Source organism: Tamandua tetradactyla, chromosome 11 (genome assembly GCF_023851605.1).
Source record: "Tamandua tetradactyla isolate mTamTet1 chromosome 11, mTamTet1.pri, whole genome shotgun sequence".
Lineage (NCBI taxonomy): Eukaryota > Metazoa > Chordata > Mammalia > Pilosa > Myrmecophagidae > Tamandua > Tamandua tetradactyla.
The window spans coordinates 10,977,047-11,265,404 of record NC_135337.1 but is presented as its reverse complement, the minus strand read 5'-3'; the positions used below and the strand labels follow the sequence as shown (position 1 = coordinate 11,265,404).

Genomic DNA, 288,358 nt, shown 5'->3' with positions numbered 1-288,358 from the left:
TGACATTTGACAATCTGATTTGCAAGCATCTTGGACTAGGTCTATAAGGATCTGTTCTGTTAAGGGTGTGTTGCACTTCTTGATTCTGTAATTTGATGTCTTTCATGAGAGTTGGAAATTTTTCAGTGATTATTTCCACAATTATTCTTTCTGCCCTTTGTCCACACTCTTTTCCTTCTGGGACATCCATGACATGTATATTCATGCACTTCGTGCATTCAATTCCCTAAGACCTAGCTGAAATTTTCCATTTTCCCCCCCTATCTGTTCTTTTGTGTGTAGAACTTCAGAAGTCTCTTCATCTAGTTTGCTGATTCTTTATTCTGCTTCTTCAATTATGCTCTTAAATGTATCCATTGTATTTTTATCTCTTCTATTGTGCCTTTCATTCCCATAAGTTGTGTTATTATTTTTGCATGCTTCCAAGTTCTTCTTTATGCTCATCCAGTGTCTTCTTTTTATCTTTCATCTCTTTTGCCACATTTTCCTGCATCTTGTAGAACTGGATTTAAAAGATTTGTTTGAACATCCTTAATTAATTGTTTCAACTCCTGTATCTCCTCTGAAGTTTTAGTATTTTTCTTCGACTGAACAATATCTTTGTGTTTCTTAGTGTGACTCATGATTCTTTTTTTGGTGTCTAGGCAACTGATTTTCTGATTAGTTTATTCTGAAGGTCATTTTCTCTCTCTTACCTAGGTTTTCTTGTTGATTGACTTTGTACTTTAACTTTTCCTTGATACTTTGTTCAACTTAATCTAGACCTCTAGCATAGCTTGTTTTAATTATCAGATTTTTTTCAACTCATTTATATGATTATTTTCCTGCCTCTATGGAATGATTTTGAGATTCCCCTATTTGTACAGTTTTTTCACCCCCAGGTAAAAGCTTTCTCTTTCCTCTTCCTCCTTAGGGATATTGGTCTGTTTGTTAGTTTTTTATTTGCCTCTTGTTCTAGTTTGCTAGCTGCCAGAATGCAGTATACCAGAAATGTAATGGCTTTTAAAAAGGGGGATTTAATGAGCTCTTAGTTTATAGTTCTAAGGCCAAGAAAATGTCCCAATTAAAGCAAGTCTATAGAAATGTCCAATCTAAGGCACCCAGGGAAAGATACCTTGGTTCAAGAAGGCCGATGAAGTTCAGGGTTTCTTTCTCAAGTGAGAAGGCACATGGTGAACCCAGTCAGAGATTTTCTCTCATCTGGAAAGACAAATGGTGAACATGGACAGGGTTCCTCTCTCATCTGGAAGGGCACATGGTGAGCACAACATCATCTGCTAGCTTCTTCTGGCTTCCTGTTTCATGAAGCTCCCCGGGCACTGGCCTCCATAGCATGGAAATATTTGCTCACATTCCTGACTTTTTACTAGCTTTCCTGGGGGAGGGTGCATTAAATCCTTTGATTATGAAAGGGCATTGGATATTATCAAATACTTTTTCTAAATCAATTGACATGACCACCTTTTTAAAATTTTTCCTTCATTTTATTATTGGTGTAGTACATGTATTGATTTTTATATGTTGAACAACCCTTGCATTCCTGGGGTAACCTCCAGTTGTTCATGGTGTATGATCCTTTTAATATGCTGCTAGGTTCTGTTTGTTAGTTTTATGTTCAGAATTTTTATGTGAATATTCATAAGGGATATTTGTCCGTAGTTTTCCTTTCTTTAATATCTTTTTCTGGCTTTGGCATCATTGAATGATTTAAGAAGTGTTCCTCTTCGAATTTTTGGAAGACTTTCAGAAGGATTGATTTTAATTCACCTTTAAATATTTGGTGTAAGTAACCACGGAAGCCACAAGTCTTGAGCTGTTCTCTATCGGGAGTTTCTTATTACGGGTTCAATCTCTTTCCTTGTTATCAGTGTGGTCAGATTTTCTATTTCTTCTTGAGTCAGTCTTGGTAGCTTATGTATTTTTAGGAATCTGTCCATTTCAAGCAGGTTATCTACTTTGTTGGTATACATTTGTTTGTAGTATTCTCTTATATTCCTTTTTACTTCTGCAAGGTCAGAATTAATTTCATTTCTGATTTTAGTGATTTGAGTCTTCCCTCTTTTGTTCTTAGTCAGTCTAACTAAAAGTTTATCAATTTTATTCATCTTTACAAATAACCAAATTTTGGTTAATTGATTTTTTCTATTTTCTTCCTATACTCTATTTTGCTTATCTTCAAGCTAATCTTTATTATTTCCTTCCTTCTGATAGTGTTTTGTGCATAGCTCCCCTTTCCTTTTGTAGTTCTACCAGGGGTAAAGTCAAGGGTGTGAGATCATTCCTCTTCTTTTAATCTAGGCATTTACAGCTATAAATTTTCCTCAGAATAATGCTTTTGAGGCATCCTATAGTTTTGTTAATGATGTGTTTTTGTTTGCATTTATTTCAATGTATTTTCTAATCTCACTTCTGATTTTTTTCTTTAACACATTGCTTATATTGTTTAATTTACACTCATTTGTAAATTTTCTAGTTATCCTTCTGTTATTGATTTCTAGTTTCAATCCATTGTAGTTGGACAAAATAATTCTTATATTTCAAGCATTTAAACTTTATCAAAACTTGTTTTGTGGCTTAAAACATGGTCTATCCTAGAAAATATTCCATGTGTACCTGAGAACAATGTATATTTTACTGTTTTTGGGTGGAGATTTCAGTACATGTCTGTTAGGTCTAACTGGTGAAGTCCTCTATTTCCTTATTGAGTTTTTGTCTGGTTATTTTATTTATCCATATTCTTGTGTCTGCTAATCATAGTTTAAAATACCTGTTTGTTAACTCCAATATCTGAATAATTTCTGGCTCTTTTTTATCATCTAATTTTACTCTTTGTCTTTCTCATTTGCTTCTTCTTCTAGTTTGTTAGCTGCTGGAATGCAATATACCAGGAACAGAATGGCTTTTTAAAAGGGAAATTTAATAAGCTGCTAGTTTACAGTTCTAAGGCCAAGAAAATGTCCCAATTAAAACAAGTCTATAGTAACGTCCAATCAAAAGTATCCAGGGAAAGATACCTTGGTTCAAGAAGGCCAATGAAGTTCAGGGTTTCTCTCTCAAGTGAGAAGGCACATGGTGAACAAAGTCCTGGTTTCTCTCTGCTAGAAAGGCACATGGTGAACATGCCATCATCCGCTAGCTTCTTCTCTTGGCTTCCTGTTTCATGAAACTTCCCAGAAGGCATTTTCCTTCTTCATCTCCAAAGGTCACTGGCTGGTAGGCTCTCTGTTTCCCATGGCTATGTCATTCTTCTCTGCTCTCTCTGAATCTCCTGCATCATCCAAAATGTTTCCTCTTTTATAGGACTCCAGTAAACTAATTATGACCCACCTAGAATGGGTGGAGACACATCTCCACCTGATCCAGCTTAACAACCACTCTTGATTGAGTCACATCTCCAGGGAGATGATTTACAGTACTGAATAAGGATTAGAAGAAACAGCTACCTTTGCAAATTGGGATTAGGGTTAAAACATGGCTTTTCTAGGGTACATCCATCCTTTCAAACTGACCCACTTCTGTTTTATAGAAGATCTCATAAACTTTTTATTAAGAGCTGGATACTGTAGGTGAAAAAATTTAAGAAAGTATCTTCCAGTGAGCACGTAGAGTACCAAGTCTTCCTCCATCCTGTAGAGGGTTGGTTTGAGACTTTGTTAGGACTAGTTATTTCAGTTTTATTATTACTTCTAAGGCATAATCTATATTTCTAGGCTATGGCCATTCTTGAAGCTAGAAGCCCAGATGGTTACCAAAGCCCTTTCACTTTGTTTTTCTTTGAACTCCAATCTCTGCCTTACTATACAGCATGACTGCTGAAACTTATACTTAGATTTTAGTCTCCCAACTGCTTTTTTCTGCTGGATTTATTAGACTCTTTTCCTGAACATGTGAAGTTAAGGATTTGGCTAACAATTTGAGGTAAATTTGTATTTGGAATCATTTGTTTATTATTTCCTCCTCTCTGACAGTTTGCTTAAGTACCAGACATGTTTGAACTTGGAATTCTTATCTTTGGCTCTTCACACCAGTATGATTGTACTTTATATTTTGTCCATATTTCCTCATGTTGAAAAAAATTTCTCTGGAAATTGGTCAGGATGAGTATTAATTTCTTCTTATATGCGTTCCTTCTCTTATGGAATATAGTCCCTCAAATCCTAACTTCATTGGTGTTGTACAATACCTTCAAACCATTGCTTTATATAGGTATACGTATATGTCTATATGTATATCAAATCAATATGTATTTTATAGATATATATGGAGAGAGAGAGAGAGAGATAGAGAGAGAGAGAGAATGGTTAGTACAATATAAGCTACTCCATCCTGGTCAGAAAGGAAAACTTTCCCAAAAGAGCCCATTGATTCTTTAATTAAATTTTGATATTTCTAATTTTCTTTTCTAGGATATCTGTTTCCTTTTCAATTCTGCTAAAGTGTATTTGTTTTTCTTTTTTTGATATATGTTATGTTTAAAAGTTTCATTTTATTTCTATAAACATAAAATATATTTCTTTTATAGTTTGATAATTTCAGTGAGGATGGTATTCTGCTATCCATTGTTTTGTTTATTTATTTTTTTATAATTTTTTATTAATTAAAAAGAAATTACAAGAAACCAACTCCAACATCCATAATATATGCTCATTCTGTTCTACATGTATAATCAGTAATTCACAATATCATCACATAATTGCATATTCATCATCATGATCATTTCTTAGAACATTTGCATCAATTCAGAAAAAGAAATAAAAAGACAACAGAAAAATAAAACAAAAACAGAAAAAGAAAAAAAATTTTTACATACCATACCCCTTACCCCTCCCTTTCATTGATCACTAGCATTTCAAACTGAATTTATTTTAACATTTTTTCCCCTTATTATTTATTTTTATTCCATATGTTCTACTCGTCTGTTGACAAGGTAGATAAAAGGAGCATCAGACACAAGGTTTTCACAATCACAGAGTCACATTGTGAAAGCTATATCATTATACAATCATCATCAAGAAACATGGCTACCGGAACACAGCTCTACATTTTCAGGCAGTTCCCTCCAGCCTCTCCATTACATCTTGGATAACAAGGTGATATCTATTTAATGCATAAGAATAACCTCCAGGATAACCTGTCGACTCTGTTTGGAATCTCTCAGCCATTGACACTTTATTTTGTCTCATTTCACTCTTCCCCCTTTTGGTTGAGAAGGTTTTCTCAATTCCTTGATGCTGAGTCTCAGCTCATTCTAGGATTTCTGTCCCACTTTGCCAGGAAGGTCCACACCCCTGGGAGTCATGTCCCACATAGACGGGGGAGAGTGGTGAGTTTGCTTGTTGTATTGACTGGAGACAGAGGCCACATCTGAGCAACAAAAGAGGTTCTCTTGGGGGGTGACTGTTAGGCCTAATTTTAAGTAGGCTTGACCTATCCTTTGTGGGGTTAAGCTTCATGTGAACAAACCCCAAGACTGGGGGCTCAGCCTATAGCTTGGTTGTCTGCACTACTTGTGAGAATATCAATAATTCAACTTGGGGAGGTTGAATTTTCCCCCATTCTCACCATCCCCCAAAGGGGACTTTGCAAATACTTCTCCACTCACTGATAAATCACTCTGGGATTCATTGGGGCATCACTCTGGACAAACCAATAAAATCTAATGCCCTACCCAAGGTTCCATGTACTTATGTTATTCAACCAACTGTCTACATAAGTTAAATTAGGAGATGCAGTATTCAAAATATAAATTTTGTACCAAATAAGCATTTTTTGATTTAGTCTCACACATAAGTTGAAATTTTAAAATATTAATTACCATCTATTTTCAGCACCCTGCAGTAATGACATTCCATTGTTCTTCCTCATTCAAAAACATTTTTAGATTTGTACATTTAGTCATTATCATTATACACTCTTGGTATTCCTAGATTATACCATCTCAGTCTTTATTATCTATCTTTCTTTGTGATTTCATTTATGCCCCCAGCCTCCTCCCTCTATCATTCTCACATTCATCTTCATTTAGTGTTTTAACATAATTGTATTACAGTTAGGTAGTGTTGTGCTGTCCATTTCTGAGCTTTTATATTTAGTCCTGTTGCACAATCTGTATCCCTTCAGCTCCAGTTATCCAATATCTTACCCTACTTCTATGTCCTGATGGTCTCTGTTACCAATGAAATATTCCAAGTTTATTCACTAATGTCAGTTCATATCAGTGAGGCCATACGGTATTTGTCCTTTTGTTATTGGCTAATCACACTCAGCATAATGTCCTTAAGGTCCATCCATATTGTTACATACTTCATAACTTTATTCTGTCTTACAACTGCATAATATTCCATCATATGTATATGCCACAGTTTGTTTAGCCACCCATCCATTGATGGACATTTTGGTTGTTTCCATCTCTTGGTAATTGTAGATAATGCTGCTATAAACATTGGTGTGCAAATGTCCATTTGTGTCCTTGCTCTCATGTCCTGTGAGTAGAGACAGCATATAGATGGGTCTTGTTTTTTAATCCATTCTGCCAGTCTATGTCTTCTGATTGGGGAGTTTAATCCATTAACAATTAGTGTTATTACTGCATGGGTAGTACTTTCTTCTACTATTTTACCTTCTGGATTGTATACGTCATATCTAATTTTCCTTCTTTTTACCTTTACTCATAGTCTTCATTTCTACCCTCTTCTCCACTCCTCTCTCTTCAGTCTTTTTGTATCTGTCTCTAGTGCTCCCTTTAGTAATTCTTGCAGAGTTGGTCTCTTTGTCACAAATTCTGTCAGTGATTTTTTTGTCTGAAAATATTTTAATTTCTCCCTCATTTTTGAAGGACAATTTTGCTGGATATAGAATTTTGGTTGGCAGTTTTTCCCTTTTAATAATTTAAATATATCACCCCACTGTCTTCTTGCCTCCATTGTTTCTGCTGAGAGATCTATGCATAGTCTTATTGGGCTTCCCTTGTACATGATGGTTTGTTTTTCTCTTGCTGCTTTCAAGAGTCTCTCTTTCTCTTTGACCTCTGACATTCGGATTAGTAAATGTCTTGGAGTACATCTATTTGGATCTATTCTCTTTGGGGTATGCTGCACTTCTTGGATCTGTAATTTTAAGTCTTTCATAAGAGTTGGGAAATTTTCAGTGATAATTTCCTCCATTAGTTTTTCTCCTCCTTTTCCCTTCTCTTCTCCTTCTGGGACACCCACAACACGTATATTTGTGTGCTTCATTACTGTCTTTCAGTTCCTTGAGTCCCTGCTCATATTTTTCCATTTTTTCCCCTATATTTTCTTTTTCTTGCCAGATTTCAGATGCTCCATCCTCCAGTTCAGAAATCCTATGTTCTGTCTCTTGAAATCTACCATTGTAGGTTTCCACTGTTTTTTTTTTTTTTTTGTTATCTCTTCTATCGTGCCTTTCATTCTTATAAGTTCTGTGATTTGTTTTTTCAGACTTTCGATTTCTTCTTTTTGTTCATTCCTTGCCTTCTTTATATCCTCCCTCAATTCATTGATTTGGTTTTTGATGAGGTTTCCATGTCTGTTTGTATATTCTGAATTAAATGTTTCAGCTCCTGTACCTCATTTGAATTGTTGATTTGTTCCTTTGACTGGGCCATATCTTCAATTTTCCTAGTGTGATTTGTTATTTTTTGCTGACATCTAGGCATTTAATTGCCTTAATTAGTTTATTCTGGAGATTGCTTGCACTTCTTTTACCTAGGGATTTCTTGCTGGATGAATTTTTTGTCTCTCTGTTCTTTGGCATTCAGTTCAGGTTTATCTGGACCACTAGCTTATGTTTTGTTTAACAGAGGAGAATTTTTCAGTTCTTGTTTTCTTGTTTCTTGCCCTGCTTGTATGGTGCCTTTCCCCACACACACACACTTAGGAGGGTCTACTTAGGTATTATAGACTGCTGCCGGATTTTCCCAAACCAAACTGGCCTCCTATCAGAGGAAAGAGTCACCTGCATCGGTTTTCCCTGAGGGTGAGACCCAGCAGGTTGAAAGACTTTCCTGTGAAGTCTCTGGACTCTGTTTTGCTTATCCTGCCCAGTATGTGGTGCTTGTCTACCTGAAGGTCCCACCAGCATAAGATGATGTGGTAGCTTTACCCTTGGTTGGGGTCCTGGTGGAGACAGAGGAGAGGTTGTAGGCTGGTTTTAATGGCTTCAAATTACCAAGCCCTGGTATCTGAATTCCTTGAGAGAGGGATTCCACCTGAGTTGGGCTTCACCCCTCCCCTGGGGAAGGCACAGGTTCCAGACAAGCCCTCAAATGAGTTTGTTTTTGCCTATGCCAAGGGAAGTTGCAGCCTGAGGAGCCCTGCCACTGTATCCAAAGACAGTCAAGCCTTTGTAGAAACACAGCCACAAAAACCTCTGTTTCCTTCTTTTCTTTTTCCTTTTTTCCACCAGCCCTGTCCCCTTAGCAATGGGGCAAAAATGAGCAACCTCCACTTTGACAAGTTTCACCTGAGCTGGGGGCCTATTTTTAGCTGTCAGAATTTGTTAATTAATTCTACAACTAGCATTTGGTTGGGCTCAGCCCCTGCTGCTGGTAAAGTCTCTTTCCTTTCCCCTCTGGGAAGCAGGCTATGGGGGAGGGGCACCGGCTGTCGTGGCTTGGAGAACTCACGGTTCTGGGGGGGGGGCTCGCAGTCAGTCCAGCTGGTCCAGATTGGGGTACGCTGTGTGTCCAGTCACTGACATGGCCCCAGGAGCTGTTCTGCACTGTGTCTGGTTATTTAGTAGTTGTTCTGGAGGATGAACTAAAATGCTCACATTGTTAAGGCGCAATCTTGGCCCAGAAGTCTCACCTCTTTTGTTTATTTTTTGTTGATTCACTAGGTTTTTTTTAAAAAGATATTCACACATCATACTATCAATCCAACATGTAAAATCAATGGCTCTTGGAATAATCAAAGAATTGTGCATTGATCACCACAATAAATTTGAGAAAATTTCCATCACTCCAAAATGAAAAATCCCACACCCCTTAAACACTCCTACTATTGACATAACAATGCTATGGTAACTTCGTTACAATTTATGAAATAATATTACAATATTACTATTAACTAGTCCATACTTTGCAGTTGTGTTATTCCCATATATCACTTCTATTATTAACATCTTATAATAGTGATGCAAATTTTCTCTAGTTCATGAAGGAACATGTACTATTATGTACTATTAGCCACAGTCAACATCCACAACAGATTCACTATGTCATACAGTCCCATGATTGGGACTCTATAACTCTAGTTTTCCTTCTAGTGACAGTACCTAAATTTCCCTTTCAGCCACAATTCAATACTGTTGAATTGTGCACCCATAATATGCACCCATAATTCAACACTGTTAATTACACTCACAAAATGTGTTACTATCACCTCCATCCATTTCCAAGCATTTACATTCAAGCTTATTAAAAATTCTGCACAAATTAAGCATCAGCTCCCTATTCTCTACTCTCATTCTATCTCCTGGTCACCTATACACTAGAATTTAACTCTGTGAATTTGCTCATTATAATTAGTTCATGTTATTGAGTGTTCTAGTTTGCTAGCTGCTGGAATGTAACACACCAGAGACAGATTGGCTTTCAATAAAAGGGGATTTATTTAGTTAATGTATAGTTCTTCAGAGGAAAGGCAGCTAACTTTCAACTAAGGTTCTTTCTTACTTGGGAAGGCATAGAGTGATCTCTACTGGCCTTCTCTCCAGGCCTCTGGGTTCCTACAACTTTCCCCAGGGTGATTCCTTTCTGCATCTCCAAAGGCCTGGGCTGAGCTGCGAGTGCTGAAATGAGGTATGCTGAGCTGCTTGGGCTGTGCTGTTTGAGCTCTCATTTAAGCACCAGCCAATTAAATCAAACATCATTCATTGCAGCAGGCATGCCTCCTAGCTGACTACAGATGTAATCAGCAACAGATGAGGTTCTCATGCCATTGGCTCATGTCCACAGCAATAGAACTAGGCACCTTCACCTGGCCAAGTTGACACCTGAATCTAACTACCACATTGAGATCATGCAATATTTGTCCTTCTGTGCCTGGTTTATTTCACTCAACTTTATGTCCTCAAGTTTCATCTATGTTATTGCATGCATCAGAACTTCATTTCTTCAAACATCTGAATAATATTCCATCATATGTATATAGCACATTTTGTTTATCCATTCTTTAGCTAATGTACACTTTGGTTGCCTCCATCTTTGGGCAATTGGAAATAATTCCACTTGAATCATCAATGTGTAAATATCTGTTCATGTCCCTGTTTTTAGTTCTTCTGGGTATATACCTAAAAGTTGGATTGCTGGATCATGTGACAATTGGATATTTATCTTCCTGAGGAACAGCCCAGCTGTCTTCCACAGTGGCTGCACCATCCTACATTCCCACCAGCAGTAACTGTTCCTATTACTTCACATCCTCTCCAAAACTTGTAGTTTTATGGGGTTTTTTTATAATGACCATTCTAGTAGGTATGAAATGATATCTCATTCTGGTTTGGATTTGCATTTCCCTAATAACTAGTGATGTTGAGTATCTTATCATGTGCTTTTTAGATATTTGTACTTCCTCTTCAGAAAAATGTCTTTTCAATTCTTTTGCCCATTTTTGTTTGTCTTTTTTTTTTTAACATGGGCAGACTCCAGGAAATGAACCCAGGTTTCCAGCATTGCAGGTGAGAATTCTGCCACTGGGCCACCATCACACTGCCCCCTTGTGCCCATTTTTAATTAGGCTGTTTGTCTCTTTATTCATAAGTTGTAAGATATCTTTGCATATTCTGGATATTGAGCTCTTATCAGACATAGGGTGTTCAAATATTTTCTCTCCTTAAGTAAGTTGCCTTTTCCCTTTCTAGACAATGTCCTTCCAAGCAAAAAAAGTATTTAATTTTGAAGTGATCCCATTTATCTATTTTTTTTTCTTTCATTGCTTGTACTTTGGAAGAAATCTATGAAATGCTGCCTATCACAAGAACTTGAAAATGATGGTCCTTGCTTTTATATTTAGGTCTTTGACGCATGTTCAGTAAATTTTTGTATAAAGTATGAGATATGGGTCCTATTTCATTTTTTTGCATATGGATTTTTAGTTCTCCTAGCTCCACTTGCTGAAGAAACTGTTCTGTACCATTGGAGAGGACACGGCAGCCTTGTCAAAAAACCAACCGACCATAGATATGAGGGTCTATTTCTGAACTCTCAATTCAATTCCATTAATAAATGTATCTGTCTTTAGCCAGGACCATGCTATTTTGATCACTGTAGCTTTGTAATATGCTTTGAAGTCAGCACTGTGACTCCCCCAATTTCATTCTTCTTTCTCAAAATGTTTTTGGCTGTTGACAGCCCTCTACCCTTCGAAATAAATGTTTTTTCTAATTCTGCAAAGTAAGCTGTTGGAATATGATTGGGATTGCATTGAATTTGTAAATCAATTTGGGTAGAATTGGCATGTTAATGATACTTAGTCTTCCAACCCATGAACTCAAAATGTCCTTCCATTTATCAGGTCTTCTGATTGCTTTTAGCAATATTTTGTAGTTTTCTGTGTACAAGTCCTTTACATCCTTGATTAAATTTATTTCTAGATGTTTTATTCTTTCAGCTGCTATTGTAAATAAATTTTTTCCTTGATTTCCTCCTCAGGTTGCTCATTACTAGTGTACAGAAACAATACTGAGTTTTTGCATGTCAATCCTGTATCCCGCTGCTTTGCTGAATACATTTCTTGCTTCTAGTAGCTTTGTTGCAGATATTTCAGAACTTTCTACATAGGATCGTGTCAACTGTTAATAGTGAAAGTTTTACTTCTTCCTTTCTGATTTATGTACCATTTGTTTCTTGTTCTCACCTAATTGCTCTAGCCAAAATTTGTAGCACAATGTTGAATAACAATGGTGATGTGGGCATCCTTGTCTTGTTCTAGGTCTTAGACGGAAAGATTTCTGTCTTTCACCATTGAGTACGATGCTAGCTGTGGGTTTCTATTGTTGTTGTTTTTTTTTTATTTTTTATATATGGGCAGGCACCGGGAATCAAACCCAGGTCCTCTGGCATGGCAGGCAAGCGTTCTTGCCTGCTGAGCCACCGTGGCCCTAGCTGTGGGTTTTTGATATATGCCCTTTATCATGTTGAGAAAGTTTCCTTCTCTTCCTATCCTTTGAAGTATTTTTATCACAAAAAGATGCTGTGTTTTGTTAAATGCCTTTTCTCCATAAATGGAGATGATCTTGTGGTTTTTTCCCCTTTGATTTGTTAATGTGTTGTATTACAATAATTGATTTCCTTGTGTTGACACTCCCCTGCATACTTGGGATAAGATTCACTTGATCATGATGTTTAATTCTTTGAATGTGCTGCTGGATTCAGTTTGCTAAAATTTTGATGGGGTGTTTTACATCTGTATTTGAGAGATTGGTTGGTAATTTTCTTTTCTTATAGTATCTTCATTTGTCTTTGGTAGTAGGGTGTTGTTGACTTCATAAAATGAATTAGTGTTTTTTTTCAATTTTCAATTTTTTTCCTCATTTTCAATTCTTTGGAAGAGTTTGAGCAGGATTGGAATTCATTTTCATAATGATTCGTAAAATTCACCTGTGAAGCCAGTCTTGTCTGGGGCTTTTCTTTGTTTGGATGTATTTTATGATGGTTTAAGCCTCTTAGTTAATTAAGGCCTTCTATTTTTTCTAGAGTCAGTGTAGGTTTGTTAGTGTGTTTGTTAGTGTGTTAGTGTGAAATAGAACAACCTGTCTATTTCATCTAAGTTGTTTAATTTGGGAGCATACAGTTTTTAATAGTACCCTCTTATAGTCTTGTCTTTTTTCCTGTAAGGTGAAAATAATTTCTACCCTCTCATTTCTGATTTTAATCTCTTTTTTTTTGCATCTTTTTTCTTTTTATTTGTCTGTCTAGCTAAAGGACTATCAATTTTGTTGATTTTCTCAAAGAACCAAATTTTGGTTTTGTTGATTCTATTTTTTTAATTCATGATTTCATTCATTTCTGCTCTAATCTTATTTTTTTTCTTTTGCCTGCTTTGGGACTCATTTGCTGTTTTGTCTTTGTTTTGTTGTGTTTTTTTATTTCTTTCAGGTGTACATTTAGGTTTTTTTTATTTTAGCTCTTCCTTATTTTTTTAATGTAGGCATTTAAGGAAATATAAATTTCCCTCTCAGCACTGCTGTCATTGTGTCACAGTTTTCATATGTTTTTTTTCTTGTGTTCATTCATCTCAAGATATTTACTAATTTCTCTTGCAATTTCTCCTTTGACACACTGATTGTTTAAAAATATCTTATTTAATCCCCATATCTTTGGAATTTTCCGGTAGTCTGACTGTTATTGATTTCCAGCTTCATTTCATTATGATCAGAGAAAGCGCTTTGTATCATTTTAATCTTTTTTAATTTGTTTGAGACCTGTTTGTGATCCGACATGTGGTCTAGCCTAGAGAATGACCCATAAGCACCTGAGACCATTGTTTTTAGTATGACTTCTGAATGCTCACATTCTTGTTTTTTAGAAATTTATCTGTGTTAATTTTGGATTCTTTTTATAAGTTGCATTCCTCCAGAGAGAATTTGAATATACTTCTAATATGTAACATAATTTTTTATCAAAGTATAACTTATAGGCAATAAAACATAGAAACCTTTAGTATCCAGATCAGCAAAATTTTATTATTCCTATTTCCATGTAGAACATTTCCAGTACCACAGAAGGCCCCATCTTTTCTCTAACAGTTAGTACCCCACTCTTAAAGATACATACTATTTGACTTTTATAACCATGGATTAGTTTTGTCTGTTCTTTACTTTTATATTAATAAAATTATGCAGAATACATAATGGCATCTCTTGTTTAACATAATGCCTCTGAAATTTATTCATATTTTTGCATGTAGCAGCAATTTAGTTAATTTCTTTGCTCTGTAATATACCATTATTTGATACCACATTTTATTTATTCCTTCTAATAATAATGAATATTTGCATTATATCTAGCTTTTGGGTATTTGCATTTTCTTTTGCCAGTCCTTTACGGATGCTGTTCATCTCAGAATACTTTAAATTTTTTGCTTAAAGTTTTTAAGATCAAATAGGTAATGTAAGTTTCCCTCCACCAAATGACAAGGTTGAGTCAGATAACATTTCTTGTTAAGTCCTTCACAGAATGTCTCTGTGTTGCTTGCGCTTACACTCAGTGTGTAGTCTTTTGAAATCCTTGCTTTATAGGGAATCTCCTTTTAAATTCCCAATTTGGGGAAGTCCTAGATTTTATCTACTATTCCCTACTCTCTGCATGGCCAACCAAATGAAAGTTCAAGATCTCAAGTTCTGCAGATATTCTCAGGAGGACACTGACTTCAGTGTTGTTTACCCCCCAGAATTTCTACCTTCACTTTTTTTAACTTCTGGGGATTGACTTTTTCATACCCGATCAAGTCTATTTCAAAATATAATTCAAAATATTTCATTAAGCATCTTTTCTTGTTTTGTAGAAGGGTCATTTCCTGGGTGGCTCATACTTATTAATTCTAAAATTAAAACTTTATTAGTATATTTAATTATCTTATTTATATTAGTTTTGTTAATTCACTACCATTTTATGTTAAAAAAAATCATATCATCTGTGAATAATGAAAATTTTCTCTCCTTCCTTCCAAAATTTCACTCTAATTTCCTTTTATTGTCTTATTGTATTATTCAAGGATTCTAGGGCTATGTTGAATAGTTGCAATAAGAGCAATTACATTCTTCCCAACCTTAAGGAGACTCATTTAAAAATAAATAATTTTATTAAGTTTAAAAATTACCTCTACTAATTTTAATGGCATCTCTTCATACATATGTAACTTTATTAAATCCTTTCCTGCATCAATTGAGAGAATTATGTAATTTTTTTCTTTCAGTCAATTAACGTAGTGAGAATTTCATTAATGTATTTATAGCAGTCAATTATCCTTGCATTCCTGAACTAAACAATTCTTGATCATAATGCATCTTTAAAATACACTCCTGCATGTGATAAAATGGCACAGAACTATACAGATGCATTGTACCAATGTCTTATTATAGTTTTTATCTCGCACTATAATTATGTAATATGTAACCATCGCGGGAAACTGAATAAAAGTACACAAGACCACTCTGTACTCTCTTTGCAACTTTTTGTGATTTTATAATTATTGCAAAATAAAAAGTTAAAAACATCCAAGCTTAAATTTAATTCTTTACTTCTCAAGAGTGTTATACCTAGTATCCAGAACTGTGAAGAGTTAGCCTGCCAAAGAGATTCCCGGGTCAGAGAATTTACTCACAGCACAACCTCATGTTCAGGTTGATTCTCCTTCCATCCCCCAAGTCCTGCACACCAATTGTGGAATGTTCCAGATGAATGCCACACACGTAGAACATTTGCATTATTTAAGCCTAGGAAATCCCAACTTTTCCTCAAGGAAAACATTATTTTTATTATACTGACAAAAAGACACCTCCTCTCTGCTCAAGAAGGAGGCACTATCTCTATCTTTCAAGGTTGTTGAATAATCAGACATCCTTGAAAAGATACTCCTCTTAAGATTGTTAGTGCCTCTGCAAGAATTTTCATTATTCACAGATGATATGATTCTTTGCATAAAATGATAGTGAATTAACAAAAGATGTACAGAAATCTCAGATGCACATGGAGAATTTTCTCCCGAATGCCTAGCAGCCTGATAAGGAATACCAATTACAACATCACTTACTTTGCTCAATGTGGGATGAATGAATTAATGCTTCTCATCAGAGATAAATGCATAGTAAATGAGGGCAATGTTCTACACAATGCAATTAATAACCCCCCTCCCAAATACTGTTAAATTAACTTATTTTTTTTATTACATGAGAGTTTTGTATCTATGCCCATAAATGAAATTATATTGTCCAGTCAAGTGTCAAGATCACATGGCTTTATTAAATTAATTGGTTATTTTTCTTTTTTTCTAAAAATTTGAGAGATAGGGTTTTTTAGTTCTTGATTATTTTAAAAAATTCTTCTGTAAAACTGTCCTTGGTATTTGGTGGTGAGGTAGGGATTGAAGCACCTAATTGCTATCTCTCACTTTTCTTTTGTTCCTTACGACCTTCCCTCTCTCTTTTTCCCCTTTATCCTCATTTTACAGTCCCGTTTCTCTTTCCCTTTTTAGGAAACCATCTTATCAGGCTTAATGCCTATCTTTCTTAACATATCCTTATAAAATAAGTATTGTTGTTTTATGAGCATGTATTTTTTATTTTAAAAAGTAATATTTTGCCCTGGATTTCATTCTTTCTTAACTTCTTTACACTAAATGCTATGTTTTTATATCTGTCCATAATGACACACACAATCGAGGCCATTACTTCTAAATGTTGCACAGTACAACATCGTTTGTATCCAGAATAGTTTACTTAGCTACCCCCCAGAGATGAATTCCCAAGAAAATTTCATTCCATGCCACTAAAAACAATATTGCAGTTAACATCTATCTTTGGAATATACACTCAGAAGTGGAATGCTGAGTCATAAGGTGTACTTACAACTAGCTGCTTCCCAGAATGACTGCCCCAACCTATTTTCTAAAGAGTAATGTGCAAGTGTCCATTTGTCCCCACATCCCTTACAACACTTAGCTTACTCAAATTCATCATTTTTTCCAGTCTAATGGATATATTGTGGCATTTTAATTTTTTTCACACTCAAATACCCTTTATTGGTTGCAACAGGAAATGCAAGACAGGAGGGTCAACGACAAGTGCCCCTCCCGCGTTGCAGTCGCGAGACCTGAAATCAAAAAAGAAGCCATCAGCACAGTGAGAAGGAGCCCACTGGACCCTCGTGTCCGCCCTGCTCTCTGCTATTTGGAGCCGCGTCCCAGCTGTGGAGGATAGAACCCAACCGGAAGCCGCCGGCACCGAAGACATGACGCCAAGGAGGCAGGAGCCCTTTCCCTTTGCCTCGGTACATAAAGGGGAACGGGACTGCACGCCCGATCCCTGCCAAGAAAAGGAAGGTGGTGTTTTAATCTTTAGTTCTCTGAGTTAATTCCCTGATTATATAGAGTTTGCGCATTTCCTTATATACATGTTAGTATTTTTGTTTTAGTCTTCTGTATTTTATCCGTTTAAAGCTATTTTTAACTTTTCTACTGAGATTCCAGCATTTTCATGGCAATTTATGGGTACATGAGTGTGGTGGGTAGAAGCTATTATATATCCCAGAAAAGGCCATCCTTTTTTAATCCATTCCTGTGGGTGTAAACTTTTTGTTATATTATTTCGATTGAGATGTGGCCCACCCCATTTATTAGGTGGGTCTTAATCCCTTTACTGGAATTCTTTTTGAGTGGGTAAAAGACAGAGAAAAGCCCAGACAGCTTAGAAGAAAACCCCTGAGAAGCTAAGAGAGGACCCACAGAAGCTCAGAGGAAGCTACTAGAACCAGAAGCTGAAAGCAACAACACCTGGGAGAGAAGGACCAACAGGCACTGGCCATGAGTTCCATGTGACAGAGAAGCAGGTAAAGGGACTGCAGAGAAGGTACTGTTGATGCTTTAATTTTGACATTTTCATAGCTTTAGAACTGTAAATTTGTAAGCTAATAAGTCCACATCGTAAAAGCCCAACCCATTTCTAGTATATTGCATTATGGCAGCTTTAATAAACTGAAACAATGAGAATTCTGTATTTCTTTTGCATTCTACTCACCATTTTTAGAAATTGAAAATGTCTTCTCCCATTTTTCAACCATGTACAAACTTTCATCCATATTTTTCTCTGTTAGTATGAAATCTTACTTTTGATCAATCACATTCATCTTTGCATTGTGCTTTGTTTATTTTGATGTTTGTTTAAGGAGTTCCATACTCCTATGTGTAAAAAATATTCTCTTGCATTTATTTACTATCAACTTTGAAGACTCTTTGCATATGGTATTGGAAGAGCTATCATATTGCGTATCTCCAGAGTTCATCACAGAAGCTACTGTGCTCTAAAGAGTGTCATTTAGATAGAATGCAGTGTGAACAGTGCCACTTAGAGTTGTTCATTGCCAATTCTTGGTGTCAAGTAGGGGTCCATTTTAACTTTCCCCTATGTAATGAGCTAGTTTTCCCAATGCCATCTACTAAACAATCCAACCTTTCTCTATTGAGTTGTGAGGCCAACTTGACAAAGTTCTCGTATATAAATTCCATATCTAAAGATGTTTATCCTAAGCTCTCTATTTTCTTCTGTTGCTCATTTATATGTTCTTGAACCAATATCATTCTATTTTATTATGGAGTGGTAGTAAGGGAAATTCCCCCTCATGCTCTCCTTCATCAAAGTTGACTTTACTTGTACATTCTTAGTCTCAATGTAAATTTGGATAAGTAATGGCTTACTAAAAAATCCTGCTGACAACTTTATTGGAATTGCTGTAAATTTTTAAATTGGTTGGGGCTAGTTGGCCTCCCTATAATATTAATTTCCTCCAACCAAGAGACTGGAATGTCAATTCAAATAAACTAATATGAACTTTATTAGAGTTTAAAATTTCACCATAAAGTTCCTATATCATCTTTTTTATGTTGATTCTTGGATACTTACTATTAATATTTTTGTTGTTATTATAAATTAAAACTTTTTAAAAATATATTTATAGTTGGTTATTTCTAGTGTAGAGAAATACTATGCATAAATTAATCTTGAAAAGCTGCTAATATCTCTTGTTCATTTAAATTGTTTGTTGATTCTGTCATTTGTAAATGATCATTGCAAGTAATGATAGTTTTATCTCTTCATTTTGAGCCTTTTTCATTCCTCATGGCAATAGCCAAAACTTGCAACTCTCTATCAAATTTTGATGAAAACCAATTTATCAATTTGTTCTTTTGTGAGTCATGCTTTTGCTCTAAATTTTAAAAATATTGGCCTAAGCCAAGGTCACAAAGTGTGACCTTTAAAATCTTTAGGTCTACAAGTCATTCTTAGTTAATAGTTATATGATGTGAGGTATGATTTGAGGTTGTTTTAGAAACATTTAAAAATATTTCTTACAGAGATTATAGGTTTACAGGTCAATTGTATTAGTCAGGGTTCTCTAGAGAAACAGAACCAACAGGAGAGATCTGTAAATATCAGAAGTATAAGAAGTGTCTCATACAACCATGGAAATGGAAGAGTTACAAATCTATAGGACAAGCAGTGAGGCTCTCAACTCTGATGAAGTGTCTCGGCAAACTCCCCAGGACAGGCTCACTGGCTAAAGAAGCAGTGAAAATTCTCTCACTCCCTTGAAAGTCTTCAACTGACTGGATCAAATCCAACTGATTGGATTATCACATTTGCCATAGATGGGCCTTTAGTTGATCATAGATGTAATCAGCCACAGTTGCAATCATCTGATGGATGATATAATAAACCAACCTTCTGGTCTATCAAACAGCCATGAAATATCTGTTCTGTAATGGTTAGGCTGGTGCTTTTTTGGTCAGACACCTGGATACCATCACTTGGCCAACTTGACAGAAGAACCTAACCATCACAGCCCAACCATTGTCAACTGTCAGCTAAATACACATCATCTTGAAACATGCTTGCTTTCTAGACAGAACACGATAGCAGACATATGTTTTATCTAGCAGTACTCAACTGTCCTGTGTACAACTCGAAATGCACTAAAAATCTCCAGAATATGGTATAAGCCCTTAGATAATATCCATTCTTAAGGTTGACATCCTATAATTTAAATGCTATAACAGAAACAATAAATCTTATGTCATATGATAAGGAGAAAAGATATTTTCTTTATATACAAATACAAACATAGCAAAACAAGGAGGAAAATTCATACCATCCCAGTCCTTATTCCTGTCACTGTTCACATGTCCATAGATCATATTTATCACTACCTGCTTCCAATACCAATTCCATGTTCCCTTTACCCTTAGCAAGCACTTCAGCTCGCTGTGGTTCTTGCCTGGTGCTGTGAACCAAAACTTCATTCCTGAAGCTTTGGGACCATTGGGAGTCCTGCCTGGACTGGTTTTGTTGCAGTTTTCCTTTGCACTTAATCACAGGGCATGGTAGTACTAAAAGACACCCTCAAGGATCTTCTGTATTCCAGGAAAATGCTTCTTTACCTCCATTATGTAGTTGCAGTCCTATTTCCCCTTGATGGTCAGGATCAAACACCCAGCAATACAAGGATCCCCTTCCTTGCCTGTTGATTCAGAGGCATGGTAAGTACAAAGTGCCAGATGGCTGTCTTAACTTCCAGTTCAATGGAATCATCATTGTGTCTCCTGGTAAGGGTAGTCCTCCTTTTGGAGTAAGACCCATAGACCAGCAGAGCTTAAGGTTTCAGGGACAGGAGGCAAAACTTTTCCTGATGGATCACTAGGAGTAATACTGAATGGTGCCATTCCCATTTTCACCCATTGACTCCAGGACCTGTGAGTACTGGCTATGGGAGAAACAACAACATAGACTGGACACTGATTCAGAGCATACACAGCCACCTAGAGAAATTGCTTGCCCTTCAAGATATTGCCACCTAGTTGGCACCATAATTGGCTCTTCGAAATGTCATTCCACCATCCTATAAACCCAGCTGCCTCTGGACAATGGGGAACATGGCAAGACCAGAGAATTCCTTGAACATGTGCTCATTCCCACACTTCATTTCCTGTGAAATGGGCTCCTTGATCAGATGCAATTCTGCATGGAATATCATGGTGAATAAGGCAGAGCTTCAAGTAGTGCACCTGGTTATTCATTTTGCTTGGTAAGAGAAGGAGCCAGAGGTGCGTAAATTCATGTATGATAGTTTTCACAGAAGCATTCCATACGGGGAATGCAAACCCTTATCCAGAGTATGTGTCTATTCCACTTAGAACAAATTGTTGCCTTTTCCATGATAGAAATGGTCCAATGTAATCAACCTACCACCGGGTAGCAGACTGATCACCTTGGGGAATGGTGCCATATCAGGGACTGAGTGTGGGTCTCTGCTGGTGGCAGATTGGGCACTCAGCAGTGACCATAGTCAGGTTGGCCTTGGTGAGTTGAAGTCCATGTTCCTGAGCCAATACATAACCTCCATCCCTACCACCATGCCCACTTTGTTCATGAGCCCATTGGGCAAAGGCAGGAGTGGTTGGGGAAAGAGAATGGCTTGTATCCACAACATGAGACATCTTATCTGTGTGATTATTAAAACCTTCTCTGCTGAAGTCACCTTCTGATGAGCATTCAATTGGATACAAATATCTTCATGTTCTTTGCCACTGAAGAAGGCCTATCCACATACCTCTTCCCCAGACCTCTTCATCAATAATATTTCAATCATGCCCCTTTCAAGTTCCTGCCCATCCAGCCAAACCAATAGCTACAGCACATGAGTCAGTATACAAATGCACCTCTGGCTACTTCTCCTACCAAGCAAAATGAATAACCAGGTGCACTACTTGAAGCTCTGCCCACTCGGAAGATTTCATCTCACCACTGTCCTTCAAGGACATTGCAGAGGGAGGCTGTGATACTGCAGCTATTCCTTTCCAGGTGATACCTGCATATCATGCAGAACTATCTGTAAACCAGGCCTGAGTTTTCTCTTCTTCAGTTAACTGACTGTAAAGAACTCCCCAAGAGGCCATAGATCTGGTCTGGGAAAGAGAAGATAATGTGGCAGGAGTGGAGGCCATGGGTATTTGGGCCACTGTAATATAGTAATATAACTTGTTTGTGCCTTCAGAACTTTCTAAAGTTCTATCTCTTATATTCCATTTCCATTTTATGAGTGCTGCTGTGCACTCCCAACTTTATAGCTTCATCAGTCAGACAACACCCAGCTCATGATAGGCAACTTGGGTCTCATGGTAAATTGGTAGCCCATAGTTAAACATCCAGTTTCTACTATTGTCCCAGTAGTAGACCAAAAGTTGTTTCTCAGAAGGAGAGTAGTTATCTGCAGTGGATGGTAAGGCTTTATCCCAAAATGCTAAGGGTCTGCAAAGTTATTCTCCTGTAGGGACCTGACAAGGTCATCCTTATTTGCCACTGATACTTCCAGCACCATTGGTTCAGCTGGATCATATATGGCCCAAGTGGCAGAGCAGCTTGCACAGCAGCCTGCACTTGTTATGAAACCTCCTATTTAATCTGGTCTACACATAAAGCTAGCAGCCTTTCTGGCCACTCAGTAAGTGGGCCAGAGTAGCACACCCAAAAGAGAAATATGTTGTCTCCAAAATCCAAACAGGCCAACTAGGTGTTTTGTCTCTTTTTTGGTGTTAGGAGAGGTGAGATGTAACAGCTTATCCTTCACCTTAGAGGGGATATCTCAACATGGCCCCATACCACTGGACACCTAGAAATTTCACTGAGGTGAAGGGACTCTGTATTTTTGTTGAATTTATCTCCCATCCCCTAATACACAAATGCCTTACCAAAAAGTCTAGAGTATTTGCTACTTCTTGCTCACTGGGTCCATCAACATGATATCATCAATATAATGAATAAGTGTCATGTTTTGTGGGAGGGAAAACTCTCAAGATTATGTTGCCAGTTTGAAAGTGTTGTGTACCCCAGAAAAGGCATGTCCTTTAAAACTCATCCAATATTGTAGAGTACAAACCCTTCTGATTAAATTATCTCCATTAAGATGTGGTGCACCCAATTGTGACCTTTAGTTAGATTGAGATGAGATGCCATCATTCATGGTGGGTCTTCATTAGATTACTGGAGTCCTAGTTTACTGGAGGAAATATTTTGGAGAAAGCTCAGAGCCAATGCAGATGCCTCTGTCAGAGCTGACAGAGACACGGATGTTTGGAGATGCTTTGGGTGCTGCCTAGACACAGGTGCAGCCCAGCAGAAATCACCATGAGCCTTCCCATGAGATACTAAGCAAGTCAGAACCCAAAGTTGTGTCCTGGAGGGATTAAGCGAAGGCCCACAGAAGCCAAGTGAGGAACTCCCACAGGAAACATAGGCTGAAAGCAACAAATCTCAGGAGCAAGGGACTAGCAGATACCAGTCACCTGCCTTCCCAGCTGACAGAGGTGCTCCATATGGCATCAGCCTTTCTTGAAAGAAGGTAAACTCTTGTTGGTGCCATAATTTAGATATTTTCATGGTCTTAGAACTATAAACTTGTAACCTAATAAATTTCCTTTATAAAAGCCATTCCATTTATGGATATTTCATCCCAGCAGCTTTAGCAAATGAATACATTATGACATAGGGCTGGACAGTTGATGTACCCCTCAGCTAGGACAATGAAAGTATAATGCTGGCCTTGCCAGCTGAGTGCAAACTGTTGCTGGTGGTTGTTAGTGCAGATATTGTGAAAAAAAGTATTTGCTAGATCAGTAGCTGCATACCAGGTACCAGGGGATGTGTTAATTTCTCAAGCAATGATACTACATCTGGAATAGCAGCTTCAATTAGAGTCAACACCTGGCTAAGTTTATGATAATCCAATGTTATCCTCCAAGCCCTGTCTGTTTTCTGCACAGGCCAAATAGGAGAGTGGAATGAGGCTGTGGAGGGAATCACCCTTACATCCTTCAAGTCCTTAAGAGTGGCACTAATCTCCAAAATTTCTCCAGGAGTCTAGTATTGCTTCTGATCTACTATTTTCCTAGGTAGGGGCTATTCTAGTGGCTTCCAATTGGCCTTTCCTACCATAATAGCCCTCATCCCATGAGCCAGGGAACCAATGTGGGGATTCTGCCAGTTGCAGAGTATGTGAATTCCAATTACGCAGTACAGTACTGAGGGTCTGTAATGGGTCCAGAATGGGTCCAGGGACTCACTAGACCCACTGTGACTCAAACTTTTTTAATTTTTGAGCTAAAGCTCCATCAAACACCTGAACAACATAAGCCACCACTCTGACTGCAGGACCAGAGTGGAATTGTGGGCTTTCCAGAATTAGTGTCACTTCTGAGTCAGTATCTAATAATCCCCCAAATTCTGATCATTTCCTTTTCCCCAGTATACAGTCAATCTGGTAAAAGGCTGTAGGTCTTCTTGGGGAAGGCTAACAATATAAATTGTGGGCAGTGTAAAAAGGTCCTTTCACAAGGGTACCCAGTCTCCCCTTCATTCAAAGGGCTCTGTGTTTATCTCTGGTGATTGATTAAGAGGTCGTGACTCTGTTTTTATAATTCAGGTTGAACTTCTGTTCACTTGACCTATAACTCCTCTGCTTATGCAGCTTAAACAAAAATTTAGTAGACTGCCCATTTATTTTACTTATAGGTACTCCATGATCTACTAGCCAAGGCTGTAATTCTCTGCAAGTCAGAGTATTTTGACTGCTGCTTTGAGTCTGCTGGTTATTAAAGTGGCCACCTTGTCTATGGTACTTAAATGTTGCCATGTGGCTTCTACCAACTTGGAATCTGATCATCCCCATTATGTATTAGGATTCCAGCCCAGTAACAACAGTTCCCACAGTAATATCTGACCTACAGAGAAGTGTGACTACAGAGCTCTTCAGAGATGATTGATCTAGTCTCACAAATTTATTCCTCAAATTCTGGTAAAGGGTATATCTTATGGACATTCCTGGAGTGTGTGAACAGGTCTTTAATGATAAATCCACTCTAACATTCCAATATCTCTAAGTTTTTGGATTTGCTCATCTACATTATACCGGGGCAGATTTGGCATTTCAACCTCAGATAATGTTGGCTGCCTTTTGATCCATGTTTCAGCCATCCACCCAAACAAGCTGTTAATGCCCTTTCTAATCCATCAACCTACCGCATTGAATGCAGATTCTTGCTTACTGGGCCTTTATCAATAAATTTAGCTTGATGCAACTTTATATTCCTTCCACCATTATTCCGCACTCTTAACATCTAGTCCCACACATATTCCCCTGATTTCTGTCTATATAAATTGGAAAACTCATGCAGTTCTTTTGGAGTTTAGCATACCTCCTCATGGTCATACTTTATATCTCACCTTTAGGAACCTGTTCGGACTTTAGTCTAGTTATATGCCAATGCCTTAAGGTAATTTTTAAAAAAATTTTTAAAGGGAGTTGTTGTGGTAGGTCTTGAAAAAATTAGAAGTATCTTTCAAGCCAATTACCTTAGGGCATTCCATTTCATCTGGTAAAATAGAATTAATCACTCCGGACAAAGAAGTGCAGACTGTTTCCCTAGGGGAATTGGTTACAGGGTTAGCAGGCACTGAAGTGTTAATCTCTTTAGGTGAAGGTTGGATGGCTGACTCCTCAGGGAGGACTGGAGACTCAGAACTTCTTTCCTCAGGGCAGGCTAGAGGTAGGGTAGCTGTTTTCTCATGACAAACCATTACAAGTCTATCTAGCAATGACACACAGAATCCACAGTGTCCATGTCCCCACCACCATTATTATCAACCCAAGTGTGCCCATCCCAAGTTTCAGGATCCCATTCTTTTCCAATCAAAGCCCTTACTTTAAAATCAGACCCTCTGCAAGGTTGAGAATTTAGTTTATGATGTAAATCTGTTACTTGCACAATAAGTGAGGTTTTCAGAGATCTCAGGTCTGTGACCACAGGAAGTAAAATTTTCTTTCAGGACACACATAGAAACTTTTACATCTTTCATATAGTGTTTAAGTTGCAAATTTGAGGCCTTCAGCTTATCTCTTTCTCTTGTCACTATCCAGCATACCTGAGAACAACCAACCAATATCATTATACCTCTTAACTCCACATACTCTGTTAAAGGATCAAAAACACCCTCGCCAGATACTTATCTCATTTATGTGTACAATTAGTAGAACCAAATGGTGATTATTTTACATGCCTCTATTGCCAACTCATGCCGTGGACTGTCAGCGTCATCTTGTTATTGAAAATAGAGTCATTAGTGCTTTTGAGTCTAGTCAAGAGTAGAAAACCAATTGTAAGAGCCCATTTTTAAGATTCTCTTTCTCAAGAACCACTCCCAGTACCAAGCTATATTAGTGTTCTCTAGAGAAACAACCAATAGGAGATATCTGTAAATATAAGATTTATAAAAGTGTCTCACCCAAACATGGAAATGGCCAAATCTGTAGGGCAGGCCACAAGGCTGGGAACTCTGATGAAGGGTCTAGATGAACTCCACAGAACAGGCTTATAGGCTGAAGAAGCAGTGAAGATTCTTTCTTCTCCCTTAAAAGTATTCAGCTAATCTTGTTTGTGGGAGATTTGGCATTAGTTGATCATGGATGTGATCATTCACGGTTTCAATCAATTGATTGCTGATTTAGTAAAACAGCTTTCCAGTTTATCAATCAGCAATGAAATATCTTTGCAGTAATGGTTAGGCCAGTGCTTGCCTGACCAGACAACTGGGCACCATCACCTGGCCAAGTTGACACCAGAAGCTAACCATCACAACAATCACGAAGAAAATACAGAATTCCCATATACCCCTCCCACACATACACATACACAGTTTTCCCATATTAACAGTTTGCATTATGTGAAACTTTTGTAACAATTGATGAAGCAATATAATTGTTATTGTACTATTAATTATAGGCCATAGATTATGTTAGGATTCACTATTTTTGTTGAACAGTCCTATGTACAGTCATATGTATTTTTTACATTTTTATTCTAGTAACATATATATAAAACCTAAAATTCCTCTTTTTAACCACATTCAAATATAAAATTCAGCACTGTTAATGACATTCACAATGCTGTGCTAACATGACCACTATCCATCACCCAAGTTTTCCATCACCCCATGAAAAATTCTGCACCAATTAAGCATTAAGTACCAATCCCCTACCTCCACCCTACATTTTGGCCTCTGTCCCCATGAATTGGCTCATTCTAACTCTTTCATATCAGTGAGATCATGCAATGTTCATCCTTTTTATTATACAATATTTGACTGATTTCATGCCCATGATGTTTTCAGGGTTCATCTGTGTTGTCACATGTATCAGAACCGCATTCCTTTTTATGGCCTAATATCATTCAATTGTATGTGTATATCACATTTTGTTTATCCACTCATCTGGTGGAGGATACTTGGGTTGCTTCCATCTTTCAGCAATTGTGAATAATACCACTATGAACATCAGTGTGAAAATATCTGAGTCTGTGCATTCAAATCTTTTGGTTACCTATCTAGAAGTTAGATTCCCAGGACGTCTAAAAATTCTACACTTAACTTTCTGAGAGATCACCAACTATTTTCTGCAATGTCTGTACCATTTTACATTCCCACCAACAATTAATGAGTGCTCTTATTTCTCCACATCCTCTCCAACACTTGTAATTTTCCATTTTTTAATAGGACCCATTCTAGTGGGTGTGAAATGGTATCTCATTATGGTTTTGATTTGCTTTTCCCTAATGCCTAATAATATTGAGCATCTTTTCCCGTGCTTTCTCACCATTTGCCTATCTTCTGTGGAGAAATATCTATTTGAGTTTTTGCCCGTTTTTTACTTAGGTTATTTATCTTTTTTGTTGTTGAATTGCAGGATTTCTTAATATATTTTGGATATTAATCTATTATCAGATATGTGGTTTACAAATATTTTCTCTCCTTCTGAAGGAGTAATTTTACTTTCATTATAAAGTCCTTTTGACACACTACTTTTTAAATTTGGTAAAGTCCTATTTATCTATTATTTTTTATTGCTTGTGCTCTGGGTATAAAGTATAAGAAACTATTGCCTAATACTAAGTCCCAAAAATGCTTCCCTATGTTTCCTCCTAGGAAATAATAGTTTCAGTTTGAACACTTATGTCTTTGATCCATTTTGAATTAAGTTTTGCAAACAGTGTGAGATAGGGGTATACTTTCATTTAATGCACAAGGGTATCCAATTTTCTCAGCATCATTTGTTGGAGAGACTATTCTTTCCCAATTGTGTGAACTTGGCACCCTAGTCTAAAATCAATTGGCCATACATGTGAAGGTTTATTTCTAAACTCTTAATTTGATTCAATTGTTCTACATGCCCATCATTGTGCCAGAATCTTGCTGTTTTTATTATTGTGGCTTTGTAATAAGTATTAAGATAGGAGTTGAGAGTCCTCCAAATTTGCTCTTTTTCAATATGATGTTGATTATTTGGGGCCCTAGCCCTTCCAAATAAATGTGGTGATTGACTTTAATACGTCTACAAAGAAGCGTGCTAGAATTTTCGTTGTGAAACAATGAATCTGTAAAATATTTGCAATAGAATTGAATATTTAGTCTTCCAATCCATGGACACGGATGGTCCTTACATTTATTTAAGTCTCCTATGATTTCTTTTCACAATATTTTATAGCTTATGGTATATAAGCCCTTTATGTCTATGCATAAATTTGCTCATAGATATTCAGTTCTTAATACACTTCCATAGACATAGCTTACAACATTCCCACAAGGAACTTGTCCAGTTACAAGAGTCCCACACTAAGGAAATCCCAAAGTTATGGCTTCTTTTGAGGTATTTAAAGCTCTCGAAGTCCAGTTGCAACTTGCCAAGGTTTGTTTTAACCATAGCAATGTTGCTTGCTAATATAGTTGACACATATCTTCATTTCCAGAGGTGTGAAGTTAACTGAAGTAAATTCTCATGCAGAAAGAGAAAGAGTTTTTTAACCCTTTAATCCACAATTCATATACCATGACCTTTGATTAACACCTTTAATATAGCAAAAGACAAATTAATACATTTGATAATAAATTGCCAGGGATTTTATTATTCAATGGAATTTCTTATTCAATATTTCTCCTATTCCTTAACAAATTGGACTTCTCTGTAGCCAATTTAGCGTGCCTACAGATTTTTTTTTAATCTCAGAGATCCAACATATGTTTTACAGTACATCAGAACATTTAATAAATCAAACATAGTAACTCCTTTAGCAAAGCTACTTTTTTTTCATATATCACTAGTAAATTAGGGGTTTTATCCCTGTTAAAATCATGGTCTTATCAGAGTCACACATAAACAAGGCTTTGCCCATAACTCTTGGCTTAAGTGTTTTAAAAACTCAGCCACTTTAAGAAATTTTTGTATTCCTGTCACTTGTCACTAGATGACAGTAGAGGACTTTTGTAAAGTATCATTCTATACAAACATGAATAGGCTGATGTTGTTGGAATGTTGTTTCACCTTGGCTGTGGTTATCCACTTCCACACATCTTGAATATTTTTGCAAAACTTTTTTCCTGTGATTTTTGGTCTTAGTAAGTTGTTATCATGCCTCTGCCAGGTGCATAATACCCATGCCAGGGTTCTATTCAGAAGTATATAACAGGAACCATAGCTGCCAGCAGAACAGTTGCCAGGCATACCTGTTCTGCTGGAGTAGTTCATGCAGTCATCCACACAGCCAGTTAGGAGCTATCTTCTCTGGTTCCTCTGCTAACAGCTCAGGTGTAAGGAAACAAGTCTCACATTAGGCAGGTCTGGGAACCATCCTGGCTTAAAAAGCGCACATTCCTTGTCTTGGTTTGCTAAAGCTGCTGGAATACAATATACAAGAAATGGGTTGGCTTTTTCAATGGGGTTTTATTAGGTTACAAATTCAGTTCTAAGGCCATGAAAATGTCTAAATTAAAGCATCAAGAGGAAGGTACTTTCTCTGAGGGAAGGCTGCTGCTGGCATCTAAGGTTTCTCTTTTATGGGAAGGCACATGGCAATACTTGCTGGTCTTTCTCTCCTGGTTCTGGTTTCAATGGCTGTCTCCAAATATCTCTGGGCATTTCTCTTAGCCTCTCTGAGTTCTCTTAGTTTCATCTGTCTTTTATCCTCTCATAGAGGACTCCATCAAGGGGATTAAGACCCACTTTGAATGCACTAGGCCACATCTCCATGGAAACATCCCAATCAAAAGATCCCCCCACAGTAGGTCTACACCCACAAGAACAGATTGAAAGAACATGGCTTTTCTAGGGTATATACAGCTCCAAACCAAAACAATCCACTTTTTGGACCCCAAAAAAGATATTCTTTCCATATGCAAGATGCATTCATTCATCACTGTTTTAGTTTGCTAGCTGCCAGAATGCAATATACAAGAAATGGAATGGCTTTTAAAGAGGGAAATTTAATAAATTACTAGTTTACAGTACTACGGCCAAGAAAATGTCCCAATTAGAACAAGTCAATAGAAATGTCCAATCAAAAGGATCCAGGGAAAGATACCTTGGTTCAAAAAGGCTGTTGAAGTTCAGGGTTTCTCTCTCAATGAGAAGGCACATAGTGAACACAGTCACAGTTTCTCTCTCGGCTGGAAGGACACATGGCAAGCATGGCATCATCTGCTAGCTTCTTCTCCTGGCTTCCTGTTTCATGAAGCTCCCCGGGAGGCATTTTCTTTCTTCATCTCCAAAAGTCACTGGCTGTGGACTCTCTGCTTCATGGTACTGCAGCATTCTCTGCTCTCTCTGAATCTCCATTCTCCAAAATGTTTCCTCTTTTATAGGACTCCAGAAACTTATCAAGACCCACCCAAATGGGTGGAGACATGTCATCACCTAATCCAGCTTAACAACCACTCGATTAAATCACATCTCCAGGGAGATGATTTGATTACAGTTTCAAACATACAATATTGAATAGGGATTATTGTACCTTTATAAAATGGGATTTTGATTAAAGCATGGCTTTTCTAGGGGACATACATCCTTTCAATACAGCACAATTACAATATCACAAAAGCCTTATATCATTTTAGTAACAATATTAAGTACAAACTCTTATCAAAATCAGTTACAGGTATGGTTTTTCCTCAGGCAAAATTCTCCTCTTGCTGTGAACCTGTAAAACCTAGAACAGCTTATTTGCTTCCAGTATACAAGGGAAGGATAGTCATAGTATAAGCATTCCAATTTTCATAGGGAGAAATTATAAGGAAACAGGAGTCAAGTGTCCCAAACAGTTCCAAAAACCTTCAGGGCAAACTCCATTAGATTTCAAAGTCTGAGTGTCATCTATAGAGTGATGTTTTAACCTCAGGGATTGAGAGAGCTGCAGTATCCCCCTCTACAAGGGCTTCTGCAGGGATACTGCTCTCTCCAAACACTGGGTGAGTGTTCCAACATCTCCAAACATTGGGAAGGCCACCTTTCTGTGGGCCCACCTTCCTCAAGCTGGACTCCCTGCCATCTTCAGGGCACACTACAACCCCCTTAGAACAGTGAAGTGGTGATCAGGCTCTCTTCAATCCCCAGGGAATTTGCTCTACCCTCTTTGAAGCCTGGGGCAGTAACATTTTTCCCAAACAAGTGAGCAGCCAAACTCCCCCTCAATTCCCAGGCATCTGAGAGCCCTGAGGCAGAACTCTTCCTGAGCAATAGGGAGGAAGGGCCACCCTCTGCAAACTCCAGGGAAAATTCACCATTTCCATTTGGATGGGTGGGTCTTCTCTTCTGGCCTGAGGTTTTTTGCTCCAGACCTCAGTTCCATGCTTCTGCTTGGAAGTAAATTTTCCTTCAATCTGTCCCTTTTAGTCCAGACCGGCAGTGATTGCATATAGATCAGTCTAACAAAGTGCAGCTTACAGAGGTCCTAATTGTTAAAAAATAGGACTTAATGCAAATTCTTTCTGGATAACTGCATCATTAAGCCTGACTCATCCTGATATGGCTGACTGGTTCCAGGTTTGGTTAAATTCTCACATGGGGCACTATTCTTTGGCGACTTATTTCCAAAAACAAAAGAATTGTCCAACCACTAATTTCTAATTCCTTTGTACCCAAGAGTTCGGTTCTCAGCTTATTGCTTTCCTCTCACATTTTACTGTAAGCTGCAAAAAGAAACCAGGCTGCATTTTCAACATTTAGCTTGGAAATTTCTCAGCTAGATATCCCAGCTTATTGATTTCAAATTCTCCTATCCAACACTAGTACTCAATTTTACCAAATTCTCTGCCACTTTAAAACAAAGATCACCTCCCTTCCAGTTTGCAATAACACTTTCATTATTTCTGTCTAAGACCTCACAGGAAATATCTCTAGAGTCCATATTTCTATGAACAATCTATTCAAGGTAATCTAGACCTTTCCTAACAAGCATCCCACAATTATTCCAGAATCTTCCCCTTACCCATTTATAAAACAGTTTCAACATTTTTGGTATTTGCAAATTGCAACACCCCCTTACTGGTACCAAAATCTGTTTTGGTTTGCTAAAGCTGCTGGAATGCAATATACCAGAAATGGATTGGCTTTTTCAGTGGGCTCTATTAAGCTACAAATTTTGTTCTCAAGCCATGAAAATATCCAAACTTAGGCATCAAGAGGAAGATACTGTATTGGTTAGGTTCTGGTGTCAACTTGTCTGAGTGATGATGCCCAGTTACACAATTAGGCAATCACTGGCCTGATTATTGCTGCAAGGATATTTTGTTGTTGGTTGATAAACCAGAAGGCTGGTGAATTAAATCATCAGCCAGTTGACTGCATCTGTGGCTGATTACATCTGTGAGCAACTGTACTGGTTTGAAAAGATTATGTTCTTAGAAAAGCCGTGTTTTAATCCTGATTCATCTTGTGGAAGCAGCCTTTTCTTTTAATCACTATTCAGCACTGTAGGTTGGATACCTGATTATATTTTCTTCATGGAAATGTAACTCACCCAATTGTGGGTATTAACCTTTGATTAGAGGGAGATAATCTAGACCCTAGGTGGGTCTTGATTACTTTACTTAGTTTGCAGAAATTTTAATTTTTAATCTTACTTCCAATTTTAATTTTACTTCCATGAACATGATGTATTCTACCATGAACATGATGTATTCTACTATTTATTTACGTCTTCTTTAATTTCTCTCAATGGTGCTTCCTAGCTGTATTTTAGAGTCTTACAGATTTTTCATTACATTTGTTCCTTTGAACATGGTATCATTTGATGCTTCTGTTTTGAATTTGTAATTTTATCTCATTTTCTATTTGTTTTTGTTAGTAAAAAGAACAGTTGATTTTTTTATGGTAACCTTATATCCAACAGTCCTGCTAAACTCACTTATTTATTCTACCATATACATAAGTCTTTTAACCCAAGGTGAATACCTTATCTCTTCCTTTCCAAACCTTACACTTTGTATTTATCTTTCTTTGTCTTTTTGCATTTGCTAGGAAGTTGCATGACAATGCTGACAATAAATAGTTTTAATAGGAATAATTACTTTCTTACGGCTCTTGGGGTGAAAGTGGAATTTCAATATTTTAACACTAAGTATGATGCTTTCCTTCCAATTGAAGAGGTTATGTACACATGGTGTTACTCCTTACTTGTTTGAAAGAAGGCATAGGTAAAGTCATATAAGCTTGAATATTTCTTTGAGAATGGTTTTTAATAAAGGACATAGCACTATCAGATTTCATATTTTTCTTTTAATATTAGAAACTCATGACTTCCTAGAAATTTGTCCTTTACATCCATTTTAAAATTTAGTGGCATAAAGATGTTAATTTTTAAACAAATACAAATATGCATTTTGTATGCATGCAAATATGCACAAATCATGAGTATTCACATCAGTGAAGTTTAACAAAATGCACTCACGTATACAACCCCTTATTTAAAACAGGATATTAGAAGCATCCCAGAAACACATCTCCCACTTTCTTTTAATCACTAAACTCCCCAAAATGTAACCACAATTGCTTTGTGTAAGATTGACATTTTAATGATATTTAGTTTTCAAATCCATGAATATGGACTGTCCTTCCATTTATTTAGGCCTTCCCTGATTTCTTTTAGCAATGTTTTGTAGTATTCTGTGTGCAAGTCCTTTACATCCTTGGTTAAACTTACTCTTAGATATTTGATTCATTTAGTAGCTATTGTGAATGGAATTTTTTCTTGATTTCTTCTTCCAATTGTTCATTGCTTGTTTATATAAACCCTACTGATTTTTTGGTGTTGTTCTTGAACCTAAATGCTTTGCCAAATTCAGATTTAGCACTAGGGGCTTTGTTTTGGATTTTTCAGGATTTTCTGTATACAGGATCATATCAATCATAAGTAGGGAAAATTTTACTTCTTCCTTTCCAACGTGGATGTCTTTTATTTCTTTTTCTTGCCCAATTCCTCTGGAAATAACATCCAGTGTAATGTTGAATAACAGTGGTGACAGTAGTCATCCTTGTCTTGTTCTTGATCTTACAGGGTAAGATTTCAGTCTTCTGCCATTACGTAGGATGTTATTTGGGCTTTTCATATATGCCCTTTGTATGATTGAGGCAGTTTCCTTCTATTGCTAATATTCTCAGTGTTTTTATCAAAAGCTATATTTTGTCAAATGCCTTTACTGCAACAATTAAGATGATTATGTGCTATCTAACTCAAACTACCTGTATGGCTCATTTGAGCAATTGAAACACAGGAAGTTCAGAATAAGAAAAAAAGTCCTTTGATCCTGTATAGCTTAATGTAATGCCTGGATATATCCTAGAGTATATTAAGCAGATAATCAAAAAGTATTGGCAATGTCTCTTGAAGGATGGGAGAAAAAATATGGAACTATTAAACTTTACCATCAGGAGATCCCCTGATACTGTGTCAAATGATAGGGACACCCAAATCAGTAGGTCATGCCCTCGATCTTGAGGCTTACTCTTGTGAAGCTTATGTAGGTAGGGAAGAAGTTTAGCCTACCTATAGTTACGTCTGAGAGTTTCTTCTGGAGGACCTCTTTTGTTGCTCAGATATGGCCTCAGTCTCTCTAAGCCCAAGTCTGCAAGTGAAATATTTGCCCTCCCCCCTTCATGGGACATGACATCCAGGGGTGAAAATCTCTCTGGCAATGTGGGAGATGACTCCCAGGGATGAGTCTGGCCCTGGCACCATGGGATCAATTCCATCCTGACCAAAAGGGGAAAAGGAAGTGTAACTAATAAAGTATCAGTGGCAGAGAGAATACAAATAAGGTCGAGAGGTTACTCTGGAGGATGCCCTTATGCAGGCTTCAGTTAGACATTGCTACCTATCATAACCTCCACTATCAGGACCATTCTGCACAATCCTAAAGAACACCTAGGCCAATATATAAGATTCCACAAGGGTTCCATGCACTAGAGCAACTTCTCAGAAACCTATAACCTCCACTGGGTCCCTGGACCAGATAGGTCCTGAAACTTAGAGGGCCCAGCCTCTCTGAACATCAGATAGTTCCATCTTCCTACCCCATATTAGCGACAGACTCTTCCAACATGAAGATGTTAGAATGGCCATAGTACAAACACCCTTAAAGAGAGGGATAGAAAGATCAAAGGTTATGGTGGAGTTATACTGGAAAGATAGGATTTAATAAATGAATATGATTGCTGAATCATTAAATTGATAACTCTTTTAGTCTCCAGTATCTTAAAGTAGCTAGAAGTAAAAACCTAAAATTGTGGAATCATAACTTTTGTCAATCTCTGAAGTATGTTCTATGACTAATTATGGTGCTGTGCTTTGAAATTTATTACTTTTTTGTATATGTGTTATTTTTCACAAAAAGAAAGAAAAAAGTCGATTGTGGTGATAAAAAAAAATGTTTAAGCCTTCTATCCACCTAAATTCTGGAACAGCTAGAAGAAAAAATCTTAGAGGATCTTATGGTAGCCCATGACAAACTCTGGGATCTGTCCTGTAACTTATTGTTGAAGAGTGCTTTGAAAACTATTGCTTTTTTATTTCTTTGCTGTGTTTATATGTTCTACTATACAATTAAAAAGGTTTTTTTATAGATGATTTTGTGTTTTATTCCCTTCATTCTGTTAATATAGTATGCTGGTTTGAAAGTATTATGTACCCCAGAGAAGCCATATTTTAATTCTGATTCAATCCTGTGGGGGTGTGGGGGGCAGCCTTTTCTTTTAATCCTTATTCAATATTGTAGGTGGAAACTTTTGATTAGATTATCTCAATGGAGATGTGGCATGCCTAATTGAAGGTGTGACCTTTTTATAACTTTGTGTGTGTGTGTGAAATACAGCATCTACACAAAAAAGTAGTAAATTTCCAGGTGTAATCAACAAGTAGCCATAGAACAGATCTCAAAGACTGGCATGGGTTACAGCACTGCAATTCCTGTCCTCTCCTCCAGCTGCTCCAAGACACCAGAGATCAAAGGAAACATCAATACAATGACTCAGCATTGATTAGATGAAGATGTGACTCCACCCATTCCAAGTGGGTCTTGATTCATTTACTGGAGTCCTTTAAAAGAGGAAACATTCTAGAGAGAGCTCAGGGCTGACAGAGAGAACAGAGACATGGAGATTTGGAGATGCTTGGAGCCCGGCAGATATCACCATGAGATGTTAAGCAAGCCAGAACGTGGAAAGAGTTAAGGGAAGCCAAAAGATGAAAGGCAGCCCCAGAGAAGCAAAGTGGGGAACCATCACAGGAACAGAAGCTGAAAACAATGAAGCCCAGGAGCAAGGAACCAGCAGATGCCAGCCATCTGACTTCCCAGCTGACAGAAGTGTTCCAGGCCCATCAGCCTTTCTTGAGTGAAGGTAACCTTTTCTTGGTGCCTTAATTTGGACACTTTCACTTCCTTAGATCTATAAACTTGCAGCTTATTAAATTCTTTTTCTGGTATATTGCATTCTGGCAGCCTACAAACTAACACATGTGGTGTATTACATTAATTGGTTTTCTTGTATTGAACCAACCTTATTTATGAGGGATACATCCCACTTGGTTGTGGTGTATAATTCTTTTAACATGCTGTTGGATTCAGTTTGCTAATATTTTGTTGAGGATTTTTGCATCTATTTTCATTAGAGGGATTGATCTGAAGTTTTATTTTCTTATGGTATCTTTGTCTCGCTTTAGTATGAGGGTGATGTTGGCCTTTAGAATGAGTTAGGTAATGTTCCCTGCTCTACAATTTTTGAAGGAGTTTGGGCAGAATGGCAATTGTCTTCTTGGAATGCTTGATAGAATTTCCCTGTGAAGCCATCTGGTCCCAGGCTTCTCTCTGTTGGGAAGTTTTCGATTACTGACTCAGTCTCTTTACTAGTGATTGGTTTGTTGAAAGCTTTTATTTCTCCTTTAGTCAATGTAGGTAGTTTGTGTGTTTGAATGAATTTTTCCATTTCATCTAGATGATCTAATTTATTGGCATAGTGTTGTTCATAGTATCTTATACTCCTTTTTATTTCACTGAAGTCAGTAAGAATGTCCCCCTTTTCAATTATGATTTTCATTATTTGTGCCATCTCTCTTTTTTTTATTTGTCAATCTAGTTAAAGATTTGTTGATTTAGTGGGTATTAGTGGTATCGCATTTTAATTTCTATTCAATGATAACTAATGGTATTGAACATTTTTTCTTATGTCTTCAGGGTATACCATATGTTCCTTTGTGAAATAACTAATCAAGTTTTGCTAAAATTTGAGTTTCAGCCTTTGTATTTTTTTTTTTTAGCTCAGATGCAGCTTCATTCAGTGTTTTAACATGATTACTTTACAATTAGGTATTATTGTACTGTCCATTTTTGAGTTTTTGTATCTAGTCCTGTTGCACAGTCTGTATCCCTTCCGCTCCAATTACCAATTATCTTACCCTGTTTCTAACTCCTGCTGGACTCTGTTACCAATGACATATTTCAAGTTTATTCTCAAATGTCCGCTCACATCAGTGGGACCATACAGTATTTGTCCTTTAGTTTTTGGCTGGACTCACTCAGCATAATATTCTCTAGGTCCATCCATGTTATTACATGCTTCATAAGTTTATCTTGTCTTAAAGCTGCATAATATTCCATCGTACGTATATACCACAGTTCATTTAGCCATTCTTCTGTTGATGGACATTTTGGCTGTTTCCATCTCTTTGCAATTGTAAATAACACTGCTATAAACATTGGTGTGCAAATGTCCGTTTGTGTCTTTGCCCTTAAGTCCTTTGAGTAGATACCCAGCAATGGTATTGCTGGGTCGTATGGCAATTCTATATTCAGCTTTTTGAGGAACCGCCAAACTGCCTTCCACAGTGGTTGCACCATTTGACATTCCCACCAACAGTGGATAAGTGTGCCTCTTTCACTGCATCCTCTCCAGCACTTGTCATTTTCTGTTTTGTTGATAATGGCCATTCTGGTGGGTGTGAGATGATATCTCATTGTGGTTTTGATTTGCATTTCTCTAATGGCCAGGGACATTGAGCATCTCTTCATGTGCCTCTTGGCTATCCGTATTTCCTCTTCTGGTAGGTGTCTGTTCAAGTCTTTTTCCCATTTTGTAATTGGGTTGGCTGTCTTTTCATTGTTGAGTTGAACAATCTCTTTATATATTCGGGATACTAGACCTTTATCTGATATGTCATTTCCAAATATTATCTCCCATTGTGTAGGCTGTCTTTCTACTTTCTTGATGAAGTTCTTTGATGCACAAAAGTGTTTAATTTTGAGGAGCTCCCATTTATTTATTTCTTTCTTCAGTGCTCTTGCTTTAAGTTTAAGGTCCATAAAACCACCTCCAGTTGTAAGATTCATAAGATATCTCCCTACATTTTCCTCCAACTGTTTTATGGTCTTAGACCTAATGTTTAGATATTTGATCCATTTTGAGTTAACTTTTGTATAAGGTGTGAGATGTGGGTATTCTTTCATTCTTTTACATATGGATATCCAGTTCTCTAGGCACCATTTATTGAAGAGACTGTTCTGTCTCAGGTGAGTTGGCTTGACTGCCTTATCAAAGATCAAATGTCCATAGATGAGAGGGTCTATATCTGAGCACTCTATTAGATTCCATTGGTCAATATATCTATCTTTATGCCAATACCATGCTGTTTTGACCACTGTGGCTTCATAATATGCCTTAAAGTCCGGCATCGCGAGACCTCCAGCTTCGTTTTTTTTCCTCAAGATGTTTTTAGCAATTCGGGGCACCCTGCCCTTCCAGATAAATTTGCTTATTGGTTTTTCTAATTCTGAAAAATAAGCTGTTGGGATTTTGATTGGTATTGCATTGAATCTGTAGATCAGTTTAGGTAGGATTGACATCTTAATTATATTTAGTCTTCCAATCCATGAACACAGTATGCCCTTCCATCTATTTAGGTCTTCTGTGATTTCTTTTAGCAGTTTTTTGTAGTTTTCTTTATATAGGTTTTTTGTCTCTTTGGTTAAATTTATTCCTAGGTATTTTATTCTTTTAGTTGCGATTGTAAATGGGATTTGTTTCTTGATTTCCCCCTTAGCTTGTTCATTACTACTGTATAGAAAAGCTACAGATTTTTGAATGTTGATCTTGTAGCCTGCTACTTTGCTGTACTCATTTATTAGCTCTATAGTTTTGTTGTGGATTTTTCCGGGTTTTCAACGTATAGTATCATATCATCTGCAAACAGTGATAGTTTTACTTCTTCCTTTCCAATTTTGATGCCTTGTATTTCTTTTTCTTGTCTAATTGCTTTGGCTAGAACTTCCAACACAATGTTGAATAATAGTGGTGATAGTGGACATCCTTGTCTTGTTCCTGATCTTAGGGGGAAAGTTTTCAATTTTTCCCCATTGAGAATGATATTAGCTGTGGGTTTTCATATATTCCCTCTATCATTTTAAGGAAGTTCCCTTGTATTCCTATCTTTTGAAGTGTTTTCAACAGGAAAGGATGTTGAATCTTGTCAAATGCCTTCTCTGCATCAATTGAGATGATCATGTGATTTTTCTGCTTTGATTTGTTGATGTGGTGTATTACATTAATTGATTTTCTTATGTTGAACCATCCTTGCATACCTGGGATGAATCCTACTTGGTCATGATGTATAATTCTTTTAATGTGTTGTTGGATACGATTTGCTAGAATTTTATTGAGGATTTTTGCATCTATATTCATTAGAGAGATTGGTCTGTAGTTTTCTTTTTTTGTAATATCTTTGCCTGGTTTTGGTATGAGGGTGATGTTGGCTTCATAGAATGAATTAGGTAGTTTTCTCTCCACTTCGATTATTTTGAAGAGTTTGAGGAGAGTTGGTACTAATTCTTTCTGGAATGTTTGATAGAATTCAGATGTGAAGCCATCTGATCCTGGACTTTTCTTTTTAGGGAGCTTTTGAATGACTGATTCAATCTCTTTACTTGTGATTGGTTTGTTGAGGTCATCTATTTCTTCATGAGTCAAAGTTGGTTGTTCATGTCTTTCCAGGAACCCGTCCATTTCATCTAAATTGTTGTATTTATTAGCGTAAAGTTGTTCATAGTATCCTGTTATTACCTCCTTTATTTCTGTGAGGTCAGTAGTTATGTCTCCTCTTCCATTTCTGATCTTATTTATTTGCATCCTCTCTCTTCTTCTTTTTGTCAATCTTGCTAAGGGCCCATCAATCTTATTGATTTTCTCAATAAGATTGAGAAAATCAATAACCAACTTCTGGTCTTATTGATTTTCTCTATTGTTTTCATGTTTTCAATTTCATTTATTTCTGCTCTAATCTTTGTTATTTCTTTCCTTTTGCTTGCTTTTGGATTAGTTTGCTGTTCTTTCTCCAGTTCTTCCAAGTGGACAGTTAATTCCTGCATTTTTGCCTTTTCTTCTTTTCTGATAAAGGCATTTAGGGCAATAAATTTCCCTCTTACCACTGCCTTTGCTGCATCCCATAAGTTTTGATATGTTATGTTTTCATTTTCAGTCGCCTCTAGGTATTTACTAATTTCTCTTGCAATTTCTTCTTTGACCCACTTGTTGTTTAAGAGTGTGTTGTTGAGCCTCCATGTATTTGTGAATTTTTTGGCACTCCGCCTATTATTGATTTCCAACGTCATTCCTTTATGATCCGAGAAAGTGTTGTGTATGATTTCAATCTTTTTAAATTTGTTAAGACTTGCTTTGTGACCCAGCATATGGTCTATCTTTGAGAATGATCCATGAGCACTTGAAAAAAAGGTGTATCCTGCTATTGTGGGATGTAATGTCCTATAAATGTCTGTTAAGTCTAGCTCATTTATAGTAATATTCAGATTCTCTATTTCTTTATTGATCCTCTGTCTAGATGTTCTGTCCATTGATGAGAGTGGTGAATTGAAGTCTCCAACTGTTATGTTATATGTGTCTATTTCCCTCTTCAGTGTTTGCAGTGTATTCCTCACGTATTTTGGGGCATTCTGGTTCGGTGCATAAATATTTATGATTGTTATGTCTTCTTGTTTAATTGTTCCTTTTATTAGTATATAGTGTCCTTCTTTGTCTCTTTTAACTGTTTTACATTTAAAGTCTAATTTCTTGGATATTAGTATAGCCACTCCTGCTCTTTTCTGGTTGTTATTTGCATGAAATATCTTTTCCCAACCTCTCACTTTCAACCTATATTTATCTTTGGGTCTAAGATGTGTTTCCTGTAGACAGCATATAGAAGGATCCTGTTTTTTAATCCATTCTGCCAGTCTATGTCTTTTGATTGGGGAATTCAGTCCATTAACATTTAGAGTTACTACTGTTTGGATAATATTTTCCTCTACCATTTTTCCTTTTGTATTATATATATCATATCTGACTTTCCTTCTTTCTACACTGTTCTCCATATCTCTCTCTTCTGTCTTTTTGTATCTGACTCTAGTGCTCCCTTTAGCATTTCTTGCAGAGCTGGTCTCTTGGTCACAAATTCTCTCAGTGACTTTTTGTCTGAGAATGTTTTAATTTCTCCCTCATTTTTGAAGGACAATTTTGCTGGATATAGGAGTCTTGGTTGGCAGTTTTTCTCTTTTAGTAATTTAAATATATCATCCCACTGTCTTCTAGCTTCCATGGTTTCTGCTGAGAAATCTACACATAGTCTTATTGGGTTTCCCTTGTATGTGATGGATTGCTTCTCTCTCGCTGCTTTCAAGATCCTCTCTTTCTCTTTGACCTCTGACATTCTAACTAATAAGTGTCAAAATAGGGGAACGCCTATTTCGGTCTAATCTCTTTGGGGTGTGCTGCACTTCTTGGATCTGTAATTTTAGGTCTTTCATAAGAGTTGAGAAATTTTCAGTGATAATTTCTTCCATTAGTTTTTCTCCTCCTTTTCCCTTCTCTTCTCCTTCTGGGACACCCACAACATGTATATTTCTGCGGTTCATATTGTCCTTGAGTTCTCTGATACCCTGTTCGAATTTTTCCATTCTTTTCCAGATAGTTTCTGTTTCTTTTTGGAATTCAGATGTTCCATCCTCCAAATCACTAATTCTATCTTCTGTCTCTTTGAATCTATCATTGTAGGTATCCATTGTTTTTTCCATCTTTTCTACTTTATCCTTCACTTCCATAAGCTCTGTGATTTGTTTTTTCAGTTTTTCTATTTCTTCTTTTTGATCAGCCCATGTCTTCTTCATGTCCTCCCTCAATTTATCAATTTCGTTTTTGAAGAGGTTTTCCATTTCTGTTCATATATTCAGCATTAGTTGTTTCAGCTCCTGTATCTCATTTGAACTATTGGTTTGTTCCTTTGACTGGGCCATATTTTCAATTTTCTGAGCGTGATCCGTTATCTTCTGCTGGCGTCTGGGCATTTAGTCAGATTTCCCTGAGTGTTGGACCCCACAGGTTAAAAGATTTTTCTGTGAAATCTCTGGGTTCTGTTTTTCTTATCCTGCCCAGTAGGTGGCACTCATGGCACACGTTGGTCTACGGGATCCACCAGTAAAAGTTGCTGTGGGTCCTTTAACTCTGGAAAACTCTCGCCATAGGGGAGGTTCGGCAGCCGAAGCATCTTGGAAGAGTGCCAGCCAGCCAGGGGGTCCGAACGCGGGGAGGGTCGCTGGCCACCGCAGCACGTGAGAGTGCCCTACTGAATTTCCTAGTTGGCCTGGGGCGCCAAGCATGGCGGAAGGGTGCCAGCTGTCGCAGCCCGGGAGAGTGCACTGTTCCCAGCCAGACCAGGGAGTCACGTGTTTGGAAGGGACCCCCTGGTCACCGTTCTCCGCAGTCTGGGGATTTCCGACCCAACTCTCTCAGTTGGTCTGGGGGGCCTCGTATGGTGGGGAAGCCAGCCGCCGTGGCCCAAGGGGACCGCCTGCCCAATTCTGCCAGCTGGCCTGGGAAGGAGGAAGGGAGGGACTCCGGCCACTTGCCGTCCCGCCCAGGAAAGCTTGCGTCCCTTGGTGATCTCACCGAAGCTGGTTCTCCCAGACAGTCAGCCATTCCAGGATGGGGTACGCTGTCCCTTTGATCTCTGTCATGGCTCCGGGAGCTGCTCTGTATTGTCTCCATTCCCCCAGTAGCTGTTCTGGAGGAGGAAAGGTGAGGGTGGCAAGGCTGTCGAGGCTGGTGGCGGAGGAGCCAGTGAAGGCGGAAGAGGGCACCGTGGTGGTTGGAGAGCCGCCGGAGCAGGAGGGGGAAGAGGGGAGAGGAGGGCGCGCGGTCGGCTGCTGTGGGGCGTGGGCGCCGCGCGGCAGGCCGGTGGACAAAGAGGGGAGAGGAGGGCGGGTGGGTCGGCTGCTGTGGGGCGTGGGCGGACAAAGAGGGGAGAGGAGGGCCTCAGCCTTTGTATTTTAACTAAAGAATTTATTGTTCCATTTTTCTATTTATTAGATTTTATTTATACACTTTTACTAACATATAATATCCATCTTTTTGTCTCTCTGTGACTTCTCCTGAATATTTTCTTTTGACCAATTCTTCCCATTTACTCTTTTCCTCTATGTCATGTTTTGTTAAATAGATACAGTCATTTTAATTTCTTTTTCATTTTTCAGTTATAGAATTTCCATTTTATTCTTTTGTATGTATGCTGGTTTGAAAGGATTGTATGTCCCCTAGAAAAGTTATGTTTTAATCAAAATCCCATTTTGTAATGGCAGAATTATCCCTATTCAATACTGTATGTTTGAATCTATAATTGGATCATCTCCCTGGAGATGGGATTTTATCAAGAGTGATTGTTAAGCTGGATTAGGTGATGACATGTCTCCACCCATTTGAGTGGGTCTCAATAAGTTTCTGGAGTCCTATAAAAGAGGAAACATTTTGGAGAATGAAGGAGATTCAGAGAGAGCAGAGGAGAACGACATAGCCATGAGAAGCAGAGTCCACCAGCCAGTGACCTTTGGAGATGAAGAAGGAACATGCCTCCCTGGGAGCTTCATGAAACAGGAAGCCAGGAGAAGAAGCTAGCAGATGATGCTGTGTTTGCCATGTGCCCTTCCAGCCGGGAGAGAAACTGTGACTGTGTTCACCATGTGCTTTCTCACTAGAGAGAAACCCTGAACTTCATCGAGCCCAAAGACACCTTCTTGAACCAAGGTATATTTTCCTGGATGCCTTTGATTGGACATTTCTATAGACTTGTTGTAATTGGGACATTTTCTTGGCCTTAGAACTGTAAACTAGCAACTTATTAAATTCCCTTTTTTAAAAGTCATTCCGTTTCTGGTATATTGCATTCCAGCAGCTAGCAAACTAGAACAGTACAGTTTCCATTTCTCTGAAAAATGCCTCCATTTGCATTTAATGTTACTCAAAGTCTATGTCTATTAATTCCATTTGGCTTTCCTGTTGGTCTGGTATGTTTTCTTTGTTTCTAGTCATTTTTTGGGTTCCTGTATACACATCTGATTGATTGTCAGATATTTTTATGTAAGATTTAACATGAAAAAGAGTAAATACATTTGATACTTTACATCTTCTTACTCTACAGAGGATTTTCTTTGCTTCTGTTAGGCATAAAGGCTAGGGGAGGAGAAGCAACAACTTACATTGAACCACTCAGTGATTAAAATAATTTGATGCTGGGCTTCAGACTTTATGAGGGAAAGTCTATATTCACTTCTGTCTTAATCCTTTCATAGTCCACAGTGAATGTTGGGCTTGTTTGCTAGGATTTCCCCCTATTATTAGACCCAGTTACTCCAATATTTGTCATTGTAACACCATGAGTCTATTGAACATGATCTTTGGTTCATGGCTGAATGGCTTCTAGCAGATCTTTCCTCCTTAAACCTATATATATATTCATATATAACAAATGCATCCATCATAAGCATGGAGTTTTATGACTTTTTGACAAAGATATGGAGTAATGTAAGCACCATTAGAATCAAGAAGTAAAAATATTCCATTTCCCTCTAAAATTCCCTTGTGTTTTTGCAGTCAATCCTTCCATTCCAAGACCCCAGATAAAAGCACTGAGTTGCTTTCTATCATTATAGACTTTTGCCTGTTCTAAAATTTAATGTAAGTGGAATCATATTACATATATTCTTTTGTGTCCAATCCATTCATTAAGTGGGTGTTCTGGGTTGCAAAGCTGCCAGAATGAAATGTACCAGAAATGGGTTGGCTTTTAACAATGGGGATATATTAACTTATAATTTACAGTTCTTAGGCCATGAAAAGGTTCAACTGAAGACATCAACCGGATGATACCTTGACTCTGAAAACAAGCTTTTGGCATCTGGAACATGGAAGGCACATGGCCAGCCTCTGCTGGTCCTTTACTCCTGGGTTTCATTGCTTTTAGCTTCTGGCTTTAAGTGGCTTCCTCTCTGAGCTTCTGTGGGTGTCTTTGTGTTTCAGATTCTCAGAGGCTTTTTCCATGAGATTCTTTGGGTTTTCTGTGTCCTTTGTCCTCTTATAAAAGACTCCAGTAAAAGAATTAAGATATAGCTAGAATGATCAAATCTCATTTGAAATAACCTAATCAAAAGGTCACACCTGCAATAAGTTTGCACCCACAGGAATGGATTAAAAGAAGAACATTACTTTTTCTGGGGTGCATACAACTTCCAAACTACCATAGCAGGGTTTCAAGTTTCATCCATGTTTTTGCATAGAGCATAATTTATTCTCTTTTATTGATTAACATTCTATTCATATAGCATAATGTGTTTACTGATTCACTGCTTGATGAATATTTGAATTATTTTCAGTTTTGAGTTATTGTGAGTAAAGCTGCTGTGATACTTCAAGTACAAGTCTTTGTGGGAGCATGTGTTTTCATATGCCAGTTCTTGTGGTACTTGTAAGTGTATGCAAAACAATGACCCAAAATAGTTGTGTCATTTTACAGTAGCCAGAAATGTGTGACAATTTCTATTTTTCTACATGATGCCTACATTTAGGACGTCAGCTTTATTAATTTTAGCAATTCTATCAGTGGGTGAGTAGTGTAATCATATTGTCATTTTAATTTGCATTTTCCTAAAAACAAATAATGTTGAGATTTATTTGATGTGGTCATTATCAATTTGTTTGCCATATTTTGTGAAATTAAAAAAAGTTTCACCCTTCTTTAAAGATCATTTTACTGTTGGATTGTAAGGGTTCATTATATATTTTGGAACAAAATCTTTTCCAAATATATTCTTTTAAAATGTTTGTCCCAGTCCATAGTTTTCCTTCTCCTTTTCTCAAGGGTGTCTTTCAAAATTCAGGAAGTTTTCACTTTGATAAACCCAATTCATAATTTTTAATGGCTCATACCTTTTATGTTCTTTTAAAAGTTTTTGCCTATCCCAAGGCTCCTAAGGTTATGTATCTATATCTTTTTAGAAATTTCATAGTTTTAACTTTCATGTATTGGTATACAATCCATTTTAAATGAATTCTGTGCATAGTGTTAGGTAAGGGTTAAAGTTAGTTTTGGTTTTCCTATTTAGGTATTCAATTAACTTTTTGAAAGGACTGTGATTTTCCTGTTTTATTACCTTGGTAGCTTTGTTGAAAATAAATTGACCAGATTTATATGATGTGTATTATTTGTATAAATATTTGTAAAGGAAGACTTATTTCCCCATCTCCTACCCCCCAAAGTGAGTTTATCTTGATACAGTGTTTTCTCCCCAGTTTTTCCAACTCTAAACATGATGTACTTAAGAAATGCCTTGGAAAACACTCCCGCAATGTTAGAGTTAGGAATCCTGACACTCCACTCTTTCATAAAAGGAAAGAAAATGCTGGAAAAAATAATTAAAATCATTATTGTCAGAGCTCTGAAAATTATCCAAAGGCTTGCAACATATGAGAAGCATTTATTCAAGTAAACCAGCAGGATCTCAGTAAGAACAGTGAGGTTTTTTTGTATTTTAACTTCTCTTAGTCTCATCACTCTCTGCAGATCTATGCTAATTTTGAAGACCAATGGCCTCAAACCATAATAGTTATGAAAAACAGTAGCCCAGCTGCCACTGGAGGGGGAAGAATGGATTTAGAAGTCACAAAAAATCCCCAATCACATGCTGGCATAAAGATAGATATACTGACCAATGAAATAAAATACAGTGTTCAGAAATAGACTCTCTCATCTATGGACAAGCGATCTTTGATAAGATGGTCAAACCTACCTACCTAGCACAGAGAAGCCTCTTCAATAAATAATGCTTGAAGAACTGGATATCCATATGCCAAAGAATGAAAGAGGATCCATATCTCACACCCCATCCAAAAATTAACCCAAAATGGATCAAAGACCTAAACATTAGAGCTAAGGCACTAAAACTTTTTGAAGAAAGTTAGGTAAATATCTTATAAATCTTGTAATAGGAGATGGTTTTCTAAACCTTACACACAAAGCACAAGCACTGAAAAAGAAATAGATAAATGGGAACTCCTCAAAATTAAACACTTTTGGGGATCAAATAACTTTGTCAAGAAATTAAAAAGGCAACCTATGCAATAAGAGACAATATTTGGAAACTCCATATCAGATAAGGTTTTAGTATCCAGAATGCATAGAGATTTTTCAACTCAATAACAAAAAGACAAACAACTCAATTAAAAATGGGCAGAAAACATGAACAGACACTTCTCAGAAGAGGAAATACAAATGGCTAAAAGGTACATGAAAAAATCCTCAATTTCACTGTCTATTAGGGAAATGCAAATCAAAACCACAGTGATGTATCATGTGACACCCACTAGAATGGCCATTATAAAAAAACGAAAAATGACAAATGCTTGAGAGGATGTGGAGAAAAAGGTGCACTTACTGCCTGTTGATGAAAATGTAAAATGGTACAGATACTCTGGAAGGCAGTTTGCCATTTCCTCAGAAAGCTAGTATAGAATTGCCATATGATTCAGCACTCCCATTACTAGGTATGTATTCACAGGACATGAGGGCAAGGACACAAGTGGACATTTACACCCCAATGTTTATAGCAGCATTATTTACGATTGCCAAGAGATGGAAACAGCTCAAATGTCCATCAACAGACAAGTAGCCAAACAAGCTGTGGTCTACACATACGATGGAATAGTATGCAGTTGTAAGACAGAATAAAGTCATGAAGCATGTAACAACATGGACGAACCTTGTGGACATTGTGCTGAATGAAATTAGCCAGTAACTAAAGGGCAAATACTGCATGGTCTCACTAATATGAGCTAACATTAATGCGTGAACTTTGATAATTGAAGTTAAGAACACATGTTATAAGGATAGGTCAAACCTACTTAAAATTAGGGCTAAGAGTCACCTCCAAGAGAACCTCTTTTGTTGATCAGATGTGGCCTCTCTCTCCAGCCAACACAAGAAGCAAACTCACCACCCTCCCCCTGTCTACGTGGGACATAACTCCCAGGGGTGTGGACCTTCCTGGCAACATGGGACAGAAATCCTGGAATGAGCTGAGACTCAGCATCAAGGGATTGAGAAAAATTCTAGAATGAGCTGAGACCCAGCATCAAGGGATTGAGAAAGCATTCTTGACCAAAAGGGGAAAGAGTGAAATGAGACAAAGTGTCAATGGCTGAGAGATTCCAAACAGAGTCAAGAGGTTATCCTCAGGTTATTCTTACACATTAAATAGATATCACCTTGTTATCCAAGATGTGATGGATAGGCTGGAGGGAACTGCCTGAAAATGTAGAGCTGTGTTCCAGTAGCCATGTTTCTTGATGGTGATTGTAAAATCACATAGCTTTCACAATGTGATTGTGTGATTGTGAAAACCTTGTGTCTGATACTCCTTTTGTCTACCTTGTCAACAGACAAGTAGAACGTATGGAATAAAAATAAATAATAAGGGGAACAAATGTTAAAATAAATTTAGTTTGAAATGCTAGTGATCAATGAAAGGGAGGGGTAAGGGGTATGGTATGTATAATTTTTTTTCTGTTTTTGTTTTATTTTTCTGTTGTCTTTTTATTTCTTTTTCTGAATTGATGCAAATGTTCTAAGAAATGATCATGATGATGAATATGCAACTATGTGATGATATTGTGAATTACTGATTATATATGTAGAATGGAATAAGCATATGTTAAGAATGTTTGTGTTTCTTTCTTGTAATTTTTTTAATTTAAAAATTAATAAAAAAAGAATTTAATAAAAAAAGTAAAAAAAAAAAAAGAACACATGTTATCAGGAGATAGAAACAAGGTAGAAATTGGGCAATTGGTACTGAAGGAATACAGATTGTGCAACAGGACTGATAGTAAAAATTTAGAAATGGCTACAATACTACCTGATTGTAACACAGTAAGGTGTGCTTCCTTATTTACTGAATGAAGCTGAATGTGAGTATGATTGAGGGATAAGGTCTGGGGGCACATATGAAACCAAAAGAAAATATAGAGGATAAAGACTGAGATGGTATAATTTGGGAAAGCTCAGAGTGAACAATAATGGTGATTAAATGTACTAATTTTTTTAAAAGTCCCAATCATAAAGAATTGTCACCATATTACCCCATGGCAACCCCTTAGAAAAACCCCATTCACAAGGCTTGTCTTTATTTGAATGACTCAGAACTCACTCAATAAGGAAATCCCTATCCCCAGGGTATTAATAAAAAATAATCACAATTGTTTAACATCAACTGCCTATAGCAGAGTAACCAGTAGGGGATAAAAAAGCTGGTCAAAAAAAAAAAGACATAAAAGGCATCTCTGAAGAATTAAATATGTATATGGGGCTTTGAAATACTTTAATACTAGAAAGTGGTGTTCATGATCAGACCCATTTCCATGTCTGGGAAGGTCTTTCACCTCAAGACGATTCTAAGGTTTTGTCTCAGCAGGAAGTGAAAGCTAAGGCAGAGTTGTAAAAAAACAGAGCATTGAAGGCATGTCTCAACACATACACAGATCCTCTCAACACACACTCAACCCCTTCAGAAAAATGGGGTGGCAGCAAGGCCTGGGTTTATGTGTTCCACCTTCTCCAAGGCCTAAGGTGGCACATCTCTTCCTAAGCAATGAAGTGAAAGGCCTGCCCTCTGCTTCCAGGGCAAACTCACCCTCTCCACATATATGGTTGAGTCCACTCTCCTGGCCAGAGATTTCCTGGCTCCAGATCTTAGCATCCATGGTTCTGCTTCTGAAACTATTTTTCCTACAATTCATTCCTTTTCTGTCCTTTTTAGTCCAGAATTGCAGCAGGTCCATTTATATAGATTTTGAAAATAAAAATTTGTTGATTTTCCATGTAGTACACATGGATCAAAGCTATCAGACTATCAAAGCTATCAAATCCTTTCTGGATAACTCGATTTCCAATCCTAGCTTGTCTTGTAATGGCTGACTGATTCCATGTTTGGATAAATCCACATATGGGGCCTTATTCACTGGGGTCTCACTTTCTGGAAGCCCAGAATTTTTCAGACCATCAATTTCTGTTTTCTTTGTACCCAAGAGTTCAGTTTTCAACTTATCTTGTTCTTCTCACATTTTACTATAAGCTTCAAGGAGCAGCCAGATTGCATTTTCCACATTTAGTTTGGAAATTTCTTCCTCTAAATATCCAAGTTCATCACTCTCAAATTTTGCCTTCGATACACAAAGAATGCCTTCCGTGTTAGTTTGAAATCTGCCAGAATGTGATATATCAGGAGTGGAATGGCTTATTCACTCAAGAAAGGCCGATTGGTCTGGAACACCTCTGTCAACTGGAAAGTCATGTGGCTGGCATTTACTGGTGGCTTGCTCCTGGGTTCCATTGCTTTCAGTCTCTGCCAATGTGGAGATTCCTCACTTTGCTTCTCTGGGGCTGGATTTCATCTCTTGGCTTCCCTTGGCTCTCTCCAGGTTCTGGCTTGCTTAACATCTCATGGCAATATCTGCTGGGCTCCAAGCATCCCCAAACATCCATATCTCTGTTCTCCATATGTCTACATCTGGGCTAGCTCTGCTGTGAAGATTCTGTCACCTCTGAGGCTTCTCTCATTTCTCTAGGCTCTGTAGTTTTTTAGGCTCTGTCATTTCTCTCATTTATGACTCTTTCTAAAATGTTTCCAATTTTAAAGGATTCCAGTAATCAAGACCCACCCGGAAATGGTGGAGTCACTTCTCCATGGAGATCATCTAATCAAGGTTGCATTTGTTCCAGGCATTACAATATACGCTCTTACATTTCCATAGTGAATTTCTACTTAATATATTCCTACTTCATATAAAAGTATAAAAGGGTGGTGCTACGGTGGCTCAGCAAGAAGAATTCTCACCTGCTATGCCAGAGACCCAGGTTCAATTCCTGATGCCTGCCCATGCCAAAAAAAATGTATGTATATATGTTTTTATTTATATATATATATAAATCTTACAAGTGTAGGACCTTCCCTTTTCCCTCACATGGCCCATCTATTTCCCCTACATCATTATAAGACCACAACATTTTTAATCCATACTTTAAACATTCATTTATATATTTTAAAGAAATTGAGATTAAATTAGTATTTTATATTTGCCCAGATATTTAGCATTTAAAATTTTATTCATTCATTTCTGAAGATTCCAGTATCTTTTCTTTTGGGCTGAATAGCTTTGTTTAATATTACTTACAGTGAAGGCCTGGCAGTGATGAATTCTGGGTTGACAATTTTTTTTTAATAATTTGAAGATGTTGTAGCACTATCTTCTGGCCTCTATAATTTCTGATCAGAAGTCCACAGTCATTCGAAGTGTTATTCTCATGATGTAATGTATCATTTTCTAATGGTTGCTCTCAAGATTATTATCTTTACTCTGCAGAAGGTTTGCTGAAATATGCCTAGCAAGGTTTTCCTCTCATTTAACATTTGATATTCAAAGAGCTCCTTGAACTCTTAAATTTATGGTTTTCACAAAATTTGTATTATTTCTTCAATTTCTTTTCTACTCCTTTGACCTCTTTTCTTTCTGGGACTTCAATTTCCCTCATATTAGACCTCTTGAAATTGCCTCACAGTTTCCCAAGACTGCCCTACTTCCCATGCCAATTTTTTTCTCTTTTTCAAACTGAATGATTGCTACTGTTTTATCTTCAAATATACTGACATTTTTAGAATTTTTAATTGATATATATTATATATTTGCATACCATGTAATAACCCAAATATAATCAATGGTTCACAATATGATCTTATACCTGTGCATTTATTATCTCTGTCAACTTTGTGTGTGTGTGTGTGTGTGAAAAATAACATTGTCATGGTCAGGTTCATGTGTCAACTTGGCCAGGTATTGGTGCCCATTTATCTGGTTGGGCAAGTACTGGTCTGTCTGTTGCTATGAGGACATTTCATAGAATTAAATCACGATCACCTCAGCTGCACCCACAGCTGACTGCACTTGCAATCAGCCAAGGGGAGTGTCTTCTGCAATGAGTGATGCTTAATCTAATCATTGGAAGGCTTTTAAGGAGTATTCAGAAGAGACAGTCTCTCTTCCTGCTTTGGCCAGCAAGTTTGTCCTATGGAGTTTGCCCAGACCCTTTGTCAGCTTCACAGCTGGCCCTATGAATTTTGGACCCTATGTTCCCACAGTTATGTGAGATGCTTTTATTAAATTCATATCCACAGATATTTCCTGCTTATTCTGTTTCTCTAGAGAACCCTAGCTAATACACCTTAGTACTGAGAGTGGGTTGGTTCTTAAGAAACAGAATCTTGAAAATGCATTTTTATGATTAGTTTTCTTCTCTAACTGGACTCAAAGGCACTAAAGACTCCGATTCCCACATTCAGAATGATACCGCCAATCCATGGGGTGAGTCGACAAAAGAGATAGTCAAAAAATCACCATTGGATTCTTCTAGGGCTTCACTTGTCTGAAACCAAGCTCTGGGGGATGATGTTTTTGACAACTTTATGGAGTTTTGTGGAAGTAGGAGGTATGGAGATTTTGGCTGGTTGTTGTTAGATAAATTGTATGCATTAATGAGTGAAAGGAATGGGCTTAAATTCAAATGAGAAGCTTACGCACCATCTGAAAGATGTAAACATTTCTTTGAATGTCCTAAAATAAAATCTTATTTCCTGTAGTTGTAGACTTGATAACTCTAAAAATCAGATTCAGGATCTTATTATTAACGTAGCAACTTTACAACATAAACAAATCTCAATCTTGCATGGTGTCTGCCATTAAAGTAAAGGCATTGATTGTAAAGGAGTGGGATCCTGAAAAATGGGATGGGGACATATGGATCAATAATGATGTTGGTGGAGATGTTGAAACCCTAGGTCGTGCTGAGTCTTCTCTAGATAAACCTGTAATAGTCTGCCCTGAGGACATAGCTGCCCCACCTCCAGTCTGCCCTGAGGAGTTGGCCACCCAACCTCCACCTGAAGGGATTAGCCCTAGAGTGATTAATCATGTTTCACCAGAAGAAACTTCAAATGAATGCCCTGAAGCAAATGGCTTGGAAGATACTTCTAATTCTTTTCATGACCCACTCCCACCACCCCTCACTTCTCCCAGACCTATAACTAGACTAAATTCCCAACAGGCCCCAAAAGGTAAAGTACAAAGTATCACCCATGATACATGTTGTATAACATACCATGAGGAGACACGTTATACTCCAAAAGAACTGTGTGAGTTTTCCAATTTATATAGACAGAAGTCAGAGGAATGTGTGTGGCAATGGATTTTAAGGATGTGGGATAATGGTGGGAGGAATATAAAGCTGGATATAGCTGAATATATTGATATGGGCCCATTAAACTGAGATTCTGCATTCAATTCAACGTAGCTCAAGGGTTCAGAAAAGGCACTAACTCCTGTATGGTTGATTGAAACATGGATCAAAAGGTGACTGACATTACCTGAGGCTGAAATACCAGAATTGCCATGGTATAATGTAAATGAGTGGATCCAGAGGCTTAGAGAGATTGGAATGTTAGATTGGATTTATCATGGAAAGTCTGCTCTTACACCCCAGGAATGTCCGGAAGTTGCATCTTTTACCAGAACTGGGAGAAATAAATTTATGAGACTAGTGCCATCATACCTGGAGAGCTCTGTAATTGCACTTCTTCGTAGGTCAGATATTACTGTGGGAACTGCTGTCACTGAGCTGGAATCTTTAAACACAGTGGGCATGACTAGATCCCAAGTTGGCAGAATCCAGGTGGTATCATTTAATTGCCAAGCACAAGGTGGACGTGGCTATCATAATAGACAGCAGAAGCAAAGCAGGAGCAAAAATAATCTGACTCACAGACACTTGTGGTGTTGGCTAGTAGATCATGGGGTACCTAGAAGTACAATTGATGGGCAGTCTACTAAATTCTTTTTTTGAGCTGTATAAGCAAAAGTGTTCTAGGTCAAGTGAACAGAAGTCTAACTTGAATTACGAAAACACAGAGTCATGGCCCCTTAATCAATTTCCAGACTTCAGTTTACAGACCCAGAGCTCCTTGAATGAGGGGGAGGCCAAGTCCTTTTGAGGGAAGACCCTGTTACACTGCCACAAATTTATACTTTAATCTTTTTCCAAGCATTTTCCAAGAAACTGATGGCCTTTTACCAGGGTAACTATGCATTGGGGAAAAGGAAATAATCAGATATTTCAGGGATTATTAGACACTGGTTAAGAAGTAACATTAATTCCAGGAGGCCAAAAATGTCACTCTTGTCCACCAGTCAAAGTGGGGACTTATGGAGGTAAGGTGATTGATGGAGTTTTAGCTCAGGCCCATCTCACAGTGGGTCCAGTGGGCCCCCGGACCCATCCTTTAGTTATTCTCCAGTTCCAGAATGCATAATTGGAACAAACATACCCAGCATTTGGCAGAATCCCCACATTGGTGCTCCAAATTATGGAGTGAAGGCTATTATGGTGGGAAATGGCAAGTGGAAGCCATTAGAACTGCCCTTAACTAGCAAAATGGTAAATCAGAAGCAATACCGGATTCCTAGAGGGATTGCAGAGATTATGGCCACTCTTAAGGACTTGAAGGATGCAATAGTGGTGATTCCCACCACATCCATATACAACCCTACTGCTTGGCCTATGCAGAAAACAGATGGGTTTTGGAGGGTAAGAGTGGATTATTGTAAGCTCAACTAGGTGGTAACTCTAATTGCAACTGCTGTTCAGGATGTGGTATGATTTCTTGAGCAAATCAATGCATCCCCTGGTACCTGGTATACAGCTATTGATCTGGCAAGCGTTTTTTCCTCCATAGCTGTTAGTAAGGACCACCAGAAACGGTTTTCTTTCAGCTGGCAAGGTCAGCAATATATTTTCACTGTCCTACCTCAGGGGTATATCAACTCTCCAGTCCTATGTCATTTTCTTGTCCACAAGGAAGTTGATTGTTTCTCCTTCCTACAAGACATCACACTGGTCCATTATATTGATGATGTCATATATCACAAAATGGAAATGGCATATTTGAGATAGGGTCAGAGCAGGTTCTGAAGGCACAAGTAAGTTACATGAGGAAGTGGCCCAAATATCCATGGTCTGCATGCCTGCCACTTTACCTTCTCTTTCCCAGACCAGGGCTATGGCTTCTTGGGGAGTTCCTTACAGTGAATTGACTGAGGAAGAGACAACTCAGTCCTGGTTTACAGATGGTTTTGCATTATTTGCAGGTACCACCCAAAAGTGGACAGCTGTAGGACTACAACCCCTTTCTGGGATGTCCCTGAAGGACAGTGTAAGGGGAAATCCACTTTGAGCAGTGGACTTAGTTGCTAATTTTGCTTGTAAGGAAAACTATCCAGAGGTGCATTTGTATATTTACCCATGGGCTGTTACTAATGGTTCGATTGGATGGTCAGGGACTTGGAAAGAGAATGATCAGAAGATTGGTGACAAAGAGGTCTGGGGAAGAGGTATATGGATAGACATTTTTGAGTGGGCTAAATACATAAAGATATTTGCCTCCCATGTGAATTCACATCAGAGGGTGAGTTCAACAGGGGAAGGTTTTAATAATCAAGTGGATAAGATGACCTGTTCTGTGGATACCAGTCAGCCTCTTTCCCCAGCAACTCCTGTCATTACCCAATAGACTCATGAGCAAAGTGGTCATGGTGGTAGAGATAGAGGTTATGCATGAGACCAGCAACATGGAGTTCCACTCATCAAGGTTGATCTGGCTACAGCCATTACTGAGTGCCAAATCTGCCAGTAGCAGAGACTCACACTCAGCTGCCAAAAAGGCACCATTGCCTGAGGTGACGAGCCAGCTACATGGTGGCAGGTTGATTACATTGGACCATTCCTTTCATGGAAGGGGCAGTGAGTTGTTCAAACTGGAATAAGCACATACTCTAGATATGGGTTTGCTTTCCCTGCACACAATGCTTCTGCCAAAACTACCATCCATGGGCTTACAGAATGCCTTATCCATAATCATGGTATTCCACACAGCATTGCTTCTGATCAAAGAACACACTTCACAGCAAATGAAGTGTGGGTATGGGCACACACTCATGGAATTCTCTGTCTTACCATGTTCCCCATCATCCAGAAGCAGTCAGGCTGATATAACTTTGAAATGGCCTTTTGAAAACTCAATTATAGTGCCAACTAGGTGGCAATACTTTGCAGGGATGGGGTAATGTTCTCCAAGAATCTGTGTATGCTCTGAATCAGTGTCCACTGTATGGTGTTGTTTCTACCATAGCCAGGATCCATGGTACAGTAACCAAGGGGTAGAAATGGGAGTGGCACCACTCACTATTACACCTAACAATCCACTAGGAAAAGTTTTTCTTCCTGTCCCTATGACCTTGAACTCTTTTGGTCTACAGGTTTTAGTTCCAGAAGGGGGAATGCTTCCACCAGGAGAAACAACAATAATTCCATTGAACTGGAATCTAAGACTGCTGCTTGATCACTTTGGACTACTCATGCCCCTGGATCAACAAGCTGAGAAGGGGATTCCTTCACAGGCTGGAATGATTGACCCTGACTATCAGGGGGAACTAGGACTGCAACTACACAATGGAGGTAAATAAGAGTTTTCTTGGAATATAGGCGATCCCCTAGGAAGTCTTTTAGTATCACCATACCCTGTGATTAAAATCAATGGAAAACTGCAATGATTCAATCCAGGAAGGACAATCAATGGCTCTGAAACTTCAGGAAAGGTTTGGGTCACCCCACCAGGCAAAGAATCATGGCCAACTGATGCTTGCTGAAGGTAAAAAGACATGGAATGGGTAGTAGAACAAGACAATGATAAATATGAACTACAACCACGTGATCAGTTACAGAAACGAGGAATGTAATGCTCTTTGTTCATGTTGTAGTTTTTAAGTTGTAAGATATCAAATTTAAGAATGAATACTACCCAAGGACTTGCACCCTATTCTGGGGAGATTTAATGCATTTCTGGTTGTACATGGGAGAGTTGAGTATTTTTAGGTGAAGAAACAATGTGTCTTTTACTGTTTTCTATTTAGAGATTAAGTATGGTTAAAGTGATGCATATAGCTGCCAAGTTGACAAGGTCATGGTCATGTTCATTTATCAACTTGGCCAGGTGGTGATGCCCATTTGTCTGGTTGGGCAATGCTGGCCTGTCTATTGCTTTGAGTACATTTCACAGTATTAAATCATGATCACATCAACTGCATCCACAGCTGATTCCATTTGTAATCAGCCAAGAGGAGTGTCTTCTGTGAATAGATGCTTAATCTAATCACTGGGAGGCTTTTAAGTAGGATTCAGAAGAGATAGTCTCATCTTATTGCTTCAGCCAGTGAGCCCCACCTGTAGAGTTCACCCAAACCCATTGTCATGGTCAGGTTCATTTGCCAACTTGGCCAAGTGGTGGTACCTGTTTGTCTGGTTAGGCAAGTGCTGACCTGTCTGTTGGGATGAGGACATTTCATAGAATTAAATCATGATCACGTCACCTGCATCCACAGCTGATTCCATTTGTAATCAGCCAAGGGGAGTGTCTTCTGCAATGAGTGATGCTTAATCCAATCACTGGAAGCTTTTTAAGGAGGATTCAGAAGAGACAGGCTCTCTTCCTGCTTCAGCTGACAAGCCTCTCCTGTGGAGTTCATCCAGACCCTCCATCAGAATCATTGGCTTCACAGCCTGCCCTGTGGATTTTGGACTCTGCAGTCCCACAGTTACATGAGACACTTTTATAAATTTTATATTTGCTAGTGTTTCCTGTAAATTCTGTTTCTCTAGAGAACCCTAATACAACTTGGTACCAGGAGTGGGGATCTTAAAAAACAGAATCTTAAAAATGGGTCTTTATGAATGGTTTTCTACTCTGACTGGACTCCAAGACACTAAGGACTCTGACTCCCATAATCAAGATGACATTCCCAATCCGTGGAGTGAGTTGGCAAGAGATAGTCAAGATATCACCATTCGATTCTCCCAATGCTTTGTTTGTATGAAGCCAGGCTCTGGGGGATAATGTTTTTGACACATTTATGGGGTTTTGTGGAAATAAGAGGTACAGAGATGTTGGGTGGTTGTTGTTAGATACACTGGATACATTAAGGAGCGAAAGGGATGAGGTTAAGGCTTCAAACAAGAAACTTAAGTGCCATCTGACAGATGTAGAAGTTTCTATGAGTATCCTGAAGGAAAATCTTATTTCCTGTAACTATAGACTTCAGATCTCTGAAAATCAGACTCAGAATCTTATTGTTAGTGTAGCAACTTTACAACATAAACTGAAATCTCAGTCTTGCATGGTGTCTGCCATTAAAGTAAGGGCATTGATTGGAAAGGAGAGGGACCCTGAAAAATGGGATGGTGACATGGATTGATAATGATGTCGGGGGTGAGGTTGAAATCCTAGGTCATGCTGAGTCTTCTCTAGATAACCCTGTAATAGTCTGTCCTGAGGACATAACCACCCCACCTCCAGTCTGCCCTGAGGAGTTGGCCAGCCAACCTCCACCTGAAGGGATAGCCCTAGAGTGACTAATCCTGTTTCAGCAGATGAAACTGCAAATGAATGCCCTGAAGCAAATGGCTTGGAAGATATTTCTAATTCTTTTCTTGATCCACCCCCACCATCACTCATTTCTTCCAGACCTAAAACTAGACTAAATTCCCAACAGGCCCCTAAAGATGAGATACAAAGTATCACACATGAGGAGGTACATTATACTCCAAAAAAACTGAGTGAGTTTTCCAATTTATATGGACAGAAATCAGGAGAATATGTGTGGCAATACTTTGAAGGGTTGGGATAATGTTCTCCAGGAAGCTGTGTATGCTCTGAATCAGCATCCACTGTATGGTGCTGTTTCTCCCATAGCCAGGATTCATGGATCCAGGAACCAAGGGGTGGAAATGAGAGTGGCACCACTCACTATTACCCCTAGTGATCCACTAGGAAAATTTTTCCTTCCTGTACCTGTGACCCTGAGCTCTGCTGGTCTACAGGTTTTAGTTCCAAAAGGGGGACTGCTTCCACCAGAAGAAACAACAATGATTCCATTGAACTGGAATCTAAGACTGCCACCTGGTCACTTTGGGCTACTCATGCCCCTGGATCAAAAGTCAACAAGGGGATTACATTATTGGCTTGGGTGATTGACCCCAACTATCAGGGGGAAATAGGAGGTAAAGAAGAGTTTTCTTGGACTATAGCAGATCCCCTAGGGCATCTTTTAGTACTACCATGACCTGTGATTAAAATCAATGGAAAACTGCAATAATCCAATCCAGGCAGGACTACCGATGGCTCTCTGAAACTTCAGGAATTAAGTTTTGGTTCACCCCACGAGGCAAAGAACCATGGCCATCTGATGCTTCCTGAGAGTAAAGGGAACATGGAATGGGTAGTGGGAAAATGTAGTGATAAATATGAACTACGACCACATGATCAGTTACAGAAACGAGGACTGTAATGCTGTTTTGTTCATGTTATACTATTTAAGTTGTAAGATATCAAGTTTAAGAATGAATACTACCCAAGGACTTGCACCCTATTCTGGACAGATTTAATGTGTTTCCAGTTATATGCAGGACAGTTGAATATTGTTAGGTGAAAGAAAAAATGTGTGTTTTATTGTTTTTTATTTAGAAATTAGGTGTGGTTTAAGGTGATATGTATAGCTGCCTAGTTGACAAGGGGTGGACTGTCATGGTCAGGTTCATGTGTCAACTTGGCTAAGTGGTGGTATCTGTTTGTCTGGTTGGGCAAGTGCTGGCCTGTCTGTTGCAATGAGGACATTTCATAGAATTAAATCATTCTCACGTCAGCTGCATCCACAGCTGATTACATTTGTGATCAGCTAAGGGAGTGTCTTCTGCAATGGGTGGTGCTTAATCTAATCACTGGAAACCTTTTAAGGAGGATTCAGAAGAGACAAGCTCTTTTCCTACTTCAGCCGGTGAACCTCTCTTGTGGAGTTCACCCTGACCCCCTATCAGAATCGTCAGCTTCACAGCCTGCCCTGTGGATTTTGGACTCTGTGTTCCCACGGTTACCTGAGACACTTTTATAAAATTTATATTTGAAAGTGTTTCCTGTATATTCTGTTTCTCTAGAGAACCCTAACAAATACACCCTTCATTGGAGTCGTCAGCTTCACAGCCTGTCCTATGGCTTTTATACTCTATATTCCCATGGTTATGTGAGGCACTTTTATTAATTTCATATTTACAGATATTTCCTGCTGATTCTGTTTCTATAGAGAGCCCTAGCTAATACAAACATATATACAAAAAAAAGCTTAAATTTCAAAGCACACTGCAACAATTAGCTGTAGAACAGATTTCAGAGTTTGATATGGATTACAATTTCACAATTTTTAGTTTTTACTACTAGCTGCTCCAAGAAACTGGGGACTAAAAGAAACATAAATGTAATAATTCAGCAGTCACACTCATTTGTTAAACCTTACCTTCTCTGTGTAATTTCACCATAATTTTTTAAATCTTTCTTGGCCTTTTTAGGCATATTTGGGCTATGCCCTTTCCAACGTTTTCATTTTGGAAGGGGTTATCAATAATATGGCATTGAACTAGTTGATGCTCTGGAGATGCTATCCCCTTTGCATTTCAGAATTTTTCTGGTCAGGGACCCATCTGGAGGTTGTAGGTTTCTGGAAAGTAACCCTAGTGCATGGAACTTTGTAAAATCTCATATACCATTCTAGGTATTCTTTAGGATGGTAAGGTTGTTTTTGGTTGGTGTTTGGCAAACTATGATAGGTAGCAATGTCTAACTGAAGGTTGTGTAAGAGTGACCTACAGAGTAGCCTTTCTACTCTATTTGAACTCTCTCAGCCACTGCTAACTTATTTGTTTTTTTTAAAATATTTTTATTGTAAAGACTTAACATTCAAATATGTTCTTGACATAAAAACATTCCATACATGGTATACAATTAGTGACTCACAATACCATCACATAGCTGTATATTCATCACCATAATCATTTTTTGAACATTTGGCATCACTCCAGCAAAAGGAATAAAAAGAAAAAGAAAAAACTCATACATACCATACACCCCACCCCCCCATTGACCATTAGTGTTTCATCCTACCCAATTTATTTTACCCCTTGTCCCCCCATTACTTATTTATTTCTTTGTTTTTATCCATGTTTTTTACTCATATGTCCACACCCTGGATATGAGGAGCATCAGACACAAGGTTTTCACCATCTCACAGTCATATTGTAAATGTTATATGTTTATACAATTGTCTTCAAGAATCTAGGCTAGTGGAACACAACTCAATAATTTCAGGTACTCCCCTCTAGTCACTCCAAATACACCATAAACTAAAAAGGAATATCTATATAGTGCATAAGAATAACCTCCAGAATAACCTCTTGACTGAAATCTCTCAGCCACTGAAATTTTATTTTGTCTCATTTCTCTCTTCCCCCTTTTGTTCAAGAAGGCTTTCTTAATCTCTTGATGCCAGGTCCTGGCTTATCCCAGGTTTTCTGTCTCATAATGCCAGGGAGATTTACACCCCTGAGAGTCATGTCCCACATAGGGGGGAAGGCAGTGAGTTCACATGCTGAGTTGGCTTAGAGAGAGAAGCCACATCTGGGCAATGAAAGAGGTTATCTGGGGGTGACTCTTAGGCCTATGTTTTAGTAGGCTTATCATGTTCTTTGTAGGAATAAGTTCCATAGGGGCAAACCTCAAGATTGGGGACTTGGCCTATGATTTGGTTGTCCCCACTGCTTACAAGAATATCAGGAATTCTCCAAGTGGGGAAGTTGAATTTTACCCCTTTCTCCCCATTCCCACAAGGGGACTTTGCAGGAACTTCTTTATTCACTGTTCAGATCACTTTGGAATTTATCAGGGCATCACACTAACCTGAGTAAACTGACAAAATCTCATGCCCTATTGAAAGTTCCATGTACATATGTACATAATGTATATGGATTGTTCAAATAAACAATCCATATACATTAAATTAGGAAATGCACTAGTCAAAATATAAATTTTGTGCCAAATAAAATTTTCTTGCTTTGTCTCAAATAGAAGTTGAAGCTTTAAAATATAAATGACCATCTATTTTCAGCACCTTGCAATATTGACATTCCTTTGTTCTTCCTCAAGCAAAAACATTTTTTAATTTATACATTTAGTCACTATCATTTTACACTCTAGGCATTCCTAGATCATACTATCTCAGTATTTATCATCTACCTTTCCTTCTGGTTTCATATGTGCCCCCAACTCCCCTCCCTCTATCATTCTCACATTCAGCTTCATTCAGTATACTTACATTATTATGCTACAATCAGGTAGCATTGTGGTATCCATTTCTGAATTTTTACAATCAGTTCTGAATCACAATCTGTAAGGCCTTATTTGTTACACTTCTTTTCCCCCTTTTGGTCATGATGGCATTGTTGATCCCACAATGCCAGGACCAGTCTCATCTCTGGGAGTCATCTCCCACACCATCAGGAAGACTTTCACCCTTGGATGTCATGTCCTTCATAGTGGGGAGGGCAATGATTTCATTACAGAGTAGGGCTTGGAGAGGGGCTACATCTGAACAACAAAAGAGGTGTTCCAGAAGTAACTCTTAAACATACCTATAGGTAGGCTAAGCTTCTCTGCTACGTAAATAACCTGCACATGAGTACACCTCAAGATCAGGGGTTTGGCATTTTGCTTGGGACTCTCTAATTTTTGACAAAGTGTAAGGGGTTTCCCCAATTGTAGAGTTTAATAGTTCCATATTTTTTCTCCCATCCCTCAAGGGACTTTGCCAATACTGTTTCATTATCTGCTTAATATACTCTGGGGTGTATCCAGACATTACATTAAGCTATACAGGATTGAAGGTTCTCATTATTCTGGGCTCTCTGTGTTTGGATTGTTTAAATGATCTACCCAGACAGGTTGAATTAGATTATGGGCTACAGAAAATTTAGTTTGTGGGCAAAATAAACCTTTCCTCCTTTGGTCTCATACAATAGGTAAAGTTCTAAAATAAAAACAATGTCTTCTTTAACCCTCTATCCTGAATTACCTTTATCCTGACCCAATCGGCTTCATACCTATCTCTAAATACCAGGTATGCCTATATAAAACAACCTCTCAAAGTCCAGAAACAGTATTTACCACTCCAGACTAAATATGACTGCTATAAAAGCTTACAGTCTAGGCCCAAATTTTCTTATAAGTGTTTTCTAAATGAGATCATACAATATTTTCTCCTTTCTTTCTGGCTTATTTTGCCTCACCAAATGTCCCACAGCTCATTAATAATGTTGCAGACCTCACAACTTCGTTCTTTTTTTTTAGCAATACAATATTCAATCATATGTATATGCCACCATTCACTGACCTACTTCTCAGTCAATGCATCCTTCAGCCACCTCCATCCATTGGTCATCATGTATAATGTGCAAAGTCAACAGTCCATCAACACTCCCAATTTTAAATAATTTCATTGTTCTCAAGATAAAAATAACCAATAAACGCACTTTCACCAAATAGACAATCCAAACCTCCCCTTAAATCTTGTCCCACCCCCCTTATTTACTGCTGGTATTACTGTGGTACTGTTAATGGTTTCCTGTCAAACATAGCCTATAGCATGCAATATCAGTTTTATCCCTATGCCCCAAAGTGATACACTCTTTGTACATGATTCATAGCTTTGAAGTAGTTCGTGCAAAAGCTTATGTATATTTGTAGTGTTAGTCAGTTGGACACATGGGTTTATACAACCCTATTCATTCATGTTCACCTTCAGTATAGTAATATTACTTATAGACCCACTAGTGAACTGCCTTCACTTCTGTCTATTCCTTTACATTTAAGTTCAATCACATTAGCTAACTGTTCACCTATCTCTGGCTTCCATACATCTGTAGGTTCCCTGTACTCTGTATTATAATCTTCTGGCTGTATCTTTACCATAGTCACAAAAGTGGAATCATATAGCATCTATCATTTTGTGTCTGGCTTATTTCACTCAGCATTATGTCCTCAAGGCTCATCCATCTTGCCATGTGCTTCAGGAGGTCATTTCATCTTACTGCTGCATAATATTCCATTTATGTATATTCCACATTTTGTTAATCCATTCATCTGTTGATGCACACTTGGATTGTTTCTATCTTTTGGTGATTGTGAATAATGACATTATGAATATTGGTATGCAAATGTCTGTTTGTGTCACTGCTTTCAGCTTGTCTGGTCATATACCACGTAGTCGTATTGGCAGGCCTTAGGGTAACTCAATATTTAGTTTTCTGAGGAACCACCAGAATATCTTCCATAGTGGTTGTACTGTTATACACTCTCACCAACAATGCATAAATGTCACAATTTTTCCACATCCTCTCCAACACTCGTAGGTTCTTGCTTGTTTAATAGCAACCATTCTTATAGGTATGAGGTGGTATCTCATTGTAGTCTTGATCTGTATTTCCCTTCTAGCCAATGAGAATGAGTATCTCTCCATGTACTTTTTAGCCATCTATATTTGTTCTTCAAAAAATGTCTATTCATACCTTTCATGCATTTTATAATTGGGTTATTTGTTCTTTTGTTGCTAAGTTGTATGATTTCTTTATTGTACACAGAATATAAAACCTTTATCTGATGAGAGATTTCCAAATATTTTCTCCCATTGAGTTGGCTGCCTCTTTACCTTTTTGACAGAGTCTTTGGGGACATAAAAGCATTTGATTTTGAGGAGTTCCCATTTATCTATTTTTTCTTTTGTTGTTTATGCTTTGAGTGTAAAGTTTAGGAAGCTAACTCTTATTTCTAGGTCTTGAAGATGTTTCCCTACATTTTCTTCTAGGAGCTTTATGGTGCTTGTATTTAAGTGTCTGATCCAATTTGAGTTAATTTTTGTATAGGGTGTAAGGTAAGGGTCCTCTTTTATTCTTTTGGCCATTGATACCTAGTTCTCTCATGCCCATTTATTGAAAATGCTATTTTGTCCCAGTTCAGTGGATTTGGGGACTTTGTCAAAGATCAGTTGACCATAGATTTGGTGATCTATTTCTGTGCTTTCAATTTTATTCCATTGGTCAATACTTTAATTTTTGTGCCAGTACCATGCAGTTTTGAGCACTGTGGCTTTATAATTAGTTTTAAAATCAGAAGGTGTTAATTCTCCCTTCATTCTTCTTTATTAGGATGCTTTCAGCTACTTAGGGTCTCTTTCACTTCCGGATGAATGTGGTAACTGGCTTTTCCTAATCTTCAAGATAGGTTGTGGGAATTTTGATTGGTATCCTGTTAAATCTGTAGACCAGTTTGGGTAGAGTTGACATCTTAACTACAGTTAACCTTCCTATCCATGAGCAGGAAATGTCTTTCCACCTATTTAGATCTTTGATTTCTTTTAGCAATGTTATGTAGTTTTCTGTGTACAGGTCCTTTACATCCCTAGTTAAGTTCATTCCTAGATACTTGATTCTTTTACTTGTGATTTTGAAAGGATTTTTTTTCTTAATTGACTCCTCAGTTAGACCATTTCTTGCATATAGAAATATTACTGATTTTTGCACATTAATTTCATATCATGCCACTTTTCTGAAATTGTTTCTTAGATCAAATAACTTTGTTGTAGATTGCTTAGGATTTTCCAAGTATGGTATTGTTTTAGTTTGCTAGTTGCCAGAATGCAATATACCAGAAATAGAATGGTTTTAAAAAGGGGAATTTAATAAGTTACTTGTTTACAGTTACAGTACAAGGCCAAGAAAATGTCCCAATTACAACAAGTCTATAGAAATGTCCAATCAAAGGCATCCAGAGAAAGATACCTTGGTTCAAGAAGGCCAGTGAAGTTCAGGGTTTCTCTCTCAAGTAAGAAGGCACATGGTGAACACAGTTACAGTTTCTCTCTCAGCTGAAAAGGCACATGGTGAGCAATGGTGAGCACATCTGCCAGCTTTCCCTCCTGGCTTCCTGTTTCATGAAGCTCCCCAGGAGGTATTTTCTTTCTTCATCTCCAAAATCACTGGCTGGTGGACTCTGTTTCATGGTGCTACAGTATTCTCTGCTCTCTTCGAATATCTTTTTCTCCAAAATGTTTCCTCTTTTATAGGACTGCAGAAACTAATCAAGACCCACCCAAATGGGTGGAAACACAGCCTCCAGCTAATACAGTTTAACATCCACTCTTGATTAAATCACATCTCTTGTAATAATCTAATTACAGTTTCAAACATACAATACTGAAAATGGATTAGAAGAAACACTGCCTTTACAAAATGGGGTCAGGATTAAAACATGGCTTTTTTAGGGTACATACATCATTTCAAACCAGCACAGTTATCATGTCATCTGCAAATAATGAAAGTATTACTTCTTCCTTTCCAATTTGGATGCCTTTTATTTATTTTTCCTGCCTGCTTGCTCTAGCTAGAACTTCTAGTACAATGTTGAATAATAGTGGTGAATAACAGAGGGCATACTTGTCTCATTCCCAATCTGAGGGGAAGAGCTTTCAGTCACCTACCATTATACAATGCTGGCTATGAGTTTTTCTTATATACCCATTATCATATTGAGGAAGTTACCTTTGATTCCTACCTTTTGATGTGTTTTTATCAAAAAAAGGATGTTGAATTTTTGTTAAGTACTTTGTCAGCATCAATCAAGATGATTATGTGATTTTTCCCTTTCCATATGTTGATGTTCTGTATTAAAATAATTGATTTTCTTATGTTGAAGCTGAAGAAGCTTGGAAAGAAAGGCACACCACTATGTGCTTTTCCAGCTGAGAAAGAAACCCCAAACATCACTGACCTTCTTGAACCAAGATATCTGTCTCTGGATGCCTTAATTTGGACATTTTTATAGGCTTGCCTTAATTTGGACTTATTTATGGCCTTATAACTGTAAACTTGCAATTTAATAAATTCCCCTTCTGTAAAAGGTGTTTCAGTTCTGGCATATCACATTCTGGCAGTTTACAAACTAGAATACATTTTGATACCAGAAAAGTGGGGTGCTGTGGTTTGCAAATACCAAACATGTTGGAATTGCTTTTTAAATGGACAAGGGAAGATTCTGGAAGAATTGTGAGGAGCTTAATAGAGAAGGCCTAGAGGACTTTGAAGAGATTGTTGGTGGAACTGAGGACTCTAAAGATACCTCTAAGGCCTTAGGCAGAAATTATGCATGTTTATTGCAAACTGGAAGGAAGGTAAATTTTGTTTTGAAGTGACAAAGAATCAGGCAAAATTGACTGACTTTGGATTAAAAGCAGATTTTAAAAGCCATGAACTTTGATATTTAGCAGAAGAGATTTCCAAATTAAATGTGGAAAGTGCAGCCTGGCTTTTCCTTGCAGCTTAAAGCAAAATGCGGCAGGAAAGAGATAAGCTGAGAACTAAACTCCTGGGTATAAAGAAACCAGAAATGGATAGCCTGAAAAAGTCTAGGCTTCCAGAAAGGGAGATCCAAGAGAATGGTGTCCCATGTGAGGATTTAACCAAACATGGAAGCAGTCAGCCATTACAGAAAAAGCCAAAATTGGAGACGAAGTTATCCAAGAAGGATAGGTATAAAGTCTTATTATCTGATAGTTATGATCCCAGCCTATTTCATAGGATACTAACAGGAGTGTTGTGGGATCTGTATAAATGGATTGACTGCCAGTCTGGACAGAAAGGGGCAGTGTGTTAGCTTGTTAGCTGCCAGAATACAATATACAAGAACTGGAATGGCCTTTAAAAAGGGGAATTTAAGAAGTTACAAGTTTACGGTTCTAAGGAAGTGAAAGTGTTCAAATCAAGGCCCCAAGAAGAGGTTGCCTTCACTTAAGAAAGGCCAATGGGTCTGAAACACCTCTATTAGCTGGAAAGTCACATGGCTGGCATTTGTTGGTCCCTAGTTACTGGGCTCAGTACTTTCAGCCTCTGTCCACATGGGATTCCTCACTTTGTTTCTCTGGGACTGGCTTTTATATCTTGGCTTTCCTTGACTCTCCTCAGGTTTTAGCTTGCTTAACATCTCATGGTAACATCTGCTGGGTTTTAAGCATCTCCAAACATCTGTGTCTCTGTTGTCCATAGATGCCAAGTCAACTCTACTTTGAAGTTTCTATCAGCTCTTTCTTTCTGAAGGCTCTGAGGCTTTGTCATTTCTGGCATTTCTGCCTGCTCTGCTCTGAAGTTTCTGCTGGCTTTGTTGTTTCTGCTACTTCTGACTCTCTCCAAAATCTTTCCTCTTATAAAGAATTCTCATAAACTAATCAAGACCTGCTTGGACTGGGTGGAGTAAAACCTCCATGTAATAAAAAGTTCACACCCACAACTGGGCATATCTGTGATATAACTAATTAGAAGTTTCTACATAGAATATTAATCAGGATTAAAAGAAGTGACTGCTCCCATAGATAGGATCAAAATTAAAACATAGCTTTTCTATGGTACATAATATTTTCAAATAGGCACATTCCACACTCTGGACCCCCAAAAGACATGTTTTTTTCCATATAAAAACACATTCACTCCATTGCAATATCACAAAAGCCTCAAACTATTTCAGTAACAATGCAACTACAATACCAAGTTAAGCCCAATACAAAATCTTATCAAAGTCTGTTACAGGCATGGTCTTTTCTGAGACAGAAAAGTTTCTTCTTGCTCATGGACCTGTAAAATTCAGAAAAAGTTATTGGCTGCCAATATACAAAGGAGGGATATTCATAAGATATATATTCCCTTTGCCATAGGGAGAAATTAAAGGGAACACAGGGGCCACTGGACCCAAGCAGTTTTGGAAACCTAAAGGGCAAATGCCATTAGATTTCAAAGTCTTGGAGTCATTTATCCTTGGGGCTTTAGAAGGCAGCAGTCCTACCTTTTCCAAGGACCTATGCAGCAGCCTTTTTCACTCCAAACATTGGCATGGAGTTGCAACCTTGTGCTAGATTGAGGGATCATTTTTTTCTCAGCTCCACTCTCTGCAAGCATTAAGGCTATGCATGGGCTCTCTGCCAACTCCAAGGCACACTCTCAACCCCTCCAGAACAATGGAGTGGCCACCAGACTCCCCCATTCCCTGGTCTATATGACCATCCTCTCTGAGGCCTGAGGTGGCACAAGTCTCCCTGAACAACAAAGCAGAAGGCCCACCCTCCGCTTCTGGGTCAAATTCACTCTCTCTTAGCCTAAGTTTTCCTGGCTCCAGACATTAAATCCTTACTATGTAACTCAACCTCCAATCTGGCTTTTTATGAGATGACTGGTTTGCTTATACCCTCAGGTGGGGGCCTATTCATTGGGGTCTCACTTTCTGGAAGCCCAGAATTTTCCTGACCATCAGTTTCTGTTGTCTTTGCACCCAAGAGTTCAAACTTTCCTCTCTCATTTCACTATATGCTTCATGGAGCAGTCAGATTGCATTTTCCACATTTAGTGTGGAAATTTCCTCTGTAAAATATCCAAGTTCATCACTCCAAATTCTACCTCCCATCTAAAAGGAATGCTTTCCCTCCAGTTCTCAATGATGTGTTCATCATTTCTTTCCAAAGTCTCATCAGAAGCATGCTTAGAGTCCACATTTCTACCAACCATTTCTTTAAAGTATTCTAGGCCTTCTCTATCAAGCTTCTCACAATGCCACCAGGATCTTCCCCTCAGAAATGAGGAATGTCTCAATGAAGGCTGGAATGAAGGTGAACCTTGTTTTGAAATGGCAGATAATTTGATCAAATTGAGTAATGCTGTTGGAAGGAAGTTAGAATTTAAAGGCAATGACCCAGGGTTCTTAGCTGAGGAAATTTCCAAACCAGGTGTGGAAAAGGCAGCCTGGCTTCTTCTTGCAGCTTATGGTAAAATGCAACAGGAAAGAGATAAGCTGAGGACTAAACTTGTTTACAAAGAAAACATAAATTGATGGTCAGGAAAATTCTGGGCTTCCAGAAAGTGAGACCCCAGATTATAGTGCCTCATATGAGGATTTAGTATAATGTGGAACCAGTCAGCCATTTTAGAAAAAGCCAGGATTGCTGATGGAGTTATTCAGGAAATATTTGTGGAAAGTTCTATTATCTGATGGTTATGATCCCTGCCTATTACATAAAAAACCAACAAGAGTGTTGTGGGATCTATATAAATGGAATCACTGCCAGTCTGATCTAAAGAGGCAGAAAAGGGACACATTAGAGGAAAAATAACTTCAAAGGCAGAACCTTGGAATCTAAGGACTGAAGTCAAGGAACCTCAGGCCAGGAGAGAAGACCCACCCAAGTAGTTGGAAGGGGCAAGTTTGCCCCAAAGGCAAAGGGTGGGCCTTCCACCCCACTGTTTGGGAAGAGTTGTGCACCAGGCCTTGGAGAGGGTGTGGAGCACGTTCATTTGGGGTTGGGGAGAGTCTGGCAGCCACCCCATTGTTCTGGCATGGTTTAGAGAGTACCCTGGAGTTGATAGAGAGCCCGGGTGCAGCCTCAATTCTTGAGAGAGTGGAGTCGAGAAAAAGTTGGTCTCCTCAATGTCTCCCAAAGTTGCAAACGCCATGCCAACATTTGTAGACAGCATGGCCACCGCAGAGAGCCAAGGGAGGCCAAGAGCTGAAAGCCAGCCCTGGAGAAGCAAATTGAGGCATTCCCATAGGAACAGAGCCTGAAAACATGGAATCCAGGAGCAAGGGACCTGTGTGCCTTCCAGCTGACAGAGGTGTTCCAGATGCATCAGACTTTCTTGAATTAAGGTATCTTTCCCTGAATGGCTTAGTTTGGGCATTTTGTAGTGTTAAAACTGTAAATGTTTTTTAACATTAAATTCTCCATTTTAAAAGCCACTCCACTTCTGGTATATCACATTCCAACAGCTTGCAAACTAACACATTATCTTTCCCTGGAAGCCTCAATTTGGACATTTTTATAATCTTGCCTTAATTTGGACATTTTCATAGACTTAGAAATGTAAACTGGCAACTTAGTAAATTATCCTTTTGTAAAAAGCCATTGCAGTTCTTGTATATCACATTCTGGCAGCTTACAAACTAGAACAATATTCATTAGACAGATTGGTCTGTGGTCCTCCTTTCCTACAGCATCTTTACCCAGTTTTGGTATTAAATTGGTGTAAGCCTCATAAAATGAGTTAGGTAATGTTCCCTTTTTCCTTAAATTTTTGGAAAAGTTTGAGCAAGGTTGGTGTTATTCTTTTTGGAATGTTTGATAAAATTCCCTATGAAGCCTTCTGGTCCTGGGCTTTTCTTTGTAGGAAGATTTTTGATGATGGATTAAATCTCTTTATTTGTGATTGGTTTATTGAAAACTTCTATTTCTTCTTAAATCAGTGTAACTTGTTCATGCGTTTCTAGGAAATTCTTCATTTCATCTAAGTTGTCTAGATTGTTGGAGTATAGTTGTTCGTAGAATCCTCTTTTGATTTATTTTATTTCTTCAAGGTCTGTGGTAATGACCCCGCTCTAATTTCTGATTTTGTTTATTTGCATCCTCTCTCTCTCCCTCTCTCTCTCTCTCTTTTTTTTTTGTTAGCCTTGCAAGTGGTCCATTGATTTTATTGATTTTCTCAAAGAACCAACTTTTGGTTTTATTTATTCTTTCTATTGTTCTTTTTTCAATTCATTTTATTTGCTTTAATCTTTATTATTTCTCTTCTTCTATTTGTTTTGGGGTTAGTTTGCTGTTCTTTCTCTAGTTCCTCCAGGTGAGCAGTTAAGTCCTTGATTTTTGCTCTTTCTTGTTTTTCAATATAGGCATTTAAGGCACTAAATTTCCCTTCAGCACTGCCTTTGCCACTACTGTAAGTTCTGATATGTTGTATACTCATTTTTGCTCATCTCCAGATAGCTGCCAATTTCTCTAGCAATTTCTTCTTTGACTCACTGGTTGTTTAAGAGTGTGTTATTTAATCTCCAAATGTTTGTTTAAGTTCTCATTCTTTGGGTGGTTATTGATTTCCAGCATCATTCCATTATGATCAGAGAAAGTGCTTTTTATAATTTCCATGTTTTTAATTTACAAAGAGCTATTTTGTGCCCCAGCATATGATCTATCCTGGAGAATGTTCCATGAGCACTAGAGAAGAATGTATATCCTGGTGTTTTGGGGTGTAATGACCTATATAGTCTGGTCATTACACCCCAAATGTAATGGGTTAGGTGTTGGGGCAGGGGTGTTTGGAGCCTGGTGGGGGGTTGGGAGGGTCAGGTGCATGGGGTGGGGTGGTTCATGGGACAGGGGTGGCACATGTGGGTGTAGCACATTCAGGGAACATAGCTTGGCTTAATTCTGAGTCCTGGTCTCTCTGTCTGTGCACTCCTGAGGACTTTGAGCCTCCATTTGTACTGGGGGTGCATTAGGCTGTTTGCACCAGCAGGATGGTCTCCAGTTCTCTGTGTCTTGATTCTTCAGCTTTTGCAAGCAGGACCTCCCTATGTGGTGTAGAAGACCTTCTCAGGTCACTTACACCCTGGAATTGCTGTTTGTATCATTTTCCTGTCACTTCTCCAGCTGTTCCTTGGAGCAGGGGTGAACTTGACCTATCTTATTCTGTCACCTTTCCCAAACTCAAGTATACAGCGTTTTGTTTTGTTTTGTTTTTTTGTCAGTGCAGCATTCAACATACCACTTTTAATTATATTAACTTCTGTATCTAGACAATAATAACATGATGTTTCTATTCCAGATAAAATGCATCTGTCCAGATAAAATCAAAGATATAGTAACCCTCTCCCCAAGAGAGAATGGGCTATAATCCCACAGATATTTCTGAGCTGAAGGTAGGTAGGAGTTCAAGCAGGACAAGTAAAAGCAACATGCAACTTTCCAACCATTTTTAAGTGGCCAATTTTTTGATTCAGGATTTCACTAGTTGCTGTTTACCTTGACTATTTTCCAAAGTTCTGAGAAAGAGCATTTTGGCTGTTTCTGCTTGCTTCCCATTGTTTCTGTCTCCATGCATTTGGAGATTCTTACTCTGCCAGCTTTGGCAGTTTTCTATAATGAGACTACCCAAGGTATTTACAGTAGAAATAAAAAAACACGCACAAAAATTCTCATACTTTATGTAATTCAGAGAAATGCATCCAACATACCCTATCCCCACAGTTCCTTGATACTTTCAAGTTTGTATTTTTCAAGCCTTTGACTTCCAGCCAAACCATTGTGAGTCAATAATAAAACTGTGAGTCAATTTGGATTGGTATCGCTGGCCATCTCCTTTTCCAGGAAAACTTTTATCTGTGTGGTTCAAGTTTTGCCCACCTGGAGGTGTTGCCTTCACTATAGTATTTTAGAACTACCCCCTACTGGGACTCTGGTGCTGCAACCATCTACTTTTTTTTTAAATATTGTAATTTTATTAGGATTACTGACAAAGTTTTTTCACATGGTAAATGTTTTATCTTTATATGATCCTCTTCAATAATCAATAGACCATAATCTAAAAAGGGATATCTATATAATGCATCAGAATAACGTCTAGGATAACCTCTCAACTCTATTGAAATCTCTCAATCACTGAAACTTTATTTTGTCTCATTTCTGTCTTCCTCCTTTTGGTCAAGAAAGATTTCTCAATCCCTTTATGCTGGATGCCAGCTCATCCCTGGTTGCCAGGGAAATATACACCCCTGGGAGTCATGTCCCACATAAGAGGGAGGGCAATGATTTCATCTGCTGAGCTGGCTTAAAGAGGGGCCACATCTGAGCAACAAAAGTGATTCTCTGGAGGTGAATTTTAGGCCTAATTATAAGTAGGCTTAGCCTATTCTTTGTAGGAATAAGTTTCATAGGGGCAAATCCCAACATCGGGGGCTTGGCTTATTGATTTGGTTGTCCCCACTGCTTGCGAGACTATCAGAACTTCTCCAAATGGGAAGATGAATATTTCCTCCTTTCTCTTCATTCCCCCAAAAGGGCTTTGCAAATACTTTATTCACTGCCCAAATTACTCTGGGATTTATTGGATCATCACACTAACCTAGAAAAACCAACAAAATCTCACCCCCACTCAAGATTCCATGTACTTACAATGTTCCAGCTAAACTGACCATACAAATTAAATTGGGAAATGCACTAACTTAAATATAAATTTTGCACCCAAGAAACATCTCTACCTTAGTATGCTGATATTTTAATATTTCATTTCCTCTTTGCTCTATTTTTTAAATTTCCATTTGGTTCTCCTGATATGCTTCTTATTTCTGTTATCTTTAAATTTATAATACTATTTTTTCTTTATGAAATTAAGTATAATTGTAATAGTAAATTTAAAGTTGTTGTCTGATAATTTCATCATCTGAATCATCTCAGGGTTGATATTTGTGGATTATTTTTTACCTTAAAAATGAATCAGAGACTCTGAATTCTATTTTATTCTTCTAAAGATGGTCGATGTTTTTGCTTATCAGCTAACATAGGCTCAAATCGTGGACTTTTTCATAGCTGAGAATGGTGGTATTTCAGCTCTCAGCTCAGGCTGCTTTTGGTCTGCCAAACATTTGTGATTAAGGAGTTTACCATTGTGATTAAGGACTTGGGCTGGATTTGTTTACAAAATTTGGAGTTCCCATTTTGTTTCTTTTTCTTTCTAGGTTTCTCCCATTACTATTTCACAACCACAGTTGCTCCAGATCCTTTCCCTGTTTCTTAAAATCAGAATAACATCAGGTTTTCTATCAGTTTTCACCATCCCATGAGGCTGCCATGTCTATAGCTTCCCTCATGGTAAAGTTGAAAGCATGAAATTCACCTTATCTCCATCATATCTTCCAAATTTCTATTCCTCTACAAAATTTGCCTCTTTTTTTTCAATCTCTAATGACCTGAGGTAATTTTTTATTTTGTTCCAGACATTCTAGTGTTAATAAATTTTTATAATTCAGTGACTGTGTTGAAAGAGATTCCAAATTGCATCTATTCATCCATTTTCTCTTGGTTTTCTGCATTGTTTTGGATTAATTTTTAACATTCCACTTTATCTCTTTGTTAGCAGGTTAACTTTACCACTTTTTTAAAAGGATTTGTTTAGGATTTAAAATGTATATCCTGAACTTAGCAGTCTACCTTCAAATAATATTAGAATACTTGACAAAATTTGTAAGAAATTTAAAACATTAGATTCCTGTTTACCCCATCCTTTGTTCTATTATTATCACACATTGCTTCTACATGTTTAAACTTCACAAAACATCAGAAAAGAGATAAAAATTAAAAAGAAAACCCTAATCTTCCCTTATTACTGACCCATAGTGTTGGTGTGGCACATTTATTACTGTTGATGAAAGAATATTAAAATATTACTTTTAACTATAGTCCATAGTCTACAATAGGTACATTTTTCCCATCTACCCATTGTTAACTCCTTAGAATAGTGTCATACATCAGCTCTAGTTCATGAAATAACTTTATTATTTATGCAATTAATCACAGACATTATCCACTGCAAGAGTCACTGTGTTATAAATTCCCATGTTTTAACCTCCAACTTTCCTTCTGGTGACATACGTGACTCTAAACTTTCCCTTTCTACCACACTCACACACCATTCAGTGCTGTTAATTATTCCCATAATAATGTGCTGCAATCACTTCTGTCCATTTCCAGACATTTAAGTTCACCCTAGTTAAACATTTTGCACGTATTAAGAAACAATTCCCCATTCTTCAGTCTCACCCTATATCCTAGTAACCTATATTCTATATATTTTATTTCTATGAGTTTGCATATTACGATTATATCATGTCAGTGAGATAAAAAAAAATTGTCCTTTTGGTGTCTGACTTATTTCACTTAACATAAAATCCTCTAGCTTCATCCATGTTGTTGCATGGTTCAAGACTTCATTCCTTCTTACTGTTGTACAACAGTCCATCATATGTATAAACAGTATTTTGTTTATACATTCATCTGTTGATGGGCACTTGGATTGTTTCCATCTTTTGGCAAATGTGAATTTGCCACTATTGGTAGCTGTGAATATCAGTGTGCAAATGTCTTGTTGATGTCCCTGCTTTCAGATCTTCTGGGCATATCTTGAGTAGTAAGACTGCTTGTTTGTAAGACAATCCCATATTAGCTTCCTGATGAACCATCAAACCATCCTCCACAGTAGTTGCACCATTTTCATTCCCACCAGCAGTGAAAAAGTGTTCCAATTTTTCCATATAAACTCAAAATTCATAGTTGCCTGTTTATTTAATAGCATCCATTTTAGTAGGTGTGAAATGATATCCCACTGAAGTTTTATTTACATTTCCCTAATAGCTAGTGAAGTTGAGTGTTCTAGTTTGCTAGCTGCTGGAATGCAATATACCAGAAATAGAATGGCTTTTAACAAGGGGATTTAATAAGTTGCTAGTTTACAGTTCTAAGGCCAAGAAAATGTCCCAATTAAAACAAATCTATAGAAATGTCCAATTTAAGGCTTCCAGGGAAAGATACCTTGGTTCAAGAAGGCCAATGATGTTCAACATTTCTCTAGCTGCCCTAGAAGCCTAACTGTGTGTGGAAGGGCACATGGTGAACATGGCAGCATCTGCTGGCTTTCACGTAGCTCTTCCAAAAAAGGACTCTCTCCCAAATGTTTCCTCTTTTAAAGGATTCCAGTAAGCAATTCCACCTTCAGTGGGTGAAGACGGAATTTCATGGAAATCACCTAATCAAAAGTTACCACCCACAATTGGGTGGGTCACATCTTCATGGAAACAATCAAAATACTCCCACCCAGCAATATTGAATGAGGATCAAAGGGCATGGCTTTTCTGGGCCCCACCACAGATTCAGACAGGCACACTGAGCATCTTTTCTTGTGCCTCTTAGTCATCTATATTTCCTCTTTGGAGAAATGTCTATTGATATCTTTTGCTCATTTTTCAGTTGGGCTGTTTGTCTTTTTATTTGAGTTGTAGGATTTCCTTGTATGTACTGGATATCAAACCCTTATTTGATACGTGGTTTCCAAATATTTGCTCCAATTGACTTGGTTGCTTTTTCACTCTTTAGAGAAAGTCCTTTGCAGTACTGAAGTATTTGATTTTGAGGATTTCCAATTTATCTATTTTTTCTTTTGTTGCTTTTGCTTTGAGTGTAAAGTTTGAGAAAGTGCTGCCTATAATAGACATTGAAGATATTTCCTTACATTTTCTTCTAGGAGTTTTATAATACTGGTTCTTATATTTATGTCTGTGATCTATTTTGATTTAATTTTTTAATAGAATAAGAGATAAGGGTCCTCTTTCATTCTTTTGGTTATGGATATTCATTCTCCCAACACCATTTATTGAAAAGACTATTCTGTCCCACTTGAGTGGGCTTGGGAGCCTTATCAAAAATCAATTGACATCCCAGAAAGGTGGTACCATAAGGAAGTGTGGATTCTAGTTGGGCCTCTAGGGCAGCTAGTAAAGAACCAGGAACTATCTGGACCAATTATTTGGGAGACATCCGTGACTGGGCATGTCTCATTGTAAACCAATCTGGAATGATTGTAAGGGCTGAGATTACAGCATAGAACTGTAAGTATGTCTTCTAAACTGTGGAGGCTTGTACCACTTCCCCACTGGCCCAGAAAGTTGTTTTGGAGACACTTCCTCATGGAAAAAAGAAACTGTCTCTACTATAAGTAAAAGAAGGTAGCTCAACCAAGCTCCAATTGCAGATTTAATTAAATTCAGGCTGCTGAATACAAAGCTGTGGCCACAGATAAACCAAGAGAAAACATGAAAGGAATCCTGAGGTGTCTCCCAGTAGAGAGAAGGTGGGGCTGGAAGGATTACACAAAAACAGTAAATCAGAAGATTTTGGAGTCACCTGAACTCAGAATACTGGAAAGGGGATGGGCACAAGAAAAGGGGTACATAGAGCCAGATACCAACTCCAGCTCTTGCTAGGCAAGGCTGGAGGAATGATGACAGACTCTGCAAATGAATTTTTTAAAGTATTTTTAGTAGCCCACTAAAAAAAGCCTCAGACATTTTAATTGTCAGCACTGGCCCAGACAAGGGAATTAATGTATGTCTGAGAGACAAAGTAACTAGTCATGTAAAAGAGATAATTCCTTAAAGTGTCCACCTTTCCAGAGAAAAGGGGGTGGGTGCAGGCAGGGCTCAAAACAAGCGGTGGCTTTCATTCAGAGAATGCATACCCCAGGGGATGGAGAATAGAAAACAGCTTAAGCCCCCACCTCCCCGTTTACTGCAGCCTGTTTCAACCACACACCAGGCAGGGACAGGGTCTGCTGAGAATTAAAGGCATCACACCACTTTACACTAGAGGGAAGCTGCAGGCTGATGAGCACCACATGCTGGGCAGGCTAGGGAAAAGTACAGAGTCAAGAACCTTCACAGGAAAGACTGGCAACCTACTGGGTCTCATTCTTAGGTAAACAATACAGAGTACACCCTCCTCCTGAAGAACTGAGTCCCTCTTGTCTGGGAAAATATGATTGGGGTCAATCATATCTGGGAGACCCTCCTCAATAAAAGGTTCCATGTACATAGGACAAGAACCAGAACAACAAGAGCTGAAAAATTCTTATCAGTTAAACAGAAGCTATAGCAAAGGTGTAGAATAAGTTGACTGAATGTCAAAGAACAGATAGAAAACAAAGCCAACCAACAAGAAAACAATAGGTAAAAGAGTAAACGACCTCCAGGATAAACTAGTCAGGGAAATCAGATGCCTAGACACCAACAAAAAAATCATGAGTCATACCCAGAAGCACAAATATATGGCCCAGTTGAAGGAACGAACACTTCAAATGAGATACAGGACTTGAAACAACTAACGAAAGGTGTTCAAACGAACTTTCTAAATCATATCAGTGAGTTAAGGGAAGGTATACAAACACAATTAAGGATATAAAGAGACATTGGGTGACCATAAAGAAGAACTTGAAAGCTTGAGAACAAAATGACAGAACTTGTGGGGATGAAAGACACAATAGAAGAAATGAAAAACACAATGAGACATACAATAGCAGATTTGAAGAAGCAGAAGAAAGGATTAGTAAACTAGAGGACAAGGCATCTGAAATCCTATATGCATAAAGAACAGATATGGAAAAGAATGGAAAAATATGAGCAGTGTCTTGAGGAATTTAGTGACAACATGAAATGCATGAGTCTTCATGTTATGTATGTCCTAGAAGAAGAAGAGAAGGGAAAATGGGAAGAAAGCGAAATGGAGGAAATAATCACTGAAAATTTCCCAAATTTTATGAAAGACATAACATTACAGATCCAAGAAATGCAGTGCATCTCAAAGAGAATATGTCTGAATAGACCTACTCCAAGACATTTACCAATCTGATTGACAAATGTCAAAAACAAAAAGAGAACTATGAGAGCAGCAAGAGAAAGTGATCCATCACATACAAGGGAAGTTCAATACGACTATGTGTGGATTTCTCAAAAGAAACCATGGGTGTGAGAAGACAGTTGTATGATATATTTAAGATACCGAAAGAGAAAAACTGCCAACCAAGAATTCTATGTCCAGCAAAGCTGTCTGTATTAGTTGGGGTTCTCTAGAGAAACAGAATCAACAGGAAATATCTATGAATACAAAATTTATAAAAGTGTCTCATGTAACCATGGGAACATAGAGTCCAAAATCCATAGGGCAGGCTGTGAAGCTGTTGACTCCAAAGGAGTCAGGATGAACTGCACAGGAGAGGCTCATCAGCCAAAGCAGGAAGGGAAGAGAGCCTGTCTCTTCTGAATACTCCTTAAAAGATTTCCAGTGATTAGATTAAGCATCATTCATTGCAGAAAACACTCCCCTTGGCTGATTACAAATGGAATCAGCTGCAGATGCAGCCAACGAGATCCATGATTTAATTCTATGAAATGTCCTCATAGCAACAGACAGGCCAGTACTTGCTCAACCAGACAAACAAGTACTACAACTTGGCCAAGTTGACACATGAACATGACCATGATACCATCCTTCAAAAAGGAGGGAGATAGGCAAATGGAGAGGTGCAGTCCCTTGGAGGGCAGTGTGGTGGTTCTACAGGAGGCAAGGGATGGGTTTACCATATGTGCTGATTTGAATTTGTGGACCCTAGAAAAGCCATGTTATTTAATCTACATTCAGTATTGCTGGGTGGGAGATTTTTAATTATCCATGGAGATGTGACCCATCCAATTGTGGGTGGTAACTTCTTCTTAGATGATTTCCATGGAAGTGTGTCTCCACCCATTCAAGGTGGGGTTGCTTACTGGAACCCTTTAATAGGAAATCATTTTGAAAAAAGCTACAAGCTCACACAGCCAGAGATCTTTGGATATGAAGGAGGAAATGCCCCCAGGGGAGCTTTATGAAATAAGAAACCTGGAGAGAAAGCTAGCAGATGCCAACATGTTCACCATGTGCCTTTCCAGTTGAAAGAGAAACTCTGAACTTCATTGGCCTCCCTGAACCAGGTATTTTTCCCTGAATGCTTTAGATTAGACATTTCTATAGCTTTGCATTAGTGGGTACACTTTCATGGCCTTAAGAACTGTGGACTTGCAACTTAATAAATTCCCTCTTTAAAAAGCTGTTCTGTTTCTGGTATAATGCATTCCAGCAGCTAGCAAACTAGAACAGATTTTTGTACTGGAGAAGTAGATGATGCTGCAGTTTGTAAATGCCAAACAAAACACCAAAAGTTGGTATGCTTTTTAAATGGATAAGGGGAAGATTCTGGAGGAGTTGTGAGAAGCTTGATATAGAAGGCCTAGAGTGTTTTGAAGAGACTTTTGGAAGAAATGTGGACTCTAAAGATACCTCTGATGAGGCTCCAGACAGAAATGAGAATGTGTTACTGAAAACTGGAAGGAAGGTGCTTCGTGTTTTAAAATGGCAGACAATCTGGCAAAATTGACTAGTGGCTTTGGCTGGAAGGCAGATTTTAAAAGCCATGAACTTGGATATTTAGCACAAGAGATTTCCAAGTTAAATGTGGAAAGTACAACCTATTTACTCCTTGCAGCTTATAGTGAAATGTGACAGGGAAGAGATAAGCTGAGAACTGAACTTTTGGGAACAAAGAAACCAGAAATTGATGTTCTGGGAAATTCTGGGCTTCCAGGAAGGGGGACCCCGGAGAATAGTGCCCTATATGAGTATTTAATCAAATATGGAAACAGTCAGTCATTTCATAGAAAGCCAGGATTGGTGATGTAGTTATCCAGGAAGGATTTGTGCAAACTCCTTCTGTCTGAGGATTATGATCCTTGCTTACTATAGAGGAAGCCAACAAGAGTGCTGTGGGACCTGTACAAATGGAACCACAGCCAATCAGGACTGAGAAGGACAGAGAAGGGACACATTGGAGGAAAAATAATTTATATTTTTGGTAGTGCATTTCCTAATTTAAATAGTATGGCCAGTTTAGTTGAACACCGTAAGTACATGAAATCTTGAATCGGGCATGAGATTTTGTTGCTTTACCCAGGTTAGTGTGATGATCCGATATATCCCAGAGTAATTTGGGCAATGAATAAAGAAGTACTTGCAAAGTCCCCTTGGGGCACTGGTGAGGATGGAGGAAATATTCAACTTACCCATTTGGAGAATTTCTGGGAGTCTCACAAGCAGTAGGAACAACAAATCAATAAGCCAAGCCCTCGATCTTTGTGTTTGCCCCTATGAAACTTATTCCTACAAAGGATGGGCTAAGCCTACTTATAATTATGCCTGAGAGTCACCCCTAAACAACTTTTTTTGTTGCCCAGATGTGGCCCCTCTCTTTTTAAGCCAACTTGGCAAATGAACTCATTGCCTTTCCCCCTAGGTGGAATATAACTCCCAGGGGTGTAAATCTTCCTGGAAATGTGGGACAGAAATTCCAGGATGAGCTGGGACTCAGCATCTTGGCCAAAAGGGGGAAGAGAGAAATGAGACAAAATAAAGTTTCAGTGACTGAGAGATTTCAAACAGTCAAAAGATTATCCTGGAGGTTATTCTTATGATGTATATATATATATATATATTATAAGATATATACATATATCCCTTGTTAGTTTATGGTGTATTGGAGTAGCTAAAGGGAAGTACCTGAAACTGTTGTGCCGTATTCCAGTAGCCCTGATTCTTGAAGACAATTGTATAAAGATATAATTTTTACAATGTGATGTGTGATTGTGAAAACCTTGTGACTTACACTCCTTTTATCCAGGGTATGGACAGATGAGTTAAAAAAATGGATATAAATAAACAAATAATAAGGGAACAAAGGTAGATGGAGAGACTAGTGGTCAATGAGAGGGAGAGGCAAGGTGTATGGTATGGATAAGTTTTTTCTTTTTAGTTCTTTTTCTAGAGTGATCCAAATGTTCAAGAACTGATCATGGTGATGAGTGCACAAGTATGTGGCAATACTGTGAGCCATTGATTGTACACTATGTATGTAATGTATGTGTGTGAAGATTTCTCAATAAAAATATTTTTTTAAAAAATGGGGAAGAGTTTCAAATATTTTCAGACAAACAGACACTGAACAGTTTTTGAACAAGAGACCTGCACTGCAAGAAATACTAAAGGGAGCATGATAGGCAGATAGAAAGTGAAATGATGGCAATTAAATGTACAAATATAAGAAAGCTTTTACATGAGAAAGAACAAATGAATGTCAACATTTCAAGGTGTTGAAAATGGGATGGTATATGGAAAAAATGCAATCAATGCAAACTAGGTCTATAGTTAATAGTAACATTGTAATATGCTTCCATCAATTGTAACAAAGTCAACATACCAAAGCTAAAATGTCAATAACAGGTGGATATAAAGGAGAAGTATGGGATTCTTGGTGTTGTTTTTGCTGTTTCCCTTTTTATTTTTTATTCTCAATTTTTCCCCTCTTCTTTTATTGTAGAAAAATGGAAATATACTTTTGTGGTACTGATCTAGTTTTCTAGCTTCAGGATGCAATATACCAGAATCAGAATGGCTTTTAAATTTAATAAGTTGCAAGTTAACAGCTTATAGGCTGTGGAAATGTCCCAATTAAAGCAAGTCTATAGAAATGTCCAATCTAAGGCATATGGGGAAAGACACTTTGGTTCAAGAAGGCTGATGAAGTCCAGAGTTTCTCTCTCAGGTGGAAAGGCATGATGTCATCTGCTAGCTTTCTCTCCTGGCTTCCTGTTTCATGAAGCTCCCTAGGAGGCATTTTCCCTCTTCATCTCCAAAGGTTGCTGGCTGGTGGACTCTCTGCTTCTCGTATCTATGCCATTCTCTGCTCTCTCAGAATCTCTTATTTTCTCCAAAATTTCCTCTTTTATAGGATTCCAGTAAAATTATCATGACCCACCTAGAATGGGTGGAAACATATCTCCCCCTAATTCTGCTTACCAACCACTCTTGAATGAGTCACATCTCCAGGGAGATAATCTAATTAAAGTTTCAAACAAAAAATGCTGAATAGGGATTAGAAGAAATAGCTGCCTTTACAAAATGGGATCAGGATTAAAACATGGCTTTTCTAGGGTACGTACATCCTTTTAAATTGGCACAGGTAGTGAATGCATAACTCTGTGATTACACCAAGAACCACTGATTGTTTACCGAGGATGGATGGGTATGGTTTGTAAATAACATTGTTTAAAAAATAAACCAAAAATACAATTGCTGAAGAAAATGTGGAAAGAAAGATGTACCTATTCACTGTTGATAAGGAAGTAGAATTGTGCAGCCACTCTGGAGGGCAGTGTAATGGTTCCACAGGAGGCTAAGTGTAGGATTGCCATATGATCCTGCAACCCCATTATCAGGTATGTAATTTCAGTTCTTTTGGAAGAACTGAAAGCAAGGACATAAGAGAACATTTGCACAGTCTTGCTTATGGCGGTAGTATTCATGGCTTGAAATGGATGGAGGTGGCCTAAGGGTACATTAACTGATGGGTGGAATGTTGAACTGTGGTGTATACATACAATGGAATATTGAGCAGTGCAAGAAGGAATGAAGCTATGAGGCATACAACTAGGTGAATGAACATTCGGGACATTACGTTGAGTGAAATAAGGCAAAAACAAAAAGAAAAATCTTGTAAGGTCTCAATAATATGGACTAACTATAGTATGCAAATCTGAAAATTGAATTTGAGAGAATAAGTTATCACAGTATATAACTTGGGCAGAGATTGGGCATTCTATGATTAAGGAGTACAGAATGTTCAACAAGTCTTATTGTAAAGATTCCTAGATTGTAAGCTTATACAGCAGTCACATATATTCCTGAGTTTTTACTGTTATTTCTAAATTCTGAGATGTAGAGTTCTTTGCATATGACCTGGTCATTCCCTGGAACTTTGGGTATCTTTGTGACACACCTGACACTCAGAGTTAGATTTATGCAGCTCTGAAACTCAGTATTACATCATACAGCAACTGTTAAGGAAGCTGAAAAGGAGATAAGACTTCAATTAGAGATATGGATGAAGCTTATCTGGTTAGGACTAAAGTAAAGCAGAATACAGGGTAAACTGTGATATTGACTGTGTTTTGACACTTCAACTTCTTTGTGAGACCAAAGGAGAAGATTTTTTTTTTGGTACAAAATTTGTATTTTCTGAGGCACACTATCTAATTTAACTTGTATATCATTTATTCAAACAAATAATTATATGGAATCTTGACTAGGAAATGAGATCTTGTTATTTTGTACAGATTAATGTAATACCCCAACACATCCAAGAGTAATTTGGGCAGAAAATAAAAAAGCACTTCCAAGGTACCATTGAGGGACTGGGGGGAAATGTGGAAATATTAAACTTCCCCACCTGAAATTCTTACAAGCATTAGAGACTACCAATTTAATAAGACATGCCCTCAATCTTAGGGCTTGCCATAATGAAACTTATTCCTGAAAAGGAAAGACTAAGCCCACTTATAATTATGCCCAAGATTAATCCCCAGTGTTCTAGTTTGTTAGCTGCTGGAATGTGATATACCAGATATTGAATGGCTATTAAAAGGGGGAATTTTAATAAATTGCAAGTTTACAGCTCTGAGGTCATGAAATTGTCCAAAGTAAAGCAAGTATATAGAAATGTCCAAATTAAGGGCAACAACAAGAGATTACCTTCACTCAAGAAAGGCCCATGAAGTTTGGGGTTTCTTACTCAACTGGAAATGCACATGGCAAACACAGCAATGTCTGAGAGCTGTGTCTCCAGACTTCTTGTTTCATGAAGCTCTCCCAGGGATGCTTTCCTTCTTCATTACCAAAGGTCTCTGGCTGCATGGACTCTGTCATGGCTCTAAAAGGGGACTCATTCCAAAATGTTTTCTCTTTTAAAGGATTCCAGTAAACTAATCAAGACCCACCTGGAATGGGTGGAGTCACAACTCCATGGAAGCTGTCTAACCAAAAGTTATCACTCATGATTGAGTGGGTCACATCTCCATGGGAACAATCAAAAATGCTCCCAGCCAGCAATATTGAATGAGGAGTAAAGGACATGGATTTCCTGGGGTCCATCCCAGATTCAAACTTCACACCCAGTGAAGTTTTCTTGCTTAGATGTTGCCTCTTTCTCTTTCTCTCTCTCGCTAAGCCTACTCTGCAAACAAACTCACTACCCTTCCCCCTGAATGGGACATGACACTCAGGATGTAATTAATGTAGAACATGACTCCCAGGAATGAGCCTGGCCCTGGCATCATAGGATTGTGAAAGCATTCTTGACCAAAAGGAGGGCAAGTAATGAAACAAAATAGAGTTTCAGTGGCTAAGAGATTTCAAATGGAGTTGAGAAGTCATTCCAGAGGTTATTTTTATGCTTTCTATAGCTATTCCTTTTATATTTTCTCATATATGAGAATAGCTAGAAGGAAATCCCTGAAATTATTTAGCTATTATCAAGTATCTAGGCTACTTGAAGTTATAGCTATATAACTTTTACAGTGTGACTGTGTGATTGTGAAAGTCTTGTGACTGACACTTCCTTTATGCAGGGTAAGGGCAGATGAGTAAAAAAAATTTTAAATAAAAGAACTAATAGAGGGGATAAGAGGAGTGAGGTGTTTGGGGTGTTTATTTCTATTTATTTATTTTTGTAATAATGAAAACATTCTAAAATTGATTGTGGTGATGAATGCACAACTATATGGTGATACTGTGAACCATTGATTGTATCCTTTGGATGATTATTTGGTATGTGACTATATCTCAATAAAATTGCATTAATAGAAAAAGAGTCATCCAAAAACATGTTACAAAATCAATTGCATGCCAGACACCCAGTCCCTACCTGTTTTAGTTTGCTAGCTGCCAGAATGCAATATACCAGAAACGGAGTGACTTTCAAAAAGGGGAATTTAATAAGTTGGTAGTTTACAGTTCTAAGGCTGAGAAAATGTCACAATTAAAACAAGTCTGTAGAAATGTCCAATCTAAGGCATCCAGGGAAAGATACCTTGGTTCAGGAAGGGTTTCTCTCTCAAGTGAGAAGGTACATGGCAAACACAGTCAGTTTCTCTCTCATCTGGAAAGGCTCATGTCAAGCATAGCATCATCTGCTCTTTCTCTCCTGGCTTCCTGTTTCATGAAGCTCCCCAGGAGGCATTTTCCTTCTTCATCTCCAAAACACTGGCTGATGGACTCTCTGCTTCATGGTGCTGCAGGATTCTCTCTGAATTTTTCTCCAAAATGTTTCCTCTTTTATAGGACTTCAGAAACTAATCAAAATCCACCTGAATGGGTGGAGACATGTCGTCACCTAATCCAGTTTAACAACCACTCTTGATTAAATCACATCTCCAGGGAGATTATCTAATTACAGACTCAAACATACAGAATTAAATAGGGATTTTTTCTGCCATTATGAAATGGGATTATGATTACAACATGGCTTTTCTAAGAGACATACATCCTTTCAAACCAGCACATTCCACCCTCTGGACCCTAAAAAAGATATGTTTTCCCCATATGCAAAATACATTCCTTTCATAACAATATCACAAATCCTTAAACCATTTCAGTAGCAATATACATGAAACACAAAGTTAGAAACGTACAAACTCCTATCAAAGTTAGTTACAGGCATGGTCTGTTCTATGGCAAAATTATCCTCTGGCTTTGGACCTTTGAAAACTCATAACAAGTTATTTGCTGCCAACATACAAAGGAGAAACAGTCATAGGATACATATACACATTTCCATAGGGAGAAAAGAACACAGGGGTCACAGGACATAAGCAATTTAAAAAACATGCAGGGCAAAGTCCATTAGATTTCAAAGTCTGAGAGGCATTCACCTTCAGGGCTTCTGAAAGCAGCAGCCCCACCCTTTCCAAGGGCCTATGCAGAGGCCTGCCTCTCTCCAAATGCAACCTTGGGGGACATTGGGGAGACCACCTTCTTCTCAGCTCCACCCTCTCCAAGTATCGGGGCTGCACCCAGGCTCTCTTCCATCTCCGGGGCACATGCTCAACTCCACCATGTGGTGGCAGCCAGGCTCTCCCCAAACCCCAAGGAATGTGCTTCGCCCTTTCCAAGGCCTGAAGTGGCATGACTCTTTCACTGCAATGAGATGGAAGGCCCATCCTGTGCCTTTGGGGCAAACTCACCCTCTCCATGGGATTGGATGGGTCCGCTCTCCTGGCCCGAGGCTTCCTGATGTCAGACCTCAGCCTCCATGGTTTTTGTCTCTGAAGTTATTTTTCCTCCAATGTGTCCCTTCTCTGTCCCTCTCAGTCTCGACTGACAGTGGTTCTCTTTATACAGGTCCCACAACACTCTCATTGGCTTTCTATGCAGTAGCCCTGGATCATGCCCATCAGACATAAGGAGTTTCCACAAATCCTTCCTGGGTAACTCCATGTCCAATGCTGGTTTTCTCTGAAATGGCTGACTGGTTCCACATTTGGTCAAGTCCTCACGTGGAACACAATTCTCTGGGGTCTCCCTTCCTGGAAGCCCAGAATTTTCCAGAACATAAACTTCTGGTTTCTTTGTACCCAAGAGTTCAGTTCTCAGTTTATCTCTCTCCTGTCACATTTCACTATAAGGTGTGAGGAGAAACCAGGCTGCACTTTCGACATTTAATTTGGCGATCTCTTCTGCTAAATATCCAAGTTCATGGCTTTTAAAATCTGCCTTCCAGCCAAAGCCACTAGCCAATTTTGCCAGATTATCTGCCATTTTAAAACCAGGCACATCTTCCTTCCAGTCTATAATAACACACTCCTCATTTCTGTCTAACGCTTTATCAGAAGTGTCTTTAGAGTCCACATTTCTACCAACAGTCTCTTCAAAGCATTCTAGGCTTTCTCTATCAAGTTTCTCACAACTGATCCAGAATTTTCCCCTTATCCATTAAAAAACCCGTTCCAACATGTTTGGTATTTGCAAACTGCAGCAGCAGCACCCCACTGTTGAGTACCAAAATCTGTTCTAGTTTGCTAGCTGCTGGAATGCAATATACCAGAAATGGAGTGGCTTTCAAAAAGGGGAATTTAATAAGTTGGTAGTTTACAGTTCTAAGGTTGAGAAAATGTCACAATTAAAACAAGTCTATAGAAACTGTCCAATCTAAGGCATCCAGGGAAAGATACCTTGGTTCAAGAAGGGTTTCTCTCTCAAGTGAGAAGGCACATGACAAACACAGTCACAGTGTCTCTCTCATTTGGAAAGGCTCATGATGAGCACAGCATCATCTGCTCTTTCTCTCCTGGCTTCCTGTTTCATGAAGCTCCCCAGGAGGCATTTACCTTCTTCATCTCCAAAGCGCTGGCTGATGGACTCTTTGCTTCATGGTGCTGCAGCATTCTCTGCTGTCTCTGAATCTCCTTTCTCCAAAATGTTTCCTCTTTTATAGGACTTCAGTACATCAGTTTAGGTATAACTGACATCCTTATGACATATACCCTTCCAATCCATGGACATGGAATGCTTTTCCATTTATTCAGGTCTTCTCAAAGAAGAATTCAAAATTCTTTTAGCATTTTTTTTGTAGTTTTCTGTATACAAGTCCTTTGCAAACTTGGGTGGATTTATTCCTAGATATTTTATTCATTTAGTTGTTATTGTAAATGGAAGTTTTTGTTTATTACCTCCTTGGATAGCTCATACTAGTGTATAGAAACACAATCAATTTGGGGGCATTGATCTTGTATCCCATCACTTTGCTGAATTCATTTATTAACTCAAGTAGCTTTGCTGTCATTTTTTCTGGATTCTCTAAATATAGGATCATGTCATCTGCAAATAATGCCAGTTTTACTTCTTTATTTCCAACTGTAATACATTTTATGTCTTCTTCTTACCTAACTGCTCTAGCTGAATAGCAGTGGTGACAGTGAGCATTTTTGTCTTGTTTCCAATATTAGAGCAAAAGCTTTCAGTATCTGGCCACTGAGTATGATGTTAGCTGTGGGTTTTTCTCATTTGCTCTTTATCACATTGAGGAAGTGTTCTTCAATTCCTACCTTTTGAAGTATTTTTATCATGGAAGGATGATGAATTTTGACAAATGCCTTTTCTGAATCAATTCATATGATCATGTGATTTTTCCCTTTAATTTGTCATTGTGGCATCTTACATAAATTGATTTTCTTTCTTTTTTTTTTTTTTTTACTTGGGCAGGCACTGGGAATTGAACCCGGGTCCTTGGGCATGGCAGGCAAGCACTCTTACCTGCTGAGCCACCGTGGCCTACCCAAATTGATTTTCTTTTAACCACTCTCACATAACTGGAATAAAACTCAAATTGGTGTATAATTCTTTTAATGTACTGTTGGACTCAGTGTGCAAATTGTGTTAGTCATGGTTCTCTAGAGAAACCGAATAAACAGGAGATGTGCAAATATGAGATTTGTAAATTTGTCTCATGCAACCACAGGAGAGAGGGAGTCCAAAATCCATAGGATAGGCTGTGGATCTGATGGCTCTGATGAAGGGTCTGGACAAACTTCACAGGAGAGGCTTATTTGCTGAAGAAGCAGTGAAAGAGTCTCTCTTCTTCCTTAAAAGACTTCAACCAATTGGATTATGTCCTTGTGGGAGACATGCCTACTTGATCACAGATGTAATCAGCCACAGATGCAATCAACTGACTGATGATTTACTCAACCAGCCCAAAATATCCTTGCAACAATAGTCAGACCAGTGCTTGCCTGACCAGACAACTGGTCATAATAATTTCCCCAAGCTGACACCATAATCTAACCATCACAGTCCACCCTTTGTCGACTTGTAAACTATACACAGCACCTTGAAACATGCTTACTTTCCAAATGAAACACAATAACAGACATGTTTTGCCTAACAATACTCAACTGTCCTGCATACAACTGGAAATGCACTGTATCTCTCCATATTAGAGTACAAATCCTTAGGGAACATTCACTCTTCAGCTTCATATCCTATTGAATTAAATACTATAGCATGAACAATACAACTTCCATCATATGATGAGAGCAAAACAAGATATTTATTTTTGTACAAATGCAAAAAACTCAAAACAGAGAGGAAATATTCATAAAATCACAGCCTTCATTTCTGTAACTGGTCATGTGGTCATAGTTCATATTTATCACTACCTTCTTCTACTACCCATTCCATGTTCCCTTTACCCTCAGCAAGCACTTCAACTGTTCATGATTCTTTGTCAGGTGGGAAGACCCAGACCTTCTTTCCTGAAGTTTCTGAGGCATTTGGTAGTCCTACATGGATTGGGTTATTGCAGTTTTCTGCCTACTTTAATCATGGGGCATAGTAGTACTAATAGACGCCCTAGGGGACCTTGTGTATTTCAGGAAAATACTTTTTTTTTTTTTTTTTTTACCTCCATTGTGTTATTGTAGTCCTATTTCCCTTGATAGTCAAAGTCAATCACCCCAGACAGGATAGTAATAACCTTCCTTGCCTGTTGATTTGGTGGCATGACAAGCCCAAAGTGGCCAGATGGCAATCTTAATTTCCAGTTCAATGGAATCATTGTTGTGTCTCCTGGTAGGAGTACTCCTCCTTTTGGAACTAAGACCTATAGATCAGAAGAGTTTAAGATTTCAGGGATAGGAAACAAAAGTTTTCCTAGTGGATCACTAGGGTTGATGGTGAGTGGTGCCACTCCCATTTCCTCACCTTGATCCTTGGACCCATGAATACTGGCTATGGGACAAACAGCACCATAGAGTGGATGCTGATTCAGAGCATACTCAGTTTCCTGGAGAACACTGCCCCAGCCCTCCAAGGTATTGTCACCTAGTTGGCACCATAATTGGATCATCAAAAGGCCATTCCACCATTTGATTACTTGATTACCATTTCCACCACTTGATTACTGAATCCATGACTCCTGGCTATGGCAGAAACAACACCATACAGTGGACTATGATTCAGAACATACACAGCCTCCTGGAGAACATTGCCTCGGCCTTGTAAGGTATTGACTCCTAGTTGGCAGCATAATTGAGTCTTCAAAAGCCATTCCACCATTCTACCAACCCAGCTGCCTCTGGATGATACGGAACATGATAAGACCAGAGAATTCCATGAGTATGTGCCCATTCCCACACTTCATTTGTTGTGAAGTGGGTTCCTTGATCAGAAGCAATGTTGTGTGAAATACCATGACAATGCAGGTAAGGCATTCTGTCAGTCCACATATGAGAGTTTTTGTGGAAGCAGTGCATGCAGGAAATGCAAAACCCAAATCTGGAGTATGTGTATATCCAATTAGAACAAATTGCTGCCCTTTCCATGATGGAAATGGTCCACTATAATCAACCTGCCACCAGTTAGCAGGATGATCACAGTGGGGAATTGTGCCATATCAGGGATTAAGTGTGGGTCTTTGCTGCTAGCAGATTAAGCACTCAGCAGTGGCTGTACCCAGGTCGACATTGGTGAGTGGAAGTTCATGTTGCTGAGCCCATGCATAACCTCCATCCCTAACACCATGCCCACTTTGTTCATGAGCCCATTGGCCAATGGCAGGAGTGGCTATGGAACAAACTTCCTCCAGCTTGCCATGAGGAAAAAGCTTCCAGGCCTCCAATCTCCTCAGAGGCCTCTGCCATCCAAACTTCACCTGACAATATTAACCCTTCACTGCCTGCTAACTTGTAACCACCTCCCCTGGGGAAACAGCCCTCACCCCTCTGTCTGGAGTGACTAACTGTTTCACCAAATAAACTGCAATGGAATGCCCTGAGTTAATTGACTTGAAAGACATTTCTATTTCTTTTCACCCCCCACCCCTCTTTTCTTCAAGACCTATAACTAAAGTTACTACAGGTTCTGAAAGGTGAGGTACTAAGTGTGACCCATGAGTGGGTATGCTATACTCCAAAAGAAATGCATGATTTTTCTAATTGATATAGACAGAAATCAGGGGCATATGTATGAAAATGAATATTAATGGTGTGGGATAATGGTGGAAGGAATATAAAATTGGATCAAGCTTTAGTTATTCATGTGGGCTGTTCTAGTCTACCAAAGCTGCCAAAATGCAACACATCAGAGATGGATTGGCTTTCAATAAAAGAGGTTTTATTTAGTTAATGTATAGTTCTTCAGAGGAAAGGCAGCTAACTTTCCACTGAGGTTTTTTCTTTCATGGGAAGGCACAGAGTGATCTCTGCTGGCCTTCTCTCCAGGCCTCTGGGTTCCAACCACTTTCCCTGGGGTGATTTCTTTCTGCATCTCCAGAGGCCTGGGCTGAGCTTTGAGTGCTGAGATGAGGTATGCTGAGCTGCTTGGACTGTACTACATTGAACTCTTTCATTTAAGCATCCAGCCAATTAAATGAAACATCATTCATTGCAGCAGGCATGCCTCCTAGCCAACTGCAGATGTAATCAGTGACAGATGAGCTTCCCATGCCATTGGCTCATGTCCACAGCAGAAGAACTAGGCATCTTCACCTGGCCAAGTTGACACATGAACCTAAATACCACATGGTCCCACTAAGCAGACATTCTGTATTCAGTGTTGTAGGCCAAGGGGTTAGAAAGGGCACTAACAATGTTGTTTGGATGGTTGGCTGAAATATGGACCCAAAAAGTGGCTGACATTACCTGAAGTCAAAATGATAGAACTGCCCTAGTATAATGTAGTTGAGGGGACCCAGAGGCTTAGAGACATGGAATGTTAGAGCAGATTTATCATGAAAGACCTGCTTACACATCCCATGAATGTCTAGAGTACACATCTTTCACCAGAACCTTGAGAAACAAATTCATGAGACTAGTTCTCTCATCCCTGAGGAGCTCTATAGTCACCCTTCTTTGTAGGTCAGATATTAAGGTAGGAAGTGCTGTCACTGAGCTGGAATCCTTAAACACAATGGAGATGATTGGATCCTGAGTTGGCAAAAGCCATGTAGTGACAGGAATCACCATAGACAAAGTGGATATGGCCACCATAATGAACAGCAGACTCAAAGCAGCAGTCAAAATAATCTGACTTGCAGAGATTTGTGGCATTGGCTAATAGATCATGGAATACCTAGAAGCAAAATAGATGGGCAGTTTACTAAATTCTTATTTGAGCTGTATAAGCAGAATTGTAGGTCAAGTGAATGGAAGTCTAACTTGAATTACAAAAACAGAGTCATGGCCCCTTAATCAATTCCCAGACTTGAGACAGTTTACAGAGCCAGTGCCCCTTGAATGAGGGGGCCATGGGGAATTACCCTTTTACACTGTCCACAATTTACGGTTAGTCTTCCTCCCAGCCTTCCCCAAGGAGACATTCAGCCTTTCATCAGGGTGACTGTGCATTGGGGAAAAGGAAATAATCAGATATTTCGATGATTATTAGATACTGGCTCAGAAGTGATACTAATTCCAGGAGACCCAAAACTTCATTCTGGCCTGCCAGTCAGAGTAGGGGCTTATGGAGGTCAGATGATTGACAGAGATTTAGGTCTGGGCCATCTCAAAGTGAGCCCAGTGCATCCCCAAGACCCACTGTGTGGTCATTACCCCAGTTCCACAATGCATAATTGGAATCAACATACTCAGCAACTGGCAGAATCCCCACACTGGTTCTCTGACTCATGGAGTGAGGGTTATTATGGTAGGAAAGGCCAAGCGTAAGCCATTAGAACTGACCCTACCTACCAAAATAGTGAATCAGAAGCAATACTGTATTCCTGGAGGGATTGCAGAGATTAGTGCCACACTTAAGGACTTGAAGGATGCAGGGGTGGTGATTCCCACCACATCCACATTCAACTCTCCTATTTGGCCTGTGCAAAAACAGATGGAATATGGAAAATGAAAGCGGATTATCCTAAACTTGACCAGGAGGTGACTACAATTGCTGCTGCTATTCCAGATGTGGTATTATTGCTTGCAGCTATTAATCTGGCAAATGCTTTTTTCTCAATAGCTGTCAGTAAGGACCACCAGAAGCATTTTGTATTCAGCTGGCAAGTCCAGCAGTATACCTTCACTATCTTGCCTCAGGGGAATATCAACTCTCAAGCTTTCTGTCTTTATCTTGTCCATGAGAAAATAAATTGATCATTTCTCCCTCCCACATGGCATAACACTGATCCATTATATTGATGATGTCATGCTGATTGCACCTAGTAAGCAAAAAGGAGCAACTACTCTAGACTTAACTGGTAAGGCATTTGCATGTCAGGGGGATGGGAGATAAATCCAACAAGAATACAGGGGCCTTCCACCTCAGTAAAATTTCTAGGTATCCAGTGTTGTGGGGCATATCAAGATATCACTTCTAAGGTGAAGGAAAAGCTGTTGCATCTGGCCCCTCCTACAACCAAAAAAAGAGGCATTATGCCTAGTTGGCCTCTTTGGATTTTGGAGACAACACAGTCCTCATTTGAGTGTGCTACTCCAATCCATTTACCGAGTGACCAGAAAAGTTGCTTGTTTTGAGTGTGGACCAAGATAAGAGGAGGCTTTGCAATGGGTCCAGGCTGCTGTACAAAATGCTCTGCCACTTGGGCAGAGCATATGATCCAGCAGATCTAATGGTGCTGGAAATGTCAGTGGCAATTAGGGATGCTGTATGGAGTCTTTGGCAGGCCCCTCTAGAAAAATCACAAGACATTCCCTTAGGATTTGGGAGCAAAGCCTTACATCTGCTGCAGATAACTACTCTCCTTTTTAGAAACAGCTTTTAACCTACTACTGGGCCTTAGTAGAGACTGAATGCATAACTGTGTTAGTTAGATTCTGCTGTCAACTTGGCCAGGTGAGCATACCTAGTTCTGTTGCTGCGGACACAAGCCAATGGTACGTGAACCTCATCTGTTGCTAATTACATCTGCAGTCGGCTAGAAGGCGTGTCTGCTGCAATGAGTGACATTTGACTTAATTGGCTGGTGCTTAAATGAGAGAACACAACGTAGCACAGCCTAGCAGCTTGGCATTCCTCATCTCAGCACTTGCTGCTCAGCCCAGGCCTTTGGAGATGGAGAAAAAAATCACCCCGGGGAAAGTTGTTGGAACCCAAGGGCCTGGAGAGAAGACCAGCAGAGACCATCTTGTGCCTTCCACGTAAGAAAGAACCTCAGTGGAAAGTTAGCTGCCTTTCCTCTGAAGAACCAACAAAATAAATCCCCTTTTATTAAAAGTCAATCTGTCTCTGGTGTGTTGCATTCCGGCAGCTAGCAAACTAGAACAATAACCATGGGTGAGCAAGTTATCACAAGATCTGAGTTACCTATCATGAGCTGGGAATTATCTGACTGATGAAGCATAAAGTTGGGCATGCACAACAGCACTCAATCATAAAATGGAAATGGTATGTTAGAGATAGGGCTCAAGCAAGTCCTGAAGGCACAAGTAAGTTACATGAGAAAGTGGCCCAAATGCCCATGGACCCAATTCCTGCTACATTACCTTTTCTTTCTCAGACCAGAGCAATGGCCTCTTGAGGAGTTCTTTCCAGTCATTTTACTGAGGAAGATAACACTCAGGCCTGGCTTACAAATGGTTCTGCACTATATGCAGGGACAACTGCAAAGTGGACAGCTGCAGCACTACAACTTCATTCTGGGATGTCATTAAAGCACAGTGTTGTGGGTAAATCCTCCCAGTTGACAGAACTTCAAGCAGTGTACCTGGTTGCTCATTTTGCTTGGAAGGAGACTGGTCAGAACGCATTTATATACTGACAAATGGGCTGTTGCTAATGGTTTGGCTGGATGGTCAGGGACCTGGAAGGAGCATGATTGGAAAATTGGTGAGAAAGAGGCCTGGGGAAGAGGAATGGGGATAGACCTTTCTGAGCGGGAAAGAACTTGAAGATATTTGTGTCCCATGTGAATGTTCATTAGAGGATGACTTCAGCAGAGGAAGGTTTTAATAATCAAGTGGATAAGATGACCCATTCTGTGGATACAAGTTATCCACTTTCCTCAGCCACTCCTGCCATTGGCCAATGGGCTCATGAACAAAGTGGGCATGGTGTTAGGGATGGAGGTTATGCGTGGGCTCAGCAACATGGACTTCCACTCACCAAGGTCATCCTGGGTATGGCCACCACAAAGTGCCCAATCTGCTAGCAGCAGAGACCCACACTTAATCCCTGATATGGCACCATTCCCCAATTTAATCAGCCTGCTAACTGGTGGCAGGTTGATTATAGTGGACCACTTCCATCATGGAAAGGGTAGGAATTTGTTCTAACTGGAATAGACACATACTCCAGATATGGGTTTATAGTCCCTGCATGCAATGTTGTCACAAAAACTACCATATGTGGACTTACAGAATGCTTTATCCACATTGTCATGGTATTCCACACAGCATTGCTTCTGATCAAGGAACCCACTTCACAACAAATGAAATGTGGGAATAGGCACACATTCCTGGAATTCTCTGGTCTAAAGTTTAAGAGTGAAGTTTAAGGATTTGTACCTTAATCTGGAGAGATATAGTGCATTTCCAGTTATACACAGGACAGTTGAGTATTGTTAGGCAAAACATGACTGTTACTGTGTTTTACTTAGAAAGTAAGCATGTTTCAAGGTGATGTGTATAGCTTCTAAGTTGACAAGGGGTGGACTGTGATTGTTAGGTTCTAGTGTCTACGTGGCAAAATGATTATACCCAGTTGTCTGGTCAGGCAAGCACTGGCCTGACTGTTGCTGCAAGGATATTTTGTGGTTGGTTGATTAAATCATCAGTCAATTGATTGCATCTGTGGCCGATTACATCTGTGAACATATAAGGGGAAGATAAATTTGTAGAGTCTGTTCTGTTCAACTGATGTTGCCATTACGTGACCTTGGTAAGAAAGAGTTGAAATGTGTACTCTAGCTGGGAAGCTTGGCTATGCTCCTGGAAGGAGGTGTACTTTGATAAAGAGATCTGAGTCCCAGGAAGCTCCTGTCACTCCCCAGCCAGTTCCCAGGGGACCATACCAGGCCCAATCACGAAAGCTAATTGGAACTTGGTCACTATTGTGTAAAAATATCATAAAAACTACATGCAACCAGTTAGAAGGAAAGAAGAGAAACATGAGAAAGAAGAAAGGGCAAGGAGAATCTTATGAAAAAGAGAGAGCATCTCATCAGAATCTTATTGCGGAAGACTATGCCCCGTTGCAGATTTGTACTAAGGAGACTCTGAATGCTGTCTCGAAGATTGCTTCATATTTTTATCTATGAGACTTGGAATGCTGTTTCTGAGACTTCCCAGCACTTCTCTTCAGTGTTGGTGCCATCTTATCTGGTGATATAACTATGCCTTATTTTTAAAAACTCTTTTAATTACTTTTTAAATTACTTTCTTAATAAAATCTGTTTTTATATCATTGAAGTCTGTGTTGTCTGCAAATCCAAACCTATAAATTAAGTGGCCACAAATATGTTGCATTTCGTGTGACAGATCAACTAGGCACATCTCCCACAAGGATGTAATCCAATCAGTTGAAATCTTTTAAAGGAGTAGAGAGACACTTCCACTGTTTTTTAGCCAGCAAGGCTCTCCTGTGAAGTTTGTCCAGACAGACCCTTCATTGCAGCCACCAGCTTCACAGCTGCCCACAGATTTTGGACTCTTCTATTCCAACAGTTGCTTGAGACACCTTTATAAATCTCATATTTAGAGATCTCTATTGTTTGTTCTGTTTCTCTAGCAAACTCTGACACAGTAATGCGTATATCAGAATGATGCCTAATTTTTTTTCTATTGCTGAATTTGTTATTTAGAATTTAGTTTTACAAAGTTCACATCTCCTTAACATTTGCCTGATTAAGTCTAATTTTCCAAAGTAACTGTAATCTGCAGTAAATGAAAGTCTAAGACGCTCTCAACTGTGATTTGGAATGACTTGATTTCAATCATATCTGCTGTTTTTCACAAACTTATCAGCCTTCTAAATGAACACTAACCCTTGTTTTTTTTTTTTTTTTTTTTAAAGGAAAGACAGAGAGAAGGAAGGAAGGATAGAAGGAAGGAAGGAAGGAAGAAAGGGAAACATCTTTAAACATTTTCTTGTTTTATTGTATTTTGTTTTTCCGTTTTTTGTTACATGGGCTGGGGCCGGGAATCGAACCGAGGTCCTCCGGCATAGCAGGCAAGCACTTTGCCCGCTGAGCCACCGCGGCCCGCCCTAACCCTTGTTTTATATAAAGCATGATTGCAGTAAATTTCTTACCTATAGCTACCTCTCTTCTCCATTTGATTAAAATCTCATACCATACATTAAACTTCATGAAACTATTCCAAGCATTTAGCTTAGTATCTGACCTTGCTGCAGAAATTAAATTAGTACTCACAGTATCTCTTCTGCAAAGCTTAAGTAAAACATAGAGCTCTCAAGAATTCAAGTCTGCTTATCTTTGTAGGTGGCTTCTAGAACAAAAATTAAAGACTATAAAACATATCGCTTTTACTTTTAAGGGAATAAAGAACCTGAAAGAATCTTTTTCATTATTTTTATAACTAAAGAAGTTCCTAAATCCAGAGTTTCCAACTTTGCTAATGAAGAGACGTAATTAATAACTATTGCTTCTAAATCCAATTCTAAAGGAATTACCAATACTGATTATTTGGGGTCCTGAAAAATGTCTCTCATTAAAAATGCTCCAAACAAAACATGGGTTTGCAGTGATTTGCAAAAGGTGAAATGCTGGGCCATAGAGACTGTTTTCTCTGCATGTTTCTCTTAAATAAAGGAGAAAAACTACAATGTTGCAGTCCTTTGGTTTTATTTTGTGTGATTAAAAAAGTATAGGTATGTTTACATGGTCCTCTTGATGACATTTTTTAAAATAACTTATCAAATGGTTTATTTCATGTCTCTTGATTATCAGTATTCATCAATGTCATTCTCAGCCTTGATTAATTCATTAAAAATTTCTGATTAGAATAAGTAGATTTGTGAATGTTTCCTCAATCCCTGAGAATCATAATCATCACAGAAATATTTGATCCCTTTATCATAAATCTCTGGAAAGTAGTCGTGTTCGTTCATTGTTAATAGGGCAAGGAGCAGTGTCATAGAGGGTTAATCCTTGTAAATTGGCTTCCACCCGTAAAGATATTTTCTGGAACAGAAAAGAAAATTATTTACATTCTGTAGATTATTATTTGCAACTAGGAATGTAAATCAATTCTAATAGATCACATGAATGACACAGCTGTCATACTAACAAAGGTATCATCTCTACTATCAATTGATCTTGGAACACCATGCTTCTCTGACTCAGAAAGTTCACTTGTTTCTATTAAGATTCAATTTATAAAAAAAAAAGGCTAAAAAGCAAAGAAAAAGAAGTTCAACTTCACTAGGTATTAGGGAAATGAAAATGAAAATCATAATGTGATACCATTTTACCTACTAGAATGGCCATTATCAAAACAAAACAAACCCCCACCCCCACCCAGCAAACAAGAAGTGTTAAGAGTACGTGGAAAAGGGCGAGCCATGGTGGCTCAGCAGGCAAGAATGCTTGCCTGCCATGCCAGAGGACCCGGCTTTGATTCCTGGTGCCTGCCCATGTAAAAAATTAAAAAATAAATTTAAAAAAATTAAAAAAAAAGAGTATGTGGAAAAACTGGTACACTTATTCATTGTTGGTGGGAATGTAGAATGGTACATCCACTCTGGAAGGCAGTTTGTTGGTGGTTCCTCAGGAAGCTAAGTATAGAATTGTCACACAATCTTGCAATCTTGTTACTAGGTATACACTCGGAAGAAGTAAAAGCAGGAATAGGAATAGACATCTGTACACCAATGTCTATAGCAGCATTATTCACAATTTCCAATAAATGGAAGCAGCCCAAATGTCCATCAACTGATGAGTGGATAAATAAAGTGTGGTATATACATATGATGGAATATTATGCAGCTGTAAGAAGGAATGAAGTCATGATGCATACAACCACATAGATGAAACTTGAGGACATTACGTTGACAGAAATAAACCAGCAATAGCGTTATGTTCCCACGACTATGAACTAATCAGAATGAGCAAACCCTGAGAGTTAAATACAGGAGCATAGGTTATCAGGAGATAGAGAGTAAAGATTGGGCAACTGATGCTTAAGGAGCACAGAATGTTTTATAAGGATAATTGTAAGTGTTTGGGAATGGATAGCACAATACTGTGTGATGGCAGCATAATACTGTAAGTATAATTAACAAAGCTGAGTGAGTATGGTCGATAGGGGAAGGCTAGGGTCCTGTATATCACCAGAAAGAAAGCTAGGGGATAAAAACTGGCACTACATAACTTAGTGAAACCTTGAATGGATGATGATGGTGATTAATTGTACAAATATAAGTTCTTACATGAACTAGAACAAACATATGTCACTATTACAAGATATTAATAATAGCGTGGTATATGCAGAAAAATACAATTAATGCATACCAAGTTAATAGTTACTTATAATATTCTTTCAGTAATTGTAACAAAGGCACTATACCAAAGCTAAATGTCAACAATAGGGGAACATAAGCAGTATGGATTTTTTCCTAGAAGAAATGGCTATGTTCCCATATTGATTGTGGTGGTGAATGTATTACTATATATGTAAAAGTCATTGATTCTACATTTAAGGATGAATTGTATGGTGTAAGAAAAAACTATTTAAAAAGAAGAATCAGTAAAAATAATTGTAAAGGATGGCCTGCATAAATGTAAACAGAGTTTATAAAAATTCTGTGAAGGAATTTCTATGAATTTAATTGTTTTAGAACCCGATTTTTAAGGCTGAACCTTGCTAGCAATATACTACTTCTCCAAATGTAGAGATTCACCTGAGAAATTACTCATCTGGCATCACTGCTCAGAGTGCCAAATTTTAAACAAAATTAATTTACAAAGCAGCTGGAAATGTGCTTATGGAAAGTCATTCCACATCAAGGAGGTTTCCCTCTGCATGAATCGAATTCTGTGTTTTCTTACCTGAAAATCACGGATATAAGTTAGGAAAAAACCAAAGAAGGAAAATGACATGGACCATTCAGCTGCAGTAGTGATCATGTGAAGCACATAACCCTTGAGTGAAGTGGAAAAAACAGCTTGGTGAAATTTCATTCAAGTGATCTCTAACTTTTCTCAAATAAAATTTCCAATTGAATAATTGGATAAAATTCCAATTGGATAAAATTTCCAATTGAATAACAAAATTTCTACTCTACACTGAAGGATTTTATTGCCTTTCCCAAAACCATAACATTCATAAAATGCCATTAAAAATAGTTTAAACAATGCTCAAAATAAACTTTACTAAACACTATTTTTAGAATATTAAATAATATATTTATTTATATTTAGAAGAATCTAATATTTATTTTTCATTCACTCATTCTCACAAACATCTCATGAGCTGACTCTTAAAAGATGGTTTAGAATAGGATGGTGCGATGGTGGCTCAGCAGGCAGAATTCTCGCCTGCCATACCGGAGACCGAGGTTCAATTCCTGGTGCCTGCCCATGCATGCATGCATGCATAAATATATATATAAATAAAAAGAGTTTAAACTATAATGCCACTCAAAAGACACGAACAGACACTTCTCAGAAGAGGAAATAAAAATGGCTAAAAGGCACATGAAAAGATGTTCAACTTCCCTGGCTGTTAGGGAAATGCAAATCAAAACCACAACACCCACCAGAATGACCATTATCAATAAAACAGAAGATGACAAGTGCTGGAGAGGATGTGGAGAAAAAGGCACATTTATCCACTGTTGGTGGGAATGTAAAATGGTACAATGACTATGGAAGGAAGTTTGGCTGTTCCTCAGGAAGCTAAGTATAGAATTGCCATATCATCCAGCAATACCATTGCTAGGTATCTATTCAGAGGACATAAGGGCAAGGACACAAATGGACATTGGCACACCAATGTTTATAGCAGCATTATTTACAATTGCCAAGAGATGGAAACAGTCCAAATGTCCATCAACAGATGAGTGGCTAAACAAGTTGTGGTATATACATATGATGAAATAGTATGAGCTATAACACAGAATAAAGTTATGAAACGTAACAATGTGGATAGACCTTGAGGACATTATGCTGAGTGAGATTAGCCAGAAACAAAAGGACAAATACTGTATGGTCTCACTGATATGAACTAACATTAATGAATGAACTTGGAGAATTTCAGTTAAGAACAGAGGTCATCAGGAGATAGAAATAGGGTAGAGACTGAATAATTGGAGCTGAAGGGATATAGATTGTGCAACAGGACTGATCGTAAAAATTCAGAAATAGATAGCACAATACTGCCTGATTGTAGCACAATAATGTAAGTATACTGAATGAAGCTGAATGTGAGAATGATAGAGGGAGGAGGGCTGGGGGCAAATAAGGAAAGATAGACGATAAAGACTGAGATGGTATAATCTAGGAATACCTAGAGTGTACAATGATAGTGACTAAATGTACAAATTAAAAAATGTTTCTGGATGAGGAATAACAAACGAATGTCAATATTGCAGGGTGTTGAAAATAGATGGTCATTCATATTTTAAAACTTCAACTTCTGTGTGAGACTAAAGCAAGAAATGTTTATTTGGTACAAAATTAATATTTTGACTAATGCATTTCCTAATTTAACTTATATGGACAGTTTAATTGAACACCATAAGTACATGGAACCTTGAATAGGGCATGAGATTTTGTAGGTTTGTCCAGGTTAGCATGATACTCTGATAAACTCCAGAACAGTGAATAAAGAAGTATTTGCAAAGTCCCCTTGAGGAAATGGGGAGAAAGGGGGAAAATTCAACTTCCCCATCTGGAGAATTCCTGACATTCTCACAAGCAGGGAGAACAACCAAGTCAATATGCTGAGCCCTCAATCTTGGGGTTTGTTCATATGAAACTTAACCTTGCAAACGATAGGCTATGCCTACTTAAAATTAGGCCTAAGAGTCACCCCCAGAGAACCTCTTTTGCTCAGATGTGGCCTCTCTCTCTCTTTCTCAGCCAACATGGCAAACAAACTCACTGCCCTCCCCCTCTCTACGTGGGACATGACTCCCAGGGGTGTGGACCTTCCTGGCAACGTGGGACAGAAATCCTAGAATGAGCTGGGATTCTGCATCAAGGGATTGAGAAAAACTTCTCAAATGAATGGAGGAAGAGAGAAATGAGACAAATTAAAGTTTCAGTGGCTGAGAGATTTCAGAATCAAGACGTTATCCTGAGGTTATTCCTACACTTTATATAGATATCCCCTTTTTAGTTTACAGTGTATTAGAGTGGCTAGAGGGAAGTGACTGAAACTGTAGAGCTGTGTCCAGCAGCCATGCTTCTTGAAGATGACTGTATAATGATATAGCTTCTGTGATGTGACTACGTGATTGTAAAAACCTGTGTCTCATGCTCCTTTTATCCTTTTAGTATGGACAGATGAGTAAAAAATATGGGTAGAAAAATAAACAAATACTAGGGAGAACAAATGTTAAGATAAATTGAGTAGATTGAAATACTAGTGATCAATGAACAGGAGTGGTTAAGGAGTATAGGAAAAAAATAGGGGGGACAAAAGTTAAAAATATATTGGGTAGATGGAAATACTAGTGGCCAATGAGAGGGAGGGGTAAGGAGTATGGTATGTATAAGTTTTTCTTTTTCCTTTTTTAATTTCTTTTTCTGGGGTGATTCAAATGTTCTAAGAAATGATCATGGTGATGAATATACAATTGTGTGATGATACTGTGAGCCACTGATAGTACCTCAAGTATGGAATGTCCATATGTTAAGAATGTTTGTATGTTGTTTTGTCAATAAAATATTAAATGCCGCTGAGTTGTTTGTGAAAACAAGTGAATTCATTTTATTATCTATTTAGTATATGTCCCTCCTCTTTTATTCTTAGGATCAAAGATGCTGTCTCCATTCATCAACTAAACTGGGATCCAGAGAGTCTTTAGTAATGCATTTCCAGATAACAAAAGGTATAAAAATACATCTTTTCAATGCAGAAAACCAGTATTGTCTTAAAAATGTCCACCAATCACAGGTGACAGAATATGGGTGGTTCTATAAAAACTTTATCATATCCAGAAAATAATCCAAATATATAACTGGTAATCTATTAAAACAAGTTTCAATGTTAAAATTAATGCTTCAAAATTAAAATTAAAGAGAAAAATCAGCCCAAATAGGTATTTTTAATATAAAACCAAGTCTTATAGACTTTTAAGTTCTTACTTTGTCCTCAGGCTTCCAGTGAAGTTTCTGCACTATATCAGTGCCAAAACTGCCATTGTACAAAAGTGATGAGCAAATCAGCACTATAAAGAAATAAGTCAAGGCAGAATCTCAGAGAATATATTCACATTTAAATTATATTCAATCACTTGAAAGAGCAAAAAAGATTACTCAAACATTTGTTGCCAAGGTCCAAACCAATTTTCTTAAAGACTTAATGTTATATGGCAATAGTAAAATTCAAAATGTGTCCATAGGATTATTATAAAATGGTTCTCAGAATCAACCTTTCTTTGCTCAGTAAATCAGAAGCTCTATCATAAGCTTCCGCTGGATAATTGTTCTCAAGTAGGACATTAACTCAACCTTTATTTTTTGAAATGAGTACGATTAGCCTCAATGTTACCTTTGTCCCTGGATCAGTTACTAAGATCCTATGTACAATTTGAATTTCATGTTTCAAATCCCTTAATTTAAGGTTACTAACCCAAGAATCTCTCTGACAAAAAGGCTACTTGCCACGTACCAAGACTATTTCACTTTAATCTTGTCATTCAATTCCGTTCTAAATATAGCCACATTTTACAGTGAAGGATACTGCTAAGTGCACTGACTCCACACCAGATAACCACCAGTAATCTAATCCAGAAGACTTGTTTGCCGTGTATTTTGGGCTGCATTTGGTAGGAAAGGATGGTCTGAACAAACATGTATAATGAGCCCAGCCCAAAGGTGAGTATAGCTCCACTTACATGTGCAGCAAAAAGGGTCGTCTTCTGAGAGGTAGAAAGAAGAAATAAATTAATAAAGGAAACTCAGAACATAGTGGCAAGACAACATTTAAAAGCACAAGCCAGAGATTTCAATAGGGCATTCATTGAACGGGAAAGCTCTGTAGAGTCGACAAACAAATTGATCACTTCCTGAAGTGATTTTCGCTCACGACAGTCAGCATAAACCTAAGGATTATAGAAAAACCAGAGTATTTGATATGCTCTCACTGAAAATATGACAGTACTCATTTGTTTAATAATATATTTATTGACTAGCTATTGTGTGCCAGGCACTGTTCTGAGTCATCAGATATACACAAAACAGAAATACCATTTACATTCTGGCAAAGGAACACAAACAATAAATAATAAACTTTAAAAATAAGTCAATTACATAGTATGTTACAGGGTGATGATACCTTCTTAGATAGAAAAACATTAGCATAATTTATATTTGTTCAGGAGATTAAGATTAGTATTGAAAACATAATTTTCTAATAATGAATGCAATTGTTTTTGAAAAGGCTCAAATAATTTAAAAGCAATGGATTTTATTTGTTAAGGAAAGGAAAAATTAACAGCATGGAACTGAATGTTTCAGATTTCCTTTTTTTAACATGTGCATTTATGTACTTTAGGAAAATACATATGCTAGGCTAAAACACAAACCTGGAAGTTGGCCACAATGGAAAGTCCCAAGCAACTCAGCAATCCAAGCACAAGGCCAGCTTTGTTTAATTTGACGATACGATTTTCTTCAGGATTCAGAGCATGAACTTGCTTATAACGAACATAAATGGTAGCAACGCCTGGGAAGAGATAATCCAAAAAACAACAAAGCAATAAACAACTAAGGAATAAATTTGCCAAGAAAGAGTTCACAAAGGTCACAGCTACCCAGAAACACATATTTTCCTTTTGAAGTTAGTCTCAGAGAAGAAGAAAAATAGTTGTAGATTTTAAAGAACTTTTAAGGTTGCATAATAGACCTACTGATACAACTGTGTGACTGAGCAAGTCATTTGCCTCATTTTTACAAATGTTTAGGACAAAATTTAAGAGATAAGTCTTACATTTTCTAAAAATCTCTAAGGATATGTATTATATATTACACAAAATATTTTATATGATTAGCACTAAAGTAAAAAGTAACTTGTTCTAGAATAAGGATAAAATGGTCATAGGCAAAACAAAACAAAGCAAAACAAACCCGAAGAGTATTTACCGCATTCCCATATCATTCTATTTCAAATTTACTACAACTTGACTCAATCAGATATAATGCTTAATTATACAGGGAAAAAAAAAAACACTTTGCCATTTTTATTAGACAAAAAAGGGCCAAACTGAATCCTTCAATGCAAAAATATTGCCAAAGAACTTAGCAGTATAAGAAAAGCAATCAAGATATGCTTTACCTTAAGTAGAAGACATGCTCATGAAACATTGATACACAAGACAAATTTCTATAAATAGAATCCTTTTCCTGACTTCTACTTTTGACCCAAGCAAGTAATAAACTAATATGGAAGAATGCAAATATTTAGAACAATCACATTTGTTGGAAAAACATTTTAATAAACCATTAATAAAAACTTAGTTCAAAAAACAAATACTAACCAGAAATGGATAATACTAAAGTAAGAATCCCATTCCTTTGAAGCTAGCATCTCACTTCAAAAATCAGAACATGGCTCCATCTCTATTCCCAAACTTCTAAATTGTTTATCAAAAGGAATTTAGTTGGGGTTAGCTGTGGTCAGTTGTTTTTACAGCTATTTGTCACTTAAGGCCTCAAGGAATATTTGGTTATGCTTTACAACTTCTATTTGGATAAGCAGTTGAATAGCCCTACAGATATTTTTTAATGGTTTATGTCCATGATTTTTCATCTCTAGAAATCAGTTTTCATTCAAAAGAACTCATCTGTGATCAATAATTTCATGATAACATTTCCTCAGGCATAACCAGAGAGTAATACAAGTAACCAGTAGTCTTTAAAGAAGACAGCAATTAAGCTACTATTTTTTTATTGTTAAGACCATTCTCAGTACTTACATAAAACTGCGGCGACATTTAACATTGCCCCAAACAAGCATTTTTCTGGAGCTACTGTACCAGTGTCACTGAAAGTAAAAAAGAAAATATGTGGATTTCTCACATGAGATACACATGCACATTTTTTTGAAGGGGTAAGACATAAATGGACTTACTTCAAATCCTTGATTTTTTTATAAGTCCATGAGTTCAACTCTGTTATCATTTTATACAGAGAACATGACAATCTGAACTCACAAATATTTGCCTACTTCACCTTTTCCCCTCAAATCAGTTACAACTATTTCTTTTCTATGTAAGACAAATCAATATAAATTGATAAAACAAAAATGCTATTCTTGGTATATTAAGACAATAGTTATTATCTCACCAGGCAGATGTTTTTACCTGTCTCACCAGAATATTCCCTAAACACTTCAGGTCTTTTCACAATTTAGCCTTTTTGTACATGTAGTTGACTCTGCCTGGAATTCAATGAATGCCCATTCATTTTCTCAACTTAAAAAAAAATCATCTAGCACTTACTACGTGCCAGGCACCATTTTAGGGATAGAAATGTAGTAGTGAGTAAAACAAAGCCCCTGCTTCTCATAGAGCTTACATTCAAGTTTTGAGTGCCCTCCTCTCTACAGCTTCTAGTAACTCCTCTAGCAGATAATTAGTGATCCCCACAGCATTAGACCCATGCTTCTATTAAAACCACTCACCACACTGTACTGCAATGTATCTGTTTACATGCCATCTTTCAGAATAGTGAGTAGTACACAGACCCAGATTAAAAGGGCACCATTTAACTGTGGGACCTTGAGTGCATTCTCTTTTCTCCCTAAGACTGTCCCATCTACTGCTAAATGGAACTCTCCCAGTCTCATGGATCAACATGAGGGTGAAATGAAACCTATAATGTAAGATATCCAGCAGAGCAGCACACACAAGGGAGATACCTTAAATTTTAGTTCCTTTACCTTTTCTCAGATTAAATCTACTAAAAAGATTAAAAAGATAAAGTTTTTAGCCTTGAATTCAAGTAATATAGGAAAGAGACCATATGGATCTCAACTAAGGCAATGAAATGAGAATAAGAATGAAATAAAGAGTCATGTCTGCAAAGAAATCAAAAGAAAAGGAAAGTATCAAAAATGAATTCTAAGGATTACTTCTTCCAGCTCTAAAGTTCCAAGAGTCTTTCTCTTAATAAATACAAATATGCAGTGAAAATGGAAACACAAAAAAATAATTTGTGAATGAATACCAATAAAAGAATAATAAAATGTATCTTCCAGATACAAAAGATTTTGTTACTCTTTATTTTCAGGGAAGGGGGGTTATATTCTTTTCTTTCTGCCTTTCAGACTGTCAACACTGTATTAAAAATCTTATTATTCTTAAAATCAGAAAAATATCCATAATTTTAATAGTTATATTTCAAATGATACTCCTCTTTTGGGTTAAGTAAGCAGAAGCCTGCATTTCAACGATTGCTGGCTACAGGACTCCTTAGCCATGAAACAGAATGACAACCACTGGTTGACAAATGAATACGGCCATGTCCATGACCTCACCAGCACGGTCCTTCAATGCAATGGTCACCAAACTATTTTGATCATAAACCATCAGAAAATAGGTCTGATCATGCACTCTCAAAATACATGTATTGTTAATACTGTTATTCCATGTATATTCAATATTACTAAAGCTTAAGTATTTTTAGATTAAAAATATACATAAAGATTTCAACATTTCTACTCATACCCCACTGGAGTTTCACGCATCCCACTTAGGTATCCATTACATAACCCAACTAAGAGAACATCTGAAGGGCTCTTGCAGTGGAACTGCTTTTGAAGTGAAATCTACCTTTGGTGATATCCTTTGGGGCTGTAACAACTAAACCCTTAGGAAAGGGTCTATGAAGTGAAAAGAGCCTTGGAGATTATTTAGTTACATCATCATTTTGCATTTGAAGGAAATAAGCCTAAGAAAAGTAAAAATAACTGCTATTGGATTTGAACATATTAGAATGTGGGGGAAAGATTCCGGGTAAAACTAAGTTCGTTAACAGAAATATCAAAGGCAGAAGGACACGGCAAAAAAGGAAGTGTGCAGTATGTTCTCTATAAGAAAATCATATGCAGTACCATTGGAGAACTGAAAACTCTTAAAAAGAACTCAATGGCTTCTTAAACAAATTATTAAAAGCTCTTTAAAATGAAAGCAGGTAAGTTCTCAGAAGGAGAAATAACAATACTGAAGGTTTTTCATGAATCCTAAATATGCTATCTCCTTTTGGAATTATTAAAGACTGGACTGGCTTCTTAAATTAAATGTTTCTATAACAGAGTAGTACCCAGTAGTGATTATTTACCAAATTATTCCTGGAATTAGAACATTAAATTCTAAAACATTCTGGGGTTTTGTAAGTCTACTGAAAGTGTACCTAATTTGTTTACATCCTTTGTGCCATACCATACCATTATGGAAACAACAAATGGAAATGGTAATGCCCAGATCTTTTTTCTTTTTTTTTCATAATTTAAGAAGATAAATTTAACCTCTGATTATCATTCTTAAAAGTTTATTATTTTTTGTGTTGTAAAGGTTATTTTTTCAGAAGGTAAATAAATGAATAAATGAAACTATAACAACAACAAATCAAAAAATGTTATTTTAAAATATAGTAATTCATTGTATCGTCCCCATGGAGAAAGGTTGTTTCAAAGACATCATGTAGAAGCTGAACCTTTAAAAAATTTTTTAGACCTACCTATATCCCAAAAGACTAAAACACTGGGATTTGTTTAATCATATTTAACAATGGTATTTTAATACGTACTTTTCTCACCTGCCCTAAGTAATTATTTTAACTTTTATGGAAAAGCTTAAACTTTAGTAACCATAATCATAATTCTCCTGATTTTTTTCACATTCTCTCTGTGAGAGCATAACTGTTACAACATTTAGAAAAATATCTGACAATGTTAAACTAAAAATGCTGATAGCCATTGCCAACAAAGCAATTCCACTTACGGGAATACTAGCCCAAGTGTGTAAATTTATATTTAGTGGGATCTTCATTACAGCACTGTTTTTAACAGAAATAAACAGGAATTTGTATTATCAACATGATATCATTTTTTATAAATGTAACAAAACAAAACCAAAAACTACTGAAGGAGAGAGGGATGGAAGAAGGAACGGGACAGAGAGAAAGTGAAAGAGTTTTGTATAAACACAGATAACAAACTAAACTGAACTCTGGAAGGACTTCTACCAAACCATGAATCACATCAGGGAGGCAAGAAGTGGAGGGAAATGAGAAGGGACTTTCACTTTTTAATTTTATAATAACTCTGGTACCATTTAAAATTTGTTATAATAAGACATATTGTTTCTGTCATTGAAAAAAAAAGGACATAGTATATGCAACTTAATGGCCATACTTAAATCACTAGTTGTTTTGAAATTTCAAAAATATTACTGATAAATTTTGAATACTTGGGTCAGAAAAATCTAGGCAACATATCATAAAGAATAAGAGCACAGTCTCTAGAGTCAAATTCCCCAGATTTGAATCTTGGCCCAAACATTTGGGAGTTGCCACCCTTGAGCAAATAACTTAACCTTCCTAGTCCATATTTTCTTCTCTCTGAAATAAGGGTAACGATTCCTATCTCAAAGAGTTGTTGCAAGGATTCAATTATTTAAGACATGAAAAATGCTTAGAACATTACCTGGCACACAGTAAATAGATCAACAAATGTTAACATTCTCATTACCTTTTAAGATTACTGTTGTTCGCAGTACTTTTTTATTTTAAAGGGAGAATAATTCCAATTCTATTTTTTGGGACAATCTCAAATTGGCACTAGGGTGTCACAATTCACTAACTGAATCTTATTCCTCCGTTTCCACATTTCTCTGTCACACACAGAAAGAGACAAAAGTTCCTTTTTAGATTCCCTTTGTTTTTGTTTTTTTTTTTTTACATGGGCAGGCACCGGGAATCGAACCCGGGTCCTCGGGCATGGCAGGCAAGCACTCTTACCTGCTGAGCCACCATGGCCTGCCCTCCCTTTGTTTTTGTTACACCAATGTAAAATTTGAATTTTAAAATGTTGACATTAAATGTGGACTTCAATGTTAAAATATGAATGAGACATAAATAACAATTCTACCATGAAAATAATAATTTCACTGACCTGATATAAGGCAAAGCTGGGTCAACATGGTGGAGCGATATTGCAGTAATGTATGAAAAGATAAAAGCAGCAGCTGTCCAAATTACAAGGGCTGAAGGGAGGAAACTGAGGCCTTGCTGAAACCACCACATTTCAAATAGATCTTCGAACTAGAAAAATGAATTTGGAAATGATAATTCACAAGGGTTTCCTCTATTCCATGTTAGCCATCCAGCCCTACAATATTGGTACTTAACACCTTCAACTATTTCACTTCTGCATTCAGCCCCCCAACACCTGCTCTCCTGCATTCTCTCAGTAAATGGAACCAGGATTCACCCACTTGCTACAGTCAGAACCTTTCTTAACCTCCCTCATCTTCCCACACATTATCAAGCACCAAAGACTGTTTATTCTACCTCCTAATTCTACCCCATCTCTCCTTCTTCAATGCCACTACCCACATCATCATCTCTTTACTAGATCAGCATAACTTCCAAAATGGCCCTCCTCAAGGCCTGACTACAGCCAATCTACAGTCCAACTCAAAGCCAGAGTGATCCTTCTATAACACCAATTTGAACAACTCACTCTCCTGTGAAAAACCCTTCAGTGGCTCCCCTGTGCCACTGTAGTCCTTTAATATGGTCTGTGAGGCCTGTGAACCATCTGGTTCCTACTGACCTTTCGCTATTCATCTCCAGCCACTCCTTGTCTGCTTCCAGTTTCTTGTTCTGGCTACCCTGACGTTCACCAACATTATAGGGGCAAAGTGTTTCTATGTGTCAGCAATGTTACTAAGAACCTTTTGATCTCATTTACTCCTCTCAATAGAAATACAAAGAGGCTAAAAGAAGTGCCCAAGGTGCCAGGGCCGGAAAGTGGTAGAGACAGGATTCAAACCCAGGTAGTCTGATTCTAATACCAAACCACTACTTAATAGTGCCATACCAAACATATTCTAGGTTTTCAAAGGTGTTCTGCTCTCTGGCACATCTTTAGACCTTCATACACATTGTCTGTCTGAATGACTAGAATGCAATGTTATCACTCTGCCTCCCCAACTAACACCAGTTAACTCACATAGATTTTTCAAGTACCATCCCATAAGGTTCAGCTGAGTGTCCCCAATAGGTTTCCAATAGCTCCCTTTACTTCCCCAACCAGGACACTCATCACACATCACACTTAACCCTTACCTGCTTGTTTGGTTTTATCTTCCTCCCTAAACTTTAAGTTCTGGGAGAGCAGGAACCAACTGCTTTGTTCACCATTACATTTCCAGCTTCCACATAAGGAGAAAAAAAAAAAAAGAGAGAGAGCATAAATATACATATACATAAATATACATATACCATACATCACTTTTTTTTACAGACAGAGGATACTGTTAAATAATGTCAACACTGTGAATTGGAAAACATGGCTCTATCTTTATGCACTTAAGTATTAAAATTTAATTAAAAAATAAATATAGAATATTCACTTTCAAATTATAATTATCCCTTTGTCAGAGATAAAAACTTTCATGGTTGGAGGAGCACCTTCCTCTTCAACCTAAAATTATTTCCAATGAACTTTGTAAAAATACATAGCTCTTATCTCCAAAGTATATTTTTACACTATGCTCACTTCCTCATCACAGAATGACTTTTCAAATAATGAAATCTCAGCCATTTTTGACTCGTACTTGTCATTTACTCTGATCATCTGACTTGTTACGACATACATATGTTTGCATTTTGCTAAGGAAGTTCCATTTCCTTTATCCCTAAAGTCACCAATTTAGACTTAATTTGAGTAATTTTCTGCCTGATGTGGTAATTTCTTCTTTTCTATCTTTTTTTTTCCTTGTCAGTCCTTAACAACCCATAAATTTTTTTTTCTCTTTCAGCTATTTAGTTGATTAAGGAACTGTCATTTCTTGCCAAGATCTTACAGCTTTCCCCAGCATAGTTGTCTGGGACAATAATTCTCAGGTTCGATAACTTTTTACATCACTTCTGAGATCTTTATTTTAATTGTTCACCTTTTATCTTTTTAAACTTTATTTTCATTTCTGTTTCTTTTAATTCCAATCCAAATTTTTTAGAAGTCTAGTTTCACTACTTATCAGTTCTGCTGACCCTTTCAGTTGTGTCTTATGGTTTTTAACTGCAAGCTCACATTTGAATGGTCTTAATCTGGAGGTATTAGAGGCTTATATTAAGATGAGTCGTTCCAGAGAGGGTTTATGTCATTTTTGTCAGGCATCCTGGCACATTATCAACATGAACCAACTTCAAATTAATTTCTTGGTTTCTATTATTTTAGAACATGAAGGTACGTAAATTTGAACCCTGAATCTGAGTGATAGTGACCTTACAGTTTCAAGTTCTCAGGTGGTTTTATTCCCCCACCTAGAGCTGATATAAAAATGAACAAATTTATTTACCATCTCCCAATGCCAGGAGGGACTTATTTTTCTAGCCCACATTTCACTGAGTTTGTAGACTTTTGAAGGCTCTGGCTGAATTTGAGGGTGATGGTTCTCCAAGGCCATGAGTAGTTCAGTTTCAAGTGGAAATATTTACATTTTATGAAAATGTGAGTCCCTCAAACATTGGCACCATTTACACAGACCACCATTGCCTCCTGGAGTTGAGTACCAGGTCTTAGGGGGTCTAAATTCTGCCTGGAGATCTCTCTTTGACTTTTTAGTCCAGGGGATTTCCCTTTTTTCCTACAAGATTGACTATGCATTCAAAAGGCTATTATAATTTACTCAGCATTAAAATGTTCCTACCACATCAACAGAAATACAATCTCTTTCCCTTTTTATTGCTTTTCATGTCCAAATTCTTCTTACTCTTCAAAAACTCAAATGCCACCTTCTGCACACAACTTTCTCTAATAACTTAGCATCTGAAATAATCACCCCTTCCTCTGAGGACACTTGATTTGTACATCTCTTATAGCTCATTTTCTACTGTATAAAAATTTAGAAGGGTGTCTCAAGTGGATAAAATCCATGATAAAGGACTCCATTTTTCCATGTAAGTATTTCAGAGATTTTGCCTACAGTAATGGCTCAATAAATATTTGTGGAATGAAGAGTAAAAACCAAATCCTCTTGATTCCCAAAATAGTTCATTATTTTTCTACTTTAGTAAACAGTATGGCCATTTTTCCCTGGGTTATCCAGATTAAAAAACCTCAGAGTAACCTTATATTCCCTTTTCCAATGCCCTCAGACTGTCACTAAAGCATGGCAATTCTACCTCTGTACGTCATTTGTGACCAGAAACCTTACCTTCCAGGTCTCTAACCATTCAGTGCTCTTGGCCTAACTGCTTTTTACAGTTTCCCAACATCCATTCTACGGAAGGCAATGACAAAATAACATTCCTAAAGCATTCCTTTGCTCAAAAACTGTTTTCATATAGTTAATCTTGAACAAGTTTCATTCTCAAATGAAGGAGTACAATAGAGTAAGCATAAAATAAATGATAGAAGATTTATTGATTTTGTACTACCATAACTAGCCACTGTTATGGGGGTTGACAACATAATTTTTCTATGTATGAATCATCTTGGACTCATATCTCAAAAGGCTTTGAAGGTTCCAGTTGTTTAAACCGACAATTTGGAGGACAAGCAAGGCTTGAAATGGTTTACCAGTTTGCTAATAATAATTGAGAAATTTAAGTTCATGTATTAGGTGAGGAAGACCATTAACTGTCACCTGGGAAAGCTTGGAAGTATGACTGGGTAATTGCTAACTAAACAAGATTAAAATTTTGATGGTTAAAAACTCAAGAAACCTTTCCAAATGCTTGAAAATATGCAGGAATAAGTTTCACATAGCAGCAAGACTGTTAACCCAAACTGTTTCTGTACCTGTCACCTATCTTCTATGTTTTTGAAGTTCCATGAATCAGAACTCCAGTTATAATTTTTAAGTTTCACAAATGTTTAAATGTCACTGATAAAGATGAATTACTTTATGCTGTCTCCTCTTAGTGGTCACTGCTGAGAAATAATAAGAAAGTAGATTCTGGATATTCAAAGCAAACAGAGTTGGAAAACTCTGAGCTTCTTTTAGAGGGGGTTCAGAGAACCCGCAGGCCCAAAGCAATAGTGTAAGAGAAAATGGTGATTTTTCCAAACTCTAATTCGAGCTCTAGACAAATGTGTGGTGTGCTTCCTGCGTTTTTCAAATGTATCCTAGTGTAAAGCACTGTCATGTGGATTAACAGGACTAAGAGACTCACCTTCCCGTACTGGGACCACCCACAGGGACAGAACGGCCCGCAGTAGACAGAGCTGCGTGTAAACACATTGTTACCACACATCTCAATTTCAAAACCCACCCCAGTAAGGAATTGAGTCCAGAGTGACAATAGGAAAGCGCGAATTCAAGAGCAGTTTTTGGGAGACTGGACCGAGGGTTCTCGATCACAGGAAAAAGGGTGGTTGCCACTTAAACAAAAGCAAAGGAGTTATTGAGACCCGTGTCTTTTCCGGAGGCGCAGAGCCGTTGGGCCAAGATCGCGGCTCCGCCTGGGGCTGGGGAAAGAAGCAGGAGGAGCAGCTCCGCCCGACTTGGGATAAGCAGGACGTAGGGGAGCTTGGAGACTTAAGATCAGCCTGCACCTGACCCCTTCCCACGAGCCCCCCGGAGTCCGATCGCGGCTCCGGCCACCTCTCCGGTGCTTGCACAGTGTAGCCCCAGGAGGCAGAGAGACCCAGACAGGGATGGGAAGCGCTGTGTGGCGCGCGCTTTCCTGATACCCCTGCTCCCACCCTCTGACTCACCCCCTGTAAAGCGAGGAGACTCCGGCTCCGGCCGGAGTCGGATCCACAACTCAACGCCCTTTCGACCTACCTTGCCTGGGTGACCCGGCCAGTGGGTGTTGCGGGCTCCGGAGCCTGCCCCGCAGGCTGGAGACGGGGCGGGGACCTGAGGCGCGCTACCGAGCAGTCCGGCCAGCCCCGCGACGCGCGCGCTCACGTCCTGACGAGTGCGCCCGCGCCGCCGCTCCTTCCGACCCAATCTCCCTTTACGGCAACTGCGAAAGTGTCGTGAAAGTGCTGCCGCTGATAGGAGTCACCCAGTCGCTGGAGGCGGAGGTTCTTCCATCTAGGAGTGTGCTTTTGGGCGTCGGGGTAAGGTTGCGGGGTTTGGTCTTCGGGAAAACGGCAAGAATGGGAAAGAGGTGGGGGGGAGCACGAAGAAAGGAGTGGAGAGAGGACTGGGGTGGGCACTGAGATATAGATGTGTTTGTGTTCGCGCGAAGCGAACGCCGTCCTTCTTACTCGCGCGGGGTGGCCTCGCGGCGGGGCTGCGAGCAGGGCGAGGGGCGACTGCCACTCTGGCCCTCTGTGGAGAGATCGAGGTGGCGAACGGCGAGCGCGGGAGCCGGTGGGCTGTTGTGTGGGAACCGGAGGGCGGGGGTGGGGCGAGCCGAGGCGGCCAGAGCCGAGAGGTTCGAGGGCTGGGGGCGCTGCCGCGCGGAACCGACCTTGTCTGTCAGGTACATTCCGGCTGCCAAGTCCACGAACTGCCTGCCGTGCTCTGGTCGCTTTCCCTTCCCAGTACGGTGCTGGTGTTTTGTGGATGGTCCACGCTTCGTGGTCAGCAACTTTTCTAGAAATTTCAGCCTATTTGACAACCCTGCCAGCCAGGGCTTCTTTCCGCAGAATTCTTGGAAGGAGAAAGGACCGGAAACTTGCTCGTGTTTGCCGGTGTTCCCAGGAACACGGGATGAATGGAGTTTTTACATGTAGCCGTGTTGAACTTGTTTTCTACAATTCGATGCTTGGCTTTTTGTGTGATATTTTACCATTTTGCATCATTGGTATCGAATCTGTAACTCGGCTTGATGTCTCTTAGTTCATCAGTGAATCCAGATGATAGGCAAATTCATAGTTGATTTTCAACAAACTCTTAGTGTCTTATCTCGTATGTGTGCAAAGAGTAAACACCAAGTTCCTACTCTCGAGCTAATAGGAATATAATTAGTTAATATATAGTGAATTAAGTAATTTAAATCCAAGTTAGACTATGTAAGGACACAGAGCATTACTAATTTAGAATCATTGTTCTCATAAAATTGCAGAGATTGAAGTTCTAAAATTATTTTGCTGCATATTCGTCTGCATATGAGTTTGTCGAGAAAAGCTTAAAGCCCTTTGGCTTTAAATGTAACCCTTCTATTTAAGAAATAAACTAGATAAATCTGCTTCTAGTAGTAACTTATCCAGTCTTCTGGCAAAGGCTTCTTTATTTTAGTTAATAGATTATTATTGAGTAATTACATCTACTGTTTAATAAACTCATTCTCCTTCCTGTCACATCCAATGTCTTTAAAAGTGTACATGATAAACTTTATAAAATGTTTGCAATATAGCCTCAAACTTTTTTACAGCCCCAGTTACTATTTATTCCATAGTAGTTTCGTTTTCTTCACAGCAGTAGATTTGTTCTTTAAGCTGACTAAAGGTTCTGGTGATGTTCTTTTTGAGGGTCTCTTTTAAAAATGTAGGAAAACAGTCTGTCAAGTGCCAGGTTTTGCTTTTTTTTCTGGAGGTTGTTCTTTTTTCCCCCCTTTTTAAAGGAATGAAAGTTTTCACTTCAGCAAAGCACTAAATCTGAGTTGTGTTGAACAGTGCTGCTTTTGCTTCCAGGCCTGCTGAAAAGGCTTTTGTTTTGTTTCACTTGTTAAGTAATGCATAACTTAACTCTTTGATCCTATTAGTTTTCCTTTGTTTTTTCCTTGCTCTGTATAATTTTCCTTGTCTCCCTAATGGTGTCAGCCACTAGTATATTCCTTTAGTGATGTAAAGGTTGGGAAGTTTTATGTGATAAGCAGTTGGCCCTGTAGAAGAAGTATAAACATACTGCGAGAATCGATGCTGCGCAAAACGTGTCATCCTCAGACATGGGGGAATGGGAATCCCCCAAATTTCACATTACAGAGTAAATGCAGTGTATGCTTACCTTATGCCCTGTTCAGCAACAATAGTTTTTTGTTTGTTTTGTTTTAGTGTTATACTTGTCAGATGTTTCCTAATCCTGAAGTCCACACTGGAGCAGTTTAGCCAGTATGCCATTATCCCCTGCTCCTTTAAGCACAGATGTTCTACATCATAGATTTTTTTTTAAGGTCTACGAATTGTATGTAATTTTAGTAAAGGTATTAAGTATTTCTCATTTTATTTTTTGTACCTTGGATGGTCTTTTCAATAAATATTCGTGCCTGCACGAAGAAAGTTCTCTGTCAGGCCATATGTGTTCCCCTCCTGTAGACTCCCACACAGTTTGTTCACAGCCTAATTTGGCAGCTTACAAGACTGTCCTCCCCCTGCCTCCCCACTTCCGAGCTTCTTGAGGGCATGGATGGTATATTTCAGTTTTTCTATTTCTTCTGGATTTTAAACGACTATCTGCTCATTTAGTACTATATAAATCATATTCATTCATTGTTCAGCAAATAAGCATTGATTAACTACTAAGTTCTAATTACAGTGTGAGAATCTGGGGAAAGAATGTCACAGTCTAGTGGGGGAAAAGACCAAAAATTTAAAAAACAAAAAAAAGTTCAAATTGTGCTAAGTGCTATGCAAGGAGCAGAGCACTAGTCAGGTTATGATGGCGAAAGGGAATTTACTGATTAAAAGTGGAAATGTTACAATAGCATTAGGACTGTGATCAAAACTCTTGTAAACTGAGTTATAAGTGACGGGATTTTATACAGTTTAAAATTTGTAATTCATGAAAACATGTCCCCAGTTGACAAATGGCTTCTGCTATGAAAGTTTGTTGGTGGCTTCCTTTTACATGAGAATAAAATCTTAACTCCTTGCCATGGTTCATAATCCCTCAGCATTGTCTATCTCTTAAAACCTCATTATATCCGGCTCTTCGGTATGATTTACTGACCAGTGATCTATCAGGTACCTGAGCAGGACAAGCTCTATTTTGCCTCAGGGCCTGCTCTCCCCTCCCCTCCCCCATTTATTTATTTATTTATTTATTTTGGATTGTTCTTTCTAGCCTGCTCTTGGATCAGCTGACTCCTTCTCTTCCTCTGGTTTAATATAAATGCTACCTCTTTGGAGATTTCATGCACCGTATCTAAAACATGAACCCCCAAGTATTTTCAGGCTCAGCACTTTGTTTTCTTTAGAGCCCCCATCACGGTGTGTAATGTTATTTGCTTATTTGCCTTCTTTTAGCTATTTCCCACTGGATATGAAAGTTGGAATGAGGCCTGTCTTGTACTCTGCGCTCAGATATTGGTTGAATGTATTTGGAACTTGGACTCCTTTTTCCCATCAGATCTTATCACTGGTGACTAAATTTGTAGGCTAGCCAGCAATAACTTCAAAATCTTAAGTGATTTTCATTTATTTCCTTGTAGTGTAGTAAGAAAAGGATGTTTCTCCATACTCTTTTGGGCATAGTCCTGACTCCAGATAAAAATCTCAGGTAGCTGAAATCATTTTTGTAAAATATTCATGCCTCCTTTCCATATTTTTTGCATCCCTCATCCTTATTCTCCTTCTCTCCATATTGCCCTACTCTTCTTATTGAAGCTGCCTGCCCTGTTGTAGTGCTGCTCCCTTGAGATAAACTTGCTTTTTTGCTGAAATTCACAAGCTCCTCTTTTGTTTTGTTTTTCTTTTTTTTTTCCTAAAGTAGTTTTCATAGCAATCACCTCTGGGTTTTAGGTGTGATGGGCATAAGAAAGAGTGGCTGTATTTCTATGGGAGTGACAACAACCTCTCAGGCTGCCTACATTTGTTGAAAGCGAAGTAAACCATCTATATGTCAAAGGCTACATGGATCTGAATTTATATTTACAGTGTTGTTGCTAATAGTTTGAGAGACAGTGTTGCCAGATTGAACTGTTGGTAAGAAAAACCTTCAAAAAGCTCATTGGTTCTTTTCATGTGTGAATTTTATAGTGGCTAGATCTAGAAAAATTTGTCAAAATGTACATTTTTTTTCTAAAAGAGAAATAGAAAGTAATCTAGGTCAGAGTGGGAAAAAACTCAGAAGGAAAGTATCAGTTTATCAAATAATCCTGCCAAATGCTCAAACTTAAAACCATTAGGATCAGTTACTTGTAGCTGTTTACTGCCAAAAGCAGCCCAAAACCCTCAATATATCACTTTTTATAGTAGGAAAATGCCACACTGCAATAATGAAGTATAAATTGAGTTGACTAAACTTTTTGTTCTGACTTTTTAGAACTGATTATAACTTCACCAAATATACGAATACATAATCTAATTTAACTTATAGAAGATTTGACTACTATGAAACTGTTTTGATGGTTATTGGTCTGGCATTTGGCCTCAAGTGATCACGTCACCAGTTTGACTTTATGTGAACATTGCTTAAAAACAGATTTTAATCAGTAATTCTGCATCAGGCATGAAGGAAATTCTTTGAAATAGTAAGAAACTAACTTTGACTTACCTTGTTTTGAAAATTATTTTAATATTATTTCAGAATACTTTATTTGGTTTTAAAGTGTGGTACTGATGTTTCTTTTGAAGATTTTTGAAAATTTATGTAAGGGCATTAACTTGGTATACAGTATTGTATTTTCTGAACCTAATATTGAAATACTTGATCTACAGAGTATGTGGATGCTATTTTAGACCATTAATGACAGTGAAATTTATAATTTGATATTTATAGGACCGAGGGAAGAAATTTGAATTCCTGAGCTAGTTTTGATACTAGGTCCTAGACCCTGTATCACATTCTGTATTCCCGTAGCACAGCATTTCTGAGAATTTTGTATTGCTTTCTGGATACTTTATGACCAAAGTATCAAAGTACGCCTCTCTTCGTTCAGTGTACTACCTCTTTAGTTCTATCAGGATTATTTCCACCCCTCCTACATTTTTAATTCTCTTGTGGCTTCTCTTCCTCCTCCTGCCCCCTATCCATGGGTTCCTCACAAGGTTATTTTTTTCCTTTTCTCTCCATACTTAATCCTCTCAAGAGCTTTTCTACTTTCTAATCATTAATTTAGGTTCTAAGATAATGGCTTGAAATGTTCATCTCTTATGCAAACTCCTGTTTTTGTTTTTGTTTTTGTCTAAAACATCGCTATTTAAAAATTCCAACCATGTCTTTCCTTCCTACCCTAACCCCCAGATCATCTCTCACAGTCCCCCTCCAAAACCAAATTAACAGACTGATTTTCTTTAGCAGTAGTACCGCTTGGTCTTTGGTTATTCACTCCTTTTTTCTCCCTCTCTTCACCCTTCATATCTTTTCTAAGCATTTCCTGTTGATTCTTCCTTCTAAATAGACATGACTAATAAATTTGATTCTTTCCAATTTCCAGGCTTACCACCCTAATCTAGTCCCTCACCACTTCAAACCATTGAGATCACCATACTAATTTTTAAATGTTCTCACTACTTTCTCCATTCCAATGGATATATAACTATTTTATTAATCTGAAAATACTCATCATTATTTTCTTATGCTGCTTAATAACCCGTAAAATTTATGTTATCTCTAATCTTTTCTAAATCAAGCGTACATACTCCTGGTCTTTTATCAGTAGTCATCACTCAACATATACTTTTTTCTTACTACTTCCTCAGTTCATCAGGCCACTCTGCTAATCTATATATACCCCTTTTAAAGTTAACTTTTTTCATTGCTCCGTGCTCCCACCTATACCATACCATCCCTTTGCCACAATAAGAAGTTTTATCTTTCAGTTTAGCTTAAGTAGAAACTTTGAGTTTGTTTTCATGCTACCTACCAGCTTTGTGATCTTGGGCTAGTTAATTAACCTTTCTGTGTTGTAATGTCTTTTTCCGTAAAAATAAGGATAATTAACAGTCTCTACCTTCAAAAGTTATTGTGAAGATTAAATGAGTTAATATATGAAAAGTGCTTGATATTTTAGGTATGTAATAAAGTGCCCAATAAATGTTAGCTATTATTAATAAAAATCAAATCTCATACCTATGTTTATCCAAGTCATTCTTCTGATGGTAATATTAGTTTGCTAGATATCTTTGGATAAGCCTTTGGGCTTCAGTTTCCTTATTTGTGAAAGGATTAGATCGTTTCTAAGATCTGTTCGATTATGCTACTGAAAGTGGTGTGAAATTGAAGAAAAAGTAAGAGTTTTGAAGTCACACAAACCATAAGGTAACAGGAAGCATATTACTATTAAAGTCCTTTAATATTTTTTACTTAAAAGTGAGGTTATATGACTTCTTTGACTCATACCATCAATAAGAACTAGAACCAAAACTCATTTCTTGTTTTCTGATCCTTGTTTGATATTAACTACTCTATTAGCACTTTATTTATATATTGATAAAAGATATTAATAGGGGCTGACTGATATATTTATTTTGTTTGTTTTCAGGCAAACAGCCAAATAAAACTATAAAACTTAAGATAAATTTCTGTCTCCAAATAAAAAAAGATCCATGAGTGGGCATCGATCAGCAAGGAAACGATGCGGAGATTCTCACCTGGAGTCCCCTGTGGGCTTTGGGCATATGAGTACTACAGGGTGTGTATTAAATAAATTGTTTCAGTTACCTACACCTCCATTGTCTAGACACCAACTAAAGCGGCTAGAAGAACACAAATATCAGAGTGCTGGAAGGTCCCTACTTGAACCTTTAATGCAAGGGTATTGGGAATGGCTAGTTGGAAGAGTTCCCTCCTGGATTGCCCCAAATCTCATCACCATCATTGGACTGTCAATAAACATCTGTACAACTGTTTTATTAGTATACTACTGCCCTACAGCTACCGAACAGGTAAGAGGAGTTTCTTGACAATAATACTTGGTTTTTGTATTTCTTATGTACCAAAAACACTATTTGGGATTCTGGGTTATTTTAGCTAAAGATAAGATTATCTGACAGCTATTTGTCAACTATTTTTAAATATCCTGTCATGCATCCTCTTGATAAAGCATATATTACTGCTCATAACTATAATCAATTTTCTCCACTACTGCTTATTAGAAACCAAATGCAAGAGGTGGATCCTGATCCTAGTGGGTAAATTGATGATAGTAGGGATTAGCCTGTAAAATACTCCCTTTAAAATCAGAATGTTTCAATTATTTACAGAGGTATTTTATCCCATTTTTTAAAATGCTAAATAAAGTCTTAACGAAGTTTAAAATGATTAGAGAGAGCAGTCTTCTATTTGAGGTGACAGGGCTGGAAACCAGTCTTATCAGAAGGATTTTCTTATCCATTCCGGTGAGAATTGTTGAATATCCCTTTTCTCTTGCTGCAAACCTGTGTAACTGATAGTCTTCAGGTGTATCTCTGTTACTCTAACAAAGCAAAGAAAGTGTAAGAAGTGAATATATTGTATTTCTTATTCTGTGTTCTGCTCTGTCTGCCATTAAGAAAAGAAGCAATAATATTGCTTATGAAGACTCTCCCTAACTCTTCTCAGTCCAAGCCCCTCTACTGCTGTTACTTTCTATATTTCTCTGATTTTAAAATTTCCATGTTAGAAGTGAACAAAGGTAGGTAGATGAAAGAAAATTGAAAGCATTGGCTGTGCCTGTGTGAATCAGAATGCTCAGGTATCCCAAGAAGATAGAAAGTGACCCTCAACTAAAGGTGTCAGAAGTGACTCTGAGGTGCTGTGGTGGCTCAGTGGCAGAATTCTTGCCTGCCATGCCGGAGACTCAGGTTTGATTCCCATTGCCTGCCCATGTTAAAAATTAAATAAAGAAAGAAAGAAAGAAAGAAACAAATAGACAGACTCTTTGAACCATAAGGAATCATACTGGCTACAAGATTCCTCCTTTTGTATTTAGTTTGAAGTAGTGAAAACAAAGCTTGTGTTTCTTAGATAATTTGTCCTTTCAGTTAAAATTATCACCATCCAACCCCCTGTTCCTTTCTGTGCTCATCATTTGTTTTCACATATATCTTTTGAAGTGAATGGCTAGAAAATGTTATTTTTGTCTTCTGAATTAATATTTTTATATTTGTTCCTTTTTTTACTATACAGATGTAGTCCATACAGATCGTATATGTAGTTTTCTGGTTTTTCCTCATTTTCTCAGCTATCTTGCTTTACATCAATCAGGAAACGTGAAAAACAAAGGGCAGTGTAGTTGTTTAAGTATGTCCTGGAATCTTTTGTCACATATTCTCTGAGCTGTTTCACCTGGGGCCTACCTGAGGCCCTGATAGCTACTTCCAGAGGAATTTGGTGCAGATTTTACATGTCCATAGAGATATAGAAGAATAATAAGAATGTAGATTGATTCTACTGGAAGCCCTCGGGAGATCAGTTCCAGGATGGGGATCAGGAAGTAAGAGCAGATTCAAAGGTAGCTCAGCCATTAATTGTCATCTATTGAGTACCCAGACTGTACCAGGCACCAAGTTCCCTATACCATTTGTAGCCTCTGTCCTTAAATGTTTTCAAATTATTGGAATAACCTTAGAATTAATTAAACCTTTGGGGGCTATTCCACAATGGGAACTACCTTGATCAAAGAGTGCTTTTCAAAATTGCTCCTGGAAAGAATCAAGATAGAATATGATTGAGGTGACATTTGGTGCTCTAAAAGGGCAGGTAATGTCCAGAAAAGAATAAACCTGGATTTATTGATAGCTGCATGGTTAGAAATCCTTGTTAGGCTCAGATCAGAATGCCATGCCTATCTCCCTACTTTTGTTATCTCTATGATCAGTAAGTTTTGTAAGTTTTCTAAGTCACAGTTTATTTATCTTTTTAAATCTTATTTTGTAATATTATGAGAATTAAGAAAGATCATGTGTATAATATGCTAAGCAAAGTGCCTGGCATGTAACGCTCAATAAATAGTACATGATTATTATTACCTATTCTTCTCCACAATCCTCTTCCCATTCCTGGTTTCTTTTAATAATACATGATAGATGGACTTACGAATTCATCTAATACCTTTTGAATTTCTTGTATTTTTTCTTTATCAGTTTTTTAGAATTAAGTGGTTCCACAAATTTATTACTTAGGAAAATTTTCATTTGTCATAGCCATAATTCTTTTGGGCTTAGGCCACTGGTTCATCATTAAGCATTATGTCTACATGTATTACAGATTTTGCATATGTGTGTTACTGATTTTTTTTTTACTGCATTAGAGTGTCAGATCCCAATCTTTCTGACAGAAAAGAATGGCATATTAGAGGGTAATGGTTTTGGCCAGGTTTGCCTTTTTTGTTGGAAAAAAGCAAATTTCCTAGTAGATGAGAAAGGAAGATCAGTTCCTCATTTTTCAAATTCCTAAGGTACAAATGTAGACTTCTCTTTTTTTTTTGTGGGATACGAAATACCCTCATGATCTGTGTCTGTTACTAAATATTTAAACCCCATTAGTGAGTTGCTCTAGGTTTGGTATCATAGGTTAATTTGGAATTTATCTTGCAGCTTGATATATATTTTATATGCTTGTTACCCTTGCCACATCAGACAAATAAAGGAAGTTGTTTTTTATTTTTACATGTGCATAAACCAGAACTGAGCTATGCTATTACCAATAAATATTCTATCAAATTCAAACATAACTTTGTGGAATATGATCTTAAGAGTTTTCCTTAAATGCTAATTTGTTTTTATATTTCTGCAGCTTGATATATGTTGTATATGCTTGTTACCCTTGCCACATCAGACAGATAAAGGAAGTTGTTTTTTATTTTTACATGTGCATAAACCAGAACAGAGCTATGCTGTTACCAATAAAGATTCTATCAAATTCAAACATAACTTTGTGGAATATGATCTTAAGAGTTTTTCCTTAAATGCTAATTTGTTTTTATATTTCTGAGTTTAATGCTTTGATTTAACTCACTAATTTTAAAACTTGTTAGATTTTTTTTTAAATATAGGAAAATGGAAAAGAAATTAAATGGCACATTAGCCCGTAATCTCATAGCCCAGTTAACTCCTATTGACTTGAGCTAGGAAAGGGGGAAAAAAAACAGAAAAATTCAGACAGAGGGAGGTATAAAACAAAAAGTAAAATCTTCCATTTTTTACCTGCCTTTCCTTCCTACCACTGTCTCCAGTCCCTTTACTTAGAATTATCAATATTTAACAATTTTTTTTGATGTGTGTGTTCTCCCATAGAAAAAAATCACTCCTGCACCAGTGTATGTATATATTTATATGTATGTAAACCTCTCAATTCTGTTTCAAAAGCTCAGCAAAATCATATTTCCTAGAATTTTTACCTGAGTTGACTTATTTAAGAACATTTCTGCAAAATTTTACAAGTTAGTTAACTGCCAGATTGTGATAAGATATTTGCTTACCCTAATTCTTCCCCACCCTATAATGCCCATCAGGGTGTAATGATTTCCTAAGTGATATATGAGTTCATTCATTAATTCAATGTCCCTGCCAGGTTCTTAACTCAGATAAGATGATACTTATTCCTGAATTAGAAGACTTTCTCCTTGAAACACCTCTGAGGGTTGTGTAATAATGGAATGAGGAAAAAGTATATAAATATTAGTGTGGTGGTCTACAGGTTCACAGGAAGAAAGGACAATCCAAAGAAGACAAGAAAGCTTTCCTCTCTTTTATATATATATATATAATTAACTTTTTGCTGTCTAGGATTGTGTCTGTACTAATAAATGAAGTTGTCTCTATTCCAGAGTTACACTTTGCCCATTAAAATCCTAAATTCAGACTCCAAGAAGTCCTTTTCTTCCCTAGTCCTCTAGAGCAGTACTGTCCAATAGAACTTTTTGTGTTGACAGGAATATTCAAACAGAAGTGCTCCTTTTTTTATCATACAGTATTTAAAATCAATCCCAGCGATTCAGTTTCTGCCTGGGTAAAGAAAAATATTCCTTGAAAAGGTTTGAAAAATTGTTTTTCTAAGCACTTCCTATATACTAAATCATCATTTCCCAAAATGTTGTTCCAGGTACTATTGAAGAGGTGTGTTGACAGTAAATTCCATGCTCAAGAAATTTGGGAAGTAGTAGCATATTGTGTCCGCCTTCTTAGATATCTACCTTATGTTGGAAGATGTCCTACATTAGAGAAATTTCTTTACCATTATTTAACCCAGTGGTTCCCACATGACTTAAGCATGGAAAATGTTTTTCACATAATACTTGTAAACATCTTGAAAGGCACCGTTTGGGAAATACTGTACCAGCTTAATCATTAATTGACAGAATCTAAATGTTGGAAGGAATCTTAGAGAAGTTACCTAGTCTAATTTCCCATAGGATTTCTCCAATATCCCTATGAAATACTTATCCAGCATCTGCTTGAATAACCCTTAGTAGGCAGGGAATTAAATTCTTCACATTTCAAAAAGTTCTTTATCATGTAGTACTCAAATCTTCTCGTACATAGCTTCCAACCAGTAGTGCTTCTCTAGAGAATGAAGATACACTATCTACATGTAAAAAAATGTTAACCAAACATAATAGCTAATGTATCTTAATATTCTTACCTTATTTTATTTCACAGGCACCTCTGTGGGCATATATTGCTTGTGCATGTGGCCTTTTTATATACCAGTCTTTGGATGCTATAGATGGGAAACAAGCAAGAAGAACCAATAGTAGTTCTCCTTTAGGTGAACTTTTTGATCATGGTTGTGATTCACTATCAACAGGTATTGTTGATTTTTAATGTTAACAATTATTAACAGTGATAAAAAGCAACATAATAAACAATGTTAGAATAAATAAGAGATTTATGGTGTTGCATTGGTTTTCAGAGTAAGTGGTTTTCTGTTAAATTTTAGTATTTTCAAAAGACTGAATCTGATTAATATTTGTTCATTATTGGAAAATTTAGAAATAAAGTTAATTTCTATTAACTTTTTAAGCCTAAATATTATTTTGGCATCTACTTGTTTTTAAAGTCTTGGGGGATAATTGTCATCATAAAATACATGGCAGTACAAAAGTGGGAGACTAGTGTGGTAAGTAGTGATCTTTACATTAACTTAAGATTCTGTAGCCATCTAAAATTAGATTATAAAGACTTTGTAACTGTGTGGTCATGGGATTGGATAAAATGATTAAGACTAAAGGGGTAGCAATAGATATCTTTATTTGTACTATTTTGCAAGTTTTTGAAGTAATATTTGGTACATTTTTAGAGGTATAAAAGAGATTTAGAAACTAAATAACAGCTTCTACCTAGTCTTACTAACAGAAGCTTTACCCTCCCCCGTTATTTTTACTTACTTATCATTTAGCATACCATTTAAAATATTTAGGAAGAAACAAACAAAAACCCTTGATTATTTTACCTCCTGAACCCAGATTTCGTAGCTGTAGGTGCATGTTAAACTCATTATCTCAGTGTCCTCACAGTAGGTTGCTTAATAGAGAAGGAGGAGCAACAATATGTTATAACCTTTAAGACCTCAAGTCAGGAAAAAATTTCGGCTGAGTAAAGGCTAGTTTGAAAAGCTGTTGTAATTTAGCCAGGTAACTGCAGAATGACAGGGACCCTATTTTTTATTTTAAATGACAGTCTTATTTGTACTAGTATGTCATTCATAATGGTAATCTACTAAATAGGAATAGACAGCTGTCAATCTGAAACAAGTAGATCACTTTTTGGATTACCTAGGCCATTTCGGTTTTCTTTCTTTTTTGGCTCTGCCTTTTAACTTTTTTACTGCTCATTAGTACCACTATCATTAAAGTGGAAAAATATTTTTAAAATGCTAAAATATTTTAGTTGCTTTCAAGAGCTTTAGTTCCACTGTGTGGTTTAGTGAAAAAAAGAGATTAAAGTTATGGGGTAAAAGATAATATAGATTATATTATACTTTGCTTTTACCATAGAAAATTGAGAGCAGGTTGTACATTCACAGTATATGTTCTCTTTTCCATTATCTAAAATCATTTCCAGCTCATTTAATGTTTATTATTCAAATTGTTCAGTTTTCATTGTGCTCTTTTTTCTGCAGTTTTCGTGGTTCTTGGAACTTGTATTGCAGTGCAACTGGGGACAAACCCTGATTGGATGTTTTTTTGTTGTTTTGCTGGAACATTCATGTTTTATTGTGCACACTGGCAAACATATGTTTCCGGAACATTGCGATTTGGAATGTAAGTAATACTTAGTGTTGTTTTACTTTTCTTTCTCAAATATGGAGAATGTTACTTATAGGTATTGGAGTATTAGGCAGTAGTTAAATTAGTTGAATAAATAAAGGATGTTTAAACCTTCATTATTATTAATAACTTTCCTAAAAATCTCTGTTGTATGTCCCTATGTCACACTTTTTGAAAGGAAATATCAGAACCTCTTAACCAATATTTTTAAAGCAATATGAAAAGCAGTAGGCCCTCTTCACTCATCTCCAGTTTTGTCGCCTACAGATAAATTCATCCTTTTTTTCCTGTCATTCACCTTACCTCTGTGTTTTATTTTAACATATGAATTGCATTTTCAGGGCAAAGAAGATAGTTCCTGAGAGCAAAGAACAACTCTTACCTCTAAAACATCATGGCTTATGTTAGGTTTTATTTTCACTGGTTTGTTTTTATTTTGCAATTTTTAAAAACTTTTTATTTTGAAATGATTTCAAACTTACAAAGAAGTTGCAAAAATAATACAAAAGCAGTATAGAGAATTCCAATTTATCTCCTACCCAGAAAGCCAGATTTAGCAACTTTTAGTATCATGCCACATTTGTTACATCATTCTCTGTTTATCTTTTAAATATTTGAGAGTAAATTGCATACATCACGTTCTTTTACCACTTCATACTTCCACATATATTTCCCAAGAACAAGATATTCACATATGTAATCCAGTAAGTAATTGAGTTTAAGAAATTCAACATTGGCATAAAGCATATAGTCTGTATTCCAATTTTTTCCCAATAATGTCCTTTTGGGCATTTCCTCCTCCTTTATTACATCCAAGGATGTAATACAAGAATGTAACACAAGGATCATGTGTTGCAATTAATTGTCATTGACTCTTTAGTCTCTCTCCCCCTCTCTTTTTTGTCCCACTGTGATGACATGTATGTAACATAAAGTTTCCCATTTTAACCACTTTCAGGCATATACTTCAGTGGCATTAATTACATTCACAATATTGTGCTACCATTAGCACCCTCCATTACCAAAACCTTTTCTGTCACCCCAGACAGAAACCCTATACTCATTAAGCATTAACTCCCTGTTTTGGTTTGTTAAAACTGTTGGAATGCAGTAAACCAGAAATGGGTTGGCTTTTTCAATGAGAATTTGGTAGGTTACAAATTTATAGTTCTAAGGCCATGAAAATGTTCAAATTAGGGCATCAGGAATATAATACCTTCTCTGAAGAAGGGCCACTGACATCTGGGGTTCCTTTGTTTCATGGAAGGTACATGGTGATGTCTCCTGGCCCTTCCTGGTTCCAGTTAGAGAACTGTTTCAAATGTCTCTGGGCGTTTCTGTCTCTCCTAACTTCTCCCAGGACATTTTCTTTCTCTCTGAGCTTCTCTCTCCTTGAGCTCTCTTAAAGGATTCCAGTAAATGGTTAAGACCCACCTTGAATGGGCTGGCTCACATCTCCATGGAAATAACCTAAGCAAAAGGTGCCACCAACAATAGGTCTGAACCTACAGGGATGGATTAAAAAAACAGGCTCTTATAGGGTACAAGATTCACACTGGCATACTCCCCATACCCCCTCCCTCACACCCCTGTAATTTATAATCTACTTTCTGTCTCTGAATTTGTATATTCTAGTTATTTCATATAATTGAAATCATAAAATAACTCCTTTTGTGTCAGACTTAAAATATCAGAACTTTATTCCTTTTTACAAATGAATAATTCTCCATTGTATGTGTATGTTTTATTTATTAATCTACAAAAATATAAGCCCTTGATAATTCAGTTGAACACATTGTATGGATTATTACTGCTAATGAAATGCCTGAGAATTTGAAAAATGAAATATAAATGCCTTTCTTTGAAAGTTTTCTACCTGGTGATCAAATATGAATGACTAAACCAGTCTTGGAATGAGGTTAAATGATGGCATTCATCAACTGATGTTAAATTCAGTACCACAGATCCTATTTACACTACTCAAGTTATTCTTTTTTCATGGTAGGATTTAAAGAGAAGAACTTGAGAAAGACTATAGATGCTATGAAATAACAACATAAAAGTCTGATTATAAATGACAGAAGAGCCTAGTCTCTGATTAAGATGAGTCATTAATGGATTTTTTTAGTTCAGATCCCTAGCACATTTAATTTTCTAAATTTTAAAAAAGCAGGATGCATAGAATTCAGCTGTTCCTCTCAAATTCAATTCAGATGATTTTTTGCCAAACTTATTTAAATAGAGTTTAAGATGTTCTTATGGCAGTACTGAATAATTATTAATACTTTGGATGTTAACTATTTATAAGATTGGAATATATTGGGATAATTTCATAATACAGGGGTTTAGAGAACATATTTAAGGCACAGTTCAAAGTGGTATTCATATTATTAGAGCCAGTACTAGACATGGGTGTCTGTCTGAAAACTATGCCTGTATATTCATCAGCAGTTGATAAAATGATCATTGCTCAGAAAATATCAAAGATTTCTGATACCAAAAAAAGCAGTAATTGAAAATATTAAGTTCTGATATTTTTTCTCAATATGTCTTGTTTTTGTAGTCTTTCCATCAGATAGAACCTCAGAATGTAATCAGCATGTAAAGATAGACTACTAAGATCACTTCATTTCCCCTAAATCAGTTTTAATTTTTAGTGATGTTACTGTTTTCAAAAATAGCATAATCTGTAGTTACTGGATTTCATGTAGTTTATGTTTCATTGGTTATCTCAATTAGTTTTCCAGCCCTTATTTTGAAAAGCTTATTCCTAATCCAGCCTTAATTCATTATTTTGCTCTTTCAAGTAAGGCAACACCAACCATTTGGGGTGGGGACTAAAGGAAGAAGAGAGAGATTTAAACCATGGAAATAGAGGAAGAATAAATAGTGTTTTAGAAATAATTTGGTATCATAGCTTCCTTTCATCAGTCTTAGAGTTTACTTCATATTGTATTTTTTTTATGTATTTGGAGAAGTACAAATAATTCCATATGATTGAATCCTAATATGCCTATATGGAAGTGGCAGGAGATGAGGCTGAAGGAGATCCAGAAAACAAAGGGCCTTCTATCGTCTGCCAAGAAATTTTGGGCCCTAATCCTGAATCTGTGGTGATCATTTGTACATTCTAAAGCAGGAAATGACAAAATTACCTTTTAGAAAGATCAATCTGGCAACATTGTGGAGGGTGAATTGGAATGATCTGAGACAGAAGCAGGGAGAGCCTTTAGGAAGCATTACTATAATTACGTGAGGAATGCTGAATCCTGAACTAATAGTGCTGTTGGAGAGAAAGGAATAGGTTGGAGAGAGAGATAGGACATAGTCTCTGGACATGGAGAATACCTGACAGGGAAGAAAGTGGAATAACTCCCAGTTTTCTGGCTTGGGTATTTGAATGGAAGGGAAAAAAGGTACTAAGGAAAGAGGAATCTATTTGATAGGAGAGTTCTATTTATATGTTAGGATTTTTAGGCATTCAGATGAGTGAGAATAGCAGAAAACTTAACAAATCTAGATGAAGCCCATGAAATGATTGAAATGAAAAGCAAGGATAGGAGGAGTTATACGAAAGTGAAAAGCTAGAAGGAATGAATTTCTAAAAAGAAGAATTAAATGCTGCCAAGACTCAAAATAAGCAGAAAAGTATTCAGAGTAGTTTGTTTGTAGTGGTGGGAAGAAGCCAAATTGTAGGGGATGAAAAGTGAATGGAAGCTATGTAAGTAAAGATAGTTAGTTCCAGGTTACTTATAAAATGTGTAGCTCTGATAAGGAGAGAGGTTTTGGTTAGAGGAGAACATGGATTCAAAGAAAGGTGGGTTTTTGTATTTTAAATGGAAAATATTTGAGCATATAGAAAATACAGTAGAGAAGAAATTGAAAATGCCAGAAAAAGATAGGATGATTTACGGAATAAGGCTGCTGAATATGTAGAATCAGAGGAGTTCTAGGGTAACAGGTAGAGGGATTAGATGGGAGGAGAACGTTCTTTACTGAGACTGGAGTGCTTCCAGTCCTTTTTTTTTGCATGGCCAGGCACTGGAAATCGAACCTGGGTCTCCCGCATGGCAGGCAAGAACTCTGCCACTGAGCCACCGTGGCCTGCCCTTTCCAGTCTTTTTTGCACTTCCACTGGCATGTAAAAAATATCTAGGAATATTGAGGTCAGTTTGAATTTGACATTGAAATTTAAAGTAAATATTAATATTATAAGGGGTTGCTTTTGATTTGAGAAAATTGTATAAGATCTGAAATCTTACACTCAAAGCAACATTGAATTTCTTTTTTTTAAATTAAAAGCAGGCTGTACTATTCATGGAAATATGAATGCTGCTAGTGCTTTACATTTAAGGAGATACTTAACAAAATAATAATGCAATGGGGAGGCATATAGAATACATTATGCAAACACCCCTAAAGAAGTCTTAAAAATGCCCCTTCAGATTTCACACATTTTTTCAAGAACAGATAGAATTGGCAAAAGTATAGTAGGTTAAATATTGAAGTAAAGTTTGTATGTGTGGAAGAGAAAGTCAAAATTTTATTTTGCTTTATTTAGGCAGGACAAGGTCAATTTAAAGAAACTTTTAAAAGTCATTTGCTTTTCCTTCAATTTTTCTGGAAGAAAGTGAAAGTATTAGGTACATTAGGAATCTTAATTTAAAATATTTGTATTGCATTTACTTTATTTTGATATGTTTACACACGAATGAAAAAATCACGATTTCTCTTATGTCTAACAGATTGAAGTTGATATACCTGTAATAACCATAATAGAATTTTTGTTGAATAAGAAATCTTTGTTCACATTAGTCTTTTTAATGTTACTGTTTTTAGTTTTAATTAAGTTTGATCATGGTATCTCAAATAAAAATAGGCACAGTAACTTAATTCATCAGTAAGTAGAATTTTAGCTTGTGAGAAAGCAAATATGCTTTAGATACATTTTTCCTAAAATTATGAGCTGTAGTTTTCAGTACATTGTTCTGAGCACAGCTACGACTGCTTTGCACAGAGAATATTAGTACCTTGCACCTCCAGACAGACTTGTGTCCTGACTTTGCTGGATTGAGCAAGTAGAAATCTGATGGTGAGCACTGCTCAGTAGGATCCCTCCAGACATAGCTTAGCCCTTTAGGGTTTTTATTAGCCTGGATATGAAAGATTGGAGAGGGAAACAGGGTTAGAACCGAGGACTTCATAAAAGAATTGGATTAATAGAAGATAGTAAGAATCATGTATAAGCTGAAGCTCATTTTGAAACATTGTTAAAAATGTTTATGGATTGCACTAAATAGAAGAGTTCACGTTTCTTCTTTTAAGGCCTACACCCTCTATATATCTAGGTATTTTTAAATACCCAACTTGTATATTTTTATGAATCATAATGCTTGGAACTCTTGAACAATTTTTAATTAAACTATATTTATACAAATATGTACTGTAAAAATCTATGCTGTGAAAGGTAGAGCTCTTATTTATTTAAATTATCTTTTCAAAGGAATTATAATGACAAATTGAACTGAAACCACTATATCTTACCTTAAGTCTTATCTCCAGATTGTCTTGTCTATACTTAATAGCTTGAGCAAGGACTATAATTTTCATGGGCCTCATTTCCTAATTTACAAAATAAGAGTTTGAGTTAAATGATATCTAATTTTCCTTCAAATTGTTAAATCTCCAAGTCTCTTAATTTTACAGATGTTACTTCTAATGTATTTATTCCTTATAATTACAGCAGGCAGAGTATTGATCTTCTTTTATTATATTTTTCAATTCTTGTTTTTAAAGTTTCACATTTACATTAAAAACTGCCACAAAACATATCTATATAAATAAATAACTTTCCGCTTTTCTGTAGTTAATTTTAAAAAGTTAATTTAAAAAGACTGTGTAGTTTGACAAATTCAGTTTATCATCTTATCCAGGGTAGTGACTTCTAAAGATATAATTATTTGAAGATCTCCTGATAATTAGAAACGGTTGTCTGTTAATACCCAATCCAGTTTCTGTAGTTAAAGATTAGGAAACTTCCTATTGAATGCCTGTATAGGATCTGTATATCTTGAAATGGTTAAGATTTTTTTTTTTTTTAACATGGGCAGGCACCGGGAACCGAACCTGGGTCCTCTGGCATGGCAGGCAAGCATTCTTGCCTGCTGAGCCACCGTGGCCTGCCCTGAAATGGTTAAGATTTATCACATGAATTAAATATCAGAGATTTTCCTTTCAGTTCATAGTTTCCCTGTGCATGTTTTCTCTCAACAGTGATTTATTCATTTGGACCCCAGCTCTGCCAGTTAAATTTTATCAAATTGTTATAGATGATATCTTCAGATAACTAATTCTCAATTATTTGTTTTCATGTAATGCCTAGATTGCAATTTGGGCTCCCAGATTATCAGATAAAATTGTGGACCTCTTTATATATCCCATTAGCATTCCTCAATATTGTTTTATTCTATCAACATTTGTGTTCCAGAACTTCTTCAGTGATTGAATTGGATGTTTTCCTCAGCTTTACCACTAATAAGCTAATCCAATCTAGTAGAAAGTTATAATGTTGGTATGGAGTTGAGGGAAGAAAAAGAGCAAAAAGGAAAAGATTACACACTAGAGCTAATGGAAAGAAGGCAAGATGGCTAATTTGGCCTTTGTTCGGCTGAGATAGGATTATAATGAGGTTTGGGGCAATTGAATGGGTGTAGAATGAGTAATGGTTTCTCAAGCGCTTAAATAACTGTACATTAGGCCTTTTGGGAAGCATTCTTATCCACAGAGAAATCTGAATAGGGGCAGGTAATGAAAGGACCTATGTCATAGACGATATGATTATTGACCAAGTAGTATTCATCACTTCTAGGGAGTTGGGAGGTGACTGCATTTTTAGTACCGGTATTTCCAGCTGCCTATTTACAAGTCATTTATTCAGTGTGTTACAGTTTTAGTTTTTAACTTTTCTTTTGTTTTAAGTTGATTAAGAAATATACCTGTTTGCATAAAGATAACAATAGTACTGTATATATTGTATCATTGAATCTTTAGGTGTCATTGTAAGGAGAATGCTAACTTCTAAATCTATTTTTGCTACCTATTTTAGTAGGGCTCTTAAGCAAAAACTCTGAATAAAGTTATTTTAAAATGTTTGTTTCCCTATGCATAGATTCGATGTTACAGAGTCTCAGATCATAATTATTATATGCCAGCTTCTCACAGGAACCCTGGGGCCTTGGTTCTGGAACTTCACGGTAAATGCTAGAATATTCATGCTGTCTGATGAAAAATGGCGTGAATTCTATAAAGTCAGCACCTTTGTCATGCACAGAATAATTAAAAAATGAAATCTCAGAAGTATTCTTGGTGGTATTTCACAGACAAACAGGTTATTAGAAAACAAATATTTTAAAATACATAATAGGGCAATAAAAATCCAACCTATTAAGCATATTTTTTTAAAGTAGTATTTCTTGTGATTTGTTGCAAAAAAACTGCAATTTTTTCTTGTTTATCTGCTGTACCTAATACATTTTTGCCCTTTATAAAGATTTTTAAAAAACAAATACCTTTCCACCATTAAATAGATTTTTGTATATATTTATATTTTGAAACAGAAGAAAACAAGCAGAGTTTTCCTTACATAAGTAAACTGAAAAGACTCTATGAATGTAGAAAAAATTCTACTTATTCTCTTTAACTGCTTGAGCATATAAGCAAGCTAGTACTATTCTGCTTGGTTTTCATTGATCTTGATTTTGCTTAAAAAGTTAATACTAGAAGCTATTCTCATTCTGTTTGTTTTGTTTACTGTTTTCCTTGCTACCTTATGCTTTCAAAACTAAGTATCCTTAGCTTTTCATATCACTGTAGTCATCCTTTGAACACTTCCTTTTAGGTTTTTTTTTTTTTAAAGTAAATATGTGCTCCCTTAACATAGTGCTAAGTGTAAGTAATCAGTCTTTTTCCTCTCATATTAAAATTGTAATTTTTATCTTATGACTTAAAAGTTCTAAGAGATTAGGAAATGTTTTCCAAATCAGATAGCCCAGAACCCTTCACACGCTTTTATGGAATTGTAATACATGTTTATAAGTAAAATAGAGCTTAGATTCCATTTATTTCACCATTCAGGGAGTGTTGGAGAACATCCATGTAGAAACCTGATAGAGCATTCTAGCACGACAAGTCTGCATTAGGCTTCCTACATTTTTAACTATTATAAACATTATAACATTTTCATACTGCTTCAGTGATGTGGTAGAAATGGTAAAATTCTTAGTAACAGAATACGTATTCTTTCTGAAAGGTGTATTGCAGAGTTGTATATCCAGTTATTCAATGACAGTAGTAATGCCTTTAGAAACAAATTAGTAGTGAAAAATACGTCTGCATCCTTTTTTTTATATAAACTTGGAATGTGAAGAATACTGGGAAGTCCTATATATGTATATGGTTTAGGAACAAAACTAAAGCCATTTTTTAATTGAATTTATAGTGTATTTACCTGATTACTTGTGGGATTCCCTCATAGGTTAAAATAATGTATATCATTCAGGATATTTCGCCCTTAACACCCCTATCCCCTTGCCCTGTCTTCTGGTATTTTTTCCAGAGACTTCTAGCTTCGTACTCACTGTACTTGTCTGGATTGATGCTTTTTGATAGTTCATTTTTTATTATTGTTGATTGATTCACCAGTGGTCTTTTCCCCCAAAGTTCTTAATGAAATGAAATTAATAATCATAATACCGACTGTGTTGTTTACTTTCACCTTGTTTGTCTATGATAACAAAATACCCTATATTTATGAACTCTTTCTCTTAAAATATTTCTGGAAACTAATGCATTTTTACATTATGAAAAACATTTAAAAATTTTTCTCCATATATACTATCATCATTTTTACCATTTGCCAATTTGCAGAGATTTTCTTTTGCTTTTACTATTTGTTGGCTTTAACTGATTTGGTCATTGAAATGAAACTGTCAGGAAATTTTTTCCAAATTTCAGGAAAAAATAATCTTCAGAAAGAGTTGTTCTTTCTCATTTGTTTCCAAATGAATTGAATTTATTAGCCTCTAACCTTCCTACGCCAGCTATTGCCTGGTATATTCTATCATTTCATGTAAAATTATGTTAGTATCCTGGAAGCACCATCCTGAAAAGTATACACATCTTAGCAATAACAAGTTATAAAGATATGCATTAAATGTTTGTCCCAATTGATTGGTAGGCTAAAAATTAAGACAGTTTTAACAAGTGTAGGAACAAAACTCCCAGTGTCTTTCAAGGTTCTTCCACTTTCTATCTCTAATCTTAGAAGTCATTTAACCACTTTGAATTTCTTCATCTGTAAATGGTAATAATAATTCCTACCTCCTAGGGTAGAAGATTAAAAGGATTAAAAACAAAGTGCTAACTATAGTTCCTGGTTTATAGTAAGTGTTCCTTGACCTTATTAGTATATTCATTTTAAGACCTGTGTTAGTAACTCCCAGTAGCTTCCAGATTTCTTCTAGACTTGTTAGTTTGAGAGAAAGGATAAGCCATGATCCCTTTAACTCCAAGATTGTTAATAAATGAGGTGAGAGGACTCTCCTTCCAGTAATTTTCTCCTTTTTCCAAAGGTTGTCAGGATAGGCTAGCCCTTATATTGAGACCCAGTTCTAGTTCCTATTACATTAGAGGACTTGTTCTAATTAGAGTATTTGGCTCTATTTTTCTTCTCTTACGAATAGTCATTCTATCGGTATTTTTATTTTTAGTTTGTTCAGATGATCTGAAGTTCTGTATTATCATTTGTGTAGTAGCTAATGCTGTTTTTAATAATACAGCTTATCTCATAAATAGATGCTTAAACTTGTCTGTTTTCTCGCTGTGTAACACTTGCCTTTAAAATACTCATGATTGTCACTCAACTGTACAGTTAATGTTATTTAACCTTAATCTATACTTGCCATGACTGCTTTGCCCCTTATCAAGGATAGAAAGTAAAAGTTTGGAAGGTAAAATATGTTCAATTTCTAGGCTAGTCTTCGTTCTACTCCCCAACATCTTACTCCACCCTTGGTATTTCTAGTAAAATATATAATGTCATGCTCTGGTTATGTATAATTTTCCCAGAACTTCATATCCACTTAAAAATAATTGCAAATCTGCAATTTATGTATAAATTACCATGGGATTCAAAACACCTTCAAATAAATGACTTTTTAAGCAAAATGTTTCTTCCTAAAATAATGGCTCATGAGTGCAGTTGTACAGAGTTTCTTTGGCGTTATAATTTATGCCTAGTGCATATTCCATGTTAACCAAACGAATAACTAATCCAAATTACAACAGAATTCTATTTACTACTAATGGTTCAACAAAAAATGTTTGTGTTTATAAATTAACGAGTATATCTTTGAAATGCATATGCCACATATATAGTAAAAGAGATTAAATTGTCATTTCTGATTTTAGAGGGAAAAAACATTTTAAAAATTCTGGAAAAAGATAACCATGTTTATCAGCTCTCACTGAATGTCAGTTAAATCTCTTCACAACCTTCACTTAATACTAAGTCTTCTTGGAGTTCAGACCAAATGCATTTGTTAAATATTTCTCTGAACACTGAGGATTAAAAATGAAACTTTCAGAATAGTCAGAAGTTTTCCTTATAGTTGGCTCACTTAGATTGGAGTGACTATGTTCCTCTGTCACTTTTGATTTAATGGGGTAGTCCTTTCTGCCCTTTGCCAGCGTATACTAAAATGAAATAGAAATAAGAAAGACCAGTCAAGATGTTTAAGTGCCTTCATGGTTACAGAAAATTACGTTTATAGTATTGTCTGTTTTTCTCCCTCTGAAACTTCTAGGTGGTAGAAATCTAATACTTTTGAGATGAGTTGTTTTCATATATATATATATATATATATATATATATATATATATATATATAATGTATGTATGTATATATCTTTTTTTTTTCCTAATAACTCTGGTGTTTGGGCTGCTGTTCCACTACCATATCCCTTGTTTCTTTTTGAGGGTGATTTGAAAATTTCTTTTTTGGTGATGGCAGTGGTAGTGGTAGGTTTTTGTTTTTGAGGAATAGTCCTAACACTTAGAAATATTATCCATTGTTCTCAATTTTAAAAATCATAATTTTTAAATATGATAAAAGGAAGTGATAACACAGATACCTAATTCCTGTCTTTATATAGTAGCCTCCCTTCTAGAAAATTATTTCTTTTCTGCACAGCCAGAAAGTTTAGAATAAGCCCCCTCCTAAAATATATTCCCATAAATTCAGCCTACAGTGAGAGACTTGTTAGTGGAAAGGGAAAAAATGAATATCTTATAAGTAGCTCTTCTAAACAGAATCATTAGCTTTTTTTTAATGCCATCCATTCCCTTTTTCCTGACTTTAATTCCCATCCCTGGGGATGACCTCACATCAGCCACTGTTTTCATTGACAGTCAGGGTGAGAGCCCTACCTCCAGTAATGATAGGCACTTTCTGTGATTCAGCTTTGTGAGAGCAGGAAGCGCTTATCCCAGCATTCAGAGGATTACTCTAAATCAGATAAGAAAACAAGAAAAATATTCCTAATTATCTACTAACTGGTAAGTAAATTTTCCCTGGCGCTCTGTCCTAACATTAAAATGATAGTAGTATCTGAATGGTTTAGGAAATTCTGTCTTCCAATGTTTCCAAACACAGTACTCCATAAAACCATTCCTAGGAATCCCAGTTTGGGGCTTTGTAAAGATTTCTTATGTTTTCTATTCTCTTTTGCATTCATCCAAGAAAATAAATTAATTGCATGGGTTCCCTCCATTTTTATTTTGTAATTCTATACTTCTGGCCCTTCCCCTTCCAAAAGGCTACTTCATATATCCAGCAAAATGTTGTAAGATGTCTACCCTCCTCCACCCAAGACAGAGTCGATCATCTTTGACACCTGCTTAGTCTCCTGAGTCTTCTACTGAGTCTATTCCCCCTTATTGGCAACACCACTCACCAGGTCAGCTCTACAGATTCTTTTTGGCCTAATGCAGTCCTTTTTTTTTTTTTTTTTTTCAATAAATGTGTATATCAAGTATCAAGATAACGACATCACTATATATGCAGCTTAATGAAACATTAAGAAAGCAAGAAAAAAACATTCTTGAGCAAAGATCACTTTTTTAGTTTCTAGAGACTGGTTTTAACCCCGTTATTTATTTTGTGGGCATGAGAGTTTATGTATCTTAAGCTCACATTATAGATTGTCTGCTTTACGTATCAATTTTAGAAATGGGGAATCTACTCTGCTCTGAGGGATTTGAACCCTCCTACATTTATTTTCCTAAACTGATTACTTTTTTTAAAAAAATTTCCTTCTTGGATAGATAATTGTTTATTTTGTTTAAAAACTAGCATTATAAAAAAGATGTACAGTGAAAAGTCTTCCCGTTCTTATCCCCTTCTCAGTTCCCAGCTATCTTCCTCAAAAGGAAATCACTGTTCTTAGTTTCTAATGTATTGTTCCAGAAATATATTGTACAATTAATGGCAGAAATAAAAATAGAGTTTTTTTCTCTTTTGCACAAAGTGTGACATATGCACTAGTCTGCAACTTTTCATTTATCTTGGATATCAGTATGTAGGGAACTGCCTCATTCTTTTTGAAAGCTTCAAAATATTCCATTAAATGGAAGTGCCATAATTTATATAACCACTCCCTCACTGAGAGATTTTTTTTTTAATTTACTATTATAAGTAATACTGCAGTGAATAACCCTGTACAAACATCACTTTGTGCAAACATATCTGAAGGATAAATTCTCAAAATTAAAAGGAATTTGGACTAAATTATCTGATAGTGATAATCGTAAAATTATACAGAGCACTAGTCTGTAAAAGGAAAGAAACACGCATTATGCTTTGCACTTTGATCTTTTTGCCCATATTCTTTTTTCAGACTTTCAGTCTTCTAATTTCTATTGCTGTTTGCTTTTTTGTTTGTTTGTTTTTGCATCGGGTTTGTCTCTTTTCAACTGTGAGTTCATTTTCAGCAACCCCAAAGTTAATTCTTAGCTGCTTTCAGTTTGTTCTTCCCAGAAATCTTAATGTAGTTGACCTAGTGAGAATAGAATTTGATAGTTGGGTAGATCTTTTTTTTTTTTCACACCTATATTATTGGCAGGCATTTAACGAAGATAAATTAAAGGCAGTAAGTTTTACAAGATCTGAGTAATTTATGTTACTTTGTTAAAGCTCATTATTTCTTCCATTTGATGCTGCAAAGTACTTATTTCAGGATTTCATATTATGTAGCAGTGTGATATAATTCTCTGCTTGACACTAAAATGTATTTTTCTGCCTTCCCTTGCTGGTTTTTTGTTGTTGTTGTTTGGTTTGGGTTTTTTTTGGCTTTGTTTTTGTTTGTTGGTTTTTGTTTTTTTTTGTTAGTTTTGTTTTGGTGGGAAAGGTTAAGCTATGGTTTCACACAATTTCAGTGAGTTAAAAATTTCCTTTGGAAAGGAGGGGTTTTTATTGCTCTGTGAAATTCATCGAATTAAAAGGTCTGAATTTTATTTGATTTTGCTTATAACAAATTTTCGACACTCCTTTTTCCCCTTTCCTCAATATTTTGAGAGTTTTTTCTATTGTGCATGATAGAGGAATGCTGCTAAGCTTGCAAGTAATTAACTTGAAATTGTTTTGAGTAATTCTGCTTTTTTGGCTTTTTATACCTAATCAGAATTGATGTGACTGAAGTGCAAATCTTCATAATAATCATGCATTTGCTGGCAGTGATTGGAGGACCACCTTTTTGGCAATCTATGGTAACTTAGTTCACATTGTGTATCCTATGTAATGCATGTTATGTCTTTTGCTTGTATTTTCTGATACAGTCTAATCCAGTTAAAGTATACTGTGTAAAATAATTTTATTCTTTCTGAAAATGGAATGTCACAACAAGGTAGGACACAAACTTCTTTTTACAACATGGTGAGTTTTATTACCTGGAGTTTTGGGTACATTAGGTCCGTTCCAGGTCTATGATTTTTAAAGGCCATAGAGAATCTGGGTTGTCATTGTCATTATTATTTTACAAATGAGGAAACAAAACAAATTGTGTAGCAAGTTAACTAACCAGTGACAGTATTAAATCAGATCCTTTTTCTCGTTCTGAGCTATGTGAGTCTACTAGTTTTTCTGTCATATGCTTAAAGCTGCACAACAAGTTTGGGGTGGTAAATAAATTTATGGCCCCAAAACAGGATAAGTCCTTATTGAAATCAATGCCGTAAGATTGTTTTAAAACCAAGACTTTGTTTTTAATCCTGACTTGAAATATAATCAGCCCTACAAATGCAAATTCTTGACTTCCTCCTCTATACAATGAGGACTGTGATAATACCCATCTTATAAGGTTATTTTAGATACTAAATGAGTTACTATAGGTGAAGTTTCAGGAATCATTAAGTAGGACTGTAGAGTTACTATTTAGTATAACATATTTGTATCTCATTCTTGAAATAAAAACTTAAAAAGTGCTCCTACACTTAAATAATTCAGACATGGTGATTTTCCTTAAACACTTGGTGAAGACTAGTAATTAAGTTAATATTTGCTGTATTTTAGTAGAATTCATTTACAATCCATTGTTGCTGTTTTCACAGTAGTTATAACTATAAAATCAGCATGAACACCAAATTGGCAAATACTGATCCGTTGCTCCCAGAAGAAATAATTATTAGGGCTAGGTTTCTGCAAGCCTGTGGCCAAAACATTTTTACCAACCAGGCAAAACATAGCATTGATTTATTTGTTCTGTTTAAAGACACCTTGTTTAATATATGTTATTTATTCATTAACATTGAACTCGCAGCCAAAAGCACCATAACGCATACCTGAACCAAGCTAATCTAACACATGTATTTTCTCTGTAAGACACTTCAGAATCTTCTTGTGCTTAGGAATGCTAAACAGCACTTTAGCACTAAGCTTGGGAATCATTTTAAACAGTGAAATCACAGCAAAAAAACACAAAAATGCGAAAAGTATAGTACTAAACATAACATAAAAAGAATACTTGTTTACAACGTGAGACCTGAAACAAGAAAGCAGAGCTTTGACTTGTTCAGCCTCAACTAGGAAGGCACGTTGCATGTCTCAAATTTCTCACCGCTCTGCACATCTGCCAATGACCACAAAACCATCACCAGTATTGATTTGGGCTTACATATAAATTTTAATAAGTAGGCAAATTTGCAAAGATGGAAATGAGGGTCAATACTTTATTATATTAAAATTATTAACAAAGAAGTAATCCCGTATTCTCTGGAAGAAAGTATCTAATCTCAAAGTGATACTACTTTTGTTGAAATATATAACACCTATAAGGAAATTTTATTCTATGCTTAGGAAAATTAGTCTAACAGTGTAACAGCTGAATTCTGCATTAACCCAAACTATTGAACCAAAACTTATGTCCATTGTAACCTGACGAAGGTGTTGAGAATGTAAACTTTTTGTTTTCCATCTCTTAATCTTTTTAAAAATGAATTGGATTAGATTTATATTACTTGGGTACATGATTTCACAACATAAATTTAGAGGGTTTTCCTTTGGCTCTACAGTAGACCTCGTGACCCAAGGGAGTTCTTATTATTCCCAAATCTCAAAGACTACAGAGACTGGGTAGGCCTGAGATGAAGGTGTTTTCAGTATAGCTCTCTGGCTATTTCTATAGAGTGGGTGCGCTCTGGCCACCTTGGTTGAGTTCCACAGGATATTCTGCCAGAAAGAGCAAGATACAGAAAAATAAAATGTGCCCATCTTCCATCATTTTGAGTGTGGGGAAGAAAATGGTGATACTTTTCATGCTTTTTATAAGTGGTCTACTTGGTGCCAGTTTTTAAGGGATCACCTGGTTAAGGTTTGGAAATTCTGTGAGTCCATCCTTTTATTTTGCCTGATATTATCTTGTAGCCAACTTACTTTTTCATTATTGATGTGGGGATAAGGTGTCTTCATAGTCTCCCAAAACAGTAGTTATACATAGAGAGTAAGAAAGAGGAAAAAGACATTAGGCTTCATCCAACAAATGTATATCGAGCATCTCCAATACCCAGGGCTCTAAAGAAAATACAAAAATCAAACAAAATCCTGCACTCAGGAGTTCATAATTTGGTCTATCGTATGTGACAAAGTGATGAGAGCCCTAAGAATGTTCATGATATTTGCTGCTGGGTCTGTAACTTGCTTACTTGCTTTGTGATCCAAGCCATGTACTAAATTTTCTTGGCTTTTCTAACGTTATCTGTTTATTCTTTCATAGGGCAACAGTTTCCATGATCCTAAAACAATTTCACCAAGTTGTAATTATAGTTTTGATATTCACTTACTACAAATGTGGCACAAATTACTGTGTTACACAGATTTGGCACTTGTTCAGCACCCTATCCCTAATACAGAAATGCCTCTGTAATGGATTTGGATTAATGCTTCTTTTGGAGTCGGGAAGAGGGTAGTATTTCTTCCTTTGCCAGAGAGGGCCTTTGTCTCTATGGGGGGAAGGAGGCAGGGGAAGGTTAGAAAATTGGCCAAGCATATTGAATTTCAGCCAGGTGCCTCAGATTTAGATTGTCATGCCCTTAGTTTCATGAACTAAAGCAGAAAAGTCTGTTGGAGTTCGAAGAAACCAGGTTGTTAGTTTTCTTCTCTATTAAAAACAAGTTGTGAATTTGATGTGTAGGAGTTAGAGATCAGTTAGAGAAGGAAGATAACAACATTTAGGATACTCCATAAAGTACTAGACTTGATTTTTAAGTTATTTCATTTTAGAAAATTAAACATTGCCACAGTACAACTTGAAATTTGAACCATCTATTTCAGTTCTTTAGAGCTGCAGTTTTGGAACAGGTCATAGAATTGTGTAAACTAGCTGAGTTCTTGAGCGTTTTGAAGAAATGGACCATCTAAATGTTAAAAGTTTTCCAGTTTTACTGAGGTTTTTTTATACATATAAAAAATAGATGTCATGTTTCCTATTTGACTTTTAAAGTGTAGGTAGACAGTAATGCTATAAAGTGTAAATACCTCTGAAAATGTTTTCATTGTAAGAACTCATTGCCCACTAAACCATTGAGCTTTTGGAATCTTGTTTCTATAGTCATTTGTTTCTATTAACTAGAATATATCACTTGTTTTATTGTTCTTTTCTTTTTAATCCATATTGGACAAAATTTGAGACTTCAGAAAAGCTAAAGGGGGGTGCAAAGGGGAAGAGCATCTTAAATGATTTAAAAATTATACTACAAGGTATTTCGTTTTAAATGATGGATATTGTGCTTGCGAGATTAAATATATGATCTCAATTCACTCAGCCTCCCTTTAGATAAATCAATCCATATCTTCAGTATACTGTAGAAATATATTGTTTGTTAAAGTTTTGCATACATAATTGTAGAGCTGTGCCTGTTTGATCGTACTTCACATGTATTTACTCCTGTATAAAAATACCTTCTCTATTGCCCTCTGCTTTTACTAGCTGCCTGTATCCTCACAACTTGGAGTTGGAAACTCTTCCGAGTAGAACTTTTCTCTTCCGTTTTCTAGTTTGCAGATTTTTAAATCTAGTTACAAATATTTCTCTTCTTTTATGCTTTAACACTCTCACAGCAACTACTAATGAACTACAGAGAAAATGCACAAAGCAAAAAGGCAAGGCACACTTCTTTTACAAAAGGGTCAGAAGATGGCCTGGTTCACTGTTGTCAGGCCTGTCAGCTGCATTAGGTGAATCTTTCTTAGGTTGGTTAGGTCAGTTATTTTTTTAAAAGTTGCTATGAAAAGAAGTGAGATTAATTTTTATATAGCCTTATCTCTTGAAACTCGTTATATTGCTTACAATGGAAAAGAGAGGGAACCATCCATTATTTTAAGTGCTTACTAACCTGGAGGGGATAGAGTATTTGGAAATATGAATCAGATATTGGCATGTACTGTTTTCTTATTTTAGTTTGTATATATCTTAATTGTTCTCTCTTTCTACCCATTAAAGATTCCAGTGCTGAATATTCAAATGAAAATTTTTCCTGCACTTTGTACTGTGGCAGGGACCATATTTTCCTGTACAAATTACTTCCGTGTAATCTTCACAGGTGGTGTTGGCAAAAATGGATCAACAATAGCAGTAAGTATATCTTATATTCTACAATTGTTTACACTATGGCTTGGTTTTGTGGTTGATTTTTCATGTCAAATGTATGAAATCATTGGTTAATTTAGAATTTTCTGCTTAACCTTAGAAAACAGCAATGCCTCAGACTCCTTTTTTATAATGCATGCATTTATTTACAATTATGCATATATATGTACATGAGTACCTGTGCATGCATACACACACTTGTATACACATATGCCTAAAAAGTATGGCCTGTTTTATAAAATAAGCCTGCTCTCTTAAGTGAAATCCTCAGTTTGTGCCTAACCAATACCTGCTGATACTTTTCATTAGCTGTTATGGTATTCAATACCTGCTTGCTGCCAGGTACTATTAAGTTCTTGAAAATGTCAGTTGAACTGACTTAAAGCAGAACCCTGTAATATCTGATGAGTGAATACTGTTAACTCTTCTCTTCTCTTCACTCTGTATAGGGAACAAGTGTCCTTTCTCCTTTTCTCCATATTGGATCTGTGATTACATTAGCTGCAATGATCTACAAGAAATCAGCAGTTCAGCTTTTTGAAAAGCATCCCTGTCTTTATATACTGACATTTGGTTTTGTATCTGCTAAAATCACTAATAAGCTTGTGGTAAGCACTTAAGTTTTAGTTTTGATTTGTTTGTAACTTCATCTTATTTTGGTTTTCTGGCTATGGTTTTCATTCTGTAGCTTCCTAAGCAGTCCTAGACTTGACTCTCCTCCTATCAAACTCTCTTGACAGCAGGATAGGAGCTGTTTTACTTACACTTTTGTGAAGCTACAACATGAGATTTCCAGATCTTTGAACCTCTGCAGCTTTTTTCTCCTTTCTGTCCCCAGTTTAGTTGTTTCTCAGTCTTAGTCAGGATGCTCAAATTAAGGCTCCTTGTGAAAAACACCTTTGGGGGGCTTAGTTGATATTGTATATCCCTTTGGGACATAATACATAGATGCATCATGTGTCATCATTGTTTTTTTTTCGTGGGGGTATTCAACAAATCTTACTAAATCTTGTAACTTGATGTTTGGGCACAAATACTGGTTTTCTCTGTAGCTTATAATTGCTCTAATATGAAAATGCCTACATCATCAATTCTGTTTTATTCATAGGTTGCACATATGACAAAAAGTGAAATGCATTTGCATGACACAGCATTCATAGGTCCAGCACTTTTGTTCCTGGACCAGTATTTTAACAGCTTTGTTGATGAATATATTGTACTTTGGATTGCCCTGGTAAGTTGTACTGTGTCTTATTTCATGATTTGGAGGTTCCTTGCTGTCTCAATTCAATGGGCCAGTCCTAAGAAACAACTAATATAATTGTAATGATTTGGAATATCAGAAAATCACATTTGTGGGACTTTATCGGGGTTCCTTGTGTCTCTGCATTTGTATTGATTTTTTGCATTATTATCAGTCCTACTGATAATAAATTCCAAATTTCTGACTATGTAAAGTAGGAGTCAGGAAACTATACCCTACAGGGCCAAGAGCCTGTTTTATGAATAAAGTTTTATTCGAACAAGACCATACTTATTCATGTATGTATCATCTCTGACTGTTCTCATGCTACAATGGCAGACTTGAGCACTTGTGACAAAGACACAAGCCTAAAATATTAACTTTCTGTCTCTTTAAGAAAGTTTGTTGACGTTTAGTATAAAGGAAACACCCATAAGGAAATTAAGTTATTAAGTTTTATGGAATTGCAGGTGAATTTGGGGAGAGGAGAAAAAGTCAGAGACCAATACTCTTTACTTTCAGGAGGCTTAAGGAAGGTCTAAACAGTTTTTGAGAATCTAATAGTTTCTTTTTATTTCCAGGTCTTCTCTTTCTTTGATTTGATTCGCTACTGTGTCAGTGTCTGCAATCAGATTGCATCTCACCTGCATATACATGTCTTCAGAATCAAAGTGTCTACATATTCTAATCATCATTAAAGACATAATTGATGTTATATAGGAAACTCCTGATTTCTGCAGGAAAGAATCTAAACATATTAAGGAGATTGGGGTGAATAAGAACATATATAATTTATAATAATCAATGTTGTATGCCATGTATTCTGTTATTGGTAACACTCCTTAGCAATCCTGTATGAGAATGGGAATTTCAAGTCCCATCTTGTAAATTGTACGTGTTGTCATACAGGGTTTGGCCCAAGAAAGCATGCAGAAAAAAATGCCATGTGTTTGTCATTATCCTGGATTCAGAATGAAATTGTCACTGAGAGCAGATCCCCAGTGGTGAAGATTTCTAATGTAGAATATTTGCAGGCCAAAGGATGGTTCTTTTAAAATTTTAACAAATCATCATCTTTTAGTGACATCCTTGATTAGTGTTTTTTCAAGCTTTCTTTCCTAAGGAGCTTAACTTGTGGCACAGATAAATCCCACCTAGCTTGTGTGGTGAAAAAGACCTTGAATTTGGATTGAAAGGTTTTCTATCTTTACATTGTTAAGGAAGTCATTTTTTATTGCTCAAGAAATGATATCCTTCGTGGGCTTGGGAAATCCTGTTAGCATGCAGAATAATGTAACTTTTTGTCAATCCATTTTATTTTTTTAAATAAATGTATAATCTGAAAGCCAGCTTTTTTTTCTCAGTTTTATTCAGTGGAAAGGTAAACTATAAGTCTTAATGTCATTTTTTAAATTTAATAAAAATTTCTGTTCTTTAATAAATAAGGAAATTCAGTCAGTTGCATTGTCGTGATGTGTCCTGTGCCCCTTCTAGCTTGTATAAACTGTTTAATTTTTCAAAGAGCTATGTACATTTTCATTTCCAGTAAGTTTGTTTTCCTGTAGTTGACATGCCTGCATGACATGAATCTTGGATCCTTTCCTCAAATTTTCAACAATTGGTTGGACCTTACCAGGAGGTTACTTTAAACTCTCATCTATACTACATTTTGAAATGGGAACCAAGGTTCTCAGTAACTATGAAAATCTGAGAACTTTGATCTGTTCTGGTTTGTGAACAGATCTGTTTCCATTTTATAGAGATAGCTCAGTTGCTTGAATGAAGAGGGAGACATCAGAAAAGATGTAAACTACTGGCTAAAATGAGGTATCATCTTCTTGATTTTTATTTATATTCCCTCTCCATAATCATGGATAAACAATAGCTATGTTGCCTTGCCTGGCAACCAGAATTACTTCTTGCACTTTTAATGATTCTGGTAATCTCATGTAGATCTGTACTATCAATGATAAAGCAGCCTTTCATTTCCTTGCTAATCTATAGCAGGAAAGGGAAATCTCGCCTCTTTGCTTGCTTTCAACTTCTCCAGCCTGTGAAATAGACACAAGCATACAGGAAGATGCTAAGGCAAATCAAATTTTGAAAGCTAGGACAAAGCAGGAAAAAGAAGGAAAAGTCATTACACCTATTGTCTTATTTGATTATCAGAGCAGACACAGCAGGTGTTAATTACCTAAGAAGGAGATTGAAGTCTGGGGAGGTTAAATGGCATACCAATGTGACATAGTAGCTACTTGTCAGAACAGGGACTAGAAATCAGATTCCGAATCATGGTCTAGTGTTCTTTCCCATACCGTATTGGATTTTGAATGGGCTAAAGCTGTAAACTGAGAAGTGAGGGCTAACTGCAATGTGTATCTTCTCCAAGAATCTTCTTTAGCATGAAAGGAATCTAAAAAGTACTCAGATATTTGGTGTGTGCTGTCTTCAGCTCTAGATAGCATCATTTATAGTAAACTCTAGCTGGTCTTGATTCTATTTGTGCATTCTATATATTGACTTAATTTGCTAACTGGCTTGTGGTTCCAAAATCTGGTTGTGCATCAAAATTACCTGAAGGATCTTTTTTTTTTTTAATTACAGAATCCTAGAGATGATTTAGTAAATTTGAGATGGGGCCTCAAGTATTTTCACGAGCTTCCCAGGATTCTAATTCCGGTTCTGAAACCTTTTGAGGTGCAGCTAGGTTTAGGAACCACTGTCATAAACCACCTAAAAAGATGTAATGACACTTAGAAGGTGTAAAGAGTTGCAGCATAATTAGGGGCAGTATATGGACCATGGAACCTCTGCCATCTGCAATAAATCTTGTACCCCCTGAATCAGATTACACATGGGCTTTAATTTCAGTTTGGTAAAACCATTCTCCTATCCTACCCTCCAAAAACATTTGTGTTCTTTATATAGAATTCAGACCTTGAAGGGAGATGGTCACAAACATACATTAGAAATTAAACACAGATGCTTCTAAATAAGTTTCCCATCTCTTCCAGTGTTTAAACAGAAGTTGCCAGTAGAGGTATAGCAGGAGGATGGATTAGTTGATCACTAAGTTCATTTGGACTCTTGGAATTAGGATTCCTGGGCCACGGTGGCTCAGCGGGCAGGGACACTTGCCTGCCATGCCAGAGGACCCGGGTTCGCTTCCCAGTGCCTGCCCATGTGAAAAAAAAGGAATTAGGATTCCTTGTTTCCAAAGAGAAAAAAGTATCAATGCAGGGATCCTATTTCCCTTTAGGTAAGGAGTTGAACTTGGCTTCTCAAAATAATGACCAGTTGGAGGTAGGGTTTCTAAAACTGGAGGTAAAAGACTAGTCCAAACTGGGAGTGATGGGCAAACAGACCTATTTAGGTAAGCAATATGATGTTTTTCACTGGCTTCTGTTGCTGAAATTCCTCCCTTTTGATTTGTCCTGCAGCTGCTTCCCTGTAGCTAGCAGCCTCTTTCCAAAAGGATGGAAAGCACACCTGACTTAAACCAAGGACTCTCCTGCCCAATCCACAGTGCTGTTGCTGCTTTCCCCAGGATCCCTTACCCTCCTATTACCATCAGAGGAATTCCTGAGCCCTATGATTCTACCACTCTAAACACAGCCTAGGGTTCAGTCATCATGACCAAGTCCTCCACTGTAGTTAGTTATTCTCACATCTATTGCCTTGTTTTCCTTGTTCTCTCAGAGTGGAAGCCAAATATGCACATATTAATAGCAAGAAGATTTTCATATTTATTCTCATTCTCACATGTCCACAGATCTCTGTGTTAAAGAGCTAAGTCTTTGGGCCACAACTGCTTTCTCCACTTGGAGGTTTTGTAGTAGTGGTTCCTGGGAGAGGGTAATCCCATCAACTTCTAAACAAGCCTATATAACACCTGCACTACAATTTCCCTACTCTGTCACCTCTGCAAACAATGTAGCTTTGAGTCCAGTTTCCAAAGAACAGGGACCAGAGCCCTCCAGAGTCCTGAGAAAGTTGATTCCAGGAATCAAACTCAGATACCAACTTGAAGCAAGACCTGGTTACCAGGACTTGGAAGGAGGCTGTGGATGCTGGAGGCTGAGTGCTTCGTGGCCCTCCCATGCTAGCAGGGGCTGAAGTCCAGAACTGGCTTGTAGGTTTAGTCTTGGCATGTTCACCACAGCTTTTACTTCACAATCTTGTCTCTTGATTTCTTCTGTTTCTTCTGTTCCTCATATTCAAGTATTTTCTGTTGGAAATAGCCTGTGGGTTCAGATACAGGTATTAGAGGCATCTAATCGGACCAGGCAGACTGATGAGCTCATCCCTCTCCCCTCACACACACCCATCCCTGCCAGGATTTCCTCAGGCCTCTGGAGATCAAGGTACTTAATTTGGCCCCCAAAGGGATCCACGGACAAGGGTATTTAGTAGGAATTCGCTTCAGGTTGAAACAAAGAAGAACTGCACCCACTCCAGGTGGTGGTAGAACAGAGCAACTTTTACAAAATGTCAGCCCATGAGGCATTTTCTTAAATTACTAGTTATTTCCTTGCAGTTCTACTGATAAAATTAGAGCCCTTTTGTGGGCCTCTAGAGAGAAATATTTCCTTCCCTCTCCATCCGTTGTAGGCTCACACCTGGCTTGAAGGAGGTGACTCTCTCTGGGCTTAGGCTGACAAAAGGCTGTCATTGCGTACCTGCAGGAGGGTTCTTGCTCTTCTCAGCTTCCTGGATGAAAAGGGAGAAGAGCTGTGTCTTCACAAACTTCTTCACAAATCGACGGTTAGCCTTGGAGGTCAAAGCTTTACAGAAGGACCGTTCTTGGAAGTGGCCTTGCCCAATTGCCTCCCGCTTGATATAGGAAGCATAATGGCCCACAGTCTTGACAAAGAACTGCACAAAAGGGCCTGACACATGCTCGTTGATTTGTTCTGAAGCTGCAGGGCATATAAAGAGGCTTATCTCAGAGTATAGCAGAAGGATAAAATTACCCATCTCCAAATATGACTTGTATTGTAGCTGAAAGTTCCTGGGGAAAGGGATGAGTGGAGTTCATAGTTACTGACTGACTGAAATTGGAGACTGCCATTGCTTAGGAAGAATAAATCTCAGACTTGCCCTAGGATTTAGGCCTCTTGGCCCAGGGCTGTGTTGAGTTCATTTTAGTTCTGGAATGGAACAGGTGGGAATCATGCCCTTGAGCTCCCTGGAAAAAAACAAAACAAGGGACCTAGGACTTACTCTTTAACTCATTGATGCCCTGACCAAGAGAGTGTAAGATTTCATCTTGAAGCTTGGGTGGTAAGATGTCTTTTTCGTCGCCAACCTAAGAAAGGACAAAATCAGCTGGGAGGTCAAGCAGTTAGGATGGAGGCATGGAGTAAAGGAGGTTGGGGAAGAACATAGGTGAGCACGAGTTTTCCATTCCCACCTGCAGATAAACTGCTATATAGGAGAGAAACAACAGAAACTGTTGAGTATTCAATTTGACTCTAAACATTAGCAAGATCCCGCCTCTTAATTCCTGATATTCTCGCAAGCAGTGGGGACAACCAAATCAATAGGCTGAGCCTTCAATTTTGGGGTTTGTTCATATGAAACTTTTCCCCGCAAAGGATACACTAAGCCTCCCTAAAATTAAGCCTAAGAGTCACCCCCAGAGAATCTCTTTTGTTGCCCAGATATGGCCTATCTCTCAGCCAACATGGCAAGCAAACTCACTGCCCTCCCCTTCTCTATGTGGGACATGACTCCCAGGGGTCTAAACCTCCCTGGCAACGTGGGACAGAAATCCTATAATGAGCTGGGACTCAGCATCAAGGGACTGAGAAAACCTTCTTGACCAAAAGGGGGAAAGGGAGAAATGAGACAAAATAAAGTGTCAGTGGCTGAGAGATTTCAAACAGAGTCAAAAGGTTATCCTGGAGGTTATTTTTAATGCATTATATAGATATCCCCTTTTTAGACTAAGGTGTATTCGAGGGGCTAGAGGGAAGTGCCTGAAACTGAGGAGCTATGTTCCAGTAGTCATGTTTCTTGATGATGGTTATATAATGATAAAGCTTTTGCAATGTGACTGTGTGATTGTGAAAACCTTGTGTCTGATGCTCCTTTTATCAACGGTATGGACAGATGAGTAAAATATATGGATTAAAAATAAATAAATAAATAATAGGGGAAACAAATGTTAAAAAAAAAGATGGGTAACAATGGGGAAAATGTACCTATTGCAAACTATGGACTATGATTAACAGTAATATTTTAATATTCTTTCATTGACAGTTAACAAATGTACCACACCAATACTATCGGTCAATGGGTGGGTGGGGGAGGGATAAGGGGTATGGGAGAATTTGGGTTTTATTTTTTATTTTTATTTCCTTTCTGGAGTAATGAAAATGTTCCAAAATTGATCATGGGGATGTATGCACACCTACATGGTTATACTGTGAGCCAGTTACTTCAGATGGTCTGTACGGTGTGTGAGTGTATCCCAATAAAACTGTATTAAAAAAAAAAGATCCCCCCTCTTTGTGGTACTTGATTTATACCCCTTGCTCAAACGGCACTAACAGTGGTTGCCTTGTAGTGAAGTCATGTGTATCCTTGTCCATTTGTGAGCACCTTGAGGGAGGGGAGATCCTATTAGCATGGGTTCTAGCGCAACAAAAGCACTTGATGCTTGTTGAAATAAGTGGCTAGATGATTGAGATGCTGGTGGGTCTTATGGGAACTCAGATACTTACTGACATTAAGAAGGTTCTTTCACAAAGATCAACCAGCAGCACCTGAAATAAACATGGAACAGATTTATCTCTTCCCCTATCTTCATAGACCTCAGGTGAGCTTACTGTCTCCATTTCTGTGGTGGTTTTATCCTTCAGCCCCAATAGCAACAAAGTCAGTATCTTCTATTCTCATTTCCTGTAACTTTGCTTCCTTCCATTCCCTCATTGGAAACCTTCAGTTCCCTTCCTAAAATGAATTAGGTAGGTAAGGTGTGTGTGTGTGTGTGTGTGTGTGTGTGTGTGTGTGTGTGTGTGGGCGCGCGTGCACATATGTATAGGAATGCGGTTCATGGAGAGAGCCAAGGTAGAAGGGAATACATATGGGAAAATCATAGCCGATTACTGCCTTACTAAAACAATGATCACAGTAATTGCTTCTATATTTCAACCATTTAGTATATGGCACATATGATAAGTGCTTTGCACATATTATCTCATTTAATTCTAGCAACAGTCCTGTAAAGTAGATAATATTCCCATTTTGCAGGTGAGGAAACAGACCCAAATAAGGTAATCTGCCCGAACTCATGCTGCTTAAATAGTAGCACCAGTTTCTAAGCCTAGCTTTCACTTTTCTTGGAATTGCCTTCCTCTCCCTACAGCCTTCAACTCCCTGCTCTCTGATGGACTTGATCTTCTGACACTTGCAACAACTCTGTGTACAATTGCCTGGAGTTCCACAAAACCATGAGAGGTCTGGGCCTTCTGGCAGGAAGAAGAGAAGGAAATGAGCCCAGTGTCAATAGGAGGAGGGAAGGAAGGAAAATGAAAAGAACACATGGCTACAGCCTGTAGGCAAGACCAGTGGAGGACTGGAATCTGGGGGACTTGGGACTTGACCTAATACTAGCTCCTCTACTGCCAACGGGCCTTAAATCCAGACCAGAGATTACAAATGGGCATCCTGCTAGCCGATTCCAACGTATAGAGCTGTTTCTTTGATCCACCTAGTATTTTTAAATAATCAAATTAGTTTCCAATGTTCTAGCTGGAAAATTTAACATAAAATTTGGATTTCTGGCTTCTGAACAATCAGGAGTTCTAACAACATGGGTCCAAATTTCTAAGTGGCCACATTCAGAAGGAATTGAGTAGTAGCTGCCTCCTTCAGGCAGGACATGTGCTCATCAGTTAACCATAATCTCCCAAAGTGTGTGTTGGTTACATAAATGTCTGCTGGGTCCTACTATACTTTTCAGTTTGTGACCTTTGGTCTTGACAAAAGGATGAATGATCCGTCCACACTTCCTTCTTCCAAATAAAAGTAAAGAGTGTGACTGGAAAGTATGCCAAAGGACACAGCAGGCACTGCAATTATTATCAGGGGAGAAAGGCTGAACTAGTCCAGGCTTGAAACAGCTTGTGTACATAGGATCAGATGCCTTCATGCAGGGAAAGCTGTTCATTTGGGGGGTTGGGGGGAAAAGAATGAGTGAATATTTTGGGAAGGTTGCTCCTAGAAATCTTTCCATTATTTGAGTGGAGTAATCCCTTCCAGAGAGCTTATGCGGGGGAATCAGGGAATGCCCCACACCTACCCTGATTTTGTGGCCCTCTCTCTTCCTCATCCCATGCCCATTTCAGAGAACAGCTGCTGAGGAATTAAATAGGCCAAGGAAGGCTCTTGTGAGTCTGGCTGGCCTTCAGGTCTCTTTCCAGCTGGCAGTGGGGGGAGGAGCCCCAGCTTCCAAGGAGTTGGAGCTGCAGAGTCAGGAGGTTTCATAACTTCTGGGGTTGTGACATTTTAAGTTATTACTAAATATAGGGCTAATACTCTGTCCCAGTTAGTCACAAGGCTACGCTGGTTCAAAGAGCATGCATACTCAGCAATTCAGAGGAAGAGTAGGAGGGCTGGGGGAGCAAGGAGGGGAAACAGAGCCTGCTTCTTTACTTCCCAACAATAATCCTGGGAAGTGGAATTGCTGCCTCACTTTTATTAGAAGGGCTTGGGCCTTACGTGTGCTATGATTCCATTATTGCCTGTACGTCAATTCAGTTTTCTGAGCCTCAGTTTTCCCTTAAGTAAAATGGGGGGAATCTACCTACTAGGGCTGGCTTCATACTACTTAGTAGTTTACTTCTAAATGTCTTCCTACCCATGATAGACCTTTTGTCTATAGAGTCAGTTAATAATTAGCTTATGCAGGCAAACCAAAGCTCTTCTGTTTAAGATACAGATATGTACTATCCTTTGAATGTTCCTATTGACAGTTCCCCACCCATAGCTCAAAGCAGAGCACAGTGTTTTAAGTTGCTTTTCCAGCACTGGGGACATGTTTATGCTATGAATGCCCATTTTTACATCCAAGCCCTCTGAAATATCTGGAGACTGGCCTATGCCCAAGAAATAAGCTAACTAACTCAAACGGGATTTTGGACCCATATCCTTTTCATTAGCCAACTGGACTCTGCGTAACTGGGCTAATCAGAAAGATGGCTCTTGCTACAAAAATCTATCCTTTCGAGATTAGATAACAACCAAGAGCAGTGGTTTACAGGAGGAGGGCATTAGCTCACTTCCAAGGAACTTGGAAGAATTCCACTGGGGTATGTGCTGTATAGACTAGCTGTGATGTCCCATTCAGATGAGTTGGGACACCCAGAGGCTACTCATTAGGGCTGGCTAACTATAGGACAGTCTGATGACTCCTGAATAAGCTATGTGCTGTTCCTTAAGCCCTGGAAATTATTCAGAAGAAGGGAGCAAACAGTTAATAGAGTATCCTCTATGTGTCAGACACTGGGCTAGGAGCTCTGCGGAGGTCATTTCCCTAAGACTCCCTATGTATTGAACATTATTATCCCTTTTTACAGATGAAAAAGCTCAAACTTAGAGCAGTTAAGTAACATGCTCCAGAATCGCACAACTGTTAGAAGCAGAGCTGGGATTTGAACCCATTATCTGCCGGGCTTCAAATCACGTGCTTATTTTTCTACGTCATACCTCTTCCATGGGGCTGTCCATAACCTCCTGCCGAAACCGCATTTGTACTCCAACCATGAAGGGTGTGGGACAGCAGACAGTGGCCAGAAGGCTCTCAGGGACAACAGGAATATAGGTATGTGCCCAGCTGAAGGGGTAGAGTAATGCAGCAGCAGCGTGGATGCACTGAGATAGGGTGCTGGGGACAGAACAGAGGAGAGTCAAAGGGGTCTCCAGTGCCCAGCTAAGCCTCTGAGGAGACACCTCCCTGCGCCACCATCCCTGCATACCCCACTGAGTCCACCACCAAGAGTAGCCACTACTTGTGATGTCTGTGTCCACACAACTAAGCAGGTCTGGGGGTCATGTTGGCCATAGAGCTTGTGACCAGTTGCTGGGAAGGGAGGCACAGAAACTAGGAGAGGCAGATGCTCCACTGTGCATGGATGGGCCTCTATTTGACCTTTTTTTTCAAGTGCTTCTACTATCCAAAATCAAAAGTGTCTCCAAAGGAGAGTTGTGGGGAGGAGGAGAGATGTCTTCATTCAACAGATACTGGATTAAGTATCTACTATGTGTTCAAAACTGTGCTAAGGATGTGGAAACTAGGGAGCATAAGACAGTGACCCTACTTTTAAGGAATTCACAGCCTGGTGAAGGAGACAAACATAAACCAAGCATTAGGCTCCAGTGTGAAGGAAGTCTGTCCAGATGCACTGGGGATGCAGAGGATAGGCAATGCCTTTTTGACACCTTATGTCTATCCACCATCACCTCCAAGGCTCCCTCTGGCCACTCTAGGTTATTTAAAGTGACCGGATTGGTGTTGAGTTAGCTTGGGAAATTCCTAGATTCCAGGAACTTCTGCCCAGCAATTCCTACATGGAAAGTCCCACAGAGGTGTCTCCTCTCCCCTTTCTAGTGAGCCATCCCTGTGTAATTACTGCCTAAATCACAACCAACCCTCACCTCACTGACCTCCCCACACACAACTCCCCTTCTCTATCCTCCAAAAGCTCTCACGGCTCCTATTTCTCTAGCCAAATTGCCTCAAAGCCAAGGCCAATAAAAACACAGATGCGGAAACCTCGTTTCAGTTCTTGGTATCACACTAGCACTTCCTGAGTTAGAAAGATTGCGACTCTGAGAGTCTAGCTAAGGCTGAGGCTGACTGGAAGTCCCCTCCCTGTCTGAGCTTCAGGGACCTGAAAAACAGTGTGGGGAGGAAATGGAGAGCAGCGGGATCTCCTCAGAGAGTATTAGTATCTGGGCAGTACTTTGCCCACGCCCAGGCTACCTGCCAACTGGTGCCACTTCCACAGCAAACCCTGATCTTTAGAGGGAAAGGGCCACTATTAGAACTTCTCACTTCCGTACAGGGGGTGAAAGAGCTATTTCTTAAGCAAAAGAGTATGCTACTTCCCTCAAGGATTAGCCTATGGCTCATTCCTTTCTATCACTCTGATTTTTACAGAATTTTTAACTCATAGTCCCCACATCCTGTCCAAGCTGCCTTTCCCTTAAACCCACGGCATGCACCCCACCCTATGATGTCTGCTGAGTCCCTAAGATCCTTTTCTTCTTCTTCCCTAAAAGATAAGCAGAGTTGTCAGCCCAAAATTGTTGACTCTCTCTGTACCCAGATATGGACAGAATGCCAACACTGTACTGTTCTATTATCTTTTTTTTTCTTCTCCATTCTATCACACGTCTCACCACATCTTTTGTAGACTTAAAGCCCCTCAGAGGTAAAGACCAAGTCGTGACAGCACTCTTCTTTGGCTATACATGGAGATTTATCAATTGTGAAATTATTGAAGAACAGCAGCTAGCACTTACTGGCTGTTACATGTCTGGCCGAGTGTTAGGTCCCTAATAGGCAGTATTTCATTTCATCTTCACCACAGCCTTATGAGGTAGGTACCATCATCATTTCAAATGTACAGATAAGGATCACATGACTTCAAGAAGTTGAGAAACTAACCTAAGAGGAACCACTCAGTTAAAGGTGGCAAAAGAGGAACTGAACCTTGTTCTATAGATTTTAACACCTTTGCTTTCAACCACTAAATAATTCTGCATCTCCGTAAGGTCAAGGCCTATGTCTTATTTATCATTATCTTCCTGATGTTTGGCACTTGGCATGCAGCTGACACAATAAATGTTTGTTGAATGAGTGGATAAATGAATAGATGAGATGTGTTCGTCATGAAGGATGATGGACTTAACCTCCTGTGACATCCTGTCCTGTCCTCCACCCTCCTTCCCTCCCTCAGCCTTTTGAGGTCAAAATCATGCCCGCATGCACCCTAACTAGGGCCTCTTAGGCTGCCCCAGGAACAAATCATGCTCTTCTTAGGGCTAAGCTGGGAAACTTCTTCAGGCCCAGGTAGCAATCACGTTTGGAGTCAGGAACAACATTTGGATGCAGCTGTTTCTCTAGGCTTAAAGTGCAGATCAAGGAAGTGGGAGACGGAGAGAGAGGGAGCTCATGTGTCCTAGAGCCTGATTTCCTTTGAGAACCCCCCGAGGCCTGTTCCCTTGAACCCAGGCATGGTGGCCTGTTCAGGTAGGCCATTCAGTGGCTAGGCCCACCTGAGACCTTCTGCCAGGAAGATGATTCTTCTCTCCAGCACTGCAGAGGCAAAGATCTGCAGAATCTGCTCAAAACTGAGACATTGCAGCAGAGAATTAAAATCCACGTGTTCTAGGTGGGAGTCCAGGGGCCGGGTCAGTGAGATGAACTGTGGAGAGACCAGAAAGGGAGAGGGTCACCACATGGCAAAATCTGCAGACCCCAGAACCTGAATCTCTGCTCGCCTCTACTCCATTTTTCCCAGAGGAGTAAATCAGAACCTCTCTCTCCCCTGCTAGAAACCCATCAAGGCTTCACTCTGCTCTAATGATAAGTTCAATCCTTAGCACTGCCCACAGAATCCTGCCTTGCTCTCTAGGCTCCGTGAGTACACACCACTCCCCTGACCACGTGGCAGTCACATGGATTGTTTTCAATTCCTTCTGTTCTTTCTGCTCTTTCCAGCCTGAAGTCCTTCACAGGTTAGACTCTCCCCTCTGGATTGCTCTTCTCCTCTCATTTGTATCCTCCTTCTGGTCTCAGAGGCCTTCCTTGGCCTCCTAATATGATCTGTGTTTCCCCATTATTTTGGCATCAAACACCCTACTATTTTCTCTCACAAGAATTATGCAATTTTTAATCATATATTTATTTGCATATTTACTCATTTAATGTCTTCCCACTAGACTTTAAGCTCCATAAGGTCAGGGACCATTTTCTTTTTGTTCACCACTTTATAATAGTATAGTGCTTGGAATATAGTAGGCATGTAATTTATTTTGGAAGTGAATGATAAAACCTAGTCCCCCCCCCCTTAATTTTATATGGGGACACCAAGACTCAGGGGGGCTCCCAGATTATTTTGGAGTGCAAGGAGTCAGAACCAGAATTCTTAGGACAATGTTCTACTGCTTACCCCTTACAGCCTCAGTCTGCTGAGTGGCCTGAAGCAATACCATCCCCATGTGGCATGGGTTGGGACTCAGAGGTGGGGAATGGATGATGGCAGATAGATTAAAACCAAAAGGTAGGGATAAAGGAAAGAGACAGGAGGATAGTGTGTAAGCAAGTGGCAGTTTGGGGGTCTATAGCCAAAGTCCTTCCTAGCACCAGAAGCCTCATCTTACATGGTAGCCTTTATTATAAATAGATGTCTTGGTAGCTAGAATAGTAACTAGGTCCTTGTGGACATCAGGTTGGAATGATCCAAAAATTGGGTTTTGATTTTCAGGTCTGCCAATAAGTCTAAGCAAGCCCCTGTCCCTGCCTGGCTCCATTTCTCTGCATATTGACCTGGTACATGGAAAACAGTGGTAATAGATGCCACAGAAACCTGCCTTCCCTCAGTAGGAATGGATTCACCCATTTTGCTAACCCACCTCAGTGCCTGAGTCAGGGATGAAGCTCTTGAGGGTGACAGTTTTCCCAGGAGCAGGGAAGGCTGCTTCTCGGAGGCCTTGCATGAATGGGTAGATGACAGCCATGGAGATCTGGTGCCTCTTCTCCACTTCATCCAGGATCTGCATGGAGATGAATTATGTGAGGCTCAAAGGTACACTCCTGGGTAGGTGGCAGAGATCCCACATGCCCCCGAACACAGCAAGACCCCAGTGTTGGTCCAGCCAATCCTCATGTATCTCTGAGGCCCTTCCACCAACTAGTTCCCTCTCCCTTCCTGGCAGAGGTTGGTCTCATGCTAAATTATCTGCTGTTTATCTCCCACACAAGACCTACTTCTTCCTCTCTCCACCCATCCATACTTCTCCCTTCTCCAAACATCAGTATAAAGCTACCATCCCCAAGAAGTCATGCCAGCGTGACTCGTCATTCCTGATGGTAACATGATCATTTGTACTAGATGGAGTAGGGGTCTAGAAGTCTAAGCCTCTCAGGTGCCACTTCTGTCCTCCAACTTCCCTTGGAGACTCCCCAGGGCCAGAAATTCACTCCATCCCTCAGAACATGGCACAGAGGAATAAGCCCCCCAGGCAAAGGCAGGCAGAATTTCCTCCCCTCCTCCCTCAAGGTTCCTGCTGTGGGAAGAGTTCACTGAAGCCCTTTTGTGGCCATCAAGACATGTCCCACCCATTTTGAGGGATCCCTCTCAGATCCTGTTTCAGTTGTCCTGACACTCATATCAACTTCAGCAGAAGTCTTGGAATCCTCAGCTTCTCTTCTACATTAGAAGTCCTTCAGAGAGACTTTGGGACCCAAATAGCATTACAACTGTCTTCATATTTGTTGAGTGATCTGCATTTTATAAAAAGACTTCTCATATATCATCTCATTTGAGCCACACCAACACCTAAGACAGGAAGATGAGGGCTCATTATATCCATTTGGCAGATGTAGAAATTCAAATTCCAGGCAGAAGACTCCTGAAACACCAGGTTCCTAACCTGGGACTCTTTTCATTGTCCTGCTCCAACTCCCTTCTTACTTCACTAAAGTGAAAAAAAATGACTTTCTGCAAGAGAGACACTCCCTTAGGTTCATTTTCAACTTATCCTTAAAATCAAGTCAAACACAACCCTTTCTCTGCTTTGTTTTTCCCAAGTATGCCTCAGTGCTGACCCCCAACCAGAGGAGAACTCCACAAAGGGTTCAGAGCACAGCCAGAGCCAGGCAGCTATGCAGAAACTGAATGCCAAACAGGACTAACAGGCCCCTAAGGAATCCTGTTCTACCTACCTTGGAGAACAAGCCAAAGCAGCCAATGCAGCTGATGATGCAGTACACTTTGGGAAGGCGAGGGCCACGGCCAGCAGGCTGGGAAGGGACAGAGGGGCTCCTTCAGTGCTGTGGCTTCCCCAGGGGCTTCCCCCAAGTGGAGTTAATGGGGCATGAGGCTGGTGGCTAGGATGAGGTGGGTATTTATGGAGAATGGTGGGCCAAATGGAGAAAGGCCCAGCTGGGTAGCAGTTCCTGTCATGGCACAGACAGCAAGGAGACCAGAGCAGCCACCAAAGATGACCCTGATGGGGCCAGGCAGTCTGGCAGACAAGCAATGCCATCATCAGTGCCAACATCATTTGCAGATCAGCAAAGAGAAGAGTAAGATGTGTTTTAAAGGTGAGGACATGGCTAGGAAGAAACCACCGTAGAGGCAACTTGGAGAATCCTCCCAAGAGCCAAGAATTAAACCGAATTTTCCAAATCCTAGCCCATGCTCTGGGAAGCTTCTGGGGCCATGACAACTAGGCCTGGATAGAGACAGCAGGAAAAGAAGTAGTTGAAGCCTCCTACAATGAAGGGAGCTGTTGAAAGCTGGGGAGAGTAGAGACCAGAGCATGGCTAGCTAGCCAAGATCCCCCAGGTGCAAGGGGATGGGCTCTATGCCCTCATTCTGTGTGAGTGCAGAGGGGGTGCTAACGTGGCAGTAGGAGCTGGGCTTTGCTCTCTACAACCACCACTGCCAGGGACCCTTGGCTTTTGCAGCTGAGGTTTGAGCAAGCCCAGCTGTGGAGTTGAGCAGGATGCAGAGAGGAGGGGGCAGTTCTGAGCTGCACAGACCAAGAGGCGCCTGCAGTATCCAATCTTCCTGCTCCCATCCACATTGGTCAGAACGAAGGAGAATGTCTCCCTGAGAAAGAGCAGACAAGGCTTGGTTTACATGTGCTCACTAGATTCAAAAGCAGAAGCTTTAGAGGTGTCAGTTACAGAGGAATTTTGAGGGGATGGAGGAGAGGATAAAGGAGAGCTGCTACTTCTTCATGATACTAGTCTAACACCTGTAATTTATTAAGTGCTTACTGGGAACCAAACCATAACTGCACTATCTCATTTAATTCTTAAAACAACCCTAGGAGGTAGGTACAACAATTATCCCAACTTTAAAGATGAAGAAACTGAGGCTTTGAGAGTGTGTTTCTTATCCAAGGTCACTCAGTTTGTAAATGGTAAACTCAAGCGGTCAAATTCCAGGGTTCATGTTGTAAGAGACTTTGCTGTATTGCTTTTTTAGAGGCCAAAGGACTTCAGATGAGTTCAGCTTCTGTCAAGGGCAGAGTCAAAAACAGTAGAACTAGGGAGGGCAGTGACTATTGCTCCTAGGACAGGTGAGAGAATCTCACCCTCCTCTAGAACAAGATATTGGGTCAAACCAATGTCTAATACTCTTGAACTTGAGGTAACCCAGGTGAGATGCTTATAAATGAATTGGCCCCATGAAAGGGAAGCAGGGAGGAATTGGCATATACCCCAAGCAAGGGTGGAGGCACAGAGCCACACAGTCATCCTATGCTTTGGGCACTTAGCTTAGCCTTCTCTCTCAATCCCACATTCCCCTGTCTCAGGACTGAGCAATTACCTGGGGTACTCAGTGAGTGGTGCCCACTCATTCCCATCTGGGAAGCAGAACAAGGGGATGGCGCTGAGCAGTCGTTCCTCCTCCTCCTGTTGACCCCGAAGCAGATTCTCTCTCTATAAGCAGAAGGAAAAAGAGACAAGTTGATTGTGGAGTGGGGGACAGGGGACTTAAGGGCTGCAGGGCTTCTAAGGCTCTAAAGCATCTTAACTTTTTTTATGTGTGTGGCAACATATAGACAAACACAAAAGTTCCCATTTAACATTTTCATGTGTACAATTTAGTGATATCAATTACATTTACAATGTTGTGCTACAATCACCACCATCTATTGCCAAAACTTTTCATCATCCCAAATGGAAACTGTATGCCTGTTAAAAAATAACTCCCCATTCTTTCTTCTCCCAACCCAGTCCCACAAAACCTACAGTCTAACTTCTCTCTTTATGTCTTTGCTAATTTTGGGTAAATCATGTAAGTAGATTCATATGGTACTTGTCCTTTAGGCATCTGGCTTATTTCATTCATGATGTCTTCAAGGTTCATCCATGTTGTGGCATATATCAGAATGTCATTCCTTTTCATGGCTGAATAATATTTCGTGGTATATATATACTATATTTTGTTTATCCATTCATCTATCATTGGACACTTGGATTGCTTCCACGTTTTGGTTATTGTGAATAACGCTGCTGTGAATATTGGGGTACAGATATCTGTATGTGTCTGTTTTCAATTTTTTTAGGTATATACCTAGAAAAGGGATTTCTGAGCCCTATGGTGATTTTATGTTGAACTTTCAAAGAACCACCAAACTATTTCTGAAGCATCTTGAGGATAGCATTTCTACTTGCACAGGGCCTAGTGTGTGCCCACACCTGTCACTCTGCACAGGGATTTCATTCTGGATCTAGGTCAAACATCTCAAAACTGACACTGCCACCCCCGGGCCAAGTGCACACAAACCAGAGTTGGATTTCAGTGTCACGAGGCTCAGTCCAGTCAGGAAGAGGGTCAGGGCCACTCTGAATAAAGAAAGGCCCTGGGAGGGCCCAGCCCCCTGGGAGGAACACATCAAAAAGATACCAAATCAGAGACAAGAAAAGCAGTCAGCTCAGTTGCTGAGCCTCCAGGGTTAACAAGAAGGATGCCTTATCCCCACCCCTTCAGCCAGTGCAGGATCAGACAAGAAGGAGCCAGCTGTATACCTGCCCCACCCTCTTCTTCCCACACATCCCAGGAAGGGGATTCTTCCATGGAGGTCTGGCAGAAGGTAAGCTTCTCTCCAAAAAAGGGCCACTGATGATGAAATTTTGAAGAACTAGCTGGTCCCAAAAGGGGTGAAAGAAGTGGGCTAGTTTCCCTCTTGGGAACAGACTGAGGCCATGCTGGAAACCTAGGTCAGTTCCTCACAAAGAAGTCAGGCCTAGATTCTTTGGATGATAACAGAAAACAGGACTAGGCGAAGAAAGAAATGGAGTAGCAAGCTCAGTGCCGCTCCAGACTCAAGCCCTGGCTGGGGGAGGGGAGGGAAAAGGAGATTGATTGCACCCCACCACCACTACTCAGGCAGCCCAAAGCTTTCTCTGTCCCCAGCTTTTTCTCTCAAGACCTTACCTTGGGAAACTGGTAGGTGATCATGGGCTCATAATTATCCCCAGAACGCTTTTTTTTAAGAGAAACCACGAGAAGGTATTCAAAGAAATGCTGTCCTCCAGCAAAGTTGGGCACGGAGTGCTCCTGGGCCCTTTCAGCCTCCTTTACAGCTTCCCCTAGATTTTCCTGGGGAGGTTCTGAAATCAAGACAGAAGAGCCCATCAGTATATCATTGATCCATGCCCAGAGTGGAGTCTGTGGGAACACAAGTTACTTACAACCCCCAAGGCTGCCCTATAAATGCAGCCTGGTTCACAAATAGCACCTCAGATCATGAAACAGGATCAGAGCCAATTGGGCAGTTTCTGGGCTGGCCTGGGAGACTTGAAACCATGAGGAGACAAGAGGTAAAAAGAAACCAGTGACTTTTTACCAGGGAAGCCCGCGTAGTGTACTGGAGAGGCCACATGGGTATTTCTATGGCCCAGGGTAGTCCATTTATGCACAGGGCGCCCAGGACCGGCACAGTGGCTGGAACCAGCAGGTCCCAAGGAGACATGTACTAAATAACTCAAAACAGACCCATGGCGCATGTGGCTGTGACCATGCCAACCCCCACAGAGGGCCTGGCCGACTCGCGAAACCAACAGAGGAAACCAACCGGCCCGGTCACATGGGGGACCATGTAGAGGGCAAGACATGAAAGGAAGAGGAGGAAGGGACATTTTAAGGAAGAAGTAGACCCATCTAAGAGGGCCACCCTGGAAAGAAGGAAGTGGGCAATCCAGTCCAGACCTGCTCGGAGTCGGGGCAGCCGGTTGCGGAAGAGCCTGAGAGCCCAGCCTACCACTTGTCCTTCCATCTTCTCGTGCCTGTGGGGCATGGAGTGCTTCCCTTCCCTCCAGCACAGACTGGCTACAGAAAGTCTGTGAAGGGGGATGCTTCTTCAGTCTCCAACTACAGCTCTATAAAGGCGAGCCATGTACTGTCCTCCAAATAGAGGAGAGAGGTTTCCATCTAATGCACCCTGAGGTTGAGCAAGAAGGATGTGACGGGACCCAGGAACACAGCAGAATGCTGCCACTGAGACAGCAGCATCCTGGCACTGCAGCTCAGACCTCAGCCCCTCCCAAGAACCCCAGGGTGGGGTGAGAGAAAAGGTCATGAGCAAACACCTACAGCTGCTTCTGGGCTAAGGGCTTTGAATTCTGATCTGTAGATTGTACAATGGGTTTACTTTACAACCTCTGGACAGTGAAGAATGCCAGGTGGCATCGGGTACTTGATATTCATCGCTCCCAGGACAAGGATCTATTTCTCCATAACTTTGATTCCTGACATCTCACTTCTAAACTTGGTCAGCGGCAGCCAAAAGAGCCTGGAAATCCATCTGCTGCTCACTGGAACTTGCAGTATTCAGGGCCTTAACCGAGAGCACAAGACCAAACATACCCTGCAGACGCAACCAGGATGCTAGTTGCCCACCCCTGTTTAAGATTAATAGGCTGAGCCCAACAATTATCTCAATGAATAAATTGTTCTAGCAAAGGAAGGGAGTCCTAGAAATCAATAGGACCTAAAAGTCTCCCCTCCTGGTGGTAAAATAGAGAGCAAAGTCCATCTCTGAGCTGGAAAGCTCCTGATAGATCAGGGATACCTATAATGGTGCATCTCTCACTTCCTGCAACACTTCCTGGGCTAAGACAGGGAGTCCCCACACCGGGGCAAGTTCCAGAGCTCCTGCAAAGTGTCCATTTACCAAAACAGGAAATACTGACTCAAGAGATTCTTGGTTGTATCGGCAATCTGAGGGTCACTCAGTGGCTGTGGAAAGCACCTGGGTTCAGCTCTCTGGAAGTTAGGGAGGTGCCAGGGTAGTGGAGCAGGCTGCCTTGCTTCTAAGATCTCCAGACCTGGCTTTCGTGGGATCAGTAAAGGCAAGGACTCAGTGGCCCAGCCCTGGCTCCTGAGAGGAAGCCCCAGTGACAGTAAATAAGGATGTTATAAATGCTGTGACGGGTGAGGAGGATGCACCAAAACACCCAGAGCCATTAACATCTTCCTTGCAACCTGCACAAACTTGTTGCACAATCCTCTCCTTCTGTCAGAGGAACAAGCATCTTCCTACTGATACATGTCAACTGAGGCATGACAAAATTCAGGGCTAGTTAGAGTTAATAGGATCTGGTGGGGGTGGGAATATGAGAGCTACACAGCAATGCAGAATCTTCTCATCGATCATTCCAGAACCTGAGGGAATCATTCATACTAAATCCTTTGAGCTGCACATTTTCATCCCATTTCCTCTTGCTTTATTAGGAGAGCCAAGAGAATAGCAAAACTCACAAACCCTTGACAGAAAAAGTAACCAGGAAAAAGATTGCTTTCTCTCCTCTTTCGGGGAGGGGTGGGTGGGTGTTATCAAGAAAAGACAAGCACATGAAAAATAACAACCTTCAAACTCATTTGTTTCATACGCCATCTCAGTTAATCCCCCAGTACCCTAGAAAATAATTATTATGCTGAGCATAATAATACTCAGGAGGGAGCCACCCTTTCTAGGAAGTAAGGAGACTGGTTATACTTGTTCGTCTACCAGGAAACCCCTCCCACAGCCACCTGACTGAAGTCCCAGAACTGTCTGGAATATAGGTGAGGGGACTTTCTGGAAGCTTGATCTAGAAAACTGGGCCCTCATCTTCCAGCTCAGCTGCTGTCAATCTAGGACCCCCATCACCACCTCTCCTCCTTACCAGAATGCTTGACAAACACACAAACTCTCTCTCTCTTTCTCTTACTTACTGTACAACTATACAATTGCCCAGGGAATAGCCCCAGAGGCTAAATAGGCAAAAGCCAGTGTATAAAAAGATTCCCAGGAAGATGGAGTATGGCGTGGAAGATGGGGTAAAAAGGGCACACCCTCCTGGCCCAGAAGCTGCCAGATTTCAGGACAGGTAATCCTGGCTGCTCACCTTACAGTTCGTCTGTTTCCGGAAGCTCCTGCAAGCACAATTAACAGCCCTGGGTTGGGACTGAGGAGTATGGGACCAATGGGAATGTCTCCTTTAGGGTACAGGCAGCAGACCCCATGCACTCCACCTGGTCAGTACTTTCCAGAGAAGAGAGGATACCAGCCCCATCCTGCATTCTGCTCCTGTCACTTCATAATCCCAGGCCTCTGTCCCAACCTGGTGTGTCTGACCTCTCCCCCTGGTGGGGGGTGGAATGGACAGCCTCTGGAGACTTGTGTCTCCAGAGAACCGCAAGGGTTGGGAGAGGAGCAGGGTGGAGGAGGAAACAGAAGGAATGGGCACAGGACAAAGAACAGTGACTCAGATGCAGTTCAGAGCAAGGAGCAAAGACTACCCCTTTGGGGCTCCCTAATTCTGAAGCCTGGAGAAGGAAAGGGACTCACTCAGCTTTTTGATGAAGTTGGAAGGATGGACTGTCTGGGAAGGGCCCCTGTTCACTTTCCAATCTGCTTTCTTTCTCCTCAGAAAGCCAGACATCAGGCAAAGTATCTAAAGATTACGCCATTCAGCCATAACACTGGTTAGTGATCAGCAGCCATAAATGTTTGTTGAATGAATGAAAAAAAATGAGTGAACTCCTAAGTGCCTTCAGCTGGAAACCTACCTCTCTTGCTAAGAAAAAAAACTAATATTGACTTCTGATGTAATCTTCACAGTCCTGGACAGGAGAAATCATTCCCAATTCACTCAACAGGGAAGCAGCTAAACCGGGCTCTCTCCCGAGCCACAGCCACCACAGTATCTCTCTGCCCCACAATGGGGTTGGTAATGTCGGCAAGACCAGTTTTTGTGGCCGGTGGCTATTTGCCGGGCGGGGGTGTCTGCGTCTGCATGGCAGCGGGGTTCCCAGCTGGTGGGAAAGGCCACAGCAGAGGCCTGGGGCGACGAGGTGGCAGGGGTGGCAGACGTGGTGTCTAAGGCGGTGTCTCTGGGGAGAGCTGTGCAGCCTGCGCGTAGCGTGCGCGCTGCGGTCGCACCACTAGCTTCCTGGCTGGAAGGACACGTGCCCCGGGGCCCCACAACGGTTTCCTTCGGTCCGCCACCTCCCCCTCACCCACGCTGGCCCGGCCACTCCGCTGACATGCAACCACGCCCTGTTCCCACCTGACCCTTTCCTCCACCTCCACCCGAGCCCTCTCCAATAATTCACCTGACCTCTCCCCCCACCCCACCCCACCCCCGCCGGCCCTCCCGAGTCCCACCCCTTCCACCGACTCACACTGCTTCCGTCCCTCAACCCTCCGCGCCGCCCTCCTCCGGGTCCCACTCCCCAGGCAGCCTCGAGCCCTGACCCTCGGATCCCGCACTGGCCTCCCGCGCGCGTCCCGGCTCGCCCGGCGCCGCACTAACCCCCACGGCCGCGCTTCAGTCTCAGGCTGGCTCGGAGGCGCCGGCCGAGCCCATCCATGGCCCCTGCAGTGCCGGGCGCCCGCTCCCAGGTCCGCGCCGGCCCCGCCCCCCCACTCCCCGACCTTCGAGGTCCCCGACACTTTCACTTTCACGCGGGGGGCGGCGGGGGCGGGAGGCCGAGGGGCAGGCCGGGGGCGGGGCCGCGCACCTTCCGGGCTCCTGCCCAACCCCCGGCGCACCTGGGCGGGCCCGCTCTTGCCTGGGCCGCTGGCAGGGCGGTGGGGTGACAGAGGGCGCTCGGCGCGCGTCGGGGAGAGGGCGGTGCCACCTCGCTCCAACTCTCGGTGGGGCGCCCTAGGAAGCTTGCCTTTCCGAACCTCGCAGTCGTCAGACGAGCGGAGCCGCGGCCAGAGCTGGGAGTGCCCTGTGGGCATCGGTGTACCTTCCAGGTGGCCTTGGACGAAAGCCAGGAGGTGACAGAGTTTCGCGGTTATCCGACCTTCCACGGCTCCATCTCTCCCCTTGCAACTGCTTTCACTTCTGGCCATTTCCAGGTGCCTTGCCATATATATCCTCCCTCGGGTCCCGTGTCCTTCTCCCCCACCCCCGTTGCTCATTTCCCTATTCCCTTCCTATTCCCACGGAACCGACTTGAACTCAGGGGCTCCTGAGGAGGGACTGGCTTAGGATCCTCGCCCTTCCATGCAAAGGCTTTTTTGGACAGATTAGCGAAGTGCGGTGGGGGGAGTGCGAGCTAGGGGAGAGAGAAATATCTGCTCTGTCCAACCCACAGAGGGGAAAGTGACATTGCAGCTGTCCCCAAGCTCCTTCCACCTAACTTCTAGTCCCATTACCGCCTTTCAGGGGCATCTCTTCCTTCTCTCCTTCATCGGCTTTCAGATATGTTCACATTTCACAACTTTGTATGTCCACACTGAAAACTGGCATCTAAGACCCACTTACCCCGAGGGAATCTTCCTCCCAGGCCATGTATTGGCAGGGGTGAAAAGATTGGAGGCAGCGCAGAGTCCATCTGAAGTTTCTCCATTCACAGAGGTTTTAGCCTCAGTTTCAATGGTGGGAAACAGAGCAAAGAGTTCCTGGCAGAAGTAAGTCTGGAATCTACGGCAGTGACCCCCAGATATACAACCTCCTTCCCTCTCCCCATGCACGGCGTCCAAGTGACTCTCTACTTGCAGACTATGGGTGAATGGAAGTGGGAAATCCAGCCCTAGTATTAAATTGTCTAGCCTCAGCCTAGAGGCTCTAAAAGTTGCCCTCTGCTCTGGGCTTATGCAGTTTTGTGCTTAATTACACCGGTTTCTGTTCCCTAGTCTCTGTGCACTCCCATGCACAAGGGCATAGCTGTACCCTAAATACCTTCTTTTGCTGAACCCAGGTCTAATACATCCTTGGGCACAAGGAGCACATCCATGAGCACAGTAGTTGCTCATGATAAACTTGTCCAATCGGATGAATGTTACTATTATACCTTTATTTTCCAAACCTTTTTTTGGTATTCCCTACCAAACTACTTCCTTTAAAAGCAGATCAAGAAAGGTGTGCACATGTGCCCAAACCAAATACGAGAATGTTCGTGGCAACTTTAATTAGCCTCTAAATGGAAATAACCTTAAATATCTATCAAGAACCAAATAGAAAAATTGTGGTTTACTATTACAACTGAGCACTATACAGCAGTAAAAACGAATAAACTACTGCTACATGGAGTAACATGACTATATCACACAAACATAATACGGGGCAAATGTAGCCAGATGCAAAAGAGTGCATAATGTAAGGTTCTACTTATATAAAGTTAAAAAAAAACAGACAAAATTATTCCAAGCTTTTGAGAACTCAGGATGTTTTTAACTTTAGAGAGGAAGGAGGAAGTAATGATTGGGAAAATACCATAAACTTCTGGGATGCTGATAATGCTTTCATTTCTTAATGTGGGTGGTAGATACATATGTGCATTCATTATGTGATTCATTTTTTTGCACTATTCACTTAAGCACTTTCTTGTATGTGTACAAGAGCTTAAAGTCTTTTAAACATTCTGATATTAGGGTGACTTTAACAAGACTGGTGAAATGGTGGAGCCAGAGGCTAGTTGAGTTAAGAAGGAATTGAGAAATCCTTCTGGCGATTAGGTAGACGTTAGACTTTAATTCGGAAAAAAAGAAGCTTGGAGGAAAAAGAAAAAAAGGTGAGTATAGGTATAAATAATGATACATGCTTTAGATGAGGAAGTAGGAATTTAAAGAGTCTACTAGAGGCTTCAGTTTCTGCTTTTACCAGAAACTTGTAGTGCCATCTCCCATTCTTTCCCTAGGGCTATTCCCCCCAGAATCTGGCTGTGGAGTGGAAGAAAAGAACCTCAGACTTCCTTTTTTAAAGGTCTTGAAAGAAAATGCATGAGTAAGTTTCATTCCAGGAGGCACCAGGATAATGGAATGAGTCAGGCACATGAGACAGACAAACCTGGACTTGAACCCCACTCTGCCTCCTACTTTCCGTGCAGCCTTGGGTTTGGCATTTACCTGAGTCTCTCTTCTGACATAATCTATAGCATCACCTGTGCAGAGTAGTTGTGAGGATTAGAAAGACTATATTTACAATCTGAATGTCCAAACTTCACCCATCTCTTTTTTGTAACATTTTTTTTTAACTTTAAGTTCATTGTGCAATTTAGAAAACTGAAAAGCACAAGAAGCAAAGAACACAAAAGTCATCCACAATCACAAGCAGTTTGCAGTTTGACTTATCCTTCTAGGTCCTTTATGTGTATGCACACAACTGAACATATACTTTATGTGAAAGGTCACACACAGAATATCTCATGCTTTTCCATGACTATTTACCGATTCAAAGTCCCAAAGCCATGAGTGTTGTGATAACCAAGAATACACGACACCAACTCAATCAGTGGGAATAAAACATTCCTGCCTTTTTGGAGAGCAAAAATTGCATAAAAGACGAAAACAGCAACAGGCCTCTATAGATATTGGTGGTTACAAATACTACATTTCCTTAATGCTCAATTTAAAATTAGACATAAAGCTAGAGTACAAAAACTATAATGCATTCAAGAGAATTCATTGTCAGAGCTATATAAAAATAAAATAGCAAGGTATGTATCATTGAATTCTTCAGTAATGTTTTCCTATGGTACAGCCAAGAGATATGCACATACAATGGTTATATAAAAATGGAAATAATGAGGAGTGCACGGGTCGTTCAGTGGTAGAATTCTTGCCCACCATGCAGAAGACCCCAGTTCAATTCCCCGCCCATGCACTCCTCTCCCACCCAAAATAAATTCAACAAATGATGCTGCAATAAGGGGATATTTACATGGAAAAAGAATGAAATGTGACCCCCACTGCTCAGAATACAAAAGAAGAGAAAATATGAATATATCTGCATACATCCCGCCCCCTGAACTTTCTTCTGCCCCTCTGCAGCCAACCTGATCAACAAGTCCTGATACTTATTGCTCAGAGGGTAGTGTAACAATTCCATGTCAAAGATACTTAGATATTATGAAATAAAGAATCTTAGCCACAGTAAACACAGGGATTTTACAAAAAATGCAGGTAGAACTCTGGTTATAATCTAAAACTGTCTTCTAGATATCGAGACGGTAGCAAAGAGCCCTTCCTCTTCTTGTTCTTTCATGTTTCAATGACTAAGTACAGAAATACATCCCAGCTTCAGACATGGGTTAGCAAAGTTCATTTCCACAAAGCAGTCCTTCCTATGAACTAACACAAGGACATTTCTATAGGGACCATCGTTCCAACTCTATTTTTAAATATATTTTGGACATTAAGATTTATACTTTAATACCCAGCAATAACTAAAATGCTTATATAGAATGATGGTCAGACGATCTGAATTTGTCTAACAATTCACATCAGACATCTTTTTAATGCTCAAATTACCGTAGTTTCAGCTCCGTCTCTTCTAATTGCAGAAAGCACTGTCTGGTATCAGGCTCCTGTTTCCACATATTTCTGAGATACCCCCAAAACTTCTGACACATTCCACAAACCCATTCTGGTAGTTGCTTACCACCAGAGTCAGCCATAGGGATCAAGGTTATGACTTCCTCTCTCTGCAATTTGTCTCACTTATTGGGTCATGATTTCCATCTTCTTCTCTGGCTTTGGCAGGCCTCTTGGTGCTGAGCACAAGAGGTCTTCAGAATCTGATTGTTGTGGTTTTTAATAAAACCTACATGGAATAAATGAAGCAAAGCCATCGGTAGACTTGACATCAACATGAGCTTCAATCAGTCTACCATTTTTTGACCATGGAGTAAATTTTGTTATAGATAAGATCTATGTTATGAAAGTAGGTCAGGTCATTTGCTCGGAACATGCTCAGTATTTAGCTTGAATTCTCTAATTGCAACTTTATAGTTCGCAGATCAGCAAGGCTCACTTTAAAACCATGACCCTTGAGGGCATTAGATGCAATTTTGACCCTTGAGACCTTGTGGCTATTGTTTTCCCAGTATTTCTTATATTGAACATAGCTGGTGCTTTCACATTATACCAATTCTTCTTAGAAAAACAGATCAATCCCTCTCTTTTTGGCTCCCTTTCTGCCATCTTTTCTAGGGCACTGGTGGTTCTTGCTGGTTTCCATGGTGCTTCCCTGAAAGCCAAAAGAGTTAGGATTGTTTTAAGGATTAAATAAATTAAAACACAGCAAGTACTTGGGATGGGACCCCATATAGGAGTTCTAAACAGAAAACTGACATGATCTTCCAAAGATGAAAAAGGCGTGGTCTTCGCCCTCAGGGAATTTACATTCCTGTGGGAAAGATATTATGAGGTGGAGTTACTGGCCTAGGATAAGTAAAGAGTACTCCGGGAACACAAAGGAGAAAAACCCATTCTGTTCTGAGGAATCAGGTCTAATTTCTAGAAGGCAGAACTGGAAGATAAAATGGATTATGAAATCCACTTAATTTTTAAAATCCTCTCAGAGTACAGAATACATTCATAAGAAAAAGAACAAAATGTTAAAATTAGAAGTGTATTTCCAGCACTATTAAGGGTTCTGTAAACAATAGGTATAACAAATCTCCTTAATAAACATCTGCTTGTTAATATATATTTTTTGCTTAATAAATATTTTTTGAACGAATGAATGGATGAATTCCCAGCAAAATGTCTACAACATTAGGAGATGGTCACTGTATTTGTTGAACTGAACCATAGTCCTTACGCCTTGATTGCACTTGCAGTTTCCCAGTTCTCCTTGGCCATCCACTTAATAGGAACAGATAGCTGTCATTTAACTCTTTCTATGAGCCATGTACTATTCTAAGTGTTTTATGAACATTATTTAAGATTAGCATTATCACTAATCCTTTAAGTTAGGCATTACTATCCCTGCTTTGTAGGTGAAGAAACAGTCTCCGAGATGTTAAGAAACTTTTCCAAGGTCACACAGCAGATAAGCAATGGAGCTTTGATTCGAAGCAAAGGCCCTGTTCTTAAGCATTGTACTCTTGAATTAAGCAGGCTACTTATGTCTAATTCAACTCAGTTTTTGGGGCATACTGATGAGTCCATCAGAATTTGCTGTGGAATTTTTCACATAGCTGAGAAGTGGTCCATTACTCAAACCTTTGTTAGTCCACAAATATCCTGTGTGACTAAAAATCAGGCCAGTCTGCTTGCTGCTCCCAAATGTCCTGTCCATTCTACACTTTGTCCTACACTGAGGAATTTCCCAAAGTGTTTTTTCCCCTAAATGGGGCAGCAAAGGCTCCACATAATAGGCGTCACAGCCACTGGAATTCCTCAGAGATGTAAATGAACACCTGGAGATAAGGCAGACATAATGGTTCTATCTTAAGGCTGGGAAGAGATGGCCTTAGGGAACAAAGGTCTGAGCAGATCACCTTTAAAGGGAGAAAGAAGGGGGCCACAAGATCATGTAGAGTCTTGCAGTTCATCAAAAATCCTTAGACATTTCTATCTTCAATTAGAAATTTCCAAAGCCTGATTTTCGTCAACACTTCAAACTTGTTCTGACAGGGAAGATTTGGAAATCTAATAAGTAAAATCTTTTCAAGCTTGTTAACAAGTCTTGTAAATCAAGCATACTAAGCTTCTAAATGTGATAAGCAGGCAAAGCATAAATAAAACAGCATAATGAGGACAAATTACTTTCCATGAAGAAAAATTTACCAAAAATATTCATTTCTTTATTATCTCTCTGCCTATTTATATAATTTCCCAGAGCAATACCTCTGACCAGGGAAAACCACCTGAGTCCCATGACTACAGAAATTGAAGTTTCAGAATCAAGGTCTGGAACTCTGGGCAGGGACACAAGACTTGAGCATTAATTCCAAGATCATTCTATATGAGCCATAAATTAATAAACGGAACACTTCTTTTCAACCCTACATCCTGTCTTGCAATTGTAGTGTATCCTCTGTCCCTCTCTGATTTTTGAACAGTAATCTTTTGTAACATTTTTTTATAAAGAATGTCTTCTACAAGAATTTTAATGGACTAATTTGAATCGAAATTCTTGTCTTCTTATCTGAATTGCAATGGCATCTCTTTATTGCCTGCTTGGATTCTGCATCTTCATTGGACTTCTACACGGTGTTTGTACCATTGACCACCACACTCTGTCCATTCACTGACAGAAAGAACCTAGAATTTTAGAACGTTAAGTCAGAGAAACAATAAAGGGGACGTTAGTATGTTGCAGACCTTCCCTGCTAAGTGGTTGGAAGCTCTGCTGTCACAATGTTTTGGCTGTCTAGGCTTGCTGAAGCAAATATCATGCAATGGGTTGGCTTAAACAATGAGAATTTATTAGCTCACAGTTTCGAGGCTAGGAGAAACTAGCCTCAAAGTGTCATCAAGGTGATATGTTCTCCCAGAACTACCGTGGCATTTTGCAGCTGGCTGCCTGCTACTCTAGCCCTTGACTTGTCTGTCACAAGGCAAGGCACACGGCAGCCTTTCCTGGCTTCTCTGATGCATTAATTCCAGCTTCTGGTTACTCCCCTGTGGCTTTCTCTCTATGACCTTCCCTTTAAGTCCTTTATTCATAGGTTTATGAACCATCTTTATTCAGCTGGGCCACACCTTAATTGAAGTAACCTCATCAAATGGCCCAATTTACAGTGGATTCACATCTGCAGGAATGAATTCAATTTAATAAGATGCTTTTCTGGGGTGCATAGTTCTAAACCACCACTCACAGTCTCAGCAACAGGAAAATCACCACCTTTGGAACTTAGAGCCTGCTGATTGGTAATGAAACACAGACTGGGGAGTGCAGTCCCAGCATCACACAGCTAGTTAGTGGATGTCAGGACCAGCACCAGAAGTGATTCCATCCAAGCACCTGCCTTCAGCCCAAGGAATAACTGTCCTGTTTATTTATTTTCCCTCTTTTTTTTTTCTCTTAATAAGCAGAGACAAGGGAGGCAGTGAGCCCCTAGCACCATGACAGACACACAAGAGATCAGTAAATACTTGTTAATCGGCTGATTTATGCCTCCACCCGCAGCTGTCCACATTCACACTGAAAACAAAGCCCAAGAAGGTGTAGCACCCATGTCCCCATGATTCCCTTCTCTCCCCTCACCCCTACCCAACTCAGGAAGGAGCTGTGCTAACCAGCGTTGTCAGAAAGGCTGTCTGCTAAGTGACCAGACCATGCGAGGGACGCCAAGAAAATGATGAAATCCTTTGAACGAGGACATAAAGAAAGGGGGAGGTCACAGTGAGCATTGCCAGAAGGGAAAAGAAAAGGGTGGCTGGGTGGAGAGGCCAGTCAGGGTTGGCCTCACCCTTACAACCAGAGTTGCCCACAAGTGTCTCACAAGCTACTCTTTTCCTCCTCTTTTATCTCCTGCAGAGAATATCATTCCATCTTGTGTCTCATGTCTTATTTAAAGAGATGGATGAACTTATTTAAAGAAATGGTGTGTGTATGTTCATAGGTATGCACAGGTACCTGCATGTCTATTTAATTATGTGTACCAAATTAGTACTTGGCCAGCAAATGAACTCTGCACAATAGAACCGCTTAAGCCAAGTTCCTCAGGGGGCTTGCACTCTTAGAATTACATGCTGACCTTGGGATAAGGGGCAGCCTTGACCTCAGGTTGCTGTTATCAGACTGAGCAAGTGAATATGAGCAAATGAATGTATGGATGGAAGGCTGTGGTGGTTTTCCTGAGTGTATGAACCTCACCTATAGAGAGGAAGAGAGTCATTCTTAAACTAATTCAAGAAAAAAAAACTGGGTCAGATCATGCTAAAAGGAAGTAATATTACTATGCTGCAAAATGTCTCCAGCCAGAAGTGAGCAATGAAGTGAGAAGTTGTTGAGAAGGAACTTTTTTAGCTGTCCTTTGTTGGAAGTATAGTTCTAAAACATTTGTCAATATTGTTTTGATTGGTCTTAACGTCATTACCAGATAATAAATGATGTGGGGTTGTTTTCATTTAAAACAAAAACAAAACCTTTACCTTTTTTAAGTGCCAGAAAGGCTGCAGCCCACCTCATCATTTCTGCACATCGACATCTGTCTTTACATCTTTTGCTCATAAATCTTCACGCAGCTGTCATTTACGGAGTATCTCTTGGGTATCAGGTAGGCTGCTGGGTGCTGGAGATTGAACAACACAAACCTGAATCTGGCTCCAAGGAGGTACCATCTCAGCCCTCTGAGAAGTTTTCATACGCAACATAGCTTTGCAGCGTTCTTGTGAGATCAAGGGAGATTTTAAATATGAAATGCTTTGAGTAATTTGATATTTGAGCTAATATTATTTCTACGTACTCCAATAGGTTCATATAATAGGGCTCACTGGAGTCCTTGCAGCAGAGAAGAATATAGTAGTAATCTGAACCTGGTGCAAATCCTTTGAGGTCTGATCAGCAATCAAGTTGTAAATGCATGAGAAACCTTGAGCATCACGTTCCCAGGGTGAATTGGGCTTTGTGATTAAAACTGCTCTGTTTCTTCTTTTTTTGTTGGGGGGGGGGGGGTGGTAATTTACAAAGGAAACCAAATGCAAATTGGTCCTTATTCTATAAGGACCAGGTGCCAGTCCCCATCTTATCAGGAAATGGAAAGTATCAGTTGCCCTAGCAGTGGAGGCAACTGCTAGGGAAGTGGGGTTAGGGTTGTTTACCATCTTGTTCTGGGGAAGGAGATAGAACCATCACCCACAGCACTAACCAGAGGAAACTGTCTGTTCTCTAAGGTTGTTGTGGAGTGGGCTTCCTGCCACGGCCCTGACTCCTCAGTTCCTGTCAAAGGCTTTCCAGAGACAGAGGAGGGAGGGTTTGTAAATGACAAGCCAACTGGTCAAACCCAGACTTCTTCATGCTTACTCTGTGGAAGAGGCTGCAGGCAGAAGGAGCACCAGGCTTTAAGTTGAGAATTCCCATGTTTAAATCCTGGTTCTGCCATTTGAGAGCAGTGTACCTTCTTCCCTGTAAAATGAGGAGAGTGTGTAATGTCCAGTGGCTCTGAGGATTAGATAATTGTCTCTCCTATCCATTTAATTTTTTCCCCTTTCCTTTCTAGTTCCCAGGATTCTTTGCCTCTCCTTTTTATACTGCCAGCTGAAAGTTCTTGCTTTATTTTTCAGAGCAATTTAGTGTTCTTTATTTCATTTTTTGCTCTTAGACCAATTTAAAAATTACGTCAGACACACAGAAGCTTATTTATAAAGTCTTACATAAAGTGCCATTGTGCTAATATTATATTAATGCACCTGTCAAACACTAGGCACTGAGTGTGTGGGTGGGGGGAGGATGAGGGTATTCTGTAACAAGTCTGCAAAAAAGAAGTCAATAGTAAATGTCCATAACCAACCCAACATTCTTCTTTCTTCCACCATGCCCCTTCTTCCCTGCCAACAGAACTCCAATTTGTACAGGTACCAGTAGAAAAACTTTGACTTCAGGGAGATGAGGCCCTCTGCCCTGACCACAAAGGATGGAGCACAATTCATTTACACAAGACATAGTAATCTCATTCCCTAAGGTTGGCCATGTGATCCAACACTAACCAATGAGATATAAGAGGAAATTTGCTGGGTATTTCTTCCAGGAAAGCTTTTTCTTTCTGAGTAAAAAGAGACAAGCTCAACTAGCATAGGATTGAGTCCCTTTGTCAATTCTTATTTCCTGGAATGCTGGCATGATGCTTGGAAGGACAGCAGCCATCTTGCCAACAAAAGGCATAAGAAAAAGGACAAAGAAACAATCTGTTAAACCGTGGTTTGACAGAAAGGTAGCAAGAACCTTGGCTCCTGATGACAACCTTGAGCAACTGACCAACTTCAGTCTGAACAATTCTGTGAGACAAATAAACTTCCATTTAAGTTATGACAACCTTGAGCAACTGACCAGCTTCAGTCTGAACAATTCTGTGAGACAAATAAACTTCCATTTAAGTTATTGTAGTTAATGTGATGGTTAGGTTCTAGTGTGAACTTAGCCAAATGATTATGCCCAGTTGTCTGGTCAGGCAAGCACTGGCCTGACTGTTGCTGCAAGAATATTTCATGGCAGGTATATTAAATCATCAGTCAATTAACTGCATCTGTGGCTGACCACATCTGCGATCAACTAAGGTGTGCCTCCCACAATGAGATAATCCAATCAGTTGAAGGCTTTTAAGGGAGAAGAGACTCTTTCACTGATTCTTCAGCCACTGTCTCTCCTTTAGAGTTCATCCATACCTTTCATCAGAGCTGCCAGCTTCACTGCCTGCCCTATGGATTTTGGACTCTTTCATTCCCATAGCTGTGTAAAACACCTTTATAAATCTCATATTTGCAGACCTCTCCTGTTTGTTCTATTTCTCTAGAGAACCCTGACTAACACAGTTAGGTTTTCTGTTACATGTACCTCAATGTAATTCTCACAGAAGTATTACTCTTGTCCTCCAGAAACAGTTAATAGCTTAAATAATAGAGCAAAACATTATATTTGATTCCAAAATCTAATGCATCAGTAAATCCTGTCAACTCTACCATCAAAATATGTTTTGTATTTTAACCACTTCTCAATGCTCCTGCTGCTCTCAACGTGTTCTAAACCACCGTCATCTTTCACCTAAAATTTTGCCTCTGGGCTACTTGTGCCACCTGTGTCTTGTCTTTTTGGTCTTTTTTTTTTTTTTTAAACATAGCAACATACAAACATGAACATTCTTACCATATGATCATTCCATTCTTGGTATATAAACAATAACTCACAATATCATCTCATAGTTGTATATTCATCACCACAATCACCTCTCAGAACATTTGCATCAATCCAGAAAAAGAAAAAAAGAAAAAATCATGCATACCCCTCCCCCTCACTGATCACCAGCATTTCAATCTACTAAATTTATTTTAACATTTGTTCCCCCTATTATTTATTTATTTTTAATCCATATGTTTTACTCATCTGTCGATAAGGTAGATAAAAGGAGCATCAGACACAAGGTTTTCACAATCACACAATCACATTGAAAGAGCTATATCATTATACAATCATCTTCAAGAAACATGGCTACTGGAGCACAGCTCTACATTTTCAGCAGTTCCCTCTAGCTTCTCTGTTATACCTTAACTAAAAAAAGTGATATCTATATAATGCATAAGAATAACTTCCAGGATAACCTCTCACTCTGTTTGGAATCACTCAGCCATTGACACTTTATTTTGTCTCATTTCGCTCTTCCCCCTTTTGGTTGGAAAGGTTTTCTCAATCCCTTGATGCTGAGTCCCAGCTCATTCTAGGATTTCTGTCCCACACTGCCAGGAAGGTCCACACCCCTGGGATTCTTCCCAAGTCCCATGTAGAGAGGGGGAGGGCAGTGAGTTTGCGTGTCGTGTTGGCTAAGAGAGAGAGAGGCCACATCTGAGCAACAAAAGAGGTTCTCTGGGGGTGATTCTTAGGCCTAATTTTAAGTAGGCTTAGCCTATCCTTTGCAGGGTTAAGTTTCATAAGAACAAACACCAAGACTGAGAGCTCAGCCTATTGCTTTGGTTGTCCCCACTGCTTGTGATAATATCAGGAATTCTCCACTTGGGGAGGTTGAATTTTCCCCCTTTTTCACCATTCCCCCAAGGGGACTTTGCAAATACTTTTTTATTCACTGTTCAAATCACTCTGGGATTTATCGGGGCATCACTCTGGACAAACCTACAAAATTTCATGCCCTACTCAAGGTTCCATGTACTTACAGTGTTCAATTAAGCTGTCCACATATTATGAAATGCACTAGTCAAAATATAAATTTTGTATCAAATAAACATTTTTGCTTTAGTCTCAAACATAAGTTAAAGTTTTAAAATATGAATTACCATCTACCCTGCAGTATTGACATTCCTTTGTTCTTCCTCATGCAAAAGCATTTTTAAATTTGTACATTTAGTCACTATCATTATACACTCTAGGCATTCCTAGATTATGCCATCTCAGTCTTTATTGTCTATCATTCCTTCTGATTTCATTTGTGCCCCCAGCCCTCCTCCCTCTATCATTCTCACATTCAGCTTTCTTCAGTGTACTAACATTATTGTATTACAAGTAGGTAGTATTGTGCTATCCATTTCTGAATTTTTACAATCAGTCTTTTTGCACAATCTGTATCCCTTAGCTCCAATTACCCAATATCTACCCCATTTCTATCTCCTGATGGTCTCTGTTCTTAGCTGAACTTCTCCAAGTTCATTCGCTAATGTCAGTTCATATCAGTGAGACCATATAGTATTTGTCCTTTGGTTTCTGGCTAATCTCATCAGCATAATGTCCGTAAGGTCCATCCATGTTGTTACATACTTCATAACTGTATTTTGTCTTAATAGCTGCATAGTATTCCATCGTATGTATATACCACAGCTTGCTTAGCCACTTGTCTGTTGATGGACATTTTGACTGTTTCCATTGCTTGGCAATTGTAAATAATGCTGCTATAAACATTGGTGTGTAATTGTCTGTTTGTGTCCTTGCCCTCGTGTCCTCTGAGCAGCTACCTAGCAATGGTATTTCTGGGTCATATGGCAATTCTATACTTAGCTTCCTGAGGAACCACCAAACTGCCTTCCACAGCAGTTGTACCATTTGACACTCCTACCAACAGTGGATAAGTGTGCCTCTTTCTCCACATCCTCTCTAGCACTTGTCATTTTCTGTTTTATTGATAATGGCCATTCTAGTTCTTTGGTCTGTTTTTAACATAGCAGCCAGAATGATGCCACTAAAATGGAATCAACCTCCCAGCAAAGAAAACCCAGGACCAGATATCTTCATTGGAGAATTTTACCAAGCATTCCAAGAAGAATTAACACCAATTCAGTTCAATCTTATCAAAAAATTTGTAGAAAAAGGAATAATCCCTAACTCATGCTATAAGGTCAATTTTACTCAAATATCAAAACCAGATAAAGATACCACAAGAAGAGAAAATTACAGACCATTATCCCTTATGAATATAGATGAAAAATCCTCAACAGGATACTAGCAGACCAAATCCAAGAGCACATTAACAGAATTATACTCAATGATCAAGTGAGTTTTTCCCAGGTGTGGCAAGCATGGTTCAATACAAGAAAATCAACTAATGTAATACATCACATTAAACAAATGGGAAAAAAAACATGCATGATCATCTCAATTGACTCAGAAAAGGCATTTGACAAAATCTACCACCTCTTTCTAATAAAAATGCTTAGAAAACTAATAATAGAAGGAAACTTCCTCATTATTATAAAAGGCATATGTGAAGAACCCACCACTAACATATTCAGTGGTGAAGGCTGAAAGCTTTCTCTCCCATGAATGATCAGGAACAAGAGAAGGATGCTCACAGTCAATACTGTGTTATTGAACATAGTACTGAAAGTACTAGCCAGAGTAATTAGGGAAGAAAACGAATAAATATCCAAATTGGAAAGGAGGAATAAAACTTTCCCTATTTGCAAAATGCATAATCCAATATACAGAAAATCCTGAAAAATCCGCAACAAAGTCACTAGAGTAATAAACAAATTCAGCAAAGTGATGGGGTACAAGATCAACACCCCCAAAACAGTAGTGTTTCTGTACACTAGCAGTGAATAATACAAAGAAGAGATAAGAAAAAAATATATTTACAATAGCAACTAAAAGAGTCAACTATCTAGGAATAAATTTATCCAAGAATGTAAAGGACTTATAATGGAAAACTATAATATATTGCTAAAAGAAATGAAAGAAGATAAATAAATAAGATAAGTAAATAAATGGAAGGACATTGTTCTCATGGATTGAATGACTAAATATTGTTAAGATCTTACCTACAGCAATTTATAGATTCAACACAATCCCAATAAAAATTCCAGCAGCCTTCTTTGCAGAACAGAAAAACCAAACATCAAATTATATGGAAAAGTAAGGGACCCTGAATAACCAAAACCATCTTGAAAAAGAACAAAGTTGGCCCAATCATACTTCCTGATTTTAAAACTTATTACAAAAGTTACAGTAGTCAAAGCAGCATGGTACTGGCACAAGGACAGACATATAGACCAATGGAATTGAATTGAGAATCAGAAATAAACTCTCAGATATATGGCCAATTGATTTTTGACAAGGTTGCCAAGTTTTCTCAATTGGGAAAGAATAGTCTCTTCAAAAATTGGTGCTGGGAAACTGGAGCTCCCATACGCAAAAGAATGAAAGTGGGCCCCTATCTCACACTATATACAAAAAGTAGCTCAAAATGGATCAAAGACGTAAATGTCAGAACCAAAACTATAAAACACCTAGAAGAAAATGTAGGGAGGCATCGTGAGAACCTTGTTTTAAGCAATGGTTTCTTAGATTTATACCAAAAACATGAGTAACAAAAGAAAATATAGGTAAATGGGACTTCATCCAAGTTTAAAACCTTTTATGCTCCAAAGGACTTCATCATGAGAGTAAAAAGACAACCTACACTATGGGAGAAAATTCTTGGAAACCGCATATCTAACAATGTATAACTCAACAATAAAAGTTCAAACAACCTATTTTAAAAATGGGCAAAAGACTTGAAAAGACATTACTCCAAAAAAGATATACAAATGGCCAAAATGTACATGAAAAGATGCTCAACATCATTAGCCATTAGGGAAATATAAATCAAAACCACAATGAAATATCATTTCACCCCAAGTAGAATGACTACTATTAAAAAAAGACAGGGCGGGCGGGCCGCGGTGGCTCAGCGGGCAAAGTGCTTGCCTGCTATGCCGGAGGACCTCGGTTCGATTCCCGGCCCCACCCCATGTAACAAAAACGGAGAAACAGAATACAATAAAAACAAGAAAATGTTTAAAAATGTTTCCCTTTCCTCCTTCCTTCCTTCCTTCTATCCTTCCTTCCTTCTCTCTGTCTTTCCTTTAAAAAAAAAAAAAAAAAAAAAAGACAGGGCAGGCCACAGTGGCTTAGCAGACAGAGTTCTCACCTGCCATGCTGGAGACCTGAGTTTGATTCCCAGTGCCTGCCCATGCAAAACAAACAAACAAAAGCAGAAAATAACAAGTGTTAGAGAGGATGTGAGAAGTAAGAATTTGTTCATTGTTGGTAGAAATGTAAAATGGTGCAGCCATGGTGGAAGACAGTTTGGTCATTCTTTAGGAAGTTAAAATTAGAACTACCAAATGACCTCACAATCTCACTTCTAGATATATACCAAAAAGAATAGAAAGCAGGGACTCAAACTGATATCTTCACACCAAGGTTGATAGCAGTATTATTCACACTTGCCAAAAGAGGAAACAATCCAAGTATCCATAAAGAGATGAATAGATAAAGAAAATGTGGTATATATACAATGAGAAGGAAACTTCCTCATTATTTTAAAAGGCATATGTGAAGAACCCACCACTAACATATTCAGTGGTGAAGGCTGAAAGCTTTCTCTCCCATGAATGATCAGGAACAAGAGAAGGATGCTCACAGTCAATACTGTGTTATTGAACATAGTACTGAAAGTACTAGCCAGAGTAATTAGGGAAGAAAACGAATAAATATCCAAATTGGAAAGGAGGAATAAAACTTTCCCTATTTGCAAAATGCATAATCCAATATACAGAAAATCCTGAAAAATCCGCAACAAAGTCACTAGAGTAATAAACAAATTCAGCAAAGTGATGGGGTATATGTATATATACCACATATAATATAATATATAATATATTAATTATAATTTAATATATATAATAACAGAATATTATTCAGTCATAAAAAGGAAAGGAGTAAGCCAGGCACAAAAGGACAAATATTGTATGATTCCAGTTTTATGAAATACCCAGAATATGCGAATTCATAGTCGGAAAGTATATTACAAATTACCGGGGATGGGAGGAAAGGGATTGGAGAGTTAATGCTTAATGGATACAAAGTTTCTATTTGTGGTGATGGAAAAGTTTGAGTAATGAGTGGAGGTGATGGTAACACAACATTGTGAATGTAATGAACATCACTGAACTACATTTGAATGTGGTTAAGGGAGAAATTTTAAGTTATATATATGTTATTAGAATAAAAAAAGTTAAAAATTCATAGGACAGTATTACAGAAACAGTGAACTCTAATGTAAATCATAGACTATAGTTAGCAGTAAAATTATAATAATATTCTTTCATTAATGGTAATAAAGGTGCCATAGTGATGCCAAGCATTAATAATGGAGGTGGGGGTTACATGAATATTTTCTGCATGATTTTTTCTTTAAATCTACAACTTCTCTAATTTAAAAATTATTTTTACAAAATGTAAGTCAGATTATATCACTTCTCTGATAAAAACCCTCCAATTGTTTCCTCTGAAAGGAAAGAATGACCAAAGGACACCTACACAATTTGACCCCTTGTTGCCTTCCTGAGAGCATTTCTTTCTCCTCTCTCCATCTATCCTTTCTGCTTCAGCCACACCATGGCTCTCCTGTTGCTCCTTGAGCCAGCCAGGCAAGGGATGGAGAGAGAAAGGATCAACTCACCTTGACTACTTTTTATATAAAATTTTTAATATAAAAATTTGTATATATATTTATCTATAAATATTAAAAATTTATATTATATGATTTATATTATATAATTTAATTATATAATATAATTTATATAATTTATAAAATAATAAATATAAATAATATATTTATATAAAATATAAAATTTATATTTATATAAAATAATAATAAATAGAAGCAATATGTATAAATAATAAATATAATATAAAATATAATATAAAATAAAATAAGATAATTATATACAATAGAATTATATATAATATATAATACAATAATAATTATTAATAATAATGATGATCATTCATTCTTTGTTAAAGAAGCATAATAGCACCTGCCTTATAGAGTTGTTGTGAGGATTAAATGAAGTGATATGCTTTTAGTTTGGTTCCACAATTTTTTCTGGACTCTAATTCCACAAGTGTATTGAATTTCCTGATATTTTCCCATAAGTCACTGAGGTTTTATTTTTTTAATCTGTTTTTCTTTTTTTTTTCTTTTGTTTATATAGTTTCTATTACTTTGGCATCATGTTCATGGTATTTTCTTCCACAGGATGTAATCTGCTGTTAAGCCCATCAAATGAATTTTTCATTTTGGATATTGTATTTTTCAGCTCTTGAAGTTCCAATTTTAATGGTATCTCCTTCTTGCTTCCTTATATTCATGTTTTCCTTTAAATCCTTGAACATATTATAATAGCTGTTTTTAAAGCCTTCTATGTTACTCTCTGTCATTTTTTGAGTCTATTTCTATTGACAGTTTCTCTCCTGGTCATGGATTACATTTTCCTGTCTTTGCATACCTAGTAATTTTTTTATTGGATGCTGAACATTATGAATATTATTGAAAGCTTAAATTTTGTTATCTTTCTTTAAAGAGTAGTGAAGTTTTTCCTAGCAGCCAGTTAGTTTACTTGCAGATCAACTTGAGCATTTTCAAACATGTTTTTTTGTTTTGTTTTGTTTTGTTTTTTTTGGCGTGGGCAGGCTTTGGGAATCAAACCCAGATCTCTGGCATAACAGGCAAGAATTCTGCCACTGAGCTACCACTGCGCCGCCTTTGAAGCATGTTTTCAAGTTTTGTTAGGGCAAATCTAGAGTAGCATTTACTACAGAGCCAGCATAGTCTTCTATTAAAATTCAACCATTTTGAGGTATTTATTAAATTCCCCAGCTGTGCAACAGGACTTTCCACTCTGGCTGGTCTAGATCAGATGTCTCCTAGCCCTCTGCAAGCTCTAGGGGTTATTAAGCTTTTAGCTCCCTTGTAGTGTTCTTTGCCTCGGTAACTGCTCTTTGCCCTTCCTTGCCATATATATGCATGGATTAGTATTCAGCCAAAGATCTAAGGGAATCTGATACAGATCTCTAAAGCTCCTTTTCTGCATTGATCCCTTATCACTGGTACTACTGTGCAGTTTCCAAGCATCTCAGCCTCTTTAAACTCTGATCTTGATCTCATCAGCTCAGTGAGATGTCTGTGCCCTTCTTAGTCCCCTTCTCCTTGTGCTGTGGACTGGAGCGTGTCTCCAGGCAGAAGTCTGGCATAACAGCAGGGCTCACATAATTTGTTTGTTTCTCTCTCAGAGACCACAGCCCTGTACTGTATGTTGCATAATGTCCAAAAACAACTGCTTCATATATTTTATTTAGTTTTCCAGTTTATGTCAATAGACTTAGGTACTAGTTATTCTGTCATGACTGGACATGGCCACACTTATTTAACCATGTAGTAAGTTTCAGCCTCCATGCTAGTTGCTAGGATACAGAAAATGAGCTAGTATATATTAGCCTGTAGTGGAGGAATTGAAACTCAGTGTGGGGAAATAATTTGCCCAAGACACAGCTATATTTAGAGCTAGAAGTAGAATCCAGGTGGTTAGTATTCTCAGAATGTTCTTTCATGCTCCAGCCCCAGAGCTCCAGCTCTCTCCAATTTAGCTCCTCTGAATACCCCTTCCTCATCATTGTGTACTGCTTCTGAGTTCTTGTCTTGTAGCTCTTGGGAGCTGACTTTTTCAGTCAACTCCATTTCAATACTTCTCTATACCCTCATTCAAACTAGCTGAAAAGGATCTTGAAGGCCCAAGTGTATCACACCTTTTAGAGGGACTGAGACCCACTCCATCATGAGCAGTGAGATGGACTTTCTGATTCTCCACACCTTAATATCAGCCTCCAATTTGCCCTCAAGGCCCCTCTCACCAACATTCAATAAGATGAGACTATGCCTGTGAATGTGGGCTGTGTACAGTAACGCTTAAGCAAGTGGAATTCATCAAGGAACAATTAGAGTAATAAGCATCTGCTCTGTGTGTCAGGTGGTGAGAGCTGAGGGTCATAAATAGGAGGCCTCTTTTCTCAAGGAGCACACACTCGAGGGGCTTGCTGCCAAAGTGTTGGGGTGCAGGAAGCAGACAGTGTTGAAAAGGCCTGCGTCAGATGTGAATATCCCTTTACTTCTTGCAGATCAGTCCAAATCCAGTGATTGAGTGAGGTGGGGGTATAAACACCAAGGCATTTTACCGACGCTGGGCATCTCTAATGGAAACCACTTCTTCTAGAGCTCCCTGCTAGATCGGGTGAAACTTTGTTAAGCCTGCATCGCATTTCAACTTTTCCTCTGCCCAGTCCTGCACCTTCTCATTTCCTATCATAGGTAATGGTCTCTGATAAATGACTTATATCCAAACCCTGACTCAGAATCCGTTTCCAGAGAACAGCCTGTGACAGGGAATGATCACAGGGCTTTAGCAGCTATCACTCAGTCCAGCTTCCCTGCAGCCAGGATCTCAAGATCACTCAGTGAATGATGACTTGGGAAAGTCACCCTGATATTTTGGCCCCATCACATTCTCCACCTCCCTTCCTTATTAGTGTGAAAAGGAATTGAAATAAACATCTAGAAAGTATTTGAAAACGATATTAGATAACATTTATTGAGTGTACCCTATGAACCAGGAATGGTGCTAAGTACGTTTAATCCCTACATTCACTCCTACAGAAGATTCTCATCCCCATTTCATAAAGACCTTCTGTAGCCTCCGCCTTGGAAAGAGTTGGAAAAAGTACATCAGTAGCTAATCAATGATTATCTCAGGCTCTCCCCAGGGTCATGGCCCCACCTTCCACAGCATGAGCCTCTGAGAAAGTCTTTGTTCTCAGTTCTGGCTGGTGCTTACCTCCTTTCTCCATTTCCATCCAAACTCTTAATTCAGCAGGTTTGGCAGCCCCTGCTCAGCCTGAACTAACAAATCGGAGGCACTTTCAGACTCCAACTTCCACTCTTAAAGATAGAAAGCTGAGTAGCACTCAACCCACATCCTGTATTTGAGCAAAGTTCTCACCCATGTTTCAGCCCAAGCAAGCCTTTATGCAACATCTTTTGACTCAGAGCCAATCTGGCAACCACCAAATCTGGGCTCTCAAAAGGTCATGCATTCATTTCTTCACTTATTTTTCAGTGAGGGACTAAGTGTCTGTGGTGTACAGGGGCTGTGCTAGGTGCTGGAAGTATACAGATGAATCACCAAGTTCATTAATTCTTGTCCTTGTTCATTTAATAATGACTTATTGAGATCCTATTTAGTTTGGGGACAAGTCCTGAAGATATGGTGGGGAGCCAGAAACAGTCCTGCCTCACATTTCACTGAGTAAAAGGGAGAAGGGTTATGGATTACTATTAAACTTTACAACAGGATAGTCTTACACACAAGAAGTCCAGAAGAATGTATAAAGGAGTTGTTTTTAGTACAGATTTGAGTGTATTTTCTCATCATGAAGGCTTCTCATGGGTGTTTGTTTGGGTGCCTCCTGCACTTTGCTTTCTTCCTTCTTAGCTCTTCACTGGACCTGGCTCTTTCTATTGAGGCTTTTTGGGGGCCTCACAGGCCCAGTCCTCTCAAGAGGGAGCAGATAGCTCTCTCTCAACTTGCTCTCACTTCTCCCTTTCCGCCAAGGCTTTTGGCCTCTTTTAACTTCACTCTCAGGGTCAAGCTTTGTCTCCACAGAGGGCCCTCTCTCAGATAGCTCTGTTCCTGTGCTGAGGAATGCTAATAAAGCCTGTTTCTTCATCTGCCTCAGGGCATGTTAACAAATGCCCCTTTCTGTCACACCAAGTTTTGGACTGAGCCCCAGAAAGGAAGGTGGGGAGGTGCCAAGCCTCAGGAATGCATGTTGGGGCAAACAAGAAATGCTTGGGGGTGTATTTAGAACTTAGTGTCTCTTCCTTTTTTTTTGCATTGCCCCCTTAGACCTTCCCTGCTTTTCTGCCCGCTGCTTCCTCCCCTTTTTTGGTCCATACTTCCACAGTGAGCAAGGTCATGGCATCATCGTCTCCCTACCCATCCTCCCAACTTTCTGACTCCCCATCCCAAGAAGAGTTTGAGGAGTTTTGGAAGACGGTTCTTCCCTACTTCCCGGGGCAGCAAACGCAGCGACAACCAGGCATTGCACTGCCTCTCAACCACCAACAGAGGGTGCTACTGCCCGTTGCCTCCAGATGTGGAGACTATCTCCAGAAACCGAACCGGGGACCCTTCAGAATCACATTTCTAGCCAGACCTTGGGTCAGTAACTATAGTTGATCAAGCCCTCCCTGGGGACCAGCTCAGACTCCTGGTTTGGAAAAGTTACATCTTGCCCATCTTATTGCAAGATCTTACATCAAGGTGGCCCAGAACTGTCATTTAAATCTGGCTTTATACACCAAAGAATGCAAATCCTCACACTCCCAGCCATCAGGTGAGCCTCAGTTCCTGCGACACCCTGAATGCTCAACAGTTGCATTTGGTCCCTTGTCTGCTAGCTCCCATCCCTGGGACTTCGCGGTTGGGCTGTCCTGGGTTTCTATCTCTTCTGCACCCAGCAATGGTTTCTAACAGCTCTTTAATCCTATTTCAAAGCACGCTTTCTTGGGAAGGATGGCCTTTTTCTTACCTGCACCGAAGGCTCTCTGTTTAGTCTATACTGCTATTATTGTCTTTGTATCCGGTTTTCTATCCCTTCATCCTGCATCTTACATGTCTTTCCCCTGAGTCCCCTTTCCCAGCTCAGTTGCGGAAGCCTCAATTGAAGATTGGCAAATTGGACTACATCAAACCATTTTTAAAAATTGTGCAGACACTATAAACAAAATAGACATTTTTTAAAAGTGAGAAAGGATTAACGATGACATGGGAAAATCTTCTAAAAAAAACAACAAGAAAAAAATATGCAATCCAACAGGAAATTGGTTGAAGTAAATGGACAGGCAACTCACAGAAGAAGAAGAAATCCTAATGGCCAATAAATAAGTGTAAAAAAGAGTTGCTCAGCCTTTCATTTTCATACAAATTAAAATGAAGCACCATTTTTTTTGAATATGAAAGATATGAAAGACCGATAATATTCAGTGTTTTTTAGGTTGTGGTTAAAAGCCATGCTCCATAGACCACTGGTGGGAGTATAAACTGAAACACATTTTGAAGAGGAGAATGGGGATAGGAGTTTTATACAAACTCATCTCATTGCAGCTTATCTGTGATTGTGAAATGTGGAAATAACAAAATATCCAGCCATTAATAGAGGATTATAATTATTGAAAGTGGCATATAACTTGATAGATCTATATTAATGACATGAAAAGGATGCTTTACCACAAATTGTTGAGTGTAAAATATCTATATCTGTGCAGAGACCCAGGCCCACCCTTCCATATTGAGAATAAGTTACTGCACATCGTCACCCACAATGACCAGGATAAAAGTTAAAGGTCATCGCATCTCAGGAAGGCAGGGGGAGAATACACAGGTGGTATCGTAAAGAAAGCATCACAACTGCCCTCCCTTGATGATTGTTAACCAGCCTCTGAACCTCTGTGCTACAGGACCCTGCTGTGGGTCTTGTTCTCACATCCTTGTTCTAAATGCCTATCAACTCTTGCACACCTCCACCGTGTTTGTGGAACACTAACTTCCATTTCCCGGCTGGCCACCATCAGGAAGAATCTTCTCTTGTTCATAAGTTCCAATAAAATTCAAGTCTAATTCTCTGCCTACCATGTTCGTTGCTCTTTAGGGCTGTGGCAACTCAAGCTCTTCAAAAGCTGCATTGGAACAATTTGTAAGCCAGCCGGGAGACCAAAGAGCTGCTGGTTGTAGAGGGCATGTGTCTTGGAAAGGAAGAATCCATGGGGTAAATGAAAAATTGGCCTCGATCATCCATGTGGGAAGGGGTGGCTGCCCTCCTGGATGATTAGGGACCACCACAAGAGTATAGGGATGTCTTGAAAACTCCAGCAAGGTACTAACTGTTTTGTAACAGATAGCAGGAAAACTAAAATTGAGTAAGAAGAAATAGCAGCAGCCACAGCATGGCCCCTGTTAGGAGACTTGTGGATGGTTATCAAACCAGAACAAGTGGTGAAAGCTGCTGTGCTTGGTTTACAGGAGACTAAAGCTATGCCACCTTTGTATGGGGTGGTTCCAAGGTTTCCTCTTTACTACAAGACATTAACATTCAATTATGTCGTTATCACTTTTAGATTTCACTAATGCTTTCTTTGGTATTCCCTTAAATAGGGCCAGTCAACCTGCTTTCCCCTTCACCTGGAAAGGACAAAGAACTTTCACTGTGCTCCCACAAAGTTTCTTACATAGGTTGACCATCTGCTACAGTTTGGTGGCAAAGGATTTGGCTAAATGAAAAAATCCATTTCCCACATTGATGATGTCATGTTAACCAGTAACTCTTTCAGGACTAAAAGAAGCCTCAGGCTCACTGTTATCTCACTTGGAGAGTTGGGGATAGGCAATCATGACAAATCATGACAAACTGCAATGCCTTGGCTGCCCTGTCAAATTCTTAGGTATTGCATAGTTAAGTAAGACAAAAATTATTCCTCCAGTAGTAATTGATAATGTACAATGTTTTCCTGTGCCACATATAACAAACAACTAATGGCTTTTTTGAAGCTGTTGGAGTATTGGAAACCTCTTGTTCCTCACTTAGCCCAAATGTTAAAACCATTGTATATGCTAATTAGAAAAAGTTGTACTTGGAAATGAAAGGACCTCTAGGAGGCTGCTTTTGAAAAAGGAAGCAGGGCCATGGCACAAGCATAAGCACTAGGGGGTGCAGATCCAAACCCGCTCTATAAATTGGACATAGTCAGCACTGATACTGGTTTTGGGTGAAGTATGTGGTAGAGGCAATATTCTAAATGAATGTCCCTTGGCTTTTGATCACAATTATGGAAAGGGGCAGAATAGAGATACAGCCCCATGGAAAAGCAATTGCGTGCTGCATATAATGCCTTACTGCCAGTAGAGGGACTGATACAAAGATGCCCTGTCCTTGAAAATGGCCATCTCTATTCAGGGGTGGTTAACCAACATGGCTTCTAAGCCACATTCTAGCAGTGTCCAGTTGAGCATACTACCAAATAGAAAGCCTACCTAATTCAGTGAAGAATTTAATTTCCAGCCCTTCGAGTGCAAAAATGCCCAAAATTTGGACCAATGTCCTATACAGAAAATTCAACAGCAAAAGTTGAAATAGCTTTTGAAATGTCCACTATAGAAGGCATGAGTATCATTCCTGAGTCTGCTTGGTACATTGATGGGTGCACAAGCAGGCAGCCTCTCACATGGACAGCTGTGGCAGTACAAGCCAGTACTGACACTATATGGTGAGAATCTGGTGCTATACAAAGCAGTCAATAGGCTAAGTTAAGAGCTGTATGGATAGCAATGGTGCATGAATCAGGAGATGCACTGTCTGTACCAATAGGTGGCCTGTTTACAAAGGCCTTATGACCTGGATGGCACCCTGGAAGCAGGAACAATGGATAGTCATAGGTCAACCTCTCTGAGGACAAGAATTGTGGAAAGACAGCTGGTACACCTGCCAACGATGAAAGTTCAGCTGCCAATCATGCACCAGCAGCTAGTGGACCTCACTAGGGAGTGCCCTTTGTGTTTCCTGTGTGACCACGTAAGCTCCCACACCAGATGGGGCATATTGGCCAGTCACAAATTACAGTGACCCTGTGGCAAGCGAATTACACAGGTCCCCTTCTGCTCTCAGAGAGGGCAGGGTATGCTTTCACTGCTGTGGACATGGCTACAGGACTATTGTTAGCTTTCCCAGTAGGGAAGTCTAACTGATGGGCCACCGTCCAATATTTGGAGAAAGTGAGTGCTCTGTATGGAGTGCCTAAACAAATAAACAGTGATTGGGGGACCTTTTCACAGGACAGATAGCTTAATCCTGGGCCATGAATCAGAGCATCATGTGGATATTCCATCTGCCCTGCAATCCTACAAGGATGGGCCCTGGTAAAAAAAAGAATGAATAATTTATTTAAAAAAACAGCTAAAAATTATAAGAATTCCTTGCAACAGTAGACTAGGAAACTCTTACCAGGACTTAATTCTCCAAATGCAATGGGGTGGGGGTGGGGCGCTGCAGCCCCAGCTTCTATTGAAATGCTAATGGAACTATGTAGGTTCTGAAAATACAAATTAAAAGGCCAGCTGCTTTACAGTCTAAAAGAAGAAATAATGATAACTTGTTGTTGCCCATGCCTCAGATCATACAAATGAGAGAAAATGAGATCCTTTGGCCTCAGTGCTGGCCTATGAAGCCACACTGGTTAGAAATCTTAAGCCCATGGGGTATAGGAGACACCCAAAATATTATCATCTGACACAATCCAGGGCCTCCTATTCCCATGGGAATCTTATGCACAACTATGTAGTCCCTTCTTATGCCCAAATTAACAATTAATGAAATGGTAAAGAACTCTAAAAATTTGCAGGGGAAAATATATGGCATTTAAAACCTTCCCATAATGTTCCTCTGTCTGATACCTTGTTGTCAATCAATGGAACTCTAGTACGTACTTTGTTAAATCAGCAAGAATTATCCCTTGTTGTTCCCCATAAACATCCTTCTTTCCGCCCGCAGTGCCCTAGCAAACACCTTCTTACAGTGGGCCTCAGTGGTAACTCGTATCTACAATCAGACCCAATGTCGGGTTTGCACAGACTTGCCATTTTTAGATGCTACTGGTCTTCCTCGGACTGTGACCCCTGTAAATTGGACTGTGGAATACCCAGCTGGCCTGGCAGAATTCAATGCAATGAAAAGTCTGGAAAAGAATCTTAAATCCCTAGTCTAAATGGTTTAATTCCCTTTCTTGGCCATGGCAGCATCTTTTTGCGGGGCTGTTATCTCGGTGTGGGCCCCCTAGTGTTCTGTTGACTCATACTTTTATTGCGGGTATAAATGCAATGCATGTCCTATGGTCCGTGCAGTCTGTTGCATGGGGGTGGGTTGTGCAGACACAGGGCCCAGGCACCCCCTTCATTTTGAGAATAAGTTCCTGCACATAGTTGCCCATAATGACTGGGACAAAAGTTAAAGATCATCACATCTCCTCAGGGGTGGTGGTGGGGAGAATATACAGATGATATAAACAAAGCATTAAAACTCCCCTCCTTTGATCACTGTTGATAACAAATCTCTGTGTCACAAGTCCCTGCTGAAACTCTGTTCTCACACCCTTGTTCTAAACCCTTATGAGCCCTTGCACTCCTCCACCCCCTTTGGGGAGCATTAACTTCCATTTCCTGACTGGCCACCATCAGGAAGAATCTTCTCCTGTTCATAAGTTCCAATAAAATCCATGTCTAACTCTCTGCCTAGCATGTTCTTTGGTCTCTAGGACTGTGCCAAATTAACCTCTTCAAAAGCTGGTTTGGAACAATATATGTTGTTCTAGTTTGCTAGCTGCTGGGATGCAATATACCGGAAACGGAACGGCTTTTAACAAGGGGAATTTAATAAGTTGCTAGTTTACAGTTCTAAGGCCAAGAAAATGTCCCAAGTAAAATAAGTCTACAGAAATGTCCAATCAAAGGCATCCAGGGAAAGACACCTTGGTTCAAGAAGGCCAACGACACTCAGGGTCTCTCTCTCAAGTGAGACAGCACATGGCGAACACAGTCAGGGCTTCTCTCTCAGCTGGAAGGGCACATGGCAAACATGGCGTCATCTGCTAGCTTACTCTCCTGGCTTCTGGTTTCACAAAGCTCCCTGGGAGGCATTTTCCTTCTTCACTTCCAAAGGTTGCTGGCTCATGGACTCTCTGCTTCGTGGTGCTGCAGCATTCTCTGCTCTCTCTGAATCTCTTTCTCCAAAATGTTTCCTCTTTTATAGGACTCCAGTAAACCAATCAAGACCCACTCAAATGGGTGAAGACATGTCATCCCCTAATCCAGTTTAACAACCACTCTTGTCTAAATCACATCACCCAAGGAGATGATCTCATTACAGTTTCAAACATACAGTATTGAATAGAGATTATTCTACCTTTACAAAGTGGGATTCACACTAAAACATGGCTTTTCTTAGGGGGCATACTTCCTTTCAAACCAGCACATATGTGTATAAAGATACATACACACACAGAGTTAGAGATAAAGATAAAGTGATAGAGATGGGAGGGAGGAAGGATGTATTCTAAACTGTTATCACTGGTTTCTTTAGGAAATGAACAGGTACTACCACTTTCTGCTTTATATACTTTGATATCCTTAGAGTTTTTTTCCCAATGTTCATTCACTACAATGACACTTTTAGGAAAATATTTCCAGTTTTGGAGAAAAAGGAATAATTTACTTATGTGTTCATTTTCCCACTAAAGATATAAGTTACTGGAAAGCTGGAACCAAATAATATTTACATTTATACAGTAACTGGCCTAGAATAAACATTAATAACTATTAAATTAATTTTCTTTTATACGTTGGTGATGCTCTCTTTAGCATAAACTTCATTCATGTGTTATATTTACCTGCTTACATATGTGCCTTCCAAAATACAATGCAATTTCCTTCAGGCAGAGCAAATGTATCCTCTATAAGCCCCCAGAAGATCATTGCAAAGAGTAGATATTCAATCAATGTTTGTTGATGCTGAATGACTAAAAGCCTTACCCCTCCCTGGCCCAACCCCTCCATCCATATTTCTTCCTTTTCCCCAGTAGGACTTTGAGTTTAGAACACATTAATGTCTCTTGTGACTGGGAAAGAATATGAATTTAGTAACGAATGTCTCCAAGTTAGGTTTTGAGCTGTAATAGGCCATATAGTAATGGGACAGAAGAAGACTTTGCTTGGGAGACAATCCACAGCTTGGACCTGGAAGGAGACTAATTTTAGAAAAGGTCTGCAAACAGTTGTCATGGGCATGAAAATAAAAACCAAAATCTGGGACTGGGAGGGGCAGGATGGTGGCTTAATGAGGTGTGGTATTTAGTTCACCCTCCAGAGCAGCTAGTAAATAGCCAGGAACAGCTCAAAACAACTGCTGGGTCTACATTAGTGACCGGGCACAAAGCATACACTAGTCTGGACCAGGTGGACCAGCTAAGACCCCACACAGAGCTGTAAGTCCCCCAAGCTGCAGAGACTGGTGCCCTTCCTCCATGGGCAAGGCAGGCTGGTTCCCTGAGGAGAAAGGAAACAGACTCTACTGGCAGCAAGTGTTTAGCTCAACTAATCTCCAATTGTAGAATAATTAACAAATTCTGATGACTTAGAATAGGCCCCCAACACAGATAAACCTGGAATAAGCACTTAAAGAGTTTTTGGCCCGGCAGATGGGGGCTAGGCTGATAGAAAAAACAAAACAAAACAGAAGCTTTTTGAGTCAGACAGTACAAAATACTGGAAAAGGGGGCACATAGAGTCTGAAGATACATCGAATTACATACCAAACTTAAGCTCTTGATTGACAAATCCAAGGAGCGGGGGGTCCCACTCTGAAAAGATTTTTGTTTTTTGTTTTTTGCTTTTTTTCCCACTCCTTAACAGCTCATTAGATAGAATTGGAAACCTTCTCAGGCTCCAGGATTGCCCCAGGCAAGGACGGAATTAAGTTTGTTTGAGAGAAAGTAACTAGTCAGCTGAAAGGAGTTAATTCCCTAAAGGCTGTGTGTTCCCCAAGAGAAAGGGAGGGCCCAGTTCAAGTGGAATCCCTCCTTCAAGGAATTCAGGCCCCAGGAACTGGAATACTGAAGTAATTAGTGCCAACCTACAACCTTACCCCTGTCTCCACCACACCCCTGGCAGAGAGAGTCTGCTGAAATTAAAGACACCACATCATATTACACTAGTGGGAAACCATGGGCAGACAAGCACCACATGCTGGGCAGGATAGGAAAAGCACAGAGTCTAGAGGCTTCATAGGAAAATCTGACAACCTGCTGGGTCTCACCCTCGGGGAAAACTGATGCTGGTGACTCTTTCCTCCTGAGACATGGATCCATCTGGTCTGGAAAAATCTGACTTGGGTCTATAATATCTGGGGAGATCCTCCTCAAAAATAAAAGACTCCAAATAGGCAGGGCAAGAAACAGAAAAACAAGAACTGAAAAATTCTGATCAGTTAAACAGAACCTCTGCTAGAGGTCTAGAGAAGTTGAACTGAATGTCAAAGAACAGATAAAGAACAAAGCCATTCAGCTAAAAAAAGACAGAAAACAACATCCAGAATAAAGTAATTAAGGAAATCAAATGCCTAGATGCCAGCAAAAAATAACAAGTCATACTAGGGAAATCAAAGATATGGCCCAGTCAAAGGAACCCACAAACAATTCAAATGAGCTACAGAAGTTGAGACAACTAATTCAAGATGTTTGAACAGACATGGAAAATCTCCTCAAAAATAAAATCAATCAGTTGAGGGAAGATATAAAGAAGACATGGGCAAATGAAAAGAAGAAATGGAAAGTTTGAAAAAACAAATCACAGAACTTATGGGAATGAAAGGTACAATAGAAGAGATAAAAAAATGGAAACCTACAACAACAGATTTGAAGAGGCAGAAGAAAGGATTAGTGAACTAATCTGAAATCTGACACACAAAAGAAAATATACGGAAAAGAATGGAAAAATATGAGCAGGGTCTCAGGCAATTTAATAACATGAAGTACTCAAATATATGTGTTGAGGGTGTCCCAGAAAGAGAAGAGAAGGGAAAAGGAGGAGAAAGACTAATGGAGGAAATAATTACTGAAAATTTCCCAACTCTTATGGAAAACACAAAATTACATATCTAAGAAGTGCAGAATAGATCCAAATAGACGTACTCCAAGACACTTACTAATCAGATTGCCAGATGTCAAAGAGAAAGAGAGAATTTTGAAAGTGGCAAGTAAAAAGCAAACCATCACATACAAGAAAAGCCCAAATAAGAAGACTGTGTGTGGATTTCTCAGCAAAAAACATGGAGGTGAGAAGGCAGTGGTATGATATATTTAAGATTCTAAAAGAGAAAAACCGTCAACCAAGAATTCTATATCCAGCAAAACTATCCTTCAAAAAATGAGGGGGAGTTGAAAATATTTTCATACAAACTGAAAGAATTTGTGACCAAGATACTAGCTCTGGAAGGATTACTAAAGGGTCCACTACAGGCAGATAGGAAAAGGGAGGAGAGAGAAGTCTGGAGGAGAGTATAGAAATGAAGACAATTAGTAAAGGTAAAAAGAGAAAAAAATTAGATATGACATATAAAATCCAACAGATAAAGTGGTAGAGGAAAGTACTGCCTTTACAGTAATAAGACTATATGTTAATGGATTAAACTCCCCAATCAAAAGACACAGACTGGCGGAGTTGATTTAAAAACAGGAACCATCTATATGCTGGTTACAGGAGACTCATTTTAGATCTAAGGACAAATATAGGTTGAAAGTGAAAGGTTGGGAAATGATATTTCATGCATATAACAATTAGAAAAGAGCAAGAATAGCTATACTAATATTCAACAAATTAGGTTTGAAATACAAAACAGTTAAAAGAGACAAAGAAGTACACTATGTATTAATAAAAGGAAGAATTCAACAAGACAACATAACAATTATAAATATTTATGCACTGAGCTAGAGTGCTCCAAAGTACATGAGACAAACACTGATAACACTGAAGGGAAAGATAGACACCTCTACCATAATAGTTGGAGACTTCAATTCCCCACTCACATCAATGGATAGAACATCTAGACAGAGGATCAATAAAGAAACAGAGAATTGAATATCCAATAAATGAACTAGACTTAACAGACATTTATAAACCCTTACTCCCCACAAGTGTTTAGCAGAATACACATTTTTCTCAAGTGCTCATTCTCAATAATAGACTATATGCTGGGTCACAAAGCAAGTCTCAATAAATTTAAAAAGATTGAAATCATGGAAAACACCTTCTTGGATCATAATGGAATGAAGTTGGAAATCAATAATAGGCAGAGGGTCAGAAAATTCACACATATATGGAAGCTAAACAACACACTCTCAAACAACCTTTGGGTCAATGAAGAAATTACAAGAAAATCAGTGAATATCTTGAGGCAAATGAAAATGAAACCACAACATATCAAAATTTACGGGATGCAGAAAAGGCAGTGCTAAGAGGAAAATTTATTGCCTTAAATGCCTGTATTAAAAAAGAAACAAGACCAGAAATTGAGGAATTAACTGTCCACTTGGGAGAACTAGAGAAAGGACAGCAAACTAATCCCAAAGTAAATAAAAGGAAAGAAATAACCAAGATTAGAGCAGAAATAAATGAAACTGAGAACATGAAAACAATTGTGAAAGTCAACAAAACCAGAAGGTGATTCTTTGAAAAAAATCAATAAAACCAGTGAATCCCTAGCTAGGTTGATGAGAGAGAGGAGAGAGAGAGAGACCAAATAAATAAAATCGGAAATATCAGAAATGGAAGAGGTGACATAACCACTGACCTTACAGTAATAAAGGAGGTAATAAGAGGACACTATGAGCAACTATATGCTAATAAACTGGACAATGTAGATTAAATGACAAGATCCTAGAAAGGCATTGTGCTGTTTTGAAGGATTATGCACCCTAGAAAAGCCAAGTTTTAACCCTGATCCATTTTGTGGGGGCAGCCGTTTCTTTCAATACTTATCTAGCTCTCTAGGCTGGAAAATTGATTAGATTATTGTCACAGAGATGTGGCCCCACCCATTCCAGGTGGGTCTTGATTAGTTTACTGGAATCCTTTATAAGAGGAAGGATTTTAGAGAGCCATGAGAGAGAAGACAGAGAGAGTGAGAGAGCCACAACAGAGTCATGAAAGGAAAGAGCCATGAGAACCACAGAAGCCCACACATCCAGAGACCTTTGGAGATGAAGAAGGAGAATGTCCTTGGGGGAGCTTCATGAAACAATAAACTTGGAGAGGAAGTTAGCAGGCGTTGCCATGTTCATCATTTGCCATTCCAGTTGAGAGAGAAACCCTGAACTTCATCAGCCTTTCTTGAGTGAAGGTAACCACTTGTTGGCACCTTAATTTAGATATTTTTATAGACTTGCTTAAACTGGAACATTTTCATGGCCTTAGAACTGTAACTAGCAACTTAATAATTTCCCCTTCTTAAAAGCCATTCCATTTCTGGTATATTGAATTCCAGCAGCTTGCAAACTAAAACAGGCATGAACAATCAATATTGACTCAAGAAGAAATGGACGACCTCAACAAACAAATCACAAGTAAAGAGGTTGAACCAGTCATCAAGAAGCTCCACAAAAAGAAAAGTCCAGGGCCAGATGGCTTCACAAATGAATTCTACCAGGCATTAAAGAAAGTATTAGTACCAATCCTGCTCAAACTCTTCAAAAAAACTGAAGAGGAGGGAAAGCTACCTAACTCATTCTATGAAGCCAGCATCACCCTAATACCAAAGCCAGACAAAGATATTACAAGAAAAGAAAATTACAGACCAATCTCTCCAATGAATATAGATACAAAAATCCTCAACAAAATACTTGCAAATCAAATTTGCAGCACATAAAAAGAGTTATACAACATGACCAAGTAGGATTTATTCCAAGTATACAAGGATGGCTTAACATAAGAAAATCAATTAATGTAATATAATATATCAACAAACAGGAGCAGAAAAACCACATGATCATCTCAAGTGATACCAAAAAGGCATCTGACAAATTCAACATCCTTTCCTGATGAAAACACTTCAAAGGATGGGAATAGATGGGAACTTCCTCAACATGATAAAGGGAATATATGAAAAACCCACAACTAACATCATCCTCAATGGGGAAAGACTGAATCCTTTCCCTCTAAAATCAGGAACAAGACAAGAATGCCCACCGACACCACTGTTATTTAACACTATACTGGAAGTTCTAGCCAGAGCAATTAGACAAGAAAAAGAAATAAAAGGCATCCAAATTGAAAAGGAAGGAGTAAAACCCTCACTGTTTGCAGATGATATACTATATGTTGAAAATTCTGAAAAATCTACAGCAAAACTACTAGAGCTAATAAAAGAGTACAGCAAAATGGAAGGTTACAAGAGTAACACCTAAAAATCAGTAGTGTTTCTATATACTAGTAATGAGTAATCTGAGGAGGAAATCAAGAAAAAAATCCATTTACAATAGCAACAAAAAGAATACAATATTTAGGAATAATTTTAACTAAGGATACAAAAGACATACACAGAAAACTACAAGAAATTGCTAAAAGAAATCAGGGAAGACCTAAATAAATGGAAGAACATACTTTGTTCATGGATTGGAAGACTAAATATATATTTAAGATGTCAGTTCTACCCAAACTGATTTATAGATTCAATGCAATTCCATTTAAAATCCCAAAAACTTACCTTGTAGAAATAGAAAAACCAATACCCAAATTTGTTTGGAAGGGAAAGGTGACCCAAAAGCTAAACATATCATGAGAAAGAAAAATGAAGTGGGAGATCTCACACCACCTGTGTTTAAAGCATGTGACAAAGCCACAGTGGTCAAAACAGCATGGCATTGGCAAAAATATCAATATATTGACCAATGGAATTGAATAGAATGTTCTGATATAGACTCTCCCATCTATGAATGCAAGGAGATTAATTGATCTTTGATAAGGCAGTCAAGCCAACCTACCAGGGACAGAGCAGCCTCTTCAATAAATGTGGCTTTGAGAACAGGCTATCCATATGCAAAAGAATGAAAGAGCATCCAAATCTCATACTCTATAGAAAAATGAACTAAAAATGGATCTAAGGCCTAAACATTATAGCTAAGACCATAAAGCTTTTAGAAGAGAATATAGGGAAATATAAAACTTGTAATAAGAGGCGGTTTTCTAGATCTCACACCCAAAGCATGAGCATTGAAGAAAGAAGTAGATACATGGGGCCCTCAAAATTAAACACCTTTGTGCATCAAGGAACTTTGTCAAGAAAGTACAAAGGCAGCCTATGCAATGTGTCACGGTTAGGTTCATGTGTGAACTTGGCCAAGTGGTGGCGCCTGTTTGTCTGGTTGGGCAAATCCTGCAGCCAGGGCCTCTATCCCCTATTCCAGCCAATCAAGAGAAACCTCAGCTCCCTAAGGTAACAGAGTCTGGACTAGGGCTGGGAGTGGGCAGAGCAGGGCACAGGAGATTGGGGAAAATCATCTACAAATATTAGGGTTGACCTTTTTCTTGTGCTAATTTGGACTTTCTGCCTTGTTTTCTTAATGATCAGGAAGTTCTATCTTTTATGTAAGTTTCCCATAGACTTTTAAAAAATTAACAATAATTTTGGCAAGCATTTATTGAACACATTATGAGCCAAGGGCTTTCTTTATCTGGGTAGGGGGAATAAACATTGAGTCGTGACGACAATGCTTAGATATAAAAACATCAGCTTGTTTTAGTTTTCTAAATCAAAATAAATCATGACCCTTTATTCACTGACTATTGAGAAATAGAATCTCAGTCATTGCTAATGCTCCCTTCCCTCCACTCACAGTTGGTCTTGCTTATTCTAGACACTTTGGATATGCCATGGCCAGTGTTGATAGGCTCTTGCCAAAGCCCTATTACCTTGAAGTAGACACTTGAGTTCATGAACTGTGTTTTTTGCTTTCTTCCAATTCTTTCCTTCTGGAAAAAAAAATTTTTATCCTAACTTTTAAACAAGGCTTTCATGCCCATATCTAATCCTCATGGCTTTTGAACTAATTTGCAATGAGATAACTGGAATTCAGGGAGGTAAGTTCACATATCTAGTAAGGGTTGGGGACTAGATTGAATCTCAGAACATGGTGGCACTTGATCTGAAGGAAAGAGAGGGTGAGAATACTAGATTTGTTTCAAAATTGCTTTCAAATACTCCTTTAGTTATGACGGAAAAAAACATGCCTATCAAGGAACTGGTGTGCCCACCGCTGTTGGAGACTGGGGAAGTTAGCCCATGAGGTCCTCCTAAATGCTGCTCCAGTTTTCAGGTCCTCTAACTATGAGGTAGATGTTACCTTCTTAGGGCACCTCTCTGATTTTCTAACTCCAGAAAAAGTCCTTTACTTCCCCTGATAATCCCAGTTCTGGTGAAGCAGAATCAGGAAGTAATTAAATCACAGTTTTGAGTCAAATACTGGGGTTCACATTCTGACTTTGTCACAAACTTACTGGCTGTGTGATCTTGGGCAAGTTATCTAACTCCTCTGTGCCCCAGTTCTCTCATCTGTAAAATGAGGATAGTATGATACCAACCTCCTGTATTTGTGAGGGTTCATAAATTAATACTTGTAAAGCATTGAGGCCAGAGCCTGGCACATCATGGGTATTATTGAAGTGTTTGTTAACACTCCTGTCACACTCCTGGTGACACGGGGCACAAGGCAGAGTATGGACAGCTGCCTAGCACATTAATCTTGGCCTTAAGTAGAGCCTAAGATCCTCTATGGAACCCTCTCTCAACCCTACTACAGGAGAGAACAATTTGCTTCACAAACATCCAGGAGCAGTTTAAGGAGATTCGGGTCTCTCTTTTGGCTAGAGTGGGGAGAGACTTTGGTTAATCGCTTTTACCCTAGACCACCTCTTTGAGGTGATCTTTTAAGGCCAAGAGTCCTCTGCCAAAGAGGAGCCATATCTGAGAGTTGCATGGGAACAGAGTGGGTGATCAGCAGTGGAGCATAATGGTTAAGAACTGAGGCTCAGGCGGGCCACGGTGGCTCAGCAGGCAAGAATGCTTGCCTGCCATGCCAGAGGACCTGGGTTCGATTCCCGGTGCCTGCCCGTGTTAAAAAAAAAAAAAAAAAAAAAAACTCAGGCTCTAGAGTCAGGCTGTCCCTACTTGGATTGCAGCTCTGCTTCTCATCAGTTGTATGAACCTTGGGATGTTATTTTGTCTCTTTGTGCCCCAGTTTTTCTAATCTGTAAAATAGGTGATAATCATAGCATCTGCCTCAAAAGGCTGTTTTGAAGATGAAATATGTTCATATATGTGAGGCACTCAACACATCGCATGTATTGAGTGATTGTTAGCTGTTGTTACTTTTAAGAGTCGTATGATTCTAGTTAGTCAATGCCTCAAGTTTTTGGCAGCCTCATAGGGTTCCAGTTGAGGCCAAACTGAGTTGAAGACCTGGGAAGGACTAAGGGATGATTGTGGAGATAGCCTTGGGGGTGTCCCTGAGCCCTGATGCATCCCCATACTTGTACTGAAGTCACGGGGACCCATTCCTACCCTTAAATGGGTCTAGGCTAGAAGTTCTCAAGAGTCTGAGCAGAATCTTTCAGAAAATCTTAACTTACCTGGTAGCTTCCTGGAAGATATCACTACACTCCCTCACATGGTTATACAGAGAGTACAGCTAGCAATGCCACCTTCTCCTGGATGATATTTCAGTCAATCTGGGTCGATGCCCTGGGGAAGGTATCAATGCCAAAGATAATGCCAGGCCCACCTTGGAGGACAGAAGGCCCACTTTTGCTCCTTTCATTGCCTTTTAGTGCCAGACACAATCTGGAGACCTAAGATGCTGCACGTTTTCCCCTTTAGGCAGGCCTCGCTGCTACAGCTGGGTAAATATCCCATGTGAGGGTAGGCTGTGTGGGGTACCTGGGGGTGGGAGACTGGGAGATTTTACCTACCTCTTACTTCTCTGCCCTTCTAGGCACAGCGACCCAAATCATCTGCTCTTTATTCAGATAGTAAATAAAGTTGGGCATGGAGTGGGAAAAGGCAGGTCCTTCAATACTGTAATTTTCAGAGCTTCGAGTCATGGGTATTTTTGCAGCTGTCTTCTCTCTGATATGCATGGCTCCCTAGGTCCTTCTCCCATTTCTTGCTTCTTTTCCCTTCTGAGTCAAAACCAAGTTAGAAATGTCTTTGTCCCAGATGAATTTCTTCTTTCCTATGTAAACCATAGGTAATCTTCAATTAAAAAGAGGCAACTTTGAAAAATTACGCTTTCTCACTTTGAATTTGATGAACCCTTACAGACTTCTAGTCACTACTTAACATCTATTGTTATAATAGAATCAAGGAAGAGGGGCTTGGGCAGGGCTGCCCACTATTGTTTCCCAAGAATAAAGCCTGGTCAAATGGTTGTCTGACTTCCCCTGTCCATAACCCTCCCCTGGTATCCAGCTGGTCTCTTTTGGCCCACAGAGCCTATTCTTACTCTGTAATGACTTTGAGCCCAAGGTTAACCTCAAATGTGTGCCAGATATGCCATTTTGCTAAATGTACCTTCAGTCAACAGGCAGTTCATTTTTGCGATTGTTCGTACAAAGTCCCCATTGCGTTCTTGGGTTGATTACTCAAGATAGAAAGCATGGATAAGAGTCAGAGGGTGAAGGGGAGTCACATGGCACCCCTGCCCCTTTATCCTTGAGCTCCTACTTTGCCTGCTGAAGGAAACCAGGTGCGGGGTAGAAGGGTCAATAGCGCTCCCTATAAAAAGCCTTTGAGGCCTGGAACTCACATTCAGGACTTCCCATCAAAATGGGCAAAATGCTGATTCTTGCTGGTGAGTCTTTCCCAGGAGAGCCTAGTTGCACATTCAGGGCAGTTGCTCTTTCTAGTCCTTTTACTTGCCATCTCCTATCCCACTGCACTGTTTCTTTCATCTCTTCTTGTATCCTAGGATTCATAATATAGTGGCAGAAAGGAAGAGCCCAAAGAGCCTCCAAGGTCTTCCTATGGGAGAGAAAATGGATCACTCTGTCAGACAAGGACAAGGCTTTTCCCCCATGGGTAAAATGATAGAAGACTTGGGCTTGTCCTTCCTATTCTGTGCCAGACATAGAGTGAAAGCTCAATGCTAGACTTGATCATGAGTTAATACACTAACATGAGCAATTAGTAGAAAAAATGAATGAGACACATGTTTTTCTGAATGTGGCATCCTGGGGACAGATGAGAGGGATTGGGGAGGTCAGGAAGAGAAGACCTGAAAGGGCAGTTACCTGAATGCTGACTTATTCCCCAGAGATGAGACCAAACTGTGGATAGGTGCCCAAGGAGAGTGATCATTGCTGGGCAAAGCAGTATGTGGTTAGGTGAGTTGGAAGGGAATAAAATTCAGAAGCATCCTATGACTTGAAAAGCAGAGTGAAGTTGGTTGTGGAAAAGGTGAGTTCTAGGCCTTAGTGTGAAGAGACTGCTATGGGAAGGGGTCCCCTCTGTTCTCTACCTCCAATTCTTCTGCTACCCTTTCCTATCAATTTTGCTTATCTTTAGGGTTCATTCAAAATGCACATTGATAAAGTTGACTACATGTCAGGTATTGTGCTATGTAGAGGGGCTCTGATATATGAACACAGTCACAGCTCTGAAGGAGCTCAGTCTAGTGGACAGACCAATAAACAATTATCTTTCAGTGTAAGTGCTTTGATAAAGATAAGCTAGCACAAATACCAAGAGAGCCCAGAGGGAGAAAAGGGAGGCCCAGTGCAAACATCACCTCTCTTGGGTACTCTTTCCTGAGCTCTGTTTTCCATACTATTCTATGTATATCTCAATTTATCACTTGTTGCATTGCATTGCACTTACTTGTTTACAGGTTTGACTTCCCAATTAGGCTGTGAGCTCACTGAGGTCAGAGTTCTTGTCCACTTTTTCTTTTTTCTCACCAGTATTGGAGACTTAATATGGGTTTGTTGAAAGAATAACCACAATTCTTCCTGATTCCTGAGCTATATAGCTTGTTGAATGCCTACCTTAACCACCTTCTCCAGTAGTATTATGCAGGAGCCCAAGTTGGAAGAGTTTATATTGCAGAGGGTGCATCAGGGCCCAGTGCCCCTTCTCCATTTACTGACCAGTGATACCCCAGATCTATTTCTTCCCAACCGGGAAAGGATGATCCTGGCATTCTCTGACTAAGGTCTGTTTTCTTCTTTAGGGCTGGCCTTGCTGCTACAGCTGGGTAAGTATCCCATGTGAGGGTAGGCTGTATGGGGTACCTGGGGGTGAGTTACTGGGAGATGTCAGTCAGGGCAGGGCATACCTCTTATTTCTCTGTCCTTCCAGGCACAGCAACCAAAATTGTCTGTTACTTCACCAACTGGAGCCAGTACCGGCCTGGGATTGCCCGCTATATGCCTGAGAATGTGGACCCCTGCCTTTGCACACACATCATCTATGCCTTCGCTGGCATGACCAACAACCAGATCGCGACCATCGAGTGGAACGATGAGGCCCTCTATGCTGGCATCAATGGCCTCAAGAACTAGTGAGTCCTGGGCTTGGGTTCTGTGCTGGATTGGAGGCTTTCATTTAGGGTTTTCAGAAGTTCCTTAAGATACATTGACATCAGAATTCTCAGCCTTTGAGGATCATCTACAATCACTCTCATGCTTCACTGGCAGGGCTGTTAACATCATTCTTCCTAAGAGAGGCAGGTTGCTGACTTTCTTCTGGGTTATTTTCTCACTAGGTCCTCAGTATTGTATTTTGTGTGCTATCCACAAGGGACTTTCCACCTTACTAGCTGCGTGATCTTGTACAAGTTACTCAACCTTGGAACTCACTGAAAGTGAAAGTGAGATTAATAGTTCCTGATTGGGTCAATTGTAAGGGCCACAAAAGCAATGTATGTAAAGTACCTGACAGTAGGCACTCAGTAAATGCTGGACACTTCCACTGTTCCCTACTACTTATACTTTCCTTTGAGGGACTTAGACTTTTAAGCTTCTGGTCTTTGTTAGGTCAGCAGCTCCAATCTGTGCTAAGGGACTGCTTTTAGATTTTCTATCCTTCCTTGCGTGCCTTGCCTCTTCTTCTGCCAAAGCTCCCTGCCACACCAAGATCCATCGGTGCACTGTCCAATGAGTATTTATACTGTACCCTGGAGGTACCCATAGCAAGAGGGCACCTTGTTTCTATAGAAGTGCTGCTCCCAACACAAGATCATAAACTTGTGAGAAATCCCACCCCCATCCCTACCTCACCCCTGCCCCATTCTGAGGCTGCTCAGGTGTAGGATGTGAGAGTAGAGGAATGACCAGCAGATGATATCTCTTTGCCAGTAGAATTCCTTTTATATGTGTATCTTTCTCATCTCCAGCAACACGGAACTGAAAACCCTGTTGTCTGTTGGTGGCTGGAACTTTGGAACCCAGGGGTAAGAGTATATGAGTGGACTGAATCAGTCCCAGATTACTCAGTCTTTTCCAATTTCCATGGGCTCTGAATTTCTCTGAAGAGGGAAGCTCGTGGGTCTCAAACCCCAATTCAGACACTTTAAGACCCTTCTCTGACCAGCTCTCCCTGAAATCTGGCTTATCTCCATCATAGCTCTTAACATATGGCATTGTAATTCCCTATTTATTTGTCTGTGCCTTTCTCTATGTGAGCTCCTCCAGAGCAGAAGTTCTATTTTATTAACTATCCTTACCCTAGCACTCATTAGTTGTTGAATAAATGATTGAAAAATTGGATGTGTGTCTGAGCAAATAGGAGGCTAAGTGACAAGATGGAGTCCTGAGGACTTAGGCCACTATTGTTTCCTCCAGTTCACTCCCAAAGTGCCCCACGGGAGAATTTTGGGAAAGTTCATGTCCAAGTCCATCACTGCTGGTAAGATAGTAATGACTTGCTGATTCCAGATTCTCTGATATGGTGGCCACTGCTGAGAACCGCCAGACCTTCATCCAGTCAGCCATACAATTTCTGAGGAAGTACGACTTCGATGGGTTGGACATTGATTGGGAGTACCCAGGCAATCGTGGCAGCCCAGCTGACACCCAGCAGCTCTTCACTGTCCTGTTAAAGGTGACTCACCCTCCCTGTCTCCAAATAACATAGAATCTGGCCCACAATGGGTTGCAAAGCCTCTATTAGTCTGATGAGGGGCTCAGTGAGTGACTGAATGCACCACAGCCCAGAGTGTGCACATTCTTACCAGTCAAAGCCTGATATTTTAGTACAAGACAGTTCCTTCTTTCAGAGAAAACTCACATTACCCAAATTATAGAGACTGGTGCATGACAGAATAATGATAATTAAGAGATTTACAGTGAGACATATACCTGCCAAGAGGACTGTCCTCTTTATTTCTAGGCACAGATATGGGAAGTGAGATTTTCCTCAAGCAGTCCCTTGGTGGGCGGTATCTAGGCCCAGCTGAGTTCCTTAAAGTTCTGGGGTGTCCAATAGCATCAGCCTCTGAGAGATGGGTGCATGTACTTCCAGGGAAGAGCCACTCCTGCTACCAGGACCAGTCATAGTTATGGGTCAGGGTGCCCTCTCCCCTGGACGGAGCTTTGTTGAACACCAGTGTTTGCTTTGATACTCTTGTTGCCTCGTCTGCATGATTTTTCTGATCATTAGATTCAATTACATACAGCTTGCAAGGTTAGGAGCCATTTTTTCTCCTTAAAATAACTTTTTTTTCTTTAATTTTTCAGCTCTGCTCATTATTTGTTCATTTAAACTCTCAGAGGGTGACCAAATGCCCCTCATTTCCTGGTTCTTGGGAGACAACTCACTGTTGTCTTCAAGAACCACTGATAGCTTGTAGGACCAAAGAACTCTAAATTGAGCACCTTGCAGCTTTCTTTGTAAAAATCATGACCTTGTCACAGACTTATTTATTCCTCTAACACTGTCCTCTGTTTCTCAGGAAATGTATGAGGCTTTTGAGCAAGAAGCCACCCAGAGCAACAAGCCCAGGTTGCTGATTTCTGCTGCTGTATCAGCTGGCAAAGGAACCATTGAGACTGCCTACCAGATCCCTGAGATGTCTAAGTAAGTAAGCCTCAAGCCCAAGAGCCAGGTCAGAGCTCAGTGCCCCTGGCACCCTCCCCATAATGTGGCAATGCCCAGATACCAGTGGCCAGTGTTCAGGTACCCTGGACAGAATAAGCTCTATCTGAAAGGAATAAGACGACCCCAACACTTAAGGGAGAGGCATGTACGCCAGCATGAGCCCTGGCCTTATTTCCAAACTATTTCCAAGGTTCTTTATGGTAAAAGGCTATTTAGGGAAGGTTAATTGAGTTAATTAATTTCTACAAGTCCTGAAGATCTGAACGCAGCCAAAAACTGATTCGGGAGTGTCTTCTTTGTGCCATGTATTTTGGATATAAGGGTGAGGGAGAATGGAATAAAGATTAATAATCTTATGGCATAATAATAAATAACATATTTTGCAGGGGCTATGAGCTTTAGGGGGAGTGGGATGGACAGCCTAAATTCCTTTAGGTCAATTCTCTCTCTTCTGCCCTCTCCGTAAACCCAAGGTACATGGACCTCATTAATGTGATGACCTACGACCTAAGGGGCTCCTGGGAGGGCTTCACAGGAGAAGACAGCCCTTTGTTTGCAGGACCCAATGACCAAGGAGACTATAAGTTCTTCAATGTGGTGAGTGAAGAAGTGGGTTCAAAACAGCCAGCCCAAACAGATCACTTCAAAGCAAACCATGTAATCCCTGACCCAGGACTGAAAGGGAGATCAGGAAAGCTGGAGGGATGGGAAGAAGAAGACAAGAGTTCATCAGAGGCTTAGGAGGCATGCTCTTTCGCTTCTTTCCTAATGCAGCGCATGTTCTTTATTCCCTGTCCCAATGATTAATTGCATTCATTTATCCTTCATATCAAAGGAAGCTGAATAGGGATTTGAGATAATCTCAAACATTGGAGAATTTCTAAAAATATCATTTCTATTTATGCTAGGAGCACATCTTATGAGCCATCTTGCTCCCACTTTTTCTCTCCTCCCCTTCCCTTTTTCTTATCCCATGAGGTTAATCTTCCTCACATGGTTTAGGCAGCTGTAATAGTGATTTCACTTAATGATTAATAGTTGGGTAAGTACACGAACTGGATATGATTGCAGAGGAGAATTCAACCAGGGATTTAAAAATTGGCAGAGAAATGCCTTCCAGGTGGCTACCCCACATGCAAACAACTCTGACTTGCCATATTTTAGCCAGTTGGGAAGACAGGTGGACGGCATGGCTGCACTCCAGTCAGACCCCAAATGCCAAGTCTGGAATAGGGGAATGGAGGATGAGAGCAAACATTTCATTCCCAGTTCACACTGGGCCCTACTACCTAAACAATGGGGCTATTGACTGAAGATGCCTCCAAAATCCAGCTCTAGAAGGGAGGGTGCTCCTTTTCTTTCTATAAATTGGATGTGGAAGGGACTTGACTGGATGTGGTATCTGGAATTGGGCAGAAAACCTAGGTTATTCCACAGGTCTCTGGGCATATGTTTGGTTGCTTCGTAATGGTATCTTCCTTACATGCCTCCAGGATTATGCAATGAACTATTGGAAGGACCAAGGTGCCCCTGCTGAGAAGCTGATGGTGGGCTTTGGGGCATATGCCCGCACCTTCACTCTCACTAACCCTGCCAACCATGGCCTGGATGCTCCCACCTCTGGCCCCGGGACTGCTGGACCCTATACTCAGGAGGCCGGGACTCTTGCCTACTTTGAGGTAATATCCTCAGAGGACCCGAGTGACCAGGGAGAACCACTCTTCCTGCTCCAAAGTGTTGAAGATACTTCCATGGAGAGAGAATCTATACTCTCCAGTAGAGGAAACTCAATTGATTAGGCTGCTCTGAGTATGCTGCTGTGCTGTGTATGTAGTGGGGAAGAAAGGGTAAGGTGAATGACTGATAAAACATCTTGAGTTTGACCTTTTCAAAGCACATGTGAATGTTTAATACTGGTAGTAACTAATATTTACTGAGCACAAATGATGGCCAGGCACTGTTCTGGGTGCTTTTTACCTATCACTTCATTTATCTCAACAAATTATGAGATATGTTATTATTCCCACTTTACAGATAACACTGAGACATGGAGGGGTTAAATAATTTTCTCAAGGACAAAGAAGTAGTAAGTGGCAGAGCTAGAATTCAAGACTCAGTTGTTTGGCTCCAGAATCTCAGACACTAACCATTATGCTCTACTATCTCCTTGTTAGCTCTTTTGAGGCAAAAATTCTTTCACATAAGAATAGGCAAATGCCTTTTAAAGGGGAAGTGGGGCATCAGGTAAAAAGAACCTACTTTGTTCATTGTCACAATGATGGTTATTGGCAGACACAGGCATGAATTTCATGTCTTTTCTCTCTGTCCAGTGCTCTCTCCACTGTCCCACTGGACTGGAAAGCAAGGCAGGGGTTGGGATGAAATTGGAACCATGTGCTCTTATTTCCAGCAAGTGGGGGCAGTGAGGAGAAGGCGTTTTCCATAGAGGCGAGGGAGGGAAGAGGGAGAGGCGGCCAGAACAGAGCAGCATGCTTCTGAGTCATGACTGTTGCTCCCATGCCTGTCCTAGGTCTGCTCCTTCCTGAAAGGGGCCACCGAGGTGTGGAATGCACCCCAGGAGGTGCCCTATGCCTACAAGGGGAACCAGTGGATTGGATATGACAACCCCAAAAGCTTCACCATCAAGGTAATCTCATTACCCTTCCTTCTGTGTGGTTAGGAGAGGGTTGGGGGCCTGCTCTCCATGTGTCCTTGGACTACAGACCCAAGAGACACTTAAGAGCAGCAAGGTGAGATGAGGTCCAGGGAGCGCCTAAGGTCTCACAGTGAGCCAGTGACGAAGCGGCGGGCCCTGCAGTTGGGTCAGCCCCTTCTGCCCCCATTCAGTTGCCGGTGTCTTTCTTCTTCCCTAGACTGTGCATCCGCTCCTCCCTCCCATTCCTCAAGACTGTCCCTTGACCCTTTCCCCTGTTCTGCTCTCATTCTGCTCCAACGCTCCAATCTGTGCTTCTTGAGGCACTTGGAACCCTCTTTCTCTGCCCAAACACTTTGCTGTGTGAAGGGCTATCTGTTTTGTTACTGCCACCCACCCTAGTCCCAATTCAGACAAGCCTTCTCAGAAGATAGTTTGCAATAACAGAGGGCAGAGGAAAGTTGCTCTTTCTCCCTGATTTGGTAGTAGTAAATGTATCTGTGCACAAAAGTATGCCAATCAATTCCTCAAAGTTGCTGCGGGGAAGCCACCCCCATTCCCTCCTCCCCGTCACTGGGTCATTGTCCTCTCCTCTCATTTTGCTGCAGCCATTCCTGTACTTGTGTGAGGCTACTTCACAGTCCTCCCTTCCTTCCCACAGGCTGAGTGGCTGCTGAAGAACAGCTTTGGAGGGGCCATGGTGTGGGCCATTGACCTGGATGACTTCACAGGCACTTTCTGTGGACAAGGCAAATACCCTCTCATGAATGCCCTCAAATCTGCCCTCGGCGTCTCCACTCCCAGTAAGTAGTGATTTGCCACCCACTAGCCTGAGATAAAAAACTAAACGTGGTCAAGGAAAAAGAAGAGACTTTCTAGAAGTCCTCCCAGCCTGGCCTCAAGGAAGCCCTCCCCACATTTTCCACCTGTCCTTGCATGTTCTATGTGAGGCTGGCATATAGAACCTGGAAAGGAAGACATAGGTGGCCTACAAGGGGCCAGCCACATGGATGACAGCCTTAGTGAGAGAGAGAGGATCTAGCAAACACTCCTGAGGGCTCTTTCTATCTCTGTAGACCTGCTCAGAGGAGCTTCAGTAAAGTCACCGGAACAACCTGGAGACTGGTTGGGGAAAGGGGACCAGAAACTCCTTGTTCCCTGTCCAGCCTGTCCAGCTACACAGCCTGTGGAGCAGAGAAGACAAAGCAAGGGAGGGATTAAAAGTTAGGAGGAAAATAATGGGAGAATGAAAAATCCTGAAGTGTCAAGGTTGGCCCCGTCCTATATGGGGGCAGAGATATAGCTGCCCTCAACATACAATTCTGCCCCAGCTCCCAGCACCAGGGCAAGTCTAGAAGGAAGAAGAGCTGGGAAGCTGGTGCTGAGTATTGGATCTTTACTCCTTTGGTCCTGGTGGTTCTTTTAGTTTCCATGTGATCTTCACAGGCACTCTGGAGGACAGGTGCTATTGATTCATTTTATAATAAAAATGAATACTTTTGTAGTACTTACTATGTAAGTACTATGTATATATACTATGCATATTACCAAGCACACTGGAAAATGCCTTATATGCATTATCTCATATAATTTTCATACTAATTCTAAGAGTTATTATTACTCACCATACAGGTAAGGAAAGTGAGGCTCAGAGAAGTTAATGTCTTGTCCATGGTCACATAGCTCGTGGCAGAGCTGGGCTGTGAACTTGAATCCTTGATTCAAGCCCAGAGCATTTAACCATTAGTTCAAGCAGGATATGCCCTTGGCTGGGAAGAACCCACGATGACCCTACAGACATGACAGTCCTCTAGGGAAAGAAGTCTGTTCCAGAACTTATAGAGCCTCTTTCCTTTCTCTTTTCAGGTTGCAGAGTGCCCACTTCTACCCTCGGCACCAGCGTGGCCCCCATTGTCACTGCTGCTCCTGGGGGTGGCAGCGACAGCGGAAGTGGCAGCAGCAGTGGAAGTGGTAGCAGCAGTGGAGGTAGCAGCAGTGGAGGTGGCAGCTCTAGCGGATTCTGTGCAGGGAAGTCCAGTGGTCTCTATCCCAGCCCCACCAACAAGAACATCTTCTACAACTGCGTGAATGGGTACACCTATCAGGAGGCTTGTCAACAAGGTCTGGTCTTTGACCCCAGCTGTTCTTGCTGTAACTGGGCTTAAATCGCCCACTTTTTGGATCCATTAAGGAGAGAAGAATGATTAAAGGAAAGTTTTGCACAGGATGCCAAGTTGTCTGTTTTGATTTATAAATGTGCACCACATTGCCCTGTATATGGAAGAGAAAAACCCCATCCATTGTGTGTACCCCAGAGGTCTACAGAAGTTGGGGCTGGGAGAGGAGGAAGGGTAAGTGGCCAGGACCTGCCTGAGAATGGGAGAAGTTCTGATACTGTGGGTCCATCCTGAAACAGAAGGCGAGAGGCAGTAGGAGACAAGAAAGATTGAAGCCTTGTTCTTTCCCACAAATAATGTTACTAATTAGTCTTGTAAAAGCATCTAGAAGAGTTGCTGGACTCAGGACACTTACATTATGGCATAACCCCCTTCAAGAACTCTTCCTTCACCAAGTTTACTCATCTCCCAACTCCTGGGCTAACCAACCTTATGAAACCTCCTGTTGTTGTTCCAAAGACAAAGCGTGATAACCTGTGGATTAGTCTATATATTCCACTTCCAATTCTATGAGTTTAGAAACAAAGACCATCACCATTGATCAAAAAATAAAAAGTTCCTTACCACTGTTTATTGCCACAGCACACATCAATTCCATTAAGGAAGGCAACGAGGAAGCTAAAAGAAAAGCCCCATTATAGCAGGGATGGGAATTCCTCTCACTCCTACCATCTCCAGGAGAGCATCTCCTCAGTACCCCCAGCCCCAGCTCTTCCTTAAATCAGTTACCATGCTGAAGAAGTTGAGGAAAATGGCAGCTCAGAGAAGAAGGAGGCTTCTTTCTGTCCTGCCACACTAACTTTCTTTTGGAGGGGGACAGGGGAAGTCTGTGCATTATATCTTTTCTACACACAATCAGCAAGCAGAGCCCCTAGAATGTATTCTTCTTTCCCACCTTGCCAGTTGGAGTATGAACTGGCTGCATATCTTGATTTGCCTGGGGATAGTTCTGGCTTTTAACTTTTTTCCCATAGTCTCATGCAATTAGCAATTGTGCTGTTTTTTAAATTATGTTATCAAATAGTTGTGTTAAAGTTACCTGAAATGGGTTTGATAGCCTTCCACTTTACACTTTTAATATCTACCACATTCTGTACACAGAATTCTTACTTTCATCATGTGGTTAAAATCTGAATGGTCACTGGTAATAACCTATCCCTCTTTTCTTTTCCTGGCCTTTTCTGACAAAAGTCCCTGGCCCCCTTTCAATGACTTTTGCATTTGCTTGCTCATAAGCTGAAGTGTGCTAGGATTGAAATAGCTAGGGGCATCCATCTCCTTTGGTCTCCAGTACTGGTGTGTAGGGGGGTTGATAATGCTGCCCCTGCCTGCTCCTTGGCAAACCAGCCAGTCTTGCCATGGCCTGATACCATAACCTGTGAAATGCACAAAGCCATCTGGCCACCAGTCAGTAGGGTCAGTGAGAAATGTGGGAAATTATGAAATATGAACAGGAAAAGAGAAGCCAAGTAATCCCACCATTGAACCTTGTAGAGGGTAATTGGAATTTTTTTTTAATTATTTATTTATTTTAAAACATTTTTTATTGTTAAGTATAGCATATATACAAACAAAAGAAAGAAAAAGCAATGATTTTCAAAGTACACTTCAACAAGTAGATATAGAACAGATTTCAGAGTTTGTTAGGGTCACCGTTTCACTATTTCAGATTTTTCCTTCTAGCTGCTCCAAAACACTGGAGGCTAGAAGAAATATTTGTGTGTGTGTGTGTGTGTGAAAAATAACATATATACAAAAAATTTCAATAAATTTCAAAGTAAATCACAGCAATTAGTTGTAGAACAGATTTCAGAGTGATGGTGTGGATTACAATTCCACAATTTTAGGTTTTTACTTCCAGCTGCTCTAAGACACTGGAGACTCAGAGAAATATCAGTATAATGATTCAGCAATCATACTCGTTTTTTAAACCCTACCTTCTCTGTATAACTCCTCCATCACGTTTGATCTTTCTCCCACTCTTTAGGGGTATTTGGGCTATGCCCATTTTAACGTTTTTATGTTGGAAGGGGCTGTCGATAATATGGGATGGGGAATTGGAGCTAATTGATGTTCTGGGGAGGCTGGCCCCTCTGCATTTCAGGGCTTAACGTACAGAGGGACCCATCTGAAGTTTATAGGTTTCTGGAAAGTTACCCGAGTCTATGGGACCTTTGTAGAATCTTATATTATGCCCTAGGTATTCTTTAGGATTGGCAGGAATGGATTTGGTTGGGGTTTGACAAATTATGGTAGGTGGCAAGAAATGTTCTTGTTATAAGGGTTTGATAATTTATTGTGTGGTGCAGATCTACAACCACTTATTTATTTTGTTGTTTGGTAACACTTTATTTTGCAAATAAACCCTTTATTAGCAATGAGGCAAAAAAGAAAAAGTGTCTGCATAGTGAAAAACTAAGTGCTGAATTTCTATTTTCCGAGAAAGTTAATGATGAATATATAACTTACATAAGATGCTTGGTGGACATTTAGTGTCCGCCATGGGGGCTGTTTGATAGTGCATGAAAACCAGAAGACATAAATACACTAAAAAGCATCAGCATATACTCAAAAGCAGCATTTATTTTAAAAGTATATTGCCTAAAAATAACTTTTGCCAAAGATGTTTTTCATAAATTTTCATTTAAATAGATCAAATGGCCAATGTGCCAAATTAACTAAGTTTTATGTTCAAAAGCATGAAGCTTTTGAACATAAAAAGCATGAAGCTATGGGGTGGGCCATGGTGGCTCAGCAGACAGAGTTCTCACCTGCCATGCCAGAGACCTGGGTTTGATTCCCGTGCTTGCCCATGCAAAAGGAAAAAAAAAAAAAAATCTGAAGCTACGGCCATTTGCAGAACAACCTCGGAAACTTTCAAATAATGCCAAATTTATATCATTGTCATCAGACATTTCAAGTAGAAAATCAGATAGGTTATTTTCATAATGGTAGGGTTTTCTTTACCCAGTTCATGAATTCAAAGTAAAGATTTTGGAGGTTCATTTTTTCCATGAAACAACTAACATTATTTAAATGCTATTGCAAATTCAGTTAAAAATCTCAACATTGAAAATTAGCTATTTTTGTGGAGATAAAATGGATTAAAATATAGACAAAGCACAACACAGTATTATATACAAACAATATTTTTTTCTCAATTAAAAAAACTACAGTGCAGAAATGTCCTTGGAATAGGTTGTGGGTCACAATAAATCATTCATTAATGCATAAAAATACTGTGATAGTCTATCGTTTAGGGAAAAAAAGCTATTGTCCAAATTCCAAATGTTTTTTTTATATACAAAGGGTAATGGATCTATACCTTTTTTTTGACCACACAGATCTGAATAAAAGAAAACATGTACCTATATATCAGTATATGCTTTTCTTTCGTTATTGTCCATTGTCAATTGAATTTTAAAAGTGTTTGGGGTATTGAAGAATTGCTTTCTAATTACTCTGAAGTGTCCTACAATGGTATTGAACTTTGATTTTGACATGTCTTCTAAACTTTGGATGCATTTTATTCAAAGTCATTTGTAAATCTTTTGCCAAAGTTTACAATGAATGAAACACCAAAAACTGTAACTTTTGAGGTATCAGTAAGTTAATATTATTGATGAAAAGAAATTTGCAAAGAGTAAGAATTTGAAAGGAGATTGAACAAAATAAATGAAGAGAGCTCCAATGCTATGCAATACATAATTTTGAAATTGCATAGGTGTAATTTGGAATATTTCAATTTGTGGGAAAAATCATTTGCTGGAGCTACTATTTTTTTAATTGCATAAATTTAGTTGCTATATCAGATTGGAAAGAAATAAGGAGGTCTGTGACCTTGCAGCATGTAAATTTGGTGAAATATTTAAGAGTCATAAATAGAGATAGCTTATTTAACAAGTTTTGTCTTACAAAGATAGATGTTGACGAAAGGTGTTCTGGATGGAAGGCCAAAGACAGCACCTTTAAAAATATATGAGTTAAAATATTTAAACATTTTAATAGAAAAAAATAGAGTTGAGACTATCCCCCATTTCGAACAACTTTCTCTGAGCATTTGTAGAGAGTTTTTTAAATTGAAAGTTCTCAATTTAAAATTTTCTTATTTACCAATTAAAATCAATAGGAAGTATCAGTATCGTTGATAAAGTATGAAAAACACTCTGAAGAAGACTATAGACAATATTATGGAAAAATTAAAAATAATAAAATCATATTGAAAAAAGTCTATTCTTCAGAAAAACATCAGTGACATAAGGATTAGAAGTATGATCAAATTCTCACAAGCAGTGTGGACAACCAAAGCTATAGGCTGAGCCCCCAGCCTTGGGGTTTGTTCATATGAAACTTAACCCCACAAAGGATAGGTCAAGTCTACTTAAAATTTAGGCCTAAGAGTCACCGCCAAGAGAGCCTCTTTTGTTGATCAGATGTGGCCTCTCTCTCCAGCCAACACAAGCAATCTCACCACCCTCCCTCTGTCTATGTGGGACATGACTCCCAGGGGTGTGGACCTTTCTGGCAACGTGGGACAGAAATCTTAGAACGGGCTGAGACTCAGCATCAAGGGATTGAGAAAAATCCTAGAATGAGCTGAAACTCAGCATCAAGGGATTGAGAAAACCTTCTTGACCAAAAGGGGGAAGAGTGAAATGAGACTAAGTGTCAACGGCTGAGAGATTCCAAACAGAGTTGAGAGGTTGTCCTGGAGGTTATTCTTATGCATTAAGTAGATATCACCTTGTTATTCAAGATGTAATGGAGAGGCTGGAGAGAACTGCCTGAAATTGTAGAGCTGTGTTCCAGTAGCCATGTTTCTTGAGGATGATTGAACAATGATATAGCTTTCACAATGTGACTCTGTGATTGTGAAAACCTGTGTCTGATGCTCCTTTTATCTACCATATCAACAGATGAGTAGAACATATGGAATAAAAATAAATAAATAAATAAATAAAAAAGAAGTATGATCAAGACATTGATTAAAAGTATGTGAACATGTAGCAGAAATAATTATGCAGAATTTTTTTAATTTGCTTTACTATAAGATATAATTTATTTATTTGAAAACATTTTTGAGTGTAGTTTCAACAGAACTATTTACAAGTCGATCAGTACAGTAATAATAAAAATTACCAGCCTAAAACAAATATTTCAAAAATTACATAATTTTAATTATTTTTAATGCCTTTCCTTCTCAAATGTGTGTGAGTTTGGAGGATGAACTATGTGAAGGGCCAATCATTGGTAAGAAACCTAGATTCACAGAGTTCCCTCCCAGTCATTTTGTGAGCTAACTACAAAAAGAGAATTTGAATTTACTTTCTTTTGGATTTTCCATATTTTGCACATATTTCACAGCTATTATAATGCATCCTTGCCCTAGAACAGGAGCCTGGCTGGCTCCACAGCCCGTGATTACCCCAGGTTCCAATGTAACTTTGCGGCTTGCACTTCAGCTATTTGTATACTTGCTGTAGCAATTTCTGCCTTTAACTCATCTCTCCACCCTTGGAGGGCTCCTTATCTCATTGCCCTTGGTAGACTGGGAAGGATGTTTGGCAGAGATCACCCTTGGTATTCCCCCAGCCCTCTCTCCAAGTACCTTCCTGCTATTTGATTTACTTAACACACTTACATAGAACTCTAGGAAAGCACTTTATAAACATCAACTCATTGAATCTTTTTTAAAAGTTTTATTGTAGTTATATATATACACACACACACACACACACACACACACAAACATAACATTTTCTATTTTAATCACTTTCAAGAATACAGTTCAGTGGTGTTATTTAGTTGCAATATCGTGCTATCATCACCACCATCCATTACCAAAGTTTTTCCATCACCCCCAAACAGAAACATTGTACCCACCAAGCATTAACTTCCTATTCCCCAACCCCATACCTGCCCCTGGTACCTTGTAATCTTCTTTGAGTCTCTATGAATTTATATATTCTAAGTATTTCCTATAACTGAATCATACACTGTCTGTCCTTTTGTGTCTGGCTTATTTCATTCGATGTAATGTCTTCAAGATTCATTTATGTGATAGCATGTATCAGAACTTCATTCTTTTTTATAGCAAATAATATTCCATTGTATGTACGTACCCCATTCTGTTCAGCCATTCATCTGTTCGTGGACACTTGCTTCCACCTTTTGGCTGTTGTGGATAATGCAGCTATAAAAATCAGTGTGGCCATAAGTACTTTTAATTCAAAGTGGGATTATCACATGGTGTGTTGGTTAGGCTCTGGTGCCAACTTGGCCAGGTAATGATGCCCAGTTGTCTGGTCAGGCAAGCAGTGGCCTAACCATTCCTGCAAGGATATTTCATGGCTGGTTGATAAACCAGAAGGCTGGTTTATTAAATCATCAGTTGAATTGCAACTGCAGCTGATTACATCTATGATCAACTAAGGGCAGGTCTCCTGCAATGAGATAATCCAATCAAATGGGGTTGAGGCAATCAGTTGAAGACTTTTAAGGAAGAAAAGAGAATTTTCACTGTTCCTTTAGCCAATGAGCCTCTCCTGTGGAGTTCATCGAGACACTTCATTGGAGTTGTCAGCTTCACAGCCTGCCCTGCGTATTTTAAACTCCTGCATTCACACAGTTGTGTAAGATGCCTTTATAAATCCATATTTACAGATATGACATATTACATATGTCATATCTGACTAATACAGGTTGGTACTGAAAGTGGTTGTTGAAAAACAGAATCTTAAAAATAGGTTTCTTTTTTCTTAATAGCGTAATTGAAATATGATTCACATATCACACAATACACCAATTTAAAGTGTACAATCCAGTGGTTTTTAATATAGTCACAGAGGTTTGCGACCATTAATCACCACATCAATTTTGGTACATTTTCATCATCCCAAAAGGAAACTGCACACACCTTAACAGATACTTCCCATTATTCCCCACTGGCACCACCAACCCTAGGTAGCCACTAATTAACTTTGTATAGATTCGCATATTTCAGACGTTTTATTTATATGGAATCATATAATATATGGTGCTTTGTATCTCTCTTCGTTCACGTAATATAATGCTTTCGAGTTTCATCCATGTTGTAGCACATATACAGTACTTCATTCTTTTTTTGGTCAAATTTGAACATAACACATTTTATTTATCCATTCGTCAGTTAATGGGACTTAGGCTGCTTTCATTTTTGGCTCCTATGAACATCCATGTACAATTTTTCAAATGGACATATGTTTCCAATTCTCTTAGGTAAGCTAGGAGTGGAATATGATTTCTCTATGTTGAACCTTTTGAAAAACTGTCAGACTGTTGTCTTTAGTTGCTTTAGCTCTTGGTATTGTGTTGAAGAAACCATGCCCAATCTAAGAGTATAAAGATTCACTCCCATGGTCTTTTTAAAGAATTTTGTAGTTTTAAATCTTACCTTTAGCATCTGATCCATTTTGAGTTCATTTCTGTGTAAGATGTAAGGTAGGGATCCACCTTCATTCTTTCGCATGTAGCTATTCAGTTGTTCCAGCACCACTGATTAAAAAAAGAACCCTACTATTTCTCCCATTAAATTGTACTGATACCCTTGTCAAAATCAATTGACCACAAATGTGAGGGTTTATTTCTAGAACCTTACTTATAGTCCATTGATCTATATGTTTATCCTTATGCCAGTACTGTGCTGTTTGGACTAGCATAATTTAAAATATCTATTTTTATTGACAAATCTTCAATATGAAGATTTTGAATGGCACATACAGTTCATTAATAGTATATAATCAGTGGCTCATAATATCATTACATAGTTGTGTATTCATCACCATGATCATAAAAATGGGTTTTTACTATTGGTTTTCTACTCTGATTAGACTCAGAGGCTATAATGACTCTGTTTCCAGTAATCAAGACGGCAGCGACTGTCCATGGGGTGACTTGGTGATAAAGATACGTGAAATATTACCATTTTATTCTAATTGTACACTTATATGAGGCAAGGCTCTGGGTGAGAGTGATTTTGACACCTTAATGGAATTTTGTGGAATTAAGAGGTGTAATGATGTTAGCTGGTTGTTGTTAGATATGCTGGATACAGTTATGAGGGAAAGGGATGAGCTGAAGGCTTCACACTTGCAACTTAAGAGCCTTATGAAAGATGCAAAAGTTTCCATGTGTGCTCTGAAATAAAATTTTATTTCCTGTGGTTGCAGACTTGAGATCCCTGAAAATCAGACACCGAGCCTCATTGTGTGAGTAGCAGACTTAAAATGTAAATGAAAATCTCAACCTTGCAGGGTATCTACTGTTAAAGTAAGGGCTTTGATTGGAAAAGAAGGGAGTCTTGAAACTTGGGATGGGGACATACGGCTTGATGATGGCAATGGGGACTTGGAAACCCTGGAATCTGCTGAGGCTTTGCTAAATAGACCTGTAATGGCTCATCCTGAGGAAATGGCTGCCCTACCTCAGCCTGCCCTGAGGAAACAACCACCCACTCTCCAGCCTGCCCTTAAGCTTCCCCACCTCCAGCCTGCCTTAAGGAAACAGTTTTCCAGCCTCTAGAGAAATCCACCATTCAACTTCTACCTAAAGAGATTTACGCTTCAGTACCTGCTTAACCTGTAACCACCTCCCCATGAGGAAATAGTCCTCACTCCTCTGTCTGGAGTTTCACCAGATGAAATTGCAACAGAACGTCCTGAGGTAATTGACTTGTAAGACACTTCTATTTCTTTTCATGACCCACTCAACTTTTCTTTAAGACCTGTAACTAGAGTCCCAACAGGCCCCAAAAACTGAGGTAAAAAACTATAACCCATGAGGAAGTATGCTATACTCCAAAAGAACTGTGTGAGTTTTCCAATCCATATAGACAGAAGTCAGAGGACTATGTGTAGGAATGGATATTAAGGGTGTGTGATAATGGTGGAAAGAAGATAAACTTGGATCAAACTGAATTTATTGATATGAGCCCACTAAGCAGAGATTCTGCATACAATGTTGTAGTTCTAGGAGGTAGAAAGGGTATTAACAGTTTGTTTGGATGGTTGGCTGAAACATGGATCAAAATGTGGCCAACATTACCTAGGGTTAAAATGCCAGAACTGCCCTTGTGTAATGTAGATGAAGGGATTTGGAAGCTTAGAGAGATGGGAATGTTAGTGTGGATTTATCATGGAAGACCTGCTTATACAGCACAGGAATGTCCAGAGGACATACCTTTTACCATAACTTTGAGAAATAAATTTGTGAGACTAGTTGTGTCATCCCTGAAGAGCTCTGTAGTTACTCTTCTCTTTAAGTCAGAAATTGCTATGGGAACTGCTGTCACTGACCTGGGGTCCTTAAGCACAATGGGGATAATTGGATCCCTAGTTGGCAGAAGCTATGTGGCAACAGTTAATCACCATAGACAAGGTGGGCATGGCCACCATAATGGACAGCAGACTCAAAGAAGCAGTCAAAATAATCTGACTCACATAAACTTGTGACTCTGACTAGTAGATCATGGGGTACCTAGAATTAAAATAGATGGGCAGTCTACGAAATTCTTGCTTGAGCTGTATAAGCAGAAGAACTCCAGGTCAAGTGAACAGAAGTCTAACCTGAATTATAAAAACAGAGAGTCACAGCCCCTTAATCAATTCCCAGACTTGAGATAGTTTATAGACTCAGAACCCCTTGAATGAGGGGAGGGCCAGGTACCCTTGGGGAAGGACCCTATTACACTGCCCAAAATTTACACTGTTAACCTTTCTCCCAGCCTTCCCCAAGGAGACCTATGGCTTTTACCAAGGTGACTGTACATTGGGGAAAAGGAAATGATCAGATATTTCAGGTATTATTGGACACTGGCTCAGAAGTGACACTAATTCAAAATGTCATTCAGGTCCACCAGTCAGAGTAGAGGCTTATGGAGGTCAGGTGCTCAATGGAGTTTTAGCTGAAGGCCATATCACAGTGGATCCAGGGGGCCCCTGGACCTATTCTATGGTTATTTCTCCAGTTTTGGAATGCATAATTGAAATTGACATATTCAGCAACTGGCAGAATCTCCATTTTGGTTCTATGACTCATGGAGTGAGGGATATTATAATAGGAAAGGCCAAGTGGAAGCCACTAGAATTGCCACTACCTAGCAAAATACTGAATCAGAAGCAATACCAGATTACTAGAGGGATTGCAGAGATTAGTGACACTGTTAAGGACTTGAAGGATGCAGGGGCGGCAATTCCCACCACATCTGCATTCATCTGTCTTATTTGGCCTGTGCAGAAAACAGATGGGATGTGGAGGATGACAGTGGATTATTATAAACTTAACCAGGTGGTGACTCCAATTGCAGCTGCTGTTCCAGATGTGGTATCATTGCTTGAGTAAATCAACACATCACCTGGTACCTGGTATGCAGCTATTGATCTTGCAAATGCTTTTTTCTCAATAGCTGTTAGTAAGAACCACCAGAAACAGTTTGTATTCAGCTGGTAAGGCCAGCAGAATACCTTCACTGTCCTACCTCAAGGGTATATCAACTTTCCAGGCTTATATTTGACATCCTGTCCTCAGGGATCTTGATCATTTATTCCTCCCATAAGACATGACTCTGGTCCATTATATTGATGGTATAAAGTTGATTGGACCTAGTAAACAAGAAGTAGCAACTACTCTAGACTTGTTGGTAAGGCATTTGTGTGTCAGGGAATAGAAGACAAATCCAACAAAAATACAGAGCCCCTCCACCTCAGTGAAATTTCTAGGTGTCTAGTGGTGTGGGGAATATTGAGATTTTCCTTCCAAGGTAAAGGATAAACTGTTGCATCGGGCCCTTCCTATGACCAAAAAAGAGGCACAATGCCTAGTTAGCCTCTTTGAATTTTGGAAACAAGACATTCCTCATTTTGAATGTGCTGCTCTGTCACATTTACTGAGTGACCAGAAAAGCTACTAGTTTTGAGTGGGGACTGGAACAAGAGGATGCACTGAGACAAGTCAAGGCTGTTGTGCAAGCTACTCTGCCACTTGGGCCAAATTATCCAGCAGATTTAATGGTGCTGGAAGTGTCAACGGCAAATAGAGATGCTGTCTGGAGCCTTTAACAGGCCCCTATAGGAGAATCACAATGCAGACCCTTAGGATTTTGGAGTAAAGCTTTACCATCCACTGCAGATAACTACTGATCTTTTGAGAAACAGCTTTGAGCCTACTGCTGGGCCTTAGTAGAGACTGAATGCTTAACCATGGGCCACCAAGTTACCATGAGACCTGAGCTGCCTATCATGAGCTGGGTATTGTCTGTCCCACCAAGTATAAAGTTGGGCATGCACAGCAACCCTCCATCATAAAATGGAAATGGTATATAAGAGACAGGGCTCAAGCAAGTCCTGAAAGTACAAATGAGCTACATGACACAGTGGTCCAAATGCCCATGGCCCCCACTTCCACCACATTACCTTCTCTTTCCTAGACCAGACTATGGCCTCTTGGGGAGTTCGCTACAGTCATTGATTGAGGAAGAGAAAACTTGGGCCTGGTTTACAGATGGTTCTGCACTATATGCAGGGACCACCCAGAAGTGGAGAGCTGCAGCACTACAACCCCTTTCTGGGATGTCCTTGAAAGACAGTAGTGATAGAAATCCTCCCAGTGGTCAGAGCTTTGAGCAGTGAACCTAGTTGTTCATTTTGCTTGGAAGGAGAACAGGGCAAATGTGTGTTTGTATACTGACTCATGGGCTGTTGCTAATGGTTTGGCTGGATGGTCAGGGACTTGGAAGGAGCATAATTGGAAAATTGTTGACAAAGAGGTCTGGGGAGAAGGTATGTCAATAGACCTTTCTGAGTGAGCAAAGAACATGAAGATATTTGTGTCCCATATGAATGCACACCAGATGGTGACTCTAGCAGAGGAAGGTTTTAATAATCAAGTGAATAAAATGACCCGTCATGTGGATACAAGTCATCCCCTTTCCCCAGCCACTTTCTGCCATTGCCCAATGGGCTCATAAACAAAGTGGACACAGTGGTAGGGACCCACACTCAGTCCTCAATATAGCACCATTCTCTGAGGTGATGGCCTGCTACCTGATGGCAGGTTGATTACATTGGACCACTTTAATCACAGAAGGGGGAGCAATTTGTTCTAACTGGAATAGATACATACTCCAGATATGGGTTTGCCTTCTGTGCACACAATGCTTCTGCCAAAACTACCATCCATGGACTTATGGAATGCCTTATCCACTATCATGGTATTCCACACAGCATTACTTCTGATCAAGGAACCCACTTCAAAACAAATAAAGTGCTGGAATTGGCACATGCTCATGGAATTCTCTCGTCTTAGCATGTTCCCCATCATCCAGAGGCAGCTGGGTTCATATAGAGGTGGAATGACCTTGTGAAGACCCAATTACAGTGCCAACTAGGTAGTAATACCTTGCAGGGCTGGGGTAGTGTTCTCTAGGAGACTAAGTATGCTCTGAATCCACATGTTCTCTATGGCACTGTTTCTTCCATAGCCAGGATTCATGGGTCCAGGAATCAAGGGGTGGAAATGGGAGAGGCACTCCTCACTATTACCCCTAGTGATCCTCTAGGAAAATGTTTACTTCTTGACCTTGAAACCTTAAGCTCTGCTGGTCTACAGGTCTTAGTTCCAAAAGGAGGAGTGCTCCTACCAGGAGACACAATAATGATACCACTGAACTGGAAGTTAAGACTGGCCACTTGGAGCTTCTCATGCCACTGAATAAATAGGCAAAGGGTGGGGGAATTACTATACTGGCTGGGGTGACTGATCCTGGCTATCAAGGGGGAAATAGGATTCCAACTACACAACAAAGTAAAGAGTCTTCCTGGGAAGCAGGAGATCCCCTAGGGTGTCTCTTAGTACTATCATGCCCTATGATTAAAGTCAATGGACAATTGTAACAACCCAATTCAGGCAGAACTATGAATGATCCAGAAACTTCAGAAATGTAGGTTTATGTCACCCCACAAGGCAAAAAACCATAACCAGCTGAAGTGCTTGCTCAGGGGAAAGAGAACATGGAATGGGTAGTGGAAGAAGGAAGTGATAAATATGAACCATGACTACGTGATCAGTTATAGAAATGAGGACTGTAATAGTGTGAATATTTCCTTCTTGTTTTGTTATGAGCAGGTTTGTATTTGTACATAAAAATACTTTGTTTTCCTCTTATCATATAGCATAAGTTGCATTGTTTATGTTATAGCATTTAAGTAACAGGACATGAAGTTTAAAAGTGAATGTTACCTAAGAACTTACCCCTATTCTGAAGAGATGTAGTGCATTTACGTTTGTACACAGGACAGTTGAATTTGTTAGGCAAAACATATGTCTGTTATTGTGTTTTATTTAGAAATTAAGCATGTTTCAAGGTGATGTGTATAGCTGCCAAATTGATAAGGGATGGACTTGATGGTTAGGTTCTGGTGTCATCTTGACCAAGTGATGATGCCTAGTTGTCTGGAGAGGCAAGCACTGGCCTAATTGTTGTTGCAAGGATATTTTGTGGTTGGTTTATTAAATCGTCAGTCAGTTGATTGCAGCTGTGGCTGATTACATCTGCAATCAACTAGGGCATGTCTCCCACAAATGAGATAATCCAATCAGGTGGGATTGATCCAATCACTCGAAGACTTTAAAGGAAGAAGAGAGATTTTCACTGTTTCTTCAGCCAGCCTCTGTGGAGTTTGTTGAGACCCTTCATTGGAATTAACAGCTTCAAAGCCTGCCCTTTGTATTTTCTACTCTTGCATCCCACGATGCATGAGACACATTTATACATCTCATATTTACAGACATCTTCTGTTGGTTCTGTTTTTCAAGAGAACCCTGACTAATACACACGATAATTCTATACTTAACTTTGAGGAACTGCCAAACTGTTTTTCACTGTGGTTACATGATTTTACATTCCCACCAATACTGAATGAGTGCTCCTATTCCTCTGCATCCTCTCCAAAACTTGTTATTGCTCATTTTAAAAACATTTTCAATGGGCAGGAATTGGCATCTCATCAACTCATTGAATCTTTATAATGACCCTATGAAGTAGTCAAGGATATTATTTTCACTTTACAGATGAGGAAATTGGCACAGAGAGGTTAAGAGATTGCCTAAGTTATACAGCCCTTATAGTTTGCAGGACTTGGCTCTGAACTCACATAATATCACTCCAGCTACACTCTTTTAGTCTAAGCAAATAACTAGGCTGCCCAGAATCAAAGAGTAGGGAAAGAAACTTTACCACCTGAATCAAGGAGCTGAAAACTTATTGTGTCCATTTTTACAGTCCTCCACAGAAGCATACTCATTTGTCCCTTACTTTCTTTCACTTTCTCAGACTTCTTTCCATCTCTTCAGCACATCAGAGCTACTTTGTATGTGTGTGTGTGTGTGTGTGTGTGTGTGTGTGTGTGTGTGCGCGCGCGCGCAGGCACTGGGAATCAAACCCCGGTTTCTGGCATGGCAGGCAAGAATTCTACCACTGAGCCACCATCATGTCACCCTATTTTATTCTATTTAATGGTGAAATTTTGTGTTATTGCTTTATGGACTTACCTAGTTCCCTTGTCTCCCCATTGCTTTCACTATACCTCAATACTAAATGTTAAATATTCCAAAAATATTCTTCTCCAAAAATATTTTCTTGATTCTTTCCATCTTCTTCTACCATTTCCTTTGGAATCTTTAAATGCAGATACATTTCTGCTGACTCCTCAACTTAGATTCCTTTTTACTTGCTCTAACAATTACTCTGAACTGACTTCTCCTATAGCACATAAAACATTAGATCATAATTTTCTATTTATTTATCTGTCTTTCCTAGTGATGTTGAATCCCATGCCTTGTTTACTTATATAGCCAAGCACTAATATGATACCTTCATTAGGTAATTATTAAACAAATGAATGAATATTAATGAGTGAATGGCTTGATGCAGGGGCAGTCCCATGAAGTTTATTGTATGCCACAGCAATTGACTATAAAATTATAAAGGATGGGGAGTGCACCTCCTCCATTTCTTCTGTCCAGCTTCTGACTAATTTTTAACCAGAAGGATGCTTCTGTAGAGGACAGTTTGGCATTTCCTCAGAAAGCTAACTATAGAACTACCATATGACCCAGCAATCCCTCCATCAGATATATACCCCAAAGAAGCGAAGAGGGACTTGAAAGCAGATATATGCACACTGATGTTTATAGTGGCATTATTCACAATTGCCAAAAGAAGGAGGCAACCCAAGGGCTCATTAACCAATGAATGGATAAATAATGTGGTTTATACATACAATGGAATATTATTCAGCCATAAGAAGGAATGAGATTCTAATAAATGTGACAACATAGATGAACCTTGAAGACATGTTATGTGAAATAAGCCAGACACAAGAGGAAAAATATTGTATGACCTCATTGATACAAAATAATTAGAATAAGAAAACTCACAGATTCATAATCTAGCATATAGGTTACCAGGGGATGGGATGGGAATAAGGAGTGGAAATTTAAGACTTAAAATGTACAGCATTCTTATTTGGAATGATGGAAATGTTATGGTAATGGATAGTGGTGATGGTAGCACAACATTGTGAGTATAATTACCAGAAATGAAATATATATCAGAATGTGATTAAAGGGGAGATGTTGGATTGTATATATGGTAACAGAATAAAAGTTTTAAAAAAATTCATGGAACTACGCTACACAAACAGTGAACCCTAAGTTAAACCATGGACTTTAGCTAACAGTACAATTATGAAAATGTGCTATTATCAATTGTAACAAATGTTTCACACCAATGTGGTGTTAATAGTAGGGTGGTGTATGGGAATCCTGTATTTTATGCATGATTGTTCTGTAATCCCACAACTTCTCTAATAAAGAAAAAAAATTAAAAATTGAAGTTTGGTAATCTTTGACTTACGACTAAAGTACTTAGTCCATTTAGATTTAATGTAATTATAGGTATATTGGGGTTTAAATCTACTGTCCTATAATTTCTTTCCTTTATGTCACACATATTTTATATTCTGTTTCTCTTCTCTTTTTGGAGAAAAGCAATTGTGTAAAGGGAAGGAAAAAAAGGAGACTCTTCAGACTACAGACTAGTTTTCAGCTAAATAAATTCTAGCAAGAAGTATAGCCTTTTTTTTATGTTGTGAAACAAAATCATGTAGGGCCTCGTTGGACATAGAAAGGAGTATAGACTTGATTCCAAGTGCGATGGGAAGACTTTGGAAAGTTTTAAGAAGAAAAGTGGCATGATCTGATTCACTATTTTAAAAGATGCATTTGACTATTAAACAGAGAACATTTACAAGGAAACAAAAATGGTAGCATGGAGGCAGAGAATAGGCTATTAACAAACTCAAGAACAGAAATAAGTTTGCATGATCTGAAGATGAGAGAAGTCAAAGGATAAGGCATACATCCTGGAAGTAGAACTAACGGAACTTGGTGTTGGGTTGGATGTGTGAGAGGGGATTCATACTAGACAAAAAAAGGGAAATCCAGGGTGACTCCTACACTTTTTGTTAGAATATCTGAATGGATGGAAGTATCATTTATTGACTGAATAGGGAAAAACTGGGAAAGAACAGATTTTGGAGTGAAAAGTGGAAATTAGAAACACCATTAAGCCTTCCAATAGGCTAGGAAGCCTTGAAGATATGGAAGCAGAGATATTGAGAAGGCAGATCAATATGCAAGTCTGTAATATTTTGAGTGATTGAGATGGGAGATTTAAATTTGGGAAGATTAATTTGTTTAATAGTTATCTATTGAATGTATACTGTATTACCAAGCACAACTCCAGTTGTCCTCCAATACAGAGGGGGACAAAAGAGACAAAGTTCTTTTCCTCATGGAGCATACATTCTATGAGAAAGACAATAAACAATAAACAGATACATGTGTAATATAATTTCAGGCAATTAGAAGTAATAAGAAGGAAAAAATAAAATACCCTTAGAAGATAGAGAATGTTGCTGATTTTGTTCGAATAGAAAGAACTGATCTCTTTGAAAAGTGTCATTTGAGCAGACATTTGAATAAAATGAGAGTGAGCCTCATGGTATTTCAGGAAAGAGCATTCCAGGCAGATGAAACAGCAAATACAAAGCCTGAAATTTCAGCTTGCTTGGCACATTTTGAGAATAGCAAAGAGGATAGAGTAGCTGGAGGAGAGGGAGTGAAATGGTACACAGTGCTATGGGACTGGACAAGATCACCCAGAGAGCAAGTGCGGCTAGAGGAGAGAGGGCTAAAGGTAGGAAAGAGCAGAAGGAGCTAGCCACAGGGGAGGAAAAAATTAGGAGAGTATTACAGAGCCAAAGCATGATATTATATCTCAGTTGAAGAGCAAAAAGAAATATAATTTAGCAAGATTAAGTGTGTGTGTGTGTGTGTGTGTGTGTGTGTGTGTGTGTGTGTGTGTGTGTAGAGTTAGGATGCAAGAAGGTTGGTATATATTCCAGAAAGAGCTACCAGCAGGTGTGAAGGGCCAGTGGAAAGAGAGACAGAGTGAATGCATGTTGATCTGTTTCTGGAAGAGACCACTGATATCCGTTGCTATGAATACATGACAGAAAGAGTCAAAGAGATTAAGTGACTTTCCGGAGGTCTTCAGCATGTTAGTGGTAGAGTTCATACTAGATGTCTCCTGACTTCCACGTCCAGGGCTTTTTCTCACCCATGATCTCAGACTGAGGTTAAAGGCTGTATCTCTCACCCCCTCCCCCATTCTGCTGTCATGATTCTGGTCCTTAGAGTCCTTTGTAGGGTTTGGGATAACCCTGCCCTGGAATCACAGCTCGGGGTCTGCCATCACCATTTAAAGAGCGACTAGAACAAAGGAATATTAATAGCCTTTTGTGTACTTTCGAGGAGCCCACAATAGGATTGGGAGGCTTTCAAAGTAACCGACTCCATTAGTGAACTAGCACAAACAAGTGTGAACTTGCTTGAACTCACTTGAAAGCTTTAAGATCCTGGAGTAAGTATAAGGTCAAGACTTAAATGCCATTCTACAGGTGTGGAACCCAAAATGCGTCAGAGGTGAATGGGGTCCAGAATCCAAAGGCATCAGCAGAGAGCTCCAGATATTATACTACTAGCACAACCTAGTTTATCTGTTTTACTTATAAGGTAGAAGAAGGCTTTGAGCATTCTGAAAGACAGTTAGGGAGACACAGAATGGACCAATGGGAATCTGGGAGGATGGGTAAAAGATGAGCAAAACACAACTACCTTTTCTACAGTGTACCTGATAAGTGCAGTCCTCAGAGTCTCACCCTTGTAGTGGCCCTTCTTTAGACTGCAAAAAATAGACTCAACTAAAATCCATGCTGCAATGCCACAAGCTTATGCTAAAGCAGAAAATGTGCCTAGATAGCCTTCAACAAGGTGTAAATGAAAAGGTATCTGACGGTACCTTGCCCCAAAAGATACCCTTGCACCAGCCTGTCCTTAGTGTGACATAGTCCTACCAAAATTAATTCATTTGGTGCTCATTAAATGCTTATTTTGGGACCTATTTTGCATAAGTATTTGATTTTAGGGTAGGATAATTGAATCAAACTTGGGTTAGCTTGGATTCTCAAGAAGTTTTCAGTCAAGGAGGGAAAATAAGGCACATGTACAAATATCCTATAATGATAATAATCATTTCTGGAATGTTGGTTATATACTTGATTATCCACATATATTTTGTTTAATGCTTAGAACTGTCCTGAAAAGTAAGCATTTGCTTCTTCCTTTTACAAACTGAGAAACTGAGACAGAGGGACTCTCCCAATTTCCCACACCTAGTAAGTGGTAGAGAGAATTTTAACCCAATCTCTGTGGCACTTTCCACCCTTCCACACTTCTTCCCTACACCTGGTCCACAAAAATGAGCAACAAGTTATCTACGTGGTACAGAAGAAATGCTCGAGAAGTGGAGGTGAAGAAGGTGGTTGCTCCTAGCTGGGATGATTAGAGATGATGTCATGTTGGGAAGCATTTGAGCCAGGCCTTTGAAGATGGTGGTGTGAGGACACTATGGGAAGAAAATATTCTTCTATTCCAGACAGAAGGGACAGCGTCAGTAAACGCATAGACATGAGACTTATTTACTTTTTATTTTGTGTGTGTGTGTGTGGTTTCCAGAGCAATTTATTCATTAAATTCTATTCAGTATACTATCAATAGTTCTCCTGTGTGTATTGTGCTGATAAATAGACACTGAGGATTTAACTGATAAATAGACACTGAGAGGATTTAACAAGTTTTTCATTTAATAAGTTTGGATTCATTTTGACCACAGGATATTGTACACTGTCATCTGTTGAAACAGATTTCTTTTTTAACAGATCTTAGTTTTTAAAAATCATAGACACCTTGAGTATTTGCATAAACTGGTGGATAGTTAGTTTCTTTCTTTTGAATTATAAGCCTCAATTTCACGACAGGATAAGGAGTGTAGTCCAAAGAAAGCATAATCAGTCACTTGAATAGGACAGTACTGTTTCTATAATTTGAAGCTTTCTGAATGGAAAGAGTCAGGCTTGATGTAAATGTAAAAAGATTACTTAATGATCAGACTATATATGGAAAGTCTATGCAACATTATTAACTTTAATCATTAATATTTTAAACAGCACTATATTACTAATTGCTATTTAAAATTTTGAAAAACCGCTCTGTATACCCTAGAAGATGGCATGTCTACATAACCATTCCACCTACTGTCAATACAGATCTCAGTGGAAATTTTGGCTTTAGGAAGGAATCACACATTTAAAGCTACTGGTTTAATCATCATTTTAAGTATACGGTAGGCAGAAAATGTGCTTTAATTAAATATACATCATACCACTGATGCTGGCAATATTGAAAGTTACTCCTAAAGTTGATAGCTATAAAAACTAGTTTGCACATGATGAGACAATGAGAGGGAAAAAAAAGTAATCCCTTTGAAACAAATTTTTTTTTGTCAATGTTGCGCTTACAGAAAATTATTTTTTTTAACTTTTTTATGTGAAAAATAACATATATACAAAAAGCAATAAATTTCCAAGTATATATATTTTTTTATTTTTTCATTTTTTTATTAATTAACAGAAAAAAAGAAATTAACCCAACATTTAGAAATCATGCCATTCTACATATGCAGTCAGTAATTCCTAACATCATCACATAGATGCATGATCATCGTTTCTTAGTACATTTGCATCGGTTTAGAAGAACTAGCAACACAACCGAAAAAGATATAGAATGTTAATATAGAGAAAAAAATAAAAGTAATAATAGTAAAAAACAAAACAAAACAAAACAAAACAAAAACCTATAGCCCAGATGCAGCTTCATTCAGTGTTTTAACATGATTACTTTACAATTAGGTATTATTGTGCTGTCCATTATTGAGTTTTTGTATCTAGTCCTGTTGCACAGTCTGTATCCCTTCAGCTCCAATTACCCATTATCTTACCCTGTTTCTAACTCCTGCTGGACTCTGTTACCAATGACATATTCCAAGTTTATTCTCTAATGTCGGTTCACATCATTGGGACCATACAGTATTTGTCTTTTAGTTTTTGGCTAGACTCACTCAGCATAATATTCTCTAGGTCCATCCATGTTATTACATGCTTCATAAGTTTATCCTGTCTTAAAGCTGCATAATATTCCATCGTATGTATATACCACAGTTTGTTTAGCCACTCGTCTGTTGATGGACATTTTGGCTGTTTCCATCTCTTTGCAATTGTAAATAACGCTGCTATAAACATTGGTGTGCAAATGTCCGTTTGAGTTTTTGCCCTTAATTCCTTTGAGTAGATTCCCAGCAATGGTATTGCTGAGTCGTATGGCAATTCTATATTCAGCTTTTTGAGGAACCGCCAAACTGCCTTCCACAGTGGTTGCACCATTTGACATTCCCACCAACAGTGGATAAGTGTGCCTCTTTCTCCGCATCCTCTCCAGCACTTGTCATTTTCTGTTTTGTTGATAATGGCCATTCTGGTGGGTGTGAGATGATATCTCATTGTGGTTTTGATTTGCATTTCTCTGATGGCCAGGGTCATTGAGCATCTCTTCATGTGCCTTTTGGCCATTTGTATTTCCTCTTCTGAGAGGTGTCTTTTTCCCATTTTGTAATTGGGTTGGCTGTCTTTTTGTTGTTGAGTTGGACAATCTCTTTATAAATTCTGGATACTAGACCTTTATCTGATATGTCATTTCCAAATATTGTCTCCCATTGTGTAGACTGTCTTTCTACTTTCTTGATGAATTTCTTTGAGGCACAAAAGTGTTTAATTTTGAGGAGTTCCCATTTATTTATTTCCTTCTTCAGTGCTCTTGCTTTAGGTTTAAGGTCCATAAAACCACCTCCAATTTTAAGATTCATAAGATATCTCCCTACATTTTCCTCTGTTTTAGACCTAATGTTTAGATCTTTGATCCATTTTGAGTTAACTTTTGTATAGGGTGTGAGATATAGGTGTTCTTTCATTCTTTTGCATATGGATATCCAGTTCTCTAGGCACCATTTATTGAAGAGACTGTTCTGTCCCAGGTGAGTTGGCTTGACTGCCTTATGAAAGATCAAATGTCCATAGATGAGAGGGTCTATATCTGAGCACTCTATTCGATTCCATTGGTCGATATAGCTATCTTTATGCCAATACCATGCTGTTTTGACCACTGTGGCTTCATAATATGCCTTAAAGTCAGGCAGCGCAAGACCTCCGGCTTCGTTTTTTTTCCTCAAGATGTTTTTAGCAATTCGGGGCAACCTGCCCTTCCATATAAATTTGCTTATTGGTTTTTCTATTTCTGAAAAATAAGTTCTTGGGATTTTGATTGGTATTGCATCGAATCTGTAAATCAATTTAGGTAGGATTGACATCTTAACTATATTTAGTCTTCCAATTCATGAACACGGTATGCCCTTCCATCTATTTAGGTCTTCTGTGATTTCTTTTAACAGTTTTTGGTAGTTTTCTTTATATATGTTTTTTGTCTCTTTAGTTAAATTTATTCCTAGGTATTTCATTCTTTTAGTTGCAATTGTAAATGGAATTCGTTTCTTGATTTCCCCCTCAGCTTGTTCATTACTAGTGTATAGAAATGCTACAGATTTTTGAATGTTGATCTTGTAATCTGCTACTTTGTTGTACTCATTTATTAGCTCCAGTAGTTTTTTTGTGGATTTTTCCGGGTTTTCGACATATAGTATCATATTGTCTGCAAACAGTGATAGTTTTACTTCTTCCTTTCCAATTTTGATGCCTTGTACTTCTTTTTCTTGTCTAATTGCTCTGGCTAGAACCTCCAACACAATGTTGAATAATAGTGGTGATAGTGGACATCCTTGTCTTATTCCTGATCTTAGGGGGAAAGTTTTCAATTTTTCCCCATTGAGGATGATATTAGCTGTGGGTTTTTCATATATTCCCTCTATCATTTTAAGGAAGTTCCCTCGTATTCCTATCCTTTGAAGTGTTTTCAACAGGAAAGGATGTTGAATCTTGTCAAATGCCTTCTCTGCATCAATTGAGATGATCATGTGATTTTTCTGCTTTGATTTGTTGATATGGTGTATTACATTAATTGATTTTCTTATGTTGAACCTTCCTTGCATACCTGGGATGAATCCTACTTGGTCATGATGTATAATTCTTTTAATGTGTTGTTGGATATGATTTGCTAGAATTTTATTGAGGATTTTTGCATCTATATTCATTAGAGAGATTGGCCTGTAGTTTTCTTTTTTTGTAATATCTTTGCCTGGTTTTGGTATGAGGGTGATGTTGGCTTCATAGAATGAATTAGGTAGTTTTCCCTCCACTTCAATTTTTTTGAAGAGTTTAAGGAGAGTTGGTACTAATTCTTTCTGGAATGTTTGATAAAATTCACATGTGAAGCCGTCTGGTCCTGGACTTTTCTTTTTAGGAAGCTTTTGAATGACTAATTCAATTTCTTTACTTGTGATTGGTTTGTTGAGGTCATCTATGTCTTCTTGAGTCAAAGTTGGTTGTTCATGTCTTTCCAGGAACCCATCCATTTCCTCTAAATTGTTGTATTTATTAGCATAAAGTTGTTCATAGTATCCTGTTATTACCTCCTTTATTTCTGTGAGGTCAGTAGTTATGTCTCCTCTTCCATTTCTGATCTTATTTATTTGCATCCTCTCTCTTCTTCTTTTTGTCAATTTTGCTAAGGGCCCATCAATCTTATTGATTTTCTAATAGAACCAACTTCTGGTCTTATTGATTTTCACTATTGTTTTCATGTTTTCAATTTCATTTATTTCTGCTCTAATCTTTGTTATTTCTTTCCTTTTGCTTGATTTGGGATTAGTTTGCTGTTCTTTCTCCAGTTCTTCCAAGTGGACAGTTAATTCCTTCATTTTTGCCTTTCCTTCTTTTCTGATATAGGCATTTAGGGCAATAAATTTCCCTCTTAGCACTGCCTTTGCTGCGTCCCATAGGTTTTGATATGTTGTGTTTTCATTTTCATTTGCCTCGAGGTATTTGCTAATTTCTCTTGCAATTTCTTCTTTGACCCAATCGTTGTTTAAGAGTGTGTTGTTGAGCCTGCACGTATTTGTGAATTTTCTGGCACTCGGCCTATTATTGATTTCCAACTTCATTCCTTTATGATCCGAGAAAGTGTTGTGTATGATTTCAATCTTTTTAAATTTGTTAAGACTTGCTTTGTGACCCAGCATATGGTCTATCTTTGAGAATGATCCATGAGCACTTGAGAAAAAGGTGTATCCTGCTGTTGTGGGATGTAGTGTCCTATAAATGTCTGTTAAGTCTAGCTCATTTATAGTAATATTCAGATTCTCTATTTCTTTATTGATCCTCTGTCTAGATGTTCTGTCCATTGATGAGAGTGGTGAATTGAAGTCTCCAACTATTATGGTATATGAGTCTATTTCCCTTTTCAGTGTTTGCAGTGTATTCCTCATGTATTTTGGGGCATTCTGGTTCGGTGCATAAATATTTATGATTGTTATGTCTTCTTGTTTAATTGTTCCTTTTATTAGTATATAGTGTCCTTCTTTGTCTCTTTTAACTGTTTTACATTTGAAGTTTAATTCGTTGGATATTAGTATAGCCACTCCTGCTCTTTTCTGGTTGTTATTTGCATGAAATATCTTTTCCCAACCTTTCACTTTCAACCTATGTTTATCTTTGGGTCTAAGATGTGTTTCCTGTAGACAGCATATAGAAGGATCCTGTTTTTTAATCCATTGTGCCAGTCTATGTCTTTTGATTGGGGAATTCAGTCCATTAATATTTAGTGTTATTACTGTTTGGATAATATTTTGCTCTACCATTTTACCTTTTGTATTTTATATATCATATCTGATTTTCCTTCTTTCTACACTCTTCTCCATACCTCTCTCTTCTGTCTTTTCGTATCTGACTCTAGTGCTCCGTTTAGTATTTCTTGCAGAGCTGGTCTCTTGGTCACAAATTCTCTCAGTGAATTTTTGTCTGAGAATGTTTTAATTTCTCCCTCATTTTTGAAGGACAATTTTGCTGGATATAGAAGTCTTGGTTGGCAGTTTTTCTCTTTTAGTAATTTAAATATATCATCCCACTGTCTTCTAGCTTCCATGGTTTCTGTTGAGAAATCTACACATTGTCTTATTGGGTTTCCCTTGTATGTGATGGATTGTTTTTCTCTTGCTGCTTTCAAGATCCTCTCTTTATCTTTGACCTCTGACATTCTAACTAGTAAGTGTCTTGGAGAACGCCTATTTGGGTCTAATCTCTTTGGGGTGCGCTGCACTTCTTGGATCTGTAATTTTAGGTCTTTCATAAGAGTTGGGAAATTTTCAGTGATAATTTCTTCCATTAGTTTTTCTCCTCCTTTTCCCTTCTCTTCTCCTTCTGGGAGACCCACAACACGTATATTTCTGCGGTTCATATTGTCCTTGAGTTCCCTGATACCCTGTTCAAATTTTTCCATTCTTTTTCCGATAGTTTCTGTTTCTTTTTGGAATTCAGATGTTCCATCCTCCAAATCACTAATTCTATCTTCTGTCTCTTTAAATCTATCATTGTAGGTATCCATTGTTTTTTCCATCTTTTCCACTTTATCCTTCACTTCCATAAGTTCTGTGATTTGTTTTTTCAGTTTTTCTATTTCTTCTTTTTGTTCAGCCCATGTCTTCTTCATGTCCTCCCTCAATTTATCAATTTCATTTTTGAAGAGGTTTTCCATTTCTGTTCGTATATTCAGCATTAGTTGTCTCAGCTCCTGTATCTCATTTGAACTATTGGTTTGTTCCTTTACTGGGCCATATTCTCAATCTTCTGAGCGTGGACCGTTATCTTCTGCTGGCGTCTGGGCATTTAGTCAGATTTCCCTGGGTGTCGGACCCAACAAGGTTGTAAGATTTTTCTGTGAAATCTCTGAGTTCTGTTTTTCTTATCCTGCCCAGTAGGTGGCGCTTGTGGCACACGTTTGTCTCACGTGTTTGGAAGGGATCCCTCTGGTCACCGTTTTCCGCGGCCTGGGGATTTCCGATCCAATTCTCTCAGTTGGTCCGGGGGGCCGCGCATGGTGGGGGCGTCAGCTGCCGCAGCTTGAGGGGACCCTGTGGCTCCTTTATAAATGCCCCTATTGGTGTTTGGTTGGACCCAGTCCCTGCCACTGTTGGAAATTCCCTCCTCTCCCTGGAGGGGTGTTGGTCGCCGGCCGCTGCAGCCCGGAGAACTCGCCACCGGACCAGGAAGCCGCCCGCGGGGGAGGGGTGCCAGTTGCGGGCCACGGCGGCTTGGGTAGCCCTCTGATCCGAGACTCGTAGCTGGTCCAGGAAGCCACCGGCAAAAGAGGGGTGCAGGCCACCACGGCTTGGGAAACTTGCCTCTCCGAGACTCTCAGCCGGCCCAGGAAGGAGGGAGGGAGGTGCTCCGCCCGCCAGCTGCCGCAGCTCAGGAAATCGCGCGCCGTTCGGGGATCTCACCGCAGCAGAGTCTCGCAGTCAGTCTAGCCAGCCCAGACTGGGGTACGCTGTGTGTCCATTCCCTGCTGTGGCCCCGGGAGCTGTTCTGCACTGTTTCTGTTCACCTAGTAGTTGCTCTGGAGGAGGAACTAAGATGTGCGTACCTTACTAAGCCGCCATCTTCCAAGTATCGAAACAAATTTTTTTTATCGAAACAAATTTTTTTTATTGAAAAAAATGTTCACAGTGGTTTGTTTCAATAGTATGCATTTTATAACAATAACATGTACAGACTCAGATCACCTAGCCCTCCCTTTTTTTTTTTTTTGGCATGGGCAGGCACCAGGAATCGAACCTGGGTCTCCTGTATGGCAGGTGAGAACTCTGCCTGCTGAGCCATCATGGCCAGTCCTAGGCCTCTCTTCATATCTTAAAAAAAACAAGCATTTACATTATTCATGAGTTGTACTGAATTTTAAAAACATCAATGTGTGCTTACCCCTTAGATGGGTTAAACTGTCCTGGGGCATACAGTTTTAACACCATGGTTGAAGCTATTTGCAAAAGGAGTAGAGAATTAACAAAATAAAACAAGGTACTATTCTTAGAAACAGAAAAGTCTATCATTTGCTCTTATAACCAGAAAATGCCATTCATTAAATCAAAATTGGCAGGGGCGTAGGGTGCCCCACAAACACAGATGTATTCGAGCAAGCTGACCATGCACATTACAGTTTTTAAAATGAAGGTTGTATACTATATGTTACAAGTCCCAACCAGGCAGTGTCAAAATGACATCTATTTCTTTGCTTGCTTTGGGACCACACCCCTTGGTGGGGTTAAAGGTCTAGTGTATTCACCTTGTTCTCTGCAGGCTTTAAAATCCAAAAAGAACACATTAGCATTTCATCCACACCCCTCATGGCACCAGCGTTGTCAAACTCTCCATAACAATTAGATGCAGAAAACAGAGTGACCAACTGCCTCTTGGCAAAATACTCATATCCATCTTCAACCATCTGATGGGTTCTACATATAAGATCCAAATTATGCTTATATAGAAATTTTGCAACCACTCCAGCATCAAATGTAAAAGATATCCTTTGTCATTTTCACCTCAGCCTAAGGCATCTTTTTTGGGGTCAGACCACAAAGGATCCCAAAGAAGACCCTGGTTGCATAATTCACCCACTCTGCCCCATAGATTGAACATCTGGTGATAAACCACCATCACAGCAGAATCTTTTCTCATCCATGATGGCTGCTACCGGTAAACAGTTAAAGCGGTCTGTGAACATTTTTCATAGTTTAATGTCATATCTTTTATGCATTCATTATAAAATCCAAAAGTTCTATTGATGCTGGCACATTCGTGGTTTCTTCAGAGAAGAAAAAACTTGCTGGGATATTTGATTTTACAGGCCAATAAGAGTCAGATAGTCTCCAATGACTGCTTCCCTCTGTCCCCACAGACCCCAAGAAATAGTTGTTTTCTGGTGGTAAACCACCGTACTCAAAAAAAGTCAAAGCAAATCATAGTATTCCCATGGATATCGGCCCGTATTTTGAGTGGTGCTTCAAGTTCTACTGGAACAGGCTGAGAAAGATCTCACCAGACTTTAAGCACAATACTCTGATTTCATTCTCCTATCACTGAACATTCTTACCAGGCTTGGACTTCTTGTTAGGCCCTTCTAGCAGCTGTTGGATGTCGTTGTCGATGTTGAGTTCATCAATATCCACCAATGCCTTCCCACCGCTGTCCCTCCAGCAGGAGAAACACTGCCTGCTAGGGCCCAGGACTCACACCACCTTCCCTTCGCCACGGGGGCAGCAGCCACGGCGGGTCCCCCCACCCCCACCCCACCAACTGTCCTACTCCCTGCTTCCTCCTTCTCTTCGCAGTGGAATCACAAAAGCGATGAGACTGTTTTGAGCATGAAGAATAGTATACTTTAATAATACTGAAGGACAAGGCTGGAAGGGTAAGTTGAGGCCAGATTGGGAGCATCTTGATGACAGATGATGGAGAAAGGACTTACTTTATGAGGCAATGGAGAGCCAGTAAAGTCCATTCCACCCCCAGAATTGGAGTCATTTGTAGAATAGATTTCAAAGAGAAAAAGGAAGCTTCAGTAAGTTCTCCTGAGAGCAGTGCTGGTGGGAGCTGAAATGGAGGGTACTGAGCAGAGGGCCTTTAGGACCAAGGAGAAGGACTCTATAGATTTCAGTCACTAATGGGAGAGAAGCAGGAGAAGGGTAAGACAACTGTGGTGAGACTCTCAGTGATAGGAGGACTTTAGAACCACTCACAGAAATCTGGGTATCAGGAAGAGGTGCTGGCTAGAAGAAGAACCCCCTGGAGAGTGTCACCCATTGGACTCAGGGTCTTGTGTCTGGGTACAGTGTGGTGAGGGCAAGGGAGGCAGGCCACCTAGGGAAGTACTGCAATGGGAAGGAACCTGATCAGAGAGGAGCTAATTAGGACGATTTCAGGCATAGAGGGTTGGGACAGATAGGGCTCAAAAAGGAGCAAATGAAATAATGAATTCTGAAGTAAGACAGTAGGCTTACATGCCTTTACTAAAGGAGAGGCCTTTGCTCTTACAGTGAATGAATGAATGAATGTAAAGAATGAATGAATGCAATTAGTCAGTGCTTCTGCCTGTCAAAAAGAGTGTGTAAAAGCAACTATTAGTTGCTTCACCCTCCAAACAAAGCAAGCAGTCCATTGTACTATATTATTAATTGCATTATATAAGCTGTTCATAATGGAGTTTCTTAGTAGGGTTCCCAGGCTTGAGTCTAATCTTTTCTTCTTTTCTTCTTGTAAAATGAAATCAAGATAGTGTTGTTTCTCTGTCACTAATGGGTTCCTACTGGGGCTTGACCTCTATGAGCACTGCCAAATCAACATTCACTTTACAGCCAATCACAATAAAGAGGAAGTCTTTGTCCTCTCACAGAAGAGGACAAAGAGGGTTTAAAAGGCAGGTTGGTTGAGGGAGACTCTACCTTGAGGCAAGATGACCAAGCTCACCCTGCTCACCGGTAAGCAACTGCCTCAGCACTGTGGCCATGAGCCACTCTCTCCCTCCTGCTTTCTTGCACCATTAAAACTTTCTTTTGCCTTCTATTTCAAAGCAAAACACTTGAGATTATTGTTTTCAGTAAGCATAAGAGACCATAGTTCCTTCCCTGGTCACAGGTCTCCTACTGTCCTGCTTCCTATTCAGTCTCCCTCCCTTCACTGAGCCTCAAAGACTCCTGCCTCTTTAAATAGTCTTGTGAAAGGGAGTAGAGAGGGATTGAACTTCTAGGAGAAATTCTGAATCTTTACCAGAAGGGTTGGGAGCTCTAATAAGGACCCAAAGAGCAAAACATAGGAAAAGCTGCTCAATGCTAAAGTGAAGCCACAAGTTCACAAAGGCTGCTCTGTTCACAGATGGATTCTTCCAGCTCATAATTCTCTCTTTTGCTTTAAGGTCTGCTCCTTGTGCTGACAGCTGAGATAGGTATGTATTTCTCTTGGGTTGAGACACCGTATTGTCTTCCCCCACCCCCCTTTTTTTTCCCATAATTTGGAAACTCAACATGACCCTCTGTCCTTCCACTTCAAATAAAGAATATTATTAACTTCTTAAGAGAACCAGGAATTCCCTAACCAGAGTTGGAAAGACTGGGATTATTTGCCTAAAAACCTCAAAGCAAAAGCAGAGTAGATAGTGGTCTTAAAAATAAATGTTAATAGGGCAGTGCAACAGTGGCTCAGTGGCAGAATTCTCTCCTGCCATGCCAGGGACTGGGTTTGATTCTCAGAGCCTGCCCGTGCAAAAAAATAAATAAATAAAAAATAAAAAAGTTAATAAAACATAACATTGCAAGGCATCTACAAGTGTTTTTTTGCTATTAAAGTATTTTCAAGTCTATCATCTTAATGAATCTTTAAAACAACTCTTCTGTGTGAGACGGATAGGAAAGGAATTACACCCCCCCCCACCTCACAGACCAGTTAACTAAGGCAGAGATAGGTTATATGACTTGTCCCAAGCAATATAGGGAGTTCATGACAGAATCTAAACCAGAAGCCAGGACTCTTGGTTCATAATGGATGGTTCATTTTTCCCTTGGTGGGGTTATTACTCAGGGAGACAGCTACAAGTGCTAAATAGGCTTATATACTTTCTGTCCTCAGTTTCTAAGTGGGTAAAAAAGGAATAATAATATTATCTACTATTACAGTGAAAGCTAATGAGTTAATCTAAGTAAGCTGCTCAGAGCAGTGCTTAGTATACAAGAAGTGCTAAGTAAGCTTTAGTAATTGCTATTATTGGCATTTAGAAGGGGCTAGAATATATCCAAATCAGAGTTTACCAGCTTTAAGATTTTATTTCAGCTAAAGGCACTGATTTTTAAGGTTCTTTAATTCTCTCTTGGAGGGCCAGAGCTATCTCTAAAACATTATCTTCAGCCTCGAATTGCTTGTGATTATGGGTCTACTGCAATGTACAAGGATCCCATGCAGATCTTCCCTTTGAGACTTAACGGGAAACTTATTTAGAAATCTGTGGTTTTCTTAAGCAATCTCTGATACCCCAGAGAGCTTTCTCTGTAATAATTTCTCACCCTCTTCCTCTGGGTAACAGGTTCTGCCTACCAGCTGACATGCTACTTCACCAACTGGGCCCAGTACCGGCCAGGCCTGGGGCGCTTCAAGCCAGATGACATCGACCCCTGCCTCTGCACTCACCTGATCTATGCTTTTGCTGGGATGAGTAACAACCAGATCACCACCATCGAATGGAATGATGTAACTCTCTACCAGTCTTTCAATGGCCTGAAAAACAAGTAAGCAAAGAAAGCACTGAGATTCAAGATCTTTTAACCTTCAAAAACAGTTTGAACAAAGCCTACCACAGAAGCCTCTAGGCTTAAATTTCAAGCAGGCCAACAATAAGCATGCAAAGAAGTTCAGTGCTGTCTTTGTCACTTCCAGTACAGTATTGCTTAAGAGGAGTGTTTGGCTTACAGGAGGAGGTTATCGGTTGGCATGGCAGCACAGTTGTCAAGGGAAATTTAGAAAAGTTCAACCACTTGTGGACTCAGATTCACACAGTATTCCACTCAGAAACAATCCAAAGCTGGTGTTGATGTAGCACTCAATCTTCAGAAGCAAGGGCTTCCATTCATGGGTAATAATTAGAACTGTAAAGACATTGAAACATACCTACCTTAGGTCATTGCTTCCACCACTCACAAAATTTAGGAAAGAAGACTGAGAATGAAGATAAGTCAGTATGAGAAGCTGCATGAGATTTTTCCTGGCTTCTCATTCACCGTAACAGCCAATGTTGAAGTAGCTTCCCTTTCCTTCCATTTGTTCTGATATAAAACTTTGTTTCTTTTCCTTCAGAAACAGTCAACTGAAAACTCTCCTGGCTATTGGAGGTTGGAACTTTGGAACCGCTCCGTAAGTCCTTCTTTGAAACGACTTCCTAGATTGATTTTACTACAAGGTATTGGGACAGCTGAAGCACTCTCCCAGCCCAGAGGCACTCCCTCACTTTGCCTTCTTTGGGTCTCCCTTAGTTTCACCGCCATGGTTTCCACTGCTGAGAACCGTCAGACTTTCATTGCCTCTGTCATCAAATTCCTGCGCCAGTATGAGTTTGACGGGCTGGACTTTGACTGGGAATATCCTGGCTCTCGTGGGAGCACTCCTCAGGATAAACATCTCTTCACCGTGCTGGTCCAGGTTAGCCAATAACCTTATCATTTTAATCAGAAAGCATACAGCCAATCTCATGTGAAAGACCACTGAAAGATACAGAAAACTATTGTCCCTGCAATCTCAGTTGAGATGAAGGACCTGGAAACCCTACTCCAGTGAGGATGCTGAGGAGTGAAGGATGGAAAACATTAAATTAATTCACAATAGTTATGAAGGTCAACTTAGAGCTGGTATTCATAGAACTTCTCCTCTTTGCATGTAGGAAATGCGTGAAGCTTTTGAGCAGGAAGCCAAGCAGATCAACAAGCCTAGGCTGATGGTCACTGCTGCAGTTGCTGCTGGCATCTCCAACATCCAGTCTGGCTATGAGATTCCCCAGCTGGCCCAGTGAGTGATGGACCTGATCCACAGACTCCTGAAGCAATCATTTATATGGGGTTCCCTTGTCCTTGGTCTGTCTCACTGTCCTGGACTTTGTTTAGGAGGCTTTGAATGTGTTTTCTTTTTCCTGAATAGGTGTGGGAAATGACATCAGGTATGATTTTAAATCCTTTGCCTCCGCTCAGGTATCTGGACTACTTCCATGTTATGACCTATGACCTCCACGGCTCCTGGGAAGGCTACACTGGAGAGAATAGCCCCCTGTACAAGTACCCCAGTGATACTGGTAGCAATGCCTACCTCAATGTGGTGAGTCTCTGCCCAGACTCACACAGAGACCAGTGGTAAGGGTGTGAATCACATGGAGAGTCAGGAACAAACGCATCATAAATTTAGCAATTAAAGAAAATAGTGCTCTGTTTTTTGTGCTTTTTTTTTGCATGGGCAGACACCAGGAATTGAACCCAGGTCTCCAGCATGGCAGGCAAGAAGTCTGCCTGCTGAGCCACTGTGGCCTGCCCAGTGCTCTGTTTTCGATACAAGAAAATGAAGTTCTATCAATCGTATTTTAATAAATTACAAAAGGCTCCTCTCACCTCTCTCCATTTCCTATTCCCTTTTTACCTTTCTGTTTTCCATTATTCTAATCTCTAGCACATGCATGACGTATAGCATTTCAGACATTCACCAATAGATCATACCAGGAAAATCATGACATAGAAAATCTTATTCCCTCTATCATGGGAAGGTTATATTCTGAGCCTACATCTTTGCATATTATTATAAGAAGTTAGATGAGATAAGGACCTATTACCTCAACAGAGGTATGTCAGTCATGCTCTAAAAGGCATTGCTAGCACTTTGTACAGCAGGCACAACCACAACAAAGAACTTAGCTAATAATTAATTATTGGGCCATCAGTTAGATGGGGCCTCTAGCTAACCCTCTTCCATTGCAGGAATACGCCATGAACTACTGGAAGGACAATGGGGCCCCAGCTGAGAAGCTCATTGTTGGATTCCCAGCCTACGGACATACCTTCCTCCTGAGCAATCCCGCCAACCATGGAATTGGTGCCCCTACCACTGGGCCTGGCCCTGCTGGTCCCTACACCAGGCAGTCTGGTTTCTGGGCCTACTATGAGGTATGCACCTGGAAATTTTAGAGAGAGGGGAAAATGTGACTTTCTCTTGATCTATGTGTTCTAGTTTGCTAGCTGCAAGAATGCAATATACCAGAAATGGAATGGCTTTTAAAAGGGGGAATTTAATGAGTTGCTAGTTTATAGTTCTAAGGCCAAGAAAATGTCCCAATTAAAATAAGTCTATAGAAATGTCCAATCTAAGGCATCCAGGGAAAGATACCTTGGTTCAAGAAGGCCGATGAAGTTCAGGGTTTCTCTCTCAAGTGAGAAGGCACATGGCAAACATGGTCAGGGCTCCTCTCTCATCTGGAAATGCACATGGCAAACACGGCATCATCTACTAGCTTCTTCTCCTGGCTTCCTGTTTCATGAAGCTCCCCGGGAGGCATTTTCCTTCTTCATCTCCAAAGGTCACTGGCTTGTGGATTCTCTACTTCGTGGTGCTGCAGCATTCTCTGCTCTCTCCAAATCTCCTTTCTCCAAAAATGTTTCTTCTTTTATAGGATTCCAATAAACCAATCAAGGCCCACCCAAATGGATGGAGACATGTCGTCACCTAATCCAGTTTAACAACCACTCTTGACTAAATCACATCATCCAGGAAGATAATCTGATTATAGTTTCAAACATACAGTATTGAATAGGGGTTATTCTATCTTTATGAAATGGGATTTTGATTAAAACATGGCTTTTCTAGGGGGCATATATCCTTTTAAACCAGCACACTATGCATTTACAATGTAATGGATTGCATCTACTAAATACTTCTTTGCTGATTTAGTGAGCAGCTGGGGGCTGGATGTGGCTGTTCATGGCTGTTTTGGAAGGGAGGCAGGATGAGCACTTATGTTGCACTACTTGAGCTGGAACCTCGCTAGGACCCAGCTGGATTCAAAATATACATAGCAAGAGAGAAAGTAGGATCTCATCATGAAAGTATATCAGTCTATGAAGAATTCTCACTACCAGGGCGTTCCTTGATTTCAGACTTTCTTCCATATTGAAAAAAAGTGACCGAAATGGGGCAACAAATCAGGATCCCAATGAACCAAGAACCAGGCTGAGAGTGCTCTAGGCCTTCTTTTTCAAGTAGCATTCATGCTTCACTTCTCTACTTCCACTCCCTTATGCCCTTTCACCCCTGCCTCACAGACACCTTGTCCACCTGTTGACCTCATCATTATATCCTCTTAGATTTGTACCTTCCTGAAGAATGGAGCTACTGAAGTATGGGAAGCTGCTGAGGATGTTCCTTATGCTTACGAAGGCAATGAGTGGCTTGGATATGACAACACCAAGAGTTTCAAAATCAAGGTAGACTTTATTCTCTGCGCTGTTGCCTGTGAGTCTGTTCCCATTTGTAGCCTTGCAACCACGGGCTGGAACCTTGATATCTGGGCTTAATTGAATTTCTCTCTATTACTACAGGCTGACTGGCTGAAGGAGAATAATTTTGCAGGCGCAATGGTGTGGGCCATTGACTTGGATGACTTCACTGGCACTTTTTGCAACCAGGGCAAATTCCCTCTGATCACCACCCTGAAGAATGCCCTGGGCCTACAGACTGCAAGTGAGTTGGGGGGAAGAAAGAACCCTAAGGCTCAGACTTGAGAGAAAATTTCAAACCTTCCATGAAAGTCAGGAAGCTATTGTACCAGTGATTTTATGACTGTTGTTCCATTCACATATTTTTTTGTTTTTTTTTCTTTTGCTCCATTCATATTTGATAGTGATTCATTAATGGTGGGATTACAAACAGTCTGTTCACCATTCCTTTATCCATTCATTCATTTCACAAGGAATTTTTTGAACCTCTATTATGTTCACAGCACTAGGTGGGATCATAGAGGATCTCAGTCTCATCCCCTACTCTATAGAAGCTTACACTCTAGTTAGAAAAACAAGATTGCTAGCACAGAATGTAGCAACACAGAAGGTATATCTGTATATCTCTCTCAAAAGAGAGATGAGAAAATTTCATGGCAGTGAGAAGTCTCAAAGCATTGCGATGATCTAGGAAGGAGGGAAAAACGAACTGAACATTGAAGGATGCGGTTGGAGTGGATAAGCAAAGAGGAGAGAATGGGGAGGGCAAGCAAGATCAGGAGACTAAAATACACAGAGACTTGGAAGGAAGGGCCATGAATGACATCCAGAATATTTGTTCTTATATCTTAGGCATCACTCACTAAAAATAAGAAAGCTCAGGACTGGCTTCTTTCCCTCAGGTTGCCAAGCTCCAGCCCAGCCCATTGCTCCCATCACCGAGGCTCCCAGCAGCAGCAGTGGCAGCGGCAGTGCCAGTGGCAGTGGCAGCAGCAGTGGCAGCAGTAGCTCTGGAGGCAGTTCTGGGAGCAGCCCAAGTGGCAGTGGGTTCTGTGCCAGCAGGGCCAGTGGTTTGTACCCTGACCCCACTGACAAGAATGCTTTCTACAACTGTGTGAACGGAGAGACCTACACTCAGCACTGCCAGACTGGCCTCGTCTTTGATGCTTCCTGTTCCTGCTGTAACTGGTCATAAATTTGCCAGAAATCACCCCATTCATCCCATCCTCAGAAACTACTGTGCAATAAAGGGTTGAGCATTAGTGTGAAACAGTTTCTGCTTCTTTTCTGAAAGATCTTGGGTGTAATTAATTCCAATATCCCACTGGTGCACTATTGTTCCACCAGCCCAGCAGCCACACAATTCCTGAGGTGACACCTGCAGCTTGCACAGCTCTTTCCTGGTTCTGGGTGACAGAAACATATGGATTGAAGGGAGACTCATGGTCCCTTCATTCTAGACACATGTGCTTAGAGAAGGATGGGAGAATGCAGAAATGTAGACATATATTAAGCAGCCACAAACAAATACATCTATGTACGTTCTGTTTGGGAAATATTTAAAAATGTTCACGAGTGCTGTAGTGAAGAGTTGCCGGTACTTTATGAAAATAAGAAAGGAAGTAGTTTGAGCAGGATTTTGGAGGATCAGGAGAAATTATGAGATGGAGGGACAGAGTACAATGTGAAGGCAAAACAAAGAAAGAGAACAGGCCTTTTTAGAAGTATGACGGTTGCATATAACTCAGGGGTCTTTTTTTTTTGTATTCTGTGCGGTGGGGTCACATTTCATTCTTTTTCCATGTGAGTATCCTGTTATTGCAGTACCATGTGTTGATTTTTCTTTTCCCGCTTGGAGGGTGAGAATTCTACCACAGAACTACCCTCACACTCCTTAGGGGGTCTTTTTTTTTTTTTTACAAGAAATTATACTCTGGCTAATTTCATCAAACATGAATTTTATTGAAAGGTGTTTGTTAGCTCATAGAATACGTGGAGAGTCCGAAAGCTGGAAGCAATGTCTATTTATGTCTAGTCATAATGCTACCGGTTTGAATGTCTGAAAACACCGGCACTCAAGCCTGAATGTCAGAAGCTCAACACTGCTGCCTTGGAGAAGGTCATTTCCACCACTGCACTTCCTTGAAGAAGGCTTCTCGTACATGTAGCCAACTCCTCAGGTTGCTTGTTTTGAAATCCAAGACTTACATGTACAGGTAGAATCTGGGTCCCATGCCTGCCTCCTAGCTTGTAAAGGAGACAGGAAATGTAGGTTTTCTGATTTCATAAAGGGGAAATTATAAAGATATAGAGAGGGTGTGCGAAGATATTGGATGGCCACAAATGACCAACACTGACTATAGTACTAAGAGGATTGGAGTGGTAGGCATGTGTTCTAGTTTGCTAGCTGCTGGAATGCAATATACCAGAAATGGAATGGCTTTTAAAAAGGGGAATTTAATGAGTTGCTAGTTTATAGTTCTAAGGCCGAGAAAATGTCCCAATTAAAACAAGTCTAAAGAAATGTCCAATAAAAGGCATCTAGGGAAAGATACCTTGGTTCAAGAAGGCCAGTGAAGTTCAGGGTTTCTCTCTCAAGTGAGAAGGCACATGGCGAACACAGTCAGGGCTTCTCTCTGAGCTGGAAGGGCACATGGTGAACATGGCATCATCTGCTAGCTTTCTCTCCTGGCTTCCTATTTCATGAAGCTCCCCAGGAGGCGTCTTCCTTCTTCATCTCCAACAGTCACTGGTTGGTGGACTCTCTGTTTCGTGGTGCTGCAGCATTCTCGGCTCTCTCTGAATCTCTTTCTCCAAAATGTTTCCTCTTTTATAGGACTTCAGAAACTAATCAAGACCCACTCAAATGGGTGGAGATATGTCATCCTCTAATCCAGTTTAACAACCATTCTCGACTAAATCACATCAACCAGGGAGATGATCTCATTACAGTTTCATATATACAGTATTGAATAAGGATTATTTTACCATTAAGAAATGGGATTTATATCAAAACATGGCTTTTCTTAGGGGGCATATATCCTTTCAAACCAGCACAGTATGTTTCAGATAAACAGCACTCTTGCCTTACTCTAGCAGAATTAAACTCTCAGCCTGGATGGTATAACTCCTCCCAGTAATGAGAACCACTGCAAGGATTGCAGATCTGGCAAGACAGAGATTTCACTGTAGTTACAGAGGATTTGCACAAAGGAGCATAGCAAATGGGAATAAAATCATTAGGACAGAAGTATAGAAAGTGGACCTACTTTTCTAAATCTGCCCATATTTACCACCAAAATCACATCTCGTTTAATCAGCAATGGTCCATCTGATCTGAATAGCTTTACCTTATGGGTTTTTGAAGATAAGAAAGATTTACTGAAATCTGGGTCAATTTTAATCATTGTTACTTTTCCCCCTTTCTCTGGTAACTTTTACTATTTTTTCTTCATCCTTGGTGTCCTGCAGTTCAACTATTTTAGTTTATGCTTTGTTTTAAGTTTAGGTGTGGCTTCATTTCACTTTATTCTGCTTAGTACTCAATGTCCACTCTCAATTTGAGGTCTCATATTTTTTCAAGTTGTCTTAATTGCTTTTTAAATGTAAATTTTAGTTGTTGTCAAAATAATGCATGTACATAATTATAAAATCAAGTAGTAATACATGGTTATAAAACAAAAACAGCAGTTCCTTAGAAGATTAAGGGTTTCGGGCATGTTACTTAGTGTTTATTAACATTCTGTAACAATAGGCCACTATATGTGCAAGTGAAAGAAAAGTCAGTTAGAAATAATTTTTAAATCAGAGTCAAAATGATCTTTTTAACAAAAACTACATTTAATTTTATCTGAATTTAAACCAGAAAAATGAAACAAAATAAGAAAAGAGTAATTCTTGAATTCCATATACTTTTATCAACAAGATTTAATTCAACAAATACTTATTGAGCACCTATTACATTCCAGGCACTATTCTATATATTTGGATACAACAGTTAAGGAAACAGAGAAAGATGCCTGCCCACATGGAGCTTACATTTTAACAGGGAGGAGACAGAAATTAAATTAAAAATATAATAAATGCATAGATCATATAGCACGTTAGAAGATGAAGAATATTATGGAAAAATGTAGAGAGAGGAGGGGGGACTTGGGGCTCCAGAAGAGGAGCTGCAGTTTTGTTTTTTTTTTTAAACTTTTTTTTATTAATTAAAAAAAAATTAACAAACAAAACATTAAGATATCATTCCATTCTACATAATCAGTAATTCTTAATATCATCACATAGTTGCATATTCATCATTTCTTAGAACATTTGCATTGATTTAAAAAAAGAAATAAAAAGACAACAGAAAAAGAAATAAAACGATAATAGAGAAAAAAAAGATTATACAAGCCATACCCCTTACCCCTCGCTTTCATTTACCACTAGCATTTCAAACTAAATTTAAGGAGCTGCAGTTTTAAACAGGGAGGTCAGGGTATGCCACGGATAAGAGGACATGTGAGCAGGACAAAGTTTCATAGGCACGTAACTTGTGCGCTTGGTTAAATGCTCTGCTGTAGATGTACTGGAATTCGTAATTATTTTCGATCAGGGAGAACACTGGGCCCTGCATTATCATTTTACACTAGTAAAATGGGAATAAAATCATTAGGACAGAAGTATAGAAAGTGGACCTACTTTTCTAATTCTGCCCATATTTACCACCAAAATCACATCTCATTTAATCAGCAATGGTCCAGGCATGGGACCCAGATTCTACCTGTCCATGATCAGATTAACATCACTTATTGCAGAAGACACTCCCCTTTGGCTGATTACAAATGGAATCAGCTGTGGATGTAGCTGACATGAAATAAAAAGAGCAAATACATGAAGGATGTGATGGTGTCTGCTGAGAGGATATCTGGGGAACAGTGTAACTGGCAGAGTGAAATATCAGTGCAAAGGCCCTGAAGAAGGAGAATTCCTGGCATATTAGTGAAACAGCAAGGAGGCCAGTATGGTTAGAGAAAAGGAAGCAAAAGCTGAAGAGTAGTGGGGACAGTTATAGGAGATGTGATCCTGAGGGGACAGGCTGCTTAGAGCAAGGGTTGACAAACCTTTTTTGTAACAGGCCAAAGAGTAAATATGCTATTGCAATTATTCAACCCTGCCATTTAGTCTGAAATCATCCAGACACAATAAGTAAATAAATAAGCATGTCTGTATTCCAATAAAACTTTATTTGACTCTGAAACTTGATTTTCATAGAATATCATGACATGAAATATTGTTCTTTTGATTTTTTTCAACCATTTAAAAAGTGAAAGTCATTCTGTTTTTGTTTTATTTCTCTTTTTTCTGTTGTCTTTTTATTTCTTTTTCTGAATTGATGCAAATGTTCTAAGAAATGATGAATATGCAACTAAGTGATGATATTGTAAATTACTGATTATATATGTTAATGTTTTATATCGTTTGTTAAATTTTTTTAATTAATAAATAAATTTTTTTTTAAAAAGTGAGAGTCATTCTGAGCTCATATGTTGTATTAGTTAGGGTTCTCTAGAGAAACAGAATCAACAGGGAACACTCGCAAACATAAAATTTATAAAAGTGTCTCAAGTGACCGAGGGAACGCAGAGTCCAAAATCCGCAGGACGATTCCGATGGAGGGTCTGGATGAACTCCATAGGAGAGGCTCACTAGTCGAAACAGGAAGAGCCTGTCTCTTCTGAATCCTCCTTAAAAGACTTCCAGTGATCAGATTAAGCATCACTCATTGCAGAAGTCACTCCCCTTTGGCTGATCACAAATGGAATCAGCTGTGGGTGTAGCTGACATGATCATGATTTAATTCTATGAAATGTCCTCATTGCAACAGATAGGCCAGCACTTGCCCAAACGGACAAACAGGTACCACCACTTGGCCAAGTTGACACATGAACCTGACCATGACATATGCTCTTCAAATACAAGTGGTGAGTTGGGCTTGGCCATAGTTTGCTGTTTCCTGGTTTAAGGCCTTGTAGGGCATTATAAGGACTTTTGCTTTTACTTTGAAGGAATAAAGAGCCTTTGGAGTTTTTCAAGTGGGTAATAATATTATTTTACCTCTATATTAAAATGATCAATCTGGTTTCTTTGTTGAGAATGCACAGTTAGGAAGTGTTTTAGTCTGCCAAAGCTGTCAGAATGCAACACACCAGAGATGGATTGGCTTTTTAATAAAAGGGGATTTATTTAGTTAAAAACTTATAGTTCTTCAGAGACAAGGCTGCTAATTTTCATCTGAGGTTATCTGTTACATGGGAAGGCACAGGACGACATCTGCTGGCCTTCTCTCCTGGCTTCTGGGTTCCAACAGCTTTCCCAAGAACAATTCCTTTCTGTTTGGGTTGAGCTGTGAGTGCTAAGATGAGGTGTGCTGACCTGCTTGGGTTGTGCTGCATTGAGCTCTCTTCTGACCTCTCTCTTTTAAGCCTCCAGCTAATTAAATTAAACATGACTCACTGTGGAAGGCACTCTCCTTAGCCGACGCTGCAGATGCAATCAGCCATAGATGGATTTTACATGCTAATGATTCAAGTTCACAGCTACAAAACTAGGCACCATCACCTGGCCAAGTTGACACCTGAACCAAACTACTACAGGAAGTAATTGCAGTGGTCCAGGAGAGAGATGATGGTAGCAGTAGAGTGATTGAATTTTGGCCATATTTTTAAGAGAAACTTAAGCTAGTGGGATTTCTGAATGGATTGTATGTGAAGCATAAGAAGGATCGAAGAGAAGTCAAAGATGATTCTAACATTTTGGCCTAACAAGTTGAAAATACAGAGCTGCCATCAACTGAAAGGGGAAAGGTCATAGGTAGAGTGAGTTTGGGAGGAAGATTAGGATTACAGTTTTGAACATGTTTATTTTAAGATATCTATTGGATTTCTAACTGGAGATGTTGCATAGGCAGATGGACATAAAATTTGGGTGGATAGTTGTTATATAGTTTGTGTTTAAAGGCAAAAGACTGGATGAGATCATTCAAGAAATGTGTATAGAAAGGGAAAGAAAGAGTCTGAGTCCTGGACATTCCAACATTCAGAGGTTTAGGAGAAGAGAAGGAACAAGTCATGAAGAGCAAAGTAGGAGAGGTGAGTGAAATAGAAGGAAAAATCAAGAAAGCTAAGTGTCCTGAGAGCCAAGGAAAGAAAAATATCAAGGAGGAGAAAGTGATCAGCTGTGTCAAATAAATGTTGATAGGTCAAGTAAGATGAGGTGAAAGAACGACTATGAGATTTAGCCACACGTAGGTCATTAATGACCTTGATTAAGAGTAGTTTTAATACCCTGGTTAGTGATTAAAGACTGAATGAAGTAGGTTTAAGAGAGAATGGAAGGAAAGAATTGAAAATGGTAAGAATACACAACGCTTTCTATGCATATGCCTCAAAGGAAAGTAAAGAAACGGGTATGGGGTTAAGAAAAAAATATATCGAATAGAAAATACAATCTGGATTTATGCTTTTAAGTGCATAGTTCTATTGTAGAGGTATGAAAGATGACAATTTAACATTCTTTCAAGGCCTGTCATCTCCTGATTTTTATTATATTATCTTCACTTAGTCATGATTTTTAATATTACTTTGTTTTATAGCAGGAACAAAGCCTTATATTTGAATTAAATGAATGGGCATCATTATTTTGTAATACAACTTTGTAACAATGGGTTCTTTAACTCATCTTCATCGTTTTTTTGAAGAAGAGATTGCAGCTTTAAATGAAGACAGCACCAAAAGTGAAGAAGGAAGCCTTTGCCCCTCCCCAAACCGAAGCCAAAGCAAAGGCTTTGAAAGCCAAGAAGGCTCTACTGAAAAGTGTCCACAGCCACAAAAAATGGAGAAGATCTGCACTTCACCCACATTCTGCTGGCCCAAGACACTGTGTCTCAGAAGACAACCCAAATATCCTCAGAAGAGTGCGCCCAGGAAAAACAAGCTTGGCCACTATGCCGTGAAGTGGCGCCCGACCACTGAGTCACTCATGAAGAAGACTGAAGACAACACACTTGTGTTAATTGTGGATGTTGAGGCCAACAAGCACCAGATCAAACAGGCTGTGAAGAAGCTCTACGATGCTGACATGGCCCAGGTCAACATCCTGATGAGGTCTGATGGAGAGAAGGTGAATGTCCCAATGGCTCTTGACTATGATGCTTTGGGGGTTGCCTACAAAATTGGAATCACCTAAATTGAGTCCAGCTAGTAAACCTTTTGTTGCTTTGTAATACACTGTGCATTGAAATCAGTAAGAGGTTCCACAACACCAGATAAATCAGTTCTGAGGTCGTTTTTCCCCAAGATAAAGTTTAACAGCTCCAGCTTCTTTCATGTTTATGAAAATACAGAACTGAAAAAAGAATAGAGGTCACTTTTCCTATGGCAAATCTGACTCTGGCAGGAGGAGGGAGTGAAAGCTACTTCACACAAATACAGACAGGGTGCTCCAAGATGGGCATTCTGGAGCAGAATGACTGTCCAAACTTGCATGTGTTTCTGGCAGTGAGACCCTAGGGTCCCAAGAAATCTGCTCTGAGTAAATGCTGGGAATAACAGAGGCTCTCCACTCTGGCAAGTGGTTTCAAGCAAAAGCACCACACACCTGGCCAAAATAAAAGGTGGATGGCTCCTTGCTTTCTTCTAAATTGAGAGCCAGAAGCTGCTGTCATGCCCATGGCCGGCACTAGGCTGCCCTGTGGGGCCTTGACTGGTCTCAACACCAGTGGCCTGGGCACAGTGGGGAAGTTTAGAGCCCAAGACTTGATGGAAGCCGCTGGTATCATGGTGGCCAGGGCCACACCACAGCCTCAAAGCTTGTTTCGTGGGTAACTATGTGAGCCCAATTACAAGCCCATGATCCAAAGACAAAGTATAATTGCAGAGATCTCTATTGTAACCATGCAAAATGTGATCATGGGTTTGATTTTTGTCACCTTCTCTCTAGTTCCCAAAGGGAAACAGGGATGATCAGATGGGTTAGTATTCAGGTTGTTACTGTAAAACCTACACAAGGCATATTTCTCCCTTCTGTGTGTTCAAGTGTTCTCCTTATCTTTTTTTTTTAATTTGAGTCTTTATTCTCTCTCTCTCTCTCTCTCTCTCTCTCTCTCCCTCTTTCCCTCTCTCCCTCTCCCCCTCCCCCTCTCCCCCCTCCCCCCTCCCCCTCTCCCCCTCTCCCCCTCTCCCTCTTTCTCTCCCTCCCTCTCCCTCTCCCTCCCTCTCTCCCTCTCTCCCTCTCTCCCTCCCTCTCCCTCTCCCTCTCCCTCTCCCTCTCTCCCTCTCTCCCTCTCTCCCTCTCCCTCTCTCCCTCTCTCTCCAAACCCGGGTCTCCGGCATGGCAGGTGAGAACTCTGCCACTGAGGCACTGCTGCGCGCCCTTTATCTTTTATTTTTAACTACTTAAAAAAAACTGAACTGAATTTTTGGGTTAAAAGCCAACCACCAAAATGGATTTCAGCACAGACCTAAGGCCAGAAGGAGGTGCCCTCGGCTCTTCTAACATAGTAATCCCAGAAAGCCCAGATGCCAGTGCACCTGAAATCCCTTCTTCATCCTAAACAGTGAACTGGTTTTCCTTTTTCTCTTCTTTTTATTTTTCATGGAGAGGGACTGGGAATCGAACCTGGGTCTCCAACATGGCAGGTGAGAACTCGGCCTGCTGAGCCACCGTGGTCCGCCCAGTTTTCCTTTTTCTATAATAAAAAAAGGCCGAGTGATATTGCACAGGAGTACCAGAAACTGCTTCATTGGACACAAAAACTATTTACATTAAATAAAAAACCTGTGTGATGTCTGTGTCTGCCACATTTGCAGCATGGTGCAATACATAACTGTGACCAGAACCCATAGAAACAGCTATTGGCGCTCAATACCACAGAGCAGCACAGTTTGCCACAAGAGAGTAAAGCGGAGGGCGAAGAGGAGGAGGTAAGAGGGAGAGGAGGCGAGGGGAGGAGGACAGGTTCTTGGTTCCCTTCTGGTTTCGGACCTAACTGGACAGCCAGTCTAGTCCTTTGTAAAGCCCAGCCCCACTGGTGGCACAGCTGGCCTGATGCACCAGTTTATGTGGCATTGGCAACCCCAGTTTATCTGTGACTTCAGCAGCATCCAGGGCATTGGAAAGATCCTGCTTGCTAGCAAGCACTAGTAAGACAGCATTCCTGAGCTCGTCTTCTGCCAACATCCTATGAGCCCTTCGGGGACCTCATTCACATACTCTCGGTCATTGCTGTTGACCGCAAAGATCAGACCTTGTGTGATCTGGAAATAGTGGCGCCACAGAGGCCAAATCTTATCCTGGCCACCCACGTCCCACACAGGACATTTTTGTATTCTGTGGTTTCCACATTGAAACCTGTAGTGGGGATAGTAGTCATCATTTCACCAAGTTTCAATTTGTACAAAATAGTAATCTTTCCTACAGCTTCCAGGTCAACCATGAGAATGTGCATTTCTTTTTTGCTGAAAACGCCCTTAAAGAGGTTAGCAAAAAAATTTTCCCATGGTTGTAGACTGATATAATCAACACTGGCCAGAGAAACCCCGAGGTGGCCGCAGCAGCTGCTGCCGCTTGGAGCCAGGCGTTGGTTTCGCTCCCACCCCAGCTAGCAAATTTTAAATATAAGATTTTGACCGTAGGAAAAAAAAAGAGGAGTCTGCAGTTGTTGTCTTCTGTCTCTTATGTGTTTGAGAAAACCTGACAATTGCTTTTACACCTGATAAACAGTTTGTTGGACATAAAATTATTGACCCACTTTCCTCAAAATTGTATTAATATTGTTCCTTTTAATTCTGGCATTGCATATTGAGATAGTTCTTTTCCTGTGGCTTTTATCATTCACTTTTTTTTTTGGTTGTTTGATTCTGTAGTTGAATAGTTTTTTCAAGTAGTACTGTAGGGCTGCCACAGCCCTTGAGTCCTTTCAGATTTGAGAACATCTGCCTGTTCCTTTTGTACTTTCATACCTTGTCAGAGTATTATACGACTAATTCATACTTTCTTTCCTTCAGAACTTTGTAGCTATAGAAGAAAAGGTCATAAACACAATTTTAAATTCTCTCTGCCTTACCCTTTAATTCCTGCCAAATCTGCTATGACCAGTTCTGCATGAGTTTAGTACCTTGCCTCAAACTTGCACTTCTTTCTTCTTACTTTGGAGCTTCTCAGATATAGGCAGGTGCAACCAAGACATGCAAAGGAATTAATGTCACTGTTAAGGGTCAGGGGCCATTAGTATTTCCACCTTTCTTCCCTGGATGGTCCAGAAACACATTTCAAAAATTTATAAGATGGTCCCAAGGGAGGGAGTACCCACCTACCCAGAGAAATGGTTAAATCACATCCTTATGCAATTTTCCTGTTCATATAGCCCCTGTCTCTTACTCCAGCTCCTTGGATGCCACGCCTAAATCAATTACTTTCACACGAGCTTTTGTCTCAGCCTCTTCTTCCAAGTGAACTTAGCCTTAGATAATAGGTACTGCTACATTGTATTCTTATATTATTGCTGTAGGGTTGTTTGGGGCTAGTTGGTACTCAGTTCCCCTCATCAGCCCATCACTCTTGAGTTTTAGACTTTTTTGTTTTTCAATGCTGGAAGAACTCATTATTTATTCTTGAATTTCAGTAACTTAGCCATGATATGCCTTGATTAAAATGATTATTTGTCAGTTTTTCCTGGAGGACTGCTGAGAGGTAAGGGTTAACTTGACTGATGCTCTAGACTGGCCTCCTGGAGAGGGAATTGGCCCGCTGACTCAGGAAAACAGTTATAGCCTACAGCCTAAGGCTTAATACAACTAATTTTGGCAGAGAGCTGAGTTGGTTGATCAGGACTTCAGCCAAATTTCCTCCAAGTATATAGTGCCATAACCATGAGGTTTGGGTCACACTAAGTTGAGGGCCACATCCAACGAATGATGAGGTAGTGGATAGGGCTAAAGGCCAAGGTTCTGCTACATCACACTGCTGTTAAATCTGATTCCCTAATATCACTAAAGGAAGGCTAATTTCTTTAGTAATTAAGGAGCTTAAAAGCCCCAAATTGCAGGCCCAGAGTCTCTCTCTCAAAGCTAGATGTGCACTTTGCTAGATTGTTGCATTACTGTCTGAGAATAAAATGGCACTGGAAGACCACTCACCTGCTATTGCTTCACTATCTGGATTTCCCCCCAATAAATACTGTTCTAGAAAGCTTAGTGTTCTAGTCTGCTAGCTGCTGGAATGCAACACACCAGAGACGGATTGGGTTTTTTAAAAAAGGAATTTATTTCATTAGTTGTTCAGAGGAAAGGCAGCTAACTTTCAACTGAGGCCCTTTCTTACACAGGAAGGCACAGGGTGATCTTTACTGGCCTTCTCTCCAGGCCTCTGGGTTCCAATAACTTTCCCCAGTGTGATTTCTTTCTGCATCTAGATCCAAAGGCCTTGGCTGAGCTGCGATTGCTGAGATGAAGTATGTTGAGCTGCTTGGGCTGTGCTATGTTGAGCTCTCTCATTTAAGCACCAGCCAATTAAACCAAACATCATTCACTGCATCAGGCATACCTCCTATCTGAGTGCAGATGTAGCAAGCAACAGATGAGGTTCACATGCCATTGGCTCACGTCCACAGGAATAGAACTAAGCACCTTCACCTAGCCAAGTTGACACCTGAATCTAACTACCACACCTAGTGTGAGTATTGTTTGGCCATCTGCCTTTAATTGCTGGGCAATTGTGCAGAAAGCTGGGTTTGGTCTTGGAGCGCCAAGTGAACCAAGGGACCAGAGATCCAAAACACATATTAGGGATTAGGGAAGTCTCCCTGGCTATTGTGGGCCATCACCTTCAGAGCTTACTATGGCATCCATGGGAAATATTCCCCCAAATTCCTGATGATCCTGAGCAATGAAAGGAGACTAGAAGGTAAAGACCAGTCATTCCATGTTTATTACTAATGGCCTTGGTAGAAGTTACCCAAAAGGAAAAGATTCCACTGAAGGGAGCCTAAATCAGCGTCTCTGATGAAATTACATTTTGAAAACTCTGATTTGTTGAATGTGAAATTGTTTTTATATGGTCTTATCCAAGCAAGATGAAACAAATAGGTCACTTCTCTGATGCTCATCCTGTGTCTGATAAGATCACAGGTTGTCAGAATGTTAGGGTCCTACGCTCCCCAGTTAAATGTGAGCAAGGAGAGAGAAGACTTAAAGCAAGTGACTCCTATAACTAGACACCCCCTTCATCCCCACAAACAGGTGAGGAAAATAACTCCAAATAGAACTAAGTGAACCAACAGAATTGCTGGGTAGATTCCCATAGAGACCCCCTCTTAAAAGCCTATGTGGCTATTGATTTTAGGTAAAAGGTTCAAACATGATGAAACTGATAATGGTCCCTATCCTTATTTAAAGAAAATATACCAGCTTTTGGGAGTCCTCTCAATGACTGCCAAAGGGATGGGTGAAACTGAACTAAGCACTTAGTGTGTAAGATAGAGGAAAGATTAGGGGATGGCATAGCCAGAACACATGATGATGAGGACCTCAAAACTGTACTCCTTTTCTATAAGATTGAGAGTAAAGTGGTTAATCAAATGGACCATGTTTCAGTTTGCTAAAGCTGCCAGAATACAATATCCCAGAAATGGATTGGCTCTTATGAGGGGATTTATTAAGTTACAACTTTCAATTCTAAGGCTGTGAAAATGTGCAAAAGAAGGATACCTTCTCAGAGGAAAGGCAGCTGGCATCTGAGTTTCCTTTGTTCAATGGGAAGGCACATGGAGATGCCTGCTGTCCTTCTCTCCCAGCTTCTGGTTTCCAATGGCTCTCTCAGCTCATGTGGATCCTTCTTGTTTCTCCCCAGAACATTTTCTTTTTTAGCTTCTCTTGGTTCTCTTAAAGACTCCAAAAAGGATTAAGACCCACCTTGAATTGGGTGGGTCACATCTGCATGGAAACAACCTAATCAAAAGGTCCTGTCCACAGAATAGGTCTGCAACCACAAGAATGGATGAGAAGAACATGGGTTTTCTGGAAGGTACATAACACTTTCAAACTAGCACAGAGTAGCACTAGGACGGTGGTCATAGTTGCCCTGGGACACATTGGCATGTTGAGTTACAGGCATTAGCTGTCCTACTGGTGATATCTTCCATACAAACCAGACATAGGAGGGATAATTCTATTTGTTATAATATGAAACCTAATTTGATGGCTATTTCATGTCTCTTATTACCCACAAAACATAAAAGCAAGGGAGTGCTCTAGCAGCCAACTCAAGGACAAATGGTTTAAGCCTGTGGCTAACTTCCAACTGGTAGGTGGTTGAGTTGCTTGCCCTATGCTATAGATGACCTAGATAGAGCCATCCCTAACAATGATCCATCTGTTCTAAGCCATCTGTTAGGATCCTAGGGAACTGAGGGCAGGAAGCTCTCTGGTACCAAACAACAGTGATTTGGGACAATAGTAAGTATCCTTCCCAAGCCTATATCTTTTTATTTCCTTAAACCTGATTCTTTCAGCAACTGGGAAATCAGGATTTCACCCTGCAGTAACAGATGGGTGGATACCAACCTGGGTTGCAACTATCTCTACCTGGCTGTAACGGTCCACCTGACCATGCCTATGCCCATTACCTTTACCCTGATCTGGGCCCAGAAACCTCCAATGTGGGTGCAGATGCAAATGAAGTGCTCCAACCATCATGTGACCATGGGAAGAGGAGAGTGGTGGTGCTTGATTCTCACCTAGGTGATGGCCCCAGACATGGACAAAATGTCATGGATACTTCTGGAAGAAGAAAAAGCCCCTTGTTTGGTAGGAAGAAAACTGGAAACCATAGGAGGTGGAGTGGTAATGCATCTTCACTGCCTTGCTCTAAGATGACCTCAGGAGAATTATCATTCAGACTGCCCCAAGTTCTTAGATGTAACTCTCACAGGGGATGGTCTTCTCTGCTGATCTGTCATCATGATGAAGTGGATGCAATCAAATAAAATCTGATGTCTCATAATGTCCTGATTCTTCCAGCACATTCCATTGAGTTCCACTACCTAAGATCTGCCAATGTAACTGACTGTCAATGAGTGATCCTGGGTCCTGAGGTCTAGCAGGCCACACAGGAGAGCTTTTCTTCCTCTGGTATTTCACAGGGTCTGTAGTCATTGGAGCAGGCTTGAGAGCCACACTGACAGTTGTTTCTTGATCCTTACACTATAGTACCCAACGTTGACTTTGTTCAACTTCACATAACATTTACACCCATCGGTAAGGAGAACAGTCACTGAATAGTTGACCCTGAACACAAAACACTTTGTGGTCTGGATAATGTGCTTTTCAGGGGTTGTTGTTCTTGTGGAAAAGCATTCTTCCTTTCTCAGCCTTAGGTGAATGGAACCTACATCTTAAGGAAACTTCACCCAGCCATTCTGAACTGTCCAGGTCTCCTTTCTAGGATCCTATGGCCATTATTTGTCATGGACACAAAGAAATCATCTTTCTGTGGGTAGGAATCATAATACTCCACAACTTGACTGTAGTCTTGTCTTTGAATGATAGGAAACAATAGAGTTTACTTAAGATGATTGATGACAATAAAAATCCCCAAAGATATTGATGAGATGGGACAATGGACTAAGAAATAAGATGAAATTAAATAAACATCAGCTCCAATATTTCATTACAACTAGATTAAAACCATTACACATCTGTTCATCAACACTTAAAAGCTAAGAGCTGTGATAGACACTAAAGATAGGAGATGAATGAAAAACAGTACCTATTTTCAAGGAGTTTACCTTTTAGTAGGAGATGTAGACTATAAATAAATTATTACAAAATGCAGTGCTGTGTGTAACTAGTGTGACAATGAAAGTACACATATGGCTATAAAAATCAATTTCCCAAGTACACAATGCAGGAGATTTTATTTAGTCCTTTTTCATTTGAGATGCTCCATACAATGCAATAATGTGATAAAATAACACAGTCTTGGGATGCATTAGTAGAAATACTCAGCAAAAAGAATGAATAAGCAAAAATTCTGCACTAGCAGTCAGGCAATCTGAGTTTCAGTTCAGGCTTCACATCTTACTGTGTAACTTTGTCAAACTTTCAACCCGTTTCCTTATCTGTAAAATAGGAACAATAAAGTCTAACTTGCCACTCTCTTACAGGAGTAGTTAAGAAACAAATTTTTCATGGAGTATCTGGGTTAGAAGAGGCTTTAACAGACAGAAAATCTGTCATCAGTTGGTCATCAAAGTCCATTACAATATGACCTCAAATGATCCCTCAGTCTTTGTTGAACACCTCCAGAGTGGAGAATCTACCACTTTTTGAAAATCCCATTCTCTCTGTGACAGTTAAGTTCATCTATCAACTTGGCCAAGTTAAGGTGCCCAGTTGTTTGGTCAAGCAAAAACTGACCTGATTGCTACTGTGAGGATATTTCGTGAACTTAAATAGTCAGTAAGTTGATTACATCAGTGGCTGGTTACATCTATAATCAACTGAGGAGATTTGCCTACAATGAGAGAAGTCTCATCCAATCAGCTAAAGGCCTTAAAAGGAGAACTGATAATTTCAGCAATCAGAAGGAAGAATTTCCATCTCTACTTCAGCTAGCCAGCTCCTCCTGGGGACTTCATCAGAAACTTTCATTGAAGTTCCTACCTTGTGGCCAGTCCTATGGAATTCAGACTTGTCCATCCCCACAGTCCTTGGAGAACCATGATTAATTCACCCTCCTTGCCAGATTCTAATTGTAACATTTCCAAGAATGAGGAACCTATTCTAAAAATTTAAAGGAGGTATTTATATACTCCTGTCACATGCACACAGGGAATAGTGGTGGTGGTTTTAACCTCTGCTCATTGAGAAAATATACAGCAAAAGCAACTTGACTTTTCAAATGAATTAATATTTTATTAATTTGAACATCTGTATTAAAAAACAGTAATCCATACATATTTAAACATGACAGTCATTCAATCCATGCACAATGCTTGATGTGCAAAGCTGCCTTTTTCCCCACAATTAATCCTCGGCTACCTGAGGATTTGAGGACCTCATATTGGGAATAATAATAGTAATAACTAAAATTTATTAAGTATCTAATATATGTTAGACAGAGCACTAGGTGCTTTACATAGGTTTTCTCATTTGATCCCAAAACAACACTATAAGATAAGGACTATTACCCACAGGTAATAGAGGAAATGGAAGCTAACAAGTGGAATACCTTGTTTAATGCTACACATCTAGTAAGAATGAGAAGCAGGATTGATACTCACATCTGTGACTCAGGGGTCCACTTTGATACTCTGCTCTGTAATGTGGGAACCACCCTATCAATAGTTATGGAAGAATGCTCTGTGCAGTTGGTGGTATTGGTTATTCTGCCAGTTATGCCCATCCTTGTACATGAATAAACTGGCATTCTGACTTTGTTGCATGGATCAGTCTCCCATTGCCCTTTTATGTAGCACTCCTTTAAGTCATTAATGTTGGAAATTAAGAAATAAAATTGCCATTACTCTCAGATGATATGATTGATTTGAAAACCAAAAAAACACACAGAAAAATATTTAAACTAATAAGACTATTTACTCCTATAATTCAAGAATAAAAAGATAAAAAACCCAATTTAAAAATAGGCAATTTTGAATAGACATTTTTCCAAAGAGGAAAGGCAAATCGCTAAAAACACAAGAAAAGATTTTCAACATCATTAGCTATTAGGGAAATGCAAATCAAAACCACAAACTACAAATGCAAATCAAAACCACAAAAGATATACTTGCACACCTACTAGAATAGTCACTATAAAAACACAGAAAACTACAAGTGTTGAAGAGGATGTAGAGAATTAGGAACACTCATTCACAGCTGGGGAGAATGGAAAATGGTGCAGCCACTGTGGAAAACAGTTTGGCAGTTCCTCAGGAAGCTAAGTATAGAATTACTATATGATTTAGCAATCCCATTTCAAGGTGTATACTCAGAAAAACTGAAAGAAGGGACTCAAACAGACATTTGCACACCAATGTTCATAATGGCATTATTCACAATTGTCAGAAGATAGAAGCAACCCAAGTGTCCAACAAGGAATGAATGGATAAATAAAATGTGGTATATACATAAGATGGAATATTATTCAGCTGTAAGAAGCAGTGAAGTTGTGATGCATATGACAACATGGATGAACCTTGAGGTCATTATATTGAATGAAATACGCAGACACAAAAGGACAAATATTGCATGATATCAACAATGTGAATTAATTATAATAAGCAAACTCAAATAGTTAGTATCTAGAATATAGGTTACCAGGATATAGGGTGAGGGTAAAGAATGGGGAGCTGAAACTTAATTTGTACAGAATTTTTAATTAGGTTGATTGTAAATATTTGGAAATAAATAGAGGTTAAGATAGCACATTATTGAGAGTGTTATCAGCAGTGGTGAAACATGTGTCTGAATGTATTCAAAAGGGGAAGTTGAGACATGTATGTCACTAGAGGAAACCTAGAGGATAGAAACTGGGACTGTGTAACACAGTGAACTCTGTTGTGGATGATGACCACGGCTAATAGTGCAAATATAAGAATTTTCTCCTTGAACTAGAACAAATGTACACCACTATTACAAGATGTCAATAATAGAGTGTTGTAAGGGGGAAAATACACCTACTGCAAACTAAGGATTATAGTTAACAGTAATACTTTAATACTGTGCCCTTAATCATAGCATGGTACCACACCAAAACTATGTGTCAATAATGGGTAGGGGGTGTAAGGGCTGCGGGGTTTTTCCTTTTGGAGTAATGAAAATGCTCTTAAATTGATTGTAGTAATGAATGCATAATTCTGTGATGGTACTGAGAGCCCCTGATTGTACGCTTTGGGTGGGTGGATTGTATAATGTGTGAATAAATCCCAACAAAACTGTTTAGTTTCTTTAAAAGATTTAAAATAAGACTGTCTACTAATAAGGAGTGTTAAACTAATGAGAACAGTAAGGTTTCTGGAGTTAAAATTATTATATAAAAATTAATTGCATTTATATGTACTAACAATAAACAGAAAATGGTGTTAAACTTATACCATTTATAATAGAGACAAAATACAGGAGATATTGGAGAAATTTTCTAAAAAAATTTGAAAGACCAAATGGACAAATGTAAGTTGCTTTATTTACAGATCTTCCAAAACTCTGAATAACCTGAGGCAACTCATGTTCATGGCTAGAAAGACAATACCACAAAGATCTCAATTCTCTCCAAACTTGTCTATAAAGTCAATATATTCCAATAAAAATTTCTATGGGGTTTCTTATTGAACTTAAATGAATTAAAATATTTAAATGTAAATGCAAAGGGCCAAGGAGAGTAAGATCTTCCTGAGGGTGAGGAGCAGTGTGTGTAAGGAGGGATGTGGGTAGGTGGCAGGGGTGTTGGAAGGTGCAGGTAGGATTTGGCTACTAGAAACCATTAGAAATGACAGGTCTCAAGTCTGGGGTATGATAGAAACAACATTTCCAGTTAGCGTGGAAAGGGTAGTGTCATAGTCAGGTTCATGTGTCAACTTGGCCAAGTGGTGGTACCTGTTTGTCTGGTTGGGCAAGTGCTGGCCTGTCTGTTGCTATGAGGACATTTCATAGAATTACATCATGATCGTGTCAGCTGCATCCATAGCTGATTCCATTTGTAATCAGTCAAAGAGGAGTGTCTTCTGTAATGAATGATGCTTAATCCAATCACTGGAAGCCTTTTAAGGAGGATTCAGAAGAGACAGGTTCTATTCCTGCTTCTGCCAGTGAGCCTCTCCTGTGGAGTTCGTCCAGACCCTCCATTACAATCGTCAGCTTCACAGCCTGCCCTGCGGATTTTTGACCCTGCATTCCTGCAGTCACATGAGACACTTTTATAAATTTTATATTTGGAGTGATTCTGTTTCTCTAGAGATCCCTAACTAATACAGATAGATTATTCATAAATGATTCTGGGACAAATATTATGCATGTGGGAAAAAAAGCAGAATTAGATCAAGTACACACACTACACACAAAAACAAATTTGATGAATGCAGGACTTAAATTTAAAGGCAACATTTAAACTTTTAGATGAAAATATAAAAGGCTATTTACAGGCTCAAGGTAGAGAAAAGTTTTTCCAACAAGATACCAAAAAAGTTACCCATAAAGAAAAAGTTGCATGAATCTGACTATGTTAAAATTAAGAACTTCTTTTCATAATGACACCGTGGAGAGGAAAGATAAAGCCGTGGTGTGGGTGTGCTGGATTGAAGCTGTCATGTAGCCCAGAAAAGGCCATCTTCTGTTAATCCATTCCTGTGGGTGCAAACCTGTTGTGGGTGGGACCCTTTAGATTAGGTTATTTTAATTGAGACCTTGAATTAGGTGGGTCTTAATTCTTTTTACCGGGGTCTTTTATGAGAGGAAAAAGGACAGAAAAATCCAGAGGACTCAGAGAAAAATGACCAAAGAGGTTTGGAAAGCACAAAGAGAGAAAAGCCCCAGAGGAGCTAAGAGAGGACCCACAGAGGAAGCCACTGGAACCAGAGCCGAAAGCAATGAAACCGGGGAGAGAAGGACCAGCAGATACTAGCCATGTGCCTTCCCATGTGACAGAGGTGTTCCAGATGCTGGCGGCTTTTCTTCAGAGTCCAGGTATCACCTTGTTGATGCCTTAATTTGGACATTTTCATGGCTAAGAAATTAATTAATTAATTAATTAGTTAATTGTAAGTTAATAAATCCCCCCTTGTAAAAGTCAGTCCATTTCTGGGATATTGCATTGTGACAGCTTCAGCAAACCAAAACAGCGGGGGAAGATGTTTTCAACTCCCATAACTGACAAAGAATTAAAATACAAAATATACGAAGAACCACTATAAAAGATCAATACCAAGTGGTGCAATGGTGGCGCGGTGGCAGAATTCTCGCTCGCTAAGCCAGAGACCGGGGTTGGATCCCGGTGCCTGCCCATGAAAAAAAAAAAATAAAAAGATTAATACAAATAATTATTTGTGAATAATCCAATAGAAAGGGGGCAAAACAAAAATGGTCATAAATGTTAAAAATACTCAACCCCTTCAGTAAGATAAGAGATGTAAACTAAAACTACCTACCACAATGACACAAATTTTAAAATATGATTATAGCACACTTTGGCAAAGAGGCGGAGTAACAGGAATTTCCATACTTTGCTGTTGGCAGTGCAAATTGATGCAATTACCCTGGGGAAAAAAATTGACTTGCTAAGTAGTACATTTTAAGGTACATATCCTGTTTATCCTAACAATACCATTCCTAAATATAAACACTAGAGAATATAAACCCTTGCACATGTGCACCAAGAAACACATGCGGGAATGTTTGTAGCAGCATGCAGGGAATAAACTAGAAACCAAAGAACCACGTAATGTTCTATATAGAATGGATAAGTGGATCAAATGATTGCAGCATATTCGTATAATAGAATACCAAACAGCTGTGATGATAAACAAACAGCCGCTACTTAAAACAATTTGGATGAATTTCATAAACCCAATGTTGAGCTATAAAAGCAAGAAAACAAAATGCATATAGTACTATTTTATTTATGTAAAACATCAAAATTAATGAAACTAGTATAATAATTATAATAAACTAATGAAAATATTATTTTTATAATATTTTTATTATTTATAAAATTATAGATAAATCAAGGGAACAATTAGCACAAAATTCGGGATAGAGCTGAAAATGGGGGTCATTTAACTGAGAGGGTCATACAGGGGAATTTAATGGTAGCCTTCTCTTTCTTAAGTTGGGTGGTGGGACAGGGGTTTTCATTTTAACATTTTTCTTTAAATATATTATCTAAACTCATGCGTATGATAGATAAACTTTACAATAAAATTGTAAGATTCTGAAAATAACATAGGATAATGTTTAAAGCAAATATTATTGGAGAATATACCATGCTGTCAATTTTAAACCTTTACTCATTCTCTGACTTTTATGGTGGAGTTATTTTTTCTGAGATGCCCAAGTGCTCAGATGGGAGGCAAGGTTGAAGGAGACCTACCTGGAGCTTTTAAGGAGTTCTTAAGAAGACATGTTTTATCTACAGGTCATTTATTTAGTACCAGGGGTTTGAAATTCGATAGAAAAATATGTCACCATATGTAAGCAGCAGCTAAACCTCATAATGCTGAATCAGTTAAACCTGGAGCTAATGGCCTTGCTGTTTGTTTTAACATATCCCTGACTTAACCTTGGTTTGACACAATTCTGGTTCTTCATCTGAAGTGTATTCTTCTTAGATGCCTTTCTGAGTTCAACCTGTACCAAAAAATGAGCCTACATAACATAAAGAGGCAGTGCAGTGTAAATATTAGGAGATTTCCATTCTGGCACTGATTTTTAGATCTGGTGCTTAATAGCTGTTTGATCAATTTCCTCATCTTCAATATTGGCTGACAGTAATAATCCTCTTCATTGGCTAAATGGAATAATAAAGTAGAGCCTTCTGAGGAGCATTTATTGTTTTTGCTCCCTCAGCATTCATTCTTCATTCTTTTAGGATTTCATTTTCTCACCAGTCCTGTTGGAAAAAGAAATACAAGTGCCCTCGTATTGCCCTACCCAGCGGCTGGTCTCAAAGCTAACACAACAGGACTATTTCTCCCAGGATTATGATTCTTGTATGGAGAGATGTATGTATGAGAAGCAGAATTTGAATTGATTTATCCTAAACCTTTTTCCCAGTCTCCAACCCCAAGAAATGCCTAATTTCTGTAATTTCAAAGGCAGGTTCTATATTTTTATCTTTGATTCTATGAGCTTCCTCACATCTTTCCATTATATTGATTAGTGCTTGTTAGTCAGAGTTGATTTTGGTCACTTGCAAAACTTATATCCTAAGTGATATAAGAACCAATACAATCTCCGAGACATAGTATGTGTTTGCAGTGTTGGTTGATATCGTTTTCACGATGGATATCCCTCATGGAAGCACTTTGACCAAACTTTCTCCGACTCTGAGAGTGAAAACCAAACACCCAGGACCTCATCACCATTAGGTGAATGGACACAACTTAGTTTACAAATGTGATAAACAGAGAAACCGATTCTTGACTCACGATAACTCTTCTAAGACGCCTACATCTCAAAGCGGGCACAATCCATAGGTCCATCAACTACATTCCAAGTATTGTCACAAGGCAGTACCATGTATTGCAGACAATACATAGGAGAGTTATTCAAAGGAAGGAGAGAATGCTGTGATCAAAAGGATGGTATGAGCTAGGTTTTGGAGGTTTGAAGGAATTAGGTAGGCAGCAAGGAGAAAGGGATGGCATTATAGGCAATGGCTGGAGGGACAGCCCAAGCAAAGGCATTCAAGGCATGTTTGGGGACAATGAATAGGCCATTTTGTCTGAAGCATTGATTTATTGTAGGATAATTGGTGGTGGATAATGTTTGGAAAGTTAGGGTGGAATTCATTTTAAATTCAAAATTCTAGAAATGGTCAAGTTGCAAATATTTCTATGAAAAAAAAGACTCTTCAGTGTCATTATCATCATCTCTGTTCATCATCTCCTGGATATAGTTTGAAACTATGGAACATAAAAGAACTCTTGGTGACCTTCAGAGGGAATATTTTAGGAGCAAGACTTTTTTGATAAAAATGACTTGAAGGCATTTCAAAGAACAAATATAGTTAGCATGCTCAGAAAGTGGCACCTAAAGTGGAAAAGTTCTTTAGGCACCTATTGTTTATGAATAATTCCATGAACAAAAAAGGTTTAAGAACAGCAAATAACTTCCAAGAGTGTGTATTATTTACTTTCCAATAAAGACTGCCTTGATTCCAGGCACGAAACATCCACAACATAAAATCTAACCACAGTATATAAACAGATGTCTATCAGCCCTGGAAACTGCCACAAAAGCTATTAAGCTTTCCCGTGGTAATGGTCTCCAACTCCCTTTTGGGAGACATCACGTTGCTTTGTCTTTTTTGGACAGGGAGTGTGTTGGTGGTGGGAAGGTAAAGGTGGGAGGTCGTAAGAAAGTGGCTGTAGGAGAGAAGTTCTGTTGATTTATTGATTAGCTATTTACACACCTGAGCAAACTGCCCTCCACTTAGGAGCCCTTGTGATAACCATGGACTGAGCTGGTATAAAAAGCAAATCCAGGCTGTCTTAGACCAGTACAAACAGCAACCATGGCAAAGATTACCCTTCTTACAAGTACTTTGTAACCAGAGACAGAGCCTTGCTCTCACCTAATTTCTTTTTCTCTATGGCCTGACAGTTATGAAGTAGCACCTCAGTACATTATACCTCAGGCTTTTCCATTTTTCTTTCATTGTTTCAAATTTTCAAGTGAACCCTGACGTATAAATCAATATGCCTCTTTTCAGTTAACCTCAGTTGACTCTAGCATCATTTCTGCTTTCATTGCTCCTACAGGCATGTTCCTAAAAGAAAATTAGTTTTCTAACTCTCATCTCTTGTTGGCTTGTTCCTTTTCCTCCACTCACCTTCCTTCTTTGCCTCATCTTAATTGGTATTATTTTTATTTACAGCTAGTGTCCTTGGTCTATTTTTTTCAGAGATAAAAATAAGCAGAAACTGAGAGTTATTCAAATCATCCTTGCCCTTTTATTTTCGGAATTATTTCTCTTTTATCTTCTATTGCTGTATGGAGTTGAAGATGTACCATAAAATACCACTGTTAGAAATTCAGTCACTCTAAAGGGTGGGTTCAATTAATTCTTTAGAGCCAAATCATACCCAGAGTTTATTAGTTGTAAAGATGTAAATTACATCATTAGTTGTAAAGATGTAATTTACGATTTTTTAAAGCTTCAGACCCTTTTCTGAATGAAACTTCAAGTTCAGTTTGTAATACAACAGAACAAAAGTGCTATGGTAGATGCTAGGGCAAGGTATCTGGAGTCTCGCCTCACAGTTCTTAGTTCTCTCTCCCTGTAATGGATCCTGAATTTGGTTCCTAAGTCTCCAGGAGATACTAAATTCACTGATTTAGAGGGTTCCTTTTCTGTCGGAAGGTTCTGCCCATTCCAGCTAGGGGAGAGAAGCATGGAGGGATGTGTAGTCATTGAGTAGAATGAAATTTTGGGTAATTTCAGTAAGTAAATCTTCCATAGATTGCAGCTTTCTGACTCATTTGGCATTCAGTAGAATTTATTTATATGGAAGAGGGAAGAAGAGGGCTCTATGGCAAATTTTGACTAATGAAAGGGAAAGATAGATCTGTTGCTACTATCACTGAAAAGCCTACTCTTTGGAATAACCCAAAAATGCTGCTAGGGCATTAACAATCTGTGGTAAACAGAATGACACCCAAGCCCTCAGAATTAGATTCTATAGGGAATAGACATGTAGTTTTCTTTCTCTTTCTAGGTCTAGCCCTTCTGCTAAATGCTTAGCTGTAAGTCTGGACTCTATGTTTGATGACCCTCAAGTCCCCATAAATATTTATACACCAATTACCTACTTTATGTATTAAATGTGGTTTCTTTTCATTTCAATGCTACTTTTAAAGAAATCAAGATATGAACCATCCTAGGGGAAGAGAGTTCCTGTTTGCTTCATAGAAAGATGGGTTTGACTTTGGGGGGGATCATTTGTTTTGGATTGAGCATCACTACAGTCCTCTTCAGCATGACCACCTGAGAGTTATAAACTGGCATTCATGGGACTTCAAAGGACTACTGGGCATCTTTTTCAGATGGCTTCTAGGTTTATCCAAGATCCCAAAATGAATCTACCAAAGTTAAAAATAATCAATCCCAGGACAGGGATTGGTCCCCGGGTTAGAGTCTTTGAACTCATCTGCAAGACTCTTCATTCTAACCACCTCCACACAGATCAGGCATGGGAGGTACAAGGAGGGAAAAAGGCAGGGCCAAAACTTGAAGCACATTTCAGTGGCACCTAAATCAGGCCATTGTCCTTGCTCCTAACTACCCACGGGTTCATGGGTTCTGCCTACCAGTTGACCTGCCACTTCTCCAACTGGGCCCAGTACCGGCCAGGCCTGGGGCACGTCAAGCCTGATGACATCGGCCCCTGCCTTTGCACTCACCTATTCTATGCCTTTGCTGGGATGAGTAACAACCAGATCACCACCACCGAATGGGATGCCGTAACTCTCTACCTATTTTTCAATGGCTTGAAAAACAAGTGAGAGATGAGGGACATATCTGACTTGATATCTCCCAGGTCAGCGCATCTCAAATATTAATGTGCAAACAAATCACCCAAGGATCTTCTTAAAATGCAGATTCAGATTCAGTGGGTCTAAGGTAAGGAAAAAGATTCTGCCTCTCAAAAACGCTCCAGTTAATGCTGGACTTCTGGTCCAGGAGGCACACTTTACAAAGCAAGGATAAAGATAATGTAGCATATTGCTTGGTATAGTGGGTATTCAAAAATGTTAGTTCTGTCTCCTCCTTTTTCGGTCAGTATCTTTTTTAATGACCCACAAAACTCCAAGTCATCTTGGCCATTCACATTAAAGAACAGGAGGAGGAGGTTACTAAAAATTATACATCAGGGAACACAAGAGTCAGAAAGTTTTCCTATATTTTAATAGAATTTTAATTTGTGTTAAAAAGGAAACTTGTATCTTTTTATCTCTGATTTCTTTAGATTAGACATATCGAGGAGAAGTAGGGCTGTAAACCATTGCTACTGTCAGTAGCAACATTATCTTCAATGTAGCTGCCGGAATTTAAGTTATGACACCTAAGAGAAAATAAATCCCATTAGGGTGGTGTTTCTTGATGGGTGCTTCATTGACCACTTCAGTCAGAATCACATGGGAGTGAAATGCTAGTCCCTACACACTCCAGATGGATCAGTATCTCTGGGGAGGGGCTATAAATATGAAATGTTAATATCTACCCAACATTTATCTTTCCACATAATTCTTAGGTACACAGATATTTGAGAACCACTATTCCAGAGAATGTGGTTCCAAACCAATTATGTCATCTGTCATAAAGGCCGAGAAAGTAATCATGCTCAAGCAACGTTTACCATTTCATGTGACGGAATAGAATATGAGCTAATTATGCTTTCAAGCACAGTGTATCTAAAATATAGTCAATGCTTTCATTGGTTAGAAAAGTTGGTTCTATAATTTAGTGCATTTATGGTGATAATGACACAAAGACTTTGTATAAAGAAAGTTTTCAACGGTTGAGGAAAATTGATGTATGGTACACATATCAAGGTAACATCAAGTATATGATGAGGCCTGATCCTAAAGCAATGTTATTTTAAACAGGGGGGCTCATATGGATTTTGAACTTTCTACCTTTTATTCTTTGCTTTATAGGAATAGACAACTGAAAACTCTCCTGACTATTAGAGGCTGGAACTTTGGAACTGCCCCATAAGTCCTCTAAGGGAGAGTTCATTTGCTACTGGAAACAAGTTAGCTCAATGTAATCCCTGTCCAATCTAAGACAGGGCATTAAGGATGTGCATTAAACAACTATGCTAGTTAAATCAATCACAACACCAGAACATCAATATTAAATAGAACACAATGTACTTTAAATTTGAATGGATATTCTGGGACCCTATCCACAGAGGTTTAGTAACTACTACTCTAAAACAATGCCTCAAAATATTTCAGGAGCATAAACCCTGAGGAGGGTGTTATTGTTCTTCTGTCTACATTTTGGGGTAAGGAAAGAGAAAATCATGAAGGTAAACAGGAAGGCTTTTCAGAAAACATGTTAATGTGGAATACTTCTTAGAGAGAGAATGGAGTGAGCTGAATTAGGGCTTCAGAGTCACAAGTACTCCTTGGGAGAAGAGCAAGATAAAGAGAAGGTTGAGGTACCATGGCTGAGAAAAGTAGTGATTGCAAAGTAAGGACAGGAGAAACTCAAGAATATTTTAATCTGAGCTGTGGGTCCTAGTAAAGGGTGTGGAGGCATAAATTCATGGAGATTGACCTACAGCCGTAGAACAGAGTAACTTGGGCAATGTCATACCTGGAGAATATCCACTTTAGGTGCCCAGTAAGGGAGATGAATTTCTGGAGAGGGTTGATTGCAGTGAATCAGGACACAAAAGGGATGGTATAGTAGTTAGGTTCAGGTGTCAACTTGGCCAGGTAATGGTGCCCAGTTGTTCTTTTGCCATGGGTTTAAATACCCAGTATGTGAAATTCATACATGACTGATTACATCTGCAGTAGGCTGAGCGGAGTGTCTTCTGCAATGAGAGACATTTTAATTTGATCAACTGGGGGTTTAAAAGAACAATCAGAAGAGAGAGAAAACATGCTCAGCAGGCCAGCACACCTCACCTCAGTAATCAGAGCCAGCTTAGACCCAGATATTTGGAGATGCAGAAAAGAAATGTCCCCAGGAAAGCCACTTGAACCCAGAAGCTGGGAGAGAGGACCAGCAGACATCACTGTGCACCTTTCCAAATTATTAAATTTGTCACTAACTAAATCCCTTTTATGAAAGCCAGTCCATCTGTGGAATACTGCATTCTGGTAGCCTTAGCAAACTAAAACAGATGGAGAAGAAAGAGCAAGGTCTAAAAATAGATACAATCTGAGAAGGAGCAATGATCAATTAACAATGAGCTGAAGGCTTCTAGAACAGAAAACAGTAATTGAGCTGCTTGCTTCTCTGAGAACCCTGAACATACTGGGATGTAATGAAGTGTATTTTACCAATCTTCATATTATCTTGAGATGGTACACAAGAGATCACATCCATAGAGAGTAACCCAGGTCTCTGGGGGAAGTTCAGATGACAGGAAGGTATGTATCATGCATATATGCATAATATCAACAATAGCAGAACACCTGGCTGTGCTGAGCTTCTCTTACTCCATCTTCCTTCTTCCCACATGTTCCAGTTTGCTAGCTACCAGAATGCAATATACCAGAAATGGAGTGGTTTTTAAAAAGGGGAATTTAATAAATTGGTGCTTTGCAATTCTAAGGCCAAGAAAATGTCCCAATTAAAGCAAGTCTGTAGAAAAGCCCAATCATCCAGGAAAAGATGCCTTGGTTCAAGAAGGCCGATGAAGTTTAGGGTTTCTTTGTCAAATGAGAAAGCACATGGCAAACACAGTCAGAGTTTCTCTCTCATCTGGAAAGGCGCATGGTGAACACGGTCAGGGTTCCTTTCTCATCTGGAAGGGCACATGGTGAGCACAGCGTCATCTGCTAGCTTTCTCTCCTGGCTTCCCGTTTCATGAAGTTCCCCAGGAGGCATGTTTCTTCTTCATCTCCAAAGGTTGCTGGTTCATGGACTCTCTGCTTTGTGGTGCTGCAGCATTCTCTGCTCTCTCCAAATCTCATTCATTCTCCAAAGCATTTCCTCTTTTATAGGACTCTAGAAACATATCAAGACCCACCCAAATAGGTGGAGACATGTCGTCACCTAATCCAGCTTAACAACCACTCTTGACTAAATCACATCATCCAGGGAGATGATCTGATTACAGTTTCAAACATACGGTATTGAATAGGGATTATTCTACCTTTATGAAATGGGATTTTGATTAAAACATGGCTTTTCTAGGGGACATACATCCTTTCAAACCAGGTTTGTTTGTCGTGCTATTAATGAAGGTAGTAAATACAATAAGAAGAGTAAGTTTGGAGAAATAAAAAGGACTAATTGATTCAGTTTTGATCTCGATGGGTGTGAGATATCTGTAGAATTTCTTAAAGGAATGCCCAATAGGCATTGGATAAACATCAATTCAGGACAAACAACTTGACTTGATAAACCATACTGAAGTTATCCACAAAGATACTTGAATAAGAGATCACCAAGAAAGTGGATTGGGAAAAGCCAAATACCAAGGATGGCTGTTTAGATTTAATCTCTCCCAAGACAGAAATTACTTTCTATATCATTCCTGACAGATTGTTAGCCCACCTCTGAATATTTCCAATGCTAAGAGTTCATTATTTGAAAGATTAATCTAATAATGTTGAACTCTACTTATCAGAAGTAATGTCCTTATCTTGAGTTGAGACATGCCTCTAGTCATAACGTATAACATCCAGATATTGGTTCTAGTTCTACCCCTGGAGCAGAAGAGAATAGAACTGTTCCCTTTGCTATACATTGGTTAAATATTTGAAGACAGCTATAGTGTCCTACCTGTATTATCTCTTTTTCCAGTGAAATATCTTGTTCCCTCAGCCGTTCCCACTTGACAATTTTCAGAGCCACTTTTGCTCAAACATACAAGGACACAGACTAATAATGCAATTATAGAAACTGGACCCAGTAGTCCAACAGACATTAAAGCCATGTGGAATACCATTGGAAGATGTGCCTCTAGCACTAGATGAGAACTTGCATCTGGCTGTCTCCTACTTCCTCATTGGTTAAATCAGCATTTGATGTGATGTCAGTCCTATAAAGTAGTTTGCCTACTAGACAAAGGGGAGAAAGTTTCCAAGTTGTTAAAAGCTAATATAAGTTACTGCAGCAACTATAGCTTCAGAGACTTAACATGATATGAGCTGATTCTTTCTATGTAACATACCTTGTATGTCAAGATATAAGTGGAATTTCTGAGTGGTCATCCGAATACTGGATTCTGCTCAGGACCCGAATGCTAACTTGCTGTAAGACTTTGGAGAAATCATCTAATTTCTCTGCATATTAGATAACTATAAAATGGATTAATATCTGTCCTATCCACTTTCTAGAGTTTTTGAGAGATTCAAGACACATAAAATTTGTGTAAGCACTTTGAAAAAGAAAACGTTGTGCAATCATATGTTCATTTTATTATTTAAGGACCTGATAGTAGTTTCACAGATGCTCTACAAAACTTTAATATTCTCTAGGAAATGTGTGAAGCTTTTGAGCAAGAAGCCATGCAGATAAACAAGCCCAGGCTGATGGTCACTGCTGCAGTTGCTGCTGGCATCTCCAACATCCAGTCTGGCTATGAGATCCCCCAGTTGTCCCAGTGAATGATGTACCTCAAACTCCTGAAGGCATTACTTATGCAGGATACCCTTGTCCTTGTTCTGTCTTGTTGTTTGGGGACTTTGTTTAGGAGGCTTTGGCCATGGTATCTCTTGCCTGAGAGGTTGTAGGAAATAACCATCAGAAAGTATTCTAAATCCTTTACCTCCCCTCAGATATCTGGACTACATCCATGTCATGACCTACGACTTCCATGGCTCCTGGGACACCACACTGGAAAGGAACAGCCCCCCCGTACGAGTACCCCACTGACACAGGCAGGAATGCCTATTTCATTGTGGTGAATTGCTGTCCAGACTTACAAAGAGACCAGCAATGATGGTGTAAATCACATGGAGATTTGAGGGCAAAATAAACACAATTTCTGCAAATATCTTATTTAGACAACTGTCCTCAAGTGCTGATCACTAACTATAATTTCACCAAAAATTTTTTAAAAAAATACTAGCTAATCCATCTATCATTAACATCACACAAGTTTGCTAGTTAGAACAGGAGACTAACATAACTTAGCATCAGGCCATCAGAGGTCAGCTCTAGCTAATGCTCTTTCATCACAGGAGTACGCCATGAACTACCGGAAGGACAACAGGGCCCCAGCTGAAAACCTCTTCGTTGGATTCCTAGCCTATGGGCATACCTTTCTCCTGAGCAATCCTGCCAACATTGGCATTGGTGCCTCAACTTCTGGTGCTGGTCCTGCTGGGCCCTATACCAGACAGCCAGGATTCTGGGCTTACTATGAAGTATATTGCTTGGGATGAGGAGTATTCTGTGATTTCCATGTACAGTATTAAGCAGTATTAGAGTTAGAATCAGCAGAAATCTTGAATGTTCATTCTGTTCCCTACCTCTGCTAAACACAGAGTATCTGCAAATGCTTGAAGCATTTACATAAATCATTTATTTACCTAGTCTAGTATGAAGACCACTGAAAAATGTGCAACATTCCTCCACACAACAGAGCACAAACTTAATGTCATTCGTGTCTGCACACAAGGGAATAAAAGAAATGTATCTCTCAGATTACCAAGGGCTTCAGAAATCAATCACTAAGAGTAGGAACAACATATGAGTATTGAAAAGCAACTTGATCTTCTTTACCGCATATAAAAATCCATAATTGAAAAAACACAATTGAAGACATGAAAGGGAAAATAATCAAAGAGGCAAATGTATGCTTATATTTAAAAGATTGGAATTTTGGACATTTTAAAGATTTGCACTTTCCTGCAAAATGGAGCTACTCAGATGTGGGCTGCCCACCCAGGATGTGCCTTATGGCTATCAGGGCACCAAGTGGGTTGTCTATGATGATGTCAAGAGCTTCAATGTCAAGGTAAAGTGGGGCCCTCAGATATGATGATGTCTCAGCCCTGAGTCCCAGAAAACAAAATGTCTTGTGGTGTCCTCTGTGCTTGAACAGGCTCAGTGGCTTAAGCAGAACAACTTTGGAGACGCCATGGTCTGGACCATTGACCTGGATGACTGGCATTTTCTGCAACCAGGGCAAGATCCCCCTTATCTCCACCTTGGAGAATGCTTTAGACTTGCAGAGTGCAAAAAGTGACAGCAGGAGGTGTCCAGAGCACAGAAATGCCTCTTCTCCAACTCAAAAGGCAATACCAACGTGTGCCCATGTCATTGCCCAGGGATCCTCTTCCTGTTTTACCTCAATGCTCTTGTCCTAGCTGAGAGACAGGTGCTGCCCTTGAAATTCCATGTCAAGAGCTTTGTGCTCCTGTGGGAAACCAGGCCTATCTAGCTAGGATTTCCAGATCTAATAGGCCGTAAAAGTATGTAATAAATTCAAGAAATTAATGCCCATGGAAGGCAATGTAAGCATCTATTCCCTACAAAATATATGATTAAAATTTTATCACAGTCCATGTGGGAAGATTTAACAAGAAAACCCCACTACTGCTCATACATTTCTAATCTGTGATAGGGAAAGTACCAATTCCTGAAATTTTTTCCAGCAGTCCCAGAGATTTTCTTTGCACTTATTTGTTCACCACTTATGCCTCAATACTAAAGAAGTGTTTTTGCACATACTGGATATTCAGTAAATACATCTTTAAAATGATTTTGACAATATCAGAGAAGAAAGATTTTCTTTTATTTAAAACCAGGCTGGTTTGAGATTATAAATTTTCCTAATTCCTGAGTATGGAGTTATCTTATGATCTGTTTCAGGGATCCAGAGGTAACTGCACCTCACCTCTTAGCCAAGCTTCTGAGGTAGCCCCTGCCCACCCTCCACAGATCTCTTCACCTTTGGTTGCTCTTTGTGTTGTATATTTCAAGTTGCACAGCTCCCACTCAGCCCATTGCCCCAATAACACCTCCTTCCAGCAGTGGAAGCAGAAGTGGGAGTGCAAGTGGAAGCAGCAGCTCTGGAGGCAGCTCTGGGGGCAGTGGATTCTGTGCTGGCAAAGCCAACAGCCTCCACCCTGTTGCTAATAACAAAAATGCCTTCAGGCACTGCCTGAATGGGAACACATACCAGCAGCATTGCCAATCTGGGTTTGTCTTTGACACCAGCTGTGATTGCTACAACTGGGCATAAACATGACTTCTGCCTTCATTCTCTAGGGTTCTAAAGATGTCCTTGTTTAGGAATTCTTGCTTCTACCTAGAGTTCTGCAATAAAATCTAGCAGTAAGAACATGAGTCTCCTGAGTTTTGTGTAATTTGGGTGGAAATCTTTCTAGATGTGAAAACACAGGCCATGCATGAGGGGTGGAGTATCAGAGGTAGTGTGTGATGAAGTGGTGGAGCCAGAAGCCCTGCAGTCTTCTTTCTGCTTGAAGTGATTTGCACAAAGTTTGGAGTCTGTTGGAAGGAAATATTTGAATGCTTGGAGGAGGGATGAGATTAGGATATGAAGAGGATAGGTCTGTAGCCTGGTGACTGTTCTCAGGAAGGAGCCAAAGCGATTCTGAGAGACTGGGACACAGGCAGTGTTGCATGGATTGCTCAAGAAGCAGGAAGCTGGGGATCTTCTCCACTTCATTGAGGACTCAAAGTTGGAACAGTACCTCCTGGGTTGCCAGCTTTGTACAGTGAACTCCTTTTGGGTCTGCCCAGTTCATGGGCAATCAATATCCCTTTCTCAGGAGATTGTCCCCATCTGTGCTACTTAGGATCAGGTGTCAATTTGACCAGGGGATTATGTTCCTTTGTTCTATGGCTGTGGACTTATATCATCTGTATGAAATTCATCTATGGCTGATTACATTTGGGTTGGCTAAGAGGAGTGCCTTCCACAGTGAGTGGAGTTTAATTTAATTAGCTGGAGGCTTAAAAGAGAGAGGTCAGCAGTTCGACATACCTCATCTCAGCACTCAGAGCTCAGACCCAGATGTTTCCATTCTGGGGAAAGCCGTTGGAACCCAGGAGAGAAGGCCAGCAGTCATGTTCTTCCCTTAGTGTCAGAAACTCAGGAGAAAGTTCGCTGCCTTTCCTCCAAATAACTGTAAATTTGTAACTAAATCTCCTTATTAAAAGCCGATCCATCTCTGGTATGTTGCATTCTGG

General features: G+C 39.2%; 5 protein-coding genes, 1 non-coding gene and 4 pseudogenes across 16 annotated transcripts; 5 read left to right on the top strand and 5 right to left on the bottom strand.

Annotated features, from left to right (window-relative positions):
- Positions 1 to 16,914: 16,914 nt before the first annotated feature.
- LOC143651099 (small nucleolar RNA SNORA57) lies at positions 16,915 to 17,060 on the bottom strand. Its single transcript, XR_013159836.1, has one exon. It is a non-coding gene; the product is annotated as a small nucleolar RNA SNORA57 (small nucleolar RNA).
- An 82,552-nt stretch (positions 17,061 to 99,612) lies between these two features.
- Positions 99,613 to 117,105, bottom strand: DRAM2 (DNA damage regulated autophagy modulator 2). Of its 4 annotated transcripts, none has more exons than XM_077119938.1 (10): positions 116,975 to 117,105; positions 116,361 to 116,412; positions 113,307 to 113,392; positions 112,129 to 112,277; positions 107,930 to 107,997; positions 106,541 to 106,680; positions 105,697 to 105,874; positions 105,099 to 105,181; positions 101,835 to 101,927; positions 99,613 to 99,968 (listed from the first exon to the last, which is right to left on the bottom strand). In XM_077119938.1, exons 4-10 carry the CDS (start codon positions 112,257 to 112,259, stop codon positions 99,861 to 99,863), a joined length of 801 nt encoding a protein of 266 aa, XP_076976053.1. In that variant the 5' UTR covers positions 112,260 to 112,277; positions 113,307 to 113,392; positions 116,361 to 116,412; positions 116,975 to 117,105; the 3' UTR covers positions 99,613 to 99,860. The 4 variants fall into 4 exon arrangements, with proteins under 4 accessions (XP_076976053.1, XP_076976054.1, XP_076976052.1 ...); XM_077119939.1 differs by having other exon boundaries at positions 116,905 to 116,975; XM_077119937.1 differs by lacking the exon at positions 116,361 to 116,412.
- Positions 117,106 to 117,154: 49 nt separating this feature from the next.
- On the top strand, positions 117,155 to 151,109 carry CEPT1 (choline/ethanolamine phosphotransferase 1). 2 transcript variants are annotated; one of them, XM_077119935.1, is made up of 9 exons: positions 117,155 to 117,255; positions 123,507 to 123,909; positions 128,605 to 128,752; positions 130,067 to 130,208; positions 143,951 to 144,035; positions 148,262 to 148,393; positions 148,858 to 149,016; positions 149,517 to 149,642; positions 150,233 to 151,109. In XM_077119935.1, the coding sequence occupies exons 2-9, from the start codon at positions 123,571 to 123,573 to the stop codon at positions 150,347 to 150,349; spliced, it is 1,248 nt and encodes a 415-aa protein (XP_076976050.1). In that variant the 5' UTR covers positions 117,155 to 117,255; positions 123,507 to 123,570; the 3' UTR covers positions 150,350 to 151,109. The 2 variants fall into 2 exon arrangements, with proteins under 2 accessions (XP_076976050.1, XP_076976051.1); XM_077119936.1 differs by lacking the exon at positions 143,951 to 144,035 and adding an exon at positions 137,383 to 137,467.
- Positions 151,110 to 153,373: 2,264 nt separating this feature from the next.
- DENND2D (DENN domain containing 2D) lies at positions 153,374 to 172,769 on the bottom strand. 6 transcript variants are annotated; one of them, XM_077119927.1, is made up of 12 exons: positions 172,466 to 172,769; positions 167,843 to 168,018; positions 166,229 to 166,341; positions 165,433 to 165,502; positions 164,611 to 164,688; positions 163,299 to 163,439; positions 161,940 to 162,088; positions 159,366 to 159,543; positions 156,380 to 156,421; positions 154,875 to 154,959; positions 154,331 to 154,570; positions 153,374 to 153,893 (listed from the first exon to the last, which is right to left on the bottom strand). In XM_077119927.1, the coding sequence occupies exons 1-12, from the start codon at positions 172,752 to 172,754 to the stop codon at positions 153,817 to 153,819; spliced, it is 1,638 nt and encodes a 545-aa protein (XP_076976042.1). In that variant the 5' UTR covers positions 172,755 to 172,769; the 3' UTR covers positions 153,374 to 153,816. The 6 variants fall into 6 exon arrangements, with proteins under 6 accessions (XP_076976042.1, XP_076976043.1, XP_076976046.1 ...); XM_077119928.1 differs by having other exon boundaries at positions 172,649 to 172,769; XM_077119931.1 differs by lacking the exon at positions 172,466 to 172,769 and adding an exon at positions 172,207 to 172,379.
- On the top strand, positions 167,390 to 219,233 carry LOC143649873 (acidic mammalian chitinase-like). 2 transcript variants are annotated; one of them, XM_077119934.1, is made up of 11 exons: positions 167,390 to 167,498; positions 211,493 to 211,516; positions 211,621 to 211,822; positions 212,657 to 212,713; positions 213,198 to 213,363; positions 214,214 to 214,338; positions 214,833 to 214,956; positions 215,853 to 216,038; positions 216,890 to 217,006; positions 217,674 to 217,815; positions 218,879 to 219,233. In XM_077119934.1, exons 3-11 carry the CDS (start codon positions 211,689 to 211,691, stop codon positions 219,175 to 219,177), a joined length of 1,350 nt encoding a protein of 449 aa, XP_076976049.1. In that variant the 5' UTR covers positions 167,390 to 167,498; positions 211,493 to 211,516; positions 211,621 to 211,688; the 3' UTR covers positions 219,178 to 219,233. The 2 variants fall into 2 exon arrangements, with proteins under 2 accessions (XP_076976049.1, XP_076976048.1); XM_077119933.1 differs by lacking the exon at positions 167,390 to 167,498 and adding an exon at positions 210,007 to 210,115.
- Positions 219,234 to 246,003: 26,770 nt separating this feature from the next.
- On the bottom strand, positions 246,004 to 247,262 carry LOC143651013 (serine/threonine-protein phosphatase PP1-gamma catalytic subunit pseudogene; annotated as a pseudogene).
- Positions 247,263 to 248,123: 861 nt separating this feature from the next.
- LOC143649385 (acidic mammalian chitinase-like) lies at positions 248,124 to 255,017 on the top strand. Its single transcript, XM_077119465.1, has 11 exons — positions 248,124 to 248,215; positions 248,650 to 248,679; positions 249,811 to 250,012; positions 250,578 to 250,634; positions 250,754 to 250,919; positions 251,158 to 251,282; positions 251,462 to 251,585; positions 252,236 to 252,421; positions 253,616 to 253,735; positions 253,850 to 253,991; positions 254,650 to 255,017. Exons 1-11 carry the CDS (start codon positions 248,191 to 248,193, stop codon positions 254,940 to 254,942), a joined length of 1,470 nt encoding a protein of 489 aa, XP_076975580.1. The 5' UTR covers positions 248,124 to 248,190; the 3' UTR covers positions 254,943 to 255,017.
- A 6,492-nt stretch (positions 255,018 to 261,509) lies between these two features.
- Positions 261,510 to 261,979, top strand: LOC143651011 (large ribosomal subunit protein uL23 pseudogene; annotated as a pseudogene).
- A 1,797-nt stretch (positions 261,980 to 263,776) lies between these two features.
- LOC143651010 (ADP-ribosylation factor 1 pseudogene) lies at positions 263,777 to 278,353 on the bottom strand (annotated as a pseudogene).
- Positions 278,354 to 284,670: 6,317 nt separating this feature from the next.
- On the top strand, positions 284,671 to 287,387 carry LOC143649871 (acidic mammalian chitinase-like; annotated as a pseudogene).
- The last annotated feature ends 971 nt before the right edge of the window (positions 287,388 to 288,358 follow it).

Coding starts and splice junctions, on each gene's coding strand:
- LOC143649385 (XM_077119465.1), top strand. CDS start 248,191: ATGACCAAGCTCACCCTGCTCACCG. Junction 251,586..252,235: donor GCAATGCCTACCTCAATGTG/GTGAGTCTCTGC, acceptor CTTCCATTGCAG/GAATACGCCATGAACTACTG. Junction 253,992..254,649: donor CCTGGGCCTACAGACTGCAA/GTGAGTTGGGGG, acceptor TCTTTCCCTCAG/GTTGCCAAGCTCCAGCCCAG.
- CEPT1 (XM_077119935.1), top strand. CDS start 123,571: ATGAGTGGGCATCGATCAGCAAGGAAACGATGCGGAGATTCTCACCTG. Junction 123,910..128,604: donor GCCCTACAGCTACCGAACAG/GTAAGAGGAGTT, acceptor TTTATTTCACAG/GCACCTCTGTGGGCATATAT. Junction 130,209..143,950: donor GGAACATTGCGATTTGGAAT/GTAAGTAATACT, acceptor ATACCTAATCAG/AATTGATGTGACTGAAGTGC.
- DENND2D (XM_077119927.1), bottom strand. CDS start 172,754: ATGGCCAGAAGTGAAAGCAGTTGCAAGGGGAGAGATGGAGCCGTGGAA. Junction 166,342..167,842: donor TCACCTACCAGTTTCCCAAG/GTAAGGTCTTGA, acceptor TTCTGCTTATAG/AGAGAGAATCTGCTTCGGGG. Junction 163,440..164,610: donor GCTTTGGCTTGTTCTCCAAG/GTAGGTAGAACA, acceptor ATCTCCATGCAG/ATCCTGGATGAAGTGGAGAA.
- DRAM2 (XM_077119938.1), bottom strand. CDS start 112,259: ATGTGGTGGTTTCAGCAAGGCCTCAGTTTCCTCCCTTCAGCCCTTGTA. Junction 107,998..112,128: donor CCAGCTTTGCCTTATATCAG/GTCAGTGAAATT, acceptor TTTTACTTTCAG/TGACACTGGTACAGTAGCTC. Junction 106,681..107,929: donor AAATGTCGCCGCAGTTTTAT/GTAAGTACTGAG, acceptor ATCTCTTCCCAG/GCGTTGCTACCATTTATGTT.
- LOC143649873 (XM_077119933.1), top strand. CDS start 210,091: ATGGGCAAAATGCTGATTCTTGCTG. Junction 211,517..211,620: donor GGCCTTGCTGCTACAGCTGG/GTAAGTATCCCA, acceptor CTGTCCTTCCAG/GCACAGCAACCAAAATTGTC. Junction 217,007..217,673: donor CCAAAAGCTTCACCATCAAG/GTAATCTCATTA, acceptor TCCTTCCCACAG/GCTGAGTGGCTGCTGAAGAA.